The 281,868-nt window shown below is 33.5% G+C and overlaps 31 protein-coding genes, 1 non-coding gene and 3 pseudogenes across 56 annotated transcripts in view; 16 read left to right on the forward strand and 19 right to left on the reverse strand.

The window, feature by feature from the left end:
* Positions 1-3,478: 3,478 nt before the first annotated feature.
* Positions 3,479-12,798, reverse strand: LOC111006534 (putative LRR receptor-like serine/threonine-protein kinase At1g07650). 2 transcript variants are annotated; one of them, XM_088120048.1, is made up of 24 exons: positions 12,678-12,798; positions 11,253-11,430; positions 10,173-10,244; positions 10,013-10,081; positions 9,855-9,926; positions 9,679-9,750; positions 9,436-9,507; positions 9,265-9,336; positions 9,106-9,177; positions 8,935-9,006; positions 8,749-8,823; positions 8,259-8,330; positions 7,862-7,927; positions 7,697-7,753; positions 7,573-7,608; positions 7,453-7,493; positions 6,838-7,223; positions 6,484-6,679; positions 5,985-6,131; positions 5,564-5,682; positions 5,266-5,476; positions 4,927-5,158; positions 4,462-4,612; positions 3,479-3,965 (listed from the first exon to the last, which is right to left on the reverse strand). In XM_088120048.1, exons 1-24 carry the CDS (start codon positions 12,796-12,798, stop codon positions 3,630-3,632), a joined length of 2,997 nt encoding a protein of 998 aa, XP_087976174.1. In that variant the 3' UTR covers positions 3,479-3,629. The 2 variants fall into 2 exon arrangements, with proteins under 2 accessions (XP_087976174.1, XP_087976173.1); XM_088120047.1 differs by having other exon boundaries at positions 4,927-5,164.
* Positions 12,799-15,541: 2,743 nt separating this feature from the next.
* LOC111006431 (putative leucine-rich repeat receptor-like serine/threonine-protein kinase At3g14840) lies at positions 15,542-25,196 on the reverse strand. The gene is made up of 24 exons (XM_022278381.2): positions 24,839-25,196; positions 24,550-24,733; positions 22,353-22,424; positions 22,179-22,247; positions 22,025-22,096; positions 21,862-21,933; positions 21,633-21,704; positions 21,462-21,533; positions 21,303-21,374; positions 21,149-21,220; positions 20,995-21,066; positions 20,561-20,632; positions 19,842-19,907; positions 19,363-19,428; positions 19,240-19,275; positions 19,116-19,159; positions 18,410-18,792; positions 18,052-18,247; positions 17,748-17,894; positions 17,355-17,473; positions 17,055-17,265; positions 16,702-16,939; positions 16,303-16,453; positions 15,542-16,133 (listed from the first exon to the last, which is right to left on the reverse strand). Exons 1-24 carry the CDS (start codon positions 24,927-24,929, stop codon positions 15,747-15,749), a joined length of 3,036 nt encoding a protein of 1,011 aa, XP_022134073.1. The 5' UTR covers positions 24,930-25,196; the 3' UTR covers positions 15,542-15,746.
* Positions 25,197-33,893: 8,697 nt separating this feature from the next.
* LOC111008232 (putative LRR receptor-like serine/threonine-protein kinase At1g53440) lies at positions 33,894-42,956 on the forward strand. Its single transcript, XM_022280866.2, has 24 exons — positions 33,894-34,224; positions 35,363-35,531; positions 36,053-36,124; positions 36,306-36,374; positions 36,476-36,547; positions 36,625-36,696; positions 36,909-36,980; positions 37,063-37,134; positions 37,238-37,309; positions 37,410-37,481; positions 37,582-37,653; positions 38,146-38,220; positions 38,333-38,398; positions 38,518-38,577; positions 38,670-38,708; positions 39,132-39,181; positions 39,298-39,656; positions 40,248-40,446; positions 40,567-40,704; positions 41,211-41,329; positions 41,472-41,682; positions 41,774-42,011; positions 42,094-42,244; positions 42,388-42,956. The coding sequence occupies exons 1-24, from the start codon at positions 34,086-34,088 to the stop codon at positions 42,787-42,789; spliced, it is 3,060 nt and encodes a 1,019-aa protein (XP_022136558.1). The 5' UTR covers positions 33,894-34,085; the 3' UTR covers positions 42,790-42,956.
* A 1,875-nt stretch (positions 42,957-44,831) lies between these two features.
* On the reverse strand, positions 44,832-46,547 carry LOC148208057 (serine/threonine-protein phosphatase 7 long form homolog; annotated as a pseudogene).
* A 2,344-nt stretch (positions 46,548-48,891) lies between these two features.
* On the forward strand, positions 48,892-59,359 carry LOC111008221 (putative LRR receptor-like serine/threonine-protein kinase At1g53440). Its single transcript, XM_022280858.2, has 24 exons — positions 48,892-49,169; positions 51,558-51,720; positions 51,798-51,869; positions 52,189-52,257; positions 52,355-52,426; positions 52,956-53,027; positions 53,340-53,411; positions 53,504-53,575; positions 53,728-53,799; positions 53,885-53,956; positions 54,040-54,111; positions 54,228-54,305; positions 54,540-54,614; positions 55,039-55,101; positions 55,294-55,329; positions 55,842-55,891; positions 56,125-56,495; positions 56,981-57,179; positions 57,288-57,437; positions 57,595-57,713; positions 57,857-58,067; positions 58,165-58,402; positions 58,475-58,625; positions 58,721-59,359. Exons 1-24 carry the CDS (start codon positions 49,028-49,030, stop codon positions 59,129-59,131), a joined length of 3,102 nt encoding a protein of 1,033 aa, XP_022136550.1. The 5' UTR covers positions 48,892-49,027; the 3' UTR covers positions 59,132-59,359.
* Positions 59,360-63,481: 4,122 nt separating this feature from the next.
* LOC111008240 (putative LRR receptor-like serine/threonine-protein kinase At1g53440) lies at positions 63,482-71,127 on the forward strand (annotated as a pseudogene). The gene is made up of 24 exons (XR_015788758.1): positions 63,482-63,609; positions 63,708-63,859; positions 64,914-65,079; positions 65,210-65,281; positions 65,830-65,898; positions 66,002-66,073; positions 66,157-66,228; positions 66,652-66,723; positions 66,810-66,881; positions 67,042-67,113; positions 67,243-67,314; positions 67,410-67,481; positions 67,583-67,657; positions 67,752-67,817; positions 67,990-68,049; positions 68,173-68,211; positions 68,312-68,361; positions 68,478-68,838; positions 68,977-69,175; positions 69,319-69,468; positions 69,641-69,759; positions 69,856-70,055; positions 70,148-70,619; positions 70,727-71,127. The product of XR_015788758.1 is annotated as a putative LRR receptor-like serine/threonine-protein kinase At1g53440 (transcript).
* A 3,432-nt stretch (positions 71,128-74,559) lies between these two features.
* LOC111008251 (putative LRR receptor-like serine/threonine-protein kinase At1g53440) lies at positions 74,560-82,248 on the forward strand. Its single transcript, XM_022280889.2, is given in 25 exon segments — positions 74,560-74,764; positions 75,511-75,679; positions 75,758-75,829; positions 76,355-76,423; positions 76,518-76,589; positions 77,003-77,074; positions 77,160-77,231; positions 77,308-77,379; positions 77,524-77,595; positions 77,851-77,925; positions 78,033-78,104; positions 78,206-78,274; positions 78,365-78,430; positions 78,529-78,594; positions 78,690-78,719; positions 79,167-79,216; positions 79,420-79,769; positions 79,848-80,046; positions 80,345-80,476; positions 80,576-80,694; positions 80,804-81,014; positions 81,112-81,349; positions 81,439-81,589; positions 81,731-81,753; positions 81,755-82,248. Coding segments are annotated over 25 exon segments (3,000 nt in total). The 5' UTR covers positions 74,560-74,661; the 3' UTR covers positions 82,131-82,248.
* Positions 82,249-82,950: 702 nt separating this feature from the next.
* Positions 82,951-88,304, reverse strand: LOC111006382 (uncharacterized). 2 transcript variants are annotated; one of them, XM_022278291.2, is made up of 8 exons: positions 88,084-88,304; positions 87,230-87,916; positions 86,206-86,445; positions 85,339-85,428; positions 85,067-85,216; positions 84,801-84,925; positions 83,354-83,483; positions 82,951-83,212 (listed from the first exon to the last, which is right to left on the reverse strand). In XM_022278291.2, the coding sequence occupies exons 2-8, from the start codon at positions 87,788-87,790 to the stop codon at positions 83,087-83,089; spliced, it is 1,422 nt and encodes a 473-aa protein (XP_022133983.1). In that variant the 5' UTR covers positions 87,791-87,916; positions 88,084-88,304; the 3' UTR covers positions 82,951-83,086. The 2 variants fall into 2 exon arrangements, with proteins under 2 accessions (XP_022133983.1, XP_022133993.1); XM_022278301.2 differs by having other exon boundaries at positions 87,230-88,304.
* A 1,072-nt stretch (positions 88,305-89,376) lies between these two features.
* On the reverse strand, positions 89,377-92,197 carry LOC111009818 (craniofacial development protein). The gene is made up of 4 exons (XM_022283070.2): positions 91,493-92,197; positions 89,921-90,038; positions 89,783-89,817; positions 89,377-89,690 (listed from the first exon to the last, which is right to left on the reverse strand). The coding sequence occupies exons 1-4, from the start codon at positions 92,128-92,130 to the stop codon at positions 89,441-89,443; spliced, it is 1,041 nt and encodes a 346-aa protein (XP_022138762.1). The 5' UTR covers positions 92,131-92,197; the 3' UTR covers positions 89,377-89,440.
* A 2,843-nt stretch (positions 92,198-95,040) lies between these two features.
* LOC111007359 (transcription factor-like protein) lies at positions 95,041-97,093 on the forward strand. Its single transcript, XM_022279742.2, has 2 exons — positions 95,041-95,583; positions 96,554-97,093. Exons 1-2 carry the CDS (start codon positions 95,125-95,127, stop codon positions 96,824-96,826), a joined length of 732 nt encoding a protein of 243 aa, XP_022135434.1. The 5' UTR covers positions 95,041-95,124; the 3' UTR covers positions 96,827-97,093.
* Positions 97,094-97,521: 428 nt separating this feature from the next.
* TRNAG-CCC (transfer RNA glycine (anticodon CCC)) lies at positions 97,522-97,592 on the forward strand. The gene has a single exon. It is a non-coding gene; the product is annotated as a tRNA-Gly (tRNA).
* A 1,470-nt stretch (positions 97,593-99,062) lies between these two features.
* LOC111006563 (uncharacterized) lies at positions 99,063-101,367 on the reverse strand. 4 transcript variants are annotated; one of them, XR_015788678.1, is made up of 4 exons: positions 101,149-101,367; positions 100,920-101,059; positions 100,055-100,224; positions 99,063-99,378 (listed from the first exon to the last, which is right to left on the reverse strand). XR_015788678.1 is itself a non-coding variant. In XM_022278686.2 (3 exons), exons 1-2 carry the CDS (start codon positions 101,219-101,221, stop codon positions 100,926-100,928), a joined length of 207 nt encoding a protein of 68 aa, XP_022134378.1. In that variant the 5' UTR covers positions 101,222-101,357; the 3' UTR covers positions 99,063-99,378; positions 100,920-100,925. The 4 variants fall into 4 exon arrangements, 2 of the variants coding, with proteins under 2 accessions (XP_022134378.1, XP_022134299.1); XR_015788677.1 differs by having other exon boundaries at positions 99,063-99,385; XM_022278686.2 differs by lacking the exon at positions 100,055-100,224 and having other exon boundaries at positions 101,149-101,357.
* Positions 101,368-112,216: 10,849 nt separating this feature from the next.
* Positions 112,217-113,296, forward strand: LOC111009957 (uncharacterized). The gene is made up of 2 exons (XM_022283197.2): positions 112,217-112,378; positions 112,755-113,296. The coding sequence occupies exons 1-2, from the start codon at positions 112,294-112,296 to the stop codon at positions 113,060-113,062; spliced, it is 393 nt and encodes a 130-aa protein (XP_022138889.1). The 5' UTR covers positions 112,217-112,293; the 3' UTR covers positions 113,063-113,296.
* Positions 113,297-116,690: 3,394 nt separating this feature from the next.
* Positions 116,691-121,376, reverse strand: LOC111007922 (protein GRAVITROPIC IN THE LIGHT 1). Of its 9 annotated transcripts, XR_015789088.1 has the most exons (5): positions 121,057-121,375; positions 120,651-120,793; positions 117,661-119,300; positions 117,423-117,520; positions 116,691-117,098 (listed from the first exon to the last, which is right to left on the reverse strand). XR_015789088.1 is itself a non-coding variant. In XM_022280498.2 (3 exons), the coding sequence occupies exon 3, from the start codon at positions 119,249-119,251 to the stop codon at positions 117,896-117,898; it is 1,356 nt and encodes a 451-aa protein (XP_022136190.1). In that variant the 5' UTR covers positions 119,252-119,300; positions 120,541-120,793; positions 121,057-121,376; the 3' UTR covers positions 117,406-117,895. The 9 variants fall into 9 exon arrangements, 4 of the variants coding, with proteins under 4 accessions (XP_022136190.1, XP_022136168.1, XP_087976465.1 ...); XR_015789089.1 differs by lacking the exon at positions 117,423-117,520 and having other exon boundaries at positions 116,691-117,069; XR_002601056.2 differs by lacking the exon at positions 117,423-117,520.
* A 4,785-nt stretch (positions 121,377-126,161) lies between these two features.
* Positions 126,162-129,565, reverse strand: LOC111011251 (uncharacterized). Its single transcript, XM_022284952.2, has 8 exons — positions 129,406-129,565; positions 128,732-129,090; positions 128,314-128,541; positions 127,816-128,170; positions 127,600-127,727; positions 127,352-127,487; positions 126,593-126,853; positions 126,162-126,503 (listed from the first exon to the last, which is right to left on the reverse strand). The coding sequence occupies exons 2-7, from the start codon at positions 129,073-129,075 to the stop codon at positions 126,614-126,616; spliced, it is 1,431 nt and encodes a 476-aa protein (XP_022140644.1). The 5' UTR covers positions 129,076-129,090; positions 129,406-129,565; the 3' UTR covers positions 126,162-126,503; positions 126,593-126,613.
* Positions 129,566-130,707: 1,142 nt separating this feature from the next.
* Positions 130,708-134,062, forward strand: LOC111012863 (NHL domain-containing protein). Its single transcript, XM_022287163.2, has 7 exons — positions 130,708-131,087; positions 131,331-131,399; positions 131,521-131,688; positions 132,044-132,214; positions 132,459-132,668; positions 132,936-133,024; positions 133,141-134,062. Exons 1-7 carry the CDS (start codon positions 131,015-131,017, stop codon positions 133,801-133,803), a joined length of 1,443 nt encoding a protein of 480 aa, XP_022142855.1. The 5' UTR covers positions 130,708-131,014; the 3' UTR covers positions 133,804-134,062.
* Positions 134,063-136,248: 2,186 nt separating this feature from the next.
* Positions 136,249-140,142, forward strand: LOC111014152 (uncharacterized). 2 transcript variants are annotated; one of them, XM_022288819.2, is made up of 4 exons: positions 136,249-136,414; positions 137,265-137,387; positions 138,934-139,053; positions 139,876-140,142. In XM_022288819.2, exons 1-4 carry the CDS (start codon positions 136,378-136,380, stop codon positions 139,929-139,931), a joined length of 336 nt encoding a protein of 111 aa, XP_022144511.1. In that variant the 5' UTR covers positions 136,249-136,377; the 3' UTR covers positions 139,932-140,142. The 2 variants fall into 2 exon arrangements, with proteins under 2 accessions (XP_022144511.1, XP_087975475.1); XM_088119349.1 differs by lacking the exon at positions 136,249-136,414 and adding an exon at positions 136,523-136,647.
* A 1,408-nt stretch (positions 140,143-141,550) lies between these two features.
* POLD3 (DNA-directed DNA polymerase) lies at positions 141,551-146,139 on the reverse strand. The gene is made up of 8 exons (XM_022291495.2): positions 145,892-146,139; positions 145,140-145,195; positions 144,936-145,060; positions 144,371-144,530; positions 143,511-143,938; positions 142,926-143,384; positions 142,394-142,499; positions 141,551-141,940 (listed from the first exon to the last, which is right to left on the reverse strand). The coding sequence occupies exons 1-8, from the start codon at positions 146,123-146,125 to the stop codon at positions 141,805-141,807; spliced, it is 1,704 nt and encodes a 567-aa protein (XP_022147187.2). The 5' UTR covers positions 146,126-146,139; the 3' UTR covers positions 141,551-141,804.
* An 854-nt stretch (positions 146,140-146,993) lies between these two features.
* Positions 146,994-152,735, reverse strand: LOC111008276 (gamma-glutamyl hydrolase 2). The gene is made up of 10 exons (XM_022280924.2): positions 152,301-152,735; positions 152,107-152,193; positions 151,901-151,990; positions 151,290-151,384; positions 150,765-150,825; positions 149,911-150,000; positions 149,708-149,770; positions 148,275-148,363; positions 147,283-147,375; positions 146,994-147,189 (listed from the first exon to the last, which is right to left on the reverse strand). Exons 1-10 carry the CDS (start codon positions 152,733-152,735, stop codon positions 147,156-147,158), a joined length of 1,137 nt encoding a protein of 378 aa, XP_022136616.1. The 3' UTR covers positions 146,994-147,155.
* LOC111008284 (gamma-glutamyl hydrolase 1) lies at positions 152,695-159,829 on the reverse strand. Of its 2 annotated transcripts, none has more exons than XM_022280934.2 (10): positions 159,164-159,772; positions 158,683-158,769; positions 158,515-158,604; positions 157,674-157,768; positions 157,481-157,541; positions 157,271-157,360; positions 156,280-156,342; positions 156,024-156,112; positions 155,789-155,881; positions 152,695-152,842 (listed from the first exon to the last, which is right to left on the reverse strand). In XM_022280934.2, the coding sequence occupies exons 1-10, from the start codon at positions 159,545-159,547 to the stop codon at positions 152,695-152,697; spliced, it is 1,200 nt and encodes a 399-aa protein (XP_022136626.2). In that variant the 5' UTR covers positions 159,548-159,772. The 2 variants fall into 2 exon arrangements, with proteins under 2 accessions (XP_022136626.2, XP_087976011.1); XM_088119885.1 differs by lacking the exon at positions 152,695-152,842 and adding an exon at positions 152,883-152,901 and having other exon boundaries at positions 159,164-159,829.
* A 10,060-nt stretch (positions 159,830-169,889) lies between these two features.
* On the forward strand, positions 169,890-171,000 carry LOC111025902 (putative protein phosphatase 2C 55 pseudogene; annotated as a pseudogene).
* LOC111012232 (uncharacterized) lies at positions 170,977-173,907 on the reverse strand. Of its 2 annotated transcripts, none has more exons than XM_022286306.2 (5): positions 172,960-173,907; positions 172,720-172,866; positions 172,504-172,608; positions 171,463-171,930; positions 170,977-171,394 (listed from the first exon to the last, which is right to left on the reverse strand). In XM_022286306.2, exons 1-5 carry the CDS (start codon positions 173,770-173,772, stop codon positions 171,227-171,229), a joined length of 1,701 nt encoding a protein of 566 aa, XP_022141998.1. In that variant the 5' UTR covers positions 173,773-173,907; the 3' UTR covers positions 170,977-171,226. The 2 variants fall into 2 exon arrangements, with proteins under 2 accessions (XP_022141998.1, XP_022142005.1); XM_022286313.2 differs by having other exon boundaries at positions 170,977-171,376; positions 172,960-173,906.
* Positions 173,908-174,678: 771 nt separating this feature from the next.
* LOC111005189 (phosphoesterase) lies at positions 174,679-179,327 on the forward strand. The gene is made up of 12 exons (XM_022276651.2): positions 174,679-175,199; positions 175,340-175,393; positions 175,604-175,663; positions 175,741-175,803; positions 176,763-176,813; positions 177,232-177,288; positions 177,611-177,687; positions 178,075-178,156; positions 178,256-178,372; positions 178,571-178,713; positions 178,799-178,868; positions 179,101-179,327. Exons 1-12 carry the CDS (start codon positions 174,849-174,851, stop codon positions 179,146-179,148), a joined length of 1,173 nt encoding a protein of 390 aa, XP_022132343.1. The 5' UTR covers positions 174,679-174,848; the 3' UTR covers positions 179,149-179,327.
* A 621-nt stretch (positions 179,328-179,948) lies between these two features.
* LOC111012814 (uncharacterized) lies at positions 179,949-181,868 on the reverse strand. Its single transcript, XM_022287089.2, has one exon. The coding sequence runs from the start codon at positions 181,801-181,803 to the stop codon at positions 180,031-180,033; it is 1,773 nt and encodes a 590-aa protein (XP_022142781.1). The 5' UTR covers positions 181,804-181,868; the 3' UTR covers positions 179,949-180,030.
* Positions 181,869-182,654: 786 nt separating this feature from the next.
* Positions 182,655-186,813, forward strand: LOC111013035 (Rab3 GTPase-activating protein non-catalytic subunit). Its single transcript, XM_088119945.1, has 8 exons — positions 182,655-183,178; positions 183,877-184,011; positions 184,285-184,476; positions 184,603-184,664; positions 184,816-184,973; positions 185,558-185,706; positions 185,795-185,944; positions 186,488-186,813. The coding sequence occupies exons 1-8, from the start codon at positions 182,831-182,833 to the stop codon at positions 186,665-186,667; spliced, it is 1,374 nt and encodes a 457-aa protein (XP_087976071.1). The 5' UTR covers positions 182,655-182,830; the 3' UTR covers positions 186,668-186,813.
* Positions 186,814-188,925: 2,112 nt separating this feature from the next.
* Positions 188,926-191,115, forward strand: LOC111011511 (Peptide-N4-(N-acetyl-beta-glucosaminyl)asparagine amidase A protein). The gene has a single exon (XM_022285304.2). It carries the CDS (start codon positions 189,035-189,037, stop codon positions 190,895-190,897), a length of 1,863 nt encoding a protein of 620 aa, XP_022140996.1. The 5' UTR covers positions 188,926-189,034; the 3' UTR covers positions 190,898-191,115.
* Positions 191,116-191,979: 864 nt separating this feature from the next.
* Positions 191,980-196,815, reverse strand: EBS3 (Alg9-like mannosyltransferase family). Its single transcript, XM_022284738.2, has 10 exons — positions 196,443-196,815; positions 195,417-195,504; positions 195,167-195,326; positions 194,837-195,054; positions 193,667-193,962; positions 193,207-193,321; positions 192,986-193,124; positions 192,616-192,812; positions 192,442-192,531; positions 191,980-192,367 (listed from the first exon to the last, which is right to left on the reverse strand). Exons 1-10 carry the CDS (start codon positions 196,721-196,723, stop codon positions 192,236-192,238), a joined length of 1,716 nt encoding a protein of 571 aa, XP_022140430.1. The 5' UTR covers positions 196,724-196,815; the 3' UTR covers positions 191,980-192,235.
* Positions 196,816-197,569: 754 nt separating this feature from the next.
* PPC3 (phosphoenolpyruvate carboxylase 3) lies at positions 197,570-203,414 on the reverse strand. 3 transcript variants are annotated; one of them, XM_022303837.2, is made up of 11 exons: positions 203,135-203,414; positions 202,705-202,892; positions 201,863-202,254; positions 201,620-201,704; positions 200,985-201,207; positions 200,722-200,825; positions 200,507-200,594; positions 200,237-200,391; positions 198,698-199,696; positions 198,211-198,597; positions 197,570-198,124 (listed from the first exon to the last, which is right to left on the reverse strand). In XM_022303837.2, exons 2-11 carry the CDS (start codon positions 202,870-202,872, stop codon positions 197,828-197,830), a joined length of 2,898 nt encoding a protein of 965 aa, XP_022159529.1. In that variant the 5' UTR covers positions 202,873-202,892; positions 203,135-203,414; the 3' UTR covers positions 197,570-197,827. The 3 variants fall into 3 exon arrangements, with proteins under 3 accessions (XP_022159529.1, XP_022159520.1, XP_087975735.1); XM_022303828.2 differs by having other exon boundaries at positions 203,153-203,413; XM_088119609.1 differs by lacking the exon at positions 203,135-203,414 and adding an exon at positions 202,994-203,015.
* Positions 203,415-212,168: 8,754 nt separating this feature from the next.
* LOC148208058 (EP1-like glycoprotein 2) lies at positions 212,169-213,929 on the forward strand. Its single transcript, XM_088119552.1, has one exon. It carries the CDS (start codon positions 212,253-212,255, stop codon positions 213,585-213,587), a length of 1,335 nt encoding a protein of 444 aa, XP_087975678.1. The 5' UTR covers positions 212,169-212,252; the 3' UTR covers positions 213,588-213,929.
* A 2,663-nt stretch (positions 213,930-216,592) lies between these two features.
* On the reverse strand, positions 216,593-218,807 carry LOC111009589 (protein LIGHT-DEPENDENT SHORT HYPOCOTYLS 10). The gene is made up of 2 exons (XM_022282722.2): positions 218,157-218,807; positions 216,593-216,893 (listed from the first exon to the last, which is right to left on the reverse strand). Exons 1-2 carry the CDS (start codon positions 218,671-218,673, stop codon positions 216,886-216,888), a joined length of 525 nt encoding a protein of 174 aa, XP_022138414.1. The 5' UTR covers positions 218,674-218,807; the 3' UTR covers positions 216,593-216,885.
* Positions 218,808-224,724: 5,917 nt separating this feature from the next.
* On the reverse strand, positions 224,725-228,889 carry TTL2 (tetratricopetide-repeat thioredoxin-like 2). Its single transcript, XM_022277734.2, has 7 exons — positions 227,393-228,889; positions 226,876-227,071; positions 226,588-226,772; positions 226,170-226,503; positions 225,877-226,081; positions 225,667-225,773; positions 224,725-225,553 (listed from the first exon to the last, which is right to left on the reverse strand). Exons 1-7 carry the CDS (start codon positions 228,316-228,318, stop codon positions 225,401-225,403), a joined length of 2,106 nt encoding a protein of 701 aa, XP_022133426.1. The 5' UTR covers positions 228,319-228,889; the 3' UTR covers positions 224,725-225,400.
* A 22,584-nt stretch (positions 228,890-251,473) lies between these two features.
* On the reverse strand, positions 251,474-256,485 carry LOC111008938 (Galactosyltransferase family protein). The gene is made up of 7 exons (XM_022281821.2): positions 255,855-256,485; positions 255,308-255,460; positions 255,143-255,225; positions 254,958-255,057; positions 253,675-253,788; positions 253,014-253,156; positions 251,474-251,833 (listed from the first exon to the last, which is right to left on the reverse strand). The coding sequence occupies exons 1-7, from the start codon at positions 256,226-256,228 to the stop codon at positions 251,748-251,750; spliced, it is 1,053 nt and encodes a 350-aa protein (XP_022137513.1). The 5' UTR covers positions 256,229-256,485; the 3' UTR covers positions 251,474-251,747.
* A 548-nt stretch (positions 256,486-257,033) lies between these two features.
* ROS4 (Acyl-CoA N-acyltransferase with RING/FYVE/PHD-type zinc finger protein) lies at positions 257,034-267,893 on the reverse strand. The gene is given in 10 exon segments (XM_022287525.2): positions 257,034-257,569; positions 257,572-257,820; positions 257,964-258,168; positions 259,129-259,228; positions 260,051-260,137; positions 260,734-260,975; positions 261,328-261,410; positions 263,039-263,162; positions 263,759-266,774; positions 267,185-267,893. Coding segments are annotated over 9 exon segments (4,140 nt in total). The 5' UTR covers positions 266,696-266,774; positions 267,185-267,893; the 3' UTR covers positions 257,034-257,456.
* Positions 267,894-270,594: 2,701 nt separating this feature from the next.
* On the forward strand, positions 270,595-274,653 carry LOC111013083 (UBP1-associated protein 2C). 3 transcript variants are annotated; one of them, XM_088119695.1, is made up of 2 exons: positions 270,595-272,021; positions 274,346-274,653. In XM_088119695.1, exon 1 carries the CDS (start codon positions 270,707-270,709, stop codon positions 272,018-272,020), a length of 1,314 nt encoding a protein of 437 aa, XP_087975821.1. In that variant the 5' UTR covers positions 270,595-270,706; the 3' UTR covers position 272,021; positions 274,346-274,653. The 3 variants fall into 3 exon arrangements, with proteins under 3 accessions (XP_087975821.1, XP_087975820.1, XP_022143148.1); XM_088119694.1 differs by having other exon boundaries at positions 274,351-274,653; XM_022287456.2 differs by having other exon boundaries at positions 270,597-272,021; positions 274,431-274,653.
* A 3,440-nt stretch (positions 274,654-278,093) lies between these two features.
* The window catches only part of LOC111006744 (uncharacterized), a 5,049-nt gene continuing 1,274 nt past the window's right edge, over positions 278,094-281,868 (forward strand). For 3 of the 4 annotated variants that reach the window (XR_015788979.1, XR_015788980.1, XM_022278835.2), the window contains exons 1-5: positions 278,094-278,249; positions 279,200-279,302; positions 279,399-281,412; positions 281,492-281,608; positions 281,860-281,868. The exon at positions 281,860-281,868 is cut by the window's right edge and continues 146 nt beyond it. Coding sequence is in view for 1 of the 4 variants with exons in the window: in XM_022278835.2 (XP_022134527.1) it covers positions 279,210-279,302; positions 279,399-281,412; positions 281,492-281,608; positions 281,860-281,868 (2,233 nt within the window). In the remaining 3 variants the exon portion in view is untranslated. Of the gene's footprint in view, positions 278,250-279,182; positions 279,303-279,398; positions 281,413-281,491; positions 281,609-281,859 lie in introns of all 4 variants that reach the window. The other variant, XR_015788981.1, reaches the window with a different exon arrangement.

Genomic DNA, 281,868 nt, shown 5'->3' on the forward strand with positions numbered 1-281,868 from the left:
CTGTTTTTAGAACTTTTTTTTCTTAATTTGCATAGGATTTCAATATGTTTTCTGAAAAACAAAAAATTAAAAATTAAATTGGTTATCAAACCTCCTTCTTTCTCAAAAACTAAAAATAAAAAACCAACAATTGAAAATAAAATGATTATTGTACGAACCTTAATTATAGGGAAATTATATTGGGTAGCTAAACTTTTATAAATATTTACAAAAATATCAACATCTTTCATATTTTGTAAATATGGTAAAATGTTTGAATTTTTATTTTCGGAATTTTTATTATTCTAATATCTGATATACGCCCGATCGATTAAGTCTGATATACGCACAATAGATGTATATCTGACATACGTTTGATATATCTCTGATATACTTCTGATCTACATCTGATGTACCTTTGATATACATCATATGTATGTATTATACATCTAATATACATCTTATGTACCTCTAATTTATGATATACTTAATGATGTACCTGTGTATATCTTATCTAATATATATCCGATGTATCTCTAATGTACATTTGATGTACATCTGAATGTATATCAATGGCATACTAAATATACTTGTAACTGATATCTGATATATATCACTAGATATCAGTAGATCACATATGCATCAATGTTATATATCGATAGATATCATGGTTATATCAATGGTAAATTAGAGGCATAGTAAGTATATATCACAGATGTATCAAAGTTATATTAGTGGTAAATCATGTAATCATATGAGAAGTTATATTAGTATATATCATAGTTATATAAGTGGTAAATGAAAGACATATCAAGTATATATCACATATATATAAGTGTTATATCAATGGCAAATTAAAGACATATCATAGTTATATCAGCATGATAAATAAATATTAAATTATATAATTATATAAGACTTTATATCAGTAGAAATCATAATTATATCATATGTATATCAATGATAAACCATATTAGAAGTTATATTGGTAGATATCATAGATATATCGAAAGTAAATCAATTGGTGTCAATATTATATCAGTGGTATATCAAAGACATATCAATAATATATTATACATATATTAGCGGTAATCAATAAATAGTAAATAATATAAGCATATAAGAAGTTATATTAGTAGATATCATAGTTATACCAATGATATATTAGTTGTATATCAGTAGTAAATCAGATGTATATCAAGTATATATCAAAACATATATATACCAGTGCTATATCAATGGTATATCAATGTTAAGAGGGTAAATTTGACATTTTATTATTAGACATCCATTTTTTCTAAAAATTTTGTTATATTTACAAAGCTAAAATGGAGATGCTAAATTTTGTTATATCAGACATGTTTCACATTATTTTTTAAGGCAATTTGTCTTTATATGTCAGCGGCCATTACTTTCAAACAATTTTCTTTTTAAATATATATACATACACACACATTGAATTATTGGACCTCTCATGATTTGATGTAGGTGCCAACTATCACCTCGTTTTGAATTTTTATTTCTAATTATCTTTTATGTGATTTATAAATCATCTTAATCTTATGAACTCAAAAAATAATAATAATAATTTTGATTTTATCCCATGTGTTGAAATTTGTCACGTCTTTAGTTAGAATTTCTGTACTAATATCACAAATTTACCTATGTTTCTTTGAATTTTAGAATGCAACAATTTAATTATCATAGTTTAAAACTTATAGCCGCCTAATTATTACAAAGGTTCATAGTGAAATATTAATTTAATCTCCATAATTTTAAAAATATATTTGGTCTCTAAAATATTTATTAAAGTATTGACGTACAAGTTCAATATTTAGAAATTTTATTATATCTTGAGGAATTTTTGTACGAAACATTTAAATCATTACAAAGTTTGAATTGCATGTTTTCTTCTTTATAATTATATCTATGTTAAACTAAGAATTGGTGCACCAAACATGTTTTCTTCCTTCAAATGCAATATCAATTATTCATTTAGGTGTACTCAAAATAAATATATATATATATATATATTTAGACAATTTGTCTTTATCGGACCATTACTTTCAAATACATTTCTTTAGACAACTTGTCTTTATCTGTCATGGGACCATTACTTTCGACACATTTCTTTTTAATATATATATATATTTAATATAACATTTAGGGAGAGATTATTTCTTTAGACAACTTGTCTTTATCTGTCATGGGACCATTACTTTCAAACACATTTCTTTTTAATATATATATATTTAATATAACATTTAGGGAGAGATTTTGAACCCACAGCGTCTTGATTAGCTATGTTCGCTTTGATTTTTTTTAATATTTATTTGTAATTATTTTGATGTGATTTATAATCTTAATATTATGGTGAAGTAAAAAAAAACAAATTATAAAAATCTTGATCTTATCATACGTGTTCAAATTTGTCACATTTTTTATTATAATTTCTATAATAATCTCACGAATTTACCCGTCTTTCTTTAATTCCAAAAGTTTCAAAAACTCTTATTTTAATACCTCAAGTAGTCAAAGTTTAACTAAATTCTGGACTCATTGCAATTATTAAAGATTTTGAACGAAAAAAATCAAAAGTTTTTATAAAGAACGGTAAAAATAAGTGGTAGCTGCCAACCATACTCATTCATGATATTTTTCGAATCCATACCCTAATTATTATACTAAAAAAAAGTGATACATTAAATTTACATTTTCCATGGCAATTCTCTAACATTTCTTTCAAATCCTATATATTATTCTCATGAAGCGTAAACTATACATAACCGTTAATCACCAATAAAACAAATCATGTCAATAATTTGAAATATTATTTTTTAAGATTTAGATATCGAATTAGAAATAGAAAAAACTTAAAAATAGTCAATCAAGTTAAATTTATTTTCCTTGAGTTAACCAAATAATTCATCATAAATTAAATTTAGATCACTTTCAACGAATATTCCGAGACGAACATGGAAATTTAGATGAATGAAATTAAAATTATAAGATTAAATTTGAAATCACCCAATTAACAGGGATGAAAAATGAGCTTTTCCCCTAGAAATACGAACGAAAATGCACAAATTTCTTTTCCCCTTTTTATTTTTTTACATTCTCTACTTGGCGAGTGACAATCTTTGAAATTAAAACAAATGGTCTAAATAACTTATCATCCAAAGTTTTACTAAACATTACAATAGAAGAGTCAATTCACTAGAAATTATTTATTTTCCTCTTTTTTTCCCGGACAGACATAAATGAAGGTAAAAAGTATTAAAATGAAAGACAATCGAGTACCACTTCAACAAGAGATCAAACAAGGCTTCTCCCTGCAGTTGATGATGGCTTTGTGCCCGACACCACCCACCACGTTCTAATCGTACCTAGATATGAAAAAGGTTAACCAGATCAGTTGTCAATAATGGACAACCTCATTCCTTTTGAGTAATTGACAAATACATCCAAATCAAAGTTCAGATATATCACGTACCATTTAAGTCCTTTGGGATGCAGTTTGAGAGTAGTTTATTGAAGAATTGTTAGATGGCATGTCCATACAGATAACCTCTGTCTGCTTCTCATTGTCAGTTTGTTTCTGGCTCTGCTGCAACAAAAGGGTCCACATTGCACTCATCTCTGTTCTTGTGTCATTTTATTGAAGAATTGTTAGATGGCATGTCCATACAGATAACCTCTGTCTGGTTCTCATTGTCATTTTGTTTCTGGCTCTGCTGCAACAAAAGGGTCCACATTGCACTCATCTCTGTTCTTGTGTCATTTGGATGTGAAACCAACTCCTTCACAGCAACTTTTCCCTCCAGCATGCTCACCACCGAGGACATGGCAGGCCTTTCTGAAGGAGACACATTGGTGCAGTGGAGAGCAATATTGATCATGGCCATCGCCACTCTATGGTTAAAGTTGGAGCCTAACCTTGGATCTACCAGCTCTATTAAACTGTCTTTCTCTTTTAACTCAAGCGCCTGAAAACGTAGTATTATAGTAGCTCATCAAAATTTTGCTACTCTTTTTTCCCCATTTCATACGTTAATATGACATGATCGTGATAGCAAAACGATAAACTATATCGCAACATGTAAGCAATATATAACGAGGGCAACTTTGGGTTTTAAAGACACTAGAAGTTAGGTATCAGAAATGAAGCGATAAATACAGTTCCTGAGAGTTTAATTTCTAAGCAACCAGAATCTGATAAATTGAGTAGAAGGTTTGGGATGACTTTTGAAAAGAGTGTTTTAAGTGAAACACAATTATTTGAAAGGCATATGATAAAGTGAAGTGCTTGGGATGACTTTTGAAAAATGTTTTTTGAGTGAAAATCACCTATTTGAAAGGCATGATAAAGTAAAGTGCTTTTTTAAGTGAATATCAAATTGGAAAACTGTAAATTGACGTGCCAGGTGAAATGCAATCAAACACAATAAAACTATACTCCCGTAAGAATGAAATTCGTGTTACCCAATCAAGCAGATAAAAGCAATCATCCTTTGATCGGTGACTAGTGTTGCTCCTTCCGCTCACTATTTCCAATGCCACAATGCCAAAACTATAAACATCTGCTTTATCACTCAAGTGGCCTCGCGTTGCATACTCTGGTGCAATATATCCACTGCAAAAGAAATATCTGGAGTAAATAATCTAGAGATTTCCTTTACAGGACAACTAAAATTCAACTCAAAAAACTTCTTCACAAAATTCATAGTGTTTGGGGGTAAAAATGTCTAAGCTTTAACTATAAACAATCCAAAGAAATTTAACTCTGAATTTCTTGACTGAGACTAACTATTTATTAGATAGTTATTATTAAGGGAGATATGTCATTGGTTTGATAACATTGTGGAATCCGTTTGGAGTTGGATAGGCACAAATTGTAAAGAGTTGATCAATTATTACAGAAAGAATAATCTAAGCATAGCGACTCACAAAGTTCCAGCAACTTGAGTACTTATGTGGGTTTCTCCTTCTTCTTCAAGCTTGGCCAGACCAAAGTCGGATATCTTGGGGTCGAGATTTTTATCTAACAATACATTAGTCGCTTTGATATCTCTGTGGACGATCTTCAATCTTGATTCCTCATGAAGATAAGCCAAGCCTTTGGCTATACCAATACAAATTTTCTGTCTTGTTGGCCAATCTAATCTCAATTGCGTGTCTTCTGGTCCTTCAATTCATAATATTAGTGGATATGGTCAATACATCCCGTGTATGAATTCACGAATTGTATTCAGAGTTTTCATAAAGATTACTTGGTCAATAACTTACCAAACATAGCTCGAGCAAGGCAATTATTTTCCATATATTCATACACGAGCAGAAGTTGATTCCCTTCAATGCAACAACCATAAAGTTTAACTAGATTTGGGTGGTGCAAAGCAGATATCATTCCTATTTCATTCACAAACTCGTGCATTCCTTGCCTTGACTTGGGGGAAAGTTGCTTCACTGCAATCATGGTGCCATCCAAGAGGAAACCCTGCATTCCCGTAGAAACACTCACATTAGAACCGTAGAAATCTCAAAAAGAAAAGACTAATATAACCGTTTTGAATTGGGAAAACACCTTGTAAACAGGACCAAAACCACCTTCTCCAATCTTATTGGAATCGTCAAAGTTATTAGTGGCAGCTTTGATTTGCCTTAATGTGAATGAACCAGTTTGCAAATCTAGACCCTTTAAATCTGTACAAGAAGCACGTACAAATGAAAAAACGGTTAACCAACAAAATGTGCCTATTTTACCCCATACCAAAAAGAATTAAAATTGTTAGTCCTCCATGTTTGCCCATTATCCCAGATAAATAGAATCTCAAACTACACCATGCTCGCACTATGAACTCATAATAATATTGCTTTTCTATCAAAACCGATATTTTGATCTTTGAGTACCACAACAATTTGACTTAAAAAAAAGTATCCCAACAATAAGTTTTAACACATAATACCCACAAGTTTACCAGTGAAAACTATATTTATTAAATTACCGTGATGAAGTGTACTTTTCCATCCAAGACAACATCTCCACCATAGAATTCCAAGAACTGAAACTATACCAAGGACGATTGCAGCTACAATTCCAAGTATTGCACCTACTGGTAAGGCACTTCGACCTTCTGATGGAGGATCAAAGTCTGCTTCAAGTGAAGACAGCTAGTGGTAACATAAATTTTTGGTATAATAAGATGATAGAGATGGACAATATATGAACCACCATTCAGTCATATAAAGTACGTGACAAAATATATTAGAAATCCCACGTATATGACATTATCTTTTTGAAATTGGTCAATATGATTTTTTTTTTCTTTTGAGAAAGAGGCAATAAATTTTTTTTGACTCTCGACATACTTTGTCCTAGTACTCATAAAGTCATAATCCTCTTCATTTTCTGGCTGTTTTAGAATTTTGGTTGCACCCTAACAAGAAGGGATCTGAAAAGACTTAATTGTAAAGAGCAGATAACTACAATGACAATCAACTTACCAGGCTCTAGCGAAATGGCTGATATTAGAGGACCATAGACTCCACCGTAAAGGATAGAAAATGTGCCCTTCCCAGCCCAATAAAACCGGATATCGATGGTATTACTAGTAACAGGAATGGAAATCTTCTTTGTGACAGGTTTACCAGCACCACCTGCAGCATCTACAATATTAAAATCCTTCAGCACCAGCCTCCCCTGCAATGTTGGATTTGAAACAAGGAACTTTTTAGCTAATATTGAGAAATATTCATACTTGAATAACGAATTCAATAAGCAGCAGCTTTTTCATGCTAAGTTTTTGGAGTTAAGAAAATATTAGTCTTTTAAGTGGAGAAAGAAATGTCATTGTTTACCTGCACATAAATATCAAAAATGCGTCTTCCAAGGCTGTTAAACGTTTGATCATTTGTTATTGTAATTTCGGCAAAATGGAGGCTTATAGTGTAGTTCCCGTTCCCCATACAATACACATAATACGTAAGAGTCATTGGAGAAATACGAGCAGTCTCATACAGTTTGGAATCTACCATAGGGAGCTTTGATGAATTTGTTTCAAGATAGTTAACTGAAATTCGAGTATCTTTAATTCGAGAATCGTCCAGAAATATTCCAGTGTTGCTGAATGCCCAATTTGTATTACTTGAGACAAACACCTTGCCTGTATCTTCATCCCAATCAAACTTTGTACCATTAATCACTTCTTCTTTCCCACCACAATTTATATGTAGACTGTACACTTCTGCAAAAGATCAACATGCTTTTGCTTATTGATATAACAAAATAAAATATCAGCATGTTTTTTCTCCAACATGTTAAGTTAAAAAAAAGCTGAGATTTAAATGAGATAATATACCAACATCCACCATATTATTAGCTTTTAACATGGCAAAACACATCCATTTACACAATTTACCCATCCCATCCTCTCCCTAGATGAAATCAATCATGCATGAGAAATTTTTACTTGCTCTTGGGACAAGTGTGGTCCGCCAAACAAGAAACAATATTGCTGATACGACAAGATGTTTGCTAGTTAGTATAGCAATGATATGAGTGAAATAGCAACAAATTAAACAAATTAAACTTACGAATTGTTGTCTGATGCAGAGCTCGCAAACAGGTTCCTGCATGAGAAGAGAAACAAAAATGAAACTCTGCATCATTGAAAAGTACATTAGCACAGATAACAATATATTAAAAAGGCACTCTTACGTATTTCGTGATTGACAGTCTGTGGATGGTGGTTTAAATTTATTGTAAGAGAGATCACTGTTGAAACATAGATATTATAAGTTAAATTCAAAACTGGCATACAAAATAAACTTATTTTTCCCCTAAAAATCTCAAGAAATGGTAAGCATCCCAAAGAAAACTTACATGCTTTTTCCACTAAATAGCATCCAATCAGGCACCGAACCATTTAGCAAGTTTCCAGTTAAAAATCTAAACAAGTAAGTATTAGCACAAGTCAGAACATTAAGATACTACCTGACAATATAAATTCTCCTGTTGAATAATGTACTCTGTAATATCACTTGTTACGCAATATGGCATGTTACCAACTTAGTATTATGTAATTAAATTAAAATTTTATATATTATGCATGTTATTAAATCTCTAACATGGTACTTGTGTTTTTTCTTTTTATCTAACATGGTAAAGAGATATTTGGTGTTCGTGTTGTACAATTTGTGGTTCTTAAAACTTAGTATTATGCAATAAGGTGAATGAAAATATGAACTTATAATGAAAGTTTCTGGGAGAGGTTCCTTACATGTTATCTGCTTTTTGAAGAGAGCGAAACCAGGTAGGAATCTGCCCACTTATTCTGTTAAAGCTGAGGTCTCTGCAAGAGATTTTAATCAAAAAGGCATAAGCAACTGAAGGTAGTTGAGCTATCAAAAGAGCACTCAGCTGTCAGCCTCAAAAGGTTGTCAAAATTTTTAGATTAATTTTCTCAAGGCTTTGCCAATTTAATGAAAGTCTGCCAGAATTAGGAAGGTAACTTGATACATGATAGAAAAAGGCAAGGAAAGTGTGTTTTCTACCTTTGCAATTTGATAAACAGTATGAATTTAAAATGAAAATATGAGATTCCAGGCAACACTGATTCAATATGACCATATAGTAAGTCCTTTCCTCAAAAAAATAAAAAAGAAATATACAGTCAATCCAATAACCTCAAGAAATTTTATAGATGCTCGTGATTTTAGAAATGACATGTTTATGAGTAGAAAAAGACAGAGAACTGAAGTGATACTGACAAGAGTTTCAAAGTTGTTGTCATCCCAGCTAAAAATTCGGGCAGCACTCCGATGATGTTGCAACTTCTTAATACTCTGCAGGCAACCAAAAACAAAATTTAAAACTAACTGGTAGATTGGGGTGCTTTCAACAAGTTATAAAGATTGGTCAAAAAACAAAAGTTATAAAGGGACAATGGAACTGACAGATATGAGATATTGGTCAAATTTTTAAGAGGTGGAAAGGGTGATGAAGCCCCATTCAAGTCGCTGATTCTTCTGCAGGATGAAATTGCATGTGTATGTAAAAAAACAGCTTTTCTTTCTTTCTTTCTTTATGAAATAAGAGAGCCATGAAATCAAAGTGTATATACTAACAGGTCGGTTAACTTGGTCAGAAGTCCGATTTCAGAAGGAATAGGCCCACTCAACCCACTTCCCTGAATCCTTCTGTCGTAATTAAATTACTCGGGTGAGATATAATGGATGATTATCATGGTAAGCTTTAAATAAGCGAAAAAGTAGAGAAGCTCTCACATTCTCTCAATATTTTTCCAATTCTGTATGAAACTGGGTATTTGTTCTTCAAAGTTATTGTCATTGATTCGACTGCATTATAATATTGCAACAGAAAAAGAAACAAAAAATTCAAAGTTAGAAGAGATAATTATATGGGAAACAAAACTCAATAAGGTTCAGAAAGCTCACAATGTGATCAATGAGGTAAGCATTCCCAGAGACGTCGGCAGCCTTCCAGTAAAGTTATTCGAGCCAAGAAGTCTAAAAAAACAATATGTATGAAATGTGAATAGAAAAGGATAATAATAATAAAGTAAAATCAAGATTCACGAGTGCTAATAAGCTCTTTACTGAATTTATTAAATCAAAATAGACAACCGACCAACAATTTAAGAGGGAAATGTACAAAAATATAAAATCAAATGGCCTTACAATTTTTCCAAATTCAACAAATTTCCAAGTGTTGAAGGTAACCTTCCTGATAGATTATTGATTTCCAAGTTCCTACGCACACAAATTAACTTTCCATAGAAACATAATTCCTCAAATTATTCAAAAACTGAAATGGAAATTAAACAAATGTCAATGTCAATCATAACAGAACTCACAAAGTTCTAAGAGTAGTGATGTTTCCAATCCCATCCGGAATCGAACCCGTCAACCGATTTCCAAGCAGGACACTGCGATATTTTAGATTTATAATCATGAAAGAAATGATCATAAATTTTGACTGTCACGCACACTGAAAGAAAGTGAGAGAGATTACAGTTCGAGAAGCTTCGTGGAGCCCCATTCTGGAGGAATTTCGCCGCTAAGATAGTTCCAAGCGAGATCACTGAAATAGAAGAAAAATCAAACGAGTAATTGAAGGAGAAAACAGCCAAATTAAAATCCATTGCAGAGAAAATAGAAAGATCAGTACGTACAGTACTTCCAGGTAAGGCAACTTGAAGAGCTGAGATGGGAGCGTGCCTGGCAAACTCTGTGAATTGAGGATTCTGCAGCTCCCAAAAAAATTTCAAAATCAGAGCTCACTACCGATTGGAAAGCCAAAATTCGAGATGGAAGTTTGTTCGAGAAAGCATCTACAAATCATAACCATAACCATAACGTCCATAACTGTTCAAAGTATTTTAGTCCTTTTTTTTTTTTTTTTTTTTTGAGAAAAGATTACAGTTTAGTCTAGATGTTTAAAATATAGTTTTAATATATTATTTTTATACTATTATAAATTTACCAGACATTTTTTTCTATTAAGCGTTAGGAGGAGCCGAGAAAGGAGGGTTACTTTGATAGAATCAACAACAACATATCGACACACTGAAGAGTATTTTAGTGACATTAATAGAAGTTCAACTCTAGACATCTCTTATAACTATTTTTTAAAGATTCGAAGATCAAATTGTCAGTTTTTAAAACTTAGTGACTAAATAAAAACTTATCCTCAAATCCGAAACTGAATGAATTGATAATTTCAGTTTTATCTTTTTAATTTTTTTTAAGGAAAATTTATGATTTTATCGGCCCAAAATAAATGTTATATTAATGCATAACATTGGGACATTTATATACAAATTTTAATAATAAAAAACCCCAAAAATCTCCAAATTTTATTATTTTCAATTTAAACATCGAGTTGAATAAACCGAATAAAAAATTAAGATAGGAAAGTGGCAAATTAATCACTTTCTCAACTTAATTTATTGAACCAATATTTACCACTGAGACGAGTTATAATATTACATTTATCTAAATGCTCATAAAAAATTTTCAAGGAAAAATCTAATATAAAATAAAAAATTGCACCACATATTAATCTCAAATAAGGATTGCAGCACCCATGTGGATCTAATTTGATAAATGATAAGCTCGATAAAACTTGATAAGTTTAGGAGTAAACGTGAAAAGGAAAAAAAAAAAAAAGAAGAAAGAAAAAAAAGCTGCATTTTTTATTTTTCTATTTAATTCCATTTTGGTGGTCAGTTGAGACTTGAGAGGGAGCATACATATGGGTGACGTGGCAGACGGTAGCATTAAGAAATGTGCAATTGCAGGTGACGTTATTTCTGAACTCTGGAACGCCGCCGTTTTGAGAAACCCAACCAAATTGTCCACTGCATGGATCTGCACTGAAATTCCAGTCCCTCTTCCCCAGTGTCTTCCCCACATATCTCAAACCTTCGACTGCAAGATTCTCCCATTGTAGAATATCAGTTCAAAGGTGTCTCTATTTTTACTAAACTTTAGCGAATAACGATTTAGTCTTTAGTTGATAATAATTTGATTTATTTTTAAATTAGTAACAATTTAGTCTTTAAATTTTAGTATATAACATAGTCTTGATAGTTTAAAATGTGTAATAATTTAGTTCTTATAGTAAAAAATCTTATCGAAATTAAGTATCGTATAACGATTTAGCCTTTGTAATTTAAAAATATATTTGGTCACTCAACGGGTTTTTTGATCTATATATATAAGACATTTAACAAAAAAGAAATCACGATAAAGGACAAGATCGTTACAAATATTAAACAACAAGGACTAAATTGTTACCGTAAGTTTTTTCATGGAACAATTACTTACTTCTTGTAGCGTACAACGAAATCCAAGAAAAATAAGAGATCAGTCACGAACAAAAAAATCTCATTTTCCACAGCCTAAATCATTTCGCTCGACGATGATAGGAATCTCACAATAACTCTCTAATTCTCTCCCAGTTTCACAATATTACACGTACCAAATGGCACACTCCTACTGTGATACCGAAACAGGAGAGAGATTTGTGAGAGAGAACTACTCTCCCAATTCAAAATTCAAAATTCAAATCTAAAATTCTAAAATTTAATTTTTGATTTAAATCAATTTAAATTATTGATAAATACTCCACAGTTACATATTAAAGTTTGAGGACTAAGTTGTTAACAGTTTGAAAGTATATGGACTAAATCGTTACAAACTAAAATTCAAGGACTAAATCGTTACTTTAATGAAACTACAAAAACCAAAGACGTTTAACCTAAAATATTTTATAAAAATAGCACAAATGTAAAAGATCTTCGACAATATATTTCATATTAGGTATACAAATTACGTGTGTAAATGGTATATCCTTACTACTTTATATTAGTCTCTCATTCATTTATTTCATTAATGACACACATATATAATATATTGGTGATATACTCCATATTGATATACTTACAAAAAATGGTAAATCATTCTTACACGAGAAAGAAAATATCATATTTACAAATTATTAATGTGTGATAAATTTACGAATCAGATAATTAATTTGGTTACTCATAATAATTTCCTCTTTTTTTTTGGTTTACTTATTTTATATACTAATTTAGAATATGATACACTTAAAAAGAATTATTATATCTAAAATTAATGTAAGTTAATGATTAATTAAGCATGAAGATACTCACCTTCATCAGGAGGTAACAGAGGAGATCCAAAAGCAAGACTTGGAACTGAACAAAGAATGAGGAAAGAAGCAATTATTGTATTTCTAGCTGCCAACATCTTCAATTTTACCTGTTTCAACATAGAGAATAAATACAAATTTAATGTACCAACTATATAAATACTTAGTGCTCAAAAAAGGAGTTTCAGAGACACGCAAAAAATGTCGCTAAAAACCTCAATTTATCGCTAAAACTTTCAACGACAAGAGCCGGTTCGTTGCTGAGAACGTCGCAGATAACTCGTCGTTTAAAGTTTTAGCGACATCGTCGGTCTGTCGCTAAAAGTAATTTTCAGCGACATAATCCGATATCGCTGAAAATAGGTTTTAGTTATTTTTTTATATAGCGACAAAATAAGATAGCTCTAATTCCATCTTCTATTAGTTTTCTTATCTATATTATCCATAGCTTTGAGAAACTTCTTCATGGGTTTTAGTTATTCTTTTAGAACTTCTACACTCTTCAAAAATAACTATAGCTATGATTTGAGACGCAACGTGTTGCGTCTCTCTCGATGGTGTGAGGAACTTGAAAGAATCAGATGTGGCAAGAGCGAGATATATAAAGATTGGTGTTGGGGTAGTAGGAAACAAACACGAGCATGTTAAACGTGAAACTTGTTTTTCTTTCTGAAACTTGGAGATACTTACGAGGGAAATCTCGGGTCACAACTTGTGAGACTCAGTTGGAGGGATTCTCCAAACGAAGAGAAGCGTTTGAATCACCCTTTCTTCCCTATAACCACCATTAAAGTAATAGAAGCTTACATCAAATACAAGAGTGGTAAGTAGACTTTATACTCGAAAAAATTATTCATTTTTAGGGTATTCAATAACCTCAAGGTCCTTAAACTTGAAAGGTACATCCACACATATAAGATAAAGGCTGCAACAAAGTAGATGAAACTTTTCCTTTTCTTTTAAGAAAATAAAGTGAGGGAAGAAAAAGAGAAAGAAAGAAAGGACTTAATACTCTTAATTATTATAAATTGTGAGAAATTTAATAACTACAAATTTTAAAATTTTGTGTTTTTTTTTGGAGTAAATAGTGCTTTAATTAAGATCAACTGCCACAAGGGCGACAAGAGGGGAAGAACTTTCTTGAAGAACATGCATGAAGCTGCAGACATCTAAATCGAGAGCAAGAGCATCGATGTCGTGAATCCAAACCCGTGCACGATCGAGGGTTTCCGAATCACACCTCGAAGAAGAGAAATGACGGTGAGACAGTCCGATTCAATTGTTAAATACGAATAGCCTAGAGAAATTACAAAGTAGAGACCTTCACGAATGGCCAGAAGCTAGTAAAGGTGTGTAAGGAAAATGTTCTGACTGACATCCTGCGGCCAATAAACAGCCAGATTCATCATGAAGAATGGAGCCTAACCCAATCAAATTAGCTCCACACGCAGCATCTCTATTTAATTTCAGCCCTACAGTGGCCGGCCGGACTTTATGGGAAATTGTTGTTCTCTGATGCAGAGCTGGCGTTGGAGAATGGAAAGCTTGTCGAGATGAAACCCAGTACGAGGTAATTCCTTCACTTTTAACAGAGACTTCCAGAATTTGCTTCTATTAAATTTTGTGTTTGTTTTTGAAATTTGGCTAAAAATTCAAATGTGTTTATATGAAAGATGATGTAACATATAAAAAGAATGGTGAGTAATCAAGCAATATAATTTTAAAAAATATAAAATAAAAAATAGAATTATTATCCAAGGAGTTTTGTTTTGTTTTGTTTTTTTTTAAACAATTATCAAAGGGAGCTTAAAGTATTTGTTCGTAGTTTTAAGAAAGAAATATTAAAAATGCTAGCCGTCAATCTATTAATTATTTTCAAATATTGAATTAAAGCTAATAATCCAATGTAACATTTTATATTATGAAAAAATATACTTCAAAAACCTCAAGAAATTATTTTCTAGAAGTTGCGGGGAGTAACTTTCTAAAATGAATCATTGAATTAAGTAGAGTTAAAATAGATATATTGCCATCTTCTTTTTTTAGGCTAAGTATATGCTTTAGCCTCTAATTTTAATATATTTTTAATTTCTTCATTCCTATTATTTAGACCTTTACATTTTAATATTTTTCAACTTTACATTTTTAGTCAATGATGATAAGTTTAACAATATATATAGTTAGTCGGCCAAAATCTTGACAAGTAATTGAATCGTCTAAGAGCCAAAAAGCAAGACTTGGAACTGAACAAAGAATGAGGAAAGAAGCAATTATTGTATTTCTAGCTGCCAACATCTTCAATTTTTGGTTTGCTCTAGTTTCTAATTTGATTTCTAAATTTTAATTTTTTGTTTTTATTTTGAGTTCATAAACCTTAATCAATTTTGGATTCTATCATTACCATTAAAAAACTTGACAAAAATTTTTGACATTAAAAACTTTAAGACAAAAAAAAAATCTTGTACCCCTGAAGTTGAAAAGAGTAACAATTTTTACGAGCTAGATAAGCTTTACAATTTATACCCAATTGCATCGTTTCTCCCCAAAGTTAACATTTGCTACTATTTTAGACAAACACGTAGGATGAGTTTAGGAATGATAGTAGAACAAGTGATTTTGAAAAAAAAGATTTAAGTATAATTGGTTTTTCAAAAGTACCATCAAAGTGATACTTTAAAAATTGATTTTTAAAGTTATTTTAAATTTTTTCTAAAATCAAATTTTAAATTTTCCAATCAATATCAATAAAAAGAGAAGTCCAAAATCACTCCCAAATACACTTGAATCTATGAGATGAGACCAAAGACAACCCCAACATTTTAATAAGCTCAAAGACCCAAAATAGTAGCTTGAACATTTTAAACATCACTTTCAACAACTAATTAAATAAGAATTTCAAATATACAATAATCGACAAGAAATTGGCCATTTGGCTTGGTACTGCCACTTAAATTTGTAGAACAGAAAACAAAAAGAGAAAAAAAATAACATTAATTAAAGCATTTGAAGGCAAAACATATTACATGTGAGTAAAAACCATTCAGGATAAAGTAATATCATATTATGAATCCTAGTTCCTATTCTCCAAGTATTTAGAATCCATGTTGATGGGATAGAGATCACTGGCATTTGTTGAAGAACCAGTCCATGGTCCATCCATCGACATACTTTGCGTCTGGCTCTCGCCTGTCGTTTGTCCTTTCTGGCGATAAATCTGGCTCCACATCGCATTCATATCTTGTTTTGAGATACTGGGGTCTGAAACCACCTCCTTCACAGCAACCTTCCCTTCCAGCATGCTCACCACTGATGACATGGCGGGTCTGTCTGCAGAAACGACGTTGGTGCATTGGAGAGCAACATTGATCATCGCGATCGCCTCTGTCCTGTTGAAGTCAGAGCCTAACCGTGGATCGACTAGCTCCATTAAACTGTCTTTCTCTTTTAAAGTATTAGCCTGAGAATAGAGGATAAAAATTGACTTCAGTCTGCTAGCACTAATACCAGGTTTCATTTCCTAGTATAAAAGATCATGTTTGAGAAGCAATAAGCAAAATCTAAACAAAGGAAATAGTATACAGCACGACAACTTCGATTTTCACGAGTAAAAGATGAAGTTAACTCACATGGTCAAGAAGGTAAAAGCAATCGTCCTTGGTTCGGTAACTTGTGTTGCTTCGACCACTGACTATTTCTAACGCCACGATACCGAAGCTGTAAACATCTGCTTTGTCAGTTAAGTAGCCTCGCATTGCATATTCTGGTGCCATATACCCGCTGCAAAATAATGAATGGCATGATGGTGTGAATATGTGGATCTTATATTCGTCGGAGAAATTAGATTTAAAGAAAATACACCCTTCCAGATTCAATGTGATAATATCTATGTTGTTCTAACATTCCCCTTGAGTAATCAATTACGCTTGAAACCTCCCCCTCATCATTTCTCTATATTGTTAAGAATTGTGAGACCATAGCAAAATAAAATAAGAAAATGGAAGCAAATTTCCCCCATGGTGACTCACAAGGTTCCAGCGACCCGGGTGCTGATGTGTGTATTTTCTTCTTCATCAAGCTTGGCCAAACCGAAGTCGGAAATCTTGGGGTTTAGATTTTTATCTAGCAAAACATTGGTAGCTTTGATGTCTCTGTGGACGATCTTTAATCTGGACTCCTCGTGAAGATATGCTAAACCTCTGGCTATACCAACACAAATCTTGTGCCTTGTTGGCCAATCCAATTTCAGTTGACATTCTTGAGGTCCTTCAGTATACCAAATATGCAGAGATGATTATTTACATCCATAAATGTAATCACCAATATATTCAAAAATTTTCTGAAGACCAATAGCACTCAAAAGTAGTAAGGAAATATTTACCGAATAAGGCACGAGCAAGGCTATTATTTTCCAGGTACTCATACACCAGCAAAAGTTGATTTCCTTCAATACAACATCCATAGAGCTTCACTAGATGAGGGTGCTGCAATGCAGATATCATGCCTATCTCATTCACGAATTCACGATTTCCTTGCTTCGATTTTGAAGAAAGTTGCTTCACTGCAATTACAGTGCCATCTGCAAGAACACCCTGCATTTCCAAGCACAAAACTTCACACCAAAACTATAAAATCTATGAACGAAAATTCAGAAATAAAGGAATCCAAACGACAGTAACACCTTGTAAACAGGACCAAAACCACCTTCTCCGATCTTATTGACAGCATCAAAATTGTTAGTGGCAGCTCTGATTTGTCTCAATGAAAATGAACCTGTTCCTAGATCTAGACCCGCCAACTCTGCAAAAGAAGCATATTTAAGTGAAAAAGAGTTTTTCTCATAATACAATATCTGAGAAGTTTTGAGAGCATTAGTTCATCATAGTTCCTCCCATTCAACATAAGTTGAATTCATTTTCAATCAGCATAATAATGTGGACGTTTTCAATATCCAAAACTTTGCATATGTAGCTAACGTTAGAACTAAGAGATGGGTTGAAAAAGTCTGAGATAGTGGAATGGCTAAGTTCAATTGATAACAGTAAGAATCTTACGACACATGCTTTGAAGTTACCTTGTTCTAGTGTGCTTTTCTTTCTTAGGCAGCCTCTCCACCACAGGACTCCAAGAACCAAGAAGATAACAAAGGCCACAGCAAACACAATTCCAACCACTGCACCGGGAGATATGGATTTTCCACCTTCTGATGGTGGCACAAAGTCTGCTTGGAGTGAAGAAAAATAATAATTACACTGAACCCATGGTTTAATAAGGTTACAGACTATATAAATAACCAAAAACTTCTCATCAAATACAGGGTAGATGAAAAGAATATAATGAACCTTGAATTGAGAAGAAAAAAAAAAGGGTCTACCTACCAGGATCAACAGAAATGGCTGAAATTAAAGGACCGTAACTTCCTCTCACAGGGATTGCATTTGTTCCCTTCCCAGCCCAAAATAAGCGGATCTCTATAGTACCGTTAGTCACAGAAACAGTGAATTTCTTCACAATAGGTTTGCCAGCACTACCTGCTGCATCTGCAATATTAAAATCCTTCAACTCCAGCTTTCCCTGCATATTGGAGAGGAATCAAGGAACTTTCAAGGTAATGAAGTTATCATTGACTTCAGTACCAGCGGAAGCCAACAATATAGCAAAATTTTATACAAATATATGAAGTGGGACAAAGTATCAGATAATTTTGTTATGAGGAGAGCCACGATATCTATTTACCTGAACGTAGACATCAAATATGCGTCTACCAAGGCTTCTGTACGATTTGTCACTAGTAAACACAACCTCAGCAAAATGAAGGCTTACTGTGTAGTTTCCATTTCCCATGCAATATGCATAATAAGTAAGAGAGATTGGAGAAATGCGCGCTTTCATGTACAGTTCAGGATTTGGCATTGAGAGAGTTGATGAATTTAGTGCAATAAAGTCATCTGTCGTGCGATCATCATCCATAAAATTTCCAGTGTTGCTAAATCCCCAATTTCCAGCCCCAGATGAAGCAAACAACGATGATTTTCCAGTATTTATGTCTGCTTCAAATGTCTTTGTTCCATTAATTGATACTTGGCCCCCACCGCAATTGATATATAGAAAGTACCGAGCTGCAAGAATAACACCATATTGGTTTCAATTAAAATATAATTCAAGTGAATAGATCTGATTAATGTATTCTTGCAAAATTATTTTTAGACCTATTGCCACTTCACTTCTAAATAGCAAAATCAGACTCAATTATAACTAGCTATGGAGTCTTACTAGGCTATGACCTAGTTTTTTTCCATGTCTGAAAGCCCACTAACAGATCTTGAATGCACTCATTACTCTTGCACTTACATAACACATACAATATAATTTCTAATATTTTACCATTTTTCCAATCTCTCCTAAATAAAAACAATGCTATGAAGGCGAGATTTCAACTCACGTTTTCCACAAGTGGAGCCCGATAAACATGAAACAGCTCCATTGCTAAAACAATAAGAAGCTCAGTGGTCATTAGAATATTAGACAATTCAAGCAACAATCCAACTCAAAGAAGAAAAACTTACGAATTATTATCTTGTGAAGAGCTTGCAAACAGGTTTCTGCACAGGGAAAAAAGAGATTGGATAGTGTTTTCTCATTAGTTGTAAACTTATAATTATTTTGTATAAGAATAGAAGCACACTTACGTGTTTCGTGACTGACAACCAGTGCTCTGAACATTTGTCGAAGTAAATTTGTTATAAGAGAGATCACTGAAAAAAAGAACAATGTGATTTATGAGATTTATTATCTTCCGGATAGCAAGAACAAAACCTTGGCCTTCCCGTAAATCCTAATAAAAAATAAAAACAAACATAAGAAAATCTTCGGCTATCAAAAATCAATAAACATTAATCATGTACAAACAAAATTTCCTTGTTATAGCACTAGCAAAAGAAATGGAAAAAAAAAAAAAAAAAGAAATGGCTGGGTAAAGCGAGCAAGATTCTTTTTCCTTTTCAAATACTGATGTCATAAGATATTATTTGTTAACTCTCTCTTCCTCTCTCTTTGAGAATAATTTTCATTTATTTTGGAATCCCAGGTCATTTATTTTCAATTCTAGCACCTCAATACCAAGTTATGTGACCAGAACCAGAACATAGCAACTGGAAAAGAGACTCACATGCTTTCTCCTTGCTGTAGCATCCAAGGAGGCACTGATCCATTCAGCAAGTTCCCACTCAAATATCTAAACAATAAAATATCAGATTAGTAGTACAATTAATGAGCTTTTGACAATAAGGATTTCACTTCGTCATGTATATGCTAGCAGACAAGCCTGGTTATGACCACATTCAAACATTTTACTCAATATCAAAACCTATCACGTACATATTATTGTGAACAGCATTGTTTTTTTTTTTTTTTGGATAAGAAACTGCACTTTTCATTAAGATAAATGAAAAAGCTTGTGTAAGTTATAGAAGTATTTGCCCCATGCTAGGGAACTTGAGTGCCATACAATTTTAATGCACTGTATGTAAATAGCATTTACAACGTGTTGTTTGATCAGGAATGAATTCCTGCATCAGCCTTCAGTGCTCTTGAATTTCACACAAAACTTTTTCCCATCCTTTGTTCTGTAAGTATCAGGACTACTATTACCGGCTCACATTCAGGCAGTTTACATGAGACCAAGTTCAAATCCAGGCCATTATTCATAGTTATACAGTAAATTAGAAGGTTGTGTCGTTCATATACTTGTCAAGTTGATTTTCAAAACAACTCTTTCAAGAAAAATGAATTCAGCCGTTGATTGTGATTGACTTATCTCCCCAAGTGATGTAAAGCAACTACCTGCAGTTTACGTATAGAATTTCCTATTCTAATTATGTTACTTACATGCTATCCACTTTTTTTAAACCTTCAAAGTTGGCAGGTATTTGGCCGGTTATTTTGTTGAAGCTGAAGTCTCTGCAGAAGAAATTGAACAAAAAAATAACAAAATAGTATTGTCAAGGAATAATAAAGAATGACTAAATAAATAAAGTAGTTAAGGAATAGTAAAACATCAAAATTTAAAATTTTCAATAACTGATCCAATGAAGTTACTTTTACTATTTTAACATAAAGGTTCTTTATTTTCTCTTTTGATGAAAGTAAGAGATAGAGATGTACACAGTTGCCTCAACAAGCCTTTTGTACAATGGTGGTAGTGTAAAATGTTATGGTAACGCAAAATTTCAAGAAATTTAAACTATCTTCTGAAAATTCATAAGATTGCGAGTAATCATGATAAAGCATCAAGACAAAGTAGAAAGTAAGCTTGTACTGACAAGGTTTTCAAAGCTGAAATCCCCTCAAGATTGTTCGGCAGCACCCCAGTTATATTGCAATTCCTCAATATCCTATAGACAACCAGGCACTATATTAATAACTGGGATTAAGTACAGTGGGTGTCTTAAAGTTTTCACAGAGGGATTAACTTACAGGACTTTCAAATTTTTCAAAGCATTTAGGGGTGGAAAGGGTGACGAAGCTCCAGTCAAATCACTGATTCTCCTGCATTTTGCAACTCAAATATGAATAACTAGTAACCAGTATTTTGACTGATAAAACCACGAGAAACATGAAGTAAACTAACACATCAGTTAATTTTGTCAAAAGTTCAATTTCGGAAGGAATTGGCCCACTCAACCCGCTTGCCTGAATAGCTCTGTCACAGTTAAATTAGTTGAGTGAGAGTTTATAAACTGGCAACCAAGTAGAATCGAGAGTAGCTAGATTAGAGAAAATTTCTCACACTTTTCCAAGATTCGTCCAATTCTGAATAAATTTAGGTATTGGCCCTGAGAAGTGATTATCACTGATTCGACTGCAATGTAGCAAAGAAAAAGTTTACTTATTTGTTTATTTATTTTCTCAAAGTTTAAACTAATGAAATAAAGGGTTGAAGAATATTTTAAAAGCTTACAAGTCCGTCAATGAGGTTATCCTTGCCAGTGAAGGTGGTAGCTCCCCAGAAAAGTTGTTTGAGGTAAGAAGTCTAGATTGCAACAAACAATAGTAAAGGAATGATCAGTAGAAAGCTCTCCCGAATGCCAAAATCATAATAACTACAGACAATTTAAACCAATGACTGGATATAAAAGGACGAAATTCAAATTTTGAGCTAAAAAAAAAGGGTAAAATAAGGGTCTTACAATCTTGATAAACTGGTCAAATTTCCAAGTTCTGGAGGTATACTCCCAGATAACTGATTCATTTCCAGGACCCTAAGCAATCAAACCGGTAACATTAGCCTTCTGCTCATTCAAAAACCAAAATGGGACGCAAGCAATTGGGTAATCAGAAGTCAGAACTTACAAATCTGTGAGAGTGCTGATGTTTCCAATCTCCTTTGGGATTGGACCTGTCAACCGATTTCCAAGAAGGGAACTGCAAGAACATGACCCACAAGAATAAGCCATGTAAAATCACATACTGAGCACATTATAGAAAAAATATCGTTAGAAAATACATTTTGACAAGCTTGGTGGAACCCCATTCTGGAGGAATTCGGCCACTGAGATAGTTGCGGGTCAGATCACTGAACCAACAGAGCGAAAAAACGAGATTATGCGCAATTTCTTCGTTAATCAGGCAGACGAGAAACGATCTGATCTAAATGAATTCAGCAAAAATAAGTACTTACAGTTCTTCCAGGAAAGGCAACCTGACTATTTGTGGTGGCAGTGTACCTGGAAGGCTCTGCGCCTTGAGAAGACTGCAGCAAATGCCAGAACGTAAATATTTTTGGAATTCAATGTGGGAAAATAAATGAACCTTTTTTGGATTTTCATTTGGGAAAATTTCAAGTTTTTTCCCCCTTATGGACAAAATAAAATATCTAAAAATGCACAAATTTTAATAAACAGTGTAATTGTGTTTTCTCACATAAAAAAATAATGACATTTACACAAATTAAAAAGAAAGGAGATTGCTTTCTGATACCCATTTCAAAATATTTTATAATTTGATTTCTTAATCTTACTCAAGAGTTACTCAAGAGTATATTAGACATTATCACTTTTTTTTAATGCACGTGACGTTACATAGACTTGTATTTAAAGTTATATATCTAGTTGAATTAAAAAAAAAAGTTATGTATTTAGTTAGTTATTAAATTAAAAAGATAGTTGACTTTACATTTTAATGAAATTAAGCGTAAAAAATTTAAAGATGAAAATTGAAACAAGATTATAAATTAAATTCATATTTTATTTTCTCAAATATTTTATACATAAGAAAACCCTTTTTTTTAAGTTTAAAGAATGGGTTTGGGTGCTATTCAAACATCTGTAAAAAAAAATCATTCAAAAACGTGTTTATTGTTTAAATATTTAATAATTACATTTTCTTTTCAAAAAATAATAATTATTATCATATTTGACTAAACTTTGCGGGAAAACAGAGGCCACCACCACGTGGATGCATAGTTAACCGAGGCTAGGGGCATTTCAAAATAAAAAATAAATAAATAAAAATTCTAAACTTATTTTATTATGTAAAGAAAAAACAAAAAAGAGAAAGAAGGAAAAAAGCACCCCTCTGCTAGGGTCAAACAAAAACCACGGTTGAGTTAGACCAAAGACAGAGCCCATCCAGTGTGACCAGGTCTCCCACGTGGCACAGCTGACTAGTCAAACATATTAAATTTTATTTTAATAAATATCTTCTTGTAATAATATTTTATTATACGTTCAGTTGTCCAGATGCCGACGTGGGACCCGAGTGGTTTTGAAAAACCGCCAATTAGTTGGCAAACAAAGGCGCCAACCTTTTTTTTTTTTTTTTCCTTTTTTTCTCATCTAAATATTGATATTTCATTAAATCATCAACGTTTAAAAAAAATAATAAGTTATCTTCTTCCTCCTAACTATCATGATCAATCTGCTAATATATATATTAAAAAAAATGGTGTATGACAGAAACCGAAAGAACTAAAAAAATAATAATGATGAAATCGACTAAACTAACTTCGATAATAATGAATGTTGGGCAATTATATATTATTAAGTACAAAACCAAAAAATTTCTGGTTTATCCGTTTGTATGTATTTTGGTCGACTGGATTAAGTGGGGGGGGGGGGGTTTTGTTTTTATGGTGGTGCATTTGATTTATAAAAAAAAAAAAAAAAGTTTTCCTATTATTTTTCATTTTCTTAAATTGATAAAGCTGTTCAACAATTTTGGCTAACAAAAAAAAAAGGGTTGCAACTCTCGCTTATTGCGCTATTTATAAGCCAATTAATTCCAATAATTTTGATTTCACAACAATAATTAAAAAGTTCCATCATTGAAACATCTAAGAGATAGGGATTGGTTGGATTTTTTTATTTTTTATTTTTTTAAAGAAGAAGAAAGGTAGAGATTACTGATTAGTTGGATTTAAGTTTTTAACTACCATTATACCATTAGAATATATCCACTTGTAGTTGTTTTTATATTTATCATCTCCATAAATTATGGGAATTTTTTTTTCTTTTCATTGAGCTCATAAAATACAGAAATCGCCCATCAAGAACCATAGAAATTCTACAAATATTTAAACATTCTCCATCTAATAATAATTTGCACCTATGATTTGTTTGTTTTTCCTTCAAAAATCATAGAAAAATCGAAATAAATGTGTAAAAATACACACACACATTTAAAACCATGTTTCCTGTTGCGTGAAATTTGTATAAAAATTGAAAACTGTCATATAAAAAAAGTGAAACACAAAAAGAAAAAAAAATTATATTTTTTCTTTAAATGATATCATTGGAAAATCATCGATCCAAAAAGTTTAAAGTTGAATTGATGAGTGAGAGAGCAAAAACTGTAGATGAGAGAGAGAGAGAGCGTACATCCTGGTGACGTGGCAGACGGTGCCATTGATGAACGTGCAGTTGCAGGTGACATTATTAACAAAATTCAAATCGAATTGGTTCGATTGAGATATCCAACCGGAACCCTGGCCGCCGCACGGATCGGCGTCGAAATTCCAGTCCGTCTTCCCCAATGTATCTCCGATCTCTCGCAAGGCATCAACTGAGAGCAAAACAAATCGAAAAATCAAGATCTCAGAAATCAACCAGAAAACTGACTCCCATCGATTACAGTTACGGAGTCCGGATCCGATCTACGGCGGCGTACCTTCGTCGAGCGGCAACCGGCCGGCTCCGGAAGCGAGGCTTACGAAGCAGAGAGCGAAGAGAGAAACCGCGAGGAGTCGAGCCAGAACCATGGCTCGGTACTCGCCAGTCGCCGCGCCTGGTTTATGCAGTCGATTGGATGAGAAACGCCGGCGAGTTTGGATTCCGGTGCAGAAATGAAGTCCGCGTAGGAAGTTGAGTGAAGAGGCGGAGGAGAATTGGGGAAATTGCAGGAACGTCTAAATGGGAAGTACCGAATTTATTTTCTTACCACTGAAATATGAATTTAATACAGACACATAGAAAGGAAACACAGAGAAGACAGAGAGGGGAATTATGCAGGAAATAAACGAAAGTCAACTTAGTCGCTTCAGAAAAGTGAAAAAACAAAATTATATCTATATAATATATTAATACAAATATTTTATTGATGTTATTGAATTAACAAATAAAGTTTATCATTTATCTTTATCTTTTTGCATTTATTAAGTTATAGAATGGATGAAATTTACTTTTTAGCCCTAATGCTTTTATGCTCGCTATAGCCGATTCTAAATGGTTTATTCAGGACTTAAAAGTTTTGCAATTTGCTTGCTACGAGTGAATAATATGAATTTAGTCAAATTGATTAAAATATTCATCTTCCGACTAGATGTTTTTATTCGGTGTATTTTCATGTTGACCATAACTATCAAATAATTGAAAAGAAGTATAAATGCAAAGGAATAAAATGACAACTCAACTAAATTATAAATTATTTTCATCAATATCTAAATTTAAAATTGTATCTATTTTTTTTTAAAGAATCTACTTACAAAATTAAATGCACTGTAAAATTTATATTTTATATTGGGGTAAATTACACAAACCACCCTTAAAGTATAGTAGATGTTGTAATTACACCCCTCAACTTTCCATTGCAAAAATTAAATCCTCAAAATTTCATGAGTGAAAAAATTGGACCCTTGAATATTTAAAAATTGAACCTTCAAACTCGACTAAATAAGAAAATTTTATCCTTTAAGGTTTTCCATTATAAAAAATAAAATCCAATTGAGGTATTTAAACTATTTCTCCCCAAACTTTGATTTTTACCGTTGAAACATGGAAAACGGAGCGGGCTCTCCATTCTCAAGATTTGCACCCCTGTTTGGCTTGGCATTTCGTCGAACACCTCTGCTTCTCTCAAACCACCATCCAAATGACGGCGATGACGACCGATCCTAAAGACCTCCACCGCTGCTGCACCTTCCTCTTTAATCAACTTTCTCGTAAAGGGTTTGATTTGGTTAATGACAGTCTGATGTTTTGATTGGTTTGACAGAGATGAGGAGGAAGAGAATTGGTGGGGTGTGGTCGCCGCTTAAGAAAAGGACCCATGGCCAATGGAGAATTGGGATTTGTCATATGCGAGTCCAGTTCCTATTCCTATGTTTCAAATGTAGAAAGAAGGAAATTTGGGGAGAATACACGTAATTTTTAATGTTTGAGGTGGTGTTTTTTCACTATTGAAAAATTTAGGGGTGGAATTTACTTAATTAGTCAAGTTTGAAGGTTAAATTTTTATTATTAAAAGTTCAGTGGTCCAATTTTTTTATTAATCAAACTTTGAGGGGTTAATTTTTCTAATTGAAAGTTAAGGGGTGTAATTACAACATCTATCATACTTTAGGGGTGGTTTATGCAATTTATCATTTATATTTTAATACAACAACACGTGTAATGATGATTCGAACTTACAATCTCATAAATAGGTGTCTTAACCGCTAAGCTCATATTTGCCATAATCTATACACTTAAACTGAACCTTACGTAACAAACTTGTTTTATTGATATGGTTAACCATAAACTTATATATTATAACTTTTGTTAAATACAAAACTAAAAAAGCAATGAGTTCAGATTTCATGATGACCACCTACTTTAGAAATTAACGTAAACTTAATCTTCTTTCTATAGATATTTTAATAAAATTATTAACCGGTATTTCTCTTTAAGACTTAAGAGGGGCGAGATCTAATTCGCGAGTACGGATGGGAGAATTTTGGAACCTCGAGGGGGCAAAAAATGGTGCACGCAAAACGACGCAGTTCAAGTTGATGAAAACTAAATAAATAAATAATATAAATTTTCCTTATAAGTTAACGAAAACAATTGAAGAATAGGAAATGAATGAGAACAACAATCAAACGTCATTAGAAAATTCGAATTTATGTAAAATTACAGTTTGCCCCACTGAACGGTTGAATTTTATGCTCTACTAGTGTGAACGTCATCAAGTGGCGGTGGAAGTCGACTTTAGATAGAATTAGGGTTTATAATTTTAGAAAATCATTTTCCAAAATAGTATTTTGATTTTTTTTTCACATTAATTTCTGGAAATCGTAATGGTCAACATTAAAGTGATCCTAATGGCTAAGTTATACATTGTGTATATTGAAATTTAAATGCATGCTTAGATGTTAAGTAGCTTAATTTGTCGTATAAAAAATGAATGAGGCAATATAATCGACATTGAAGGCCGGTTTATTAGATTAAAAGATTATAAAATTCAACACATGTGGCGATTTTATAGTATTCGCTAATGTTTTAGATGTTTCTTTTAAATTGTAGTTATGATTATATGTTAAAGGATTTAAATGTTTGTTGTTGGGTGGCCGAGACGCCAACATTCAAAGGCCGAGCTACCTCACCAGGAAAAGACACGTGCCAAGCTAACATGCTGAGAAGGAGGCCTTAGACGCCAAAACAAGCACTGAGGCCGAGCTGCTAAAGGTGGTAAGTCCAGTCATCAGTTCGACTCATAGTACTTGACTAGTCCTAACCCCTAGAGTAGATCGATGGGACATGGAAACTATCCACTTGCCAACTATAAATACACCTCAATTTCACTCAATCAGGTATAAAATCTGTCTGAAACTGATTTGTCTAGTTCGTACCCAGAATTGACTTGTGCATCGGAGTGTTCTACCTATTTTTGTAAGTCTCCAGTACCTAGCTTGTCCGACAATTATTGTTCGCTCTTGTCAGGTTGATCGCTCCATAATATTTGGGCATATATTTTTTTCTTTTATCAACATTTGCTCTTTTTATAGATCAACCTACCAACTTTCTAATATGTGATAGTTGAGGTGAATTATGCTCATAGTCTTAAATTTTAACTTGCTCGACCTATTTTTTTTTTTAATACAATATATGGAGATGGAGGATTAAACTCATAACCTCTTAGTTGGAGATATATGACAACTACTATGAAGCTATACTCGCATTGGCCGCTCGACTTAATTACTCAACCAATCAATCTACATAAAAAATATCAGGTAAATTTAAACATAATCTAAAACCTAAAAATATATCCTAACAACGTAATTGAAATTTTTAAAGCTAAAACATTTTGAATGTGGCTCAACTTCAACCCGAAGAGTGTTACACAGGGAGCACATGAGCATAGGAAAAAAACAATGCAAAATAATAATTTGTTTCATACATTAAAAAATATGTATATAAAAATAACCTCTGAACAGTAGTTTTTAAATGTTTATTTATTATTGTAGCAAATGAGATATTTTAGCTTTAGAAAAATATTGGATCTTTGTCTTTTCCAATCATAAATGAAGGGTTTTTTTCTTTTGGTTTTATTTATTATTAATTTTCTTTTAACTCTCTCAGCATTTAGAGCGGCGATCTGACACAGGGCCAGGAACAGGCGGCAGAAAATTAGGGTTTATTTGGAATTTCAAGAGTATATTATTGTTATCTTAATAATTCTTTTTCTTTTTCTTTTTCTTTTTCTCAATCAACTTGCAAAATGATGAAAATTCAATATCAAGACCTGTAAATTTGGGAAACCGTGTTTGGTTCAGATTTGGATTTTTGTATATTGTAAGAAATGTTTAAAAATAAACGTACTATTTTCATATGGTCCATCTACTTATATATTATATTATTTTTAGAAACATATAGGTTTAATTAATTAATTAATTATATAGAAATAAGATTTAAAATTCAACGCGGAAGTTGATGTCAATATGAGTTTTGAAGTGCTGCCCATTTCTTCTTTCTCCTTTCTTTTTATTTTTTATTTTAATGAGAAGCTTTGATAATAACAGAGAAAACCAACTTTTTTTTTTCCTATGAATTTTAACTTAGCTATCACTTATTGGTTTTTTAGTTCTAAAAGTGACACTTTTATACTAATTAGGGAAAGTGATGAGGAGGTGGTATATTTATTTGAGATTCTAATAATTAATTAAAAAAATTATGTTGATTGTGAGCTAGACTAAGCACAGCTTGTTTTGAGAGTTCTCTTAATTTGCTTTGTGATGGGTAGAATGGTCATACTGCCTATTGCTTGGATCCACGTTTTAATTGTACTGGTTAGTAGTTTAACGTTTGAAAATAATTTGAGAGTATGGTTAAAAGTTATTTAATTGAATATAAAGAACTAAAAAGTAAAGTATACAATTACGGGTAAACTTTCACCCGCAACGTGCAGCACTCGACGAGGCTGCGTAGGCTATGGGTTCCGTCCAATCACATTAAAGTACGAGGATTACAGACTCGTACAGTTGACCCATAAGTATAATAGTCCATGTCAGAACCTTAGGAGGAAGGACTCAGAGCTAAACGTCAAACAACAACATGAAAATAATTTTGCACTGTGCCTGTTGATCACACACACTGGTTGATTATATGGTCTGGATTCAAGAATATATACCATCAAGTATCTCCCGTCTATAAAAAGAGAACTAAAACTCTTCCACAAGCTAGGTTAACTTCTAGCACACTAATGTTTCTTTCTCTCCTACCCAACAAATATTTCTCTCTCTCCTACTCCATTTATTTTGATCCAAGTACTAATTTAGATATCGAAAATATCGATGTTTAGCATGGTTAGGCGAATGAACTCTTCAAGAATTAAAAGTCAATCAGAATATATTATTATGCTATTTTCTTCCTATACTTTTTTCCAAATGAATGATGCTATCTTTAAGATTTTTAAATTAATGGTAGCTTTGTACTAATATAACACAATTCCTATTGGCTAAGAGTTTTCGCACGTATCTTCTCTTTTATAAAAGTTTAAAAATCCGCTCTGAAAAATTAATTACTTTTCCATGCCTAACACAGCCCTAGTTGGTGGTGCCTTGATTGCAGCCCCTTTCCCATACTATCTTGGCCTGGTATATAAATAAATATATGTTTTGCAATAATCTTTTCAAATTTAAAACAATATTAAATAATTGTATATTTTTAATGTCGAAAATAAAATTTTAAAACTATATATATTACAAAGGTATATTATGCAAGAAATTGACTAGCTCAAAACGAAAATGAAGAAGAATGTGTTATATTAAAATGGCCGATTAAATATTCCCTAATAATTAAATTCAGACGCTTATATTTCTTACTAAATACAAGTTTATTCCTTTTAAAATAAATTGGGGTGTACTTTTCAGAACCATACCCAAAATTACTTGTAATATACTTTCAAATTTGACAATTTCAATTCCTCAATTGAAATAACTTGTTTGAATGTCAGGTTTCAAAATAATATTACTGTTTTCATAAGTAAAAAAGCATTTATTTATATGCAGAGTACTTGTTTATTAGGTAGTTTTTTTACAACATTAAAAAGAAAAATTGTTTGACTTTTTTATGTTATTTGACTATTTCTAAATTAATGGTAACTTTTCAGTAATATATACCATACAACCAACGTGAAATTAAACATGATGCAAACACTTACTCAAAATCTCACTTTATCAAATTCCATCCTAGAATACTCAATTTTTTTCTGAAGAATTCGCATGATATATGAAATTGATACAATTTTTTTGCTGCTACTTCATATCGACAATAGGTTTAAAAAAGTATTTAAAAATAGAAAATTTAGATCTGTATACCGTGTCGAAGTAAGGAACCATGACATATATGTTTGAAATAGATTAAATTTTAAGAGAGTTGAAAAAACTAATACCTTATTGAAAGGCTCTATACATATGCCCTTTCTCAAGGCCTTTCTTTAAACAAAGACTCCGTTTTTTCCTCTTTTCGGATGGTAAATATTTCTCATAATATAGAGTGTAAATCAAATCCATGTTTGAATTGAAATTAATATACTGTGGGGCGGAGATTCAAACTATAATTTATTAGTTGGGAATATATATATATTAATCCATTAAATTATCCTCAAATTGGTAACACAATTCTTACTTGTTGAGAACTTTCCTACTTATAATTTTCTCTTTTTCTAAAAGTGGAAAAGCGCTTTCAAAACCAATTACTTTTCCGTGCCTAACATAGCCCAGTTGATGCAATAATTGCAGCCCCTTGGCAATAATGTATACCATCTTGACTTAGCATAAGAGTGTAATATATATGTTTTTTCAATCAACTTTTAAATTCTAAAACAATGTTAAATAATTATATAATATTAATGACCAAAATAAAATTTTAAAAGTGAATATATATTTTTATTTCTTTCATCTTTTATATTTAAATTTTTTTTAATATGATCCTTTATGAACTAATTTTTTAATCAAATATGATGGTTCTAATAAACATTAAAAATTTTAATTTAAAATTGATATTTTTCTTTGAACAAAGTAATCAATTGTTAATACAGTAAAATTTGTATCTACCATGTCTAATAATTCGAATTAAAAAAAGTATAATAAATTTAAGAATTTATTTCACACAAAATAAAAAAACTCAAAAATCTACAAAATATTAAAATAAAGAAAGTGAAAAAATGGATATTGGTTGAGTTTTCAACAGGCTGTACGTAACAGTACTTGTGAGTTGGTGATTGGTGGGTGACGGCTTTCTTCTGGCGGTCATGGATTGAATTGAAAGTTGACGTCAGCTAAAAATAAAAGAACAACCTTTTTTTCGTTGAAAATTATTTGCAGCCACCACCTCTTCTAATCAGGTTTGGTTTCTATAATTAAGATATTAAAGATTCGTTTGAGAATTGGGACTGCTTTATGAATAATTTATTGTTTTCTTATCTCGAGAAAAAAAAAATTATCGTTTTCGTTTAAATTAAAACGTAAGGAAAATCGTTCACATGGACTTAAATTTTGGAGTCAATTAAACATCTTTTTTCAAATCAAAATCATTGATACGTAACAACAACTCTAATGTGTTGGATTTAAGGGAAAAAAAAAAGCAACGGTATTTGATATGCTCACACTGTTGGGATAAAAATAGTCTTGCAGAAAAAGACCAACTGACCAGGGTCTTTATAAAGATCGTGTGAAAGTCTTTCATGAATATATTCAAAGGATGAATGATTTTTCATCCTTAACTAAATTCAACGTGCTCACCAGATAAATCGACCTTCGATATACCCAAACATCAGTCGGATACCCAACCTGTAAATAGAATACTTCACTCCAACATCAAGTCTCCTTATTAAGGTCAAACTTAAACTGACAGAGTGTTTGTTTCCGATCATATACTAGGAATGTTCCTGACTCATCAAAGCCCATATGCAGATTGGGCACACTACATCCCACGCCATGCATCCTCCATGGTTGATTCTATCACCCACGAAAGAGATAGAATTACACATTGCAAAGGTAAGTGAGAAATTCGTCACTGAACAAATACAAGATGTGTCCATATTCTCCTTCTCTCATTGATTATTAACTTGAACGTTAGATGATATTTGATAGGGCATCCCACTAGTATTTGAGTTATATGTTATTGCAAGAAACCTTATCCATGGGCGCTTAGAAGGATACATCACCAAACCAAATTTCAGTGATGAATATTTTAGAAAATGTCACCACTTTATTATTATTATTATTTTCTAGAAATGTCATAACTGGTATGATTTTTAATTTTGGTTATGCAGAGTTTTTCTCTTGCATGGAGTTCAGAATTGTCGGTTTTCTAAACGGGCCTTCTACATTTTTTGGGTTGAGAATTTGAGCTAAATCTTAATGGGCTTTATCCCATAGTTTTTCCGTCAAATTATTGCTAAATTAAAAAATATTAATGTTAAATTAGTTCGGTTTAAATTTGTGCCTTTAAACTTTTAATTGTATATTTAATAGGTATTCAAAATTTTAATTTTGTATCAAATAAACCTCTAATTTATTCGATTTAAAAACTAATTGACCCTATTAGACAAAAACGGAATTTAAAAATTTAGGAATTTACGTACACCGAGATATGTTAAACACTTTTTAAAGTTATGAAACTTATTAGACACAAACCTAAAACTTTAAATATTAAACTTATAATTTAACTCAATATTTATTTAATAATTGAAATTTTTGAAAACAACTGAAAAGGATTTCCAAGTAAATATAAGGTTGAAAACCAAATCTTAATTTTAAAATTAAAAAATTGAAAATTAAAGGTGTGATTCATTCAAATATAAGGACTGACTGCCCCTTGAAAAAACACTAAATTATTTCTTATCTGAGTATTTTAAAAAATGTAACTGAAAGTTAAAAGATTTTTTACTTCCTAAAATGTGGATATAATATAATGGAATATATATAATCACATTAATTAGCAGTTCATGTCTATTATAAATCTATGTTAGGTCATCCCTATTTTCAATGTGGGATTTTTAACATAGCTCATTGTCGATCATCACCGTCATTAAATATTTGATAACCAATAGATATAAATGCAAAAATAGAGATTTAAAGAAAAAAATTTATCAAACATTTAATAGGGGTGAGACGGTACCCACATTTAATAGCGGTTAGAGAGTACTTACATTTAAAAGTGGTGAGATAGTACTCACCAATAAGGCTAAATATTTTCTAATATTTTTCTGTTCTAACAATTGTGTAAAAAAAATAAAAAATAAAAAAAATTTGGCCATGCAATGCAACCAAGGTTGACTCTTCTCTATGATTGAATAACGTCGGCGTACGAATGGTTTGGTTGCAGCCGCCTGGTCGGACTTACTTTACATTAAACAATAAAATAAAATTTTTGTTTAGAAAAATAAACAGTAATTTGTCAAAATCCATTACAATAACAATACTGTGGCTTTCAAAGTTGGAATCATCAGCGGCCAAGTTTCCGGCTTTTCAGCATCACTAACATTTCCTTTTTTCATCTCCTTCAAATGTCGCATCAAAACCGTACTTTGAATTGAAATTCTCATTTGGGATACAGAATTTTCTCACCCTTTTTCCCTTTCTCTATAAATCCATCATATTCACACGTCTCTCCCTCTCTGTTTCTCTACTGCTGCTGGTGCTGTGCTTAGCCACATGGATTTTTCTGTTTGGGATTTTTTGAAGAGTACTGTTCTTGTTCGTGTTCGTGTTCGTGTTCTTGTTTGTGGGTTTCTGGTTTTGAACTGCTTCCTTGGATTTGGATCCCATGCACAGCCTCTGCCTCAACAAGAAGGTTCCATTTCATTTCTCTCCTTGTTTGATCTGTTTCTGTGCTTTCTGTTTGGTTCCCGGGAAACCGCGGATGGGAAAAAAAAATCGGAATTGTTCTGTTTTTGTGCTCTCTGTTTGGTTCCCGAGAAACCGCTGAAGGAAAATAGAAAAAATAGATATTGCTCTGTTTCTCGTGTTTAGGAAAATAGATGGAATTTGAATTGCTCTGTTTTTTTTGCGCTTTCTGTTTGGTTCCCGAGAAACCGCAGAAGTGCTCTGTTTTCGTGAATCTGTTTGGTTTCTCGGAAATCGCAAATGGAAAATATCTCCACTCACATCTCTCTCCTAAAGAAAAAGATTTTCATTTCCATTTTCTCGTCTTTCGGTTCGTTTCCGATGCAAATTAGGAATATTTTCTTTGGCCATTAATATTTTCCTGATTTTTTGGTCTTTAGATATATTCTTGACAAACTTTTCCACGATAATATTTTAGCTAATATTATTATTTTTTAATAATAATAATAAAAAAGATATGTATAGAAGTTTCTTTGGATTAGAAAAAGGAAATTCTTGTTGAAACTAGAAGACAAATTGTTCAACTGTCTGCATTTCTGCTTATTCAACTGTTCCAATTTTGACTTTTTTTTTTCCAATTGTAATAAATCATAGATTTGGCCCCACGTGTGGATAAGATATTTTTTTGCAATGAAATGATATTTAGCTGCTGAAAAATGGATAAAGAGATCTTTTCCAAATTTTTTAAAAAATGAAGAATTATCAAAATTTTAATAGCAAATACAGTTTTAAATTTCAACAACATGAGGCAAAAATAAAAACTAATTCTAACATCCAACTTATCCTATTTTAAGAAAAGATAATTTATATATATTTTTAAAAAATATAAAAATTATGATATTTTAGAATATTTCATAAAAAAAAGTTTTGGTGGCATGTTTGAATTTATAAACTTTTGTTTGGCCGTTATTTTTTAAGGTGGGAGAATAAATTTACTAACGTAAATTATCATTAAGATATCTTCACGGTAGTATTATCCTGAGATGAAAATTTCAACTTATTTGAATAATTTAAAGAAACCCAAAACTTCATATGTCATAGTTGACACTGATATACTAAGGAAATGATGTGAGTGAAAATGACAGTGAGAGCCCTTGAAGCAATATCCGCAGAGCTAAAGAACTTAAACTGGAATGTCCACCAAAATTCTTGCATTAATGGCAATGGGTTTTCCAATAGAGTAATCGACGGTACTGATGTCATCAGAGAGGTGAACTGCAGTTGCTCCACTGTTTCTTGCAGCGTTACCAGCATGTAAGAACCTCCTCTTCCTTCCCTTTAAATTCAAGCACAGTTCAATGCGTTGATTCGCATCGGTAATTGATGTCAAATGTGAAATAGAAATTTGGGGTATGGATAAAACTCCACACAGATACGGTGACGCATCGTTTTCTAAAGATTTGTACACAAACACGAGTTTCTTAGTTATGCTCTAATTAATGCATATAGGTAACAAACTCATCGTTGTAGTATTCTACGATAATAGCCTAAAAAATTACTGTCAAGTTATTAAGGGTCTTTTTCTTGTTTTTAGATTACTGAATCAAATGATTTGAGTGAGTTTCCGTTTGATGGTTTATTTCTTAATATAGGAGTAAAATTTTGGTGACAATATCCACATGTTTTCACTTTTCAGATTCTATCAAAATGAGTGAAAACATGGAGTATAGCTATTGTTTTTAAATTCCCGTTTAGATCACCAACCAAACGCAACCTAATAATTTCTTCAGTTTGTTTTCTTTTGTCTTGCTTACCATGATCTCTTGCTATGACAGCCGGCTAAAGGGTCTCAATCTAACTGGAATTCTGCCGGCAGCATTTGGAAATCTGACTCAGCTGCAGCTGATGTAAGTTATGATCATTCTTTTAACTGAAATTTTGATTGTAAGCCCACCCAAAAATGACATTGTTTTTCTTTGTGGACATTTGAGTTTGATTCTAAAGTTGATTTCATTTTAATTTATGAAAAATGATACGGATTCTCTTTCTATTCATTTCAATACTAAGATACTTCTTCTCACTAAACAGAGATCTTTCTCGCAATTTTATATCCGGACCAATCCCTAGAGAGTTTGCTCGCATTCCTCTTGTTGAGTTGTAAGTTGCTATTTTCTATTTCTCATATAATCGGAATAAATTGATCTCGGTTTAAGAGTATTTGGAGTTTGCCAATCTAAATGTAAATGAGTTGTGCACAGGTCCATGTTGGGAAACCGGCTCAGTGGCCAGATTCCTCCAGAAATTGGCGACATCGCAACACTTGAGCATCTGTAAGTCACTAAATGAAATCTCATATTATGAAGCTTTTTGGAGGTCCATGAATAATGGGATTGCATTGCATGAACAGGGTCTTGGAAGACAATCGGCTTGGAGGAAATCTTCCTGAAAGCCTCGGGAAACTGACCCGCTTGCAAAGATTGTAAGATTGACACCATGATTGAAAATACTTTTAATTAGATAAAATAACTTTTCAATCTGCTCTAAAAAATCTCCATTAGTGGGACGAGTGTTGAATGGTTTAGGGGTGTCCTTTTAGGGTCCTTGGATGTTCATTTTCAAACCTATGCTGGTTTATTTCTCTGTTTTGACTTTCACCATTGATACAACTAAATCAGTTTTCATTATCTACAGACTTCTTACTGCAAATAATTTCACCGGGCCGATTCCAGACACTTATGGAAACTTGAGGAACTTGACTGATTTGTAAGTCATGCTAGCAGTCATCTTAGAACATTTAAAAATTTAAAAATTTTCCCAAATTTCTTATTTTCATATGATCTTGCAGTCGGATAGATGGAAATGATGTATCGGGAAAGCTTCCTGAATTTATTGGCAATTGGACCAAACTTGAAAGGCTGTAAGTAGATATACAGTAGATATTTTGTTCCCTAAAAGTTATAAAATGTTACTCATTATAGTTTTAGCATTATTTTTCACCCAAGTATAATTGTTCATTGCAGGGATATTCAAGGAACTTCTATGGAGAACCCCATTCCTCATGCCATATCCGAGTTGAAAAACTTAACTGAACTGTGAGGATTACTTCCATAGTGACATTGTTGTATGAAGAATCTATATTAATTTAAACTAATTTGAATGATTTCTAATCTAATAATATTTCTTCTTTCTCAGGAGGATAACTGACTTGAAGGGACCAGCAACTAGTTTTCCGAATTTGACTCAATTGACATCTTTACAGGAATTGTATGCAAAAGTTCTAAGTTGTTTATTTCTACAAGTCACCCTATTAGATTGGTTTTGTCTTTTTGTTAATATGTATCTTCTTTTTCTTCTGGCTACTCAGGGTCCTAAGAAATTGCTTAATCGAGGATCGTATTCCTGGATATATCGGTCAGTTTAATGCATTAAAAACTTTGTAAGTTGCTGAAATTCACTTTTGCATTTTTACAACCCCTTTGATTTTTTTTTTTAGGTTAAAGTGTTAAACTATGAGTTTGGTCATAAACTTTTGTGCTTGATAGGTTCCTGAACTGTAGAAAGTATCTTGCAAGTTCCTAAAATCTCAAGTTTCTGTTTAAAAAGTGTGTAATAGGTCACTGAACTTTAATTTATATTTAATAAGTCATTAATCTTAATTTTGTATCTAATAAATCTCTGATTTATAATACACTTTTTAAAGTTCAGAGACCGGTGGGAAATTGAAAGTTCAAAGACTTGTTGGTCACTTTGTAAAGTTTAAGGACCTATTAGGCACGATATTAAAAGTTTAAGAATATATTACACATTTTTTAAGGTACTTATTAGACATAATCCTCAAAGTTTTGGGACTAAACTTATAATTTAACAAAAAAAAAAGGTATATCATAAGTTAATATCATCTACTAACGGAGCTTTTACTTTTCAACAGAGATCTAAGCTTCAACAGATTGAGTGGTCCAATTCCAGACACATTTCAGAATCTAGAAAGAGTTACTCGGTTCTTGTAAGTAATTCATGGGTGATTACAGCATTTTTAAATTTTTATTTTTCTTTTTCATATTTGTTACTTTGCCCATGACATGGTTGGTGAAAAGTGAGATGATTACTTGATGTAGATTTCTGACCAACAACTCATTAAGTGGCCAAGTACCAAGCTGGATTTTGAACAGTGAAAGGAGCATGTTAGTCCAAACTCTATGATTTTCTATGCACTAGTAAATTTATATACTAACATTTGGTTACACAAAATTTTCTTTCTTCATATTATGTAATAATTCTTCTCTATCTTGGATGATTGCAGAGATTTATCTTACAACAATTTTACAGGGTCCCCTGTTTCCAGTTGTCAACAGTCTGATGTGTAAGCCACTTTACACCAACCATTTATGCAATAAAATTTCTAATACATGTAGTCAACTTCCCTGATATATTTCATATCTTTCTTTTTTGCAGGAACTTGGTTTCCAGTTATTCAACTACAATGAATGATACGTAAGTGTCCTTATCTACCACATAAAAACACAACATTGTTTTGGGCGGAATTACAAGTTTGATCCTTGAATTTTCAGGATTGTGTCTAATAAGTCCTTGAATTTTAAAATGTGTTTAATAGATCGCTATACTTTAAATGTTGTGTCTAATAGATCCCTAAGCTTAAAATAATGTCTACTTGGTATTTGAATTTTTAATATGTGTCTCGGCCTATTAGAAATTTTTTAAAGGATCTATTAGATTGAAAGGTCCAAAATCTATAAGAAATGTCTAATAGGTCCCAAAATCGAAAGTTAGGGAGTTATTATACAACTTTAAAAGTTTGGTGACTGAACTTGTAATTTAACCCTTTTTTTCCTCTTTCCTTCTAAACTTCGTGTGTCATAAGTGACAGTAGGTTCTAAAGTATCTAATCTGCTGCAGTGTTGCTTGGTGCCTGAGGAAGGATCTCCCTTGCCCTAGGGAAGCTCGATGTAAGCAAAGATGAATGTGATTTTACTTCTTTTTAGAACTGCAGCTTTTTACCAGTAGCCATCAAATCCCTGATCGAACTATTTTGTGTGATACACGGGTTTTTTTTCTCTTGTAGTTCATTCCTTGTTCATAAATTGTGGAGGACTGAGGATGGAGGTTGATGGTAATGAATATGAAGAGGATGTGACTATGGGTGGCAAGTCCAATTTTCTTTCTTTTTCTGAAAGATGGGCTTATAGCAGTACTGGTGTTTTCCTGGGAAAAGAGGATGCTGATTACAGAGCATCAAGTAGCAATGTATCTGCTTCAAGCATCTACACAACTGCTCGACTCGCACCGCTTTCGCTGAAGTACTATGGACTTTGCTTACGGAGAGGAAGTTACAATGTGAAGCTTCACTTTGCTGAAATAATGTATACTGCAGATGAAACTTTCAGCAGCTTGGGAGAGCGCATATTTGATATCTCAATTCAAGTACGTGGAGAGAAATGATATCTTTCAATTTAGACCCTTACTTTTTATCCATTTTTCGATTATACCATTTTCATGGATGAATGTTAAAGTTGGTAAATAAGCTTACATGAGTTAATAGAAACATTAGGCAATGTAAGATAAACCCTAAAAGGATTTAGAGGGAATGAGTTCAAACTTCACGATAACCACCTATTTAGGAACTAATTTCTTATGTATTTGTTTCGCAACCAAAATGTTGTAGGATTAGAATGGTTATCTCGTAAAATTAGTCGATGTGAGTACCAGCTAGATTGGATACTCACAATAAAAAAAAAAGTAAGAGAGGAGAAGTCAAAACTTTTGAGAAATTATAAAATTCTCTTTCTAGTTGGCCTTGCTTCTTTAAACTTATGCCAAAATTATTTCAGGATCATGTCATCAACCAATTTTAACATTTCTCAACAAAAATGGTACGAATGAAAAACGTTAAAACATAAATGATTAATTTGAAAATACAACCAAATATAATGGATTAAAACGTATATTTAGCCATTTTTCTGCGCGTAGTGTATGAATAGTACTTACAATTTACTAATTCTACTCATTACGCAGGGAAATTTGGTTAGAAAAGATTTTAACATAATGAAGGAAGCTGGAGGTGTTGGTAAGGACTTTATTCTAGAAGAGCCTAATATTCTAGTCAATGGCAGTACTCTTGAGATCCACTTATATTGGGCTGGTAAAGGAACAACAGCCATTCCAAACAGAGGGGTGTATGGACCTCTCATATCTGGGATCAGTGTCACTCCAAGTAAAAATTTTCTTCTTTTGTTGCTAATCATTTAAACTTTCTTGCACGAGAAACAAGAACATTACTAAATGACCCTTTAGTTTATACCGTTACTGAACTGTTGTTATTCCGCTATTATAGACTTTGATGTGGAGACCGGAGCGCTATCAGCTGGGGCTATTGCTGGCATTGTTGTTGGCATTTTTGTGTTCGTTGTGTTAGTGTTGGCTATTCTCCGATGGAAAGGTTACTTGGGCGGAAAGGACACTGAAAACAGCGGTAAGATTACAAGAGTAGTTTATTTCTGTGAACTGTAAAATATATCTGTCAGTTTTATTATTATAAAGCACTTTTCTAGTAAGTGGTGGATGACAAAGTACATCTACTAGAAAGTCAAAGAAACGCTAACTTTTAGAATTGTGTTTAATATGTATTTGAACTTTAAAAAGTGTATAAAAAATCCTTAAATTTTCAATTTTGTGTCTGATAAATCCTTTAGCTATGAGTCACTTTTTAAATTTAGTGATATATTAGACATAACATTGAAATGTTTAAGGACTTGCTAGATATTTTTAAAGTTTATGGACCAAACTTGTATTAACCTAAATTGATAGACTCATGGAGATGGAGGCAAGACTAGGGAGTGACTGAAATTCAAGTTTGAACATGTTTCCTTTTTGTTTAAGTCAAAACCGAATCATTTTTAGTCAACTATATGAAACATATTTACTTCAACCCACGTGTTCCTTTGATAACAAAAAACTGCATTCCTTTCTTTATTGCAGAATTGCGGGCCCTAGATTTACAAACAGGTTATTTCAGTTTAAGACAAATCAGAGCAGCCACCAACAACTTCGACTCGACATATAAGATAGGCGAGGGAGGTTTTGGTCCAGTGTACAAGGTAGCTACGGCTTTGCTTTATGCTGCATCATTGTTTAATATCCAACCATCTTTCCTGCAGTTTTGTTCATTTTGTTATCCAACATAAATGACTTGTAAAGTACATAGCTTGATATCAGAGTAAACAAAACATATTTTTGTAGGGAGTATTGTCGGATGGTACTTCAATTGCTGTAAAGCAGCTATCCTCCAAATCACGGCAAGGAAACCGTGAATTCGTCACTGAGATTGGGATGATATCTGCATTACAACATCCAAATCTTGTTAAGCTTTATGGTTGTTGTATTGAAGGAAACCAGTTGTTGCTTATATATGAGTATCTAGAGAACAATAGTCTTGCCCGTGCACTTTTTGGTAAGTGTTTTAGATATATCTTCCATTGTAACTTGTTTTAGTTCCAAAATAAGGCTATTGGTTATAAATATTTCACGGTTTTTGTTTTAAGGCCCCGAGGAGCACCGACTTCACTTGGATTGGCCGAGAAGAATGAAGATATGCTTGGGAATAGCAAAGGGATTGGCTTACCTTCATGAAGAATCTAGATTGAAAATTGTTCACAGAGATATAAAAGCTACCAATGTGCTACTTGATAAAAGTTTGAATGCCAAGATTTCTGACTTTGGGTTGGCTAGGCTTGATGAAGAGGAGAACACCCATATCAGCACAAGAATTGCTGGCACAATGTCTGTTGATCTCTATATCTCTAATGTTAATGTCAATTATTTGTTTAGTAATACTTTTCTGAGATTTTGATTTCCTTTTCAGAGGTTACATGGCTCCCGAGTATGCGATGAGAGGTTACTTGACTGATAAAGCCGATGTTTACAGCTTCGGAGTTGTGGCCTTAGAGATTGTTAGTGGGAAAAGTAACACAAATTACAGGCCAAAGGAAGAATTTGTTTACCTTCTTGATTGGGTAAGTACTAATGGATTTTTCAGTTCTTCCCCTCTTCATGATTTTCCACATTATGTTCTTTTAGCCACTAGAATTGATTCCTTTCCTCACACAAACAAAACGAGTGTTAATTGTCTTACTGTGTCTTTTCTACTCGTTCGAAGGCTTATGTTCTACAAGAGCAAGGAAACCTTCTCGAACTTGTCGACCCGAGTCTCGACTCACATTACTCGAAAGAAGAGGTGATGAGGATGATTCACATAGCTCTCTTATGCACAAACCCGTCTCCGACTTTAAGACCATCCATGTCTTCTGTGGTCAGCATGCTCGAAGGCAAAATTGCTGTTCAAGCACCAATCATCAAGCGCAATGCAGCCGATCAAGATGCAAGGTTCAAAGCCTTTGAGAGGCTGTCTCAAGACAGCATAACAGGCATTTCGACATCGTCGCAAGGCATTCAGATGCAAAGAAGCATGTTAGTCGACGGGCCGTGGATCGACTCCTCTACTTCTACTCAAAACAAGGATGAGACCCATGATATTTCTTCAACCAGAAATCTCCTTTAGGATGTAGAGATTGAATCAAACCAAAGGATGAAACTGACAATGAGTTATATGCATTTTTCTGTTTCAACTTCCATTCATATTCTTTTGTAGAGTGTTGTTCGTTTTGTATATGCTGCGGCTCAAAAAAAAAAAAAAAATTTAGAAATGGTTTCTCTTTCCAAAGTTCATTTTTCTGTCTCTCCTGCATTATGTACTCAGTAACCTTCTAGTTTATTATTTATTGTTTCCTTTCTAAATAAATAGAAACAACAGTGCATTTTGTAATTTGTTATTGAAAAAATAATATGGTAACAATTTCTCGTTTCTTTTTCTTTAACATTTTTAATTATCATATGAAAATTAATTTTTAAAATTAAATATTAAAATTTTTAATATTTATTGCACATTTTATGAATAAAAAAATAATACTTCTATTCATGTTTTTGTAAAAATTTTGGAACAAACAAAAAGTTAAAAACTTATTGATTGTAGAAATAAAATCGATAATAAAAGTGTAGTAAAAAAACACGTTGATAATAAAAGATAAATAGTAAAAGGTAAAAAGAAAAAGAAAAAGACTTGCGTGAAAAGAAAGCCATAGAAAGAGAAGCGGGGCAAAGGAAGTGAAATGGCGGGAAGCGTTTCCATTTCGATCAATTGCAAAAAAACGAAGACGAAGAACAAAAACCAAAGAAAGGGTTTCCACATGGAATTTTCGGAGAAGAATCTCGAAGAGCAGAAGTCGATCCGCTTACTAGCCCTAATTTTTCCTATCTCCTGGACGTGGAGGTGGAGCAGTACTTTTCCCATGCTTAACGGTATGTGCTTTAAATTTCTTTCGCAATCTGGTTGATTGGTATGATTCTAGGGCATTTTCATTCTTCGGTCTTCACTATTTTACCTGATCTCTGTTTATATTGGATTTTTACCTATACGGTGTGGAGTTTTGAAAAGTCCACGAACTTAGATTATGCTATTTTGCCTTGACAGTACTTCACTAGTTTTCTTCTGCGCATTGTATTAATTATCTGCAGTATTACTGTTTCCGGTGTCCAATTGTTGTTCCATTTTTCTACACAACACAACACAACTCAAGCACATGGATAATATATGATGGATGTTATTTTCTTGAAAGCTTACCTAGAGAAATTGTAGTTTTAAAATAATGACATTTTAAAAGAAAATTACAAAAATAATGTTAATTTAAAAATAATAACTAAATAAATGTAAATTAAATAAATAAATACAAAAGTAATTTAGGTTTTTGAAACTATTGACAAAAATAAGTTAGGTCAAACGAGGGGTCAAAACTCGCATACAATGGACGCTACTTTCGTGCAACGTGTATTGTCTATGTGGCGGGTGAGGTGTTATTGACGTGGAAGTCGCGTACAATGGACGCGACTTCCGTTAGAAGTCGCAGGCGATGGACGCGACTTCCACGGAAATCGCAGCCGATCTTATTGAAGTCGCGTCCACACGTTTTTTTTTTTCGCTGAAGTCGCATGCATTTTTCACCTTTTTTTAGTGAGTTTTCCTATATATTTTTTATTATTACTTTTATTAATATTGTAAAATTAATTTTATTAATATTGAGTTTTCATATATTTTTTTCATTGTTACTTTTATTAATATTGCAGAATTTATTTTATTAATATTGCGAAATTTTTAATTAAGATGCAATTAATTATTTTAATTTTTGTTATTATATTTTAAATTTTGATTAAAATGTGATTAAAGTTTAAAGTTTTAAAATTAAACTAAAAGCTACTTTTGGATAAAAGTTTTAAAACATATTCGATACAAAAAGTTGTCTTAAACTTTTAAACATATTACAAAACATAGATAATCATGTACCACATTGTCGTGGCCTTCTTACGCGACGTCCACGACGAGGTTCTTGTTGAACAGGTGATGGATCAGGTTGAAGAGCTGAAGTAGATGCGGTGTCTAAATGAACTCCTGGCGTAGGAATCATTAGAAAATGTGATTGTATAGGAGTATTCATAATCTGTTCATCTCCTATAGCATCTTCATTTTGTTTCCTGAACTTGTTCAGCTTCTTATGCTTCTTCTTGAACTTCTTCATTTGGCTGTGCTTGATTGCGCCTAGGACGATGACGCCTCATTTCGAAGTTTGAAGCTACTCTTGGATAAACTGAATTTGATTCAGTTATGCTAATGCAAGTATCACACATTGTTTTTAATACAGGTAGATTTTCTTGTATTGCAAAATCTTGTACGTTGCTAATAAAAGAATCCTATAATTGATATAATAATTATTAATATTAAATTTGATTTAAATATTGTAATTAAAAAATATAAAAAATATAATACTAACCATGTAATCGTGATAATCAGATTCACGTGTGATATACTTTCTTGTAATAGAATCATACCACTGTTGATAATCATCTGACACGGCTGGCATATCTGTCGCATCACTAAATGCACACCGTTCACGACGTTGATGTCATAGTGATATATATGTTGCATGTTGACGTTGCCAATTGTGATCATGTTTTCCTCGTAGGTCGATCTGATGTAGACTCGTGTCAGTATTACAATATGACGGTTTATTCTGTAAAAGTCCAAATTGTCGCAACACTCGATTCAGTAGATGCCACTCGATAATATGAAAACATATAAGAGGGCTTGAAGTCAACCAAATATCTCGCCCATTATGACAATATTCAGGTAATAGAGTCATAATGTCGTGATTGTACGGTGTCCAGATAATCTGAAATCATTAATAAATAAGAATTAATATTATTATTAAGTTAATTATAATTATTTATTTGTAAGTAATATACCTTGTTGGGCTTAAGTCGATCAAAACATGTTCGATATTGAACCAACATGTTCGTAGATTGTTCAGAAGCTATCAAAACTCCATTCCATCTGCATTATGTAAAACTTATTCAGTTACATATAATTTAAAAATCACATATAAATAAATGGAAATGAATGTACCGTGCACTGAGAGGACGTCCAGCATATTGTTCAGGAGTAAGTACATAGTGTTGTGGAGCAATTGTAGGAAACCTATCCCACGCCCATACTTGTAAAAGTATCAACGGACCTGCTATATCCAGGGCATCAGCTCGACTAGCCCGACAGAGTTCTCAATATAACCATGCGAGACATGCACTACCCCATGAATATCGTCCAGCTTCCTCGAAATCAGTCAGTAGCGGAAGGAATATGAGATGAACTAATGTGTTAGATTTATCGTGAAATAAAAATCCACCGATGAGCTGCATAATATATGCTCGTGCGTACTCTGTATCGTAACCTCATCATCATCTTGTGGTAATTCAATGAATTGTGCCGCTAGCCAAGGAATACTCAACCTAGATCCTTTAAGTTGAGGAGGTCGTACTCCTAGTAGGTCCTCACATAACTGGGCCCAATCGTATTGCAAGGATCCTGTAATGGGTTCTCCATCAATAGGTAGCCCTAACTGCACAACAACATCTTGTAGTGTAATAGTACACTCTCCACCAGGCATGTGAAACGAGTGAGTTTCCTGCCTCTATCGCTCCACCAGTGCAGTAATAAGATGTCAATCTAACTGAGTAAAGCCTATCTGTGAAACCCCCCAAAATCCAGACTGTTGTAGATATGACACTATACTTATCTAGCCTAATGTTATGATATACTACGGCCTCTCTTCTTCGACATTGCAAAACTATGGTAGATCCATCATCCCACAATAATTGTGAACGATGTGATCGTTGTAAGTATAGCTGATGCGAATGCAAAGGTCCTGGATCCATAATTAATGCTGAAATATAATAAGACAAATAACACAATTATAATCAAAGTTCATTGCAAATAACATGACATAAAGTATAGTACATTACAATTCCAAATATCTAACTATTACAAAGCAAAAAATGATTCAATAAAGCATAGTGTATTACAAAGCACGAATCCGGGTAAGTGATAAAATATAAGGTGTTACAAAGCAACAATCCCACACTAATTGAGAACGATGTCACCGCATATGCTTCAACCTGTACATAGAAAATATAGAATTGATTTCAATATTAATAGGTTTGTAACAGTATGTTAAAAAAATGATTAAAGAAATCCACCTTAATCACCCATTTGTCTCGAAGATGAAGCGCCAGAGTTGCGAGTTGGACATGTACGTTTGTTATGTCCTTCTTTTTTGCATATTCCACAATGAACTTTCGTACCCGTCTCCCGCCAATCCATCTCATTGTGAATGCGAGAAGTTTTTGGGCGTCCATGTTCCCTCAACAAATTTGAGTTCGGATGAATAACATCAAACTTCACTTCCGGCCAATAGTCCCTATGTTGTATAGGGTAGAATCGAGATGCATAGCAAAGTTGGTACCGTGACAATTAGTAATACTTCTCGACATAAGACAAATATGGCAAGTGAACATGATTGCAGACTGCAATTACATGAGAACACGGTATCTTGAAAGATTGCCACTTGTTACAAGTACATGTATTGTCTTTCAAGCAAACTACTTGAGTATGTTGGCATTTGAAAGGAGAGAACATATCTATTTCTGTTTCGATTTGAAAAGTTTGTGTCTCTCGATCAATAGAAGTCACTGAATGTGCTGTCGCTCTTTTCTCCCACCTCCTCAATTTATTTAAAGCATATTTTGTATACTTTTCACCCCGATCTACTGCTTCGCTGATATCATCTCTATGTTTCTGGAAATAAGTAATAGTTTTAAAAAACGTAAACTTCACCAATGCAGTTTTGGCAACATTCTAGCTCCTTTGAAAACACCATTAATACACTCTGCTAGATTTGTTGTCATCCATCCATATCGAAACCCTTGATCATGTGCTTGTGTCCATTTTTTAATGTTTATATGAGTGAAAAAATCAATACAATTTGGATTCAATTGTTGTAACTCCCTCATATATCTTTCAAATTTACGCTTTTGGTGTTGACACCCAGCACGATACACCAACTCTTTTAAGGGCTTCGAATTATATTTTTTTGTTGAAATTGCTAGCCACATGACAGAGACAAAATCGATGATGTGCTCTTGGTTCACTCCAGCCATTTTCCTTATTTTTCACAGCCGCCAAAATACCTCCATGACGATCAGAAATTAGACAAATTCCATCTCGGTCGGTAACCAAATTTCGCAAGGCACACAAAAACCACGACCAACTAGAAGTATTTTCCTCTTCCACAATAGCAAAAGCAATAGGGAATATATGTCCATTTGCATCAATTGTGGTGACAATAAGTAATTTTCCCTTATACTTGCCATACAGATGTGTACCATCAATCTGGATTAATGGTCTACAATGTTTAAATCCTTCAATTGCAGGACCAAATGACCAAAACACTCGCTCAAAAATAAGATGTCCAGAATTATTAGAAGGTATCAAGTCCCAGAGTACTCGAGTGTCGACATTGTAATGCACTAAAGCATTCAACCAGTATGGGAGCTCTTCATATGATTTTTCCCAATCTCCAAAAACTTTAATTAGTGCTTTTCGTTTAGCTTGCCACATACGTCTGTCATGACAAAAAATATATATACAAACAAAGAATGACATACAAACAAAATAAAATTAATAAAAAAAGACATATAAATACAAACAAACAAAAAAATTAATTAAAAAAAAGACATATAAATACAAACAAACAATAACAATTAATAAAAAAACGTATAGAGACAAAACAAAATTAATAAAAAAAATACATATACAAACAAAACAAACTAATAGAAAAACATTTACCAACAAAATCAACTTTAAAAAAAAAAAAATTTACCGGCGGCGGCCGACGTACGATCACGACGGCAGTAGAAATGGAGCAATGGAGGCGGAGGAGAAGGCGGCAGCGGTGGAGGAGGCGGCGGAGGTCACACGGCGGCAATGGAGGATGAGGGAGGGGGGACATGGAAGAAAGAAAGAAAAAGTAAAAATGGGGGGAGGGGGAAAAAGTAAAAACGGCTGCGATTTACCTACTCTATTTTTGGAATATGTTTTGATCCTACCCTACTTTTGTCATTTGTTTTTAAAAAATAATTATTTAAAAAAAAATCCACGGCTACGAGTCTATTGAAAAAAAAAAAGAAAAGAAAAAAGTCTTCAGGACAAAGTCTTCCTTCTTCTAGTCATCCTTTCCCTTTCTCTCTCCATAAAATCACCATCTCTCCCTCTAACTCTGATCTTCTTGTTTGTTTGCTCTGGTTCTGTGCTGCAGCTGCTTATTTTCTTCTACTTTTAATTTACAAGTCTGTAGGACATGGATCTTTCTACTTGGGAATGGGAATTGAAGAGTGTTCGTGTTCGTGCTCGTGTTCATGTTCTCATCTGCTGCTGGTTCCTGCTTTTCAACTGCTTCTTGGATTTTGGATCGGATGCCCAATCTTTGCCTCAACAAGAAGGTACCACATTACTATTAGTATTAGTTTATTGTTCCACATTCCGTATCCAACTCTTTTTGTCCAAACTTTTTTATAAAATTCTTAACTTTCCAACATTTTTTAAACTTCACCAAAATTATTGGGCATTGATTTCTTATCTTGTGTATTAGGTTTGTAAGTTTTAGAAAGTAGCTGCGGACCAATTTGTACTAAAAAAAAGAGTTAGGATGTGTTTTAAGTACCAAATTGAAAGTTAGAAATTTATTAGTTACTTTTAAAAGTCAAAGATTATTAGCACGGGTGCACATATCGATTTTAGTACAAAACTGACTCCGACCACCCATCTTTTGATTTTAGTTGGAAACAATTTTTTTAGCTTTGTACAATTTTTGTTTCATTATATAATTTAAAAAAAATTCAAAATGAGGAAACCATTATCTAGTGGTCAGTGCCAACGCAAGCTGGCCCGACCATGCATTTCCCAAGAAAAAATCAAAACGAGGGACTATCTTGTAATTTAACCTTCACAATTATTAGTTATGCTCTAGGCTAGATGCTCAACTTTGTCGGTGCTTTGGATTTTTCCATCCGGATATAAATGTTGCCGTATGGGGGACCCATTTGGAACATTTGCAACCAAAATGTATGCAATTTTTTTTCGTTGATTAAATTATATTTCGGTCCTGTATCTAATTACCCAAGTTTTTTTTACACGATCGGAGATATATACCAATTACTACATACCAATTACTACGATGCTATGTTTGTTTTGGTCACATATTTTTCAGTACAACATCAATTATCCATGTACCAATTACTACGATACAATGTTTGTTTTGGTCCTATATTTTTCAGTACAACATCAATTATCCATGTCAGAGATAAGAAATTTTTTTTTTCCATGTATTTTAATTTAATTTTATAAAATTAAATTCTAAACCTGAATAAAGTATTGCAATTAACCCCTCTTTAAAATTAAATTAGAAAAAATTGTCTATTAACCAAACAATAACTATACAAAATTTCAACTCACAAAATACTCAAAATAATGTGACAAAATATCCAAAATCGGTATTTATTCAAAGGATTCCTTTGAAGTTAGAAGTTAAATTTCCATACCACTATTGTCCTAGGATGCCCAAACTCAGCCATAAAATTACTCAAACATAATTGCATAATCAAACAAACATTCTAATTTGGCACTTTTTTTCTTTAATTTTTTTTTATTAATAGTACTTTGTGATTTTGAAATTGTTATCTTATCACGTTTTTCCAATTAATTTTCACTTTATGATAGTTAAAACTAATATAACTGGCTACCTTGAAATTGCTATTCATACTATGTAATTTTGAATGCAATATATTTTTTGCAATTAATTTTCACTTTGTTGATAGTTAAAATTAATATAACTCTACTTTTAAATTGCTATTCATATATTTGTAATTTGGGATTAAATATGCTGTTATGATAATTTTTTTAAAATAATGATCTGCAGTTAATTTTCACTTTATTGATAGTTAAAATTAATATAACTCTACCTTTAAATTGCTATTCATATATTTGTAATTTGGAATTAAATATGCTTTTATTATTATTTTTTTAAAATAATGATTTATGAGAACAGAATCAATTCTCTCTCTTTTTTTTTCTCTAAAAAAACAAACTGTTTTGGAATGGTTTCAAACAACTATTTTTATGTTTAACCATAGTTTTCAACTTAAAACTTTCTACTTTACTTTTTAGAATTTTAAATCTTTGATTTTAATCTTCTATTTTAAAACTTTTTATTTCACTTTTCTACTCTTTCTTCAATTCTAAATATAGTTTCTTAAAAATATGATGTATCAACATAAAATTTAAAGACTATAATCGAAATTTTAGATATTAAAAAATTTAAAATAGAAAGTACATAAAAGTAAGGGAAAAAAATTGGACTAAAATGAAGCAGATAAAAATGAGGTAATAAAAACTCTAATTCAGCGACCAAAATTTCAACCCTTAAAATATTTTGATAGTGGCCAGCTTAGCTAATCATGAAGTTCCACACGCTTATTTTGATTCGATACTCAACTTTTGGACGAGGAGGATTTATTTGACCCTGGAAGACTATAGATAGCATCACAATCCTAGGAGGATCAAACTAATGAAAGTTAATAATAATTTAACCAGTGAAATTACATTTTGATTAACTAATATTAATAAAAAATTTCAATCCAATATTAACTTTTTGTTTAACTTAAAACATAAAACATCTGCTTTTCGCAATTGTCACTCATTTCTCATAGAAAGGTGATGAATTTGAATTTCTTGTCCTCATTTGTTGTATAAAAAGAAAATTGTCTTGATGGTGGGGATTCTTCATTCTGTTATGTGCATATATATTAAGCGAATGATTTGAATGCTGACAGTGAGAGCCCTTGAAGCAATATCTGCAGAGCTCAAGAACTTAAATTGGAAGGTCCACAAAAATTCATGCATCAATGGCGACGGCTTTTCCAATATGGTTTGGAATCAAACTCATATGAGAGAGGTGAACTGCAGTTGTACCACTATTTGCAGCGTCACCAGCATGTAAGAACCTTCTTTGTCTTCCATTTATCACCATTAATATTCCTTTCTGCGCTTTCTTAATTCTCTCTTTGCCACAGCCGGCTAAAGAGGCTCAATCTAGTTGGAGTTCTTCCCACAGCATTCGCAAATCTGACTCGATTGCAGGAGCTGTAAGTGTGTTTTTGACATGCCATTTAAAATTTTGGTAGTGTTTTTTTGGTTAAAATTTCTAAGAGCGGTTAATCAATTAAAAGTGGTCTGAGAAATTTTGAAAAGTGACCTAATCACGTTCTACGAAACAACTTCGTCCCCTCTTTTAACTGAAATTTTGTGTACAAGCAAGCCCATACAGAACCAGAAATCACATTGTTTATATAGGATGCTATAGAGCATTTGAGTTTGATCTTGGAGTTGATTTTCTTTTAATTTATGTAAGTTTTATATGGGCTCTCTTCTGAATCTTCATATGGTTCTTTACTAATTAAACAGAGATCTCACTTACAATCTTATATCTGGACAAATCCCTAGGGAGTTTGCTCGCATTCCTTTTGTTCGTTTGTAAGTTTTTATCTTCCGTTTTGCGTATAATTAATGGGAATAAATTGACATATGCAGTTCGATTCCCAGTCTGATTTCAGAAATCTGTTATGTGCAGGTCCATGCTGGGAAACCAACTCAGTGGTCTGATTCCTCCAGAAATTGGTGATATTTCTTCGCTTCAGGAACTGTAAGTCATTAAGGATTATTCAGCAGCATTCTTATTTCTCATTTCTCATTTCTTGTTTCCAAGTTTTTAGATTTTCTTGGTAATTGTTCCCTATTTTTCTCTCTCTTTTAAAGAAATGTTCCAAAAATTGCATATAAGTTTCGGAACCAAATTTGGTTCTTGTTTCCTGTTTTTTAGTTTTTCAACAACCTAAATAAAAGCATTATTCTATTATTTATTTATAAAAGGCATGATAGGTATGAGAAATAATTAAATAGATCATAAATATTTTATTTAAAAGATCAATTCCTTTTAGTTTAAAATTAAGAAAATAAGAAATCGTTACCAAACATGTTTTTGTTTTTCTTGGTGCCACCATTCGATCATTGGCTAAACAGCTTAAACTAAATCATCGATGCAAATGATACTCCAAATACCAAAGTTTCTCAATAGACGAGAGCATGACCAAACATGCCCAAGATGTATACAGATTAAAGTTCATGTAGTGAAGATTTTGGGAAGTTGATGACCAATGGGATTGCATTTACAGGGTCTTGGAAGGCAATCAGCTTGTAGGAAATCTTCCTGAAAATCTCGGAAAACTGAGCAACTTGCGGAGACTGTAAGTATGTGCTTGGCACGTCTTGCAAAGTACTTATGAGTGATTAAAAGCGTTCTTCAAAAAATTGTTGGTTTTTGGTGCGATAAAAGTGCTTTTAACTAATTAAAAACACCTTATAAAATTTTCAATAATAAAAAAGTTGTTTGAGAAATTTTAAAACATAAGTACTTGCTTTGAGAGGAATCATTTAACTAATGTAGTCAATGGGTGTGAGTGTCCTCGAACATTCATTCAAAGCCTATGTTGCTTTACTTATTTGTTCGACTTTTACCATTTATTCAACTAATTAAATTTAGTTTTCATTATTTGCAGACTTCTTTCCTCAAATAATTTCTCAGGGTCGATTCCAGCATCTTATGGAAACTTGAGGAACTTGACTGATTTGTATGGTTTATTTTGATGGGCTTCTTTGAACATTTTTATTTTTATTTTTACTTAAGTTTTCGACACTTCGTAGACTTTACATGTTCTTGTAGTCGGATAGATGGAACTAATATATCAGGAAAGCTACCTGAATATATTGGCAAGTGGACAAACCTTACTACACTGTAAGTAGATAATAACTTTAATGGAGTTGACTTTTTGTTTCCCTTCCCTAGAAAATTCAAGATTATAAATCTTATTTCAATCAGTACTATCATAGTCATCTCATAGCATAATTTTTCTGCCTAATCTATGTATAATCAATCATTCATTGCAGTTATGTTCAAGGAACTTCTATGGAGAGCCCCATTCCTCGCGCTGTTTCCGACTTAAAAAGACTAACTGACCTGTGAGGATTAGTTCTTGAAAATATATATCAATTTTAAACAACTAAGGCAAATGTTTTAAATTTAGAAATATTTCTTGTTTTCCAGGATAATAAGTGATTTGAAGGGACTGCCCACAAAATTTCCCAATTTGACTCAATTGACATCCTTAAAAACACTGTAAGCAGAAGTTCTAAACTGTGGAATTTAAATGAACTCTATTTGTTGATTTTATCTCGCTTTTCATTTCTCCTGCTACTCAGGGTCTTAAGAAATTGCTTAATCGAGGATCGTATACCTGAATATATGGGACAGTTTAGTGAATTAAGAACTCTGTAAGTTTCTGAACTTCATTTTTATTTTACATTTTTACCATCATTTGGCCTTTCTTTTTACATCATATATCGTGAGTTAATATCATTTATGGATGAAATTTTTGCCCTTCCAATAGAGATTTGAGCTTCAACAGATTAAGTGGTCCAATTCCAGATACAGTTCAGAATCTGTTGGTCCAAAAGACTGAGTTCATGTAAGCTAATATGAATAATACTTTCTTCTTTCTTGCCGTATTGGACAATAGAAAATTTTACCACTATTGAAAAAATTTCTCTTTCTCATTCTCTGTATTTCTCCATTCTACTTGTCAAAAGCTTAATGGCAAGAAAGAAATAGGAATTTTATGCTCCCAGTCCGTATTTTCTCATTTTCTAAAGCTTACATATTTGTTATGTCCAAGATATGATTAATTTTGAATTTTGTCTAGGTTTCTGACTAACAACTCATTAAGTGGCCAAGTACCGAATTGGATCTTGGACAGCCGCTATAGCCAAAGGAGCATGTTAGTCTCAACTCTATATGAGTCTATATACACCAGAATTCAGTTACACAAATTTTTTATCCTTCAAATTACACAGGTCATGTTGATAACCACTTCAATTTTAGTTTTCTGTTTTAAATTATCTGTTTTTTCAAAATTTATTTGATACGTTCTTTTACCTTTTTTTTAAACACACTTTTAACTTATTAGCCAAATTTAAAAAACAAAAAAATAAGTTTTAAAAAACTACTTTCCGTCCTCAAAACCTAGCTTATATTTGAAAAGAGTTTTTAGAGATATAGGTGGAAGCAGTGCTTATAAGTTTAATTTTAAAAAATAAAAAACTAAAAACAAAATGGTTATCAAATGGGTGTACAAATATTCTCTTGTTGCTAGTGTGTTATTCTCCTATGTGGCTGATAGAGTATTATAAAATCTGTTGCAGAGATTTATCTTACAACAATTTTACAGAGTTGCCATCTTTCAGTTGTACACAGTCTAATAATGTGTAAGCCACTTTATTTCTACCCATTACTGTGATAAAAACTTCTTATAAGTGTGTAGAAAGATGTATATTTAAGTTCCCTTTATCTTGACCTATTAGATACTTTCTAATATTCAAAGACCTATTAGATATAGCTCTAAAATTTTAGGGATCAAACTTGTAATTTAACATATATTTTATCTTTCTTTTATACAGGAACTTGGTTTCCAGTTCAACTAGGAAGAATGAAAAGTAAGCCTTTACTTACCATGTATCTAGGAAGCACAAACACTTTGCTATTGACAAAGTATCCATTTCGTACACGGACACGCTCGAGACACGTGTCCAACATGCAAAATAGTGTGTTTGTTTTCTTTTTCTAAAATTTTGGATACACGGTGGACATGTGGAGGACACGTGATGGACACACTCACTTAAAAGAAACCTTTTTTTTTTCTTTTTTTTTTCTTTTTGAGTTTTGAAAGAAATCTAAAATCAAATGAAGACAGAAGCCAAGCACTAAAAAACCCACTAACTAGGTTGAAGTTTTTTATTTAGAAGTATTACTATGTCAATTTATACACATATATTATCTAAATGAAATTAAAAAAAGTTAACGTGTCCCCAATGTATCAGTGTCCTACATTTTTAGAAATTGGCGTGTCATCGTTTTTGTGTTGTTTTTGAGTCCGTGCTTCTTAGCCTGATGTAAACTTATTTTATTTTCTCAACTTCATGTGTCTAAAATATTTAATTTGTTGTAGTGTTACTTGGTGCCTGAGGAAGGATTTCCCTTGCCTTAAAGAAGCTCGATGTAAGTGGCAATGAATGTGATTTTTAATTGAGAAAATTATAACGGGTGGCAAGACTACCTGCCATATTTGGAAAATATTTTATCACCCGACATATCTGTTATTATTTAGGCTAGATATGATATTATTGTAAAAGCCCCATTTTAATTCTTCTGAATTATATGTTATATATCTGATACTACTAATTCTCAGATCGAACGTTTTGTTTGATTCATGGTTCTGATTACACTTGTAGTTCATTCATTGTTCATAAATTGTGGAGGAGAGAGTATGGAGGTTAATGGTAATGAATACGAAGTAGATGATACTCATGGTCAGAATGGCAGATCCAATTTCTTTTCTTCCTCAGAAAGATGGGGTTACAGCAGCACAGGTGTTTTCTTGAGAAATGATCGACTTCCTTACATAGTAACAAGTAGCAGCCATGGGTCTGGTGCTTCAGGGCTCTATTCCACAGCTCGGGTCTCTCCTCTTTCACTCAAATACTATGGATTTTGCTTGCGAAATGGAAGTTACAATGTCAAGCTTCACTTTGCTGAAATCATGTTTACTGCAGACCAAACCTATCGTAGCCTTGGGAAGCGCATATTTGATGTCTCTATTCAAGTGAGTGGAAAGATTTCATTCTGATGTTAAAGCTAAAGTTACGTTTTAGTCCCTAATGTTTGTGTGTTTTCTAAATTTAGTGTCCCATTTACGTTTTAAAAATTGTTCAATTATACTCTTTCCGTTGCTGAATGTTGAAATGGGTTGAAAATCATGGCAAGATAATTAGGGGGTTGGTAGGGTAGAATTTAGAAATGGCCACCTAAGAGAGGAAAGTAGAAATATGTACCCACAAATTTTAAAATTTTGTATCAGGAAATAGGAAATTTTCTCGGCCTAATTTATCTTTTCAAGTTTATACTGACTTACTGAGTATCATGTCAGGTTAGTTTCTCATGAACTAGTTTTGACAATCATTGGGTAGAATAGGAAAATGTTAAAGAGACTAAATTGAAACGTTTAGAGACTAAAACACATATTAAGCAATTTTTCTGTGCTCGGTGTACGAGTAGTAATACTATTTACTAATTGGGTTTCGTCCACAGGGAAACTTGGTTAGAAAAGATTTTAACATAATGGAGGAAGCTGGAGGTGTTGGTAAGAACTTTACTCTGGAAGAGCCTACCGTTCTAGTGAATGGCAGCACTCTTGAGATCCACTTATATTGGGCTGGCAAAGGAACAAATTCCATTCCAGATATAGGGGTGTATGGACCTCTAATATCTGCAATCACTGTGACACCAAGTAAATACTTTATTTTCTAATTTATTGTGTAATTTAGATTCTAGAACTTTCAACAATTGATTTTATTATCTATACTGAATAGTTTGATATCTGCTTCTGCTATTGTAGATTTTAATGTGGAAGTTAATGTGGAAGCTGGAGGGCTATCAGGTGGAGCTATTGCTGGCATTGTTGTTGGTAGTTCTATGTTCGTTGTTTTAGTATTGGTTGTTCTTCGAAGAAAGGGTTACTTGGGTGGGAAGGAAACTGAAGACAGTGGTAAGATTAATTACAAAAGTGATCTACTTATGTACACCTGTTTCCATTTGTGTAGTCAACTTTGTGTTCTTTGAGGGATTTTACTTTTTTTTTTTCTTCTAACTCTACATATATCTCTGATTTTAAAAGAAAAAATGCATTTCTTTCTTTGTTACAGAACTTCGGGACCTAAAGTTACAGACAGGTTATTTCAGTTTAAGACAAATAAGAGCAGCCACCAACAACTTCGATGCGTCATACAAGATAGGCGAGGGAGGTTTTGGTCCTGTATACAGGGTAGCTGTGGAAATATTTTTATCCTCTTCACTCTATATATGTTGCATCATTGTTTGATATATGGTCCTTCTTCCCACTTGTTTCTCAAAATAATGTTGAAGTCCAACATAAAATGACCTAAGTAAACAAAAAATATTTGGTAGGGAGCACTGTCGGATGGAACTTCGATTGCCGTAAAGCAGCTATCCTCTAAATCAAGGCAAGGGAACCGTGAATTCATCACTGAAATCGGCATGATATCTGCATTACAACATCCGAATCTGGTCAAGCTTTATGGTTGTTGTATTGAAGGAAACCAGTTATTGCTTATTTATGAGTATTTAGAGAACAATTGTCTTGCTCGTGCTCTTTTTGGTAAGTGCTTTAGATATTTCTTTCATTATTAACTTGTTTTAGTTTCATATAAGGTTAGGAGAACGGTGATTTCATTTCATTATTAACTTCTTTTCAGGCTCGGAGGAGAATTCACTGCATTTGGATTGGCCGGTAAGAATGAAGATATGCTTGGGAATAGCAAAAGGGTTGGCTTACCTTCATGAAGAATCTAGATTGAAAATTGTTCATAGAGATATAAAAGCTACCAATGTATTACTTGATAAAAGTCTGAATGCCAAGATTTCTGACTTTGGATTGGCTAAGCTTGATGAAGAGGAGAACACCCATATCAGCACAAGAATTGCTGGCACAATGTCTGTTCTCTATCTCTCTACTCTCAATTGATTAGTAGTCTTTTTCTGATGTTAGTTTTGATTTCATTTCAGAGGTTACATGGCTCCCGAGTACGCAATGAGGGGTTACTTAACCGATAAAGCTGACGTTTATAGCTTTGGAGTTGTAGCTCTAGAAATTGTTAGTGGAAAAAGTAACACAAGTTACAGACCGAAAGAGGAGTTTGTTTATCTTCTTGACTGGGTAACTGATGGCTTTTTAGTTATTCCGTCCTTTAACTTTTCAAAATCATATTCTGGTTCTTTTCTTTTTTCACATTGTCACGTGTGTATTTTTAGGCTTATGTTCTACAAGAGGAGGGAAACCTACTGGAACTTGTTGATCCAAGTCTTGGCTCAAATTACTCAAAAGAGGAGGTGATGAGGATGCTGCAAATAGCTCTCTTATGCACGAACCTGTCTCCTACTCTCAGGCCAACCATGTCTTCCGTGGTTAGCATGCTCGAAGGTAAACTTGCAATTGAAGTATCGAACATCAAGCGCAACACGGCCGACCGAGATGCAAGGTTCAAAGCCTTCGAGAAGCTATCACAAGACAGCCAAACCAGCATTTCAACATCTTCGCAAGGCATTCAGATGCAGAGAAGCATGTTAACCGACGGGCCATGGACTGACTCATCATCTGCTTCTACCAAAAACAAGGACGAGGCTCTAGAGTATTCTTCAACCAGAAGTCTTCTTGGAGATTGAATCAAAGCAAAATATCAAATTGGTAGCAGCAACTTTATAGGTCTGTAATTTAACTTTTATTTATATTGTTCAACCAAAGGTTCATTTAGTGTGCCAAATAAACTGAGAAAACGAACTCAAGAAAATAGTTTAGAAGTTGTGGTTGGCAAAAAATAATATAGATCAATCAATGGAGATCTCACTCGAGATATTATTATCTCGCTTCGGGGTGGGGGTTTGAACTTATAATCTCTTGGTCAGAGATGTCTTTTATTTTGGTCAGAGATGTCTTTTATTGTATTTTTTATTTCTATAGATATGATTATGCATATTTTTAGGTTTTTCATAATAAAAACCAAGTTTTTTCATTTGCACTCCGCTTGGGTAATAATTTTTTTTTCTTTGACGTTAACAAAATAAAAGGTAATGTGAAAAAAATAAAATAAAATAAAAGGTTGATAATAGTTAAGTAATATACATACTAAAATATATTTATAAGTTAGCCTCATCTTCTTGACAGACACATAAAAATTGGACCGTTCTTTAATTTTTTTAAAATATAAAATAAATATCTCTTTTGTAATTTTTTTTACTTGTCAAAATTTGAATGGTGGCCGTCAAACAAGGAATGCTAATTAACTAGTAAACACCCAATAGTATTTGTTTATATATATAACCTTTTTAGACATAAGAGAAAAGAAAGTATTTGTTTGTATATTTATATAACATGAGTTTTTATTTATTTATTTATTTATTTTTTGAGAAAAACATAATTTTTTTATTTTATTTTATAGGAATTCAAAACATAAATTGGCCAAAGCGAGCATGACTCAACGATAATTGACATATATTTCAAACCAAAAGATTGTGAGTTCGAATCCCCACCCCCTCATGTTGTACTGCAGGCGATCTCGTCTCTCCCAAACTCTCAACTTCAAGCCATTTCATATCTCCCTCATCCTAAATGGTCACTACATAAACCAAGCCCATCTGCAAACCCGTGCAAACTAAAGAGAATCTAAAAAATTCGAAGTGAATAACAACATATAATCATTGGGAATAAATAAACTAATTGCAAAGAGTTCCATAGACTTGGATGAATTGCATGGAAAAGGAAAGATCAACCAAGATATCAAAAAAATGACAAGTTCATGTAAGGGATTCAACCTGAATTATGTTTAGTGTACAAACGGAGAAAAATTTCTTATTGCTAATTCAAAGATCGTCAATATCAAGTACTTAGTCAAATGGAGTGTGATTTGTTGGTTGCACAAACGGTATCGACATTGTATATGAAAAGAAATTTTCCCAATTTGGAATCAAAGCTAGATGATTGCTGATAGGTTCCATGGTCATGCATTGCTACTCATATACTTGGGAAGTCATTCCAAGAGAGAGTTTTATCAAAGCAAGAGTCACCTCATTTTTAAAAAAAAAACTCGTCATATGTCAGGAGAAAGCAAGGAGTTAGAACAAATTCTATTTGACTGGAAGATGAAAAGAAAGATGTTTGTATACTAATGCACTTGAACAACCCATTTATGAGAGAAATCTTAGGAAGCTATACCATCACGTCCAAGAAAATGAGTTCACTCTTATCTGTTTGTAAGCGGTGTCTTTTCGTTCTCACATCTTATCATTTTTTTTCCAATTTGTCATTCACTTTTAACTCTTTCATTCATTATATCTCTCTCCTCCATTCTTTATGCTCCATTTCTTCTATTTCAATGACCCATTTGTAAATTTTGTCTTTTCATTCTCACATCTATCCGAAAATATTTGGAAAAAAATCTTTCTTTGTCATACCTTTAAAGTCACTCATTCAGTTTATATTCTTGATAGGTGTAAAAATAGACCGATCAAATAAAATAATGCTATGAATTATTTTATTTGTTACTCCTATGTCTATTTGTTTGCACTCAACTTTATAAATGGGAGAATCATTAAAAAAAACAAGGTTAAAAAAATCTTCAGACAGTGACAAAGCTATATTTCTCTTGATTTAATGCACCAAAAATTTGTGAAGGAAAAAAACCGCCTTTAAAGAGAAAAAAAAAGGAAAAAATATTTTGTTAATATGTAGATAATTATTTTATAAACCTTGAGCTTTACTTGTCACAAAAAATAAAAGAATTAAAATCATCATCGTTGCATATGAAGGGATCAGATCCCGAAGCGTCCGAACACGTGTGCTTCGATCTTGTTTTAGAATTACAATAAAGAAAAGATATAAGCATGAGTAAGAAGGAAGTTAGTGATACATACTTGAAGACACTCCTTTAATGTAGACACCAACGCCACCACAAAGTTTTCCTCGCTATCTTCGAACTCGATTTGTGGGAACCATTTATAATTGAAAGGGAAACCGAGAGATCGAGAGAGAGAATTTCTCGTTGGAGTTTCGAAAACTCAACAACCTTGGACCGGGATTGAAAAGAATGAGAGAACCTCCCTTTTAGGGAGGAAGAATGGTGGGGAAGTTCTTACCACTTTCCCACTCCCCAGGAAAAACCTAGGTTAATCCTCCCATTTCTTTCTTTCTTTTTCTTTTTCTTTTTTTCCTTCTAACTAAAACAATTTTAATTAAAATAATAATTAATTAAATCTAATTTAATTAATTAAAAATAATTATTAATTTAATTTAACCAAATATACCACATTAATTTGATTAATTTAATTAAATTAAACTTAAATTAATTCACTATATTATTGGAATCAACTAATATCAATCTCTCATAATTTTGAATCAAATTCAAAATTAACTTTAGAAGTTGTAAGCCTCCACTTCCCACTAATATCCCTTTGCTTTTTTTTTTAAATTTTATTTAAAAAATTATAATTTAAGAAAAAGACTATCATCTTAATTTTCTCCATATTTGGAAAATAGCTCATGAATTACCTATAACATGATGGACATATTCTTGTAATGCAATAATTTAAAACAAAATAGTTATAAAACAAACAAAACCCTAATTATACATATCCCAAATTTTGGGTTTTTAAAGCCATATATTTCGCCATGCAAATGACAAAACATATGAATTTCATGTAATTTATATCTTGACTTTTAGGTTTTTATTAATTTAATAATTTTTTATCGATTTAATTTATATTAAATTTAAATGTTATTTTATAGAACATACGAAGATGAAACACGATAAGCTAAATGACATTTTAATCGGTTTTAATATAATTTTAAACTTTTAGACTTTAAATGACATTTTAATCAAAATTTAAAATAAAAAACAAAAAAACAAAAAATTTAATCACATCTTAATTAAATTTTGCAATATTAATAAAATAACAATATATAACTTAAAATATTAATAAAATTAAATTAAAAAAAATAAAAAGGTGGAAGTCGCGTACAATGTATGCGACTTCCAAAAATAAACAAATAAAAAGGTGAAAGTCGCAGACAATGTATGCGATTTCCGCCTAATCACCTGACACGTTACACATAGACGTTTGCCCGGGAAGCACGGGCATTGTACGCGAGTTTTGACTTTTATTTTGACCTAACTTATTTTTATCCATAGTTTTGAAAACCTAACTTACATTCAAATTTATTTATTTAAATTACATTTATTTTGTAGTTATTTTTAAACTAACGTTATTTTTGTAATTTATTTTTAAAATTAGATTATTTTAAAACTTCGTCCGAAAAAATATACTGTCTTATTTATTTTTTCTGAAAAGAAATATTTATTTTTATATTAGAGAAGTCAAGTCAGCGGAAGATAAAGAAAGACCGCAGAACAAACAAGGGTCTTTAAATTTTCAATTTAGTTATTAATTTTTAAAATTTTTTAACTTTATATTTAATGTGTTAAAATTTATCTATTAAGTTATTCTCATAAAAGTTTATTAATGATCATGGATGTTATTTTCTTGAAAGCTGTCCCTAGATAACTTGTAGCTTTCAACTGTTTTCGAATTATTTTTATTTTGTCGATTATTCCGTCTGCTTTTCTTTTTTACATAACACGATGAAACTGTTTCCTTGCTGATATGATTTTTTTTGTCATATCATGTCAACACTTTGCTTTTCTTCTTTTTTATACACCTTTTCAAGTTGATGGGAAGAATTATTTTTTTTTTTTGTTTGAGAAAAATAAAAATTCTCTCTCCTCTCCACGTTTCCCTCTCCTACCTAGGCAGTGGTGGGCGAAGGGCGATCAAGGTTGTTGAATCTTCATGATCCACTATTGGAAGTCAAGTTAGCGCAATACTTTTCAAAAGAAAAGTCAGTGCGAATGCGTTCTTGGTAATTTTACTTAATTCGAGAAGTGGTGGACGAGCCGAACTCCATGCATGAATCATAATCACCGTGACCGACCCTACAAATTAAAACATCAACTTTCCCAGTAGAGGGAAAGTCCTTGGGATGTGGTTGCCTTGCCTTTTTTCAAACATTGCCGACACCTTCTTAAGTACCGCTGTCATATCACAGCCATCCTTTGAATTATCGTCTACATTTTCTCTTCGTCTTTGGACATGTCTCTCTTCTCTCTCCATAAATTTACCATCTTTCTCTTTGTTTGCTCTGCTTCCCTGGTGCTGCCCTCTTAGTCTTATTGTCTGTCTTTTATTTTAGGACTCTGGACATGGATTTTTGGACTTGGGACTCGAAGAGTACTATTCATGTTTATGTTCATGTTCATGTTAATGTTCTTGTCTGTGGATTACTGCTTCTCAGCTGCTTCCTGGAATTTGGATCGAATGCCCAACCTCTGCCTCAACAAGAAGGTACCTTCTCTCTATGTGGTCTCTGTTGTTGAATATGCTTTCTTTTTGGTTGTTAAAAAATTTAGACTTCGACTTGCACTTGCACCTCTCGCTCTCACACGCAGAATTTCTTTTCACTTTTGACGACTTTCTGATGTAGTCGATTGAGATGAGTCTAGTATTTCTGACCCGTTAAAAGTAAATCACATAAGATGGGTCGATTTGGATTGGTCTAGCTTTGGTCATTACTCATTTACTTGACAAACTTTCTAAACTATATGAAAATAATTCTTTTATGCTAACACCCATTTGATGAATAAGAATAAAGATATCAGTAAAAGTTTTCTTTGATTTAATTAAAAAGTAAAGGGAATTATTTTTAAAAACCAGTTAGGGCAATCATTAATTATGCTCCAAATTGTTTAGATCCATATTCAATTAAAACATTTGTACGTCATAATCAACTTTGTCGCTTCTCTTCCTTTAAATGGTTCATTTTTGTCAAATTTGTACATTTAATGGTCAAAGTGTCTCTGCCTCTCTCGATACGCCAGAGATTCGAATTTTCGACCTTCTAATTAAAAAGGGTTCAATCCAACTTTGAATTTTTCCATCCTAATATAGACGTGGCCCGCACCTGGGACCCATTGAATCAAGACATTTGTCACGTTTGCTAGTATTTCAAAAAAAAAGTTCTCATGCAATCATCTTTAAAAAAAGGAAAAAAAATCATGCAACTACTTACTATATAGTTATCTATTTTTTAAAAATTAAATCTTGTCAATTTTATGAAGGAATTTAATTTCAATACGAAATTTTAGATGTTAAAAAGATAATAAAAATTTAAAAATAGGGGACTAAAATGACGAGTAATTAAATAAAAGTTGGGTGATGAAAACCATAATTAACCATATAACTAACCTAAATTAGAACCTTGATTCTGGGTTCTTGATACTTAATGATCTACAAAGAAGAGTTTTCAAATTTTGATTCATTGCAGGAAGTAATTTGGAAGTTTTTAGTTATACACATGGGCGATACTTTGATATTTAAGTGAATGATTTGAATATGACAGTGAGAGCCCTTCAAGCAATATCTGCAGCGCTAAAGAACTTAAATTGGAACGTCCGCCAAAATTCTTGCATAAATGGCGATGGCTTCTCCAATAGTGTTATCAAAGATAAGTATAATATCAGAGAGGTGAAATGCAATTGTTCCACTGCTTGCAGCGTCATCAGCATGTGAGAACCTTCTCTTTCTTCTTTTTTGTTACTACTAGTATTTTAGTATATTATTATTTATTATAATTAATATGTAACATTTGAGCTTGTTTTTGCTCCTCTTGCTTACCATATTCTCTCGTTACAACAGTCGGCTAAAGCGTCTCAATCTAGTTGGAGTTCTACCGGCAGCATTTGCGAATTTGACTCGGTTGCAGCGGCTGTAAGTGTGTGTTTTTGCATGTCTTTTTATCTAAGATTATAACTATTTTTTTTTTTTTTAAATTGATATTGTTTGGTTAAAATTTTCAATCATACAAAATAGTTTGAAAATTTTCTAAAAGTAAATAAAAAGCATTTAAATTATTTTTAGATAAAATATTTGATTAGTTTCTTCCAAAACTAAACTACCTAGTACTTGCAAAAAATAAATGCTTTACTTAAAAATACCATTTCCGGTAGATAATTCGAGCTCACCATGAATCATATTACCATTACCATTACGTTTTGCTTGGGATTTGGACTACCATGATATCAGGTACTAGGAAATAACTTGGTCACTCTTTAAGTGAAATTTTGTGTGCAAGCAAAAGCTCATCCAGAAATGAATGACATTGTCTAGAAATTAGAATTATCTAGAGCATTTGAGTTTGGTTCTAAAGTTAGATTTTCCTTTTAATTTATGTAGCATTCTCTGGGTTCTATTTTATTCATTTCTTTTACTCCTCTAAATCTTTATTTCAACTGAGAATCTTTTTCTTTACTAAACAGAGATCTCACTCGCAATTTTATATCTGGATCAATCCCTAGGGAGTTTGGTCGCATTCCTCTTGTTGAGTTGTAAGTTGCTACTTTCTGTTTTATATATAATGGGAACAAAATTGATCTGCTTTCTGGATATATGGAGTTTACCCATGTGATTTTTTAAATTTGTTATGTGTAGTTCCATGGTGGGAAATCGACTAAGTGGTCAGATTCCTCCAGAAATCGGTGATATCGTTTCACTTGAGAAATTGTAGGTCATTTGATGTATATTGATGAAATCTCATCTAATGAAGATTTTGGGAGGTTGATTACGAATGGGGATTGCATTTACAGGGTTTTGCATAATAATCAGCTTGGAGGAAGTCTCCCTGAAAACCTTGGAAACCTGAGGCGCTTGCGAAGACTGTAAGATTGCTAAGCCTGAATCTTGTCCTCATTCGACACTTCTATGCATATGATTAAATCTCATCATTATTAGTTGGGATGAATGTTCCAATAGTTGATGGGTGTAAGCACCCTAGGGGCAAATCTTGTTGGCAAGGACATGAGATCTCTTAGTCGTATCGACCTAAAGGTCTCAAATTCGAACTTTTGGGTGAGCTTAATACAAAAAGCTCTTGACGTCTCCCAGGTCCCCGGGCTTTGGGGCGGATGCTGGGTGCCCCAAGTCTAGGGAGCAAAGTTTTGACTCCCGGTTATTAAAAAAGATAAAAAATCGATTGGTGTCTTTTAACGTCTATGAACGTTTATTTACGAAGCTATCATGGTTTATTCATCTGTTTGACTTTTATTATCGATACAACTAAATCAGTTTTTTTTTATCTGTAGACTTCTTTCTGCAAATAATTTCACGGGGTCAATTCCAGACACCTATGGAAACTTAAGGAACTTGACTGAATTGTAAGTTACGCTCAACAGTCGTCTTAAAACATTTTCAAATGTTTGAATTTTCCACAAATTTCTAAATTTACATGTTCTTCTTGTAGCCGGATTGATGGAAATGATGTATCAGGAAAGCTACCCGAATTTATTGGCAACTGGACCAAACTTGAGATACTGTAAGTAGTCGATATCTTGTTTTCTTAGAATTTATAAATGGATATCTTGTTTTCTTAGAATTTATAAATGGTTTCTTATTTCAATCTATATAAAGTAAAGTTGTGCAATATCGTTATAGTCATAGCATTACTTTTAACTAAGTATAGTTGTTCATTGCAGAGAAATTCAAGGAACGTCTATGGAGAATCCTATTCCTCGTGCTATTTCCGAGTTGAAAACTTTAACTGAACTGTGAGTGAGGATTAGTTCACTTGACATGACACTGTTGCTACTTGCTAGTTTAGTGTTATGAAGAATGTATACCGAGTTAAGCAACCGAGTTGAATGATGTTTAAACTAGTAACATTCCTTGTTTGTCAGGAGGATAACTGATTTGAAGGGACCACGGATAAGTTTTCCCAATTTGACTCTACTGACATCTTTAAACATATTGTAAGAGAAGGTTGTACTTTATTGATTTATTATGAGTCGCTGTATTAGATTAGTTTTAACTCTTTTTGTTACATTGCTTTTCTACCGCTACTCAGGGTCCTAAGAAATTGCTTAATTGAGGATACAATCCCCAGATATATTGGACAGTTTAATCGACTAAAAACTTTGTAAGTTTCTGAAGTTCATTTCCATTGCTTTTTTTTTTTTAGAAAAAATAACATATGATGAATTAATATCATCTACTGGTGGAACTTTTATCTTTCAATAGAGATTTAAGCTTCAACAGATTGACTGGTCCAATTCCAAATTCATTCGAGAGGCTATTGGAAGTTACTCGGTTCCTGTAAGTTAATATTCACATGTGATTTTGGCAATTCACTTTTTCAAGATACATTTTTGTTACTTTACCCATACCTTGAGGTGATTACTTGATGTAGGTTTCTGACCAACAACTCATTAAGTGGTCAAGTACCAAGCTCGATTGTTAACAGCAAAGCGAACATGTCAGTCTAAACTCTACGAGTCTATATGTACTAGTAAAGTTATTTTAATACTCGGTTGCACAAATTTTCTATTCTTGCAATTATATAATTATTCTCATATTGCTACAACATGAATGGCTGATTTTTTTATCTTGCTCTTCTGCTGCTAACAGTATTATAAAATTTGTTGTAGAGATTTATCTTACAACAATTTTACAGGGCCGCCCGTTTCAGTTTGTCAACAGTCTAATGTGTAAGCCCCTTTTTAGCTAATCAATTACAGTGTAACTATCTGGAAGTCTGGAAGATGTATCTTTACGTTGGCTTCACCATTGAAAATCTACTCCCTAATGTATTTTATCTTTCTGTTGTCCAGGAACTTGGTTTCTAGTCATTCGACTACAAGGAATGAAACGTAAGCCTTTACTTAACATACATGATACATGAAACAAACTTATCTTCTCAACTTCATGTTTCATAGGTAACAAGCAGATAGCTAAGCATCTAATTTTCAGGGTTCTTTGGTGCCTAAGGAAGGATCTCCCTTGCTCTAGAGAAGCTCGATGTAAGTTAAGATGAATATGATTCTAACTTCTTCTAGAATTGTAGCCTTTCAATAGTAGCCATATAATTCCACATTGAACGATATGTCTGATGCATGGTTCTGATTACACTTGGTAGTTCATTCATTGTTCATAAATTGTGGAGGACAAAGCTTGAAGATTGATGGTAGTGACTACGAAGAGGATGTTACTCAGGGTGGCAAATCCAATTTCGTTTCTTTCTCAGAAAGATGGGGTTACAGCAGCACAATGGTATTTTCTTGGATGACAATGACGACATTCCTTACACAGTAAGTAGCAACGTGTCTTCTTTAGGAATCTATGGGACAGCACGACTCGCGCCTCTTTCACTCAAATACTATGGATTTTGCTTGCGGAGAGGAAGTTACAATGTGAAGCTTCACTTTGCTGAAATAATGTTTACTGCAGACCAAAAGTTCAGCAGCTTGGGGAAGCGCATCTTTGATATCTCAATTCAAGTGAGTTGAAAGATATCATGATGTTCAAATGACACGGATTGTAATTACATCTCGAGTCTTGGGATTTTATTGGGTATTTTTCTATGTTTCGTGGATGAATAGCAGTTACACTATTTTCTAACTGGGTACATTCCACAGGGAAACTTGGTTCGTAAAGATTTTAACATAATGGAAAATGCTGGAGGTGTTGGTAAGAGCTATATTCTTGAAGAGCCTAATATTATAGTCAATGGAAGCACTCTTGAGATCCACTTGTATTGGGCTGGTAAAGGAACAAATGCCATTCCGGAGAGAGGGGTATATGGACCTTTGATATCTGCAATCACCGTGACATCGAGTGAGCATTTTCTTCATTTTATGCTAATCATTTAACAATTTCTTCGTTGTCTATTATAATTCATCGCGTAATCTCTAGAACTTCCTGTCTCTTTTTCAATAATTGATCTTCTAGCAGTCCTAAACTATTGTTATCTTCTAAAGATACGGTAGATTCTGATGTGGAGAGTAGAGGGCTGCTATCAGCTGGAGCTATTGCTGGCATTGTTGTTGGTTCATTTGCATTCTTTGTGTTAGTATTGATTGTTCTTCGAAGGAAGGGTTGCTTGGGCAATAAGGATACTGAAGACAAAGGTGAGATTATAATTGTGAAATATATCTTCCATAAGTACAACTACTAGAAAGTCGAGGGAAATCACTGTCGAGAAATGATATAAATTGACAGAAGTCTAGATAGGCGAGGGACTAGGGAGGTTTCTTCTCACACATTGCTGTGACAAAAATTTGCATCCTTTCTTCATTACAGAATTGCGGGCCATAGATTTAAGGACGGGTTATTTCAGTTTAAGACAAATTAAAGCAGCCACCAACAACTTTGACTCGGCATGTAAGATAGGCGAGGGAGGGTTTGGTCCAGTGTACAAGGTAATTATGGAAATATTATCTTCTTCATTATATTCTCCATCTAATAGCTTGAGAGAACATGGGATCTTACTAAAGAAAACAAAACATATTTGGCAGGGTGTACTGTCGGATGGTACTTTAATTGCTGTAAAACAGCTAAAGGCAAGGGAATCGTGAATTTGTCACTGAGATTGGCATGATATCTGGATTACAACACCCAAATCTTGTTAAGCTTTATGGTTGTTGTATTGAAGAAAACCAGTTGTTGCTTATATACGAGTATCTAGAGAACAATTGTCTTGCTCGTGCACTCTTCGGTAAATTCTTTTCATATATATTTCATCATAACTTGTTTCTGTTCCAAAAGTAAAGTTTTTGGTTATAAATGTTTCATGGTTTTCATTTTTAGGCCCCGAGGAGCACCAACTACGGTTGGATTGGCCGGCAAGAATGAAGATATGCTTGGGAATAGCAAAGGGATTGGCTTACCTTCATGAAGAATCTAGATTGAAAATTGTTCATAGAGATATAAAACCTACCAATGTGCTACTTGATGAGAACCTAAATGCCAAAATCTCCGACTTTGGATTGGCTAAGCTTGATGAAGAGGAGAAAACCCATATCAGCACAAGAATTGCGGGAACTATGTCTCTTTGTCTCTCTCTCTAATTTCCTATTTAGTTCAACTGTTGCTTGGCCTTTTCTGATACAACTTTTGATTTCTTACCAGAGGCTACATAGCTCCAGAGTATGCAATGAGGGGTTACTTGACTTACAAAGCCGACGTTTACAGCTTTGGAGTTGTGGCTTTGGAGATTGTTAGTGGGAAAAGTAATACAAGTCATCTGCCAAAAGAGGACTTTGTTCATCTTCTTGATTGGGTAAACACTGGTGGCTTTTCAATTCTTCCCTTTTTGAGCCTTGTTTACAAAACTGAACAATGGTCTTATGCATTTTTTTTTCTTTTGTCGTTGTACATGTTTTGAAGGCTTATGTTCTACGAGAGCAAGGAAATCTTCTCGAACTTATCGATCCGAGTCTGGGTTCACATTACTCGAAAGAAGAGGTGATGAGGATGCTTCATATAGCTCTCTTATGTACGAATTCATCTCCAACTCTCAGACCATCCATGTCTTCTGTGGTTGGCATGCTTGAAGCCAATATTGTCCTCCAAGTACCAATCGTCAAGCGTAATGCAGCCGACCAGGACGTGAGGTTCAAGGCCTTTGAGAATCTGTCACAAATAGGTGCGTAAGAAACCAAACCAATCCAACCCAAATTGAATTGGTTCAATTCAATACTTTATGTTCAGTTGAAATTAAAGTTCAACTTACGATCGTTAGTTCAGTTGGAGTTACGTTGAACTGAATCTAAAGGTCTGTTTGGTGATGTTTCTATTTCTTCTTTTTAACGAAGAAAAATATGGCTTCTAATAACCATATATTCAAGAAGGACAAAATAATGGTTTTATTTATGTTTTAGAACAAGTTGGATATGAGAACAAGTAAGAAAAAACTTTTTTTTTTTTGTTGTTTTCATAATTTCTATATAAATTTGAGAATATTTTTAATAAAATGAAAAATAATAAACACAAATAGTTGTCAAATACTTAGATTTCTTAATAAATTTAAAAATGGGAAACAAAAAATGAAAACGTTACCAAAATATATATCATTACAATTTTTAATTAAATAGTGGAACTTTTGTTTAAAAAAAAAAAAAACTCTACGTTATTGATGGGCAATTCTGTAATTAAAAGGCAACTTTGTTTAGACAGTACATAATTAGTTGATCAAATATCGGTCCATCCCCGTTTGAACCAAATGGGCTTAAGGGAGAACATTTTGAGGTTCGAGAATTATTAATTCTCCTTTGAAAATTATTTCGTTTGCTTTTTGTTTTAAAACATTTAACCCTGGTTTATTTATCATTTATTTGGTATGTTTTCACCTTTTTTTTTTTTTACACATGGATTTCGAAAACAAAAACAAGTTTTTCAAAATTTTGTTTTTTTAAGTTTTCAAAATTGGCTTAGATTTTAAAAAGTAGGGTGAAATTTGTATTTACAACTTAATTAAAAAAAAACAAAACAAAAAGCGAAGCCTTAAAATTTGAAATTCTTGTGTATTTTTCTATGGGTTTAAATTTTAATTATATATTTATAAACTAGTTAAAAAATTTTTAAAAAATATAGATTAAACAGAGGAAAATGCTAAAATCAAAATTGTAATTTAACCTTAAAAAAAAAAAGAAAAACAAATTTTGTGTGAAACGAAAGCTAATGAAATGAAGAGAAGAAGGGGCTATAAAAGAGGGGAAATCGGGTGCAATGGCGGGAACGGTTTCCATTTGGCCCAGATTGTACCAATAACGAAGACGAAGAGATTAAGACTTTCGACATGGAATTTTCGGAGGAGAAGCTCCGAGAGCAGAGATCGCCCTGCTTCCTAACCCTGAATACGTTTCTCGATCGAGCAATTTTCCGATGTTGAATCGGCTGAACTGGTATGGTTTAATTTTTAGCGTATTTCCAGTCTTCGTTATCTAATCTAATCGCTAATTTACTCAATTTCTCAGTTGAAATCGCTGAGTTAGAGCTCTGAATCTTAGGATTTATATCACTCGATCCTTGTCTTTTATACTGATCTTCGTGTGTTTTCTTCTGCGCACTGTATTAATTATGTGGAACTGGAAGTACTATTAATCACAATTTTCGGCGTCCATTCCTTGTTCCGAAAAAGCACATTGATGTCATTTTCTTGAGAGTGAGCTTCAAAGAAATTTGGCTTAGCTTTTGTCTGTTTCCCAATTGTTATTATATTATTTCAAAATTTCCGTCTGCGTTTCTTTCTTTCGTTTTCTTGGTTTGCTGTATTAGTCCAAGTTCTCTTTTTCCTTAATATTTCCTCTCATATTCACAACCATAACCTTTTTTTTTTTAAATAAAAAATGTCTACGAGGGTAGAACTGTTTTTGTAGTCTTCTCGAATAACATTGTCCATCTTTGCATATAATGACTTTTAACTCAAAAAATTTGGTTTATTAATTGAAGTAATTTCTATAGTTACGTTATGTGATTCATTGAAATATTAAGCGCTTTGATATAATTGTTACCTTAATAACTTACATTGTCATAAGGCAATTGAGTTATATATAAGTAGGCAGGGGAGAGTAAGAGGTTTTTTAGGAAGGTGGCAAAATTTATATTCTATTTTTTCTACTTATAATCTTTTAATTTTAAAAACTTAGAAGAGATAAAATTTTGTTAATTATATGTATATATATTTTTTTTAAAAAAAAAAATTTTTTAAGATGAACTAAAAATGTAGAGTGGATTTCAACGAGTTTTCTCATTACAAGGTTGTTTGAATAACTTACAAATAGATTTTTTTTCGATAATGTTTATTTAAAACATATTAAAAGAAAATGCAAACTTTAAATTTATTGTTTATTGAATTTTTAAATTTTAATTCGATAAAGTTTAAAGAAGAGAAAAAAGAAGAAAAGATTAGAAATAGAATGGAGTCAATGGACTTGTTGCAAGTCTTTTGGGCAAAAAATGTAATCTATTACTTTTACATAGCAATCAAGGTTGACTCCGGAAGATATGAGAATTAGGCTTCGTTCAGCCGTCTGGGGCCCACTCCCGACATAGAAAAGACACGAAGCGTTTGTTTCCAAAATAAAATAAAGTCTTTTGGAAGATCACAATGTTGATTTAATTAATGCAGAATTTATTTTCCACACGAAACCATCCATTACTTGTATACTTTGTCAAGTTGACTTTTCGTAAGCCATGTTTAAATACCAATAATTTGTTGTTTTATTTTAGGATTATGTCATATAGTTGATTTTTATTACAAAAAAAAAAAAGTAAAAGGTAAATTAGATTTAATATATGTTGGATTCTGGTAGATCGATTCATTCCAAAATGTGCACCAAATTCGAATATCAAAGGACCGGATACCTATAAAACCGAACAACCATAAATCGATGGACTTCTGTCACACTGTTCCGATGCCTAAGTTAACTAGGGGAGAAATCACTAATGGGTGATTCCCTACCTATTTATAGTCTATCTTCCTCCTAGGGTTTCACGAAATGCCAATCCTAAGTTTGATACACGTGGGCCTATAGACGCCTCCAGCAGCTGTAGAGGAGCAAGGATGGGACTCGGCCTTGTGCCGAGCAGGGGTCGGAATCAAGCCCTGCTCAGTCTCGCCCGTCCTTCGCAGTGTCTTGCCTGGCTTAATCTCTCATTCACTTGTCGTTTTTTATGTCAGAACAAAATATATATATATATACCCTTTTTTTAGATAAACTTAGATTTAATATTAATTCTTAACGTTACAATTATCTTTTTCTTTTATAAATAAAGGGCATGTGACTTTCTTAAAATTATGTTTTATATATTAAATTTCTTTTCTGTAAAATTTTAAACTTTACTATATATTTAGAAATACAAGATGTCTATTTTATGTTATTTATGTAGAGTCTAACTAAATTTTTATGCCCATTTGAATATAATTGAGTGGATAAGATGCTAAACTCCTCATCTCTACTGGTTAACTCAAACAATTAATTCTTTTGCTTTTTCCTTTTCTTTAAAGGACCTTTTATTTTTATTCTATTATTTTTTAACTTATTAAATGTCGTATTTAATTATTTTATTTTTGCATGAAATGAAACATGATATCTCGGGTCCTTTTCAACATGGCCACTGGTAGAGAAAAAAGTCCATCATTTCACTATTCATAATCACAACCATGCTTTAATTTTGTTTGGATATAATAGTCGTGAAGAATTTTCTTCGTCCCATATATTCTCACTTATCTCTCTTTCCCTCTCCAATTATTCATTCTTCTTCTCTCAATTTTGAATTTTGTTGCTCTGTTTCTGTTTCTTTATACAACTTTGCTGGTCATGGATTTGAAGAGTGCTCATATTTTTCTTGTTTGTGGGTTGCTGGTTTTCAACTGTCTCCTGGGATTTGGATCAGATGCCCAACCTTTGCCTGAACAAGAAGGCACCATATTATTATTGTTTTTGTTGTTTCACACACACACACACTCTCTCTCTTGTTGTTTCGTTTGTTTCTTTCTGTTATTTTATTGCGAGAATATTCATTTGCTCGAAATTGCTCTGTTTTCGTGCTACTCTAGAATTGCGCCTCTCTCTAGATTTTCAAAAAATTATTCTAGCCTCGTTTCAATTTGATCCCTATAATTTTAAAATTTTTAATGGTCCGTAGAGTTATGTTCCAATTTGATCCTATGTTGTTTAGTCACATCTAACAAAAATAAATAGAATCTTATTGAAAATGAGAGCCTATGGAGTGAGATTCAGTTCAATATGAAATTATTCTCCTACACTCATGTTGTATTTAATATACGGCAAAAACACCTTTAATTGATGTGTAAATGAGTGGATGTTTTTTTCTTCATTGAGTTAATTGTGTTAATGGATTGTATTAGAGTTCAAGCTACTTAAGAAATAGGTGGAATTTTAAGTAATAAGTAGAAAAGAAAGAAGGCTTTGGGACGATGGTGCGATTCAATTCGACCCACTTTTAAATTATAGAATCAAATTGAAACCGTACCCAAATTATAAGAGGATTAAATCAAATCTTTTAAAATTATAAGACTAAATCAAAAATAAGCTAGAGCTATAAGGACCGAATTTGTAATTTAACATGATGCGATAACTATTTTATTTTAATCGAAAATTTCACCTCATATATTGAGGAAATGATCATGTGAATGAATATGACAGTGAGAGCCCTTCAAGCAATATCTGCAGCGCTAAAGAACTTAAACTGGAATGTCCACAAAAATTCTTGCATTAATGGCAATGGGTTTTCGAATGAAGTTATGGACGGTACCGATGTCATCAGAGAGGTGAACTGCAGTTGCTCCACTGTTTCTTGCAGCGTCACCAGCATGTATGATTAAACCTTATCTTTCTTCCTTTTTGTTAATATTTATAATTAATAATTAACTTTTTTTTGTTTACCATACAGCTTGCTAAAAAGAGTCAAACTAGTTGGAGTTCTACCCAAAGCATTTGCAGATTTGACTGAATTGCAGAAGCTGTAAGCAGTGCTGCGCTTGAGAGTTATTTTTGACAGCTCAAAATCACTTTTATTTTTCTTAATCACGTTTGACAAATTAAAAAAATTGATTTCTTTAAAATCATTTTAAATTGATTGATCTATAAAGTATGATAGTGATTTTGAAAAATTATTTATACTAATCTCTTTTTTCAAAATCTCCAAACACACCCTATAATGTATTCTACTATCATTTATTTCCTATCACATCATCATCGTTAAAAATGGTTTTGAACAATTTGGAGTTTAACAACGTCGAAGAATTATTTAGAGAATGAAATTTGTAATGTGATACGAAGGATTACGAAAATAATTTCTCCATTAATTCCTCCCTAGTCCCTCCATATCTATTACCATGAATGATGAACCCAAAGTTTAATCGTAGAGTATTTGATTTCCTTTTAATTTAATGTAAAATTCTGTGGATTGTCTTTTGTCCATTTATTTTACCCTTCTTTATAATTTTCATATGAACTTACCTTAGACACCTTTTTCTTTACTAAACAGAGATCTTACTGGCAATTTTATATCCGGATCAATCCCTATGGAGTTTGCTAGCCTTCCTCTTGTTAGTCTGTAAGTTGTTATCAGTTGATGTTGATATTAATTAATTAATTAGTTTATCGATGGCCTTCTGATCGTGACATTATTTCTAATTAATTACGTGCAGTTCCTTGCTGGGAAACTCGCTTACTGGTGAGATTCCTCCAGGAATTGGTGATATTGCTTCGCTTGAGGAACTGTAAGTGTCATTAAATTAAACGTAAAATCAAGATATGAAAAAGAAAGGTCTAACCCTTGTATTTATTTTCTATTTTATAATTTAATAAAAAAAAGAATTCTTATTTTTATTTTACATATCCTTAAAAAAAAAAGAAAACTAATTTCATATTCATCCGCTCAAAAATATTAGGAACTTCGATTAATTGCTTTAATTAAAAATTATATGTTTATTTTTATTTGAATATATTTATTTTAGTGACAATTTTCTTTTAATAAATTCACATTACATTATTCAATTATTTATCTAATAAAATAAAATTATGATTTTAATAATAAAAATTATAAACGAATTTCTGCTCCGATATTTTTCAGTCTAGATTTTGGGAGGTTGATGGCTAAAGAAGACTATATTTGCATTTATTTAATTTACAGGGTCTTGGAAAGCAATCAACTTCGAGGAAATCTTCCTGAAAGCCTCGGGAAATTGGGCCGCTTGCGAAGGCTGTAAGATGATTTTTTTTTTTCTTTTTATAATTTAAATATGACTATTACCGGTGATACAACTAAAATCAATATTTATTTTATGTAGACTTCTTTCTGCAAACAATTTCACGGGGCCGATTCCAGAAACATATGGAAACTTGAGGAACTTGACTGAATTGTAAGTTACACATAAAGGTCATTTTAGATGAACAATTTTTTTCCCCATAATTTCTGAATTTTACATGTTCTTGCAGTGGGATAGATGGAAATGATGTGTCAGGAAAGTTTCCTGAATTTATTGGCAACTGGAACAAGCTTGAGAATCTGTAAGAAGTAGATAGTAGTATATATCTTGCTTCCCAAAATGATAATTATTACAGGCTATAAAATTCTCTCTTACAAACTTTTAGCAATATAATTATAGTCATACCATTTTTCACCAAGTATATAACTATAATCATTCGTTGCAGACATATTCAAGGAACTTCTATGGAGAACCCCATTCCTCGTGCTATATCCGAGTTGAAAAACTTAAAACAACTGTGAGGAATAGTTTACTTGACTTCGTTGCTAGTTTAGCAGTGACACGTGAAGAATGTAGTATGTATATCGATTAAGGCCATGAAAAAATTTCTAGTACTACGAGAGTATCTACTTCCTTTATTCACATAATCATTTTTTCTTTATGGATAATTATTTAATGCTGGTAGGCCCCACTCACTCTTAAATTAAATGACTGATGTGGCTAACAATGAACGACTTCCCTTATTCTCAGTAACGTTTCTTGTTTGCAATAGGTGGATAACTGATTTGAAGGGACCGCCAATAAGGTTTTCAAATGTGACGAATCAATCGACAAAATTAGAACAATTGTATGCAAAATTATAATATATTTTCTTTATTCATTATGAGTTCAATCCATTAGATTGGTTCCAACTCTTTTCTATTAATCTTATCTTGCTTTTCTCCTTCTACAAAGGATCCTAAGAAATTGCTTAATCGAGGGTGAAATTCCTGAATATATTGGACAGTTTAATGCATTAAGTATTTTGTAAGTTTCTGAATAAATTCATTTTCATTTTGCATACTTACGATTACGATTATTATGGTGAGTTGATATCTTCACTTGACAGAACTTTTTTTCAAAAATAGAGATCTAAGCTTCAACAGATTGAGTGGTCCAATTCCAGAGACATTTAAGGATCTAAGAACTCAATTCTTGTAAGTTAATACTCGTGGGGGATTACAACACTCGTTTTCTTTTTTCCTTTCATACTTATTACTTTCCCATGACATGATTACTTGATGTAGGTTTCTGACCAACAACTCATTAAGTGGCCAAGTACCAAGCTGGATCTTGAACAGCTCAAGGGACATGTCAGTCTGAACTCTATAATTCTCACTGACATTTGGTCACGCGAATTTTTATTTCTTCACATTATGTAATAGTTCTTTTCCATCATGGTTCATTGCAGAGATTTATCTTACAACAATTTTACAGGGCCGTCCCCTGTCTCCAGTTGTCCACGGTCTAATAACGTGTAAGCCACATTATATCTACCATTTTCTGTAATAAAATTTGTAATACTTGTACTTGACATTTCCCTGATATGTTTTATATCTTTCTTTTTTACAGGAACTTGGTTTCAACTACAATGAATGACACGTAAGAGTCTTGATCTACCGCATACGACACAACATTGTTTTGGATTAAATTACAAGTTTGTTCTCTCAGAATTGTGTCTAATAGATATCTGAATTTTAGAAGGTGTCTAATAGATCTTTAAACTTTCATCCTTCTATTTAATAGATCTCTAACTTTAAAAAAATCTATTGGGTCCTTGAACTTTTTGTGTCTTGACTTATTAGACATTTTTTAAAAGAGATCTATATAAAACTTATTAGATACAACATTCAACTTTGTGTCTAGTAGGTCCATAAATTAAAAGTTTAGGAATCTATTAGACACAACATTCAAAATTAGAGACTTCTTATACAACTTCAAAAGTCTTGTGACTGAACATGTAATTTGAGCTTTTTTTTTTCCTTGTTCCTTCTAAACTTCATGTGTCATAAGTTGCAAGTAGGTTCTAAAGTATCTAATTTGTTGCAGTGCTGCTTGGTGCCTGAGGAAGGATCTCCCTTGCTCGGTAGAAGCTCGATGTAAGCAAATATGGATCTAAGCCGGCATGACTTTTATTTTAATTTCACCTAAAATGCCTAATATGAATGAAGATGTATTCTTCACTTGCATACCTATAATCTTCCATTTATTTAGCTGACGTGGAACTTTAGTCACATTCTCAACATGGTCTAATTCCTAATCGAACTATTTGTTTGATACATGGTAACAATTACTCTTGCAGTTCATTCCTTGTTCATAAATTGTGGGGGATCCAGTATGGATGGTTATGAAGAAGATTTGAATCCGGAAGGCAGCTCTGAATTTTTCTCCTCTCGGGAAAGATGGGCTTACAGCAGTACCGGGGTTTTCTTGGGAAATGAGAGAAATAAGAATTATATAGTAACAGATGACAAAATGTCAAGCAATAGCATCTATGCAACTGCTCGAGTCGCACCTATTTCACTCAAGTACTATGGGCTTTGCTTGCGGAAAGGAAGTTATAATGTGAAGCTTCACTTTGCTGAAATAATGTTTAGTGCAGGCCAAACCTTCGGAAGCTTGGGGGAGCGCATATTTGATATCTCAATCCAAGTGAGTGGAAAATGCATTGTGATCTTCAAATGCAGATTCATTCATTTTACCATTTTTCTAATTGAATTCATTCTACAGGGAAACTTGGTTAAAAAAGATTTTAACATAATGGAGAAAGCTAGAGGTGTTGGTAAGAGCTATATTTTGGAAAGGCCTGATGTTGTAGTAACTGGCAGCACTCTCGAGATCCACTTATACTGGGCTGGTAAAGGAACTACAGTCATTCCAAACAAAGGGGTGTATGGACCTCTAATATCTGCGATTACAATCACACCTAGTAAGCATTTTCTTTGTTAGGCTACATTTGATAATGATCTCATTCGGCTGAAAATGTTTTTTGAAAAGTAGTTAACAAAACAAAGAAGCACATAGGTGAAAGTGGTATTTGTAAGCTTAATTTTCGAAACTATAAAATCAAAAAACAAATGGTTATCAAACAAAGCCTTAGTTGAACGTTCTAATTTTTTTGGTATGAAATCTTTTAAGAACTTTCTTGGACTGCATATTCTGTTTCAACAATTTACCATCTATCCTTCCTCAACTGTTGTTATTGTTATCTTCTTCTGCTGTTGTAGACTATAATGTGGGAGGGCTATCTCCTGGAGCTATTGCTGGCATTGTTGTTGGTGTTTTTGTGTTCGTTGTTTTGGTACTGGTTGTTCTCCGAAGGAAGGGTTACTTGGGTGGGAAGAAAACTGAAGACAGTGGTGAGATTAATTACAAGAGTGATCTATTTATGTACACCTGTTCCCATTTGTGTAGTCAACAACTCTATGTCCTTTGAGAGTTTTTTTTCTTTGTTACAGAACTTCGGGACCTAAAATTACAGACAGGTTACTTCAGTTTAAGACAAATCAGAGCAGCCACAAACAACTTTGATGCTGCAAATAAGATAGGCGAGGGAGGTTTTGGTCCTGTCTACAAGGTTACCTGTGGAAATCTTTCTATCCAATTTACTCTGTGTTGCATCATTGTTTGATATATGGCCCTTCTTCAATATAAGATGACTTGAGTAAACAAAAAATATTTGGCAGGGAGTACTGTTGGATGGAACTTCGGTTGCCGTAAAACAGCTATCCTCTAAATCAAGGCAAGGGAACCGTGAATTCATCACTGAAATCGGCATGATATCTGCATTACAACATCCGAATCTGGTCAAGCTTTATGGTTGTTGTATTGAAGGAAACCAGTTATTGCTTATTTACGAGTATTTAGAGAACAATTGTCTTGCTCGTGCTCTTTTTGGTAAGTGCTTTAGATATTTCTTTCATTATTAACTTGTTTTAGTTTCATATAAGGTTAGGAGAACGGTGATTTCATTTCATTATTAACTTCTTTTCAGGCTCGGAGGAGAATGCACTGCATTTGGATTGGCCGATAAGAATGAAGATATGCTTGGGAATAGCAAAGGGATTGGCTTACCTTCATGAAGAATCTAGATTGAAAATTGTTCATAGAGATATAAAAGCTACCAATGTATTACTTGATAAAAGTCTGAATGCCAAGATTTCTGACTTTGGATTGGCTAAGCTTGATGAAGAGGAGAACACCCATATCAGCACAAGAATTGCTGGCACAATGTCTGTTCTCTATCTCTCCTCTCTCAATTGTTTATTGTTTAGTAGTCTTTTTCTGGTAATTAAATTTTTGAGTTTTGATTTCATTTCAGAGGTTACATGGCTCCTGAGTATGCATTGAGGTGTTATTTGACTGATAAAGCTGAAGTTTATAGCTTTGGAATCGTAGCTCTAGAGATTGTTAGTGGGAAAAGTAACACAAATTACAGGCCAAAAGAAGAGTTTGTTTATCTTCTTGACTGGGTAACTGATGGCTTTTTTAGTTCTTCCTTCTTTTGAATCATATTCTTAGAGTCACCAGTTGGTTCTTTTCTTTTTACACATTGGATGTTGGTGGTGCTCTTTACAAAATGAAGTTTAATTGTGTTACGTGTGCATTTTCAGGCTTACGTTCTCCGAGAGGAGGGAACTTGTTGATCCGAGTCTCGGCTCACATTACTCGAAAGAAGAGGTGACGAGGATGCTTCATATAGCTCTGTTATGCACGAACCTGTCTCCTACTCTCAGGCCATCCATGTCTTCCGTGGTTAGCATGCTCGAAGGTAAAATTGCGATTGAAGTAGCGAACATCAAGTGCAACACAGCCGACCGAGATGCAAGGTTCAAAGCTTTCGAGAAGCTATCACAAGACAGCCAAACCAGCATTTCAACATCTTCGCAAGGCATTCAGATGCAGAGAAGCATGCTAATCGATGGACCATGGATTGACTCATCATCTACTTCTACCCAAAACAAGGACGAGGCTCGAGAGTATTCTTCAACCAGAAGTCTTCTTGGAGATTGAATAAAAGCAAAATATCAAATTGGTAGCACCAACTTTATGGGTTTGTGATTCAACTTTTATTTATATACTTCAGAAACGAACTCAATAAAATAATTTAGAAATGGTTTCTTATTGCAAAGGCTAGAATCTTGTCTCATAGATTCTTCATGCATATATTAGCTCATGAGAATGCTCATTTTTTAGTGATCCACTGGCAAGCATTTGATTTCTTCATTTCTTTGAAAAATTTTAAGGTGGCTTCTCATATTATTGGTATGTCTGATCGTGGACAGAATAGATCCTGTTCAAATAAGGTCGTATAGTTCAATCCCTTCATTAAACTTCACGGACAGAACGGGTCTTATTCAAGTAAGGTCGTATTGTTCATCGGTTTCATTCCTTCCATAATTATTACATAATTACAGTGAGTAGCCTCTTTTATCCTCCTTGCAAATATTAAGAAGAGATTCAGACTACGAACCTTACCTTTATCTTACACTATTTCCATTTTCTAACTGATCTCTTTCAGTACATATGAACACCCAACTTTCATCCACATAATCTTTTAACTGATCTCATAAGATTTCATATCCTTCCTTCAGACACTTCTGTCTAGTTTTATCAAACTTAAAATATTATATGGATGTAAATTTTTACAGCAAATAACGTGTTGTTTATGGGTCGTTATATATTAATTTAATGTACTGATAAGCCTAACAACTTCGTTAACACTAACAATGCTCTAGACCTACCAAACTCTTAAATCTGAAATACTTTTGTGTATTTTTTTTTCATATATCAACGAAAATAGAAGCAGAAATTGCTTTTAGAAGAAGATAAGTAAAGAGAAAAGGACATGTCATAATTTACAGATGATGGCTTAACAATAAATATTCACCCATCGTGTGTAAGTAACAGAGAACAGTTTTGAGACTATATATACACTTACAGCTACCAAAAACGCATGTTCCATTAGATCAAAACTCGATCCCAGTATTTATCTGAACCGAGAATGAGGTTCGACGAATATTAGAGAGCGGAGCATCAGCTCTTACAACTATCCCTGAACTACCAATGTTACCATTCCACTTCGACCTGCCGAGCTGGATGCCGAGCAAGAAATCAAATAGAAGGAAGAATAAGAATTGGCCAACAGTGAAGTATATTCTAAAATAAATAACTAAAAAAATCCTATAAATTGGCATGACCCGCATGGAGACAGAAAATCAAGTGTTAATACTTACCGAAATTGAAGCATATGCAGAAGGATGGGCAATGGAAGAACAGCCGCACACGACATTGAGATGTTTCTTCACTGAATGAACAATTTCTGCACGAAACCCAGGATTGCTTCCACCAAAAGTGGGACTTAAACTGATCATTATAAAACCGAATATGAGATACAAAAACAACATCTATCACAGGAGAAGCGAAAAAGTTAAAATTAAGTGCTCCTTTTACTTTATTCTACAGGAAGGATATCAAAGAAAAATAAGATGTGGAAACAAACTTATAAATAGGAGTCCAATCTCTACAAATGTGAACTTATAGATAGAAGTGCAATCCCTACAAATGTCAAGTTAGTCTCAATTTGCACTGATTATGATTAAAAGTAAAAATTATGTGAGGAAATAACAAGACAGAATCCACGTAACGAAGAAATGTTAGGGTTGGGTATTGAAAATATGATAAGTAAGAATTGATCTTCTGGGAAAATTTCTTATACAGAAATTGAAGCAATGCAGAAAATTTCTAGTTGGCGTAGCCCTATGGATGGATATCTCAATGCTTCCCCCTGGAATACTTCGTGTAGTCGTTCGTTGGAAAGCTAGATTCATCTGGAGAAACCAAACTAGAGGTCTAGAGCTTTACTGCAGCTTCTTTGGATTGAAAAAGAAATTTAAAATATTGGTATATATGGTTCTACCTTATTTTAAGATAGTAAAAATAAGTATTGTAGTTGGAGTGCTCCACACACAATATTTTTTTATTTTTATTTTTGTTGGTAATTTCCATACCTTCTTGACTAATAAGGGTTTGTGTGCATTTATATAAACCTCCGGTTTTTCATCCTGGTTTTTGGGGTTAACGAAGTTATCCGTGCGTCTTACTAAAAGTAATAATAAAAAGAGAGAGGACAGAAAGAAATGAAAGGAACATGGCTCTTCTTGGTTAATTGGCTATGATGATTTCCATAAGAACACAATAGTAGAGAGGACAGAAAGAAATGAAAGGAACATGGCTCTTCTTGGTTAATGGCTATGATGATTTCCATAAGAACACAATAGTACAACCTATAAAACATTTACTGTTCAAGTGATGTCGTTATGATAATTTCCATTAGAGCTTAGCACTTTGCAACATGAAATTACAGTCTAATGTTTGGATTCTCATTTAGTTACCATTCATCCTCATCCAGTCCCAAGGTGTTCAAAGAACTTTATAGTAAAAGAGACTAACCCTCTATGAACCCCCTAAAACAAACTAAACTAAAAATCACAAAGTTACTACTAATTAATTACACTACATCCATCAGGCTAGGAGACAGCATAATAAAACATTCAAGATTTGGGTCATTTTCCTTGCTTGCAACAAATGCTAATAGATAACATCAAAGTCCAAATTAACATGTATTATTCTAGTCGGATCAATATAGGTAACTCAACTTCAATGAATAGCATTTATACTAACCTGCATTGGACAGTTGGTTTTACCAGAACACCTGATCTCTGCCAAGCCAATGATTGAGCAAGGTCCAAAGTAAATGATTTGTCAGGCAATTGCACCATTGGTGTTATTCGGGTTCCCCACTTATTCTAATAAAATCAACCAACACAAACAAGGCACCAACTTAGCAACACTGGAGTCCATATAAGTTCTTTTGGAAATTGAATTTGAGTGCCAATTTTTTATTCTTTTTCTTTTTTCAAGAGAAAGGAAATGAGGACATAACTAACCTTGCACGAAAAGCTGAATCTCATTTCTCCTGGATATTGACCCTGAGCTTGAAGGAGGCCTCCACAAAAGGGCAAAAATGCAGTTGTAGTTAAACCTTCACCCGACACATAAGTCAACTGCCCGTTGGGGAACTGTAAATCAACAAATGACTGCGAGGAGGGGGAAAAGATTATGTTACTCAATTGATCCAAAGGGTATACTCAATAAGAAAACTAAATGATATCATCTTTTTTAGATAAGATAAGAAAACTAAATGATATCATCAACTTACACAAGCTGGGGGGTTGAGACAAAGCATTGACATAAAGAGCCACCTTCTATGCTTTGACCAGACTGCTGGACATAGAGAATGCATTCCATTCTGATGATTAATGAAGTAATAATATTAGAAGTTGGAATAAAGTAGGGTTAATATGAAAATGACAGTTTAATCATGTGTTGTCTCACGAGAACTTGAAAGAGGTGAAAATCTAAGTGTTTCTAGGTCTCATATTATATAATTGGAATTCAAAATCAAATAACAGTATTTCCAAGTCTCATATTATATACATTGCATTGGAGATCCGAATTGCCGAGTTAAGATATATAGTATCTTCTAACTAATGCAGGATATGATTAGACTATACTAAGAAAACACTACATAGAATTTACAGAGAAACTCAAATCCAACATTCATATCAAATAACGTAAATTGCAGAAAGGATTTTAAGACAGGAAAGAGCTCACTAAATAATGACAATTGACAATCATATTTTTTTAAAAGGATAGCTGCTGGTAGCAATGTGGAGAACTCCTTAAATAGGGCCTCCAACAAATAAGGTTGTTCTGCGTCTAACTAAATGCTTCATGAAAGCTTACTAAACCTAATATCTCCTAGCAGCAACAGCCAAACTCTTCTGTTTGTTTAATTGAAAACAAAACCATTCTTCTCCACATTAACTCACACATGACCTTTTTTTTTTTTAATAATGGGGAGTCGAAGTTCTGCTTCCCTATACCCAGGACACTCGCGCCTACCCCATATTTTTAGTATTAAGCTCTGCCCCTCGCAGGCAACTCACACATGACTTCAATGTCAAAAATCTGGCACATGGTCTTATTTGATGCCAGGCCACTAGCAAAATAAAGTAGGTATTACCTTCTTATCATAACCATACCAAAGCAGGTGTTGCTTTGATAAATGAACTGGCAAAAGAAGCGTCGAGTCACGAACAAAAAGTACTGGCCCAAGCTGCAGCAGAAATAATGATGAATTATCATTTCCAGTTGCGGTTCTGCCATGTGATGCCTCTACTCTCCATAAATCTCCTCTAGCAACTAATGAACTTTCCACATCTCGTGATCTACTATCATAGGTTGAAGAAATATTGATTGTGCCCTACACCCAATGAATGATAAATATTAAAGTAAAAACCAAATAAATACTCCAAAAGAAAAAATAACCCTCAACCTACATTCCTCTATGATTTGACACCACCAAACCCCTCACCGCCCATAAAAATACACACAACAAATAAAGACCATGGAATTATAGGGTTTGAAAGAGATAGAACATAGATGCACTAAGTTTGTTTCACTCACACGACACAACATCATTGCAACCATATGTTCTGTTATTGACAGGTAGAAAACTATTTTGAAATGATTCCTCAAACAGCCTGGTCTTGTGTGAATGAGTAATACTCGGTCATAATATTTCCTCTATGAACAACACAGTTGTAATCTTCTCAAAATTGTTTTTATTCGTTGACGGTTGATCACAAGTTCCTGATTTCTTACCCCATAATTGTTGTTATTATTTGTGTCCACATAATTAGAGTTGTTAAACATGATGCACTAAGTTTGTGGCTAAGCAGCAAACTGGGTAATATATAGGCCACTTGAGGGCAGTGTGTTAATAACTATTTAAAGAAGCTATTTGGAAAAGGAACTCCTGATCAATTAATTTAGCAGACTTTTGGTGTAAGAGAACCGTGTGTTTTGTTATAAGCCATTTATCAACTAAAGATAAAGATTTTACACCACAATAAGTACATTAAACAGATCTCTAGCTAACGAAGGGTAAATCATCTCTGTGCTAGTCAAAATTGAACAACTCATCGAACTGCCAAAATCATGTCTGCAATTTTCAAATCAAATAAACATTGATCAAACTGCCATACCTGTGCCCTTCCCAGATGTCCTATAGCCCTCAAATCAAAGCCAGGAGTTTCATCATCTACCATCCCATCTGAAACACCGTCACTGTCAGCAAGTTCAGAATTACGCAAGCACTCTGTTAATGTTCCCAGATTCCCTTGAACAGTGACTCCCATATCATCCCTCTGCCAACTTTTATCCAGATCCATCCTAATGGATGCTATCACATTCTCCTCTTGCCGAAATGGCACTGGCAGCTGTCGGAAAAATTGTTGTACCATACCATTCAAACAAGCACCAAAATCAGCGCCAGCTTGTCCAATCCTATTACCAATATCCAAAATCGATGTGACCCCATTAATTCCTGAATTATGGACAGTCAACCCATAATCCTTAATACCAAAACTCTGTCCCGGAAATTCAATATCAAAGAGCTTAGACTTGGGGGGGTTGGGCCAAGGAAAAGAGGGCGGCGCTATGTGAGAATGAATCAGTCCCGTGAATCCTTGAGCAAGACGGTCGGCCAAATCCTGACCATGCCTCTGCACCTCCTCCCACGCTTCAAACGATCTCTCAACGGACATTAGGTAAGGAATCCAAACCTTATTTCACGCCGACGACCTCCTCATACGAAGGAGAAACAAGCTTTTTTCCTCGACGAACTTGATAGAAGAACTCGAAGCTTCGCGATCGACACCCGAATAGAAAATCTATAGGCAAATCAACTTAAAAATTAAAACAGAAGCAGTAGGGAAAAAAGCACTTTACTTAGGGCACACCAACAAAACTCCTCAGAAATGAGTAAACATCTCGCAACTCCAGCTCCGCACTCCAAAGCAATAAGATTCAAAAGAACCGCAACTGATCCAATTTTTACCTCAACGAAAACCTCGAGCCGAACTAGTAGAATTGCGGTCCCGGAGTTCAGTTTCCGAACAAGCCGAGCTCAAGATTCAACATCAGAGATTGAGAAGAAGGGCTTTTGGATTGCGAATTCGAGAAGCTGAGAAGCATGAAAAGTGAAGGAAGCAGACGAGAGATTTGAAAGGAAGGGTTCTTGGTTCTTGAACGCCGATTTGGCAACGCGCTTCATCTTCAGCCTTCAGGGGATTCTTTGAATATATATTATTATTATAGAATTGTTGTATAGCAGCACGTCAGCCATTGAAGCTGTGGCTAATTCTAAAGAGCATCTGGATTTTTTTCGCACGGAGAAATGCTACACTCACGTGTCGCGGACGCTGATTTTGTCACAGCCAATCATGTGAGATCTAGATTTAGGTCTTTTTTATTTTTTCATTTTGGGTAAGGACAAAGTACAATGACCGCGAGGAATTTGGTCCGATCCTCACGTGACAACTTCGCTAACGCTTACGCGTGCGACAATTAGTGAGAGATCTTTTGGTTTTCTTAAACCTCAGCTAATGTGAGATTAGTGGTCTTTTCGTTTCCAATGGTTTTTTTTTTTCTAATATAATTTCTCTAATTGAAACATTAGACAGAAATTTATTTTAGTTGTTCCAAAAATAGACGAACCACAAAAAGGACTTAAGTTTTAACAATCGACTGCTAAGAATGAGATATGCTTTTAGTTAATTTTATTCCTAAAAACAAAAGATTGTTCTTTAAAGGGCAAATTGCACCAACAAAAAAGACTGAAAAGAGAACATATTTTGACAATCCAATACTAAGATATGCTTTTAGTGAATTTTATTCTTAAAAACAAAATATTGTTTTTAAAACAAACCAATGTTATAATTACACCATAAACTTTTAACTTCTTTTTTTTTTTTTCAATTTCCACAACTCCTCATATATCTAATCCAAAATTATAAATATGATACCATATTCTCACACTTCTATCAATAAGGTAATAAATGTCTCGCCTATAACATTGTCATACTTACAAAATTTTATTTTATTTCATTTATGCTATATTTACAAATATGACAAAAATTATTTATCACCCATTACAATTCTCCTAAAAAAAAGTTGCATCCATGAATTTTGATGGTAAAAGTCAAACTCTCTCAGATCAGCCATCCTTCAAATGGAACTGTTTGAGGGGGTGGGTTCAATGGTCTAAAACCAATTCCTAACTCCAAGATTTAACTGTTTAGGTACATATAAATTAGAGTGACTTTTCAGGTTTTATCCCAATGTGTCAAAATGAAGCAAACGAGGCACTTTAAAATCACATATGTGAATCAAAGAAACAGTGTTTACTTACAAACTCACCATGCTGTATGAACAAGCTGAATGCACCGATAGTTCCACAGCACATGGAAGACCAATCCAGATTTTTCTTGAGATATTACGAGATTGATCAACTCAACGAGGATTTTTGGCATTTGGTTATAGAGAACTTGTATAGTTGCCCCGAGAACTAGTTCCTCGACACGGTTGGGCTTAGTTTCAATATCTCTTTCAGCAACCGGCTTACAGAAGCCTTCATATCTTCGGGTATTCGAAGGTGTTTCGGTCCTGCATCCAAGGCATATTGAGTAATAACATTCATGACGACTGCCAAATTCAAATTCTTGGTGCTGCCATTCCAAACACTTTGATTCACATACTTGCATGAGTGTCTCAAGATGCATTTGTGACAAACCTGCGGGTAATATGAAAAGGAGGAAAACAAAGCCGAAAAATTATACTAGATAGTTAAATGGTAATAGAAGAAGGAAAGTAATATTCACGAAGCTTTTGCTTACTGTGTCTTCTTGGATTCCAAAAAATTTTCGCAGCCTCTTAGCAGAAAACACATCTTTTCTTGCAGTGGATGGGCATCCTAAGAGAGCAACCTTTCTCAAGTCACTGCCGGACAACCATCTGAAAATCCCAAGACTCAGTGTTCAACACATGATACAATAGGGATGTCTGGGTAATGAAACACAACTGCCAGAACCAGAAAGATGGAATGGAGAAATTATTTCCTTTGTAATCAGAATGTTAGATTCAATAATTTATTAGGAATATTGCACTGAATACTCTACAGTGGTTATTTGGCGCATCGACATTTTGTACAATTTCGAATTATCGGTAGCACAAGGCTTCGAGCACTTTATCAAGCAGCATGAACAAGAGCACGCAAAGACATGCACGGATATCATGGAGGGGAAGATTATGTTCAGTCAGCAGTACAATTAGCTAAGGTTTGATTCAAGTTGGTTTTGGATGAAAATTGTCAATGAACCCAAAAGAGACGTGAAAAATAAAATAAATTGAGGAAACTGGACCGACTGAACAAACCAACGTCTATAAATCGATCAACCCAACAAAAAACATCAGTTTTGGACAGTAACAGCACCAGTTATTCCATACACTTGAATATGAAAATTGATCTTTTGATGTTGACAATGATCCTTCTTTTGTAAGTGAACAAGAAATATCTTTTTATAGTATTCATATCCTAGCCTCCAAAGGGCAGTCCAGTTGAGCTTGGGGTCTTTTGGTTATATTGACTTAGAAGTCTCAAATTCGAACTTTCTGGTGAGCTTAATACTAAAAACTCTTGATATCTCTCAGGACCGGACCTTGGGGCGGGCGCGAATGCCCCTAGGTATATGGGAGCAAAGCTCCAACTTCCGGTTATCAAAAAAAATAATAATAATAATTAAAAAAATCATATCCTAACTACCAAATCAATGTAAATAAGGCTAATGATTCACACTATGATCTTAACATGTACGATACAAACAAAATATATTAGGAATAATCTAAGGCCTCAGAATCTAATCACACTTCTTACGTTGAAAACCGACATGAAAGGACCCTCCATCCTCAAACCAACCGAATGACCTCAATTTCTTCAATTCGTCTTAAATGGCAGAAGATGCATATGACCATGTTATAAAAAACCCAAAGCTAGAACTAAGGATGGTTTCCCCATGTCATTGCATAAGCTGAAAAACAGATACTGCTGGATGTTTTGATTCATTGTAATCTATTCAGGTAGTTTCATGTCACCATTTGCTATTAATTGGCATCAATTCACGAATTAAAATAATGATAATTTTCCCCCTCAATGACGTGAGATATAGTTTTATCGTCCCTCACTCGCAACATTTTCGATTTTCTTATTCTAGCACATCATCCTTTATACTTCATACTTCATAGATCAGATTGAAGGTGGCAAAAGGCTAAAAGCTACCCAGTTCATCAAACACATGATCTCCTCTCCCTAATTCTCAAAAAATTACACACAAACGAAACAGATATATCTACGTTAAGGCATTAACGACGAGAAATCATAAGATTAACCACAGTTACAGCTAAATTCTTACTTTGCAATTTCTTGATTGTCTCTGCCAAATCTCTCAGCTGCAGACTTGATAAAATCCCGTCCATGACGATACTCAAAGTAGCTAAGAACCAATTTGTTATCGGGCAAGAAATTCGCATAACTAAAATATCCTTCCCCGTACAAATGCCTCACGAGCATCTCTATGTCCGGAGAAAGCTCTTTACGGACCAAAGCGTCCTCCCTCATCCTCACCTCGCGCCTCTCAGTGCATCCATTTTGTTTGGAAACCAATACATATAAGCTTCCAGGCTTCCCCTTCCTCGTCAATTTCCCACTACCTCCCGAATCCGCTCTCAACCACCCCGCTCCGCGCTCCGATTCCCCCGAGCTCCCTTCCAGCACATTGTCTTGATTTCGGCGTTCGCGCTCGCGACATTCCGCACTTCGGTTCGATCTTACGGCTCCATCAACCACAAAATCCGTACGTATATCCCTATTTACGTCCACGATTTCTGGTCCGATCCCCTCTTCGATTTTCAACGAGAAATTTCGAGTTCTTCGAGAAATGGAGGTAAGAGTGTGAACTTGGAGGGAATGTGAAGACTGTGAACAGAAGAAATGGTATCGGAGTTTCAGATAGGAATCGATGTGTCGGTGAAGAGCTCTGAACTGAGACATAGACAAGAAATAGCCTGTGAACTCGAGGGTTTTGGGGTTTACGCCATTGAAATGAAATTACAAGGGCGCCATTTTATAGACGATATGAGCAGAACGAAAGGAATAGTTAATACGTAAATTAATTTCTTAATTTCTGATTTTAATTATTCATTTTTAAAATACTTAATTTTAGGTTTAGATAGTATTTTTGTCACCATACAACAGGTGAGGTGGCGCATCGAATTCATAACTCTTGATTGTGATATATACTAATTACCGAGCTATACTCTTGCTTTGACACTATTTTTATCATTAGTTTATTTTCGTTCATTTTTTTTTTATGGTTCATTTAGTTTCAAATTATCTTTTCTGGTTTTAATAAAGGCATATCATCTTTTGTTTATTTATCCATTAGTTCAAGTCATTTATCTCATTTAATTCTCTTACTAAGCATGACAGCAGGATTATTGACATTTGAGCTCGAGCTCTAAGAAAAAAAGTACAACAAAATAGAAATACAAGATACAAGGTTGAACCATTAGTACTTTTATGTTTATTTTAGGGGTGAATAAAAAATTATGAAAATCGACTTGAGGACTAAAATCAATCGAACCAAACATCAATCTTCGCGTCTGATGAATGGTTTGATCTATGTCAGTTTAAACTATTCAAAATAGACTAACAGGTCAGTCTAGTTGAAAAATTGTATTGACTTTTAATTTTATTTATCCTAATTCTAATCTTATCAAGAGCAGGTACGAGGTAAAACCAACCGTACTAAGTAGATCATCTAAATAATTAAGAAGACCTATTCGAAGATAACAAGTACTTTCATACTCAAATTAGTAGTAAGAATTTAATTTATAGCAATTTCAACAAACTAGTTCACGTCTGTGGGCTGTTGCTTTTAAAATATTGTAATTTCCCTAGGTGGCTTATTATTATAGCTAAGGAAGATGACATTACCATTCATGTGGTGACATTGTGAATTTTAAAGCTCCATATATTATTAAAAAAATCCATATTTTTATTTCTTATTTTGCATTTTTAATTTATTAAGAATCCATAGCACATAGTTTATGTTTATTTTTTCAATTCTTTTAAAAATATTCTCAAAATTAAATAGAAATCTTGGGAACATATAACAAAATTAATTTTGTTGTTTCTCGTTATCATTTTCGGTTTGTTATAAAACATAAATAAAAATATTGTTTTATAATTTTTTTACTTATACAATAAATAATAAATTAAAAATATATATATTAAAAAAATAATAAAAACATAAAATTTTGAATCCTTATTTTAAAAAATAAATTTTCATATAAAAGTTTCACTTTTTGAATTTAAAATTGTAGAGAACAAAAAACAATAAATGGTTAAGAATGAAAAATATTAAGTAATGCAATGTTATTTTCTTTATTAAAAATGAAAAAATTGAGACAATAAAGAGGGACATTAATAAATGAGTTTTAAAACAAACAAAATTATCTAATATGAACAAACCTTTTTAAAGTCGTGTACGAAAATAGATTAGACGATGAGTTTTTCAGTAATATGATTAATAAAAATTAATTAGATTAGAATTTATGCAAAAATTTAAGAACTAATTCAAATAAAAAGAAATAAACAAAAATAATATAATTAAAAATGTAAAAATGTAGTACTACTCAAAAAAAAATTATAACTTTTTAAATAGCAATAATTAATTTTAAAAAATAAAAATATTAGAGCTTATAACATATATTAACCTGAAATAAAGATTCCAAAATGTACAAAGAAAGAATAATACTTTCCTACTACCTAGACCTGACCACGACGGAGAAATTAACAACTGTTTGATAGTTTTTTAAAATCTCTCTTCCCTATCTTTTCTATTTTCTCTCTTACTTGTCACCTAGAGTTATAAATAAAGTATTTTTATTCAGAGAATATAATAAAATATTTATTGCTAGGGTAGAATAAGGTTGCAACCGACAAAACGAGACACAAACACACAAACAAGGAGAATGTCAGAGCGGGCCTAAATGAGAGAAGAGACTCAGAGAGCCGAAGAGCGAACTGCACCATAGGACCCAACCAACTAGAAGCTGGTACCTATCCGATTAGGTCTTGGTCAACTAGTTTTTGGCCGACTAGGTCCTAGTCGATTAGGTCAGACTAAATGGTCTCGATTGATCAGGTCCTAACCTACACCACTTCATGCTTATTTTCTGCGTATAACCAATAAAAATTGATAATGGGTTTGACTTCTTCACCCTTGTTCAATCCGATTGTCGACGACGTCATCTACTATTAAAAAAGAGAAGATATCCTTACCAACTCTAAAATTCGTATAAACCCTAGGGTTCTCACATCTATCAGGAAGAGAACCCTCGTGAAAGACACGCTACAAAACTTTACTCTTTGTTATGCTTCACATAAAATTTCAATTCTAACTTATTAGAGTGTGTGTGGTTAGCACCACACCGATGTGTAATTATTTTATCTTGCAGATTTCATCGATTCCTTTTATTTTTGTGTAAATTTGGTAAATCTTAAAGGCCAAATTTCCATATCAACATTTATAATACTGGAGTACTAATACCTAATTTGACAACTATTTAATTTTTTAAAAATAGAATATATATATATATATATATTCATGTTTCTATATCGTTTATAAACTATTTAAGTGTGGTAAATAAAAAAAGAGTGCCGATGATATAAGTGCCAAAGTATTTTTGAAAGACTAAACCAAAATTCAGCCGAAAAATAAGAAAGCCATCACCACAGAAAGTTTGACAGGAAAAAAAAATAATAGTGTTGACCAGTAAAGTTGTATAATTGTGCGGCGGTGTGGACACGTTTCACGATCTGCCTTCCACGTAAGCAAGCACGTGCCACGTTCTCATTTGGCCGATCCACCGTCACAGAAGCAAAAAACCAGGCGCGCGCACACAGTTGTAAACTTGAAAGCCGCAGTTTTGCTCAAGGAAGCCGCCGCACAGCAACCGTGTCTCTCTCTCTCTCTCCGAAATGAGCGACGGCTTCAACTTCTCCGGCTTCTACGCTACCTGGTTAGACCACCTCCACCGCCTAATTCACCAGCTCTCCGCCGCCGCCGCCAAATCTGGATCAATTACCCAACAAACAGTTACTGATCACGATCACGATCACGATAATAATCATAATGATTCCCGCCACCTTGTCCACACCGTCATGTCCCACTACTCCGACTACTACCGCGTCAAGTCGGTCGCGGCCGAGCGCGATCCTCTCTCGGTCTTCTCCGCTCCTTGGGCCACCTCTCTCGAACGCTCCCTCCACTGGATCGCCGGCTGGCGTCCCACCACTGCTTTCCACCTCATCTACTCCGAGTCCTCCATCCTCTTCGAGTCCCGCATCGTCGACATCCTCCACGGCCTCCGCACCGGCGACCTCGGCGATCTCTCCCCATCTCAATTCCGCCGTGTCAGCGACCTCCAATGCCAAACGGTATTCTCATTCCATCCTCCTTGATTATTCCTTGGCTTTTATTAATATATGTGCCGGAAAGTACTTAGGTGCTGATTAATGAAACTTCTGCTATTGAATTTTAAAATATAAAAAGTATAATTTTTTTTTAACAAATAATGAGTGGTAAAAAATTGAGACGGGTGCTCACACGGCCGATACATATTTTTCATATATATATAATCGTTCTTCAAATAGATTATGGAAAAGTAAGAATAGTTTTTATTTGTTTAATACGGTTAACCACCATTGAATATTTGACCAATAAAAAGAGATACACAAAAACATCACCTGGATTAAACGAAACGGAGACATACAAAAACATCAAATATTTAATGCTGGTAAGAACTCTAGCGAGGTGCCATTTTCCTTTTGATAAGGAGGATATAAACCGGAACTCTAGCGAGGTGCCATTTTCCTTTTGATAAGGAGGATATAAACCGGGTACATCCGGTTGGTGACAAAATCCAGGAATGCACAAAAAATAGAAATGTGGAAAACAAATGGGATTCAATAAACAAAGTTGTATTCTTTGTATCAAGTGTTTTATTATTTGTATTAAGTGTTTTGACATGTGTTAATCTCAATTTAAAAAAAAATTCAACAGTGCTTAGCATAAAATTTTTCAACTTCTGTAGAATTATATTGATAAGTTAATTAGTAGTAGTTGCTGGTCCATATTGATAAGTTAGAAGTAGTTATTATCCCCAAGGGATAATTTGGGTGGCTTGGGATCTCAGATTTGTAAAACCGAAATTCTATGGAACAGTGAATTTAAAAATAGAATCTCTAGGTGATCAATTTTAGAAATTGGAAGGCATTTAGGCATGTTTTGGGGGTGGCATTGCCAAAATTTTTATTTTCTGACCACAGTCAAAAATACTTTCAAAATTTAAAGTATAGATTAAGGTATATCAAAATTAGTGTGTCACATTGTGATGTGATAATACAGGTGAATGAGGAGAATACGATAACGGAGGAGCTGTCGGAGTGGCAAGACGACGTGAGCGAACTGGTCGGAACGCAAACGGAGCTGGCCGGAAGGGTGGAAGGACTGGTTAGGATAATAAAGAAGGCCGACGATCTACGGCTGAGGACCGTCCAGAAGGTGGTGGAGCTACTCACGCCCAAGCAGGCGGTGGAGTTCTTGGTCGCTGCCGCCGAGCTCCAGTTCGGCGTTCGGGGATGGGGATTGAATCAGGACCGTCAACGTGGCAACGAATGACGACAACTAAACCGAATAAACAGATTGTCGCCAAACAGTTAAGTTGTTGTGGCCAGCTACTAGCTATGCTTACGAGTTCTAAAAGAAATGTCATTATCTTTGATTGCTATACTTTTAAAATGTCATTTTATATTTTTGATCTTTGATCGTTCATTTTAGATCTCTTTTGACGGGAATGCAACATTTCATGAAATGGGTTCCTCTCTTGATATAATGATGCTTTGTATTAGAGTTTAATTAACAAATGAATTAAATTCTTGTTTTATATTCTGTTTTATGTTTATTAGTCACACTGTATACGTGACATCTAATTTTATTTTAGATTGACCTACAAGATAAAATTTGTTCTTTATGCTAGCTTTTCACCAAAATGCTGATTTAAATTCCATTAAAGTTATATCATGGAATTCGTTTTAAATGTTCATAATTAATTTAACACGTTAAATTTTTGTTACTATGTACTAATAGATCAGCTAACAAATTTTCTAACGATGATAATTATATTTTTAAATATAGAGATTAAATTTAAATCAGTTAAATCATAAGTTTTAACTTGAAAAAAAGTATTAATATGTACAATAAAACTAATGGGAAATCTCAAGAAACAAACACCCCATTAGTATGTTCTTCGAAAGTCAAAACTTTTTAACGTTTGATTATGCTAAATAATTTAACTTATGCTCTTTAAAACGTAAGCGCATCTAGTGTAGTGGTATCATAGTACCCTCCCACGGTACTGATCGGGGTTCGGTTCCCCGGATGCGCAATGTTTTGTTGTTTTTTTTCTTTTTATTTTATTAAATTCTTATCCTTTTAAATAACGTAATCCAGCTTTGCCGCATGTTACAAAAGCCAAAACTTAAAATTTAAGAATATTCCCAAAATGTATTTTATTTAATACCACTATAAAATCAAGATTCTCTCTCATTCTAAAAAAGAAAAGAAAAAAAGCAAAATTCTCTTCCTCCGAGTAGATGCTAGAGAGTTATTACTTCAATTGGTTAAAGTACCTATTTTTGATCAAAAATTGATGGATGATATTTACATCATACAATACTAAATGCTAGATAGTAATCATTGTAGAAAGAATTTTATTTACTTTGCATGACTTAAATCAAGGGATGTTTGATTGAATGTGTGGATTTTGATACCATATTTCGAATTCAATCCCTTAACATCTTTAAAAAAGTATCTTAGGACTCGAGCTCTGCCTAAGAATTGACTTAATCTTTAAATATTCTTCATGATACACCGTTTAAAATGTGTTTGAAGAATATATATTTTTTTCTTTTTCTATAATTTCAAAGACCAAACAAAGAGGCTACGCAGACCCAGGACAATTGAAGAAGGGTTAGAATTTATTATATTTCCAACCTACTTAAATTTGAAAGATTACCCAAAGGTAAACTACGGTTCATTAACATTAAAAAGAAAAATCAAATTCATCATTATTAAAAAAATTACTTTTCCAACCAAACAATACAAATATCTCTTTTATAATAATATCTCTCTTCCAAAATTGAACTTAAGTTATAATAACGAATGCAAATCAAACACTTGCCAACCAATCTTTAATATGATTCTCAACCAACCCCGCATCCCTTCACCTCCCCCAGGATTGGTTGTGTGCCATCATCTCCCACCATTTTCTATGTATAAGAGTTAAGCAGAAATAAACATAGGCACAAGAGAGCCTTTATCTCAAGATTGATTAACTAGTTATCCTATCTCAAAGCAGACTAAAAAAATGAAAATAAAAATCAATTATTTTGAATTTGAAATTTGGTTATTCACCATGTACGAGCATTCCCACTAAGCATCCACGACTGAGTGGTTAATGCACCCAACTCCTGACAATTTTACGTAAGGCAGAATTTGGTTTATTGAGGGTGATAGTGGAAAAGTTTATGTAAAATATGAGCAACATCAAATCCCTCTAGAGCTTAGGGTTCTTTCAAATTCCTATGTTCATCCTTCATCTTATTAGAATCCAACAAAAAAATGTTTCGATCCATATAGACTCAGATGATGAGTCAAATTATCGAATCTCCATCATCATTTTCAGCATATTTCAGCATGCCCCATGGTGCTATCCAAAAGCAAATTTTGATCACAGTCATCACTTAGCTCCCTGTAGTTTCAGCTTAAATTTCCGAGCACTAAATGAATGATTAATCAGCTCCTAGGATTAACATAAAAAATATCAGAAATGAACTTCAAAAAATTAGCTAACAGGTAGAAAAGGAGGAATTTATTCCAGTTACTCTAGGGTAGTTCAAGTTGAAAATGATGTTTCCTTCAGACCCTAATGTACTTGTAAACAAAAATTGAGATTAGAAACAGAGGTGGCTAGATCCGGCCGGGATGAAGGAAGAGACAGCAGTATTGACAGAGGCATCATTTCCTTGGCATTGGCTCAAATCTACCCAGCGTCACAGCAAAAAAAAACATGGATCATCGTCGAAATACTTTTATCCAGAATCGGAAATCTAGTTGAAAATAACAGGCTTGACTGTTGAGGGAAAGCATCTTAAAGATCCTTGAGTATCACCCTAAACCCTGACAAGTATGGATTTATGGTTAGCCAAAAAGGGAAAATACGGGACTTGAATTAAGTATTAGATCTCCATATTTAAACATAAAACAAGAAAACAACACATTAACTGTTCTCTTTAAGTTCTGGGATATCTTCTTTTTCTTTTATTTTAAAGAAATAAAGTTATGTTCATGATAAAATTTACAGAGAGTAAAACAATAATTCCTCCACTAAAAATGAAGAATCGAATTTAGAATAGATGAGCCCAGAGGATTTCCGCAGATATAGTTTTGTTATGGAAGTGAGTAGACGACAATAGAATGATCGTCACCAAAAGACCATCATGGCATGGACAGATACAATAAAGCTTGGATTACAAGAACAATTATAAAGACATTTTTCAAGTTGAAAACGACATAACTAACTCATATAGTCATATTTGTCCAAAGGATGTTTTGGTGCCGTAATATTCTAGAGCAGTGATTTGGCTGAGCTAATCTTTCACAGTTACACTGTACAAGTTCCAGTTGCTTTCGCAAATCCACAAAGTCTACGAAAATGCTCAAGGCCACACTTTTAATGTCCATTATAAATCTTAGCTTGTGAAAAACGTTATCTTAAAATTGAAAGAAAGTATATTAGAATCAACAATCAAGGGACAAGATAGCCAACCAAAAAAGTCAACTACGCACCCTTTTGTTTTCGAGATGAATCCAAGGGATATACATCAATTGAATGAACTAGAGGTCCAAAACTGAACTATCTCCTTCACCTAGAAGTCAATCACTTCTGTTGTATTCTTAAGTTAATTAATCCCACTTTTTCATTTCAAAAACTCAAATAATATCCTCCTTGGTTAATCCTGAATATGATGAAGAGAGAAATTAAGAACAAGATAAAGATTAAAGAGAAAAGCATACTAACTAGCAAGATTTCTTTCAGGTTAGTTACAAGTTTACAATACAACGACATACACAAGCGGCAATCCTAATCTCAAAGCAGGTGCCTATATCTATATACATGCTACACTGTTGTACAGACAAAAAAAATTTCAAGTCCTCAAACACAATGCATAAAACAGAAGTAAAGATGTTATTACCCGATCCAAGGCAAATATTTACATCCATGATCCATTCTATTTCGGTTATGTCCCACTTACTCAATCCAAAATTCTATCTCAAAGAAATTCCCTTTATTTTTATCACATAGTCATCAATGACACTTCAATCTAGAAGTTTAATTTAGAAGGATTTACATTTATTGACATTTCATTTTCCTAAAACCACGTGTACTTATAGTAATAATTATACTTTTCTCTTCTCAAATGCGATAAAGCAGCATCGTTAGAAAGTTTTGTCCCTTCCATTATTGTTACAGTACAGAGCAGAGTTGTGACCCGCAGAGAGGGCAAAACCTCACATCATAATTGTATTCACAGAAAAATCAATTTATCTATCCAACATTGCTATCATAAATGATACAACTCCGATATACTGATGGTGATCTACAAGTAAAATTCCGAATAGATCTAGAAATTATAGAATATAACAAACTAACCTGAGATCACTCGACGACCTTCTGTACCGCATCATTAGGAGTTTCTGAGAATTGATGATTCAACATCTGCTTCTGATGCTGTTGCAACAGAGAACGGCGCTCCATCTCCCGCCACTTGTTTACCGCGATGGCGAAGACAACTGATAACACATTGAATGGAACGATAAATAAATAGGAGAAAACAGAATTTGAAGACAGAGAAGAAAAGTGATGAATCGAAGAAACTTACATCCGGCGCCGGCGAAATAGAGAAAACGGAGAACCTTAGGACCTGCCGGACCGGAAACCTCTTCTCCCGCCATCTGCTTCCTCCTTCAGGCCGTCTCCCAGAGATCTCAAGGTCAAAATTCGGATTTTACACCCTCGCAAATTATGGGGAATAAACGTTGTTTGTTTTTATATTTAGGATTAAAAAAAAAAAAATCCTAATCTTCGAAATAGGTTTTGTGGCTGAGCGAGAATGGTAATTAATTGAAATAAAATTGACCTGTGAGATTATTATTATTATTATATACTTCGTTTGCCAAAATTATTTGGTAAAATGCTCCAAAATTATAGTTTTTTTTTTTGGGTTAAATAATGGGTCAGGGTAGAGTTTAATTTTAACTGCTAGTAGCATAAAAAATATATAATAATAATAATATTATTAATTAATTAATTAACTGCTCGGATTTTAAGTTATCTTAAAAAAACTTTTTTTTTTGTTTATATAAGATTTTTGGAAGGGAAGCCTCAATTTTTGTATGTTGATCGTGAAAAGGGAAAGTAAAAGTATAAAATATGTATATATATATATATATAATAGCCTATTCTAATTTCTAAATAAATTAACCGGTAGGTTTTTAAGTTTCTCATTTCTAAATTTATTGAGAAAGCTACAGATATGCCGGTAGAGATCTCAAACACTGGACATAGGAGTAGTAAGTAATATGTTTATGGCATACATTAGCACCATCGAACCACAATATAATTACAAAAAAAATATGCACACAATATATAATTTAACTAACAGTGCCTCACATAGAAATAAAGAAACATAAACAAAAAAACGAAAAATTGATCCATTTTTCTGGAAACTGTTATGGATGAGAAAATCTCAATTCTCTGGATATATCCTATATTCATATCAAAAGGAGAAGATCTCCTAGATTCAGATAATCAGATTTTCTAAATGTATCACACGATTCGAATTTCACAATCCTAAAGATCAGATTTAACTCCTATAAGTAAGGAAGTAAGTCTAACCCTGAAGATTGGTGCGAGTTCGGCGGAACCCAAGAGGCCAAATTTCTACATCAACATAAACGTTTATCAAAATTTAGAAATGAGAAACGGGATTGGTTACAAAATATGTCTATTTGAGAAATAAAAACAAGAAACTGTAAACAGAAATGAATCCTAAACCTGTGAATAAAGAAGTTAAATGAAGAATATTTTCTTAATACAACTTAAACGCTTAAAGTATAACTCAAAATCAATCAATTCTATAAATTTTTTTAGAATAGTAAAAATCCAAAAAAAGAAAAAGAAAAGGCAGAACGAAGTACTCAGTGAGGGGAGCATCTTTGTGAAGAGTGCAAATGGCCTACGAGTGAGTCATCTCAACATGAGTTTACTATCGCTTTGGCATCATCCAACATGAAGTATCACAAGTTCTAATACTACTAAAAATTCTTTATTGGAACTTCTCTTTTATTTACAAAATAGGTTCTTTCTACTTCTTATTTACAAAATAGGTTAATTAAGTTAACCTTTCATCTCTATATTCCATTAGATTTTTTCAAAAAGAACATTACATTATAAATAAAGTGAAGATGATATACACATGAACTATATGGAAGTTTGTATTTATATTGTTAAGCTGAAAAAATTTTGCATCTATATTGTGGTGGGTTGGTATCAATTTTATTCTTATACTTACAAAAGTCTCATTGTCATATTTAAACTTAAATTTATTTAATTTTTATTATATTTCATTTATCCAAGTACCATTTGGAGCATTAAATTAAAACACCTACATGAAATTAAGCTTGTAGAAATAAGGAAAATTTTCATCTTTGCCCTATGACAGGAAAAAAAAAAGTTTACCTCTATCGCAAGAGTTTAATCGTTGAAGTTTAACTTAACGAGTCAATTTTGACCAACTTAAACATAACTCTAGTTAAAAAGACTTATTTCCGATCACAATGTAACTAAATCACACCAAATAGAACCCATAAAATACTCAAAATAAAATTGCTTAAAATGCAAAAACTGGATCATGAAAATATATGAACTAGTCACTCAATCAATAAAAACCGATCAAACTTAATACTAAACTGTTCGTGTAATCAAGCATTGCATCCACATGCGATCAAAACTTATATAGTTTAGAAACTCAATTAATTTAGAGTATTAATTCTACTTCTTGTTTAATTATAGGATTGACCACGACAAAATATAATTGAAGCAATTTAGACATGGATTTGATATATGGAAGTAGAGTTGAAAAAATTATTGAAGTGTCTAAGGCAAGGCGGCTTGGCCTACTCCAAATGCCAAACAGTGGAAAGCAATATCAATGGAGGACATTTGAAAATGGCTTTTAGAAAGGCTCTAAGAAAGTGACAATTAGGGTTCATTGAATTCCTTTCAATTTTGGAGCCCTTCAAACAACACCATAGTGGCCACAGTTTGGTAATTCCTCACACCTCCAAAAGAAGAAAAAGGGGGGAAAATGATGCTATATAGGAAAATTTGAGACCTTTTTTTTTTCCATTTTGTGCAAAAGATTGTGAAAATGACCAACTCCAAGTAATGTGTTTTGAGCCAATCCTAAAACGAAGTCATCTTCTAATCAGAAGTTATTCCTCTCCCTGTATTTTGGTACGTGAGATTATTCTCTTTGTTTATTAAACGCTTATGAATTCATACTTTTTTTAGTACAACAATTTGGAGATATAGGAAATCGAACCTCCGACTTTCAAGAAAGGAGTGTATGCTAATTACAGTTGAACTATGTTCATATTGACACTTATAAATTCATAATTGTTCTTTACTAGTTTTAGATTTTAATTTAATTTTGTCGTATTTGTAAGAGCATACGTATTAAAATGATGACATGGAAATAGTATTTTGCGTCTTTTTGGGCCATCCCTTACTCCAAAGTTAGCTTGAGAGGTGATGTTTTTTCTCCCACTTGACAACCAACATTATAAAAAGGTCTCATTCAGAATCCACGTGGAATAACCAACAATCTCTCCTTACACATTAAGCTTTCGGGTTCATTTCACACCATTGACCTAATATATCGTAGATCATTAGGTCAACTTATATGCTACCAACATGATCTTAGTTCATCGGTCATTAACACATATCTCCGACCAAGAGATCACGAGTTCGAATACCCATATTAATATTCATGGGGTTTCATCTCAAAGCCAATTTACAATGAGATGAGTAGTCCATGTCTATTAGAAACTTTTGTAAGGTTGATTTTCTTTTTAATGTTTTAACATACCCCTCAAGATCATGACTCTTTTGGTCTATTGATCTTGGTTGAATGCCATTTTTTGGATCGGGTACTTGTTTCAACGTGTTGGGCTCCGATACCATATTAATATTCATTAGGTTTCATCCGATGCCATAATTTTTTGGTTTGGAAATGGATTAAAAGCAAAAGGGAAAGGAAAATGAAAAGAAAGCACACCAAAATTCTTGAGACATTATTCTATACATGCATCTCCTCCAGCATATTCATCCATCAAGTAGCAGGGTAGTCTTCCACCCAAATTTTAAAAATAAAACTTTGATCATTGATATTCATATATATTTTGTGAAATCATTTATTCAAAACATGGTTTAGACTTTAGAGAGAAAAAAAATAACATATTGGGTAAGCAAGCTTACATATATATATATATATATATAAATCATATGTGTCTAAAAATTTTTAATTTAGAATGTTCAAAGCAAAGACATAATGTAGTACAACATGTATTGAGATGGAGATTCGAACTCACGATCTTTTTTATCGGAACTATAGGTGTCTTAATTAGTTAAATTATTCTCAGGTTGATATAATGTCATGACTTTCTAATCATATCTTAATTAACTAGTTTTTTAGTACAACATAGAGGGTGGGAGATCGAACTCACAACTCTATATATGTCAATTTTCGTTGAGCTACACTCACTTTAGCATGTCTTAATTAACTAGTTTTTTTTTAATGCAACAGAGAGAAAACAAAGCAAATTAGGAAATACAATCATGACATTCAAGAGTCACGACAGAAAGTAGTTATGTCGGCCAACCCTTCAACCAAACTCTATCTTCCTGTTGAAGAAGAGCTCTTCGTGCAAGCAGATGTGTCGCAACGTTGCCTTCCTTCTTAGTAAACGAGACGTAGCGCTGACCCACCACAGATAAATGTCGTTTCACAAGTTGAACTATGTTTATATTGACAAAAAAAATATCACATTTTTTCGGTTGAAAAATGAAACTCTTACATCATATTGTGTATGAGATAAGTGTTATATATATGCATGGGGCCTTCAATTTTATTTAATGCATTAAAATAGCGTGTGGGGTAGCTAGGCAGCCATTGACAAAAAGCAGCAGCCACAGCCCCCAAAGTGCTTGGAGATGAAAAATAAAGTAAAAAAAGAGCACACGTTTATAATTAAATACAGGTTGATTTATATCTCATTTAAATATACTTTTTTCTCCATTTTCAATGCTTCAACTTTCAAAAATTTTATTTTAGTCTTCGAATTTTACAAAAATAATCCTTTTTAGTCTTATTTCAACTTTTTTAAAAAACCAATCCATTTAATTTTTCATAATATAATTTTGTAACTTATATATCTTCTTTGATGTTCTCTGTCTCAGCTAATTTATATAGCTCTAATCTCTAGTTAATCCAAACTCACGTTAGCACACACATCTATATACAGTTTTCGAAGCTATGTTATCCATTTGTTAGAAGCAAAATTAAAAAACAAGAAACAAAATGGTTTAAATTTAGAAGGTAAAAAAGTACTTTTTAAAAGTTTATGGATCCGCCCGTTTTCATTTCATGGAAGTCTCCCACTAGGTTGGGGGTTCCAAACCTTGCGTTTCTCTAATCTCTCGTCTGAAGAAAGATTTTACAATTCTCTTAAGAATTGACCTAAACTAGCTGTTATAAAAACTCAAGAGACTCGAATTAATTCAAAGACTCGGGACCAAGGAGCGTAGCTGCTATTTCACCGAGAGTGAGTGACGATACTATGACTATTCTCTACTCATAAAAATCTCCCGACTCCTATAATATCTATTAAGGATCTTGAAAATTATTCAAAACTAAAACGAAAATAGAAAGATGTCAGAGATTTAATCCTTAATTTAATATAATCCCAATATTTGAGACAAAACTAAGTGGCCTCCTTTTAAAGTGGCCATAAGCAGCACCTCCCATACTTGACCCTCACGTCTCTCTCTCTATCTATTTCTTTACAAATTTCACTATAAATATCCCACAAAAACACAGCAAAACTAGCCAAAAAAAAAAAAAAGACAAAAACAAAATTTCACAAAACCTTGTCTTTCCATGGACGGCAAAAAGTTGAAAATGGTGGCATTTCTGGTGGCAGCCTTGGTTCTGAGCCAAGCAGACATGGGCTTGGGGCTCAGGAGGTTTCCCAAGAGGAAGATGGAGAAGGCTCGAAATATGGCGTTGGACGTCGACATCCTGCTCGGCGCCCTCCCGAGAGGCTTGACACCACCGTCTGCCCCGAGCGACCGAGAAAATCCCGCTCCCTTCAGCGGCAGCGATCGGGTGTTGGTGTCAGCTGCCCCGAGCCCCGAAATGGGCCATCACTAGTTAAGCTAGTTCATAAAGTTTGATCATATTATTAGTTCATGGTAATGTTCCAAATAAAGTAATTAATTAATTATAGGTAGGTGAAAAAAATATTTCTCTCTTGTTGAATTTGGGTTTGGATTTTATATGTTTTTTGTTGTTTTGTTATACACATAAACATGAATATGCATGTGCATAATTGGTGGTTTATATAAATGTGTTATTGTTGAAATGAACTTTTAATAGAAACTCGTCTATTTTGTTAGAAGTGCGTCGGATTATTTATTAGTTTGTTGTCTATATGAGGCCTATAAAGGGTTGTTTCCATTTACATTTAAAAACAAAAAATTATTCTTTAACAAATTTATCTTTCAAATAAGTTCATTATATAATAAATAATTATTTATATATATACATAAACATGGTTTAATGCTTACCATCGTTAGTATTATCGTTAGTATTTTGAAGGACGATTAAAAAAAAATCAATTAAAAGAATATTAGTATAAAAAGAAATTAAGGATCTACAACCTGATATTTTAAATCGCCAAAACAAACATAGCTGATCAGCTGTAATTAACATATATACTTTCAATCCAAAAGTTGTGAGTTCGATCCCCGTCATGTTGTACTAAAAAAAATGACATTTTAAATCAATAACACATAAAATCTCGTTATTTTGAAATTTTATAAAATATTATATATGTTTACAATTTTATTTTGGTCTCTAAACTTTCGGTAAATATTTTATTCTAGTATTGGAATTTGGTATAAAAATTATTTTTATCTTTATGGTTAACTCCTAGTGCTTTTAATTTTGACACAACACATCATATGAATTTGTATTGTTACAGGATCTAGCTAACCTTTCAAATTTAGTCAATCCAAATGTAGTTAAAGAAGATACACAGACGATTCCTTATAAACAAGTGGGAAGATTTGAACCCTATCTTAAATTAATCGATCCAATGGTCTTAAATATGGTATGGTAGAAAGAGAAATAAGAAAAAATAAATAAATAAGATATTCATGGATGGAGTTCAAATCTACCACTACCACTTGGTGTACTAAAAAAATGTAACTTATCTTAAAAAGGGTTATTTTTCTTCGCCATGAAAATATGGATTTTTTAAAAGAAAAAAAGCTTAATTTTTTTACTCTACTTCAATTTTGTTTTAGCGAGGGGATCTCCTCTTATCTAAAATTTTAAATTTCATTATCCAAACTTTACAACTTTATTCATTGAATAAAGGAGTACTTATTACCATTTCAAAAGTTAATAGCTCAATCTTCCTATCCCGTTGAACTAGAAACAAATTAGTATAAATCAATATTCTTCACAAAACTAACGTAAAAAGTTACCCACATAAATTTCTGAACAAATTTTGTAAAATAAAGCTAACAATACACATCCAAATTGTCTTAGAAAATAACTAATGACTACTGAAGGAGAAAATTGGATTAATTATTACATGTCATGTCACAGATTTAAAATTATATTTAGGATTAATCAAAATTTATACGTATTCTAAATTAATTTTAGATTGGTGAATCAAGGTATGACACGTGTCTCTCACAGTCCAATGAAATCAACTAATTGGATCAAACTCATAGAGATTGGGTTCAAATCCATAGCTCATATAAGATCCGCCAAAACTCTATAAATAAATGGGGTCACCTCTCATTCGCACATGGTAAGAAATCTACAAGAATTGGAGATTCAAAGCCACCGAAACATTAGGAGTTATCTACAATCATTGAGAGTCAAGCGAAGTATCCAAAGCCACTTGAAAATTTTGATACTTGAAAACTACGAGACTTCAAAACTTGAAATCAAAGATTCCATCAAGCTGCAAATTCTTCATCAAGCTTCAAAGCCAACGAACATCAACAAGCGGCAAAGCCAAAGAACTTCAAAAGCTACAAGCCGAAAAAGTTCAAAAATTACAAGCCGAAGAACCTCAACAAGCTACAAAGCTGAAAAACTTCAATAAGCTGCAAAACAGAAGAACTTCACAAGCTCAAAGTCAAAGACTTCAATTATTCTTCAAACAAGTTCCAAGTCTAGGATTCCAAAGATCCTTCAACAAAGCTAAAGACACAAACTCATTGATTCAAGAACCAAGCTGACAAGCCCTTGAATTAAAGTTTACATTTGATAGAATTAATCAGAGGATTATACGTTAGAGATCGTACACTACACATACATAAATACAAACACAGGTTCATTAATACTAGTTTTCTCTTCCTTGAATTTCTCGTCGAACAATGACATATAAGTGATTTTGGTACGCACACCCAAATAAACAACATGCAAGTAACTTTAGAAAATAGCTATGCCTAAATCACCTTCCAAACATAACCTCAAACGTTAAATCTAAATCCAAACACAAAATTGAGCAACAAAAAAACACACTCAAACTAGCGCAAGAAAACGTCTAAATTTAGTTAGAAAAAAATGTCTTACATAACTGGGAAAACTCATATTGATGACAAAAAAACTAATATAATTAAATTTCACCACAATCCAGAAATACTAAAAAAAACCCCCAGAATCTAGAATTTGTAAATAATCGTAATTTAAGTAACAACCTAGCACTGGAAATTGATAATTATTTATTTAATTTGAGACTTTTAAAAAGTTACCCTATTAATTTGACCAAACAGACCCATTCAGTGACCCAGCCTTCTACAAATAGGATAGTTCCAATCTTCAAATATCTCTATAATTGTTAATAGCCATTTTTTTTGTATAACGGGTGGGCTAGAGATCGAACTTACAACCTGTTTAGCTAGTTATGCTCGTTTTGACTCAAATATTTTAATAATTAAGAAGACGTCTTTGTAGAGAAACGTTTGATAAACGATAATAAAACCAAAAAACATATGAGAATGTCAATCTGAATATGACTTAACTCGTTAAAATATATTTTTTTCGATTAAAGTCGAATTTTCGAATCTCCAACTCTAGAATATAACGAACAAAAAATGCCAAATTGACATCACTCTTTTCCATTCAGGTATGACAACCCTTTTTCCGATATCACATTACTTTTTTTCTTTTTCTTTTTCTTTTTTTTTTTTTGAAATTTGTCACTGTTCTTATATTCAATTTGAACAACGCTATTAAGTGGGGACCTGTGTTGAAAAAATTATGATACATTTTAAAGTAATTAAAATCGAAACTAAATTTAGAATCAAAACAGAAATACTAAAAAATATAAAAAGAACAAACAAATCCAATTGAGATAAGTTAAAAAAATTTAACCTATTTTTCAATATAAAACTCTCTGACAAGTGACACGTGTCACACTTTTGGCTAGAAAGAGCCATTACATTCATTTTGTCAAACTTAATTAAGTTCTTCAACATTTGGGACATGCTAACTAATGGCATTAATTAAATTAATTTCTCTTTCCAAAGTTTTGATCTTTTAAGATTGAGTCAAAAAGAAACAACCAACAACTTTCAGACTAATGAATTTGTCCAAAATTTCAAAAGAGATATGAAAATGAAATTAAATTATCCAATAATATCACAATTCTAGAATATTTTGCCAAAATTAAAGAACCTTCTTGTGACAGCTATATAACTTCTTTTAAGAAATTGTAGGACAACAAATTTGGCAAAGGAAACATTCAAAAAGATATTTAAGAATTTTCATACATTCAGAAACTTGTGAGAGTTAATTATATGAAATTAAAGGTTTTTTGTTTTTTCCCCTTTTTTTTTTAGCATATTGTGATTGGGGAAGGACTTGGCTTTTTTTTTCCACTAAATATAAAGGTTAATTAGTTTATAGTATTTATGATATTTTTCAATCTCGTCTCTATTCCTTAAAGATTTTAAATTTTACCGTTTTAATGTAACAATTATTTTAATTAGATCATAATTTTATGGAAAAAAGAAATTAATTAAAGTGTGGTAATAAGTATGATGTAACATTTAAAATCAATGTTATCTAACTATCTATTAAATGGTTGGAGAATACTTTATGAATAATTTAAACAACGTAAAAAGAAAAATAAAATTTACCGCCAAAGCAAGCATAGCTCATGGATAATTGGCATATACTTCCAATCCTGGGGGGTTGTGAGTTCAAAATCATCTCGTTTTTTATCAATTCATTTTTTATTTTATAACTCATTTTTTTCCACAATTCATTACGGTATATAATTATTTAATGACATATAAATTTAAAGTGAGTTGTGAATTTGAACATAATTCAACTTATTAATGCTTTATATATTTATTTGAATCTTCACTCTCTCGCAAACTTAAGTGGGTCAATTGATAAAAAAGAAATATAAAATGTATTAGATACATCATTGAACAGAAAATGAAAACGAACCAAAAAAAACTAATTATATGAATATAGTGGTTGAAATTAAACCCTAATTTGAAACCTAATAACGTCTGAAAAAAATCAAACTTTTGATGAAAACTTTAAACCAACTCAATTTGACTTTATCCATTCCATTCATCACTATTATCATAATAATCAGTGGATAATTTTAAGAAAATTAATGGAATTAAACCATCACACAATTACTAATTATTGTCAAAGCGAGCAATAACTCAGCAGTAATTGACATATGTCTCCAATCAAGAGGTTGTGAGTTTGATCCCACATCCTCACACATTGTAAAAAAAGAATATTACTAGTTATTGATTATTGACTGCAAATAAAGTACTTAATTAATCAAATTTTATTCTGTTAAAAAAAATCAAATTTTATTAGTACCACCTTTTTCTTTTTATTTAACTACAATTTAAATACATGGGAATTAAAACTATGAGTTTTTAGAGAAAACTAATAACCAATATCTAAATGCATTGAGTTATATTTAAGTCTATAATATATATTTTTTGTCAAAGCGAACGGTAATTGACATATACCTCCAACTAAAAAGTCGTGAATTCGATTCCCCTCCTCAACATGTTGTAAAAAAAAATCTATAATATATTTTTACTCATTCACATAATGTATTGATATCACAAAGCATGAGTAACGGAGTAAATTTTTTATATTCATAGACATTATAATTAGATACATAACTCATTTCAATTTAATTCTTTAAACCTTCAATAAAAATACTCTCAAATTCACCATCTCATGATTTAATTCAACATTAATATCTCACAATAACTCATTTGATAAGATCACATTATTATAACAACAATGATATATATATATAGTACCCTAAGAGGGTGAAGATATGGGGATGGTTAATTTTGTATTACCCCAAGTAATTAAAGGTCAAGATAGGGTTTGGTTTTGGATTATCTCCAAGTAATTAATTAATTAATATTGGATTATCTTAAGAAATGGTCAATTATTTATTGTGTTGAAACAAAGATTACTTGTGGTTTTTTCTCAACCAAAACACTTGCTCTTTGACTAAACCCAAAAACTCATTCATCACCCAACACCTAACACATCCCCAAATCCCTCTATAAATTGGTAGTGATAATGTAATGTTTAAGCACCAATAACCCTAATTAACAAAGCAAAATACTTGCATTTCCAACTGAGCTTTGTTAATTACCAAAAATGGCCTACTCTAAGACGACCCTCCTTCTCGGCCTCCTCCTCGCTCTTCTTTTCGTCTCCTCTCATGTCTCTGCACGTCTACTCGGTATATGTCTATCTAATTATTTGTTAAGAATCATAACACTAAAAATGTGCTTTCGTGTATTAGTTTCTTAGTATGCTGGTGATTTAGCGTGAGGCATGGGAGACTATGAATTAATTTAAACTTCTCCATCGTTATTATAATTTACATGTTATATCTTGTGTTAATATTGAAGCTGACTTAGTTTGAATGGTAGAATTTAAACTAATTTTATAATTATATAATAATTTTTTGTGAATATTATTTTAAAACTAGGATGACCATTTACGAAATTCTTAAATTAATTTAAATTTATTCAATTAATCTTTTAGGTCTAGCTAACCCTGATTTTAACATAATTTTATTTGAACTCTTTTGCTTCATTCATTTTATATTGCAGCGGAAAAGAAAGGTTCTGTAGAGGGTGATGATCATCACCATGACCATGATCACGACCATGGACACCATGACCACGACCACGATCATGGGCACCATGACCACGACCACGACCACCATGGTGGCCATCACCATGATGCAGACATTGATAGCTTGGATGATCACCATGGACACCACGGCGGAGGACACGGTGGACACCACGGCGGTGGACACGGCCATGATGCTGACATTGATAGCTTGGATGATCATCATGGACACCACGACCATGGACACCACGACCACGATTCTAAAACCGATGGCGTTAAGAATTAGACCTAAAACCAGCACCCCTGTCTACTGCGCATGGTTGGTAATAATAAGAGTAGTGTAACGAAATGAAATAAAAAGTATGTTTTGTGTGTGTTTATTAATTTAAATAAAGCAAAGATATGTTGTTGTATGAAATGCTAAACTTTCATGCTTTGTTTGGTTTGTAGTAATTTCTGATCCTTGTGGATTATATATATATGGAATATTTAAGACTATAAAAAGTAATACTTGCTTTAATATGCCGTTGGTCTCAAAATTTTAGTGCTTTCCTTTTTAATTTGCATTTCAAATCAAAATTAAAATCAAAATTGTTGACAAATTAACGATTCTGTATAATTTCCTCTTCCACATAAAAATATTCACACACAACCACAATATGCAAATAAAGAATAAAGAAACTTGTAAAGAACAAGAAAACGACACAGCAAAATTATAATGGTTCATCACTAAGGAGTTATGTCCAGTCTTTCACTCAAAATGTAGGTAATTCACTAATACTTGTTTAAGGGTTGGAATACAAAACTCTCCTAAAAAATATCATTATTTGGCAATTTTACGTCCCAACAAAAGTCTCCTAGTTTCTAAGCAATCTAATACGATTACTTAAGAACGGGAATGAAAAACTCATTGCTGTCAACAATCCCTAGCCGCTGCCACGAAAAAGTGCGGCCATAGAACCCCAATTCAGCTGCCCCTACAATTCTGACAGCTACCTCCATAAAAATATAATTATTTGGCGATTTTTAAAAAAGGGAAATGTATAAAATTGAGAAACATTTGGTCGGCTTCCCATTTTGGGCCTAAACTCAGGCAAGAAGCCCAAGCAACTAACCATGAACCTAAAAATAAAGGTTTGGGCTTTTGGCCCATTATTTGTTTTCACGCCTTCTTTTTTATTTATTTATTTTATTTGGTATCCAAAAATCCGAACAAAAATTCCCTCTCATTTCAATTCTTTTTTTTTATATATATATAGTATTACAATTCATATAAAGGTGAAAAATTAAACTTACGATGTTTGTCTTGACTCGTTGAACTATACTCAAAATTTTCCCTAACTTAATAACAATAATGATTTAGAAGTTAAACTTTCTTGTATTTGAACAAAAGAATGGATTCTTTTTTATCTCAATCTATTTGAGTAATATATAACTTATATTAAACTTTAAACTAGAATAAATTGTGAATTTATTAATAAATTAGTATGAATTTGAAGTGCTATTTTCAGTCTCATGGTTTATAATACATTATTGAATATTAGTTCTTATTAAAAAAAATTGCTTTTTGCAAAAAATCAAACCCCTAAAACAATTCTAAGCATCCAATCATCACATTATCAATTTTAGTTTGATTTGGATGTTTCCAAATCTCCAAACCCACTCAATTCAAATCAATCCATGGACATGTCTTAGTTGAAAAAAAAATAAAAATATAATTATTTGACAATTTAAAAAAAGGGAAATGTATAAAATTGAGAAATATTTTGTGGGCTACCCATTTTGGGCCTAAACTCAGGCAAGAAGCCCAAGAAACTACCCATAATGAATTTAATTCAGAAAGAATATTTTAAAAACAAAAAAAAAACAAAAAACAATTAACAATTAACAATTTTATGTCTATGGATTTAGGGTAAATTTATCTCAAAAATTCATCGTATAATCTACTCTTCTAAAGTATTCACAATTATTTTTTTTATTAAAAATTATTAACATTTGATTAACTTGCCATCGTTTTGATCCTTTTGCGTTAATCATTAGTTTAAATAATTCATGATTGCATAGATTTTTTTTTAAGAATACGGAAAAAGAAAATATAAGAATATAGTTGGTTAAAAAACACTTTTGGCCCCTCAATAAGAATAATTCATGTACTTTCCATAAAGTAACAATTTAGTCCCTAGTCCCTATCGTAAATAACTTTTATTAAAATTAAGTGTCAAATTTTATCATATAACAATTTAATCTTTCTAATTCCTAAACATATTTGGTCCCTCTCTAGTTTACCAATCCATACATACAAGAAATTTAACAAAAACATTTCACAACAAGGATTAAATCATTACCAACTTTAAATTACAAGAACTACATTGTTATATATTAAAGTTCAAGAATTAAATTATTATTAATTTGAAAATACAGGGAATTGTTAATTTAGCGATTGGAGACCTTGAACCTAGTTAAAATGATAATTGGTAAAGCCAGTAGTATCTTTCTTGACGAGTGGTAGATTTAAATCTTTTTTCTTTATTTTTAAAAATTATAATATTTTTAAAAGAAATTTATATCTTTTTTTGGCACTAGATTTATTGCCACTCCGGATGATGTGGACGGTGTTACAAATAGGTGAAATTGACATCTTTTTCTATAGCAATGGATTTTGTCGTTGACAAATACTTCACAAAACTTTATTTTCAAAAATTAAAACAAAATCAATTTATCTACATATACACACCTTCATTATAGACTAAAAGTTGAATTAATTTTGTTTGAACCCAAAAGTAAAGATCTAAATATTAATTTTTTACATGCAAAAATTTTGTTGGAAGTGTCACAAGGTGTAGATTTGGAAACATATAGAAGAAAATGACAATTTTGTAAATATTTACTTCTTTTTCTTTTTACAATTTCTATTAATTGGATTACCAATGAGTTTTAATAGGCTCGTAAACTTCTTTCCAATAATTTGAACCCACGAACAATTCATGAACTTTTATAGTCAATGTGAGCCCGATTCAAAACCTTCATCATACATTTGTTCGAAATTGATTTTATATCATAAAGTATATGGAACATTATTACTTCGAAGTTATTTTAAGGGAAAAAGAAAGGTTACTCGAAGGTTCTATTTTTCATTTTAAAAATTATTTTTGTTCATATCGAGAAAATATGTATTTTTCTTATGTGTGACAATTTTCTAAATATATCAATGATGAATGCACAACAACCAATCAAATGAATGAACTGGAATGAGCTCCACAATCACAATCTTGTCTATTCTAAAAGAAAAAGTACAATCATGACTTATTAGAGAACCCCATTTTGGATCTCCCAGTCTCAATTATTATTCTTATTATTTCTTCGTCAATAAGGTGAAAGATCGAAACCTTCAACTTATAAACAAAGGTACTAATGCTTTAACCGACCTGGTTCATGCCAGCCCAACTTTTTTTCGTCCTTATAAGCTAATATTTAGATTGACCTCAACTCTAAATTATTCAAAATTAAAAAGTTAATCAACTCGTCTATGACCTTAAACAAAATCAGAGCAGTTAAATATTTTTAGAAAAAACTTACTAGTGAACCCTCATTTTTATGATACCATTAAATTTTTGATAAATACGAAGGAGATACTTGACAAGTACGAAGGAGAAATACAAAATATATGGATAACCAACATAGGAAGCTAGCTTGCTTCCACTGGTGGCAAGTGAAGGGTCCAACGGACACGTAGTCAGGAGCGAGTCAAAAATCGGTAAGCTCCATTTTCCTAGCGCTTGTTTAAGACGGTACTAGGACTTACCTTGAGACAGTCAACACGAAGATAGGTGGTGACCAATAAACATCTAAACAGTGTTCTTACATACATACGTATGTACCTACATAACATTCAACATGTATTATTTTTGCTAATATAAAAACAGCTCAACAGTAATTGGCATGTATTCCTTTCGAGATCGGAGATTTGATCTCCCATCTTTCCAGATTGTTTTACTCAAAAGAAAAAAACATTGTTTTCAGATTAAATTTTATAATTTATGGCTCTACATATAAGAATTCCACAGTGAAAAAAGTGTCCCAACATGAGATTTTCCCTCTTTTCAAAGCTCGAGAAGCTTACACCAATTGGACTGGACACTAAATCAAACATTTCCACATTAAATATAAAGAGAAGAAAGAGCCAAACGGTGCGTACCCCTTCTTCACAAACAATGCCTTCTTCTTTCCTTTTTGCATAGAAAACAAAGAATGTGCAAAGGCTTAGCCAGTCACATGGCCCAACATCACCGACCCCTATTAAAAACCAGCAGCAGCAGTATCATCTGTGGGCCACAGGAATCTTATAATGTTAAATCCTGGAAACAGCTAAAATAGATTTGTGCACTCCAATAAAGCTACACACCCACAAGCACAAACACAGTTTCCTACATGCACTGGAGAAAATATTTGAAAACAAACTACTACTATTGAAGATTCTTGGAACTTGGAAAGCATCCCACTACTAGTACCAAAACAAGCAGATCCAAACACCGGATTTTGGCAATATGTTGCAGTTTTTGCAGAGAATCCAAGGTTTTCAAATAAGGGATGAAATGTAAACAACGGTTAAATGGAAGATGGAGTGTTAAATATGAGAAACTGTCTACCTTTCATATATGATTTTATAATAATTATTGCTATTTACATGTTCATGCCATGTCTGGTTCTGTTGCTCAACAGCTAGACCATCCCTCTGTCACTGACCCTATAATAATATTAACAAAATTGATGGGATGGTTTTCAGTCAAGATAAATAAGAACACAATTATAATAATCTAAAATTGTTCCTTGCACTTTCAGTCCACGCGGTTTCTCTTCCAAAATTGCCAGAAAATTTGCACTTACTCGTCTGATTGCCTGTCTAGGTAGGATGTTTGCTTGCCACTCCGTCACAATATGCGCAGCATCAACTTGGCCATTTTTGTTAAATCGAGGTATAATAAATTGTTATATCATGGCTGAGCTTGATCTTTGAGCTGATGAAGGGGCCAACGCCAATACTATGAATTATTGGTTGGTGCCTGTGCAACCTGTGGTCTTTGGTAAAAGTTAATATACTGTTGTTCCCATAAAGAAATGATCATTGTGAGAGATAGACCCGGCACTGGATTGCAGTTTTACCAATCATGAAGCCAGGGATGACAGTGAATGCTACAACTGGGTCCGAATCTGGTGAAAGGTACACCTCATCAATGACGCTTTCCATGTAGACCTCTGAGAATCGACAACCTTTACGCACTTGAAAAATGGAGGCCTCCGGCTCAATGGAATAAGCTAATGAATGTAGGAGCCACACCCACCTTGCCATCTCTGCAAACGTGCCAAAGAAAGTGGTATCTGGGAATTGACCGGAGCTTATAAGGCTTCTCTGGTCCAAATTACCAAATAGTGATGATTCCATTTTGGGGTGAATGAGCCGCAAGAACTTAACCCGACAAAACTTGGCAAATGTCGATCTAGGATTTTGTGAGAGAAAATCCTTGGCTTTTCTGAGCTTCAGCTCCATAAATCTTGCAAAGAAAAACTGTTTCTGTTTCCTTTTTTCGGGCAAGGATTCATTTGGAAGAGAAAAATTGAGTTTGTGGAAGGAATCAAACATTTCCCTGAAAACAAATGTTTCGAATGCAAAGCATCTATGATCATCGTTCCAATAAACAGCATCTGGTTCAATTTCCATTGCAGCTGCATTAACATCCCAACCAGCAGATTTCATTTCATCCACCATCATCCGGACAAAACTCCGAACGGACTTCACTGTATGCCCAAGAACTTTAATGAAATGGCTCGCATTTACTCCTGATAAGTGAATATCACCAGGGACAGAAATTGATCCACTTTGATTTAAACTTTTCTCAAGTAACCTATTCTGTTTTTTAATTTCCTCGATCTTCTCTCTAAGAAACGTAATTTCAGAGCCCTTCAATCTTGCTTGCGATTCCAATCTTTTCCCCATTATGTCATATGTTCCCACAAGACTCTTTTGCTCCTGAATTTCAGCCAAGAGCATTGTGGTCTCTGGTGAAGGATCGAACTGTCTTTTAAGGTAACACTGCTTCAATTCAGACAAAGCTTTCAATTCTGAGACAACATAGTGATCAGCATCTTGAATACCTTCCGCATCATAAGGAGATTGAGAATACTGTAACTGGGCATATGCAGCTTTGACTGATGAGATGCTTGCAAACAATTTTGCCAGCAATGCTTGCAATTGGACTCTATTCTGGAACTCTTCTTCACCACTATCAAAAGACTCAGATTGACTACCTGTACTCTTACTTGCTGTGCAGTCATCACTGATCTTATCTTGTGGCTTAACTTTATGAATTCCGTGAACAGGTGCTATCCCAGTTAAAGCTCGAATATGAAGAACTTTGGTAATAGTGCGTGCCAATTTACTCTTACTTGGAGTGAGAGTAGAGGATTTAACAGAATCCATCTTGGAGCAGGAAAATGGCAGGAATGATTGAAGATGTCCAATTCACCGTCTGAAAAGTAAGAATGATAAACACATTAGTAAGAAATTCATGTGTTCGCCTAACCATTAACATTTAAATTACTGGTATAACATAATATGCACCATTAAGACCCCCAATCCTCAGGTTTTGAAATACCAAGATAGTAGATTTAATTCTAAGATACATGCTCGAAAAATGTGCTTAAAGGCTTTTCTGACAAGTTTAAATGAACAACGTTGCAAACAAACCATGTCTCTTGAATGATATCATGTCATGTGATACCCAATGAGAGATTAGAGCAACAAAAATAAAAGCCGGCAGCCAACAGAGAAGTACAAAAGTGTACTTTTATATTTCCCATTCCCACCCTACCAAAACCAAGCACCATTAATCTAACCAACAATCAGATAAAGTCACAAACTTAATAAAATACATAAAACTACATGTGCAAAAAGCTGTATGGAGTTATTAGTTTAATACACAAATTCCTATTGTGCGATCCTAATATTCTGTTTCTGCTACATCAGGCAGAGTCTATAGTTAGAGATCTCAGCAGTTTGGGGGAAAATGTAACTCATAAACAGGACAATGAACTAAACCAAACACTCGCTAGTGAAAGCAAGCTCTAGCTGATTATATGGAAAAGAAGAGAATGCTGGTGAGGTTTCAAAATTTTCACACAGATTTATAAGAAAGCCCTAATTGTCCAGAAGATCTAACAAAAAGCCAGCGTACAACAGCTATCAATATCGAATTCAAGTTCTTTTATATAATTATTCACCTGCACATTAGAATATTTAATGAGAAATTAAACAAATCGCCAATTAATATCCAGTCACCACTAGGCACGTATATACCCACAACAGAACAAACCACAGAAGACAGAATACCTCGCAGTTGCAGGAGACGACCATAGGCGCTATCTAATCGTGGACATAAAAAAATGGGTAAATAAAGCACTTCAATTCCTCCATTATTTTGTGTTACTATTAATAGAAGAGCCTAGAAATAGCAGAGCCTTTAATCAATAACTCAACCTACTTTAATAACTTCAACCCTACTCAGAAGAATCTCGAAGTTCCTTTTAGAAAGCCTACATTTCGATGCACGTATAGCTCCCCCAAAAAGAAAAAAAATCAAACGTGAAAACTGAAACGGGGTTCAATACTAAAGATAGGGGAAACAAAGAGACAGGGAAATGTGTGGTGAGATCCACGATATTCTTTTCTTTTACTAAATCGCATTTCCTAAGGCAGCAAATGGGAATCACCTCGTGAAGTCCTTCCGGTAACACCATGCTCGTGCAAGCATCGGGAAAAACCAACCAAACAGGGTAATAAAAGAAACAAATTAGTTTGTTTGTCTGTTTGTTTACGGTACCTCGATGAATCGCCCAAGAAACCGCGGCGAGTCCAGTCAGTCAACCAGTCATCGCCCAACGTAAATCTCAAGGAAAAAACGGGACTATACAAGACGCCGTGAGAAATACCCCTAAGGAGCTAGACCTCGGCGACCCGCTAAGTCTGCAGTAAGAAAGACGAAAGGTGAGTTCAAACTGTTTTCAATCAGCGTAATGACCATACAAACAGCAAACGCCTTGTTGAAAATGCGATGAGGCATTCACATTATAACCTAAAGATTTCGACATTGCGCCTCGTATCCGCCAACTCCATTTGCTAACATAATGAATGCTGCCACATCCGAGCATGGCCTTTCCTCCATTAAAATGAGCAAGTAGACAGCGAAAGAACACCAAACATTACAAATTTAAGCAAAGAAAATGCACCTTCAGCTCATGAAGAAACCGAATGAGTTACTCCAATGGCGCAGACCCTTCACTTTCCTCGAAGCGCCTCGCTCTTCGTAGCTCAGAAACACGCCTAGTGAAAACTCGAGATCGATGAACGGCTCTCCTCTGTGTCTCTGTCCCGCCGCTTCGAAGAAAACAAAATTCTAGAGAGAGAGAGGGAAGAAATTCAGAGCTCGAGGAGAGAGGAAGCGGAGGGAAGGGACAGAGAAATACAGGGAGAGGGAGGGGAAGGGAAGGGAAGAGGGGTTATGGTGAAAAGACGAAAAAGGGCATGAGTTTTGAGGTGAAAAGACGGAAAAGAACAGTGTTGGGACGAGTCCGACACAAGGGCACTGGGGAATTTAAAAGCGCTAGAAGAGGCAACTTTCGGGATTTCCATCGGACGGGAATACCCTTAACCATTTGAGGAAATTGCTCGTCCGTTGTGAATGTGGAGCCCGGGAGTGGAGGGGCAATTCGGGAAGGCGGGGGGAAAGTTTTTGATGCGTGATCTGGGCGATCTGACGTTGGAAGAGAAACTTTAGAGGAAAAGCTGATGGTCCATTGCGATGAAGGGGTGCGATCGAGTGTGGACATTAGGACGTAAAAAGGGTGTGAGTGGATACGTCAAACACGTGGTTATCTCTGACAAAGTGGGCCCCGCTTCAGCCGAAATCTTTCCAAATAATTTCTACTGACATTGGATTTTACCCATTCGACCGTTTTCTGCATGTCAGATTTGTAATTTCTTGAGGTGTAAATCATAGGTTTAATTTACATGATGTCCAAACTTTAGGTTAAATAAATAACACATTGTTAGCTTTTCTTTTTTTTTTCTTGGCTACATTGCCAATTTATTGTTTAGATGTTTTAATTTTGTTAAACTTTACCAATCATTTATAAATTATTTATTTTTCCTAAACTTTAAAGGATCAAATTTAAGCTCAAATAATAACTAATAAGAAACACATTCAAATTCTTAAGAGGGATTTAATAGAAATTTATACGGACTAAATTGAAAATTTAACAATCTATTTAACTTCTTAAACTTTTATTTATTATATTTTTTGTCGTTGGTAGAATATAGTATGATAACTCTAGAGTGAGAATATGAACTTTCAATCTATAACGAAGTTTACTACATACGACTTAGTGTGTAATGGAGTAGTAAGTGAATCACGTTTAATTTTGATCTATAGGAGGTTCATCGATTTTATTTAACATATTCAAATAAATTCATCGATTTTATTTAACCTATTCAAATTTTTCATATATATATATAAATATATATATTATTTAACCATATTTTTTTAATGAAGTTATTTAGTAGCAAACTTAATCTTCACATTATTTGGAGTTTAAGAAGTGCATCATTACAATTAATCAGCGACTAAGACATAATAAGAATCCAAATACTTATAAATATTTTTTATATTTAAAAAATAATTATTTAGTTTGAGATGGATTAGTAAAGTTTGAGAATATGTTTAGTGTATATATATTTTTTTTTCGTGTTATAGTTTACTTTTTCTTTATATGAAATAAAATTTTTGAAATCCTTCTCTCAACCTATTAAATTAGCAAATTAGAGGCATAAAATCAGAATGGCTAAAATTATAATAACAAAATCAACACTAACATGAAAAAAAATAGGGATTGTAAATATAATTTAATATAAAACCTATAGTATTGTATGTACCATAAAAGTTAATGGAAAGTTATATATTATTATCTATAATTTAAATATCATCATTTCTGCTTATATTATTATCATCATCATCACTATGATTGTGGGGAGGGTTCTCTAGCTAACTCTAAAAGTACATAAGAATCTATAGAGCCTTTATATTATATTTATGTTACAAACTTTTTCATTCACTCTTTTTATCACTTCTTTTGTAATTGAAAAAGTTTGGTTCACTACTCATGATATCATTGAAGGGTCAAATGTTACATGCCACGTGGAGAGCTCAGAAAGATCGGTTAGTCATAAACTGTCTCTATTATCTAGAGATACATAGTGGCAGATCTATGAAACTCGACCAACAATAACCATATAGCTCCGCCAAATCACTGTTAGTTGATGGAAAATTATATGCTGAGGTTAGATGTTCAACGGTCTATAATTGCATAACAAATTCTAGAACGATTTATCATATTTATTGTACTAAAAAAAATTGATGATAATAATTAGTCAATTTTATTCTTTTGAAGTACTTGTTGGTTTTTTTTAATCCACGATTGTATATATGTTTGATTGACCTTTACAAAACTCGAGAAGCAACCTTACAAAACCATAAAACCATAAGGTACGGAGGATATTGAGTAAAATCTCTCTTAGACCTCTAATTTCAATAGAAATTAAACTTTTCTCAATCAAAGCACAAAATCAACCATGGAATTAATCTTGCAAACTCACAAATTTCAACCAAAGCCCAACTCCATATTATTCTTCTTATCTAAAGTTGCATCAACTAAATATATATATATTTTAATTCATTAAAGGTGAGAATACTCTTTAATGATTTTTCGAATCAAAGTCAAAGGTAAAAATTATAACATTCGTCTAAGTTTAAGATCTAACTCGATAAAACTAAAAGTTTTACAAGGTAGAAATTTATACACTTTCACCATAAAGAATGTTAACCTTTTTCCAAACAACGCGAATTAGAAAATGAGTAAAAAACACTCGAAAGAAAGACACATCTCTTAATTGTAGGTCCGCATCGTTTATATTTGTATCTTAGAAAATATCTATATTTTTCATGGAAGAATCATTTTCATGGAATTGACCTTTCACCAATTCCTCTTTGAACATCCTTTTTTTAGGCCATGAAACACGATGGACTAATTGTTTCGTTTTCTTATGTTGATGTGACTGCAAATAAGGAGCAAATGTGACTACTATAATTAAATCCTCCTTTTAACATATGACAAAACCTCTTCCTAAATACTTGGATCCTTTCACAACTGTGTGATGGAACTCGTTTTTAAGGAGACCTTTCATTGTTTCCGCTCGGGGACCCACATTTAATCCTCGATTGGCCTCAGTATTCGGTCAAATTGGAGACTTCCCAACCCGATCGTTTGCTTGTATTTTCATTTGCTATTACGAAGAGAGTTATGTCCAAAAAACATATAAATTGTATTGTGGTTATTATATTGGACATTATTCACTCTCTTTAACCTGACGTTATCTCTATTGTGTTTTACCAAATTTTTTAACTATTTAATATTATTTTGGTCAATGTAATTTTCGAAACAACTATTTTGATTCATCCCTTAGTTTTTTTTTTCTGTCCATTTTAGTTTTTGCCTGGTATGTTTGGTGCATGTACTTGATAATCATTTTGGTCTATATACATGTTTTAGAAATTCTAACAAAAATTTTATATACGGGAACCCTTATTGTAATATTTCAAGAAATTTATTGAAAGACGTTTTATGTTAACATCACAATTGAATAAATTAAAGAAAAAAAGATATGTAAACGTTGACTCTTTAGAATAACATGAATCAAAATAAATATTTTAGAAATAAAAGGCGGAAAATACATGTACTAAAATATAACGAGAATTTTTTTTTCTTTTATAACTAAGTAACCACAAAAAAAGAGGAATCATTATTATTTATTTTATCTACTAGATTATATTCGTTCCGGTAAAACAAGATAAAAAGATCAAATGGCAAATTGCAATAATAATAATAATAATAATTTTTTTACGGAGGATAATAATTATAATATTATTTTAATGCAAGCAGACTCTGTGGTGGGGTCGCAGTAGAGTGGTGGCTTGCCATTTTGGGTGGCTCTAGAATGATGATAATTATTTAACCGTTTATTAAAACAAAATAATTAATCTAACCTAATTTAATTAAATGCTTATTTGATATTTAAGCCTGAAAATTCACCCTGTTTTTTAAATATTAAATATTCAAAATACAAAATTAATTATGATATATCCAAATGATAAAAAGGAACATGTGGATGTACTATATTATAATTGAGATCTTTTTTACTTTTTTTTTTTCAAAAAGAAATATGAACAAATAATCGTAAAAACGAAAACAAATCATTTTATTATGAGTGAAAATAGGATAGGTTAAAGATGAATAAACCAACCGGCTTAACTTTTACCGAAACCAGTGAATTTTGGTAGATTTTCATTTTTTTTTTAGTATAATAGAGGTGAGATTGAAACACGCGACCTTTAGGTCAGCTACCTTAACCAGTTGAGTTAGGCTCAAGTTTTGAAAAAATCATGGATTTTATATTTAATCTTCGTAAAAAACCTTATTACAATTAACTTAATCATTTATTTTAAGTTCATAAATTAAATAGACAATTTTTTTTACATGGAGATAGTGGATTGAATAACCTCCGACCTTTAGAGAATGAACAAGATGTCTTAACCATTGAGATAAACACGTGAGTATTTTTAGATAGATCTTGAAAATTTACGAGAATATAGTTCATCTACTTTTCATTTTGATTTGTTTTGGTCCTTATATTAAAAGTGACTAATTTAGTCTTTATTTGCAAAATTTTATACAAAATAAAAATCGTTTAATACAAAATTATGGCTAATTATGCCAAAATAGAAATTCAGCAACATGGGATGGGGTGGGGATAAGAAAAATAGGGCCAGGAAGAATTCTCATCTTACTACATTGTTTAAACTTCATATATTTCACAAAAGCAACTCTCTTATCTTACTGCATTGTTTTCTTTCTATTGTTTTTTAGTTCCCAGCACAAGCAAAAGCATCATAAGCAAAGAAAAAAACTCAAACAGCACACATAAAGCTCCAAACTGAAACCTCTATCTTTAATCTGTGTTTAAAGTTTTCCCCTCCTAAATTTTCATCACTACCCCCATGCCGATATCGAAAAAGTAAAAATAAATGACACATACACACCGTCTATCATTCATCATGATCTATATTGCATCGACTGTACACCATTTTTAAATGCATCTCATAGGTATTATTCAGCATCTATCTCATGCCAACGTTTGACTAACAATAGAGAGAAATATCGAAAGAGAGAGATTTGGCATGTTCTTCGAAATATAAAGAGCTGTGTTGGTGTAAAGGCAAGGATTGTTCAACCATAAGTATCATTTCAAAGGTGCAAAATTTTAAATTTTCCAGTACAGCTCATTTACAGGGTGGTGCCTATCTTCTAAGATTAGAATTTAGAGTGAAGCTGAACAGAATATACTAAGTTCATCTACAAGCAAAGCTAACTCAGCATCCTACTTTAACCTTCTACATCATCCAGAGCAGGTTCCCAGTAAGCTTTGACCCACCATGGAGCTGAATTGATATCAAGAAAATACACAGTAGTTCAAGTGGATGTGAGATCAAACACGGCGCTCCAGCCCGGTGCAACGGCGCTTTGACATTTAACCAGAGATCTCCATCCATCCATCCATCCTCAATCTGTTGTAACAAAATTGTCCACCTTCATTAGTCATGGCACCAGAGAGTGGAAAATGAAAGGGTGTTAATTTCTATTACCAATTACCAACCTTTTAAGTGCAAGAAGATGGCTAGAAGCCAAAAAGGCCAAGCTCGCTGGCTTTTTCCTTTTCAAAAGTTTCGAAATACTGGTAAATGATTGTGACTGCAAGAAGAATTCCTGTTCCTGAACCAATTGCGCCCATAAAATCAGCCAACACGGTGAGTGCACCAATGCAGATGCCTCCAAATGCTGCTGCAGTCGGTATGTAGCGGTTCAACTCTTTTTGAAGGTTCGATTCGCGGTGACCAGGCATCACCATTTGTTGTTCCTGAAATCATCATATACAATGAACAACATTTTTCAGAAAATGGAGCTAATCTCCATAAGTTGTTACTTGAACTAAGCTGTTAAAGGATTTATCTTTTCACGCAAGATCACACAACAAGCTCTATTTTCAACTCATGATGTAAACCACCAATCAACAATAGGGCATTTGAACACTTCTGACTTCTCTCTCTCTCCCACCTTTAGCTCAGAAAACCTTCAGAGGAAGTGAAAGCGCCATCGGCAAGAGTATTTTGCGTCTTAATAAACTTTCTATGATATCTTGAACTAACATGATTCAAATGCACTCGACTTAAATTCCTAAGGTTCAAATGTTTCTCTGATGCTTAATTATCTCGGTGAGAAGAAAAATAATTTTCAGTTCAACTAGAATATAGAGATCTTGATGATAAAGATCTTGGAACTATAAATGACAAGCATTTTGAAAAAAAGTGGACATCTAAAGTTCCGAATAACATCTGACATTTTAGAAACCGAGTACCTTAAGCTGCTTAGCAACATCTCGAGCAGAAGATCCTGATACTTCAATCCAAGTTTTTGAGAAAAGAGCACATGCAGACAGCATAAAAATAAGATAGAACAGGGCATGGAAAGGATTGGCTGCCATATCAGCCAAGCTGCAAAAAGATGCAACAATTATCAAATGTTAGAATGAAATCATTAACTTGATTGCTGAGAAAAAGAGAAAGAAAGAACTGATTTGACGAGGAATAAGAAAATTAGAATGACCTCGATGGTGCAGTTATATAATAGGCAAGACCACCCACGGGAACAGATTGACCAGATGAGTACTCAGATTCTTTCCATATACCCAAAAGATTCACGAGAAAGTTTCCACCATACTTCCTGTACAGCAACTGTGCAGATTCACAAAATGATTAGTTAGATGGCAAAGCATCACTAATTCACCAGGAGTCCTGCATTTAATGCAAAAAGTTGACCTACCTGAGAGATGAAATAAACATTTGATACAAGTGCAGATTGTAGAATGATTGGCATGTTGGAAGTGTAGAACAGCTTGATTGGGTATGAACCTTGTTGTCCGCGGGCATTCTTTGACCTCACAGGCAAAACCACCCGGAATCCTTGGACGTAGATCACAATTAAAAAGATAAAAACTGTTGCAAGCAGATTTGTGACATTGGGAAGATTTTGTCGGTAAAATGGCTCACGAAGTGCTCTAACTTTGTCTGACCGAGCTATCAGCAGATGAAATAGAGCAATAACAGCTCCTTCAAATTCAGCTCCTCGTCCACTATTGATTGTAGTGGGACTAAATGCTTTCCAAATAATGTTCTCACTGCAAATTAAAGAGCAATTCAAGGTTTTTAATGCTTAGAATTTAGAAACAAGGTGATGTGCAGGGTAGAAGCAAGGAGCATAGAAATTGCAAGAACAAACAGTATAGAAATGAAACGTCAAAAGCAAAGTTAAGAATGTCACCAGATATTGGTAGCTATAAAGAGGGAAATTCCAGAGCCTAGGCCATATCCTTTCTGAAGAAGCTCATCTAAACAAATGACGATGATACCAGCAAAACAGAGCTGAACAATAATAAGAATGGCATTGCCCACTCCAAGTTGATCAACACTGCCGTACATGCCAGAGAGAACATAAGCAACCGCCTCCCCAATTGCTATGAGTATACCGAGCAATTTTTGTGCCCCATTTCTATAGAGCAAAAGAAGAATCATCAAATGAAGAATAAACTATAAAATTTACATTATTATCTTGGAGAGCAACAAAAACAAATCTCACAGTCACTAAGCATTTTAGAGACAAACTAAAAGTAAAATGGGAATGAGGGGCGTTGAAAAGAATCTATGAACTGAAAATTATAGATTAAGGCCCAGAGAATTACAAGAGTGCGCGGTCCTCTCTCACATTGTTGTCAACTTCAATGATCTTAGACCCAACTAAGAGCTGCATCACCATCCCAGATGTGACAATGGGGGTTATTCCAAGTTCCATGACAGTGCCACGATTTGAAGCAAGAATCACACGCATCCAATAAAACGGATCTGCTCCCGTTGTGGAGTGTATGCCATACAGAGGTAGTTGGCTACAAACCAAGAAAATGAAAAGCGAAATCACTGTATAAATAACCTTCTCTCTGAATGGAACTTTCCTGTCAGCGCTCTGAACTTCTGGGAGGAACGAAAGAAACGGTCTGACCAAGTGAAGAACTCGAAATCCACCCCCCATCTTCTTTTATTCGATCTGCCCAAACAAAGAAGCAATTTACAATGCTATTTCTTCCTCCAAACTCATCAAGGATAAAATCTACAAATAACAGACACTAACATCCTGGCATTCTAAATTGAAGTAACAAGCGAACCAAAGAGTAAAACACGCATTCGCATAGAAATACATGAAATCCAATACACTTCATATTCGGAAATCAAACAAAAACAATGATCACTCGGCTAAAGGCAAACATTATTCATTGGCATTGTGTAACAGCATTGATTCTTGAACTCTTGTAGAACCAGTCAAAAGAAAAGCCATTAAAGAAGAACCGCTATAGAAACATACCGGAATAAAATCTTCAGAGACGGCAAGATACGGAGGAGTGGACTGAATCTGAACAAAAACGCCGACTAAACAGAAATCGAAACCGGAGATAATTTGCAAAGTGAATATGAAATTGTTCAACTTAGTGATACGAATCCGCTGCCATTTTATAGCCATTACCGAAACCTTTCTCCTTATCCGTATTCCGTTAGAACTGCAAATTAGGAGTTCGCGTGGCATTCGGAACACGACATCGTAGCCAATAACTACGCGCCACGTAAGATGAATCGCTGACGTATGGAAGACCTTTTTGACTCCAACGTCACGGGTGGGGACCGATCTCGTGGAAACATTGATTTATATTCATATTCAAAATTTTTTTTTTAATTTATATTTTTAGTTTATCTTTAAATATTTAGATTTAAAATGCTGTAGATGATATTCATAATGCAGTGTTTTTTATTTTTCGAAAATTTTAAATGGTTTTAAGATTGTGATAATTCGACAGTCTGCTATAGAAGAATACTGATTTCTTCACTGATTAAAAAAAAAAAAAACTTCGCCTTGGTGGTTAAAAAATTATTAAAATTAAAATTTTTTTACTACAGATTTGACTGTGTTGGATTGGATTTGATAAAAATATTCTCAACCTAACTCAATAATTTAAATCTTGAGAATGTAATATTGTAAATGTGAGTAGACATTGATTTTTATTTATTGTCTTAATTTAATTATTTTGATAGATTGTTAACCCAACCAATATAAGTACAGTTCAATAATAATTGAAATATAGTCATTTCCTTAATATTAAACATGACGGTGAATTTTTCTACCAGTTAAAAGTTCTAATTCATCCCTTTGTTTTATTTAAACCAAGACGAATAAATAAATTAATAAATAATTTTGATTTATGTTTTTTGAAAATTAAAATGATGTTTACCCTTTACTTTTTGAAACACATTTGTGCTTTTAGCCAAATTTAAAAAACAAAAAACCAGATTTTTTAAAACATACATGAAGAAATAATCATAAATTTTGAAAAATTAAAAACAAAATAATCATAAATGTACATACTCCAAGAACAACCCTAAGATTCTTGGAATAAAAGTATTACAACATTTTTCTCACTCATTTATAAATATTTTACATATTACTGTCAACCAGGGGAAAAACACCATCATTCAGAAGAAAAAGATTGTTTCCAAACAGAGTTTGGACAAAAAGAAGAAAGGTTTCAAAAGACTAATTTAAAGAACAGTTCTTAAAAAACAACTTTCAGAAAAATACGCACACAAATATTCCCTTAATCCTTTACACACAATATTTGTTTCGAGTTTTCACAATAACCCATACAAGAAAACGAAAGCGAGGGAAAAACTAAAGGAATGTAAAGATTTCGAAAGTGGGCAAAAAGATGCCTCTCTGAAGAACTGAACGGCGAGATTCCCTCAAGTTCCCAGATAGAAGAACCAAACTAAAACCCCATCTCCTCAACTAACCAAAATCTCAAGCCCCTTTCAAATTTCAGCCGACTCCAAAACTTCCCATGTAGGAAAAATTACAAGAACAGAAGCAGAAGCTGGAACTCTAAATCTCTCTTATTTTTCAACACTGGGTTGTTCAGCAAACCATGAGAAATCCCCTTGTCTTCCTCGCTTATGTAGTAGCAATCGTTAGTTTCCAAGCTGATTCTGCTCCTTCTGGTAAGTGGGTTCCTCCTATATTAGGCTATTTACCTCTGGATATGCTTGAATCTCTTTAATCTCTTCAGTGAAATATGTCTTCCTTCCCCAAATGACTAAATAAAACGGTCAGAATTCTCCATTGGTTGTTTCTTATGGGTATTTTCTTGAATTTCTACTGCATACTTGATGTCTATATTCTCAGCTTTAACATTGTTTGGATCATTCAACCTCTTTGTGATTGTTATTATTCTGATTACTCAGGACCATTGGCAAGGCACTTGTCTTCTCTTCTTAAATGGACTGGGTCTTCTTCCAAAACTCCTCAACCAGGTTATTTTGCAGTACCCATTTGAATTTGTTCGGCAGTATTTGTGCAAAATGTTTGTATTTGTATACTTTAGCTGTAATCTGACCAAGTTTTAACGAGGGGTGGGTTGCTTGCTTCTTACAGATGGGAATGCTATTCAGTTTGAGAGTGGTTACTTAGTTGAGACTATTGTAGAGGGAAATGAAATTGGAATGGTTCCTCATAAGATACGTGTCTCGGAGGACGGTGAACTCTTCGCTGTTGATTTGCTTAGTAGCAATGTTGTCAAGGTTTCTCCGCCATTATCTCGATGTATGCTCATTTCTATCTTCTCCATTTGTGAAATATAAACTTCCATTTTGCTTAAGAGACAGGCAGTTTCGTCCCAACTTGCTAAATATTTTCATCAATTTTGTTGCATCTATGTTTAATTCGCTATGTTGTCTATATGATTGTCGAAGAAAAGTTGCTGCTGTAAAATGGTTTCGAAACTACATTAGTGAAGTTTGGTGTTCTATTGCCGCCTCTGGAATTAATAGGAGTGGTCAATGTCAATGTTTCCTACTAAAGCTCATCTGTGATGGAAGCATTTATAGGTGGTGTATTGGTGATGGTGTTGTTTACTCATCTGGGTTTTGTAACTGTATAGAAACTATTGCCTTTTCAGATAGTAGAGCAAGATTGGTTGCCGGGTCTTTCCAGGGCTACAAAGGGCATGATGATGGGAAACCAAGTGATGCTCGTTTCAATCATCCGAAAGGCGTAGCTTTGGATGATAACGGAAACGTGTATGTTGCTGATACCTCAAACCTTGCCATCAGAAAGATTGTTGATTCTGGTACCTACAATTAGTCTTCCTTACCCTGCCCCACCCTGAACTCCCTAAATAGTTTAAGTATCATACCCTGCGCTTTCTCGAGATGCAGAAAGTGTCGTGATTTCAAAATCAAGTGCATCCTCTTGCCCTTATTATTGAAAATTTTGGACCACAAATGAACTTTAATGTGGAAGTAGAACTGTAGAAGTACTAGGTACTACATTTGTACAAATAGAACATTCTCAAGTAAAGAATTATTTTGCAGGTGTGACAACAATTGCAGGAGGCAAGACTAATGTTCCAGGCTATAGTGATGGGCCTGGGGAGGAAGCAAAGTTTTCGAACGATTTTGATATCATATATGTCCGGCGTAGCTGTTCGTTGTTGGTCGTTGATAGAGGAAACGCTGCACTCCGTCAAATATCTCTTAACAAGGAGGATTGTGATAATCAATATGGCTCAGTTTCTACCTCAGGTTTGGACTTATGTTTGATAAGTCAATAAACATAAGTCAATAGTTCGATCATGTTATGTAACTTATGTTTGATATACAACATGAATGAACTACTAGCTCGATCCAAATACATTCATCCTGATGAATGAACTATAATAAAATTGGCAGTAGTCTGTAAAAAATTTAATCAATTATACGCTATCACTGCATAAAATTTCCTCAACCTTTTATCGACGTTAAATGCTACTGCACTGTTCCTTTCCTTCCTCACCGACGAACCTTTTGCAGATGTCGCAATGTTCATCGGTGCTCTTTTCGTCGGATACGTTACGTATATGCTTCAACATGGATTTGGGCTGTCATTCTTCACTCTTATGGTAAGTTCATATCAAGATCTTTAATTCCCTCCGCTTATCCTTGAAAGAATTTTCATCAATGCTCGATGCCTCCCAGCCACCATCACCTTCTGAAATCTCGTGTTTCTTGTCCGTAGATGCAGAGTGAACACTCGGATACCGAAACTAAAGAACCGAGCAAGGGAAAACACACTCAGCTTGTAGACCACATGAAAGAGGAAACATGGTGGGTGTCATTTGGACGGGCCATTATGGAACTTTCCAAGCAACTAATCGAAACATTGCCCGACAACCTCAAATCCTTTGTTCCCTCCTACTTTAGATCAGATGAGAACCACAAGAAAGGTCTTACCCCTCTGAAAGATGCTCTCAAGATGCCAAAAGATGAAATAAAAAACAATGTGTCCTTGAAAAAGAGAATTATCACTCCTACCTCCGAAACCAAGCATGCCTCTTTTTCAAATGCTCATGCCAAATCTGATGAAATGAAGCCACCAAAAATGAAGTCAAGCAGTTCCAAGACCCCTCCCTCTCTCTTAAACAAGCACAGCCATTCAGGACAACAAGAGTACGCCGAGTTTTACGGGTCCAGCTTGGTCTCTTCCTCGCATAGTAGGTCCAAAGGCCAGAAGGATAGATCAAGACATCGACAGAAAGAAAAAGGGTCGGAACTTTTAGCGGCCGTACTCAGTGCTGAACCGAAACCTGCAGAGATGAAGACGGATTATAGCGATGCGAAGTTTGGCCAGTTCAACTTCAGGAATAAGTACAGATTTGATTCTTCCAGCTTCCATTTCTGATTATCTTGACTATAAAGCCGGGAGTACACAGATGACCTCAGTTTTCTGCAAGTTTTTTACAACTTTTTAACTTCCTCAAAGAAGATGGATGAACATTCTTGAAGAATAGATTATGAAGAAACTTGAAGATTGAGCTTCAATGTCTTCTTTTAGCATGTGTTATCCTTTTGTATCCATTTAATGTAGGCCAAATTTTACATTGGCTTGTTGCTACTCTTGAGAATTAATGGTCATTTTGATGAACCCACAAATTTTTTGATGCTGCTGCTTTGTTAATATTCTTCATAGATTCCTATCAGGTGTTAGAAGTTGTAAACTCAAAAAGACAAGATGATCCTTGAGTTGACAATTATTCTATGACAGAAATATATATTTTCTGGGCACAGGCCAACTTGTGCGCATTGGAGTACTTGGCCCTACAAAATTTAGTATCGGGAAACTTATAGAAATTAATTCCTAAGGTGGGTGGTCATCGGTTGAGTTGTGCTCGTTTTGGCAAAAATTCTCATTTCTTCCCAAAAACTTCATCAATTTCATTGTTCTTCATTATTTCGTCAATTTTGTTTCATTTTCATTGACTATTTTATAATTTTTCTTATTTCTTCATCATCTTATTCGTGGGATTCAACTTTTTTATCAACCCTGCTTTATTTAAAACTATCAAATTAATCATAATTACTGCATATTGTTGATACTAATTCATTACAATTTGTTTTTTACATCTTTTATATAGTATATATATTTTAGTTGAACGAATATAAAATCATCGACCTTGTTAAAGTGTCGTATCCACCCAACCATGTGATACTAAATTATAAATTTATAACCTAATTACATAATTATTAATCTAGAAATATCTTTTCCAACACCATTTTCACAATCTTGTTACCTTTTTTAAATTGACAAGTTTGCCACTTGGCCTTTGGAATTTGACAATTTTGCTTTTACAGTTCAAAAGTAGGATCAACCTAACTATGTTATTGCCCTTTTTTTTAGATGATGGGCAAGAATGGCATGGTATGAAAAAAGATGAGGATGTGACACTTTTGATTCAGGTTAAATTGAAAAGTTATTAAATTTCACCCTTCTTCTTCTTCTTTTTCCTTTTTAATCACCTTATCATTTATTTACACTATGAATATTTTCAATGTAAGTTTGGTCATGTTATATACTTCAATTTTATTATATTGGGTGAGTATCGGTATCATATCAGGAGTTGTACATTTGTCAATAAATATTATACAAATTCATAAATAGATATTTAAATATCACTTAAAGAATTCTATTTGCAAATATACGAGCATGCTCCGATCCTCGTATTTACTTCTACACTTTCCAGTATCACTACTCTAACTCGTATTTTGAAATGTAAGTAAGGTTAAGAAAACTTACATTTATTTTTAGATCTCAATAAAAGGTTTTATATATATATATATATATATATATATATATATATATATATATATATATTACTAAAAAAAATTGAAAATTGAATTGAGACATGGTTTGGAATGCTTTTTAACTTTTGGACTTTGTTGTCCTAGAGAGTAAAAAACACCATTAATAATTGTTCTTTTAGTTCTACCATCAATAATTGTTCAATGCTCATTAAAACATAGATTAAAAAGATGGAAAACTCAATGAAATTAAAAAAATAAAAGGGGAGCATCACATTTAAAAAGAAAAAAAGAAAACAAAAAATATGGCAAAATAAATGTCAACCTTGTAATTTTTTATAATAATTATTAGAGAATCTCATTCCTAATATTATAATATAATGCCTATTTTTGGGTTCATTGTAAAAATCTATCTCACAACAAGTGTGGAATCTTATTGTTTTTATTATTATTTGAATTCGATACCTTTATAATATAGTATTATTAGTCAATTTATAACAACATTTGTAAAATTAATTTTAATAATTATAAATATCAAAATAAATCCAAATAACACTTAGAATCAAAATAAATTATTGCCAAATCGAGCATAGGTCAGCGGTAATTGTCACCTATTTCCAACTAAGAGATGGTGAGTTCGAACTCCCAACATGTTGTATTAAAAAAAGAATCATAATAAATTATCAAGTCTTCATCCATGGAAAATGTATTCAAATATAGTCCAAGTGGCATTTCTTCCTCCATAAAAATATCTTATTTTATTAAAAAAAAATTTATCAAATCACTCAGGTATATAAATTTTATTTTAGAAAAGATAATGAAATATTTTATGAATATACCACTAAAATGAATAAAAATAGAAATTAAACTACAATTTTTTTAATTACGGTTTCATATTTGTTTGAAAAATAAAGAGAGAAAATTTCCTCTTCTTAAACACAAAATTGAGTAATTACTACGTTTTTTTTCTTTTAAATTATTTAAAAAAATAAAAAGTTGATTAAAAAAATAAAAAAAATAATTGAAATAAAAACCGCAGGGACTCGTCTTGCCGGCGGAGCTTCGGGTTTTGACTTTTTTGGACTCTCAACGAAGCTTCTGCTTCTGTTCATTTTTCCTTCCAAATCTGCCTTCTTCTTATTTCAGGTTTCTTTTGTCCTTAATTTTGCTCACTATAATGGGTTGTGCCGGATCGTCGCAGGCCAAAGGCGACGGTGAGATTATCCTCTTAACATACTTTTTGTATTCCGTTTGTTTCCCGGGATTCTTCTGGGAAATGACGGATTTCATCTTCCATCTCATGCTTAATTCTGAGTTCTTTTACGTTTTCGATTCTGAGATGAATACGACGGCGGCGCCACTTTGAATGGGTAGCTAATCGTGTTGGGTTAAGCGTGTGTGGAATGCGAGATGAGAATTTGTGGATTTGAACCGTCTTTATTGTCAAGTAAATAGATTCTTGGCATTTTAGTGTTCTTGGTTCACTGATTGCTTTTTAGGATTATATTGGATGATTGGTTTTTCTCCGAGTTTAATTTGCCTCTTCGTTTTAGGATATTTAGTTTGCAGCTTCTTGAGCATGTAACTATTGGTCTTGAAGAGCTGAAATTCGCTTCTCATTTAGTTATTGTACTTGATTCGATTGCTTGAGTTTTAATTGGAAATTGTTTGGTGTATCTCCACTATTTTGTTGCGGCTTCCGAATTAGGGGGCTAATTGTTTGTACTCATCCGCCTCTGAAGTGAGGTGTTAATTATCTCGATCCCGGGGTGGAATTGAGATTCAAAAACAGTTGTAACTTTTGACTTGAAGATTTAAGTGTTCATTATAATTCTCATGGTAGTGGAGAATTTAATGTTAACATGGTTGCAACCTTGGTCCCTTCTTCTTATGTTGTAATGTCGAATGTGATAAGTTCTGTCATCCATCGTGCCTTTATTTTTCTGATTAAATCCAAGCACTTGAACTTTATTTCTGCAGTCATTGTTCATCAGATGCTAAGGCCAATAGTTATAAGGAACTCATACCATCCTTTTATTCACTGGAAGGTTCTTTTTAATTCAGGGCCTGTGAAAAAAATTCGGAAGCCTAAAGCTTGGAAGCATCCCCAGCCAATAACGAAGACAGAGCTTGTGCAGATGCGTGATGAATTTTGGGATACTGCACCTCACTATGGTGGCAGAAAAGGTAATATTTTAAAGTTAATTATTTGGGTCTTAAACATAATTACTGGGTGTCTGTTATGATTATGAGCAGATTAGTCGATCTATATATCATATTTTATAAACAAGTGAAACTAGCGTTGCTAAATGAAATTCTTCATGGTCATGTAAATTTATGATCCAGAAAGATGACTGCACTGATTTTATGCGACTTCTTATTGTCATGTCTGTAAAGAATTCCTTGCCTAATTAGTTCTTGAGAAGTATCCAACATATTTGGCACGCCGCAATATTGTATGAGGATTTGGAACTTTTATTAGAAAAGAAATTCCTTTTGCATTCTGGACCTTTTAGAGGTGGTCTCTATTTAAACTATGCTAACGAGTATTTTCCATCACTTCATCATTAGAAGATTTGGTAGCCGGGGTGACCAAATTCCAGTAGAAATACTTCTATTTAGGAGTGTGTGTTGGTGAGTTCTTCAGTATGAAGGTCCACCATTTTTCTCCTAGTTCTGAACCATAAACAGATAACGCATAGAACAAATTTTAGACCTCTAGTTAAATTATCCTATGTTCGGCAGAGTGTCAACTTCAATGGAGTATAACTAAAAAGAAATGCACTGCCTATGTGCGTGCCTGATCTTTATGAAAAATGATCAATATATCATCTGTAGTGTATGAAGGTAACCAATACTAGAATGAAAGTGGGAAGAGCAGGAATATGAAGTAATGACAAAAGAATGAGGATGCTGATTTTTTGGTCCTACAAGTATGCCAAAAAAACCTTACCTAATTTTGGCCATTGTAATGATGAAAGAGGATTTAATTATTATGTCGTAATGAAGCAAGTGGGAGAAATTGTCATCAACATCTAAGGCGGCTTTAAGTTCAGTTTCAGTTTCACATTTTGTTTCATGCATTTGCATCTCTTCAGATGTTCAGTTGCCGAGGTTAGAATATTTAGAAGAAGTTTTCACTAGACAATGGGCATTTACATTACACATGGAGTGTTAATAAATCACAACTACTAGTTGGTTCTTAGCAGCGAGAGTTCATAACTACACTCGAAAAGATTTAGCTGTTATTATGTGTCACACTTCCACATTGAGAAAAATTATATGAATGCTATGCTGCTACCCAGTTGACAGATGTTCTCATGTCAAGTTTTGTATTCTGTGATTTGATGTGCAAAGCTACAGAAATTACTCTCATGCTAGATATTAAGCTTAATTTGAGTTTGTTGGCATCATATCCATTATTGGTCCTAAGAGTTTATCAGTTCTAAATTGAATGTTAGTTTTCTCTTAGTATAAGCAGATGCTCTATGAAAATTGCAATTTGGTTATTTTTAAACACGATTGAACGATCAATGAACCAAAAAACTTGAGCTTATGGGTTTGAGTAAATTTAATCATTTATGTTGACATCTAACAGTTATGAAGCCGAGTGCATGCTGTAGGATTCAAATGGTTCAATGAGCAAATTACTATCCTCATATCTTGTTCTGTTCTGTATTGTTAATCTGCATTCTGAAACGATTAAAAAAAATTCTTATTTTGTGAACACTAGAGATCTGGGATGCCCTTAGAGCTGCTGCTGAAGCTGATCTAACGCTGGCACAAGCAATTGTGGATAGTGCAGGGGTCATTGTACAGAGTGCCGATTTAACAATTTGTTATGATGAGAGAGGTAGTAAACCTGGCCCCCACTCTAGTTCTTTTAAAATCCAAAAATACCCCCACAACTTTTAATAATATGTCTACATTCTACCCTATAAATAATAATTCTTGGATCTAGGGTCTATTGCTTTGGTAAAAGTAAGTTAATAATATATTGTATTTGTCTTGGGAAGCTAGAAATAGTATTTTATCTTATTATATTTAATGAATATCACGAGTATGAAATTATCCCGAGGTGATAGAAACTAATTTATTTATGGCAATATCTAAGAGAGTTTCAAGAGCTACTTGCCTCTCTCACAGGGCATGTACATATTAAGTACTTGTTTGGTAACGTTCATGTCTTTTTGTTTATGTTTCCTCTTTTTTAATAAAGGAAAATAGAATCCACCCACAGATGCAAAAATGATAAAACAAGGTTTTTATTTATGTTGGAACAAATTGGAAACAGGAACCAGAAACGAAAAACTTGTTTATGTTTTTCTAAAATTTCTGTAAGAATGTCTAGAAACATAAGTAGTTGTCAAAAATGCTTATTATTCTTAATAAAATTGGAAACGAGATACAAGAAACAACGTTACCAAATGGGTCCTGAATTCCTCAAAAAGAATGCTCTCAGATTCAAACTTACCCTAAACTAATATTCTTTGGATCTCACAGATGGTCCCCTCCCCTCCACTCTAAATTCACTTCAGCAAAATACTACCGTACCCTTTTTCCTTCATAGGACTAGACATTTTCATTATAGGGGTGTATCATCTTCCTAATGCTCCCTTTTTTTTTTTTTCCATATTGTATAAATTGCTTAAATTTTGGTGGTATTTAATTGCAGGTGCAAAATACGAATTGCCCAAGTATGTTTTGAGCGAGCCAACCAACTTGATTTGAGAAGTAAGTAGTACCGGAGAGGTGAGGAGTTGTGTGTTTTGTGTTGGAAAATTGATTGTAAATCATGTATATTACAATATTACTCCCTTTCAAATGTTTATTACAGTCTGTGATTATGAAGATTTTCCACATTGATCAATTGGACTTGCACCAACTTGCTGTAAGTTTGATTTGATCAAATGAAATCAATGAAATATCTATTTGGAATTGAGTCAAATTAGAACCCCCTCCCCCTATTCCTCCATATATATGTATCATTCAAAAGCAGGAGATAATATGAGAATTGGCTTTAGAAAAATCTGGTTTCTTACTGATGATTCACTTGAAGACGCAACCAAAGGATGGAGTTGCTTAGACAGGAGTTTTAATGTTGTGTTGGCCTTTTGCCGGGCTAGTTACACTTCGTTTGATAATGTTATTGATTATTGTTTATCGTTTCATATTTTCTGTCTATAGTTTTTGTTCTTTCATTTTTATTGAAAAAAGAAAAAGAAACATATTTGATAATAATTTTTTATTTCTTATTTTTTACAATCTTAAATTTTAAAAAAGTTTTATATGAAAATAAAAAATCAAAACATTCTACATTTTTTAAAATATTTATTTTGTATTTTAGAAGTAAAAAGTAATATTAAATAATATTTTTATTTATGATTTGAAAAATATTATAAACAAGAAATAATAAACTTGATTTCATTGGTTAATCTTCCATCGCGTCTTTTAGACAATATTTTGACAGATGATTGACACTAAAATTGCCATGAACTTTTGTAACTTACAAATTAAATTATGTATTTCATGTTATACTATCATCTGTGTCAATTTGGTTTCAATATTTTTAAAAATTCATTTTCCCCTTTGGCTTTATTGATTAGTTTTAATCGCCTATTGTCATTAATGAATATTATTCTTTGACAGAAAAAGACCTAGATTTGCCAACAAAAATGTTCGCAAGACTAAATGCTGACTCAAAACTTTTTCCTGTCATTAATTTTCAATCAAAATTGACATATAGTAACCAAACTTAACAAAATATAATAATCTAAACATAATTCAATTAATATAATAATCGAAACATAATTCAATTGGTTAATGTATATATCTTCCAAAAAAATCAAAGTTTAAATCTACGCACAAACGTAAGTATAGCTCAACCAGTTAAGACACTATATCAAACTAAAAGTCTGTGAGTTTGAATCTCCGCCTCACATGTTACACGGAAAAAAAGAAGTCCAAAACTATATAAATACACACCTAATTGAAAATAAGTCAAGTTAACCCGAATATAATTTAGTAACCCGATTATAATTTAGTAATTAAAACATATCTACCTTAACCAACTTGAGCATAACTCGATAACATGAATATAGCTTAACGATAATTGACATGTATTCTTTTCTCAGGTTGAATTGAAAAAAAAAATAATAAAAAAAAAAAAGACTCCACCCCATACTTTTGTAATATTCTTAGGAAAAAGGGGTAGAGAAGTGAGAAGTCTGGTTTAACCGAGTACAGTCAAACACATGACACAACAAATACCCTCATGCAAATTACCATTTAAATTGAACCGTTCAGTTCATGATCGATAAGGAAATATCAACTATTCTCTTCTCTAAAGATGAACTATAAATAAGGTTAGCACCACCTCTACTTACCATTTTCTTCATAAAAATAAGATGCAATGATGTCTGACTGCAACTTCCAAGTTTCAGGAGAACCAACGTCAATTCCTAGCTTTGCATATGTATCAACAATCTGCTCTTTCAATTCAATTCCACATCAATAGAACAAGGAACAAAAAGAGAGTAAAGAAAGCTAGAGATCATAAATATTACATTACTATTCCTTTACAGAGTCGCTCCATCGATGTTCCTCAAACCCTCTTGAAAAAGGAAAGAATATTTCCCTGTTTAGGACCAGTCGCATTTCCACCCTTTTTCGCTCCTGCTTTAACTCCTGGATTTGTAGCACTACTGCCCAAAGCTGGTGACTTTTTAGCCGCAGAAGGCCTGGATTAAAATACCCAAAAACTCAAATCTTATTGAATGACGGATTAAAGTTTCAGCAAGAAAAGACAAAGGAATATACTTAAACGGAGTAAAGCAAGGTACAATCAGTCATTGTCCGTACTCTGTTCTATACATTCAACTGATGGTTTTAATCATATTGTTGTTGGTGGAAGAGTAACAATCATAGAGCTTTGAAGCTAGAAGGCCTTTTCGGCTTCTGTTTATATTTTGAAGATAAGTTCTCTATTTCAAGTAATGGCAATTATGTACGTCTATCACTCGATATTTATACTTCCAAAAACTGGAAACCCTCAAAGATGATGAATGAAACGGAACATAAGTAGATGATAGAATATTAGGCTATCACAAAATATAATTTGATGGATAATATATTGAATGGAAGAAAAGGAGTTGACAACTCCTTATACCGAAAGACATGATATCAGAATTAACCTGTTTGTAGTAGTAGCCTCAGCTGCTTTATGATCAGATTTCTTCATTGAACCGACATCATCCTTCTTCTGTTCCTGCTCTTCACCCTCCCAAACCACCTCATTTACTGGTAAAATTGGAAAGAAATTGAATAAAGCACAAGACAAATATATAAAAGTTAAATTAATTTTACTACATCATCATGTATTAGCCAAAAGAAAACCTCTTCCCAAATTATCATGTACTGTTAGCCAAAATCTCTTTCTGCACATGAAAATAGTAGGCAATAAAACAAAATTTACATGCACCAAAAGACATTTATTGCTCCGCCTATTAACCATTTGGTGCTCCTTTGAAAGCAATCTTTCAACATGGGAAAATGGGAGCTACATTCCCTTCCAGAAACACAAATGTAAAACAAACATGTAGTGGGCAGTTAAAAACTAAAAATTATATCCATCATTTGGAGGGAGGCGAGTTCTAACATACTCCAAAAGAAATAAATTGCATTAAACCAAGCCGCATAAAGAAGGCAGGCTAGATATAAGCATACCTTCTCTCCCACGCTCATCAATTTTTGTCCTCAATACTTTTTTCCTCTTAGGTGGTGAAGCTGGAGCAGCACCGGTTGGTTTCTCTCTCTCATTAGTGTCATTTTCATGAGCACAAACTTCATTTTTCTCTGCAGAGGAATGGTGGTGTTTTTCTCCTACTGATGATTGTTTGGATTCACTTATTTCTTCCACCTTCAGTTGTTCATCATTGTTCACTTTTTCTTTATGCAATTCTGTGTTTTGCTTCTGATCTAGACATGATTGACCCTTCGGATATTCAGGTGATGCCAAATTTACTGCATCATCGAAATCTTCATCATCCGAGAAATCAAGAACAACCCTCCTTTTCCTTCCGCTATCATTGGGAGTCCTTTTGATATTTACATCTTGGTCATCATCATCACTGTTGACATTCTGTACCGCTTCGTGTGCACAAATTTGTGCCTCTGCACTAGATACTGCAACAAAAACCAAGGGTTAGAAAGAAATAAATATAGCTGTTTAAAATTTCATTCCGAACAAACATGTGTTTCATAGTCAGTCCAATTATAAGTATACGAAAATTTGAAAGAGGGGAAACCAACCAGTAGGGTTTGCGACGACACGATTGACATCTCCATAGTTGTCACTAAGCTTAGACTTAGCAGGGACACGACCCCATAAATTTGTTAATGAACCTCCAGTGTTGAAAGAGGTTTTATCACTTTGAGCTTTCTTCTTATTAGCAGGTAAGGAAGAAACCTTTACTTTGTCTGATGTAGGCTTGGAGGCCTGCTGAAAAGACTTTGTACCATTATCTTCACCTTTGACTTCTTTAACCACAGTGGGAACCTGTAGACCAACATTAGGACTAGGCTTTTGCATTTCACCTTTTTGAAGTTGTGGATTTTGACATATTGTATTCTTTTTTGTTGATTCTGCATCCACTATACTTTTTGGCTGAGGAGCTGCAGCGGTTGCAGGCATCCCATCAATACAGCGCTTGACATATGAATTGGAAATCCCACAGAACCTAAAGAAGCAGAACATCAGGAAAAGAGGAAAATGCGGTATAAGGAGCCAAGCAAGAATCTTACAAGTGACCTAGTATGATTGAATAGTGCCACGACTACAAAGAGAAAAGAAACCCATTATTATTAGGTCGGGGAAGTGCATTGCTATATATTATTCCAAATCAATATTATGGATATTATCAAGAGGTTTGTGTGGATGCAGTGTAGTCCCTTTTGCACTCTACAAGGATCAAGATCGAATTAATATTCATTCTCCTTCAGCCAAAAGGATATATTTCTAGCCTTTTAGTAATTATGACAAAGTGAGACAAAAATTCTAAGTTCAAACCCATGCCCACCACCAAGAAATTGCTGAAAAGAAAAATACAAGACAAATCGATAATAACCCATTGACTGCAGTGCAAAATTTAACTGAGCCAAATGTAGAAAACCTGTTGTCTCGCAAACAATTGTCAACACTGTAGGGCTGCTTGAAGAGCTCTTCTGCCTGAACAAATTCAGCATTCCAAAGTGCGGCTGGATCCTTTGGAATGGAAGCTTGAACGCTATAAACTTGAATGGAGCAGGTGCCATCAAAATCTTGCTTCGCTTCTGTTCAGAAGTTAAGGAAAAACAGAAGCCATTGAGTCCCCTTAGGCTCTTACCAAATGAAGAATATGGAACTAACAGTTACGATTCCTTGAAAAAAAGTATGATGCGCCATAAGTTCTCGAGATTGGTTCATCATCAGAAACACTTGCAAGAGACTCCTATATACTGTATACGAACAAATTCAGAAGGTTTTTCCACCCCTTAGCATCAAGTGCCAATTAAGTACAAGCATAATGCTTGCTACCTAGATAGCAAAAATTTAAAATGGTATAGTGCTTTATTGCAAAACAAAAACAATTTCTAATGCAAGCGAAAGTAATAGCTAAGATTATTCAAACCCTTTTCCTACAAAACACGCTAGATATATTGAGGCAAGGAAAAGCATGCACCATCTTAGAAGCTAACCAGTAAGTTCTGAACCAGAAACAAGCCTAATATGGTAACTTTGAGGATCATTCTTCAACCATCCAGACAAGGCATAAACCACCTCAAATCCACTTTCATGTTTTTCAACAAATTCCCGAAGCAACCTACATAATAACTCTACATTAGAAACATTGAATGAGGACAAACTAGTTACACGCAATTTTTTTATGCCAAGATCCTAACCTCTTTGCTGTATCCGAAGATATCAAATAATTGCGACTTAGCCACTTGTAGGAAACCTGAGTTAAAATGCAGAATAAAATTAGAAGGTATTCGATAGCAAAAAACAAAAGCTACTCCCAAATACAAAATTACACTTCTGAATAATAAGTGCATCAAAACTAGAGGAAAAACACAATGATCTTATGAAGCTGATGCAGAGCTCCTCAGACAACATTGGCCAAGTCAGTCCTTGGAAGAAAAACCCAAATCACTCATTTAACCCCCAACAACTTTACATCTTTAAGCATTCACTTTATTGATGGTGGTGCGATTTGAGAACGAAGAACGATACAGACAATAATCTAGTCTAATTGAAAGAATCAACATCCCATAAACTTCTTCCTTTCTCCCAAGTATAATTGAAAGCACAAAAAGAACATATAGAACAGAAAATTCGCCGAAGAAATTAAAAAACTCTTTGCTGATAAGCCTCTGCCTATAAACAGCATAGGTCGACACCTGACACAGATTACAAATGATTGCAAGGCCAATAGCCGAGAAAATAGTAACTCGCCGTTAATCCAGCCCACATCAACATAATTGGCATAAACGTTCGTATCGGAAACAGCGACGAGGCAAAAAATTCAATCAAAATTAACTAGAACACTTGTACGGCAGGAAATTCAAAATATCAGAGTAGTAGTCTGGCTCCATGAGACCAAAGGGAAAGAAACTAGAATTTGAAGGAAGAGCGAGGGAAGGAGGGTAGTTACCACTTGAAGCTTGTCGGTTACGAGGGATTCGATGTCCATGAGTATGCCTAGGGTTTCGATTTCGGCCATTTGCGTTGAAGTGAGAGATCGGAAGACGACGATGGGAATAAGAGGCGCGAGATGAAGAGAAATATCAACGAGTTTCCCTCCCCGAGAGCGAGAGCTCACTCTTTCCCGCCATTTTCCAACCCAACCTTTTCGATTCCTCTCCTCTTTTACCCGCTCTGTAACCATTACTCGTCCCTACATTTTGTTCCCTATTTTACTTATTATTTTTCCTCACATTGTACAAAAATGCCCTTGTTTATAATTATTTTTCTTATATTCGAATTTTTTTTTTTTGGAAGATATATACTTTGAACTATGTCCATATTGACCCTAGCTCATTGTATTAAAAAGGGAAAAAAATTATACCCTTTCTAATTGAGAGTTTTTTAGAAGGTTAATATATATTAACAAGATGAATTTTTCAAGATAAATTTAAAGATTAAAGATAAAATTTAAAAATTTTAAACAATGATATAAGTTGGAAGATTCGTGATTGATACAACTTCATCATTTATCAGTTAGCTGGATTTAGAGAATATAATCGATATTTAATCAAAAAATGTATATAGAAAATTAATTAATTTGGAGTAGGCTGATGGTATACATATTCAAAATTTTATTAGTAATATCTTTGTTTTTTGGACAAATTTAGAAATATCAATTGCGGAAGAAGTGAATGGATGATTTTAAATAGTTAAAAACAAAATTATTAATTTTAATTGATTAGTCAAAGTTTCAAGGCATGACATCTAGAATTATTATTTTTTTAATGACATCTAAAATTATTACTTTTCCACGCAAACTCAACTTTCAATATATTCTTTTAGATAAGAAACTACGATTTCACGGAGAAGATATATATATTATTTAACCATGATTTTATTGAGAAGACATATATATATATAGATATGCCAAAGTAATTGGAATAATTGTGTCCACCAAATCATTATATCACAAATTCTTTACATTAACAAAATCAAATTAATTTGTTCATTTGGTTTTAGAGATGTACCACTAACATTCTCTCAGAGAAAAATATATATATCCCAAGACAAATGGAAATTCCATATATATATATATATATATATATATACATACATATATATTTTAATCGTACTTCAATTAATCTCACGAGACAGCCGTCTGACACTACAACATTGGGACCGGGAAACAAAGTGAGAAATTCCATATTAGATCAGGTGGCTGGGGAGGTTTTCTATGTGAATATGTAAACTTCATCAAAACCCTTCCTACATTTACACACCAAAGTTAAAAATAAGAAGTTCGTTACTAAAATATCAAATCAAACCAACAAAAATAAGAGCAAAGTAATATGGGGTTACCCAGCCTTGCCACCAAAAGTTGGAATATAATTGTAGATGAGACTGTCAAGAACCTTCTGTGCAGATGGTCTGTTCAAAGATTTTCTGGCCTCACTACAGAACACAAACATAAAAGTTGAAGTTTCCTTATAAACTTGGCCATATAAATTATAAATCATAAGAACCCAGCAAAATGTTTTACTACCTAAGGAAATGGCTCATGTTTGGATTCTTACTGCAACTTTACAATATGCTCTCTCTTCACAGATTTAGTGATAGGCCTTCTATTAGAAATGTGATCAATGAAGGGTGTGTGAAGAGTGGGAGTTTTGGGAAGAATGTAGTTAGTTAGTAGGGGCATCCTACTGTACTCAAATCGTATCATTATGATTCAAGTATGGCGATAGAGAGTTGGGAGGGACGGGAAGCTCTACAACTCTGCCATTGACGGTTGCCATTGTTGATAAATAATATTGATTTATTACCTGGTTAGCAAGGGAAAAAGATGGGGAGCTTTCATACAAAGGCAGTTATGTGGAGGGACAAGTAATTCAGTTGGCAGCTTAGCCACAAAAGTCTTAAACACGCCCCTGATGGGATCCAAAATCGCCCCCCTAGTTGTGTGCCTTCGCCATGGTGGTGCTCTCTTTTGCAAGGACAAGTCAAAAACTCGAGATCACTTCTTCCTAAATGGCTCTTACTTTCAACCTTTAATTGGCAAATTTGGCCCTCCCCAAGTACGCCAACGCCCTTCTTCCTATTATTTTAGCAGGGTATCCTTTTAAAAAAGATAAGAATGTTATTTGCCTATTGGAAGAGCTTTTTGTGCAATGTCGAAGCTTGGTTTTCATCCCCTCTTTTAGTAATTTCATAGATATATTCCTCTTTTTATCTTAAAAAAAGGAAAAAGGGAAAATAGCTCCTACTGCTTGTGTAAACATGAAACCTTCTAGGGCAATGATATATTCTGGGAAAGTGGAACAAAACAACTTAATTTACAGCCAAGATCTAACCTGATAAAGTGGTTGGCAACATGTTGCGTCACTTCAATCGCATTCTCCGTATGCGGAATCACGGAAGAACCCCACTCAAAGGCATTTTTCTGCAATGCAAGTTTAGAATTGTAGGCGCTTGATTGATTTATATAACAACAGAAAATATTATATGACAAGGTTATCACGGTCTATTATGTAAATGTTTATATCTGTACTAAAGGGACAAGGTATCCAACAAGTTTGGAATTATCAGTCAAACAGGAAAGTGTAAATCATTTTTATTTTATTTTATTTATTAAAGAAAAAGCTGGATTACTTTGTTTTGGGGAGGATGTCACACATGTGACAACCGGACGCTTAGCAATAGGCTTAGCCTGAATAGCATGGTGCACATCTCGACTAATCTCATGGAAACAAGCGTCCGTCTCTACTACACTTCGTGATCTATTTTTATCACCAAAAATCACTCATATTCTCCTTTTTCGACAGACGATGTCTCATTTCAAGTACAAACAAGAAAACAAAAAAGTCATGGAGTTTCAAAAACCATCTCTATTGGCGATAATAGAAGAGTCGTTGTAATTACCAAAAAAAAAAGGTGTAGAAGTTATTATAAGAAAAGGAAAACAAATAGAAACAATAATCTCCCGTTGAGTATCTACACTCCTATGTACCATCTTCCCTTTGAATATCCGGTTGTTTCTTTCTAACGAAAATTTTCAACACGGCTTTTGTTACATTTAACCAAAGCTTGTCAACTTTGTTGTTGTAAGAGTGTCTACATAAGATAAGAATCAGAAAAACCTCAATTGGTTTTGAAAATCCAACTGCAAATCCCCAGCCGGGAAAGATGCACGTTACGGATAGATGAAAATCCCCCTTTAGTTCTATCTTTCTCAGGCGGGGGCGAGACCAGAGAATTGCTGGAGTGTAGAGGGAGGTTGGAACTTAAATGATTGGAGAATGAGGATTGACTTCTACAGTTCTCGTAGTGCACATTATGGACAATGGACAATTTCACTCACACAGATGACCAAGACTTGAGATGCTGAGTTTGGGAGAATACATGGAATTTAAAATCAATATCATCTGGAAAGGAAAGTGCCAGAAGAAGGCAAATCTTCTTATGTAGGAGGGCTAACTACCAGTGGAAAAATCCAACCAGAATGGTCTCCTCTCCAGCTGGTGCCTGACGTGCAAAAGAACCGAAGGTATCTCTCTTTACAGGCTAAAATTGGACCGTTTCTTCAAGTAAGATTTTATTTTTTTTTCACTGCCTGACATCTTTAAGCAGTTTTCCTCCATGGCCTTAGAAGTTATGTTCCATGACCTCGTAGTCAAATTTGATTCAAGTAAATCAAGTGTGCATAACATATATAATATGCAGATGCACGTACAGATAATAATTCCAATACTAGATGAGGAGAACAAAATGAAAGTCGAATAATTACCTCGGGATGCCATTGAAATGCAGTCACGGGATAATTCCGAGCATGTACAGTGGAGACGTAAACCTGTAATAAACACAACAATTACTATTAGTGCAACCAAAAACTAGAGGTAGAGGAGCAATTGAATAAGTGCAGTTATATGAAGTCTGAGACATGACAATATTTTCTATTTTGTAAAGAGTTTGAGATAAAATTCAAAGTACCTTATTGTCTTCATCATTACTAGTTGTCAATATCCCAAAAAATCTGGATAATTCTGCATTTTGCTCAAACCTTCCTGGTGAGATACCATACTGTATGGAAAACAAGATAATCCATATTGGTAGACTGATCTATGATCTGATTAACAAAGGCAAATTCTGAAGTCTTTAAGTTGTATATAAAGCAATATGGTTCGCGAACACATATAAAACCAGAAATGATTGAGCATGTATGTTTATAGAAACAAAAAGCTTGAGAACTTTTAGCCTTGCACACCAGAGTAATAGCTTCGAAAAATGACATGAACAAGATAATGCAGAAGGCTTTCTTTGGACGAATAATATAAGGTGGATTCAGATCCTCAATACCGCTAAGGGAGCACATCATTAAAATGTGAATCCAACCATTCACGACATGTAAAGTCAATGAATAACAGAAACCATAGCATCAGGATTAATCTATAACTTGAATTATGTGACTTCAGTCTCGGAAAGTTGCATGATGTGAACTGATCACTCGACCACCCGTGCAAGATCCACCAATTCAACAGTCTGGAACCTCAACTGGTATCAAAAGAAGCCAAATTCCATGCAGAGGCAAACTGGTCTAGATATTGCCATAATTCGTGTTGATTCAAAAGTCAAAATTAACTAAGAAAAAACCTAAAATATGAATAAAAATAATCCCAATACATCAATAAACTGAAAGAACATAAATAGCTTTTCCATTCAAATTTAAAATCGTGAAATTCCTGAAGTAATCGGATGATAAGTAATGTGAAAGATGTCGTGGCAAGACGTGAAGTTATTGGGAGAAACTATTGATCAACCATCAGTCAAACTCAAAAAGAACTTACAAGATGGTTTTGCATTACAATACAATCTGTACTCAACTTCTCGAGTAAATAACGTGGAAATCTACAGATAAAAAGAACATCAATTGTAAGTTTAAGGATGAGCAACTAAAACAACCTCATAAAAAATAGTGATATTTATTGTCTAACAAAAACTCAATTTAATATGACAGGCCTCAGAAAAATTGACTACAATGTAATCACAAGACCAACATTTAATAAACCTACATATTTACAACACATTAGGTTCTTTTGGCACAGTCATAATAAAAGGATATTTTAGATCTATATATCAGTAATAACTAGTACTAGCAACAGTCACGAAGAACATTTTAGAGAAGGCATAAAGGATCTGTTCTGATTCCTGAACTCCTAAGTGTGTTTTACAAGAACCCATCACAATGAACCTCCTCCCCCGGGAGGAAACAATATATAACAATAATACACCCTGAAAAAGAAGACTGGATACTGGTAAAGCCACAACACAACACAAACCACTGAAATTTCAGGAAAACAAAAGATACGTACCTTTGGAAAACTGTTCCTTTAATATTTACATTGTCCACAAAATCCAGAGTGGACGCCATATTTGACGAGTTAAATGATTCAAGAATGTTCCTATCCTGTAAATATAGACAAAATATGATTTTCAGGTGGAAAATATTTTATTTAAAACAATTGTAATAATATACAAAAGCACATTCAGTTGGAAATGATTTCCTTCTCCAGCAAATAACTAAGGAAATTCAAGCAGAGGGATTGCAGAATCCTTAAGTCAATGACAGGGAATGAAAATTAGGAGACAAACTATTCGGTCAGTATCTTCCATCCATCTTTTAGTCCTCAGATGATTTTTATTTTTTTTTTAATAATTATTTGAGCTACATCCTGCGTGGTAAAGATCAATGAAGCTGCTCCCTCATAGGAAGTCAAGGAAATTGAAACTGTGCATGACATTGGAACTACTATTTCCTAAATATGATAGCATAAAAATTTATATATTATTTGACCAATAAAGCAGTGAATCTTATATAAAGACCGGTTAATTAAACTGTGTAATTGGCCAAATACGTGTGGATAGTGTTTGCCTCATCAGTGATCACTGGAGACCACAAACTTCGCAGAGATGAATGGATTACCTTGCTGATGATCATGCTTAAGATTTCAAAACCCAAGCAAACGGCATGTAAAGGGAAATGATCCCCAGCATCATTCCTCTCCAAAATTTTCTGCAGAAAACAGCACAATAAATTATCAAAACGACAGAAAAAAAATCTTATCCCAACAGAAGTTCATGGAAACACACTCATATAAACAGTTTAATTATTGCAGAGGAAGAAATAACCTTAAAAATCTTCTCAGCAACGGAATAGTATAAACCCTCTTTAGCCCACCCTCCAGTGAAGAGCACCCCGTTGACCAAATTGAGCTTCTGCAACATTTTAGTAACTACTTTAGCTCGATTATTCCCCGATATTCATTAGACAAAAATGGATAAACACAGTCTTTCATCAACTTTAAGGTCACTAATTCCATTACCTCGAAAAGAATTTCAAGCGGCTCGTTATAGATAAGAGGAATAACTCTTGCTCCGGCGGATTCGACGAACTTCACATACGAGGCAGCGATATAGGACGCATTCGTCGCATTGCTCAACCTTCCGGAGGCACCATCGCCGGGATGGCTAAGGATTCCGATCACCGGCTGGTAATTAAGCTTGGGATCCATTGCCGTACACGAGGGCGCAACAGCCGACGAGTCGAGACCAAACTGAGACGGCATGAGGATGTTCGGGAAGGGATGAACTGCATTGACGAGGCGAAATTCGTGGGTGAATAGGATCAGGAAGGAGACCCAGAAGTATTTGTAGACGGAAATCGAAGACGAAGAGAAAATCGAAGGGGAAGACGAGTGGAAGCTGCGGTCGGAATGTTCAGAAATGGTAGGCGCGAAGCCAACAACTTCTGGGAGCATTATGAAGAAGAAATGGCAAAGAACAGAAAAAAGTAGACGAAGGAGACGACGACAGCCATTGATGAGCTCCGAAGAGATTATTATATGTGCGAGGACTGTGAGCGACGCTGGTCAGTGGATGAAGAAAAAATCCCGTAAGGTATTGGTGGGCCCATGGCCGTTTTATCTACAAATATTTAGAAGAAATATAATATATATATATATATATATATATATATATATATCTTTTTTTAGTTTATGATAAATTTATATTTGATTCTCGAATTTAAAAAACGGATAGTTTGGTCATTTATCATTAGAGAACTTATTCTAAAGGATTAACTTTAAAAATCTTTTAGAACATTCTAAGGATCAAAGTGTCAATTTTTTAAACTTCAATACCAAATCTTTCAACAGCTGCTAAAGTTTATTTAATTATATATAGGTAGAAAAGATGGTAATTTTTAATCTGGATATATAGGTAGAGAAGATGGTAATTTTTAATTTTGAAAATAAATATAATATATATCCTCATCGTTTTTTCTTTTTCTTTGCATTCAAGTTTTATCCATCATGAAGTGAATAACTTCAGCTATTGGTACGGTGATTACTAAGATTCGTTTGATAATATTTATGTTGTTAATTTTATTGAAAACTTTAAGCATTTGGTAACCATTTATATGTATTGGTTAAAAGCATTGATAAAATTGTATAGAAAATTTTAGAACTAACGTAATGAAATTTTTTGTTTCTGGTTATAGTTTTTAACTTTTTCTAAAATATAAATAAAAATATTGTTTAACAATAATTAGCCAATATTATTGTGCTTTTTCTTTACTTCAAAATGAGAAATAAGAAACAATCAGGTGAGATTAAATGATGAGATTACCATGATTACAATTTTGTTTTTTACTTTAAGTTGCACAAGTATAATATAACAAAACTGAGTAACAAAAATGATAAAAAAAAATATATAGTAAGGATTTATGGGTCATCTGGTTCCTGGGGAAAAAAAATGAGAATGGAAGACAAAGAAATAAGGAAAGAAAAAAAAAAGGAAAATCTTTGGCTCTACATCCTTAAATATTTGAAAGAAATACAAAAAATTAATAAGTTGTCAAATATTTAATAGAAATAAGAATGAAGTTCCTTCTTTAACTTCAAGGAGCCAAGTTTCTTCTGAAAAAAAGTCGGATATTTGGAGAGTCAAGGTTGTTGTAAGGATATAATAATCTTTTAATTTTAAATAAATAAAAAGAAAAAAGAAAAAGAAAATATTGGTTTTGAACGGAGCACATGGTGTGGCCATATGACTTGGGTTTTGTTCAGTAGTTTACGATCCTCAGTTAGAATTTTTGTTTTTCGATTTACTAAATCAAATAGATTCAATAAATAGGCGTTTGGCATAATTTTTGAAATTCGTTGTTTAAAACTATTTTTGGATTCTGTGATCTAGCAAACAACTTTGATATGTTTTCAGTGTTTTCAGATTCAGAATTTGAAATTTTTAAGATACATAATTACATTAAAAAGATAAAAAGTCTAATATATTACTTCATACTATAAACTCATTTTATACTTGTTAAAGTTGAACATGTAAAATATAATGTATTCTAAATTATATAACCTTGTAAAATAATAATTATACAAAATTTTAATAAATTAATTAATATAAGTGTAGATTAAACTAAGATTTAGTTTCTAACTATATATCGTTAAAAAATAATTTTTTAAATTGAGATTCAATTATCAAGTCTGGTACCAAGCACATATCTGAAAAGACTGAAAATTATTTTCTGTTTTCTGATTATCAACCAAATGCACCCTTGATTTTGGGTGGTCTCAAAGTCATGATAAATGAAATCCAATTTTTACGTAAATAAAAATTTGTACCAAAATAGTCGAATTTTGCACCACTTCATACAATATGTATTTAACTTTATTATATTTTAATTTTTAATTAATAAATTTAGACTAAAAGTAAGGATGTTTATAGAGTGGGATAGGGTCGGGAGAAGAAGATTTAACCAACATTATCTTTAATGATCTAATCAAAACGAGAATAAGTCGCTAAAGCGAGCATAACTTATTGGTAATTAACATATATCTCCAATAAAGAGGTCGTGAGTTCATCATCATGTCAAATGTTGTACTAAAAAAAGAGAAGAAGTGACTCTAAAGTGGTTGAATAAGATATATAATAATGTATCTAAAGATTTCGATTTCGACTTTTTATTTTTTTTAGAGAGAGTAGTTCTTTTACTGATATTCCATTTTGAGAGTTTGTATCCTTATACATATATCCTCCCTATAGTTTTCTTTTGATTTTAAAGTACATTGACACAAAACATATCTCGAAATTGAACATGGACACGAAAAACGTGGTCGTTTCGACAAATAAAAAGTAGTTGGAATTTCTCATTTTTTATTTAGGATCATAAGAATACAACATTGTTTCTCAAACACATGAAAATTCCAAATAAGATCAAAGGGGCTGCAACCCATCTACTCAAAGTCAAAGATGTAAACTTGATCATATCCCTTCATGCATTCACATGAAAGGGAAAAATAAAATATCAAAAAACACTTTTGGTCTCTAAGACAATTTAGTTTCTAAACTTTAGTTTGTAATGAATTAGTCTCTGTACTTTCATTGATAACTAGTCGTTGAACTTTAATATGTAACAATTTAGTTATTGTAGTTTAAAGTTGGTAACTTATCGTAAAATTTTATAAAATGGGTCTAAATATGTTTATAATTACAAAGATTATATATATATTTTTTTGAGAAAAAGATTAAATTATTATACAATAAAATTTAACGCTTGATTTTAATAAAATTTTTTACAATAGGGACTAAATTGTTACAAATTTTAAATAACAGGACTAAATCATTACAAGTTAAAATTTAAAAACTAAATTGTTACTTGAGTGAAAGTATATGGACTAAGTCGTTACAAATTAAAATTTAAAGATTAGATTGTTACTTTAGTAAAAGTAGTGTTTTTTAATCTAAATAAAAAGAAACTAAGGAAAAGAAAGGTGCAAGGTTAAAAGAGTGAATTTGGAATTACCCAGCCTTGCCACCGTAAAGTGGGCTGTAATTGTAGATGAGTTTCTCAAGAAGCTTTTGGGCAGGTGGTTCGTTTGTTGACTTCCTCGCCTCACTGCAACATAAAGTATTGATTTTTTTTTTTTTATTTTGATAGAAAATGTCGAGAACTCAATTTTATAAAAACATCGATGAATGATATCGATGAAGGTTATAAAAATAAAAAATTCGTAAAAAAAATATTTAATTTTTCTAACCTGACCAAGTGGTTGGCAATGCTTTGTGTCAATTCAATGGCATACGAAGTGTGTGGGATCGTGGAGATACCCCATTCAAATGCATTTTTCTGCAATGTCACTCGAGATTTTTGTTAAATTTGCATATGTATATTTTTAGGGCAAAAACGAAATAGGAAAAAAATTGGACAGATTTAGATTTTATGTAATAGTAGGGCTTTTGTTTTTATTTTTGTTTTTTGGATACGACAGTATATTCAACGGATGAATTAATTACCTCGGGATTCCATTGAAATATAGTCACGGGGTAATTTCGAGCATTTGCAGTAGAAACATAGACCTGTTGACAAAGGCACCACCACAAGAGTAACTAAAAGATTATAAAGGTGAAAAAATTTACGGATTTGTTCGACGTTTTTTTCTTCTCTGATACAATATGTGAGGATGGAAATTCGAAGTCACGACTTTTTAGTGGGAGATAGATTCCTTAATCCGGTGAGTTACGTTCGGAATTGATCAAGACCATGTTTCTTAAAATAAAGTGTTTTGCCAATTTGAACGTAATTTAAATCTCTTGGTTGAACTTTATTAAAAAGAGAGCACTTGTTGCAACGATGATTACATTGTTTAATGTTGATAAGACAATTAATATGTCTATTTTTTTATTCACTTTTTAAGAAATATTTTTTGTTCTTCAAGTTGTGGCTAAACTAAAAAAAACCCTATTTTTCTATTAAAAAAAAGTTAGATTTAAAAATGTTTTTAAATATGGAAATTATCATGGACGGTAAATTAGGTCGTCATATTTTACAAAATTACTGGACAGTAAAATGATTGGTAAATACAACAATTTTGTCTACTATATATTAGTAAGATACGATTTTTATATTGATTGATAAAGTATATCAATGATATATCTAATATAAAATACGATACAATACACTTTTGATCTCTGGAGTTTGAGACGATCTTTAAAATGTAAAACTTGACACTTTAATGGATTCTAAATAGCCATTTTTAGTTCAATAATTTGTAAGAGTGGAGACACGAATTTCCAACCCTTCGATCGATGATATATGATATGTTGAAGTTGGTTGTTCTAAATCGCCATTCAACTCAAATTTCCAAATATCAGTTGTTAGCATACTCAAACGACAATTTTATGTCATCCAGAAACTTTGTAAACTAGTTTTCATTTTATATAATTTTTAAGATTGTTGAAGTTTAATTTTCAAAACTTAATGGAGAAAAATGTTAGAATTATTTACCCTCTGATTCTTGTCAGTGGTAGTTGTCAATACTTGGAAGAAGCTGGATAAACCTTCATTTTCTCCAAATGTTTGAGGCGAGATTCCATACTGTATATATACAACAGAAACAAAGATAATAAATTCGATTTGGAAAATAATTATTCCAAAAATATTTGAAGGAATATATATATATATATAATTTTTTTTTTCAAATTTCAAAGAACTTACACGATGGTCTTGCCAGGCAATGCAATCTTGGGTCAACCTCTTACGCAAATAAAGTGGAATTCTACATGTCAACAACAATACAAATTCAAAACTTTAATTGTATTTTTTATAAGTGTTTTGGGTCTTAATATTTATGAATTACTCCACTTAAAAGAATATATTTTCGAACTTTGAATGTTAAATAATTGCATACCTTTGTATGACCGTTCCTTGAATGTTTGCATTGTCGTTAAATTGTAGAGTAGATGGAGAGCGTGTTGCATTAAATTGTTCAATAATGCTATCGTTCTATAAATAGAAGCAAAATATAATAATTTGAGAATGAAAAAAGCATAAATAAAAGCCTGAATCAGTCCAATCATGCGTTATGTGGTGAGGAGAGGGCAAACTAGAAAAAGAATAAAAGTAGATTTTTGTTATATTTTTAATTTACTTCATTAAGGTTATATAGTTTCAAAAGTGTTTAAAGAAAGTTCCAAAAGTATTTTGGGTAAAATAAAGGTAAATCAGGTTTTTAGATGGATGATTTTGGATCTAGGATGTTTGATACTATTTTTGTTTTCAAAATGCTTTTAAAACTAAATTAACAAAATAAGTAATTTTCGAAAACTTGTTTTTATTTAATATGCAAAATCAGGTCTTTAGAAAAATAATCATTGTTTTTACATCAATATCTATCTTCATGCTAATCACCCATAAAAGTTTGACGGTTTTTTAATTTTTTTTAATATATATGTCTATATATATTTTCCTCTAGTAAAAAATTTAAGAGAAATTATACTAAATAGCATAAAATAAATATATATTTAAAAAAATATCATTACCGGTTTTTTTTTTAAATGACAAAAAGATAGTTTTTGGTTTGTCGCATATAAATTATACAAGTTTACAATTTACTTTTATATCTTCTTTATAATTGTCTCAAAATTCAACTACAGTAAGTAAAAGATAAATGTAGACGAGTAAGCACTTAAGTATTTTTATCCCGAGAAACCCGAAATTTGGGAAGGAAAAATGAAAGACTGATCACTTACCTTGCTGACCATTGTGCTTATGATCTGAAATCCCAAGGAAATGCCATATAAAGGAACGTGATCCCCAGCATCATTCCTCCTCAAAACTTTCTGCACCAAAAACAACCCTAAGAGAGAGAGGAAAAAAAAAGCAAAAAAAAAAGAAAGAAAGAGATTATGAAATATTACCTGAAAAATTTTCTCAGCCACTGAATAGTATTCCCCTGTTCTAGCCCTTCCTCCTGTGAAGATCACTCCATTCACCGAATTTACCTTCTGCATTGGTTACAAAAATGTCTTATACCAGTAGAGATATGATTCCAATTCTATTTTTTATTTTTACAGTATAACATATGAGAGAGGAATTCGATCTCCGTCGACTATTATTCTGATTATATTAAACCTGTGTTATATTAATAGAGATATTATCTTTATTTACGGTATTTCATGTTGGTGTCTGTCGGAGATTTGTCATTGTGAATATGAATCAAGTTCAACGGTTGGAGATTCAAATCCCTCAGAAAAGGTATAATTGTCCATATAAATTGAGGTCGGAGGTTCAAATCCTGTGAATTTCTTTATTTTATAAAATAAAATAAAACAAAAAGAGAACCATTTAAGGATTATAATTTTAAGATTTTGGGTGAGCGGGGCGGGTTATTTTATTTACCTCTTCAAGAACTTCAGGCGGGTCGTTATAGATGAGAGGAATAACTCTGGCTCCGGCGGATTCCACAAATTTCACGTACGACGCCGGAATATACGACGCGGTGGTGGAATTGCTGAGTCTACCGGAGGCGCCGTCGCCGGGATGGCTGAGGATTCCGATCACCGGCCGGTAGAACAGCAACGGGCTTACTTTGGTGCAGGTACGCAATTTGAGGCCATTCTCGATTCCGGAATCGGAGGGCAAGAGGATGTTGGAGTCAGAGAGAGGGCGTTTGGTTGCCCTAACGAGGGAGGAGGAAATCAGGAGGGAGACGCAGAGGAATTTGAAGACGGCAATGGCGGCCGAGCCGCCATTGGAGGGCTGAGAAAGGGCTGAATTCCGCATTGTGAGATGAAAACAGAGGAGGAGGATGAAGATGAAGATGGAGGAAGCGATTGTTGAAATTTATAGGCGATCGATTGAATACGTAGCTCGATAATTGAATCGGTGATAATGGCGAAGAAATTGCTTTCGACTGTAGTGATCTGCAGCGTCTTCTTCTTCCTCCTCTCGACCATCATCCGCCGAAGGCCCCACTGTACTGATTTTCTCATGCCCAATCCTGACACAGAATACGATGTCGTTTAATGGTCAGCGGGCCGTACTCGTGGTCCGTGGGCCTCTATGTGTTGTCCGGCCCATATTGTGGGCCCACAATAATATCAAAACGTGCTTCGATTTTTTTCCCCTTCTTTGAAATTTGCTGTGGCTTGTCAGCAGTCAGCACTATCAAACAAAATAGTGAAAATTTATTCAGGGTGAGGGTAGGTCCGTCATTTTCACCTTACAATTGGATTTAAATTATATTTCATTTTTGTAAAATGTCTAACGATTTCAGACTCCCAAGATCAAATTGTTATGCTTAATATATCAGTCTCATTCGTTCAGGACCTTTTATTAGTTAGTCCGATAAAGCTCCTAGACCTATTAATTGTTTGGGTATCGACTCGGAAAGAATTGATTCCGAGCTTATTGATAATCCGTGATCAACTTTCTTTCATCGTATCCTACTTAAGTGGAATTATTTGAATCCATATTGCCTCATTGAAAGAGATGTCTTGGACCACTAGACAATGAGAGAGTTAAAATATGCATAGACTTCGAGATTCCCAAATAGGTTAACCTTTCAAATTGCCGTCGAATCCATGGTTTGACGAGAAACAATTTTGCGAACTAAAATATATTAGTAATCAACTGATTTTTTGAAAAAAAGAAAAGAAAATTTTGGGCTTTTTTAATATTTTATTTTATGCTATTATTGTCTCACTTAATATTGGATAGTGAGTTTTATAATTTTATTCTCAATTCGACAAGTTTATACAGGGAACATGGATTCGATCTTCTAATATTTTTGTCAGGTTATAATACCAACTTGTTGTTATGTCTAGGTTGACAATCAATTTCATATCTTGAATATGTGATATTTGTTTTTATAGTCTTATATTCTTTCTCTATCTTTATCGTCCTCAGTTTTATTATCTCTTTTATTATGGCTATTCCTTTATTTTTTTTGGTACAATTATTTTTTAATGACACAGTAGTAATTACTCTTGAAGATAAGATTGGAAACCACAAGCTTATAAAAACAATTCAAGCTTATTGGTAATCTGTAATCAACTTCCTTTCATAATATCCGATCTTATGGGAATTAGTTGAATCCCCGCTACCTCCTTGAGAGAGATGTCTCACACCACTAGATGGTGGGGGTTGAAAGTAAAAGCGTAAATCTACGGAGATTTTCAAATAGGTCAACCTTTCAAGCTGATGTTAAAAATTTTGAATCTATGGGAACGGGCAAGATACAACTTGGTGAACTGAAACATTTTAGCAACTCGAGTATGATTTTTGTGAAGAAAACAAATTGAGCTATTTAATCATTGAACTTCTTTAAATAATAATAATATTTTAGTTATTATTCTTATTTTCTCACTTAATTTTGGATAGTTGGTTTCATTGTTTTTTTTGGTTCAACAAATTTTTGTATGGAAATGGGATTCGATGCTATAATCTTTTTTAATCGAAGTTATAACACCTTAATTGATTATGCTATATTCATATGTTCACAAACAACTTCATATATGGAATGCCTTTTAATCTTTTATAGGCCTTCTTTTTGCTACTTCTCTCTTCATTAATTTGTACTCAATTTTCTTCTCTCTCTCTTCTATTATGGCTATTAATTTACTTTTTTGTACGATTATATTGTATTGTCCCAAGAAGTATAACCCTACTCTGATCTTTCTTCCCAACTTAAATATTCAGGGTAGGTTTGTCCTTCCAGCCTTAATATTGAGTTTGAATTTTATTTAATATTTTTTTTGGTTATATAACGATTTCAAAACGGACTCCCACCTATTAGATAGAGAAGATTGCCAAGATTTCGTGATCCGCTGCTGAATTTTTCAAGAACAAAGAAAGAAAAATTGTTATGTTTAATATATTAATTTCATCTATGGGACATTTTACTAGTTAGTGTGATAAAGCACTTAGGCCTATTAACCATTTGGGCATCGACTCAGAAAGAATTAGTTTCGAGCTTATTGATAATCAATGATCAACTAATTACTTTTCTTAGTATCCTATCCAAGGGAATTAATTGAATCCTCCTTGCCTCCTTGAAAAAGAGATATTCTGAACCACTAGATGACGTGGAGGGTTAGTTTCTTTTTTTTTTTTTCAAATTCAACAAAGTTTATATATGGAAATAGGAATTCGATATTCTAACGTTTTGATCGAGGTTATAATATATTAACCAATTGTGCCTTAAAAAAAAAAAAGAAAACCAACTGTTATGTTCATGGTTGACAATCATTTTTATATCTTGAATCTTTGATCTTGCTTTTATAGCCTTTATCTTCTTCTGCTACTCTCTCTCTCTTCATTTATGTGTACTCAAATTTCTTCTCTCTTCTATTATGGCTATTAATTTACTTTTTTGTACAATTTTTTTTTTGACTCATAGCAGTAATTTCTAAGGGTGGCAGAAGAATCCATGGGATCCTAATCGCGGTCCCCAGTGGGAGACGAAATAACTGTTTCACTATGCTGTAAACCCAATCTCACGTGCGGATTTAATGAGAAAACAACCCAATACATTTGAAACAATTGCATCATCGAGTGGTCCAAGTACAATGCTAGAATTCTTGCTTCTATATGGTATCTTATTAAATGGTTTAAAGATCTTTCTTTTTTGCCGTTCACTCGAGCCACGCAAAAAAAAAAAAAAAAAAAAAAAAAGCCCCAATCTCAATGGACACCGAATTAAGTTTCATGGGATATTTCTATGAAAGTTTTATATAATGTTGAAGTGTACATTGGAGGGTGGAAAATCGATATGGCCAACCAAAACAAAATCGGTCAGTCGGTGGTCGATTTGGGAAAATCCCAAATCGTTGGTCGATCAATGGGGGTATTAAACTCTCAAACCGACTAATCAGACGTGAAAATCAACACGATCAACTAATATACACCTCATGTAATATGCATCTTTGTAGACATGTTTATGTCTAATAAACTTAACCTTTAGAGAAAACAATTTTTAGCTTTTTTTCTTTTTACAAATTTAAGGTTGATGTACTCGATAGAGCTTATTAGCATATATATCTCTAATCAAAAGATCGAGAGTTCCACCACTTACGTGTTGTATTGTATATATATATCATTTATTATTATTCTTTAATCTCTATAGCTCTTCCGTTATTATTATTTTGTTTTGTTTATAGATACAGGAATGGGAACAAAGATTTGTGTGTACTCAAAAAAAAAAAAAAAAGAACAAAAGATTTGTGAATGGCCAATTATTTTGCTCGACGTTTATAGAATATTTTTTAAAAAAAGATATTGAAAATTTTGAAATAGTAAACTTGTCACATACAAATAATTTCAATTTTGAATTATTGATATTTGTAGCACATGTATTGCAGGTAATATTTTTCATGTTATTTTACATTAAAATATGAATATGAGTCAAATATCACACCAAAATGATTTACAAAAGCTGCTAACTTTTTCACATTTCATTAATCTGCCCTTAGCAAATAATGTAATGAGTTTAAGTAATTTTTTTTTAATATAACATGTATAAATTAATTCAAATTCACGACTTTTTAGACGAATATGTGATTAGATCAATAAAAGTTATGTTTATATTGACAATAATATTTTTTTAGTTCAACGAAGATAAATTTAATAGGTTAAAAGAATATTGACATATTTAACGGTAGATATATAATCAAGGAAAAATATCAATTTTAATCATGAAGTTGAGAAGATGTATCAATTTTTACCTAAACTACTTTCAGTTTCATTAAATTGAACCTTAAACTTAGATAAGTTTTACAACCTTCACCCTAAGCCGATAAATTTATGTGTAAAAGTTTTGAAAAATGTATTTTTATACGTGTCAAATGAATTATGAACACGTATATTTAGTATTAAATTGATTAGATTGAGACAACAACTATATTAGAGCACTTTTGTGTTCTTTGTTGAAATTTGTAAATAATTGTAGTGGAGCTATTTAATATTAAATGGTCCTTAGTTAAAATTAATGGGTAGATTATTAAAAATTGAATTGAAAATAAACCTTCCAATATTTATCTAAATTTAAAGTTCAAAATTTGATACAACTTGAAATTTTTTTTTTCTATAATAATTAATTTATCAGTCATTATTTTTGTTGAATTAAATTATTAATAATATTACTTTTTTTCATATTTCAAATAAAAGGGCTTGGGCCAGGGGCACCAGCCTTGTGGTGACTTGGGCTTTGAAGGACAACTTCGTGATCCGACCCATAATTTTTCGGATCGATTAGCCCACCTCTCGATATTTTTACAATAATATGATATTGTTAGATATTGTCTATGTAAAAGACTATATCTATATCTCCAATATAGCATCTAATTATTTAATTTTAATAACACTATTGAATAATGATTTAACTTAAAATTTTTAACACATTAAAGATAAATTTTAAAACATATTAGACTTTGGATTAGAGCTAAATAATGGTGGAGTACTTTTAGACCCAATGATATGCTTAATCTAGAAAGTAAGTAAATAAACTTGGTTTAAATAATTAATATAAGTACTCAAAAAAATAATTAATATAAATTATAACAAAACATATAATAAATGATAAATTATTATCCTTTGATAATATACCAACTTTATGTTTTAAGACAACGTGGGTTTATTTAATTAGTTAAATAAATCATTAATATCGTCCTCAATTATAAGGCGTTAGATATTTGATTCCCAACCCTCTCTATATGTTGAACTAAACGTCATTAATATTGTTTATGTTTAACAATGTTTGAACTCCAAATATTTTATCCTTAAAATGTTATTTTTCTATTAGAAATAGTAATTTTATTTTATTATTTTTTTATCTAAAAAAAAGAAATAGTAATTTTATTGTGTTGTGTATTAGCCTATTAGCCCATTAATTAATTAGTTGTTGTATTATTAGCGGAAATATACCTATATTCTTAAAAGATTAGATTACAAGTTTGATTTCAAATCTTATTAAATCAAACACCGTACGACTGTACGACTTTGCATTATAGTTAATTGTGCATAAATCTACGTTGAAATATTTATTATATTTATCTTTTGTTTTAATTAAGTCCATAAACTCTTAAAGTCATATATATATAGTCCCAAGGGATGGTTTGCAATGGGTTCATAAACTTTGAATTTTGTATTTAATAGATACCTATGTTATTAACTTCGTCAATTTAATGTCTATTTAAAATACTAATTGTATTGTCAACCTAAGCTTAACTCACATATTGTAATTGGCATCAGTCTAAAAAACTAAACTTTTTTAGTATAACAAATGTGAGGATGAGAGATTGCATAATCGAGCTCTAAAGACGAAAGAGTAGTTATCGAATTAATCACATTGAATAGCTTAAATAGTTCACTGAAAATTTTGAGATTATCTCTAGTTAAACATTATCCCTACTTCTGCAATTATCGAATTGTACTTTATCTCATGTGATAGGAGTTTATGCGTGAGTCCAAGCTCGGTAAGAAAGAAAATAGTACAGGGTACCCTCTAATGTTAAAAGGTATAAAAAGAAAAAAAGAAATTTATCTCCACAATGGACATTGTCCACTTTGGGAATAGCCTTCACAGTTTTGCTTTTGGTTACACCCAAAAGACCTCAGACCAATGGAGATAATTGTCCTCTCTTATATACGCATGATCAATGTTCACAATGTCGAGCGACACGTCGACATGTCGACGTGTCGTTTTTTTTTCTTCCTCTTCTCCTTTTTCATCATCTTCCTACTATGCCACTACAGTCTATAATTTCTCACAACCTTGACGATGGTGATCTTAGTATATTCAATGAAACATTCGCATTTTAATATTAATAAGATTTGGAATTTGTTTTATTGATCATTTCTAATTCAATCTAGTCCTTAGTTACACAGTTGAACAATATATGTGAAATATTGACATATATAAAGATTGAAATAATCTTAGAATTTTTATAAAATAAAATATTATTATATACAAATAGTGGTGATACATGAAGTAGAATAGATAACTTAATTAATACCAAAAAGATGACCTCGGAGGATCTAGTGCATTATTTTCATAACTTTGATATAAATTACAATAGTTCTCCCAGGTCATCGTAGACTGAAAGTTTTGAAGGTAGTTATTCAAATGAGTAGAATATGACTCATATGAAGCATATATGGATCCCATTGGTAGATAATTTGGATGAATGATACAATCATGAGGTTGAGGTTGAGGGTGATAGTCATAACCATAAGGTGAGTATTCAGTTTGACCATACCCAGAGTAATAAGAACTTCCTTGACCATAACTTTGTTCTTCTATGCTGTTGGTGCTTATACTCATTGTTCTAATACTCGAGATTAATGAATTATCATCATATTGTCCCAAGTAAGATTCTGCATCTTGATATCTATAAAGGTTTACCAATAGCAGCAATCCCCTCAACACCCATCCGAGATCCATGGTTCTCATCTTGGGTGACATGATCAAATCCAACCTCACATGAAAAAGGACTTATTCCTAGATTACTTGATTGTCCCGCCTTTGTTGCGAAATTATGTAAATTTGATTGGAAAGTTGGATCGATGATTGATTTGAAAATGTGTTTGAAAAATGTGTAAATTCAAATTTGAAAAGAGAAATAGGTAAAAAATAAACATGTACGAGTTAATTAGAATTTAGGAATGTGTTTGGAAATCAAGTCGGTAATTATCTCATTTCTAAATGAATCATATTATGAAAAACATTAAAGAAGCAGTCAAAAGTTTACAATTAAAGTTTACTTTACATATTCAAATAATTTCCATCAATCTTAAGGAAAAAATCTTTTTTCGATATTTCCATCGACATCGACATTTTCATAAGTAAAATGGTTATATTCTTACAATGGTTAAAGGTAATCAATTATAGACTAATTAAGCTACAATTCAAGTTTTATTTGCTAATTCAAAAAATTTCCACAATTTCCATTATTTTTCTCGAAATATCGATCGACATCGACATTGTCATCGACATTTTGAACATTGCCCATGACATTCCCTTCCCTAATCAACGTGGAACAGTCAGATAACCAATTAGAAATCAATTGAATATTTCCATAATTTTTTCTACAGTATACAAGAATCAATGAATGATATTTATAAATACCAATCACAAATTAAGAAAAATTTAATCAAAAGAAAAATCTTCATCTTCATCTTCAAAATTCAAAATTCAAAATTTACGCCGTGGTAATTCGTCCAACAATGACAGTAATATCATCAACCTTCCCTCCACAGTGGCTCCGCCCCGCTTCCCGAGCCTCCGCCGCGAACGGCCCGTCGTTGAACTTATCAAACGACTTGTAATAAGCCGCCTCCGCCAGAGTCACGGCCAACTCCGCCGCCGCCGCCGCCTGCCCCGCCTTCAAAACCTCCTCAATCTCCCTCACAAACAAGTTGTCCCAAAGCCCGTCCGTCCCCACCACCACCAAATCTCCGGCCGCCACCCGAATCTTCCCCCTCTACGCCGCCGCCGGCTTGTCGAAATTCTCGCCTGTCCCCATCTGGTACGGGCAATTAAACCGCCGCCGCTGCACCGGCGACCGGTAAACAACCCGCTTGTTCCTCAAAATCACGAACCCGCTGTCGCCGACCCGGCGGCGGCGGTCCGGGAGTGGGCCTCGGCGAGGACGCAGTGTGGCAGGACGGCGGCGCGGCGGCCGTCGACGGCGACGGCCGCGGAGCAGTTTCTCATTAGTTGCCGGGCGTAGACGCCGGCGTCGATTCCCTGGGAGGCCCAGCCGCCGACGCCGTCGGCAACACCGGCGGCGTTTTTGCCGGCAAATACGAAGTGGGCGTCTTCTCCGAGGGGTTTTGAAGGATTGGGTTTAGGGATGTAATAAGCGGCGATTTCTTGGAATTTGAGGATCGTCGGAGCCGGAGGAGATTTGGAGGTGCAATTGGTTAGAAAATTTCGTTTCAAAATCATTATTTATTATTATTATGATGATCGGAAATAATAATAATAATTTTGAGAGTGATGAAATTAAGAGAAGATTTGTGTGTATATATTATGAGAATTAGAGATTTCATTTCATATTAGGAAAAGTAGAGAGTTGAAATAGAATTAGGAAACTATGAAATTATGAAATCAGCGATGCTTATTCATTTTAGATTTAGTTTCCTACTTAAATTTTGAAATTCAAAAAAGTATTGAATGAGACTGCTGCTTGCTTCCTGAGTTTTATTCAAAAAAATTTATATTTTTAAATAATCAATCGTATAAAGTTGAGGGACAACCTCTCACATAAATTTAGCTTTGTATATTTGAATTTAATGAATAGGTTACATTATAAATTTGGTTATTCATTATTTTATTATTATTATTATTATTATTTTCAAGAGTACAAACAAAAAGGCCAAATAGAAACTTTGAATATTACATCAACTACATGGATATATCCTAGAGATTAAAGTTGTAATTGAACCATTTCAGGGACACATATAGCTATAAAATTGAAGGTCAAATACATACTTTAGTTCTCGATGTTTGAATCTTTTTTACAATTTGATCCCTAATATTTTAAAAGTTTCGATTTCTTTTTTTTATTTTATAATATTTTGTTTATTCTAATTAAGCCTTTATTATTTTTTTAGTATAATATGTGGAGGTAAAATCTCAACCTTTAGTCGAAAATAGACGCCATGCCAGTGAACTATGCTCTTGACATTTGTCATATATTATCATTAGTGGTTGAATTAACTTAATTAATTGAAATGCTACAGCATTAACAAAAATTAAAACTAATCTTTACTAATATATGGTAATATCTGTGAATTAAATTATGAATTCGGAATTTAATTTCAACTATAATTTTAGAGTTCTCAATTAATTAGTATTGTTTGGATTTAATTTTGGATGCCCTTTTTAAAAGTGGGTATCCAAGATTCCCAGCGAGAGCATCCGCTTCTTACATTTTTGCCTTTCATTTTTTTCCATATATTTTCTTTCATCAATTTTCTTTATTTTTCTCCAAAATTTTTTATTTTTATTTTTAAATTTATAATTTAAATAAATGAATGGATTCATTATCTAAGCAAATTTATGCAATTAAGTATATTTGTATATTACATTTACATATAAAATAAACTACAATTAAATTATATAATATCTCGATTTATTTTTAATATTTTGAAGTAACAATTTTCTTGACGACCAATATATCTGTGATATTTTTCCTCTTAAAAAAAATATAATATGATGGTAAGATAAATGGAAAAATATTAAAGTTGAAAATGAAATATATATTGAATATAATTAATAGGAATTAATTTGTTCTACGAAACAACGAATAAAAAACCAAAATATTAAATTAATTCAAATAAATCTATTATATTAAATGAATTTATAAATTATACGAGTATTCATAAGGCATTTTTTGAATATTCTATAAATTTAACAACAAACGGCTATACAAATATTCTCGGACATCCTTAATAAATTTTCCTATGAAACAAACATGACTATCTGAAGGACATCTAAAATTCCTGACATCTGAAATTTCAGGTATCAGACATCTACATTCCCGAAATACAAACGACCCTGAGAGTTTTAATTTTGTTCTAATAATAATTTAGTGAAATCTGACACATTGTCCCTCAACTCCCTTTTTACTTATAAAAAGCTTGCTCCTAAACTCTAATTAACAAAAACGTACCTCATTCAATAAAACAACAACAAAGACAATATATATAAATTGTTTAAACTATACACATCAAATTAAAAAAATTTCAAATTATAGCCTGATGGAATATATTTGTAATTTTATATTTTAAAAAAAATATACTTATTATGACTACTCCGGTACATTTACACATTTTTTAAAACACATTTGAATTTTTAACCAAATTAAAAAATAAAACTAAGTCTTTGAAATTTTTGCCATTTGGTTTTTAAAATTTAGCTTAGATTTAGCTAGATTTTAAAAACATTTTAAAAGAATAAATAGCATATAAAAAAAAAAAGTGTCCCATGAAACTAGGGTTTACAAACTTAATTTTAAGAAATAAAAGTTTAATATAGTTATTAAACGGGTCAAATGGACCCAAAATTCCCAAATATTTTGCAAAAATAAATCTTTAGTTGTTTCCTAATTATTTTCGAAAATATCCCACCAGCAGAATTTTTCTCTACTTTCCCTACTTTGACTCTTCGTCTTCTTCATCCACAATCTCTATATAAACTTCGCCGATCACTTTTCCCTTTTTCACAATTTCCACAATGACTGATATGAAGCGGAAGCTCGACGATCAAATCTCCGACGAATTTCAATTTCAGTTTTCCTCTGCCAAAAAAATGGCAACTCCGAATCCGATCCTAAAAATGAAGTTCGGTTCTTTCTACATTCCCAAAGACAACCCTTCGAAACCGCTCGGAGAAGACGCCCACTTCATCTCCGCCGCCAAACAGACCGCCGGCGTGGCTGACGGCGTCGGCGGCTGGGCGGCGAAAGGAATCGACGCCGGCGTGTACGCCAGAGAGCTGATGGCCAACTGCGCCGCCGTCGTCGCCAACGAACGCGGCGGCCGCGTCGACCTCGGAAAGGTTCTCGCCATGGCTTGCAGCCGGACCGCCGCTCGCGGATCGTCGACGGCGTGCATGGTGTCGCTCGACGGCGCGGTTCTCCGGTCGGCGCTGGTCGGAGACAGCGGGTACGCGGTGTTCAGGGATAAAAAGTGTATTCACAGATCGCCGGTTCAGCAGCGCGGGTTCAACCATCCGTATCAATTGAAGAGAGAACCGGGTCCGAGTGACCTGGGTTATGCGTCGCGGGAGGAGGTTCCGGTGGCGGCCGGAGATGTTGTGGTGGTCGGAACTGATGGGTTGTTCGACAACGCATACACGGATGAGATCGGAGAGCTTTCGGAGACGCCTGAGCCGGGGGATTTGGCCTGGGAACTGGCGGCGCTGGCCTTGTACAATTCGAACGATGACAAGTATGATAGCCCATTTGCGGTGGCGGCTCGGGCCGCCGGTCGACAGCACACCGGAGGAAAAATTGATGATATTACTATAATTGTTGCACGAATCGTGGGTTCGCATTGAGTTCACAAAGATTATTAGAAAGAACATTTTGGATTTTGGATTTCTAGTTTAGATTTTGGACTTTTCAATTGCAAATATAAAGAAGATTAGTTTACTTTCTAAAACTTTTATCAGCAATGTTATAGATAACATGGAAAATATGGAAAGATTAAAGAAATTTGTATCTTATTTACTTTTTGCTGGTCTCGAGCGTGGGACATATATCATCGTCTAAAAAATTGAAAGTTCGAATGTAAGTAAATTTGCCATCTCTCTGACCAGAGAGAAACAGCATAAATATTTGACAAGAAATTTGAAGTAGAATTCTACTAATAGCATATCACTGAATCATGACAAAACTGCTCTACCACAGCTATTAATCTTCATACATTCATTTTCTATAACATCGTCCAACAGATTCACCCAGCAATTTGTTGATCTCTGTCTGAGTAATTTCCGACGAGATCATTCATCTTACAAACTGCATCGTCCCGCAATTTGCTAGCCTCTATAGAGCCATTTTCCATAGGATCACCCGAAATCGAATAATTCACATTACCAATTTCATCCTGCCATTTAGGCGAAACCTGGTTGCTTTCGAAATAAAGAACATGAGACTAATGCAGAAAGATATTAATCAAATGAACTACCGTACCTTTGACACGCCTGGCTTTGTTAAGGAACGACCCAGAGGTTCGCCTTTCAACACGACTGATGGAAGCTCTTCGACGTCCCAACCAAGAACCTTGCACACAGCCGAACTATATGCTCTATGAGCCAGTGTCTTCATCTTCAACATTTTAGCACGGTCAGCATCGTGAGGCAGATTTTCCCCTATTCTATTCTTCGCTAGAGAAGTTGAATGTTGGAGAAGACGACCACACGTCTTAAATCCCTTTGGTGTTTTCTTCCCTGCTCCTTCACAAGCTAAGCAGACAAATTCCCCGTCTTCATAGTTGCTCTCGTAATATCCCCTCAAGTCATCATTCTCAGTAAACAACTTCAAGAAGAACTTGAATTCTTCGCGTTCCTCGAGTCCATCTCCATCGTTCAATTCATCGCTCGTAGATGGAGAGAAGCCTGCAAAAAATTCTTTACAGGCTTTCGAGATCGGCTGCAGTACCTACAACACATTTAAACACAACTTCTCATAAGCAGAAACTAAACATTTTGCAGAAGGCATTCAGTTAAAACAATTGCAAGGTCATAAAGAACATCTGAACTGAATTATACACTGTATTCTGCACTGATTTAGTTAGTAATAGACTACCAAGGAAAGGATCATATAAAATAAAAAGAAGTTCAGTTCTATTTCCACTTTCAAAACAATTATAGAAACTGTGCAGTCTTGAAGGGAAAGATATCAGAAGAGAACATTTCTGATTTATTTTAACCAATTAAAACAAGCTACTGAAAGACTTGTAAACAATTAATGGAAGAAATTACTTGTCCTAGTAATTTAGTAATGGAGGAGAAAAAGAATCAATGTCCCTCCAGGGCAACAACGACGGATATCGCACCGTCGAAAACAGGCAATAAAAACAGATATCACACCATCGAAAACAGGCAACAACCACAGATATCGAACCATCGAAAACTGCATTTGGTTCTTCTCTCCATATCCTAAACTTAAAAAAACTAGCGAAGTTAGGAAAAGAAAAAACCACATGAAGTAAATACAGTAAGATGATCTCACAGGCAAGTTTTTCATTTCCTCTTTGTCTGATCCCATGCCTGGAATTGAATTATCAGTATTTTCTTCTTGCATATTGACATCATTCTCCTTGCAGCCATTTACATTCTATAATACAAAGCAATCAAAATGGATATCTCACATAAGCAACCAAGCAAATCAAACGTTCTAATGAAGCTGCCCATAAGAAATTAATCCAATTATTACACAAAAACTAACCTCACCAGAACTCGAATTTTTAGCATTAGAATCAGGATCTTCTGCTGCCTTGTCTTCCTCCAATTTCTCTTCATTCTTCTGATCATCGTTCTCACTCTTAACCCCACAACCACCCTCTTTAGCCACATGATTATCCTCAGGCTGAACCTGAAACATGTTGTAGTCCAAAGCAATTCAAAATAGAATCAATACCAGCCATTATAAAGAAGAAGATAGAAAGAAACATGGGCATGGAAGTACCTCTGGTTCTCCAGAATCAGCTAATGAGCGACTAAGAGGCTCGCCTTTCAACACAATAATCGGAAGTCGATCAACATCCCAACCAAGAACCCTGCATATGACCAGTCCAAAAGCCCTGTGAGCCCGCTTCTTCTTCGTCCTCGATATCGAAATGGAATGCTGAACGAGCCCAACGCAGCTCTTGAACCTTTTCCCAGATTTCTTTTTCCCCATTCCGCCGCAGACCAAGCAACAAAACGACCCACATTCATAATTCTTCTCGTAATAAGCCCCAAGTTCACTATTCTCCACAAACATCTTCAGAAAAAACTTGTACTCCTCAATTTTCGTAATCCCCCCATCATTTTCCTCCTCCTCCTCCTCCTCTTCCTCCTCTACCTCACTCCCAGAATCGGCATTCCTCGCGAAGAATCCCCGGCAGGCCTTGAATTCCTTGTACTGCAATTGCAACGCCGAGAGCTTCGCTCGCTCTTCCGACGACACGGGCTGAGCCGCCGGAGTGGCACAGGGCTGAATCGCCGGCCACCCAGATGACGTCGAGGGCTGATTTTGAACCGGCTCCGGACACGGCCATTCGGGTCCGGATTCTTGCGGGTGGTCGGGGGCAGGGCGTGGCTTCTTCTTCTTCTTCTTGGCCTTTGGGGGTTGTGGGCCTCCGGGTCTCTTGTTCGAAGGGATGCGATTCGCGACATTGGCGACGGCGATTGCTGAATGATTGGGAATGGATTTACAGTTCTTCGGCGGACCTCGCCGCCAGAGAGAGTGGAGATGAAGAACCTCTTCGGTGAGTCTTCTCTCGTCGTAGGGATCCATTGGTGCTAATAACTTACGAAAACGTCGAAATCAACAAGAAACTGAAGCTTGGGTTCTCTTTATACCGATCACTCTTCTTCCATCGTTTTGCTCCCGCGAAGTAACATTTTTCAGAAATAAATAAATAAAGAAGGAAAGAAAGAGAAGTCATGTATCCATTATAGTAAGAAATTTATTTTGATTATGGCTAATAACTTTAATCAATATTTGAGGATCTTTTTGACGTTTCATGAATTATATGTATCTAAACTAATTGAGACTTGATAATCGGAAAATTAAGTTGACGTTGTTGATCTCTTCGACTATACAAAATCGACCAATCGATTGAATATCTTACAAGAAATTAATTATATATAACTATTGTTTAGTCTAGGGTTTCATTTTCTTTGTTCAACTTTAAACTCTCAAGTCTCTTGCATATTTTAGCTCTCTTTAGCTCAACCCACTTGCTATCCTTCTATAGAAAAGATTAAAAAAATGTCGGTTTGTAGTTCGGTTTGGTCGTCGAATATACATTGATTGATCGCTGATCATTCTAGAATTGAGCTTTTCAAGTTGGAATATTTGATAGTTGTCAAAACTAACACTATTTTTCTTTAGGGTTAGAGATTTAAATCCTCATATTTATGTTATGATATTAAAAGGTTTGTATAAGTTTATTTGCCAATGTGAATGTAATTCGATACCTATTTTCGACCAAAAAATCATAAGTTAAAATCTCCACTTCTATTCGTTGTAAAAAAAAAAATTCATAGATTTTAAAAATGACACATATGATGAAATAAATAACTTGACTGTATAATAATCACTCATTGTCGGTACAATTTATTTAAAAAATGAAAAGAAATATTATCAATACAAAATATCAAAATCGGAAGAAATGGGATAGGCCAATCAACATGTAAATTTAGCTCTTTGCTAATAGAGATCAAGTAGACATCGAGATTCGAAAAATTTGTTGTTTGTCATTTGAGATTTGAGAATAATACGAAATTTTGAAGCAAAGATTCCCCATTTACTCTCTTCTAGTTCTACTCCTCCATTTGCTGATCGATTCCACATTCCGTACGACTCATATGCCCTGCCGTAATCGCATACTCTCTTCCATCGCTCAAAATCCCAACTCCCCATTGAAGCGTTTCTCTTACTTCTTCTCCCACAATCCCAAATATTTCAGCCGATTTTTCTTCCAAGACCCACCAATGCCTCCGTCTTCTGTAAAAATCGTCGCGGAGTATGCCAAGTCGAATCGGTCTACGTGCAAGACCTGTTCCAAAAAGATTGCTGCCAAGGCTCTGAGGCTGGGTTTCGTGAGCCGAGACGAGCGGGGGTTCGATATGACCCGATGGGTTCACTCCGATTGCGCTTCGTTTGGTTCAGAGCCTGTTAGTTCCGCCGAGGCGATTAATGGGTTCGCTCTCTTGGAGGCATGTTAGAAATGGAAATGGGAGATTTTAGATATCTGTTTGGCTCCAACTTGATATTCTGTCTGCAGGGTTTAGCATGTGTTTGATAAAATGTTTCTAGAATTAAAAGTTTATTCATCTGTTTGTTTTTGTTTTTGTAGGGTTGTGATCAGGAAGCTCTGAAAAAACTGATTAGCAGAAGCCATGAATCTAAGGTGACTGTTTTGCTCACATTTCTGTATCATGTTGCTTTATGGATTGGTTTAGTGTTAGATTTTCTTTAGCTGGGTATCATTTGAGTGATTATCATGAATTTTTTGGTTAAGCTTTCTCTTTTGATTCAGTGGTTTAAATTGTAATATATCTACTTGTCTCATTTTATTTCTTATGCTAGCATTTTGTGACTAGTTTGTGAAAGGTTGCAGGGAAAGGATGATGTTAAGAATGAGACAGAAGGAAGCGAGTTAATTGCCAAGGGTTCCAGGGTAAAAAACTATTCCTTAATAGAAAAATGAAGAGGGGAGGAAGAAATTTGGTTACTAAATGCATTTCCAATAAATAGGTTCGCCGAAGGGATGAGGACGAAGAAGATGGAGTAGACGAAAAAGATCAAAAGAAAGTCAAGGTATGCATATCTAGAGACCGATATGCTTTGCAGAGTGTTTTCAGAATTTTTAAGCCGTGTTGTTAATGTTGTATGTTGAACTGCTTGTCAATGGATCCTCATTGATTTTGCGTACAATGTCTTTAAGCCTTGCTGTACTGAACAATTTAAACTGCTGCTATAGTACTCCATTTTGAGTTGTAACGACTGTTGAAATTATTGTTCTGAAAATCTATGTCCATTTAGAGTCATAATTTCTTGATATCCATCTAAGTAATAATTTGGTATAGCTACTGAACTGGAATAGAATCATTGAATGCAGCTTCCTACGGTGCCATCATTTCTCGCCTTGTAATCTGAATTCCAAACTGGTTTTCTTAACTTTGCTCGAATCTCCATCCTATATAATTTCCTTGCTTATGCTGGCTGTGGTTCTTGGTTTCTTGTTCAATTTCTCTAGTTATTTATTCTATGCTGTATGTTGTATCTTATCTTCTCTGTTTTAATGTACTTTCTTCTTCTTTAGTGAATCAATACATCTAACAAGCATAGACATTTCAGTTTGGGTAACGTGGTTGTGTCTGACACGTATTGGACACTTGTTAGCTCATACCCTAGTTATACTAAATAAATATGGATCCGATACTTAAGTATGATGAATAGACATCATGACTAACATAGAAGTAGAACGAAATAATATTTTTTAAGAGCAAAATACATCGAACTTATAACTTTTTAGGCATAAAGATGCATAAACTTATTGACTTTAAATTTCTTTCTTGTATAGAAATGATATATATTTCAAAAATATATATTTGAATAAACGTGTTATTGCTATGTTTGTGTCCTATATTTTTATAAAATGACGTGTCACCATGTCTCGTGTCCGTATCTGTGCTTCTTAGTTCTACATGTTTTCTATCAAAAAGGTAAAGTTACAAGTACTACACCCTCTTACTATCCAATTTCATTTTTTTCAGCCAAAGTTAGATATCGTCCTTACGACTTCCGACATAAAGACCAAATATAAGGTAGGATCCAATCCTTGTTACTTATTCTCATCTCATTACGAGGTGGTTTTGTACATTTTTCCCCATTTTTAGCTGGAATGGATTTTGAATAGTTGGCAACATGAACTCACTTTTAAGTATGCTAGTTTAAGGGCAATAAAATTTCATTGAAATATATAATCCACACCCATATCTTAATGAAGTAATAACTGTTAATATTAAAAATTGTTCTCGATCAGCTTTTGTAGCATCTTTGAATGAAATTCCATCATATGATGCTTCAGTAATAGAATCATATGTTCAAAAATTATGTTTGATAAGTAGCAATATTATATTAGAAAAAAAGATTACGTATATTTTTAAGACAAAAATCTCATGTGGCATCAGAGACTATTTCGAAACCACGATTCATACATAACCAAGGTGTTGAATGATTCAGGATGCTACACTCTTACCTAAATGGAAGGCATTCCAGACACTCATCTTTCTTGAACAGGTAAAAGAATTAATTATTTATAATTTGTGTTTCCTAGCCATCGTGTTCATGCTGATTGAGCAATGTGGACAAATATGAATGAAGATTTAGGATAATGTTTATTTCTTTCTTCTACTTAAACTTGTTTTGGACTAGTTTTTGATGCTCTAACAACATGTATTTATCTTAGCAAGGATTTGTCTAACTAAAGCTCTTAAAACACATAATCAAACTATCAGGTGTACACAGACTTCACCTCTTAGATTAGATTATAACCCAGACAAATTGATATCATTGTACTGTTTACTATATTTATGTGTTTTACTTTTTAATTAAATGGCAGGATGAAGGGCTACATCATTCAAGTAAAATAGCTGCATTTGATTTTGATGGCTGTCTGGCAAACACATCTGTTAAAAGGTATGGCTGCATCCTATCCGATGTGGAAGTATGGATTTTTTTCCGTGTGTGTTGACTTTTTTTTTTAATAGAGGTTGGGGGATTCGAACTCATCACCTCTTAGTCAGAAACATGTACCAATTACCGTTTAGTTAAGCTCATGTTGGCATCCTTAAATAGTCAATTGGACTTGTTTATTAACTATAGTTTTGAAGCACTTTGAAAAAATAATAACCATATTTCATGATCATGAGTCACCACAAACTTTCTTTTCATAATTACTTTTTACTCACGTTTTCTCTACACATATTTTCTCTCTCTAATTTCTCTTTACATACACTTCCATTTCGTTATTTAGAGGGTGGGAAATAGTGAAGCTAAGTTGGGTGTGGGGTGTTTTTATTTCAGAGTAGGTGCTGAGGCGTGGTCTCTGATGCACCCTTCAATACCACAAAAACTACATAGCTTGTACAGCGATGGCTACAAGCTGGTCTGTCACTCTTCTTCACGAATTAACAGACTTAGTTATTCTCTTATTTTGTTGTTATGATAATAGTAATCAATGAATATGAGCATGAACACGAGGCAGGTAATATTTACGAACGAATCGAACATCGAGAGATGGAAGAATAAGAGGCAGGTTGCTGTGGACTCCAAACTTGGGCGTCTCAATAATTTTATCCGTCAGGTCGAGGTCCCAATTCAGGTAAAATATAATATGTACGCCCACGTTTTCCATCTCATAAACAAAACATAAATCATTGTACAACAATTTCCTTTCCTTTAAAATTTTCAGTGTTGTGTCTAATAGCTCTCGAAATTCTATAACGTCACGAACTTTCAATTTTATTTCGAACGTCACTAAACTTAAATGATTAGTGTTAGAGTGTGGATGATGGTGCAGGTGTTTATTGCATGCGGAATTGGAAATGGATCGAAGTCGAAGTTGGAGGGTGGAGTAGAAGACCCGTTTAGAAAACCGAAACCTGGGATGTGGCACATCATGGCGCAGCACTTCAACTCCGGCATCCCCATTGATATGGAGCAGTTAATTTCTGTGTCTGAATTTTTTGGGTTATTCATTCTATCTTTCAGTTTTTATACTAATGGTGGTTGTGGTTGTGGTTGATAGATGTTTTTACGTGGGGGATGCAGCTGGTAGACCCAACGATCACAGTGATGCTGATCTCAACTTTGCTCAGGTACCCATACTAATTTTATCCCCATATTTGACAATATTTCGAGTGTTCTACGATTGTGATGGAAAAAAATAAGATAGAAAACAAAAGTACATAGCATCAAAATGGACAAAAGCGGAAAGGTGTATCCGAATATGCATGGCTTTGATTCAACTAGTCTTTTAGTAGCAATTTAATTTTAGTTTAGCTTTTTGGCCATATTTATCCTTGAATTTGTTTTATTGCCATTTTGCAGGCCGTTGGGTTGAAATTTTATGTTCCTGAAGAATATTTTGGTGAGTGATTATTTAATTTCCCAATCACCAGCCAAAAGAAAGGCTGTGTGGCATTGTAATTATTTTCTTGATAGCTGCTGCTGTACCTCATTTTCAACTTTACTTCACTGCTATTAGTAATTAGTAATTAGTATTATCCTTTTGTGCCATTCTAAAAGCTAATGGTAAAAGCTTGTAGTTCATATTTTTTCTGTTTTGTCTTTCTAATTTTAGTCAAATTTCAGATCCGAAAAAATATAAATATTAATCCTTTTTAAAAATCAGAATTTGGTTAGGACTTAAAACACATTTTTATCAAGTGAACACGCCTAATTTCTCATAACATCATATTAATATTTTCATGGCTATCATAATGGCTTCAAGCTAACGAAATTAAATTATCACTATATATATTAGTTCATAATAATAATAAAAAATATGTATATTAGTTCGGAATTAAATGGTCAATTACATCATGTTATAGATTTTTTTTACATAAGAATTATATTAATAAAATGAACAAATTGATTTACCAATCATCAATTATGGTAAAAATTATCAATCTTGATTTAGTTTAACTGGCTCATTAAGATATAATGAATAATAGGTAAATGGAACAAGTATAACTAAACCAATGTGTATTTGAAAAATCTCCAATCAAAAGTAGTGAGTTTAAATTTTCACCTTGACAATTTACCATCCGATTACCATATCTTTATCTATTTTTGCCCTCCAAAAAGTAGATACATTATTTTTTTCTAAGAGATCCATCCCCTAAACTTTCCCACTCAACCAAAAAAAAAAAAAAACTTGATAGAGTAATATGGTGTTGAGTTTAACTTTTCTTTCTATTTCAAAAATGATGTTTGTTTACTAAACAGAAACAAACTGATGATGAGATGAGATGAAGATCATACCCCAATTTCACCATCCAAAATAGCATGCCTGGTAAGTACAATCTCCTTCACAAGGTTCCTGTAAGTGAATGGCCTCACTGTAGATCTCAAAAACAACTCTGGAGGGATTTGGCTTTTCTTTATCCTCTTCCTCCATGGCCCATACCCAATTTGTTCCCACTCTTCTGCTCTCACTTTTGCTCTCTTGCCTCTCATTTCAGTCTCATCCCCATCTTCCATGCCCTTTTTCCCTTCCATTTTCTCCATCTGTTTCTCATACAATTCATCACTCACTTCTGCACTGCGTTTAAACAGCTTCTCCATTTCCTCTGGACTACTTATCGCCTTCCTGAACCTCTCGTCCCAATAATCCTCGTCTTCCTCTCGACTTCGATCATCTTCTTTCGTATCCGCCCCGTCCTCATCTCCACCTTCTTCCATCACCATGTCATCTATCTGATCCTCATCGTCACCCTCGTCATTGTCATCATCAGTCTCAATCCACTCCATTATCACATTTTCCCCATCGCCCCCACGTCGTTTCTCATTGTCGTCCGGAGCATCACAACCCAACTCCTCCTCCTCCAACTTGGCCTTCCACTCTTTTGTATATGGATGCAGCAATGGAACAGGGTGGTTAGTGAGAAGAAACTCCAAACACTTGGATTTCTTCTCGTCACTCAGCTTCTCATAAGCATTCACCACATCGTCCACAAATGCCTTTGGATTCACCCTCACAATCTTACACAGCCCACCGAAATAAGTCACCCACTCCACATCTCCTTCATCATTCTGCAACTCGAACAGAAAATCTTGCTCTGTTTTTGGATCGAGAAACGGCATTATCGCCTGGAAAAACTCGTCCTGAGGCTCAAATCTGCACTGGTAAACTGGTTTCTTCACATATATGATATCAGGTCTCATCCACGCTGCACATTGAGTTATATTCTTTCTCGACTTGTTCCCAAGCCGACCCATCAAATTCCATTTATCCAACCTTTCTTTACCGGCTTCCAGCACGACCTCTGCAATCAGAGTCCACTGCTGCCATGGCAGGTCCGAAATCCTCCAGCGCGGGTGCCTCACGAACACCCAAAAGTACCGAAACCCCTTGCTCTTGTCCATCCGCTGCAATCCCTCGCTGAAATCAGAAGCCATTTCTGATTGCTCGATCTTCTCCCACTCCTCGTGGTCCTTGACCTCGCTGATTATGGTAACTCGCTCGTCCGTGAACCGGCCGCGAATCGGCTCGCCGACGACGACTCCGCGCCACGAGTACGGGCCGTACTCGCCGTACTTGTACCAGTCGTAGGGATGGCGCAGATTCGGGTCGTCTTTCTCCATGAATCGGACCATCCGATCGTAGCCAAGGCCGATCTGTTGAAGCTCGTCCTCGGTGAAGTTATCCGCGTAGTTGCTGTTGGAGTTCTTGCGGCGGTAGAAATGGGATTCGGCGAACTTCTGGCTCTTCCGGCGGGCATTTTGCCTCAGTTGACGCCGGAACTCGGCGTTGCCTTCGATGCGGCCGGGAGAGTGGCCTCCGCCCTTCTTCTTGCTCCTGCCGGCGAAGGTCCGGATATCCCGAGGGATAATTGCGAATGGGAATTGCGAAATTTGGCGGGAGATGGGAAGAAAACAAGGATTTGGGGAAGCGGATACAATGGAGAGTGGTTTATGAGAGCGATGGGGTTTTAGGGTTAGGGTTTGAAGAAGAGGATTGGAGAATGGTGTGAGGAGCGGAGACGAAGGGTTTAGGGTTTTACAGACGGAGAAGTCCAGAGTCGCCATTTGGAACCTTGAATGGACGGACAGAGGTAAGAAGATAAAAGGTTTTTTTTTTTTTTTTCATTGTTTTTTTACTAAAAGATGAAGATAAGAATTCAACCTTCAACCTCTAAAAATATGCAAGATGAGACTAGTAGATTGGGAGTCACTAGAATTTTGTATTTTCGTAGGACTTAACTATATAATTATTAAATATGAAGACTCTGAATTATTAATCTGAAATTCTTCTATCGGCATAATCGAAAACATTGTCAAGTTGCATATTCGAACACTTTTTATCAAATTGCATGATCGAAGAATTTTATCAAACTACAAGTCGAAAAAATTCATCAAAATTGCGAGCGGTAGAACTTCATCAAAAAGTACTTCATTAAACCACATAATCAAAGTATTCAATGAAGTACTCGACAAGTTTAAAGCTAAAGATTTCAAATATTCTACGACAAGGCAAACCTACTTGTTTTGAGAACAAACTCATCAGTCCTCAAATCGAAATTTATATAAAATATAAAACATCAAAACATTATACATTAAAGATTTGAACATTATACATTAAATTCAAATACAAGTTTATATATTTTTAGTTCGCCTCTTAATTCCTCGTGAAGAAACACCCTCATACGAATTAAACTTAAACGGAACAAGTTTTTAAATTTATGTTACTATGATAGGAAGTGAAATTTCTCCAAAAATTAATAAGAATCCTTATAAATTTTTTTTGTTGGAATAGATTATACAATTTTTAATGGAACACATGAAAGACGTATAGATTGAAAATGAAAAAATAAAAAGAAGTAAAATTTGACAGATGTGAATAAGACTTGAGGATATATTAGGTTTAGAAATTAGAAACATTCTCTAATGTTTCGGAGTCTTGATTTGGGAATCACACGTGTGTTTAGCGCGCACGCATCTTCGTGCTGAAGTTCTCAATTGGATCTCTCTCTTTCAAGTTTCAACTCAAATCTCCATGGCTCTGTTTCGATTTCACCTCCATTGAAGCATACGATTGAAGGTCCTTTGTCCGGAAATGGCGAGGCGGACCTACACCACGGAGTTGGGCTGCATTGCTTGCGAGGAGCTTGGCGATTTTGGCGCTGGAAAGGAGGGCTGGCTCGTCGACAACCCCAATCTTTTGTGCGCCCTCGATTCGCACTCTCTGGCGCTGGCCAACCGATCCGTCATCCTTGTGCTTGGTTGGGCCGGTTCCGATGGGCATCAGGTGAAGGTCAGGCCTTCTGATATGTCTCCGATCGAAGCGGAGTACATCTCCGCTTTAGAATGGTTGGTGTTCGATGGGATAAAGGTGATTTTGGCCGGGACCTCTTGTGGGTTTTTGCTGATTTACTCCTTAACTGGGGATTTGATTCTCAAGCAGGTATTTGATTGTCTTTTTTTTTTTTTTTTTTTTTTTGGTTTATCGGTTATGATTTCAATATGCTGATTTCGTGATCGGAAAATCTGAAATAGGAAGTTGTAATTTTTAAGAAAATTTCGCGGAATCACAGTGCTGGTGTATTCCACTGAGTTCTTTCTGTGAACCTATGACAAAAATCAAAATCTGATTCCTGGGTAGATACAGGTTAGAATGGAAGATGCAATTATTTGTTTAACACTAATTGTTGGGGCTTTATTTTTGGATTTGTTGGTAGTCTACCAGGGTTTTGAGTTTTCAAGACTTCAAAAATTTCTTCCATTGCCTGCGATTGGGGAGTGTGTTTGAATTCATGTATGTAAGGTGTTCATGTTATGAAAAGAAAAATAAAGGGATAAGAAAAAAAGACAACAGTACTGTTGGAGACCATTAATGAAGTAGCTTTGTCTTACACTAAGCTAAGTATTCTTCAAAGTGAAACCTTAGCTCAACCAAATGTGATATACAGTGATTTTATATTGTGACAAAACTTGCAGCAGTGTTATTTTAGATTCCAAACTTGCAAATTTTAGTTTTGTCATTGCTAGAAAACTTATTAAAAAAATCATTGCTGGAAACTGGATTTTTTATGATAACAAATACGGCTCCAGTTTTTAACGGTGATGAAACTTATGCCCTATTTGTGTGTTTATACTTTATAGCTTATCCATCCTGGAAGAATTCTAAAAATCAGAGTTCGCGGTATGAAGAGAGATTTATCCCATGAATCTTCTTTTGAGGAAGTTTCCATTGTTATGCCAGGTGTAATTGCGCGCATTGAAGGGTCCGATATTCAGGTTCTTACTACCATTCTTTAGTTACTAAGTGCTGAAAACACAAAATTGATCTTGAAAAGAAATATAGCTTTTAATTATTGTGCTGCTTTTTCTTGGCTTTTGTTTTATTGATCATGTGTAGTTGAGATAATTGTCTGTAATTAATGTGATCCCTACCTCTGGATAGGTTATTTTCTTTATAACCTCTGTGCTTCAACTTATTGAAATATTGCCTCTATATGGATCTTGATTTGGTTTGGACTAGTGTGACACGCCTTACATGCTTGACCACAGAATACACTGAAAAGATGGTCTCAATCATCAAATGCACGGTATTGGGATCAGAAACTAAACAGGCGAGATACGGAGGATCCTGAAAATTCTTATGAAAAAGTAGCTTATCAAGTATGGAATGTCAACAAATATGGTGCTTGTGCAGATGCAGCAATCACCGGCGTCATGCCTCCTCCATTGATGGAACTCCAGGTAAAAAAGTTGCTCCTTTATTTCATTGGAAAACTTAGAGATTGTTTCTAGGAACAGTGCTTATGTGATGGAAGCCCTCTGAAATTATTCTGGTATTTGAATTCAGCTGCTTTTATTGTTGGGCAGTCAAGTCAACGTTATTTTTGTGCAGTCACCATCGGAGAGGATACTGTTATTTCAGCATTCAGGTTAGGACGTCTGGTCTTTTTCTATTTACGATTCTCAAGTTATTTTGTATACTAAAATTAATTTTCTCCCTGCAATAAAATAATCATACTTGAAGCCTATCATTCATTGTGACATTTTGTATACTTTGTGTGCTTTCATGATGTTTAAAAGACTTTCTGAAGACAAGAGCAGGTCTTTAGTTGGAGCCATTTTATCAAAAGTTGTCCCTGCAACATTTTCAACGATAGCTTCATTTTCAAAACTGATTTGGCGAAGTGAACCATCAACATCTAAAAAGCCAGATGCGAAGGCTCAAGCTTTTGCTCGAGGTGCGAATTCTTTATTGTAGTCTTAATTCAATTTTGGTACTTCCATAGGCATATGCCTGCATATTAACTATTGTCTCCTAGGATTCTATGTTTTTGTCCTTTTCTGCTTGGATCTCCCATTTAATTTTCTTGTTAAGCAAGCTTGCCATGAAAGATATTAAGCTTTGGATTGGTAATTGTGGACATATATAGCTTTAAGCATCTAATAAGTTATTTATTAAGCTCATCACACATAATTGTTCTAAAGTTTAATTTTCTGCTTTCTTCTCATCTCATCTTTACTCCAAGTGCAGTATATGTTAATTACCTCAGCTCAATAGGGTTTTCTTGTCCTATCTTTTTTTTAGAAGTCCTGTGATTTGTGGGGATAAAAGATAGAGAATTTTGATGTACACTTTGCAATTCTTATTTAGTTATGTGATAAAATAAAGATGCATTATGCAAGTTTCATAATTACATCAGGATACATCTAGATCTTGAGCCACTTTATGATAGGATGCTCGAGTGTTCTAACAACTATGTATCAGCTATTCTACAATTTTTACAAAATTTTTAGGAACTTCTTCGCATCATGATTGCTGCAGCCTCTCCTTTGACATGCTTGAAGGACCATCCAAGAAAGGGTGAGAAACTGACGTTGTCCCCAAGCGGTACATTGGCAGCGATTACAGATTCACTGGGTCGAATATTGCTCCTAGACACTCAAGCACTTGTTGTGGTGCGATTATGGAAGGTCATCTCTAAAACTTGAATGATTTAAGTAAACTCTCTTCCAACGTTTGGTCCCTCTCTCTACTAAAACTTTTTAAAATCAAATACAGGGATATCGAGACGCCAACTGTCTGTTCATGGAGATGCTGGTCAATAGAGATACTGCTTCATCAAGTTCTAATTACATAGATTATGAACCAGCGAAAAGTGATTATTGCTTGTGTTTGGCTATCCATGCACCAAGAAAAGGGATAGTTGAGGTACGCCCTTCTCCACTCAGAAAGGTTTACTCAGTACATTTTCTTTTCAACTGTTCTTTGATCTCTTTTTCACGTTCCTCGCTGTCAGAAACCAGAATCTAACCTGAAAATTAGTATGATTTTTGCTCTGTTTGAAAATAAATCATAACATTCATAGAAAACATCGCTAACTTGATGAATATTAGATAATAGTAAGATATAATCAATGCTAGCAAGGAGTCTACTGAAAGTGAAACCATGAAACCAAGAAATATATGCCTGAAACCAAAATAAAAAGGAAGGATCTTTGGTATAATCTTGCATAGCCTCGAATATTATTAGTTCATGTTCCGGTATACAATGGCTTGTTCAAGGGAACCGGAGCCATAACAAAAGCAAGTCTAGTACAATGCATAGAAGTTGCATAATTTGTAGATTCCACTTATCCCCTTGCTTCATATACATAACTCTGGCCTATAGTTGGAAATTTTCTGGCACATTTTGATTGTATTTAAGCATGCCTTCTCCAAATTGACTGAAAATTATTTCTGCGATCTCCGACAGATATGGCAGATGAGAACTGGGCGTCGCCTCCGAACGATTCAATGCGCTAAAGGTAGCAAACTTCTGCAACCTTCCTCCAGGTTTGAGTCTTCCATGGCTTCGCCTTATGTTCCATTGGAAGCTTTCTTATTAAATGGAGACTCTGGTAAAATTTCAATTCTAAACCGAACCCTTTCTTGAATATTGAAACAGAATGATTCTATCATGATAATGAAAAATAGTATCTTTTTTGCTTTGCTGAAGAACTGCTTCCTAATTATTGTAATGAATAAAATTTATGAATTAACAGATTTATAAATTTAGGTTTACTAATTTGAAGGATAAAATGTGATTAACTTTAGGAAATTATTGTATATAAATGTAATTTTTAATACATGAAAGTATTGATATTCTGAAATTAGCTAAATAGAAATGAAATATGATATCCATTATTTTACAAGCTTATGAATTCCAATAGTAATAAAAAGATAATGATTTGCATCAATTTTCAAATAATTACAATAACTCAACAAACTGTAAGAAATTTATATTCATATAATTATCATTAATATATAATATAATTTTTTTTTAATAAGACACGTGAATGTGAAGATTTGAATCCATGATTTTTAGTCGTGTACAAGTGTATAGTTATAGGTGTGAAGATTTGAATCCATGATTTTTAGTCGTGTACAAGTGTATAGTTATAGGTTGGCATGATAGATTCAATTAAGAAACATTGTTTTGACTTTTTAATAAAATAATATTTTCTTAGTGTCTATCATTAATTAGTTGCTAAAAAAAACTTCATTGCACGATGAAAAGTGAATATTTGGATTAGAAAATGTCTTTTAATTTCACCAATTTCAAATAATAGTTTCTATTATCAATTAAAGTGTTGTTTTGGGTAGCCATGTTTTGTAATTTTTTTGAAAGTTATGTCTTTACAATTTCAAAATAAACAAGTAATTTGTTTTTAACCAAGATTTTAAATGTTAATGTCGATAAAAATGTTGTGGTTTCAATTTCATGGAAATATCAATAAAAATATTGATAAAATGTTGATATCGATGGATTTTATATTCCTATAAAAGTTAAAAAAAATTTAAAAATTGTAAAAAAAATTTAAATTAACAAATAAACATTTATCTATTTTTAAATAAGTGAAGAATGATTAATATTAATATTATGTATATATTAACGACATATTGCTAATATTTTTCATATTTTGTCGATTTTTTTGTAATAAGATGAAAATGTCGATTTACCCGTCATTTCGATATCAAACCTATAGATACATGAAAATGTCGAGGTGTTGTCGAACCTTTAATACCATGTTTCTAACTATTTCTAAGACAGAGAATTAAGCCAAGTGTAAGGCAAATATTTTTTTTCTTTCTTTTGGGTAGGGTTGGTGGAGTTGGTAAATGTGAGTGGTGTAAAATTGGAGAATTAAGCCAACTTGGAATTTGCCAATTTTGAAAGGCAAGGTACATTTTAAGTTATATGGTAATCACAATTAGACGTCTAATAAAATGCTAATTTACCCTTTTCATAGCCTGGCTTGTTTTGAATTTACCATTTTTAAAAGTCAGTTTCAAACTCAATGAAATTTTTTTTTATTAAGATATTTATAAAAATTGTTTGTTAGTATTTAAATGAAAATGACCCATTTTCATGTTTAAGTGAATGTAATTGAGTTAAAAATACCTCCAAAATTTGCTGTTTCCATACTTTAAATTTTTATTTACTGTCTCTGTACTTTCAAAATATTGGTTTTAGCATGATCATTTTGACTATTAGTTATAAAATTTTTACACAAATTATATATATTTGATATAAAATTATGACTATATTTTAAAAAAAAATCATCAAACGTAGAGTCGTATTGAAATTGTGATAAAAAAAAAAAAAGAGATCAAAATGTTCATCTTTCATAAGTACATATATCAAAACGAACACTTCAAAAGTACTAGAACTAGGATGAAATTGACAAAATAAAAAATACATGAATAAGAATGAAAGTTTTGAAAGTGTACCAAGTGGATCAAAATCCAGACCAAGAATAAAGTAGATGGATCAAAATATGGTATTAAATATCTGTTGACACGTCTACATTTCCATTAACATGGTCCATGTATCTATGAGTTCAACATTGACATAAGGGATAAATTGACATTCCTATCGTAATATAAAAAATAGACAAAATATGAAAAATATCAACAAGATGTCTCTAATATATACATACGAAAAATATTTGTCTCATCGACAATGAGGAGGAACCTTATCCTCCTAACCATTTATACATAATATTGTCAAAGCGAGCATAGCTCAGCGGCAATTGACATATTAAATAGTTCTGATTCCCTACTCCCAATGTTGTACTAAAAAAAGACATTTCATAGATATTTCTGTAAAATTGAGATCTCCACGCTTAAAATTTTATTTTAAACCTCGTTAAAAAAAAATAATTATCTGTCACTGAAAATGAGCCTTCAATTTCTTCCAAAGTTAAAGCAGAAATTTATCTTATGAATTCAGCATTGTTTCTACAGTCTGCCGCCGTTCATGGCTTCTTCTCTTTCATCTCCACTCTTCATTTCCCTCCTCCTCCTCCTCCTCCCCTTCTACTCCGATGCCAATCTTCACAAAACCAGGTTCCGCCGGCCAGATCTCCTCTCTGAGCTCACAGCAACCGCCGATCTCGGTCACACTCCTCCGCCCACACTGTTCTTCGAGGTGACGAAGCCCATTGAAACGCCCAAGGCCAAACCATGCTCCGTTCTCGCTCTCCAACATGATTTCGGCTACACTTACGGAAAATCTCCCGTTCTGGCGGATTACACCCCTCCCTCTCACTGCTCCTTCACTAAATTCTCCAAGATTGTGCTCGAATGGATGGCGACTTGTAGAGGGCGGCAATTTGATCGAATCTTTGGCGTATGGCTCGGCGGCGTGGAGATTCTTCGCAGCTGCACGGCGGAACCGAGGGCCACCGGGATCGTTTGGACTGTTCGGAAGGACATTACGAGGTATTCTTCGTTGCTTTCCAAGAATCAAACTCTGGCTGTTTATTTAGGCAATCTCGTAGATAAGACTTATACTGGGATATACCATGTGAGAATTCATATTCACTTTTATCCTGAAGAGAAAAGTTTTGGTGATAATGGGGGACGATTTTTGGAAAAATCAGCGTCTGGTTATGATTCTGGAGCTGATTTGATCGTTCCCATTTCAAGGAGTTTGCCACTGAATGATGGCTTGTGGTTTGAGGTTCAGAGTTCTACTGATGTTCAGGTGAAGGAATTTGAGATTCCCCAAAATGTTTACAGGGCTGTGTTGGAGGTTTATGTATCGTTTCATGAGAATGATGAGTTCTGGTATTCAAATCTTCCAAATGATTATATTATTGCAAACAATCTTACTGATACGCCTGGAAATGGGCCTTTTAGGGAGGTTTTGGTGAGTCTTGATGGTCAGATTGTTGGAGCAGTGTGGCCCTTTACTGTGGTTTATACTGGAGGTGTGAATCCGCTTCTATGGAGGCCAATTACTGGAATTGGGTCCTTCAACCTACCATCTTATGACATAGAAATCACACCATTTTTAGGCAATTTGTTAGATGGAAAGGCTCATAACTTTGGGTTCAGGGTTACCCATGCCTTGAATGTGTGGTACATTAATGCAAATCTCCATCTTTGGTTGGATGATAACTCTGCAAAGACTGAAGGAAAGCTTTTGAATCACATCGTCTCGCCCCTTGTCAACTCTGAGGAGTCAAACTTCACAGGTCCAGACGGAACATTCTCGACAAAGGTAACCAGATCGGTGTCGTCAATTGGATGGGTGAAATCCTCTCGCGGGATCATCACAACTCAATCAAATCAAGATTTTAGTTATAGTAATTCAATGGAGATAGGAAGCAATGGTAGCAGCCAAGTGGTGAACCAGAAGATTCAATTCAACAGTAGTGTTTATGCCAAGCAGCAATCTTCTCATGTTTATTCATTCAAATCTCTCAAAACTTTTCCTCTATACTTGTACTCAGACACCAAAGATGAAGGAAATGGAACTTACCAATCTTTAGCCAACCTGACATTAGGATTCAATGAGAAGAAGACCGATGGATTTGGATCATTTATCAGCTCTCTGAAGAATCTTCAAAATGGGCAGGGCTTGATGGTTGTTAAGGACCACTTGGTGACAAGAGGGTTAGGAAGCACACAGCAAGATTACAGATATCATGATGATAAACTCTGTTATTTCAGGAACATAAGCAGCTCTAACTACACCATTCTTTTTGACAATGTAAAGAATACCTGTGGCAAAAAACCAGAATCCCCTGCAAGTTTAAGGTTTGGCAGGTGGCCAATTCCAGCAAGAAGGGCTTTCCTAGATTCGAGTTTGCAGGTCAATAGTGTACACGTTTAGAATGATCGTCTTCTTCCTGGTATATACTGAATGTTTAAGCTGTCAGTTCTTCACAGACTCCTCAATGCAGGTAATTCAAATAAAAGTGCTCTCTCTCTCTCTCTCTCTCTCTCTCTCTCTCAAAGTTTTCTATTGCCAATGTCATCATGAACAGAAATTGCTTGTATTGTACCTCTGTGGATATTTGTCTGCTAAATAACATGGGTTATTATAATGAACCGTCTTCTTCACATTATTTAAGTTAAATTCCCAGTTTTGAAAATCTGGGAAAATCAGTGATTTGATCTGACATGGACCATGTATTTATTGACCATGCTTTAGATTTCAGACTACATTGATCATGAATCAATGCATGTTCTTCGTAATCACTTGGACTGTATGATACAAGAATTGAATCTCAATTTGATAGTCCATATTTAAGAATAATTCTAAGAGTTTACTATTCCAAATGAAATATTGAAGACTACTTTTGGTTGGAACTCTCACTATGTTATTTTTCTTTTAACTGATTAGTATTTTAAATTATATTTAGACACCAACATGAAACATAAGTTATTTGATCAAGATATTATTTACCTCTAGAAGTTCAAATCTCTCATCCCTTATCAAACTAAAATAATTCAATTAACTTTTGTTATATTCATCAATAATACATATACATATTATATATACCTTAGAATCTGCAACAATAGAAAGTCCTAAAAACCAACAATTAAATAAATTTCCTAAAACTCTCCAACTTTAACCCATAAAAAAAAAAAAAATCTAGTCCAAATTCTAATATTATCATTTTCTTAACTCTCATCAAAACCTTTGTTTAAAATCTTTTTCCAACACTTCTTCAAAGGATAGGTTTACAAGATGTAAAATTTAGAGCATTTAACCAAACAGTTTTTATGAAATTTATACTGTTTAGAGTACAAAATTGCCTTTGTAAAAGTTGAACTTTTACTGAATTAAAAGTAAAACTACTTTCTATGCCTACATTAAATACTAAAAATAAAAGGCTTAAAATGAAGTGTTGTTGGAGGCAGCGTTTAAGTGGGAGAACAAGGTCAAAATTATAGCATGGTAACACTCGGTTTTGTAAACGATTCCCAACTTGAAAACTAGTTAAGATACTTGAACTCAAAGTTCGTGAATTTGAATTCCCACCCCACATGTTGTACTAACAAAAATTCAAAATTTACCACCTTCAATCTCCAGAAAAATTCTTGCCAGGTTTTTCTACTGTGGGGTGGATGGAGATCGTGATGGAAAATTCTCAGCAAACTCTCTTATAAGCTAATCTTCTGTCTAAGATTACAGACTGACCAAATGTCAAACCTCCTAAGTCTATTATTTTGGTATTCTCCTAAGCAGCTTGTACATTCCAAAAGAATTCTTATACTGCCAGAAGTACGGAATGAAAAACGATCGATAAAATGGTGGCGAGAACTCCCTGTCTAGGTAAGGCCAAGCTGCAACAGCCTGCAAGTAAAAAAGTCTTCAGTAAAATCCAACATTAGAAGTAGCACGATGAGAGAAAGCAGAGTTTTTTTTACCTCCCACTTCGACGTATCACTTCCACGAGAAGCATACGGCCTATCAAGTTGAAGCTCAACGAGGAAAGTGCACGCATCAAGATCTTGGAGCTGTAAAATCCATTACATTTGCATAAAAAAACAACATGCATGAAGTTAAGTGTGAAAAACTTTCAGTAAGTGAGAGGATAGTACATATTGCTCATCTGATGCCTTGTTCTTGTTGTTGAAGTATGGTGGAGCAGCAGCAGTCCCTCCCAAGGTAGAGTTAAACGGAAAAGGAAGAAGACCTCGGAACCCATCGTCGATCCATCTTACTTCTTGCACATAATCGGGGATGAAGAACGACGATGGAAAACGGTGCCACTCACTTCCAACACAAATTGTGGAACCTGGAAGAAGAGATGTGCTTATAGATACAGTAATAATATAAAATCCCTTGTCAACAACAAACTTCCAATCCAATATCCAAATTTATTGCAAATTTCTGCAACTTGTAGAAGAAACTGCAACAACAAAGATTACCATCTTTTCAAGCTCAAGTAACCAAGATAATGTATCTAACCTCTTCCTACATCATCATGGTGAGCCAAGACCTTGTAAATCTCCAGAGGAGCGGAGTAACCGTTAATCAACGAAAATGTACGAGCATGGGATGCGCAAAGGATAAGGCCGAGGGCGATGGGTCTAAGAACTTTTGCTATCTGCGAGGCAATTAACTAGCTCAACAGAGGAAAGAAGTTATCATAATGAATTTAAAAAATTATGGGTATGATATATACTCACCATAACAAATACAGAATTATCATATGGATTGTATCGTTCACGGAAAAATTCTGGAAAGCACTCGATGACAGCCGAAGCAGCGACACAAATAAGAGGATATATTGGATAAAGGAACCTGAAGCAGCAGTGTAATATCAGTCGAAGATGCCGAATATATGTCTCACCAGCAATTTCAAGTATCAGAGAGCGCTTCAACAAAGAATGTTGATTAGGAATGCTAGTCGAAAGCCTTCAAATTTCACACTAATTTAAATGGAGAATGTTTCATTTTAAAAGAGCTTCACAGAGCAGCCATTCAAAAATTGAACTTTTGCGTTGTGAAGTCTCTTTTCTTTAGACCAAACAATTATATTAACACAAAAGAGAGAGTACAGAAAGTTTATTCAATAGAATCATCATTTTTCTGACAAATAAAACAATTTCTAAGAATATATACAACATAATTGTGAAATTAACGAACCTTTCCTCTTTATGTGGCTGCAATGACATGAATCCGAGCCAGATATAAACAGGTGAAATGACCACGAGCAGGTCTGGCACATACTTTTTCCTTGAAATTGGTAAAATTACCAGAAAAAGTAATGCAAGAATGAAACTAACATTGAAGTTGTTAAATCCATTTCTCAGATAGAACAATGGTCCTTCTGTCCCATACAAATGGCTTTCACCGCCTCCCAAGACGTTATATATCAGCAAATTTAGCACAGATGATGTCAACCTTTTATAATAGTAGTAGTCAACAAGCAGCGAGAAGACCTACAAGCCAAACCATAGGAGCTTTTAGCACCCAGTTTAACATATAATCCATTAAAATAAAAATTTAACTCATTCAAAAGAAATCATCCAGAAACCAATGCGAATCACAAAACAATCCCAGTCGATATAAATTATCAGAACACCATAGTTACAAAATTCTTGGGACAATATACACCAGGTTGAGGTACACTAAGTCTCTATTGCCTCTTGATTCTTCTTGCAAGGAGGTTTTTTCTTCTAGCCTTTCTTTGGACAGCCATTGACCTCAAATTCATACTCTCGGGAAAGGAAAAAAGACGGTCCATTTGGAGTCCAAGGGCAGCCAAGGTTAACTTTAAGAAGGGTGACCTGGATTGACTTGGCCAAAATCATTTGAGAAAGCAAGATCCAGGTAAGCAGGGTGTTATAAAAGGTTTTTCAGCTGAACACAGTCAAAATTTCGTCTACCGAGTCAGCCTGCAGCACACTTTCCTTCACATTGCTTAAAGAGACAGAGAAGTGGGAGTTAGGAGAATGCAGTCCTAGTGTCCATCCTTGAAAAATGAATGGGATTCCTGACCCAGCCTCATCTCAATCTTTAATGGGGATCCCCCACACCTTTCAAGGAATCTTTAGCTGGTATCTTATCAAGAAAAATAATGAAAACAAATCTACTAAGAGGAAGCTAGTATGAAGTGCGAGATTTCGGTCTATACTGTATTTACTGGTTGGACTGCAATATAATGGTGCTGAAACATTGAGAATCCTAGGGAGAAGGTGAAGTTGTATGTTTGTCTTTGAATCGAGAAATTTGACTTATTTAATATCCTCTTGCTCCAAATAAAAGTTTCCATTCAACGAAAGATCATAAATGAAATTACTTGAGAATACATACAAGTAGAGCTATAGATGTTAGTGCCCCTGCAAGAAAGGCTGCTCCAAATTTTCTGCGTAAAGAGTAAAGTGTGACTGGAAGGAAAACCAGGATTGAAAATGGCCAGCCGAGAATTACACCAGCAGCAGCAACAGCAACTGCTGAAGCAGGTTTCTCAAGTAGAAATAACCCAGATGACAAAGATACTGCATACATGGAGAACGAACTAGGCAAGAAACCTGGAAAATAAATAACACAATAAATAAAAAAGAACAAAAAATGGTATTTTAGGTATAAGTTACAAAATTAATAATATAGGTAGGGGGACACATGAAAAAGATGGCCACTCACTAGTGCTAGCAAAGAAACAACCACTGGTTAAGCATAGCATTGCGAGCGTATAAGTGGCAATTCGTTTCCCGAACTTCCTAGAGAGTGCCACTACAAGAACAGTTTCTGTAACAACAGATAGAAGACCAAGAAAAAGTCTTACAGCAAAGAATACTCTCACCTGCAATTTAAAGAGAGATTAAAATCATATACAGATCTGGATCTACAGGCAGGCTATTGAGAAAATAACTGAAAAGGAACGGCCCTTTACTTTTTCTTCAGCAAACAGCCACGCTGCTGGTTTGCCCACTAATTCATGGAGAACAATGTACAAATATGACCGAAGTGCGAACTGGGAACTGCGAGAGAGCACAGTTTCAGTGAACATATATCTTAGATATGATCTCTTTGAAGGTAATCAACCTAAACTTAATGCTGGTTTTAACATTTTTCTTAGTACATTAAAGTCTGATGACTAACTCCAAACCTAATTCCTGCCGTTATACAAACTTTGATTCTTGTAGCAGCTCTATCAAAGTAAGACCCATTTTCTGAAGAACAATAAGAAAGGTAACAAAAATATATAAATTGGAATTAATATGGATTAAAAAATATATTCTAATCATGAAAGTTCCTTTATTTTTTACTTTTATATGAGTCACCTCTCTCAGGACAACTGACCACTCTAACTACATTTGGTTGTCAAAGAAACTTGTAGTCTCTAATTCTAGATGGGACTTGTAGTATCTAGAATTCAAAGAAACTTGTAGTCTCTAATTCTAGATAGGAGGCTATTATGAGTTGAACCAATTCCCTCCAAGTCCATTTATAATCACTGGGCCAATCCAGGGTGGTTGAGAGTAACCTAATTCACAGAGTCATTCAGGATACTACATTCCAAAGCCACCAGGATCACATTTACTCCATCAAATCATCTAATTGTTGCTTTATTCCTTGACTAGCATATCATTTCTTATCGTAATTCATTACTTTGATTTCTATCAAAAGGGAAAGGTACTGCCATGACGTGTAATCCAGCTCAAACCACGGGGAACCAAGAACGCACAATGGAACATTTTAATCCTTCGGTAAGCCAGTAAGGAAGAAATCAATATTGTTAAGACGAGAATACAAGGATGCAGGACAATACTATACTAGAATAACCCATATCTAGAGCTAAAGGGTTCACTCCCTAACCCTTTGATGATTTCTTCGCTACTGCTTTAACTTTTTTTTCCTCATTAATGGAACAAGCATAACTGTGTCGCACGATTCAGAGAGAGTTTAAAGTCAAAACCTGTATTCCCAAGTTTGAAAGCCAGATTTGTAGAGAAGGTAATGGAGGGGCTCCCAGTAATTGAAAACCTCGTCGCAGTCGTGTATGATGTTGGATGTGGCGCTCATGTAGCGGAGGAGACCCAGAGCGAAAAATGGGAAGAACCACCCAATTCCTTTGTCTTCCTCTTCATTGGCGCTCGATCGGGCCGGCTTACCGGATTTAGAGTAGGAAGAAGCCGCCGCCGTGGACGGCGAACGGTCGGAGGCCTGCTGGCGCCTCTGCCGAATCTCCAGAGCCATTTTTTCTCCGTTGGGTCTGTGGACTGTGAAGTGGAGCTGCGTTTGAAGACGAAAGGTAAAATCGGAGACTGATTAATGGTTATGGTGTTAAAAAGTTTAGTGCTTTGCTTCCCAGCGAAGTCTAGTCTTCAAAATTTTAATATTCTTTTGTTTGCATTAAAATTATAACTTTACTCTTTTCTGTGAGTAGGAAATTCATAGAATAGGAAATTCGATCCTACTCTCCTCATTTGTTGTGCTAAAAAAACGTTATATATGACCTAACATTTTTTTAAACTTTGGCCATGAATGGAGCTTGAATTTAAAAGAAATTTAATCCAACTAACTCGGGGTTAAATTATACCATGAATGAACTATTTGTATATTTAGTTGTTGAGTTTATAATTATAAAAGCTAACCATCATTAAAAATACGATCACAAATATTTGCTAAATATTTTTTTTGTTACTTTTTTTTATTGCAAACTCCCTAGAACAAAATTAAATTTTTTTATTATGGATTATATTTCCTCAAGAGATTTTTATGAGTGAAACGCTAGAGATGGCACTTAACCCTTTGTACTTGCGATGTTTTAACCCCTTGTGTACTTTAAGCTCATAAGACTATCAAATACATAATTTGAGATAAGCAAACTCGTATATCAAACAGGTAATTTAAGCTTAGCTTCGACCAAAAGGTCGTGTTTTCGAGCCCCTCCACACATTGTTGTACTAAAAAAACACTCACATATTCTGCAAATTAATTAAGTTGATCTAAAGCAAAGTAAAAGAGATTAGATATTGCAACTAAACCCATATTTCTATAGCACATCTCAAAGCCCAAAGGAGAAGAAGATGCAAAAATAGATAGGAGGAGCTGTTTTTCCAGCATCAATGGAATTATTTAAAGTTGAAATGACATAATCCACTGGCCACTCTTAGTATTTGGGGCACAGATCATACAACAATAAAGCAGTAACAATTCACTCAGGTCTCTTCTCACCAAAAGCTGGATTAACTTAAACAACATCCACTTCTGATGCAGATCCTTTTGTCTTGGATGGCAAATTTATATATTGGGAGAAACCAGCAAAAAAATAAACATCAAAAGGGGCAGTGTTCTGCATTAACCAGTGTTCTGCATTCCAGCAGCAATACCCTTCATGGTCAAGATCAGGGTGTCCTCTAACCCGGGTGCGTACTCGCTCTTCGGGTTTAGTTGAACAAGTTCGTCTGCTGGTTTGCTTGCTTCCATTATCTCCTTTGAAATGTGTGGACGCACTGTCACATGGTAGTTCGGGTCACGGATTCGTTTCAATGTGTATGCTTGGCACACATTCAGAGTCGTGATGTACGAGTTACGGAGACGGAGTCTTTGCTTCAAGTAAGGATCGCCTTCAAGAAGGTCGCTGTGTCCAGCAATCTACAAAACACATTTTAGAAGTTAGATTGAATGAAGATCGTATGTGGTATAGACATGAAAACTTTATTCATTCGGCCAAATTTTACCTTGAGAAGAAGGCTCTTTGTTTCTTCAAAGTTGGTTCTCAAGCGCTCTCCGAAAGACCAGAGGTCCTTTGAAACTAGGAGCTTGTCGTACAAAGCAGCAATTCCGGGGTCTCCTTTGGCGAACACCATTTCAACCAAATCAATGGTGACCCTAAAGAAGGGCCATGCATTGTACATCTCCTGCAACACATGGAGGTTCCTAACGTCTTTCTGAATGATATGCTTGAATGCAGCTCCGAAGCCCAACCAAACCGGTAGATGAAACCTCGTCTGCGTCCATGCAAAGATCCACGGTATGGCACGAAGTGACTCGATTCCGCCACTTGGCTTACGTTTTGATGGGCGGCTTCCAATGTTCATCCTACCATACTCCAGCTCTGGTGTTGCCTATTATAATCATAAAGTACAAGATATTTAGATAAAATTAGCTCACAGTCGGTTCAGATTTCGATAACAAAATTATGAGAGTCAGCAGAAGAAATCCTACAAGGCGGAAATATTCGACAAATCGTGGTTCTTTGAAGACAATGGAACGATATTCTTGTGTAGCAACGACAGCCATTTCATCCATAAGTGCACGCCATTCAGGTTTTGGTGAAACTGGAGGGTGCATTCCATGCTCAAGTGTTGCTGCAGTGAAACGCTGGAGTGTTCTAAAGCACAAGTGCTCCTCTCCAAAGGACTGCTCAATAACTTCACCCTGTACCGTCACACGGAGCGAACCGTGAACTGTATCGGGTGGCTGGGACAAAATAGCAAGATGGGTTGGGCCACCTCCTCTTCCAACAGTGCCACCACGACCATGAAACATAGTTAGCTTCACACCATATTGCTTGGCAACCTTTATAAGCTCCTCTTGAGCCTTGTACAATTGCCAGGCTGCAGAGAACCGCCCTGCATCTTTACCAGAATCCGAGTAGCCAATCATGACTTCTTGCTTTCCGCTAATCCGATCTCTGTACCAATCAACTGAGAAGAGGCGAGCAAGAGCTGCCGGTGCAGCCTCCAAATCTGCAAGCTTCTCAAACAGTGGAACAACTCTTAGTGGTTGCTTAACATGGCACTCACGTTGCAAGAGCTCAACTGCCAGAACATCAGATGGAGCAGTGGCCATGGAGATGATATATGCACCGAAGTTATCGGCAGGAAGTTCAGCTATGACATGGAATGTGTTCAAAACGTCAGATATTTCTTCAGTTGTAGGAAGATCAGGACCAAAAAGAGGGCGTTTGCCACTCAGTTCGGATAAAAGCCATTCTTGCCGCTGTTCTTCAGACCATTCTTTGTAGGAACCAAGATCCAAATGCTTCGTAATGGCATCCAAGACATCAGTGTGACGATCTGACTCTTGCCTGATGTCAAGTCTTACAAGGGACAGGCCAAAAGTGGACACTTGCCTCAAGAAATCAAGCAGGGTGCCGTCAGCAATTGCACGGTCGCCACAAGTGCAGAGGGATCTATAGCATAGTTCAAGAGGTTCCAAGAACTGCAAAAAGTTGGAAAAATAATCAATTCAAAGACTGTTTCTGTCTAACTGAAAGCTAAAACAAGAAGTATAATTTAGCGTAATAACTAAATAGCAACAAGAACTATCTAGTTTTCCATTAACAAAGCAAGTCAGACTTTTCCAACAAAATATATCTTTTCTTCATTGTCCCCCACATTCATTTCCTTGTTCAAAGACTTCCATAAAAATAAGCTAATGCTAAAGTGATAAAAATACGTCCTCCAAAGAATAAATATTGCTGTGGAAATGAGTTTGTAGGATAGATGTTCATGTCTTTGTGATCTGGCTAGTCTCAAGGTTAAATTTCTCACAAAAAAAAGGTTTCGTTTTGTAATTATCATCCTTTTTTTATTCAAGCCAATTGTAGAAGTTACTTCTCTGTAATATGCCTTAACTGTTAAGTGGGAAATAATATCAAATAACTCTATTCCCTTTTTATATAACTGTGTTTGATGAAATGATGGTTGTGCTAAAAACAAAAAGAAAGAAAGACGTTTTGAAGTTCCAAGAAGAGCAAACCTGCTCAACATTTGTAAAAGTTGCATCCTCTGGGATGTCGGAATATCCATTTGCTAACAAATGGCGAGAACGTTCACGTGTTTGATAAAGCTTGTCCCTTACATCACCAAGAATCACTCGATATGGTTCACTGGCAGGAACTTGCTTCCAAAATTCTATACAAACAAAATTAAAAAACAATATTCACTATGCGATAAATTTGGCAGCTAAACTAAACGCATTCGTAAACTTAGTTTTTTCTACTGTAAAACATTAATAATAATTGATCACCTATATAGTGTTTTGCATCTCTCCTTGATGAATTATGGAGCAGGTCTGCACGCTCACGAAGCTCACTACTGCAACGCCACATAGACAACTGCAGAAAAATATTATGAGTATAGTCCCTTAAATAATCGGCAGTAATCAACCAAATGGAAAACATTGTATATTAACCAAGTGGGAAAGATTTGCCAAATTTTCCATATAACAGAAGGTGTAAATACCTCAAACATGAGATCCTCAATCTGCGAGTAGTACAGATTAGCAGCCATCATTCTAGCAAGAAGACAGACATCCCTTGTGACCTCGGGTGTCACTCTAGGATTACCTGTAGACCAATCAGAGCAAAAGCTAAAGATTAAGAAGGCAGCAACAAATTCCTGAGGTATCATCAGTTCGGAGAGGATATATTTTTGCCATTCCCATAACCTAATGGAATTTAATGTTTTGCAATTACATTAAGTATGGAGAAAGAAAAAGATTTTACCATCACGGTCACCACCCATCCAAGAAGAAAACTGAATTAGTGGTGCATTATAAGGAACGCGTTCATTGATCCCTATGTTTTTCAAAGCTGTATCAACACGGCGCAGAAATTTAGGAACACCCTTCCAAATTGTCTCATGGAAGTAGCTCATTCCTGCCCTCATTTCATCTTGTGGTGTAGGAGGAGTTCTACGAATTTCATCCGTACGAAATGCAGCTTGAATCTACAAAAAGAAAGTAAAACAGCCAATGACGGCTCTATAATGTTCACAATCTAAGCCAACCTATCTTGTTCAATTGATTACCAAGTCACAAGGGTAAACACATATCTATCAAGTATTATTTCCAGATATGAATATTTCAACGTGATTTATCCTTCGTATTCACAAGTGACAAGTGTTTGAAAAAGTCCGAAAAAAAAAACATAATATTAACAGATTTATCGAGCATGCCAATCCATCTCAATGCAGTTTCACTTTCAACACCACCAGATACTATAATATAGTTTTGCACCAAAACTACAAGAAAACAAAAATAGCAGTTTGCGGATTCACAGACATTTGAAAAGTTTGGATTTGGGTTAGAGAAAGAAAAGGAAAAAAAGCAGAGGACGGTAATAGGAATGGTAAATTTCACCTCTCTCTGAAGTGCCTCATCAAGCTCTTGCTTGTCGTCAGGAGTAATGTCTTTGGCGTACAATTGGACTAAACAATCCCTTATCCTGCATCCAAGTATTAAATGGAGCAAAAGAACAAATTAGTTGGCTTCTCCCAATTAGCTGAAACTGACTGCCGGGTTATATAAGTTGAAAAATAAGATATTTAAAGATAAAATATAAAAATAAATAAATAAACAATCCAGAGTAACTCATAAGTCAACCTTGCATGCTTCTGAAGCAATGATCTACGAACTGATTGAGTAGGATGAGCAGTTAAGACCAAATCAACAGTCTGGTTCTTCAAGGCATCAAAAACTTCTTGAGGAGACTTCTTCAGTTCGCCAACAAGCTTCTTCAGAGTTTCCTCAATATCCGATTCAGTGGTCGCAGAGTTCTCATCAGCAAAATCTCCCTTCTTCAGTTTGATTCTCCGACGATAGGCAATCTGAACCTCCTCGGCCAAGTTAGCCAAGTTAAGCATATGGGAGAAAGATTTTGCAATGACAATAGAGTCCCCTGGATCTAAACTAGTCAGCACACTTCCCAGCTCCTCAAGTTTCTTTGGATCGCGCTTCCCCTCATATTCAGCGGAAACTTCATAACATTCTTGCACCTATCATCCAAAACAAATAAAGCCAAACAGTCACCAGCAGCTATTGGCTCTATGGAAGCAGTTAGAACCATAAGCTTCCTTTTCATTTTTTTTATTTCTTTTCATGATGTGCTTGATTCACACACTTGGTCAATGTCAAGCAGAAAGAAAGAATCGCTAATTGGTTAACACATTAATTTTATATGCTATCCACACACCAATAATGAAAACAAAAGGGAATAATGGCATTGGGAGTCATTAAACTTCAAGGATGTTCGACCAATCTTACATCTACCAAATGACATCAAGTGTTCGGTTATGATCATCACTTATTATGATAATAAAGAAATCAATTCCTCTTCTTTAGCTTTATTATTGACACCAAAAGGTTACTACTTCCCACTAGATTCAGAGAGAGAGAGTGAAACGAAGCAAAATATTCAAAGTAAAATTCCAGTTCTTATAACTTACAGTTTCCTTAAGATCCTCCCCATGTAAATCCTGGAGAATGTCAAGGAATCGATCCAGTAACAACGCGTCGTACTCCACCAATTTATCATCCTCACTCACTCTGCCTGGGACTAAAAGCCGAAGCTGCGCATCGATAGATGCCATCTTCTCCAGATTCCGATTAGCCATATTCCACACCAAGTTTTCCTCTGAAATCACCACCCAAAGCAAAAACCGTTAGGAACCCACCAAAATCAGAAAATCAGAAACCCCAAATTAAATCTAGAAACAGGGGAAAGGGGGCAAAAACCCAAAAATTCATCAATTTGAACGACGATCCAGAAACCCAGAACGCAGTTCGAGATATGAACAAATACAAAGAAACCCAGCCCAAATTTCGCCAAAAATAGATTTGTAAACAACACCCAAATGGATAATGGTAAAGTCATACATGTGGAGATAATCGTACCCGAAGAATACAGGCAATTGAGAAGGGAGAGAGGCAATGGGTGGGATTCTGAGATCCAAATTCCAGAGCTTCGAGAGCTTTATATAGAGCTATGAGCCTCACACTCGATTTCCGATTCCTAATAAACACTCGATTCCTATTCCTAATATGATAATCAAATAAGAGAAGGGAAAAAAAAAACCGAAAAAAACGAAAGGGAAGAACGATCGCCCAACTCCCTATCAACGACTTTGGCTCTCTCTCTTGTTTTTGTCTCTTTCTCGAGTGTCGTCTGCAAAATCACTTCTGAATTTTTTTTTTCCACTTTTAAAATTGTTTTTGAAAGTTTTTGTTTGGTTTTCTATTTAAAAGTTAAAATTATTAAAGGCTACGTATGCCTTCCTTTTTTTTACTTAAAAAATTACCTTTTTTTTTACTACAATAATTTAGCAAGACCTAGAACCTCCGATTTAGACGAAAGGAGTACATATTAATCACCGTTGACCTATATTCGACCAAAAATTACTAAGATTCTTTTTATCTTTATCTCTTAATTTTAACTCATGGATCCCCGCTAAACTAATAAGATTCAAAATAGAACGTAATTTCATAATAACTCCTAATTATAAAATTTTGTGGATGTCAGTAATAAGATTCAAACTGTTAAATTATTTTTTTTTTTTTATTTTTATCATGATTTGAGTTTGATTTTAAATTGGTTTTTTGTCTTTTAGAAGTTATGTTGTAGTTTTCTTCCGTGACACGTTCTTTCTACCGATAATAAAGAGATGTGATGAGTTGATGTTCTATATTGACGGCATATGATGTTTTAATTGTGTAAAATGTACAGAATCATAATTTTCTTCCATTTGGAGATGAAACTATTTGTGTAAAAAATGTGACTATGGATTGTTATTACTAACCTAATGAATAAATACAGTAATTACCTTTCAGGTGTAAGGTTATAGTACTCGCCCCATAATGGTTAAATTAAAAAAAAGTATCTTAATTTACATGATTTTTTTATACATATATATTTATATATAGGCTAAATATATAAGATAGTTCTTAATTCTTGAGGTAATTTTTAATTTGGTCTTTAATCTTTTCAAATTCTTAATTTTACCTTTACCATATAAGTTGAAATACTCAATTAAGTTTCTCCATGAAAAATTTCTTAACAAGAGATTAATATATCATTAAATTATTATTGTATTAACATGTTTGAATACGTGAACATGTTATTTGAATGCTACGTGACACATAAAATTCAACTTAGTTATTAGCAAAATCTTACCTACTAATCAATAAAATCATTTCTTCCAACCGAGCGGCATATTTATGTTGTAACTATATAATTATAATAATAATTTAATACATTTAACAAATTTTAAGACCTAATTGAGAAATTTTAATACATTAAAGGTAAAATTGAGAATTTTAAAAGATTAAGGATCAAATTGAGAATTAACTCCAACAATTTGACCTTGACTATTACTTGCCTCATGTTGAACACCAACTCATCACAATTTTCTATTAAGTAAAATGTTTCACATTAAAAAAAAAAAAGAACACTAGTAACATCTAGTAATGGTTGTACTGAAAAAAAGTCATGGAGATGAAATTGGAAACTCAAAATTTTTTAAATATTTGAATCTCATTTTTTATTTGGACTCTTATTTTATTTTGGCCATTAAAATAAAAAAATTTATAATTATGGCCTTTATTTTGCCACCAATTGTCTTGTATAATAGATAACATGGTTTTTATTATCTTTTTTGAACGAAGATGACATGGTTTCAAATATCTGTATTAAATGTTGTATTGAAGTGAGGATTAGGCAAGACAAAAATTAACAGTAAAATAACGAGAATAATAACTAAAATGGTTCAAATTTTAGGATTATGATAAAAAATTTAAATGTTGTAACTAAAATTTAAAGATAAAAATTAGATTTAAGTTAAAAAAAAAAACATTTTTGGTCCTATATTAGTGATTTAGTTTCCAAATTCAGTGTATAATGATTTGATTATGGTACTTTCTCCTATAATTTAAAATTTGTAACTATTTGATTAGTTTTTATAAAGTTCAGCTTTATCCTAAAGAAAATTATAAATATTTAATTGTTAATTATTAAAATTCAGATATAAATTTGAAAATATAGAAACAAAAATGTTATAAACTAAAGACCACACACTGAATTGTTACTTCAATTAAAATATGGGGACCAAAAGTCTTTTTCTTTATTTGTCTTGGACTATAGAACGAAGGGTGTCACCATTTGGTTGTTCAATGGCATATTGTGCCAAAACATCTGCTTATTTGTTGCAGAGACGGGGTACGATGAAATTTAATTGTAGAGAACAGAACGACAAGTTGTTCAATATCAAATATCTAATTTAGCTTATCCAGATGGCCACCGAAAAAATTGGATTGACGTGAGGGAGTCAGATTCGACTAGAAGATCTCTACACGAGAATTTAATGGATTAAACATTTCGACATATATGTTTTAATACAAAATTTATTGTTCATAAGTTTCTTAATAATTTTTATTTTCACATTTCAAAACGTCTCTCTCTAAGAATGGATATGCTTATAAAGATGCTGTAACAGCAGCTTCCAGTCCAAGGATGTTGGAATTCCCACATTTCAGCATATGCATTTATTCCAATTAGCATGAAAATGAAAAGCTATGAGAATTCCCAAATTCTAAATTTAATAGAGAAAACGAAACAAAATTGGAAACCTTTTTTTCTTCTTCTAAGACTTTGAATAGAGTTTAGAATTTCAATTTCTAATTGGAGTGTGACATTAACAATTTAAAATGATGTGTTCTGATAAGACGAAATTTCTTGATTTTATACTATAAAATGTTAGAGCATGGGCTGTGAGTTTAGAACTATATATATATATATTTTTTAATGATTGTTTTTTTTTCTTTAATATGTACAATTAACAAAATGATTGACTTACTAAATTGTATTTTAAATGAAGTGGGGTATTTAGATAATGGATATAAAGGATCGAAATAATAATGTTATTTTTAATAATATATGATACGCATGCAACCCCACAATCATTATTTTAAGTCAACTTGGATAAACAAAATAATATGAATGGTCAATCGTGCATGATTGATGCACTAATTACGCCCACTTTCCATTTTCGTAAATTTTTGCTAAAATTGGGAACGTTTCAAATTTTTTTTTATCACATTAAAAAGAAACGGACCACTAAAGTTACATAAGAGAACTGGATAATAACTATCTCAAAGGACAACGATACTTAGCCAATAAAACAGATTCTCTTTTCAAAGAATTTGGATTGTGAACAAATTTTAGTCCACTAAACATTTTCTCTAAAGTGACAATATTTTCAACCCCATCTAATGATTTCAGAGAGATTTATCAATTAATAGGGATTTTGTCTGGCACCCCCTATTTAGTATTTGATGGGAAATAATTACCTCCAAAATTGTCTTATTTTCCTCTAGGACAAATAAAGCAAGATTAGACAAACGCACCGTTTGAATTTGGTCCTAAAATAAAAAGGCAAATTATAAATTTGGTGAATTGACTTTAATGTGAAGGCGGTATCTTTAATCTTTAAATTTAAAAACGTGTATAATAAGTCCATAAGTGTTTGATGTTATGTCTAATAAATCCTCTAACTTAAAAAAATGTCATAAAAAGCAGTAATTTATTAGACACAAAATTAATGGTTTAAATACCTATTAGATAAGCAAACTTAGCTCAATGGTAGTTGGCATATAATGAAAATTTTGCAACTAACGAAAATCCTTTAGTATAAAATAATTGTTACATTTTAAGAAATATATTGAGTGTAGTGTTGTATTGAAATTGTTGAAAGGACAGACACCAACACATAACGTAGCTATTTTTTTTTATATATTTTTATAATTCAAATATTGATTTAAAAATTAGAATTTCTTTTTTTAACTAGTTAAGTTATGTTCAGATTAATGATTTCATCACTCGTTCTTAAGAGGCGGGTGGAAACACAAACTATTAGTGGACCTACCTTCTTGGTTACATTTGGTATCTAAGTTTGGTCAATCTTTTTGTTTGGCCCCTTTCTAAAGTGGCATATCTTTTTGTTCCTTTTTTTCTTCATCATACTACCTTTTCTTTTTCATTCTAAAAAGTTCTTTTTTTGGAAGAGGGCAAAATTGGAATTGTGGCCATCCCAAGACAAATGGAGGAAGGGCTAGTTGAATTTGATTTTGTAGACCATATACATTGAATCCATCACCCTCCCTTTCTTATATTCCCACATGCTTTTATTTTAGTTCATCAAATCATTTTAAAATGCTTAAATCAAACTTTGTGACCTATAATAACCACAAAAAGCTGGATACTTAGATTAATTTATTATGCCATATGAGTGATCCAGATTTTTGTATGATTAAACTAATCAAAAAGTTATTGGTATGACATTTACGATGATAAAAATACTCCCCGTGGCTAATAGGTGACTGCGTATAAGTCTAAAAGATTTTTCCTTACCCTGGCCAAGATCATGAAAGGTGTTTCGATACCCTTTCTCATCATATGTATCAAATACTTTGCTAATTTCAAAAGATTAAAAATGACGCACTTGATTGACGTCATGTGAAACAATGTGAGTCGACTGCTTGAGCTATATCACTCGATCAGGCCAAGAGAGATTGAAGTGCTACTTTCAACTAAATTAACTTTTTGACTGACTTAAGCATCAATTAGGTTGGACTTGGCACCACATCAGTGCAGATTTTATATGTGTAAAGGTATTCATCGAAACATGTGATGTTAGAACTCGAATTTCAAATCTAGCATCTTATGTATAAATCATGGGTCGGAAAATATTAAATTTTATTACCAAACACAAAAAATTGTATAGTTTTATTTAGTTTGATAGCAAAATAAAAAGAAGACCCTTTAACTTAATATACAACTTAAATTTTGTGAAATTTACTAATAGGTCATATACGACAATTTATAGAAAGCCAAACATTTGATAAGTTATATGTATATGAAGAGAGAGAGAAATATTGTTTTTTGGAAGTAAATAAGAGAGGGTACTTATAAAAAGCACTATAAAAAGTCTTGCTTTTCGTACTATGCAATTCAAGAGTGGGGGCAAAATAGTCAAAACACAAAAAGTCGACTTGTCGGCGACAAGAATGGTGCGAGAGAACACGAGACACGTGGCTTGTACGACATGTTGACTTGGAAACCCACTATTTCTTTAAATTATTCCAATAATAATAAAGAATAAGAAAAAGAAGAAAAAAGTTGTGTGCCAAATTTTCCAATACCTTGAAATTTCTGTCACTCAAAAAAGAATATTCGAATTTGAACTAAAAGATGCCAATTTATGCCAACCCACACACACAAACTTCACTTTCACTCTTTATTGACTAATTTAATTTTCCATTAGACCTAAGAAAATACTTTCATGATATTTAAATATAGGTATTATAAATACTATTGTATATCCCGATTAAGTTTATTTTGATATAAGTACGTTTTGAAACGTCTATTTTTATATTTTCAATGTTTTTTTTTTCATTTTAGTCCATGTGCTTTCAAAACGTTCATTTTTTGTCTTTTCATTTTCATTTTTATCTCATTTCTTTTTATTATGATTTCGACCTAACATTCCACTCACTATTTTTTTTTAAACGTAGACTAAAAGGTTTCTATTATTATAAAATTTGAGTTAAAATTTTACAAATACATATCAAATTGGTCACTTTTTAAAAGTACCGGACCAAAACGAACACTATAAAAGTATAAGGACTAAAATGAACAAACTCAAAAGTATACTTATGGTCTATATTATGATTGCAAGGAAGAAATATAAACATTATTAATTTTATAATAAATAGTCTAAGAAGAGTAAGTTATGATCGTTAAACTAAACACACTGTTCAAGAGATATATGTAGAATATTAATTATATTAATTTAATGATTTTGTTGACTTTTAAGTGAAACAAAATATACACCTAGCACATTATTTAATAAGTTGGAGATTAAAAAGTTCAATTATTTTGTGGATGTGACTTTTAATAATATTATTTTAGTTGACTTTATAGAAAATGAATGACATATTTAATGGTTTGATAAGGTATCATATGATTTATATTATAAGCTATGACTAAATAGGCGTGATAAAGAACAACAATTATTTGGACGGTTGCTTTGTTAATTCAATTATCACTAATTGAACCATATCGATCTAGCTTATCATAAAAATATAAAAAACCTATATATATGTGATATGATTTTTCTAATATTTTAACACGTAGCTTTCATTATAAAATTTGATGTTACTTGTTGTCAAATGAGTTTTTTCTAATGATATTTAATTATCATTTAAGTATAGCTTACATAAAGTTTTATAGTTTTTAAAGGAAAAAAATTAATTTAAGTAAGTAATAAACCAAATTAGTTTAGTCTTAAAATTTTAATTTTAATTATCCGATTGGATTATGATCTTGAATAGTGGTTAAAAATAATAGTCAAGTATGAGTGTCTTTTGTGGTGGCTCAAGATTTTTTTTTCTTTTTTGTTTGAGTTGGTTTTGTTGTTACTCTGAACTCAAGTAACTTGTCCGTTATAATCGTCATTATTTTTTAGTACAACAAATATAGAGATGAAGATTGAACATTCAACTTAAAAGAAGTATTCAACGTCTCATCTATTGAGCTATACTTAGATTATGACTCATTATAGTCGTCATTAATAGTAAACACGTTTGGGTTAATTTTAGTCAAATCACGAAGATAATGATGAAACTTTTAGAAAAGAAATCTTTATATAGCATAATTCAACATATATCCCATTAAAGTTTGAAAAGCCCAAATATAAAAAGAATGTACACATATGATAATGAAAGAAAATATATATGTAAATATCTGAAAATTAATGACACATTTGTAAATATTTTTTGAAACTAGTATAGTTTTTGACAAATTCTGTAATTGGGCATATATGGGAATTTACGTCTGTTATCGTGGGCCTTACTTCTACAAAGGCCCGATAAATTCCTTCTCTCTCCCAAAACAATAAACGACATGTCTAATTCAAAAAAAAAAAAAAAAAAAAAAACGACATGTCGGAATTCACTTGAATTTTTTTTTTCTTTGAGTACTTCAGCTTGAAAATTATGTCCATAGGTAAAGTTTTAAATGTTGATGTTGATGGAAATATCACAGTCTCAATTTTATGGAAATGTCAATGAAAATATCAATAAAATGTTGATGTTGATGGATATTTTTAAAAATGTTATAAAAAATACATAAAAAATATTTAAATGATCAATAAACATTTCACCCCTGTTAAAAATGATTAATATTAATACTATGAAAATGTCAATATGCCCTCATGTTGATGTCAAAGTCATAACTCATGGACATATTGAAATGTAGATAGAAATATCGACATGTCGACAAATATTTAATACATTGACCATGAGTTCGAATCTCCCGTTAATTAAGTGGATTCACAAACTGACTTTTATTAATTATTTCTTGACTTGATTAAAGGGCCACTTATTTATCGAAAATGAGATCGATGTCTATATTTGGAGAATTGATTTTTAAGGATTTGTTTGATAATGTTCTCGTTTCTTGTTTTTGTTTATGTTAATTCATTTTTAATAAAGAAAAATAGCATTGCATGACCCAAATGCCTATGGATTAAAAAATGATAGAACTATATTTTTATTTATATTTTGGCACAAATTGGAAACATGAACAAGAAACAAGAAACTTGGTTTTGTTATTTTAAAATTTAAGTATATACATATATTTTTTGAATTATAATTAATAGCAAACATTCATTGTTAATCAACTCTTGTTCATCATTAAATAAAGCGGACTAGTGACAATAGAATAGTTGCTTATCTAATATTCAATAAGATTTCATGTCTTTGTCGAAGAAAAAGAGAATTTATGCTACTTTTCGAGGCTACGCATTTTTATTACTTAAAGAGTTGAAGTAAAATCTACTTATCTATTAATACTTAGAAAGTGTATTCAGCTCGAGTTAGAAAATATTATTAATAAAATACAAATTTTCTTATTTATTAAAATTATAATTGAAATAAATAAGATAAAAATGAAAGCGAGTAGGCCAAAATGATAATTTTTTTAAAGGACACGAACAAAAATAGGCATTTCGAAAGTACATATACTAAAATGAACAAAAATTGAAAATACAAGAATCATATGAATGTTTTGAAATTGTAGGAACCAAAACTAAAAGTATAAGAACTAAAATAATATTTAAAACTATATATAAACAAATTTAATATTTAAGGACAACTAAAACTAAGTTTTAGGTAGAATTAAATAAACACAATTTAAAGTTTAAATATCCGTTAGAACATTATAAAGTACGAGAACTAAATAAATATAGTTCGGTCCAAAATCATGAAAGATTTCTTTGAAACTAAAACATTATAGACTTGTTTGATAACGTTCTTGTTCCCATTTATCATTTTTTTATAAACATACATGTTTGGTAACCATTCTTTTTTATTTAAAAAAATTTGAGAAATATTTACAAAAAAGAGCTAAACTTTGGAAACTACAGAAAAAAAAGAGTAGTTTCATTCTTCTCGTTTCCGTTTCTTTTTATTTTCATGTCCAAGAGAGTAGTCTGATTAAATAATAGATATTGTGTGTTATTCATTGGAATGACTCCTCAAGAGTAGCTTGTAAGTCCTATCTCTCTAGGCCTTTGGTTCGATTCTCATGTGTAGTAAAAGTCCTATCCCCTCCTTGTCCTAAGTCCGATCTGCAAGTGTTAGCACTAATTTTTTTATATCGAGCGTTGAGACAATACAATTCCATAAACAAGAAACAGAAACTTTATCGAGAATCATTCACAGTGGCCTCTCTTCTCAATTCAATCCAAAGCCTCCTTTCTTGACATTCTATCCCACCCAAAACATCACTTTTTCTTACTTCCATAGATAACACCACCAACCATTCATAAATACAAAACCCCAAATCACCAAAAAAAAAAAAAAAAAAAATTCATATCCCCTCTATAAAACCATACCCAAAACACACGAAAAAAAAAAGAAAGAAAACAAGAAAAAGAAAAAAATGGCGCTTCTTCTCAGCACTCTGTTTCTCCTCTGTTTCGCCGCCATAGCCACGGAAGCTCAAGTCCCTGCAAACCAGACCTTCCATTTCGTCAACAATGGCGAATTCGGCGACCGAATCATCGAATACGACGCCGGTTACCGCGTCATCCGCAACGAAGTCTACAACTTCTACACTTTCCCCTTCCGCCTCTGTTTCTACAACACCACCCCTGATTCCTTCGTCCTCGCCATTAGAGCCGGCCTCCCCCGCGACGAGAGCTTGATGCGCTGGGTCTGGGACGCCAATCGAAACGACCCCGTTCGCGAAAACGCCACCCTCACCTTCGGCCGCGACGGCAACTTCGTCCTCGCCGACGCCGACGGCCGCCTCGTATGGCACACCGACACCAGAAATAGAGGCGTCACCGGAATCAAAATGCTCGGCAACGGCAACTTAATCCTCCACGACAAGAACGGCAAGTTCATCTGGCAGAGCTTCGATTACCCCACCGACACTCTGTTGGTCGGCCAGTCAATTCGAATCAATGGCCGGAATAAGCTGATCAGCCGGAAATCCGAAATCGACGGCTCCGACGGACCCTACAGTCTGATCCTCGACCGGACCGGCCTCACCATGTTTCTAAACCACTCCGGCCGGCTTTTAACGTACGGCGGCTGGCCGGGGACGGACCACGGAAACAGAGTCACATTCGCCGCCGAACCGGAGAACGAAAACGCCACCGCGTACGAGCTCCTTCTGCTCGTAAATCAGGCCACCCCGGGCCGGCGGTTGCTGCAGGTCCGGCCGATCAGGAGTGGCGGAGCGCTGAATCTAAACAAACTCAACTACAACGCGACGTATTCGTTTCTACGGCTGAGCCACGACGGGAATCTCCGGGCATTCACTTACTACGACAAAGTCAGCTACCTGAAATGGGAAGAAAGTTTCGCGTTTTTCTCGCCGTATTTCATAAGGGAATGTGCTCTGCCGGCGAAATGCGGCGCTTACGGGTTCTGCAGCAGGGGGATGTGCGTGGCGTGCCCGAGCCCGAAGGGGCTTCTGGGGTGGAGCGAGAGCTGCGCGCCGCCGCCGGTGCCGGCGTGCGGCGGCGCAAAAGGGAAATTTGAGTATTACAAGATCGTGGGGGTGGAGCATTTTCTGAACCCGTATGAGGAGGACGGTGAAGGGCCGATCAAGGTGGAGAATTGCAGAGCAAAATGTGACAGAGATTGCAAGTGTTTGGGGTTTATTTACAAGGAATATAGCTCCAAGTGCTTGAGGATTCCATTGTTGGGGACTTTGATTAAGGATTCTAATTCATCTTCTGTGGGTTATATTAAGTACTCCATTTAGGGAGAAGATCAGAAAAAATGTTTTTCTTGGTTTTGGGTATGATTTGGATTGGGGATCGTTTGTGATCATATTCAAATGTTGCTTTTGGATCATTGTTAGAGTTTGACGTCGTGGATATGTTTATTAAAGTAGCATAAGTTGACGTTTAATTTGAGGTTGGATATTGAATGAGGACCGATATTGGATTCACTCTCTAAATATTACTTGGGGGGTATTATTGTATTTCAAACTTTTTTTTTTCTTATTATAACAATTACATGAAATAGATCCTATGTTTCTAACCATTGGGTGTGTATCATTCAAGAATTTAAACGTCAATGTCGTAAAATAATGTTGAAAGTCTCTCACTCGATCCATATATGTAAAAAAATTTACAGAAACGTCTCTACACTCGAAACGATGACAATCACCTGACCATCATCATTTCCTTTCACTGATGGACAATAACCATCATTAAAAGTGGAACGTGCGGTTTGAACAACTACTTTATCAGAGCGATTACAAATTTTATCATTATGTCAACTTGAATATAGTTAAATTAGTTAAAAGTATATATCTCCGGCTAAAAAATCATGTATGTATTGCTATATTTAGGTTATAATTATCACAACTTTTACAGCTGAAGAGTATTAAAGATGTGATTTTGACAACTCCTATAGCTAATATTTTTATAGGTCCAAAACCAGGGAAGGTTTGCTGTGTATGATCCATATTTGGTCTCCAAAGTCAAACATGAGCACTGAATTATTCAACACGGAATCTGACCCAAAAAATCTCTTTTTTCTTCCATGGATAATATAAATTATAAATAAATGCAAAACCTCAAATCAACTGCAACAAGTCAAGTGGGGAAGATTATTTAGTACTATCTATCAATAGTAGCTACACATGTATTATTTTTTTTCATGAACCTACAAAATTCTTCATACGAGGAAATGAAAATAATAACTAAAAAGTTTATATGCTAACTAAATTTGTTCAACAGACACATTTTTCCTCTTCTTCTCACTGCTCTATTTATTCTCGACTTTATCTAACTTGGTAGTTTGATGTCGTTTGGTATCATTCTTGTTTGGTCCAATGCTAAAAAGAGGAGTTTAGGACCTGTTTGGTAATGTTCTCGTTTCCAGTTTTATTAAGAAATCTACATCTTTGATATAAACTATTTATATTTCTTGTTTTCATTCTTTGGAAAAAACAAAAACAAAAAGAATTTTTTTTTTCATTTCTAATTTATTCAAACATTGATAAAGATTTTGTTTTATCATTGTTGAATGAGTGACAGAGATACAATTCTATTTTTCTTTATTAAAAAAAAGGAATAAACCACTATGAGAAAGTGGGCTCTAAATGATTGAAGATTACACTATTGGAAATTCTGATCAAAGACGAGTTTATATTCCGTGCAAGTTATATCAAGTACTCCATGCAGAACAATGAAAAATATTGCTCAAGAAATAAAGGATTTATAGGATTCGGAATCATTTGTCATATTCAAATGCAATACTCAATTTCTCTTTAGGTTCTTTTGATTTAAAAACTTGTAAATTGTCGAGTCTAGTTGATGAAGTTTGAAGTTATGCATCTATTTAGTCTTTCTATTTTAAAATATTGCTAATAAACGTTAATAGGTGAACGTTGTTAACCGTTAATTTAATATTTATACCATTGAACAATACGTAAATTACTTGTCCGAAATCAGTCATCATATAAATTTTTTAAATTATACTATCAACTTATCATAAATGTTAAAAAGGTTAATTAATCGATAAAAATATAATAGGCACAAAATTAAAAGTTGAATGATTTATCAAAATTTTTTAGACATGATTTAGATAGTTAAATACAACAAGTTTAAAAATTTAAGTACCCATATTACAAATTTGTTGAAGTACAAGTATTAAGTAGATAGAATATAGCTTAAAGTTGTTCAAAAACTAATTTGACTAACGTTTCTAATTTACCACCTTAAATCAATTTAATTTACTAATCAAAACTATTACTATACTATAGATTAATTGAAGTGTGTGTCATGAAATTATTTATCATATCAATTATATTGAATAATTCTAATTTAAACGTGGAATATGTATATAAAAGCTAAGTCAAATATTTTTAATTTTACATTTTTATAATTAGCAAATCGAGGTGTGATAATTTGTTTTGGGTAAAGATAGGATAAGCTTTGATATTAGAAACATTAAAAGTCCTAAAAAAGGAATCCTAAGATAAATGTTATGATGGAAAGTCATATCAAAATTCCATCCTCTTTGTATGATAAATATAATTAATGCTGGACATCACAGTTTAGTCCATTAATTGCATTTCTAGTGGCAAACACCAAAGTTTTATTTTTCCTCTTTTCTAAACAAAAAATTAGAGAGAAGTAAAAAAGTATTTAAAATAAATTAAATTAAAATATAATTATCAAACTTGTTCACGATGCAACAATTTATCTTACATCTTTGAAAATAAATAAATAAACAATATTCAAAATATATAAGTCATTTCAAGAATCTAAAGATCAAATGGAAATTTTTTTTTTAATAACATGTGAAGGTGTAGATTCGAACTTAAATATGTGTCTTAACCAATTGAGATGTGCTCATATCGTAAATGAAAGCTGACCTCAAAACTCTCAAAAACCAAGGAGTATTTTTTTTCCTAACATATATTAATACTTTTATAAATCATAAATAACCTATAATCAACCATAGGATTTTATAACTCTTGGTTTATACAATAATCCAACACATTACACAAACTTGGACTTTCCAAACCCTAAGCTTCATAAGCCAATACTTATTGGAAAGAAAAAAGACATGAACCAAACATTTTTTTTTCTCTAGTAGAGTTTAAATAAAATGATTCCTTTCTTCGATCTAAGAAAAATAACAATATCTTACTAGTGTGAAAGATCACATTCATTTGCAAAAAAATAATAATAATAAATATCTAATCTATTCAACTAGGCTCGAATTGATCTAGAGAAAGAAAAGATACTATTTGAAAGCAAACGACATTAACTTCCGATAATCCATGCTGAATAATATAATAAATTTGACAGCAAAAAAACAATAAGAAAAGAGAACATTTTTGCAACATACCCACATGATCTCATCAAGAAATCAAAACTAGCAGTGCTCAAACTCCAATTTGAAGGACCAAATAAAAACAAGTAATTAATTAAACATTAATTCAAAAAGAACTTGCAATAATATGATCCATTGATGCAACTGAGATCTCCAAAACACATGCCACTGCAGCTGGCTAATCCAAAGCCTTGGGAATTTATAATTTAGGGACCTGAAAATTCAATACTTTGTAATAAGCAACCAAATTTCATGTTCATGTATAATTTCCAAAAAGAAATTAAATAAAATGGTTGGATTTTAACCTCAATGAATCCCTTATAGTTAGTTAATGACATTCTTATCAAATATATTCATCACAGGACCATTGGAGTAATATATTAAAAGTACAAGGATAAAATTGAAAATCTTTGAAGTATAAGAATGAAATTAATGTAAACGTTAAAGTATAGAAACCAAATGTAATTTGACCCCAAAGAACGAACATAACTAGAATGAGAGATAATCACAAAATCATTTGGTTTTTAATTTTCTATTTTTAAAAATGATATGCTTTTTTTTTAATCATTTCATGCGTTGGTTAAGTCTTTCATCTCTCTAGAAACATACTTTAATTCTTAGCTAAATTTCAAAAACAAAAATAAGTTTTTGAGAAATATTTCACATAGATTTTGAATGAAAATATTTACAAAAACTATATAACAAAACAAAATTAGAAAGTACATATATATGTACCGAAAGTAATTGTTTCTAAGCTTAATTTTTATAAATGGAAAACTAAAAACAAATTAAATAGAGCTTGTTTGGTGACATTTCCGTTTATTATTTCTCGTTTCCAAGTTTATTAAGATATCTAAGCATTTGACAACTATTTTGCTTGTTTCTCATTTTTTTAGAAACATTTTCAAAATTGTATAGAAATTTTGGAAACAACAAAAACAAGTTTTTTGTTTTCAACGACCAATTTGTTTCACCATAAAAATAAAAATCTTGTTTGATCATATTTTGCATCCATGGGTTTTAGGGGCAATGCAACTATACTTTTCTTTATTAAAAAAGAAGAAACAAAAACAATAAACGAGAACGTTATCAAACGAGTCTATAATTATCAAACAAAGTATGCCTCAATTTAAGATAAATTATAATGAGCACTTTTACATATTATAGTTATATATACATATACACTCAAGCAGAGACACATACATTGATTTGTATGGAATATTACAAATAGTTTGATATCTCTTGAAAAAGAAAAAGGTGTGTCTAAGAAAACATAAAGTTTAAGGAGTAATCATGGCTACAAAGCTCTAATTAAAACTATATCCTAAACTAATTAATATAACCATAACCCTAGCTAGCTACAATATGTATTATGAAACTTAGGACTAGGGTTTTATATATGCACACACACAGCAAAACATCATATTATATTTTTTTCAGCTAAATTGAAAGATTAAATGAAAGTAAATTGAATTACCTTGCTCCATCTTTGATGTGTTCTTCTTTTTGTTCCTCTTCTTATAAGGAATTCCTCTCGCCTTGGATTGGGAGTCTCTCACTTCTCGCAAATAGATTCTGATAGCACCACTCGCAAATGGGTTTGTCTCTAAAGACCCTCCATTGTTCTCTTCGTAAGCTGCCCGAAGGCGGCCGATGAGGGCGTCGAGGCTACCCCAAGCCTGGCGGAGGGGGCAAGTACAGGGCCCTGCTGGCTCGGGCTGCCCGAAGAATCCACACCCATTTAAGTGCACTTTCGTCTTCCCAAATTGGTCAAGGTAGCGGAGGAAATCCAACACATGGCTGGAATTGCACTGTGACATTGCCAGCGGAGGTCTCTGGTTTCTCAAGTACTGCCCGAAAGTGTACCAATCTCGTCGCTTCTGTGATTCGTATCGACTCACCGTCATCACTGGCACCGCCGTCGCCTGATGATGATCACCCGACGATCCTTCTCCTTCTCCTTCTCCTACATCCTTCCCTTTACTACTTGACATGCTAAATAAGCTCCTAAGATTTCTTCACAAATTAGGGAGGAGGAAGAAAAAGAAGACTGGAGAATTTGAAGTAGTGGGGGGAAGCACAAGAAAATGAAGAAGATCGTATCGTGGGGATGGTGAGGAGACATGATATGGTCCAACCCTAAATGCTTTATTTCCTCTTTTTCTTCCTCTCTCCCACACACAACTTTCTATCTTTAATTCTACTATATTACCATTAACCATGTTATTATGATTGAGTTTTTCTATTGTCAACCCAATCATTATCGTGTATTTTAGTGTAATTATATTGTAATCAGGTAAATATTGAGTTTCGGTCTAATATATCAACGGTGCTAAATTTTACCCCTGTTCTTATCATTAATGTAAACTCGACACGTTGCAAAAGCTTTAGAACAAACGGAAAACGAATAAAGTTATTTTATGTAGTTTTAAGGAGGATTGTTTTACACTCATTTTAGATAATGACTTTTAAATATGAAAAAGAATGATCTTCGAGTACCTAGGAAATCATCTTTGTCTTGTAAAACTTCAATCACAAGAATTTATAGGTCACATGATAATGTTAGTTTCTTTAAACTATATGTGAAATTTTGATGTCATTAACTTTAATTTAAAAGTTTATATAATTCTTTAGGTTTATAGCAATTTAACCATGATACTATTGAGCCGAATTTCAATTCTTTTTTTTTTTATCAAAATATGAACCCGCACGTGAGAAGATCATGACTACAAAATAATGTGAATAATTAGTTATTAATTCTTATACAATTTAATAATAAAAACTTTTTTTGTTTTATAGAATAATTTAATACACATCTTTAAATATTAATACAATTTTTTAATCAATGGGGTGGTTGAACACTAAGCCCCCTTTTAATTTTGTTTAGACTGCAATGATAGAACAATAGACCAAATGACAGCCCTAAGTTTTCAACTTAATTAGTTGATAAATTATAATTAATGGCCGACTAAGCATCTTGATGCTGCCACGTGGCAAATTGTTATTGGTAATTGTCTAAATGGCACTATCGGCAATATCTTCCATAATCTTAATTAGCACTGCTAATAATGCTTTTGGAATAGTTAATTAATGATATCTAAATACTGTTCATTTTTAGTGATTCCTTCTGTTGTTATCCTTAAACACAAGTTTTCATGATGATTTTGGATCCTCTTTTTATCTCCATTTCGTTTTCTAAAATTTCTATAGTAAATTTAAATTTCGAAATAGCGCAGTCCGTATGATTTTCATTTTGAACCCAACAAATAGTCAGAGAGCTTAAATATTTTATAAGTTTTTTATATCAACTCATTTTTATTGGTCGAGCCGAACGGAATAGGGATCAAAATATTAATTATATTTGATATATAATATATATATATATAAATCTTCTGGTTTTCTAGGGTTCTAAAAGGCTTCCTTTTTCTGCATGGCTAATTTTAAAGGAAAATCTTATGAAGTATTGGCCCATATGTTTTCATTCAAATTTGAGTGGATTGGTTGAATTTGTTCCATGTGACATCTCTTCTCTTAATTAACTGTAGAAGAAGCCCTAGAAATTTTGTTTCCATATCTTTTTCGACTTTTACACAAATTCAATTTTAAGTTCTTACATTTTTTAATATTATATTAACCATTCTTAAATTCTGCGTATTTAGGTTTAAAGTTCATATTAGGGTCTTTAAGGACTCGTTTAATAACGTTTTTAGTTTCTTATTTCTTATTTCTCATTTCTAATCTATAAGAAACGATATAAGCATTAGGTAATTAACTATTTCAGCTTACATTTTTCATTTTGAAAAAATGTCAAAATTGTATAGAAATTTTTAGAATCAACAAATTTCTTGGTTCTTGTTATTGTTTTCAGTTCTTTTTTTCCAAAATATAGATAAATGCATTATTTTATCTTTTTTTTTTTCGTTGAGCTGTTATTATTGTTATCAAATAGTCCTAAAGCTGATGTTTTTTTTTTTTTTCAAAATGTTTGCTTTGTCCACTAAACTCTTTAAAATTTAATTATTTTAATCCTTAAACTTTCTAAATGTCATTTTTGGTTGTGGAATTTTTAAGGAAAAAAATCATGGTTAATAGAATCTAAATAATTATTAAAAGTTCAAGGATCTTACCCTTAAATAATTAATATAGTGTATTAAAGCAAAATAGCATGTCCTCGTGTTTTCTATCAAGTGACACATATCAAATTCGAAAACCAGTTAACCAAATTTTGCTACATTAGACGAGAATAATGCAAAAAATTGAATGATAATACTTAGAACTAATTTTCATATAACATTATAAAGTATAAAAATAAAGCAAAATAAGTACTAAAATGAGATTTAAACCGTTAAAAAAAATAATAACTTAGCATTGAACTATATATTATAGAGTGGTTTGAATGGATGGAATTAGAATCTTGAGGAGTCAAAGTTTGTCCAAGTTTTTCAAGACAACAATTCCATTCTACACATCAATTTCATACATTTACACATCACATTTTGTCAATCCTCCCAAAAGAATTCCACACTTTTATATCAATCCCATGTGTATTATTCTTTATTCTTGAGTGACAAAGAAAAATATAGCATTATCATTGTGGGTTTGAAAATAAGAGTGTTGATAGGACGAGCTTATACCTCAAAAGTTTTGAAAATCTTTTAAAAGTGGAGAGTAAATTAAATTAATGCATAAATTTTCTTATTATGTGTACTTGTTGCTAACCTGAACATAGCTATCTCTAACTAAAAGGCCGTGAGTGTGAGTGTGAAGTTTAGGAATATTAAGATAGAGTAATGATTGAATAAAGTTTCCTCCTTTTTATCTTGTCTTGAGACATGGATTATTTATTCTCGACTCTTTCCAATTAGAAGATCAAACATTTACGAATTTATTACGATGAAAATATGCAAATCCAAGCCCCATTTAGCAGCACATTTATTTTAATTAATGATGTTTTCTTTTCACTTTGTTATGAAACTAAATCCAACCATAAAAGAATGCCATACTAAATTTGTAATTATTTTGAATTTTGAATTTTCTTTTTTTATAAATATTTTTTAAATTGAGGCTAGATATGTAATTAATTTGGAGGCAAAGTGGGCTGAAATGGAGGGATGATTATGGGGTCTAATCCACTGCTCATGCATCCCTATTGACAAGCCCCAAACATTTTCAGGCCCATTTTTTAGGAAATTTTAGCCCAATAGAAAATTAACTTTTTTCTTAAAAGTTCATGAATATTCCACTTAAGTAAACATTTTTTGGTTTGGAAAATTTGTGACAAAGAAAACTAAAATAGAATTTTTCAACAGGTGACAAAAATATATATATAATTTTTTAATATAACATTCAATAACTAAAATAGAATATCTGAATCTAATTTCGTCAATATAACAAATGTGGAGTAAAAATTTGAACCTCCAACCTTAAGATCAGAGGTGTATATACATTAACCGTTGAGCTAATTTATTCATGACTTTAAATGGATCTAACAGATATTAATCTTTCTTTTACATGGTTGGTTTTTTTTATTTTTTTTCCTTAGATTTCTCATCAGAGAAGTTACACTAATGCATAGACCGACGGGTTGAATTATGTCGAAGTTAGTTTAAAAGATTTAAGTGAGTAATCATATTAAAACTTTTAAAACTAAAGTACTAAATTGAATGAAACAAAATATAAATTATGGAGATTAAAATGGTAATTTGACTAATATAATATAAAGATTATTTTTTTAGCAAAAAGAAATTAGGAAGGGGGATTAGAGAAAGAAGAAAGGGCGTGGGGTACGTGCGACGCGACCCCATGGAGCGTGGATATCACGTCACTGTTTCTTGACCGTTTTTTGTCGCCACTGACTGACCGACCGAGAGTTGAAGAGTGAAGACTTTAACCCTCATTTCAACTCCTCCACGCGCTTACTCTCGCGCGTATGGGCTGCCGCCTCTGCTTCCGTCGTCACTGTCACCGTCACCTTTCAAAATGCCCCTGCCTTCTTGCCCCAATAAAATTTTTAGTAGTACAGGAATATACCATTTAGTTCGTATCAATTATAAAGATAAAATTATAGTGTGAACAAATTGAGTGCGGTACCTCTGCACTACTGTAACTTTTCCCGCCTTGCCTCCAACGCCGACCGCATCCATTATATTTCATAGGTTAAATATATCTTTTAGTTTATAATATTTTATTGGATTTTTTTAATTTAATCTCTATGGTTTAAAATATTTTAATTTAGTTTTTATGTTTTTTTTCCTTTTTTAATACATCACAAATTGGTTATCGGGGTTGGAACCTCTAACCTCATGGAAGTATCTACTAATTACACTGAGTTATGTTCATGTTGTCATGTTTTAATATTTTTTAATTTAGTACCTAATTATTGATAAATATTAAAATTGACTTGTAATAAACTTATATGACGTAATATTTGGGAGATTAACAAAATTTTAGAAGTGGAAAAAAGTCATATAAGAGATGAAGGTTTTTAATTCCTCTACATTTTTAGGAAATTAGTAGAAGTTTCAAGTTTTCTTTCCTGGATGACATTTTTCTCCTCTATATTTCTGCCAAATTACTGCATTTTATGCCTGGTAAGTTTATCACCAATCAAATTTTAACATTCATCAATTGTGAGGGACTAAATTGTCACAATTGAAAAACATTAAAACCTGAGGGATTTAATTGAAACTTTTTAAATAATATAGACTAAATTGAAAAAACTCCCGAACATTAAAAACTAAGTATAACTTAGCAGTAATTGACATATATCTCAAACAAATAGGTTGTGAGCTCGATCCCCTGTAAAAAAAACCATATATTTCTACTTTTTTCACATAATAATTTTTGCTTATTCCATTTTTATACCCAAACTTCAAATGTATTCTTCTTGGGACTTTGAGTAAAAAAAAAAAAAATTAGTTATTGTCATTGATTTTATTTATTTTTTCCATGAATTGATTATTTAACAAAATATTGATATTTTATGTATCAATCAAATCAAGCAATTCACAGCCGGCAAGGTAATGAGCCATTGAGAGGCAACCGACCAACTCAACTTTTTCCCACATTTTAATAAGATAGGTGATTCCCTTGCCCACATGTGACACCCTCTCCCCATTTTCCTAATCTTAATCTTATAATCTTATAACCCAAAACAAATAATAAATCACCTTAATGTCTTATTATCATCCATATGTTAATTTTAGTTTCTAGGCACCTACACTTGCTCCAAGGTCCAGACTCGGGAGACATCAAACTTGAGATCAAGAAACTCCAAACCCTTGCCAACAGTCTTGTGAATCGAGATGTTACTAATCGACATGCATACCCCAAGGCCATCTCCACGAGGCATCGAGGGGTACGAGTATAAATTCCTCAATCTCGCACTCACAGTTCTAACTTCCACACCGACCCCTCGTGGGAGCAATTTGTTGTCCTACTAAATTTAGCCAATATTGTTAACAAAATTTACATGCACATCCTAATTCTATTCACTCTACATGTTTTGCAAACTACTTGTTTTAATTATGAACAATATTCATGGAAGTTATCAAGATATTATATATAGTAGTCTAATCAGCAATATTTTCTTCCTTAATTGGGAACACCAAGTCAACTTTACCCTTCAAATAATGGCATGGTGCTATAGTTGGGAAGTTGACATAAAGTGATGAGAATAAGACAAAAATAATAATAAATAGATTAAATTTTTTCTTTTTTTTTTTTTGGTTGGGAGTGGCCCAACTTTTCTAACTTCTTTGCTTTGAAGGACAATCTACTTTAAAAGAGCAATGAATAAAACCAACTACCCATCCCACTCCTTATTAAGAAAACCAACCCCTCCTTCAAACAATCAGAAACTTTGCCACACCCATTTTCTAACAAAAAAAAACCAATTATATTATTTCTGTTCCACCCATTAAATGACCTCAAAAAAAACCCCATTTTCCATCAACATGCTTCTGATTCAGTACTACCAGAAATATATCAGCTTTCAAGGGGAAAAAACAACAGTATTGGGTTTCAAGAGATTTTTGGATTGGATCAGAGGAAAATGAAGACTTTTTTTTTATTAAATGGGAAAATGTTTGAAGAACAGAAGAAGAAGAACTAACAATGATGGTAAAACAATGTATTCACCCTTCTTTTTCACTAACCCCATCAGAAACCCACCATATAATCCCACCCATCCATTCATGCATTCATTCATTCATCCACCCCTCTCCTCTTCCTTTCTTTTTTTGGTTTTTTCTTTTTGTGTATATATCATATATACATGTACAGATCCTCATTTACCAACACCCATTTCTCTCTCCCTCTTGGATTCTACTGCGTTCGATTCGACGGGGAATGGGGGAGTGGAGTAGGCCAATAACAAATCGAGACGGATTGAAGGGGTAAGGGGTAACCTTATGGAAAAATGATATGCGACAAAAGGAGATGGGAGGGGAAAAGAATGGAACCAGAGAGCAATGGGGAATGAATGAATAGAATAACAACTCCAAAAATGAACTAAACTATCTCCCTGAATTCCACTGGCATTTGGGTTGGCTGATGGGGATTATTTTGACCTTCTAATCGTCACGGTTATCGGGTAATTCCTTATAAGGTAGGAAGGACTTTTGGCGGTTGTTTCTTTCAAACAGGGGGCGTTCAGGCAGGAAGAGGAGATTTGCTAAAAAGAGAGATGAGCACTTGCAGCAGCAGTAGTAGACCTCAGTTCTATAAGCTATAATACCTCACTGAATGCTCCAGCATGTCGCGAGTTGGAGATATGATCTCTTTCACTCGATTTCCGCTTTTGTAAATCTTGAATGTTGGTACAATCCTTACGTTTTCAGTGTCTGCAATTGCTGGACTTTCTTCTAGATTCACCTTCAACAACAAATAGAGGAGAAAATGATAAGAAACTGTATGTTTCATCATTCATTATTGTACCGTTTGGATTAATAAAACCGACATTGTTGAGATGAAGAGGAGTCATCTACCTTGAGGAAATTGATGGAAGGGTAGCGACGACAAAGGGTGTCCACGAATGGCGATATTTGCTTGCATTGCACATCAGATGCTGTTTTGAAATGAACCACGGTGACGCCTGTATTTCAAAGTTCCATAGGAAAAGAATGATATCAGAAGGCAATCTTCTTGTTTCCAAATAGTCAATGAGATAAAGCTCAACATCTAATGTTTTACCAGACCTGGGAACGATATGGCAGCTCTAAACTGGTCTAGGTTCGACACTTCCTCGACTTCACCACCGAACTTCAAATTATGAACTTCTTCTCCACGGGATTTCTTTAATGCAACTTGAGCATGGAAAAGAGATTCAGCAACTTCATTGTCATCTGGAAGCTCCATCCTTAAAACTTCATAGTCTCTTACAGCCTCTTCCCATCTTTCGAGCTGCAGTCGATCCAAAACAGAGTTAGAACAAAACCTAATTATCGTGAATACAACAAAAGTTGCAGCATCATAAGTTAAGGCAATTCACCTTACTATTTGAGGCAGCCCTTCGAAGAAGGGCTTTCGTGTAAGTTGGTTGGATAAGTAATGCTTGATTACAATCTTCGATGGATCGCTCCCACATTCCAAGTTTAAACCAACAGGCTGCCCGGTTGCAATAGAGAACCGAGTTTGAAGGGTCAAGCTTTAGACCTTCCCCGTATGCTGAGCAGGCTTCTGTGTACCTTTCTGATTTAAAGAGATCATTGCCACGGGTACGAGTTCTAGCGACCAAGCGCACGTTATTAAGCAGCATTGCCACTTCTACATTTCGGGGATCAATCTGCCCAGCTTTCTCAGCAGATGTAACTGCATTCTCAAACCTGCAACATATCCATTATCCAATTCCCACTCTCTCAAAACCATTTCCCAATCGTACTTTGAAAGCTAAAATTTGAAGAACTCACCTTCCTAACGCCATCTCAATTTGAGCGTGGATGAAGTAAGAGTAAGCTTCCGAAAGCATTCCGAAAAACTTCGTTTGTGAGGACGCATTGGTTGATGGATGTAACTTTGGAATGCTAAATAGACTGGATTCAGCATCTTCAATCTGATGAAGCTTCAAAAGTGCTTCCACTCTACTCATAAACAGCTGTACATTGATCATAATAAAAAAAAAAAATTCAATTCTTTTAATTCTTACATCACACGGAAATTAAAATTTGCAATATTGAAATAGTAGAACAGCTTCTTGCCTGAGGTGAAGAATCGGCTCCACCAGAAATTGCAGCATCTGCCTCCTTTAATGCACTTATCCAATCTCCGACTCGACGGGCATCCCCACATCGACTTATATGCCTCTCTATTACCTGCAACCTCTGCAGCTCGGATGGATCTGGCTGAACACCCGGAAAACAAAGGTGTTTCCTGGCATTCTCCACCTGCCCTAACCTGCAACAATAGGGCATCAAGATAAAACGAATAAGCCAAAGTTACAGCGATCAATCAATCAGTAGATATTCAAAAGCATCAAGACAGCTGCAAAGACATCAGCAATAACAAGACAGAAAAAATCAAAACAACAACTAAAGCATATGATCATGTCAACCATTCAAGATTCAAAGCGCTTCTTCACTTTAAACCACACAAAAAAAACACGTTGGTACAAAAGCTATCACAGATAGACAAAGAAACCAAAAGCCAGCTCAATGCAGATCACAGATTGATAAGTTTCAAGCAGAGGCTCAAAGAACAAGCAAATACCAAACCCACCTACGAAACAGAGATGCCAAACGTTGATGGGCCCTCACATAATTGGGATCCAATCTCACCGCCTCATCACACTCGTTTACGGCCTCCCTGAGCCGCCCCAGGCCGGTGAGGGCGGCTGCTCGGTTGCTCCGGTAAGCGGCATTGGCCGGAGAGAGGGCAATGGCTCGATCATAGAGACTCAAAGCCTCAGCGAAATGCCCCTTTTTGTACTGTTCGTTTCCTGCTCTCTTCAACTCCTCTGGATTCCCACTCTGTTTCGCCCTGTTCAATGATTCTCCACCACCACTGCCGAAACCACCGGCCCGTGCACTAACATTACTGACTGATTCAACGGCGATGGAAGTTTTGGCGGTGGCGAGGCCCCGCATTATGCTTCCGTGGCCGTAATTCCCCGACCCGGAACCCAAAACGTCGGTTCTGGAGCTCCGATTCGAGGGCATGCTCGTCTTCAAGATCCTTCCGGAGGGGCAGATATTGCCGGTGGGGAGAACGTTGGATGGGGAAGTAACGGAGCTTTGACCCGAGTAGATTAGCGGATGATTGGAGGCGGAATCGGATCTATTATGACCCGACTTGAAATTTCTAGGGGTTCCGGAGGATCGGAGGCTCTCGGCGGCAGTTGGGCTGCTCTCGCTAGACCCAGAGAGTTCGCCGGAGTGATTATTAGGACCCGAATCGGATCTCTTCGCCGCTGGGTTGGGCCCATTCCGACCGGAAACCGATCCGGATGAACTGGAACTACTGCTCACGGCGGGACCGCCGGCGCCGCCACCACTGTGACGAACCCGCAATGGCGAAACCGGAGAACCCAGATCTAGCTCTCGGAAGTCGGGTTTGTTGGCTTCACAACTCACCGAGTCGCGGAATCGATCGGAGAGATCGTGGAAACGAAGGTCCGAAATGGGGTTTCCACCAGAATGCGACATTTTATCCCCACCCCGTTTCACGAATTTCAGTTCCCCGTTGACCCAACAGAAAAAACTCGCAAAAATCTCCAATGGCGGAGGGGGGTTGTGGGTTTAGGCAATTTCTGAGGAGGATGGAAACAAACGAAGACCCGTAAGAAAAGTGTTTGAAGAATTCATCAAGAGAGAGAGAAATGGAAGAAGAAGAAGAAGATGGGGATCTCGTGAAATTAAAGAAGGAAGCAAAGAATGAATGTGAGTGCTAAAAAAACCCAAATCTTCAACCCAACCGCGACTCAATTTTGTTTCCCCCACAGAGGGAGAAAAAAAAAGAAAAGAAGAAGAGATTTTACAGAGCTTTTCGAGAGAGAAAACAAAGAAAGAAAGAAGAAAATTCTACACTTATTTTGCTGTTTTATATACAAAATCTCTCCCTCTTCCTCTTCAAACTACACCTGCTGCTTCACGAGACAAGTTTTCAGTTTTCTTTTCACTCTCCTTTTTAAATAAATATAATAATAATAATCTCTAATCTCTAATTTCTTGTGTTTTTAATTTTTTATCTTTTCCTTCTCTTCTTCTCTTATCTTCCTCCAACTCTCTCCTCCTTCATTCTGCACAAAATTCGCTTTATAATTTGTTTCTTTCCAGAAACGAGCTCTGTCCACTCTCTTCCATCAGCGCGTGCTCCTCACTCTCCCCTAATTTCAACTCATTTATTTTTTTATGCATGAAAATTAATTTCTCAAATTTTTTTTTTTTTTGGTTTGACTGATTTTACAAACGACGATGAATGATGATATTGCATTGATGTGAAATGGACCTTTGCTTTGCTTTCTCTCACTCCAAATTTCGTGACATAAATAATGGAACAGAAATGTACAAATTCGAATAATAGAAGCTCCAAAAATAGTTTTGGGATTTTTAAACACATAATTAAGTGACAACATTGCACTAATTGAAGAATCTCCACCAATTGGAAATTATTTTTCTTTTTTAAGTGTTTGGTTTTTTATATGAATAACAAGTTTAATTAAGTCGTGGTTCAAATAAAGTGAGTAAAGATAGGTGAATAAAATTATTGGGAAATATTTCTCTAAATAATTTTTTTAGTTAAAACAATTTTAGGAGAAGTTCATAATCGGGTTGAATAGCAAAAGTAAGGTCGTTGAACCTAACTCACACCATAGGTTTCTTCTCATATTAGTTTCAGCAGACCAGTTCAACCGAATCCGACTCGTTCGATCTGATCGAATATGATGGTCCTTTCCTACTTAGGTCGATCTGATCGGGTCGGTATTGTCATTAGTCTTAAAGCAGACATTTATTTATATGTAATTTTTATTGAACTTTTATTTTAAAAATATATTTTTTAATTTTTTTTTTCAAATTAACTGCCAAACAAACATCCACGTTATTATTATTTTTTCTTTTTAACCCATTTGACCATTTTTTTAAATTTACCTTTATTCCATATTCTCTTAAAATTAAAAAATGAAAATTCTACTAAAACTAATTGGAAAGAAATGAGAAATTATAAACCATTACATAATATAACTTATTCACAGCTTGAAGAAATTAAATTACACTCTGTTGCATTAATTTTTCTAACAACAAAATACGAGATAAAGGACAAAAATTACGTATTTTATTTTATCCCATCAAGATAAGCATCGAAAATTTGTTTAATAATTATTATGATTTAATCTCTATAATGTCATCAAGTAATAATGAAGATACAGAGCATCAAAAATAATAAATAAATTCACATGAATGAGGAAGAACGTGGAGAAGATGACATTGAATCCCAAAGAAAGTAACAAAATTTTCCCGGAAAATAGACGAGAAAATGTCGAAAGCCTAATAATAATAATAATTTGTTATTAACTTATTAGTATTTAATATTAAATTCCACGTGGTTTATTCCTGAAGAATCCGGCCCCACTTTTCTGGTCCCTTCTGGCGTCTGTAAAAGTAATATAATCAGTATAAAATGGAATTTTTATAATGTGCACCAAAGAATTGGATTCTCTTCCCCTCCCAATTTTTTTTTCTAAATAAAAATATATAATCAAATTTATATTAATTATATAAGTTAAATGTAGTTTAAAAAATGCAAACCATTAAATAAAAATTGAATGGTTCAGATTAAACTGAAGTTTCTTTAATAAATATTACAAATATATATATATATATATATATATATTTAAATATTACGTTACAAAACACCCGAGTAAGGATTTTAAGTAGTTTGACATATATTAAATTAATTTGTTTAATATTTAAGATTAGTCCCGTGACAGATTTGAATTTAACTTAACTAGTCACGACATTAGTCAAAAAAATTTCGTTTTACTAAATATTTATTATTTAGTTTAATTATGATATTTTGATGACATTTTTTTATCTTATTTTATGACTCTAAACTTTTAAATGTTTTAATTTAGTTATTCAACTTTAAAATAATCCATTTGAATACATTTTTTTAAGTGAATCCATTTGAATTGTTATTTTTTTTAAATCAATATCATAAATCTTTCATTACTTATTTAACATAAATTTGAATATATTTCAAAATTCAACATTTAAGTTGCCACATATAGTTTATACTAGGTTTTTATTCATAAATTTTAAAAAACAGTGGAGAGCAAAATAGTTTTTTATGAAAAAAAAATTAAATACTCAAATAGAATATTTAAAACCTTGAGAATTAAAATAAAAGAAGCACAACAATTAAAGTACTAAAATAGGATGAATCGTATAAAAATTATAAAATGGACACACAAGTCTATGAAAATAAAATGATCATTAATATTAATTAAAAATAAAATTTATTTTTATTATGTATTATAATACTTGCTAAGACGATCGTATGACTACAATTTTCTTTTTTGGATGTCTATTTTTAAAAAATAAAATTAATAAATTATGATTTTATGCCATTTATTGAATTAATTGATTGAAAAACTTCAAATTAAATTGACCACTGCTCATAAAGAATTTAGTACATATATATATATGATTCTTTTTAACTAAGTAAGTTATTTAAAAAAAATTATGTAAGGTATTTAATAATACAAGTAATATATCACTTCTCTTTAAGGATTTAAATATTTATATTTTAATGGTGACAATAAATTATGACACAAGAGAGAAATTAAGAAATAATTTATACATAGACATAAAGTCGATGAATGAATATTAATTCAAGCCTTACTTAAAAGAAAATAATAAATTTGATCTTCTCTTTCCCATTGAGACAGATTATTTTCTTATTTTGAATTTATTGACATTTTTTTTATTGAACTATATAACTTCTTATAAATTTGATCGTAAAGGCGTGGTTTAATTTTGAATATCTTTTAAAAAAAATAAGTTGTTATTTATTATAACAAAATATTTAATAAAGACACCCTCCATCCACGTATTTCTTTTTAAGTTATTTCACCTAATTTATTTTCACACGTATTTTTTTAAAATAATTAAAGTTGTTTTTATTTCTCAAACTATGAACTTGTGAACGAGACTGTCTTTAACTTGAATATAATCAACAAATCACAATTCCTAAAAATAGTTTAAACTTTTGCCACACAAAACGACCACTTATTTATATATTAAATATTACAAATTTTTACACACACATAAATTATTTAAATGTTTTTAAATTATGTCATGCATTAGTAAGTATGGTACAACTATGAATATATAAAATTAAATTTAGTTGGATTTAAATTTAATATACTATAATTCATTCTAGTAAGTAAGGTACAACTATGAATATATAAAATTAAATTTAGTTAGATTTAAATTTAATATACTATAATTCATTCTTAGATCATTAGACATTGCAATTTTGACACGAAGACGATCATAATATTTGACTTTAACGATTTGAATATGTAAATATAAACATAATTAAACGGTTGATAATATCTACTAATTTATTTGAAGTTGGAGGTTCAGATCTTCGTATCCATATATTTATGATACTTAAAAAAAACTATGATTTGAATACTACCTTTAAAAAATTCAACAATTTAAAATATTGTGATTATCTCATATAATTGGGACTATGGTTTATCCAGATTTTTTTTTTAATTAAATTAAAATTTCCCCCTCGTTGCTGCCTATTTATCCTAGATTCCTGTACTTTCCAGATTTTCGCTTTCTTACGCAAGCCAGAACCAGAAGCTGACACAAAGGATTTAATGATTTCCACAAATTTACCAAAATGCCATTCGTCGGATCCACCCCAAAATGCCCCTCCAACATCCATTTAATTACACCGTGACCCTCCGACACGTGGCGGTTTCCGGAGGAGGCTGATTTCCACGATGGCACTCCCGTAGATTGGAGTACAGAGGAGGGGCATTTTGGGGAGAGAAGCGTTTAGAGGCAGAGACAGCAGAAGTAGCTGGCCATGTGCTGGAGAAAGTGGCGTGCCAGCTGGCCCATTCGGGGGAGGCGGAAGGATGAGAGTGGCGTCCAGCTAAGCAGATAACGGCGTTTGGGACGGTCGTAACGGACGTTAAAGAGAGATGGTGACAGGAGATGGAGAATGATGAGATGAGCAAGCCATCCATGTCATTGCCAGGAAGACAAAAAAGCCCCTCTTAACTCTAATTTCCAGCCACAAATATAAATCATGTGCCTTTGCCATTTCTCCCCAGAAAAATTTTCGGTACCACGATAGTTATGGAGAAAATTGATTCTGAGAAACCTCAAAATCACTTTAAATTGATTTCAAAGTAGGATGTATGGTGATTTTGAAAAATCGATTATACTTAAATCTTTTTATCTAAAATTACTGATTTTAATATCACTATTAAAAACACTTTTGATTCTTGAAATTTAGTTTCTAATGATTTTCAAATTCGTAACAGTTTAGTCTCTGACTTTCCTATATAACAATTGAGTCATTATAATTTAAAATTTATAACTATTTAATCTTTATTGAAAAGATGATTATTAGATTTAATGATTTGTTTTTAAATATATATGCGTAAATCAAATTGTCATGTAGTCATATAGGAAAATTTAGAGACAAAATTGTTATAAATTTAAAAAATATAATAACCACGTCATCACATACTCAAATTTATTGACTAAATCGTTATTTCAACAAAAAAATAGATAGACTCTGATTCTTCTCTAAAAACTTTTTTTTTTCTAATATAAAAACTAAGATAACGATATATTTTTTCAAGGAATTTAATTTACATTTCCAAGTTTTGAAGTCCAAATGGATTCAAATTTGGATGGCGTGTGACATAAACAAAGACCAAATCAAATTCTAGTAACAACTTGGCTGGCCAATGGCCAACCAAATTAATTAGACTTCCAAATATTAAAATAAAAGAAATTCCAAATGGGAAAAGAAAAAGAAACAGGAATTAAATACCTGTGGGGAAATTTTGACATCCAATTCTGACACACAATAAATAGGCGAAGCAAATAGTAAACAACAAGGGAATAGAAATAACAAGATTTTGAATTTATTTTTTTCCACTCCCAATTTTAGTTTTTTTTTTTTTTTTTTATAAATCACAACGGTAACGTGAATGAAATAATGTGGAAAAGAAAAAGGAAAAAAAGGGTGGTGGCATTCAACAGTCCACCCGCAAGCCTGAAGGAGAGGGACATTCAACATTTATTGCCGCTGTTCGCCTGTCTCCAAACTCCAATTATTTTATTTCTCTTTTTCTAATTACATTACATTAACGAAATTCTATTTTTTCCATCAATTTTACCCCTAAACTCGACTCTTAGCATGTTCATGGGATAGGGAAGCCTTCCTCGTCCATGCCTCCTATTTAATTCTCTATCTCTACGAAATTCATCACAAAATTTCATAGGGTTCGGAGCGGGAGATTACTTGCTGGAAATTAGCGAGATGGGGTTCTCCACAGGAAATTTTTCCTGTTTATTTTTTTAATTTTTAAAACTACACCCACAACTCCCTCTCTAGGAAAATTTTGTATATTTATGTTTAGTAAATTTGTAAATGTATATTTTTTTAAAAATGTGGTGGAATGGAGAACAAGAAACGGGGATGGAGAATGCATTTTTCATCCCCGCCCCATTTAGGTAACGAGGAAAAAATGTGCCACATCCCCGTCCGGCACGGAATCTAAACAGAGATTCCCCACCCCATTTAGGACGGGGTCCCTCGAAAAAAATGAACACCTCTAGTCGACTCCTTAATTTGAATAAGCGGTGAAATCAATATATATAATCAAATTATAAAAAACTCTTAAATCCAACTATAAAGTTAAATTGAGTAAAAAAGAAGTGTGACATTATAACTCTAGTGTACGTCCTCCCTAATAAAAAAATTACATATTCGATATCATCAATCATAAATTACATATTTGATATCATCAAATAATTATAATAGTAGGAAAATTTTGAACCATTGTGACTCTTATTCTCTAACATATTTTAAATAATAATAAAAAAAAAATTGGACGAACATAGTAACACTTAGCATGAAAACTCGAAGGTTAACATATTAATTTTTCTATTTACATGGGTGGTTAATCTAATGAAATTAAAATTTTAAAGTTATTTTAAGATATATGTTTGTTTGGTATTAATTATTAAAGTTCTCAATTTGTGGTCAACGTAAGATAAAAGAAGGAAAAAAAAACTAATATAACTAGTTCGTCATATATATATATATATATTATTAAAAAGCCAAATGTTGTGAATTTAAACAATGGCTATTTTTGTAATATATAAGATATAATTAACATTAATGGATTTTTATTTTAAAAAATACAATAGCTAGCATCTTTAATTTAGGTGGAGATAGATATTCGAACCTTCAATTTTTTAGCCGATAATATATATACATATACCGATCAAACTATGTTTAGGTTGATGAATAGTAAAAATGAGTTAGAAATTAGAATAAGTTTTGCAATATTAATGATAGTAAATAAATGATTTTTAATATTATGGAGAAATAAATATATGAGCATTCTTTTTTGGTAGAATTAAATTAGAACTCATCAAGTGATCATTTCTTGCAACATTTTTTTTTCTTTTTTAATATAATGCATCTACTTCTCATGATAATGTATTGAATTATTTATAAGGTATGTTCCCAAGCTATACACATTTGAAGCCACATGTTTGATATCCATTATTATATATATACTATACTCTTAAAACAAGAGAGAGAAATTTTGGCTATGAATTATTTACAAATAATTAGAGCTTTTGTATCAAAATTTCATTCTCTCTACCATATATGTATATCATTTTGCCTGCCTTGTGCCCTTTTATCACAAAAGACACCCTCTTTAATGGACAAAGTCCTCAACTTTAGGGCTATTGAGAAGAAAAAGTTTAAATCATATTTCTCTTTTTCCAATTTCATACCTATTTTGTTTTGTGTCTTTTATATTTTAAAATTATTTCTTTTAGTTATTGAAGTTTATGTAAAAGTTTGTTTTAGGTATAATTTAATTTTTGTATTGCATTAATTAATAGAAAATTTGTGTGAGATAGTGTGACTCGTGAGACTATTGTTTCGTATATACATTGTTTACTATTGCTTTCGTTTTTCCTAAAAATTTATTATTTATATATATAGTTAGTTTTTTTTAGTAAAAACATGTGGAGGTGGGATTCGAATCCACAATTTGGATATATGCATTAACCCGCTAAGCTATGTTTATGTTAAAATATAATCAAGTTGGACGCATCAAATTTAACTTAATTCCATTTATTTTAATTTTAAGTTTGGAATAATTGGTTTCATTTGCTTCTAAAGTTCATTTCATTCGTCCTTTTTAATACAACAAATTGGGAATATAAGGTTCAAACCTTCAACCTCAAATATAGAGGTAAAATGCCAATTACAATGAACTATGCTTATGTTGGCATTCATTTCATTGGTTGAGGTACGTTCTAGAGACTTGGGATATAGTTTTGAGGTTTTTTAGTTGGACAACAACCTTCTTTTTTACTTTTCTTTTATATATGGGAATTGAATCCAAAAGCAAGACCAGGTCAATAAAGTGTATGATTTGTTCGACGGACATCTTGAAATTTAGGCGAAATAAAGCTTGTCAAGATATAAGACCATATATTAGGCAGATTATGGATGAGTTAAGACATCGAGTACAGTCTTAGTTATCTCCAAAAGTCAAAACTTCCACGGAATAGAAGCAAAATAAAAGAAAATTCTCATTGAATCGAAAGAATTAATTTTTCACGAATTAGTAATCCCTTGTTCTAAACTACTTTTTTTTTCTTTTTTTGTCAATTGAATTGAACATATTAATTTTTTTTCATATTGAAATGAATCCTAATTGAAAAAAAAATCTCGTATGATATTAAATTTTAAGTGAGTGGACATTCTAATTTAAACCTTTTTTTTTATAAATTGTTGGCTACTTTAATTCAATGGACCAACCTATGGTAGTTTTTATGTTAGATAAAATTCAATTTTAAAATCAATATTTTATGTTGGACACTAATTAACTTTTATAAATCATAAATTAAACACAAGTTAAATAGAAATTTAAATTTTTGTACGATGATATATTTATATATTTCATAAATCTAGACTTCTTATCTTAGATTTTGTTAGACTTATTCATACTATGCTCCAAATATCTCTTATGTGATTATTATTAGGTTAATTAGTTTTGGATAATTTTCTTTTGTTATTGTAAAAAGATGATTTTGTAATTTACAATTTTAATTATTTTAATCTTGATTGCGGGAGGATCAAAACTTGACAATGTCCTACCAACTAATGTTGTCTAAAAAAACAAAAAATTTTCTCAGAGGATTTTCTATTTGATTTTCCGAGAAAAGAAAAAAGTTAGAATTTCCATGCAACTACATATAGAACCAAACAAAAGGGACAGTTTTTGGGTTTCAATTTTTGTCCTCAATGGCTCTCATTTTAATCAACTTCACACAGAATCATGGCTGTAACTTCACTCCTAATCTTAATTAATACTTAATTACTAAATTAATTAATTCTGTGTTTCGCTGATTTGCATGAACAAATGGTATCGATTTACTCGAATCTCAATTTTTTAAAATGTGACTAACCCACCAATCATGTTGTTGTGGAGTATAAAAAAAATGAATAATTTTCATAAAAATATCAAACTATAATAATATAAATGTCGAGACGGTACATAGCGTGAGGTTTAATTTTTTTTAGTACAACAAATAAGAGTAAAGATTCGAATTCATGACATTTTAATTTGAGATTGATGTTTTAACTAATTGAATTATATTTAGATTCACGGACTTTATATTTAGAGAATATTGCCATGTAAAAATAATTACAAAAATCATTCTCACCCGTCTAAACAAATAGTCTTGACTCGAGTGTAAATCTAAAGATGAACTACTCAATTGAGTAAAACTAATTATTAAAGTTTATAAAAGTTTGATTTGATGGAAGAAAAAACTTATAACTAAATTTGCCTAGGGTTCTATATATAGCACTAAAAATGTAGGTCGAAGATTAAAATTACCTTTTGACCAGTAAAAAAAATTACTAAATTTTTTTACTAATTGAGTTGTATTTAGATTTAAGAAAGTTTACTTGATCATTTATTTTTTTAAAAAATGAGATAATTTAGTCCAAATTATGAGAAGTTATGATTCAATTAGTTTTATTAAGATTTTCCTTCAAAATAGGATAGATTTAGTCCAAATCATGAGAGGTTATGACTCAATTAGTTTTATTAAGATTTTCATTCAAAATAAAAAAAAAAGGTTTAAATTTAGGGACGAAATTGAAAATTTTTAAAACTTAACAACTAAAAAAATGCGACATTCAAGGTATATGAACTAAATTTTTCTATTTACATTTATGTGAATAAATAAAAGAAGAAAGAATTTATTATACATTAAGTCGCCATTAAATAATAGAATTAAATTCCCCTAATAAGTACTCATAAATTAATACGAAATCAATTATAAAGTTTGAAGTTTGATTTTGGAAAATTCCCAGTTAAAATCTATAAGTCAAACCCCATAAAATTAAAATGTACCGAAAATAATTTTCTAAAAAAAAAAAGAGAGAGAATAGGTTAATTAAAGAGAGACATTAAATTAAGGGAAGGTTCGTGGAATGGCACCACAATGCAATAATGTAATCTCATCGGTTAGTGTATAATTAAATTAATTAATCCATGTGCTTTCCACACAACCAAATACAAAGTCTCAACATTTATTTATTTATTTTAATAAAAAAATACATTTATTTATTTTTGTAACCTCCCTATTCCCAATCCTTTATTCCTCTGGCCCTTTACTCCTTGTTATTTTATTCTTTGTAACCTAAAGTTTTTTTTTAATTTAATTACCTAAAAAAATAGGGTTTTTTTAATTAAAATTTGATATTTACTTTAACATTTTTCTTTCTTTTTTTTTATTCAATAATAACGAGTGGGAAATCCAAACATCCATACTTTTTTCGTAAATTAAATCATTGGATATTTGGATGGTTATAAGTGTCTTATTTATTAAACTATGTTTGGATTGACTATATATGTACATTGCGTGTGTATGATATCTCTGTACAAGTTTCTTTTTTAAATTTGAAAATATTTGAAATATTACCAAAAGATCGCCCAACTATTTCTCAAAAAAGAAAAAAAAAAGGCTCAATTGCACCTTTTGCATGGTGTTTGTCGTTAGAATTGAAAGTAATTTTATGGTTGGGCTAATTTTAAAAATAGAATTTTTTTATATAGCATATTTTTATAAATAAAAGTAATTTGTAAATATAATTTTTTTTAATAAAAAGGTTCATTATTACTTAATTGGAAATTTGGGACTGATAATATAAATTCAATATATTTGAACATTTATTGAAATAATCCTTATACATAACTGAGGGTTGAATTAAATATTGGTTAAGATCATAATATAGTACATGTTATATTTTACTTTTCAATAAAACCATTATTTTTTAAGTTTCTATATTTTGTTTCAATACTTAACCTTTAATTATTGCAGTAAGATTTCACGAGTATTTTTAAAATGTGAAAAATAAAATGTAAAATGGTTAGAAAATAAATTTATTCTTAATAAAATATTAAACAAAATCATTATATATATATATATGTGAGATCGGCACAAAGGAGTCAAATACTTTTTCTATTCCTTTATTCTTTTCCAGAGACCTTGTTTGTAAAGTAAATCGTGGCAAGGCCAATCAATCAATAGATTCCTTTTCAGAAGCGATTCATTCTTTCCAAACACAGCATACAACTCTCCATCGTATTGTAGTGTGCTTGTTCCTCTTCTCTTCCTTACCATTGCAAGTTTTTGTAAAATGCATATCTTGTTGAATCAGTCTTTATCGACACACCACGTATAAAATGAGAATCTAAAGTATCTGGTTGGCAGATGCCCCTTTCTTAATTATTAGGTTATTAGTTTTGGAACCCTATACAAGAAGTTGCTCGCTGCTCATCCCTATTCTAAAGAGACATATGCACTCTACTCGTTACCGCTAAACGATTTTAGAGAAAGAATTAGACAAAAAATTAGGATATATTCCAGAAAACAAAACTTCCATCAAAGAGAAGCAAATGAAATACTATCATACAAATTTTCGTAGAATTAAATCCAGGTATATTTAAGAGAAACAACTTATTCCAGCTCGATACCGTTAAGAATTCTTTTGACTATGGAATAGTAACAATTTCATCTTCAACCTATTTTCGCCATATGTACATGTATGTATACATCCATGCAATTTGATGTGAGGTTGACATTAATATGTTATTTTTAATAATAATTGAAGATGAAGAGATGTAGTCAACATGTAACATGCTAAGATTGTGGATTTTTTTGTTTCAACTCCCATCATCCCATATGAGAAATAGGGTTTAATAATTATTAAAAATATCTTATATTATTGTAATGATAGCACCATGTTAAATTACTTAATATAAATTTATATAATAAAGATTTGACACATATGTATTGATGTTTAAATTGATTATTGAAAATAGTTGAATTTTTATCTCTATATACACACACCATGAGATGGTGTAATAATAATCAATTTTTTGGAGCATTGAAAGTTTTGAAGGTAAATGTAGCTTATTTACACTTATTTTTATATCCTTTCAATTTTTTTTTATGTAAAAATATATTTTGACCTTTGTATGAAATTTGTACAGTTAGGTTGTATTATATCTAATTTGGTTACCTAATATAAAAATGAATTCTCTCAATTTATGTTAAATACAACATAAAAATTTATTACCAAGATCCAAACAATTTTTTATAGAAAATTAAAAATAGAAAAGTATTTTTAAATGTGAGGAAATTAGTAACAAAATAAAACATATACAAATTTTGAGGGTAAATTAGTATTGAAATTACCATTTGGCATAACCCAAATGACTTCAAATCAATCATGTTTTTTTTTAAGAGATTAAGTCAAAGTTTGATTGAATAATACACCAAATCTTTGGATAATCTGTCTGCCTTTTTCCAAAATTCAATCATTTCTTTAAGCTTTGACCACAATTTCATTAAAGTTAATTAAATAGTTCCTTTCTTACCATTTTAGGTTTCATTTCCCAATTTATTTTCTTTATTCATTTTTTTAAAATAGTATTTGCATTTGAATTAATTGGCCATAGAACAAAAAATTAACAATTTTGTAATTTTATAGGGGTAATTATATTTTAATCAAATCTTATATGTTTATCCTTAATTTAATCACACATTTTGTGCATGTGTGTTCATTTCAGTTCTTGCTATTTAAATTTTATATGACATATCATGAACTTACAATATGAACGTAACTCAACGGATATTTCATGCATATATATTTTATATTTATTGATTTTTTTAGTACAACATGTGAATGTGAGAATTCGAACTCACGACTTTTTGATTAAACATAGATATCTTAACTAGTTGAACTAGGCTTAAGTTGGTGTTTTTTCTTACTTTCCTAAACATATCCAAATAGAGAATATACGAAAATTAAAACTTGAGCGAGACAAATTATTTATTCTGAAAATTGAATGGACCTTCAAATATGGCTAGATGTATATGTCAATTGTGTTGTACATATTATTGTGATGAATGGTTGCAAATAATGTCACTATTGAACTGTTTAAAACCATTATATTATGATAATCTATTGCTACACTACATTATAAAACCTAACTTCCCAATAAATATTTCCAAACCCACTAATGAAAATTATTATTGTTGGTACAGTAAAGTGTGATCCTAAAGTCCATTTTATCTTCTTCTTTAGGTTTTTAAGAATAGTTCATATACAAATCACGTCAATGATGATCGTGATGATTGAAGCAAAAATAACATGACCGAAAATGAACTCACAAATAGTCATAGACCTAATCGAACCAACTCGAAATGAACAAAGGAGTATTACTATTAGATTTATGATAAAAGGAAATGGCTGTTTGTGGGAATCCAAAGGGAAAATGAAAAGGGAATTGATGAGGAGAAAAATGGGATTTAGGTTTTGGATTCCAATAATGGAAGATCACATGTAATTGCACAAGTTTTGTTATGGGAAGTGATAGTCACAAGGAGAGAGGTGGGAAACAAATTGCATGTGGTTTTACATGGATTTAGAAACCAAGGACCCTCTTTTGAAAAAAGCACTTTTGGAATATATTATCAATTAATAAGCACCACCATAGTTGTTCAAACCTTCAACTTTCCATTATGATAGAGATAGAGAGATTTTTTTTTTCTTTTTTTTGAGAGGTTATTTTGGGAATTGAGTTTAATGAACATGTGTTGTGCTTTTTGAAGCAAAAACTAGCGAGAGAGTAATGTTTGGATGATCGGGTTTATTAATTTTTGGCTCTAATACAATATAATTAATATTCATTGGGTTCCATCTCAAAATCAATTGATAATGATAGGAGTAACTTGTATCTATTATAAACCATTGTTAAGTCCCTTTTATATGGAAAACTAGTGAAAGTATATTTGAGATGACTCTCGTTTAGATGTTCATTTTTCTTATATTTTTGTTGAAATATGGATAGGTTATTTTGCTAATTCAATTATTTTTGTTCATCTTGATAATTAGTTTAGTAGGTGGCTATGTAAAGTTTTTATAAAAAGTTGATTGTCAAAATTTCTTAAACCAATACATTAGTTTCGACCGAAAACTAATTAGTTGAATCAATCCAATTACACTCATGACTTTTAATGTAGCTCTATCAAAACAATTATCATAAATAAAATTAAAGTACCTTTTCCAGACAATACTCCTATTAAGGATCTATATTAACCTTACAAAGGTTTATAATATATCTAGACTACTCCGTCAATAATATCTTAACCTACTAATTAGATTTGTTCTCTTCTCTAAAAAACAAACCATCAATATACTTGTACAAATGAAAAAAGGAAAAAAGACTAATGAACAATGTCTATCCATTTTTAATTTTGATCATACAGTCAAAAAAAAAAAACAAAAAAAGAAGAAGAAGAAACTTTTTACAATTATAATGGTCCCCTTTTCTCTTTTTAATTTCTTTTGGGTGACATTAGCTCTGACCTGCCATGTGGGTGTGACATGAACAAGAGGGTACCAACCCTTTAATTTTTAAGGATGACATTGCTGACCCTTCAATCATGAGGGTCAGAAAACACAGCTTCTCTTTTCCAAGATAGATAGAAAGAGAGAGGGGTTTACTTAATTTATTAGTCTCACTCTCACTGGTGATATTACCTTACTAGATTTCTTTAGAATGATGTAACTAATATAAAACAACATGGATTGAGCTGGACGACTTGATCCATGTGGACTTGATAGAGCCAATTCGCATGAACTAACCCAATGAAACTCTCTATAAATAAAAGGGAGGTCGGGAGTGCGAACTATTCGCTATCTCAACTGAACTCTTTGTCTGATTAGACTTTGAAATGTGTGTAGATTTTTTTGTGTAGTCAGATGTTCGTTGGGGTATTCTACATTGGAACTATCGAAATCCCACATCAATACACCTTTTTAACCTAGTGTAAGAGTGCAAGGTTTTACTATCCAAAAACCCAAAATTTTGGGGGTAAGAAAATAAAAGAACAGAATAGGTCGAACTCGATAGAGCCGATTCACGTGAACTAAACCAATAAAACTCTCTCTATAAATAAAAGAGAGGTTGGGAGCGCGAGGTATTCGTTATCTCAACTAAATTCTTTGTCCATTAGAGCATTCGACATCAGAGCTATCCATATCTCACATCAACACTTTTTTTAGTACAACATGTAGGGATGAGAGATCGAACTCGCAACCTCTTGATTGGAGATATATATCAATTACTGCTGAACTATGTTCGCTTTGACCCACATCAACACTTTTTAACCTAGTGTAAGAGTGTAAGGCTTTAGGATCCAAAATCCAAAATTTTGGGGGTAAGAAAATGAAGGAACATTACTCTTTGGTGAGTGATGATCAGAAGAAGATGATGATGATTGATGATACTGTCAAAGTTGTTTGGAGGGTGAGAAAATTTTGTCATGGAGCTTAAATGGAAGGGGAGGAGCTAGGCACGTGATGGACCATGTGACCCCCAATAAAATAATTTGATGGGCAAGTGTTGAATCCTTTTCTGCAGCTTTGTTTATGGCTAAAATAGCCAACCTAAAAACTTGAAATTTTTCATCATATCTTCATCATCCTTATCTCAAGAACAGGGTTTGTTTTTGTTTTTTGTTTTGTTTTTGCTTATCCATTGCTGTGTCCTGAGGCCAAAGGCTGTGTTTTTGCTGCAAGTCAGCCAACCCCAAGCTGTTGACTGGCAGATAGATAAAGACATCTTTCAAATCATGTTATGTTTTTTCTCTTCCTTTTGGATTTTTTTTTTCCTTTCTTTCTTGCCAAACAACTCTCTAGCTAGTAGCTAGTAGGATGTTGGAATTCTACACCTTTGTTTGAAGATTGATTAAAATTTGAATGAAGATCAGAAGATTGTGTGTGTTAGTTTGGATGATTGTTTTTCAAGAGATGTGTGTTCTCTATTTGTGTTGTTTTGTTCTCATTAATAACATAACTTTAAGTTGTTTTTCTTTCTAAAACTTCACATAAGAATGTGAATAAGGGATTGAAGATTGTTTTCCCAATAGTTAGAAATATATACAAGTGAAATTTTATATATTTGAGTGAGTTTTTGAAACAAATCTAACGTAAAGTAAAAAGATTTGCAAATATGATACGATTTTCGAAGAGTGTCTATCATCATATCTCAATCCCGCACATCTACCAGTGTAAGTATTTGATAGATATTTGGTACGCATCTATTAATTATAGTTTAACTCCTTACTACACTCTTCTTTTTTTGAATGTATTTTCTCTCGTTTAATTTAATTAATTCTTATAAGACAACAAGAATTGTTTCTTTCTCTTGAAATTTATTCACCTATGCAAATAGTAATTTTAAGGTTAAATTATAAGTTTTGTCCTTAAACTCGTTAAAGTTGTGTTTATTTAGTCATGGTACTTCAAAAAGTTACTAATAGATTAATATCTTTTTAATGTGGGATCTTTAAAATGCTCTATCAAATGATGTCTCTTTTTTGGTTCGCCAATCTTGACTAGATTCCAATAGACAGATGCTTCTTTGAGCTTTTGAGCTTTAATACCGTATCAATATTTATGCGATTCCATCTTAAAACCAATTGACAATATAAGAAAGAGTAGTCCACTTATATTATAAATAACCCACGTCATATCTCTTATCTTTTCAATGTAGGATCCTTAACATCGGAGACCTACTTAATATTACCTAATGATTAACTAGTGAGATAATTTTTTATATTTTTAGAGTATAAATACACTGGTAAACTTTGACCAACCTTTATAATCCAATCTATCACACAATAATTTCATTTTGTTAATTAGTTCTATGATATAAATCTTGTGCTCTACAACTTAACCCTAGCTAGCATAGATTTGAATTATACATATGATCTTATCTTTATCTTATCTCTAAATCTCACCAAAACAAATTAAACTAGAATCCAAACCAATGAAGTGATGATATTAATTATTTTGGTAGAAATGAATTAAAAAATCCATGTGAGCGACATGAAAGATGGTGCAAGTTAGAATGTTTTCCATGTGAGGATTCCCAAATTGTAAGAGTACGGATTACTATAAAACTAAAGCTATAATATTTCAGACAATAATCATGGACTGTCTGACCCATCTCAATAAAAAGAAGATGGAGAGAATAATAATAATAATAATAATAATAATAATAATAATAATAATAATAATAATAATGAGTAGAAGAGAGAGAAGATCAAGTTCGATGGATTCCTGTGTTTCACCAAAAAGGCAACATTACAAAGCCCGACCGCCAATGTTACAGGTTTGAATGTTCCATTGCACTTCCACATGTAATCAAGATTAAAAGATCATTTGGTTAAATTGTGATTAAGTTCCTCAACTTTTAGTTAGTTATGTAATCAAGATTAAAGATTTGGTTAAATTGTGATTAAGTTCCTCCACTTTTAGTTAGTTAGTTGTATCTAATAGCTACGTCATTGAAGTTTAAGAGTGTCTAATAGATATTTGAATTTTTAATTTTGTGTTAGTTATGGGTTCCTAACATATCCGATGTTTTTGAAAATTATATTCATGGACCAACTCGACAATAAAAGTAAATTTTGTATCTAGTAATAAGACTATGATTGACCTTTTAGTTTTGTGTTTAATAGATTTATAAACTTTAGAAAATGTCTAATAAATCAAGGATTTATAATGGACTCAAAATTGAAAGTTAGAGATCTATTACACGTTATTTTAAGCTATATGTTCTATAACACGTAAAATTGAAAAGAAATTGTTAGACATATATATGTCAAAGACTAAACTTCAAAGTGGGTAAAAAGTTTAATTTTTCGAAAAAGGGAGACTTTTCCGGACGTTTTATGAAAAACGTTGAGAAAGGGTTCACTTTTTCCGTAAATTTTAAATGCATTAGGAGAAGTGATTCCTTAACTTCTTATTATCAATATTCATGTGGTTTCATCTCAAAACCAATTGGGGATGAGAGGAGTAGTCCATCTCTAGCTATTATAAATCTTTTTCAGGTCTCTTATCTTTTTAACGTGAGATCCTTAACATACTCTCTCAAGATCATGACTCTTTTCACTCATAGATCTTGGCCGGATCTCATTTTGGATCAAATGCATGTTTGAGCGTTTTGAGTCTTAATACCATATCAAGGAGGATCAATAAATTACCACTCAACTCAAAAGTTTAAGCTAATAGGTTAGATATGTTTTCCAATCTAGCTTTTTTTTAGTACAACATGTTGGGAGAGGATTCGAACTCACAACCTCTAGATTTGAGGTATAACATATTTTGCAATCTAACTTACCTAAACACAACCCTATTAATTTGGACATAAATTTTGTAACGTTATCTATATTTATTATTGTTAGATAAGTAGTATGATACCACTTACTTTTAAACTTAAGTCCACGTAATTTTGCTATAGGTTTCATCCAAAACCTGACGTTGCAGATACACAATAAAATGTGCATCCTCTCTCTCCTTTTCGTAGCCCCACATCCATACAAGGAATTTAGGGTTTTATTGATATCCTACCATCCCTAAAGATCAATGTATGGTTTTTAATCTTTGGAAATTCTAAAAATTCTAAAATGGGTGAATATGGGACAAAGTTTTGATGTGTTTTGTGTTAAAAAAAAAAAAAAAAAAAAACAGTTTGAGCAGAAGTGAAGCATAAACTAGATTGGATTATGGACACTAATCTATGTGACATTTTCTTGTCTGCCCAAAGTGGGTACCTAGGATTCCATTTTGTTGAGAGAGATGGGATTTTTGATATTTCAGTTTGTGTTGTCATGGCATGCCATGGCTGCCTGTTGCTTTGTCCATAACCTCCCATTCTTAACTGAATTCTATTCACCAAACACAATCTCATTTCTTTGCATTAATACTCCCTAACCTTTCCTTTCCTTTTGTTTTCTCAACTCAAATCTCAATCCAACAACAACAAAATGTGGCCTTTTTGACAGAGAGTATAGAGAATAGAGAGACCTGATCCGTTAAACAATAACCCACCAAAAAATACTTTGTTCGATCCTTATCAATGAAGACTAAATCTTATCCTCGTTATCATTGAAAAATTGATATATTTCAATTGTCATTTAATAGCCATCAAGAATTAGTCATGGAAGTTAGAAAAAAATACAGACCCCACCTCTCTCTCTAATTATTGAGAAAACTAAGCTGCAATGGCACGTGATGCCCACTTGGTGAGAGAAGAAAATGTATTGGTGACCTTTTTTTTTTTTTGGAGTTTCACTTTGAGAATCCAGTCCAAAAATAATAATAATTAATATTGGTGGGCTTTGTAAGTTTTGAAGAGGGAATGAATGAATTGAGTGAGAGTTTTCTTTCTTTTATTTGAAACACTTTTGTAAATATTGGAAACCCCAACCACCGACCATGTATTGAAATGCTGAAAGGACAACGTTATTCGAAATTTTACATCTCTTTGATTAATTTAAGATTGATGTAAAAGAAACTGTCGGTTGTTTTTATTAAAAAAAATAATAATAATAAAAAGAAGAAAATTTTATTTTGTTTCACACCACCACACTTCTTAGCTTTGACCCTTTTCAAAATGAGGTTTGTCCTTCCTAATTTTGTTTGGCCTCGTCACATGATAAATAAATACTTATAGTATAACGATGTAGGTATAGTTAAAGGTATAGTTAAGAAATTATTAAATCTACTCCTTACGTTGAAGTTTGGTGTGGTATGTTGTCGTTGGTTTCATTAATATAGTAGGTTTTTTGAAGGATGAATCATTGATTTTTGTCGTTAATTATGTTTCTAACTCTATAATATTTGTCAAATCTGAGCATAACGCTCCGCTAATTAAGGTATATATTATCGACCAAAAAGTCGGAAGTTCGAATTTCCACACCCACATGTTGCTGAGTACTTTGGTAGATGTTCACTTATGGTTTTGATAAATATGATTAGTTTATGTATAATATGAGATTAATTGAGAAGTCACGTCTACTATGTTTGATTTGTAGGTTTATGAATTGAAAAAATTGGTATGTAGCCTAAGAAAAGGATTTTAGAAATTAAAGTTTAATATAGCCTTTGAAATTAGCAATTTCGTCACCTAGTAGCTAATTTGAGTATAACTTAGTCAACAAAGTCCTCATTATCATCTTTAAGGGTCATTAGTTTGATCTCTCGTCCCGAAAATTACTAAACTCTCTTACCTGTAAATAAACACATCACACATGACACATATGCTAGACGAAAAATCTTGGCTTTTACGACTCTAAATAGCTATCCAATTCAACTTGATTGTGATTCTAATACCCCTTAAGAATCCACATGCATAAATTAAATCCTATCATGAACTTCGGCTATTAAGAAAAAGTTATAAATAACCTCAACTAAATACCCAACTAAATAACAAACTTAATTAGTTAAACATCAATTAAAGGGCTTTTCCCACTCACTTCACATAGTCAATAAATCAACTTGAAATTAAAGTGGGTGATTAGAATAATATATTATGAGAGCAAATGAAAATTGTTTTGAAGGAATCATTTTGAAAATGATGGGAGAAGATTGAATTTGACTCAATTTGTCAACACAATAAATTAAACAAAAACTCTCCCTTTTCTTGCAAAAGACACCTTGCAAAGCACTAAGTTAAATATCAAATCCAAAGTTGAAGAAAAAAACATAACTTAGCTTGTTAGCCAAGGAACCTTTTTCACCCAAAAAAAAAAAAAAAAACAATCATATGTCACAACATCCAAATAAATCCACCCTCAAATATCTTAATTCTTATCCAATTATTTACCCAATTATCCATAAAATCATTGCTAGTGATATTGAAACAACAATAATGGGATCATTTCATCTCATTAATGTGCAACAATTGCTATATATTTATCAAGATAATGGTGGGATTAGATGATAATTTGTTTGATTTGAAGCTAGATTTTGCCTTCATATTATAAGATATTGATTACCAAAAATCAAAGTTTTAATACCATTTCCAAAGTGGGCATTTGCTTGCAAGGGTTGTCATGATGCTTATTTGTAGCTAACAATTGATATGATTGAACTTCAAAGTGTTGTTTTCAATCATGGAAATCCCAACAGAAACATCATTATCACAGCTAGAAAACTCTTTGGCTAAATTTGATCACTGTTTTTTGAAATGGTACTATTACTTTATTAGGAACATATGTTACAAGGCTTTGCACCAAATTTTTGCATTATTATTCTACTTCAATAAGCATATTCATGTGATTCTTTTTGCCCTCACATTACAAAATAGAAATGCAATTTGGCAGAAAGTATGGAAAACCTTGTTTTCAAGCTCATAAGGATGCAAGTTTATGGGATTTTCTTGGGGGTATTTTGAAGATTTTGGGTAAAGATTTAGAAAGAAATTTAATCATTGAATGACTAGTTTATAGGCTAATTCATCTAATATGAAAAAGTTGATAAACTATAGAAGACGAGAAATTAAAGTCTGTGACGAAACAGTTTTTATGATATGTTTTAGAAAAAACTATTTTGAATAGGTGACTCGTAATTTACATACTTATAATTTCCTAGAAGAATATTAATTGTTCTCATAAATGAGTCGTTTAAAGGAGGAGAAATTTGGTTAATCAAGCTTATTTTCAATCATATTTTATTCTAAAAGCTAACTTTTTAAACAGTTCCTTAGTGCTACAGATAGTCTAACGAGAGGAATGGAAGTGATTGACACGAGAGGTCCGACAAGTGTTCTAGTTGGCGGGACGACTCTTGGCCGAATTTTCAACGTTCTGGGAGATAGTCTTTTCTTGAAGGAAAAGAATTGAAAAAATTGAATGAACTCTTTATATTGTAGGTTAGATATCCCCCTAGCTAGGTTGTTCCTAACTCTTTTGACCAATTCCAAATTGGCCCAATTCACTTTTTTTTTTTCTTTTTTGAATAATTATTAACAAAAATTCTGAAGTGCATGAAACACACATAAGATTTCTTTTTTTAGTACAACAATATGTTGAGTTGAGTATGTTCAAATTCGTCAAATTGTCACCAGCATATTATGCTTCTCTAGAAACATGAAATTTCCTATAGAAGTATATATTTTTCTCCTTCTGATTGCCTGACTTGGAAGTTTTCTTTTTAAAGTTTATCGACATGCAATCTTTTTCGTTATTACTTCATTGAATAAAATGCAACTAAATAGAAGAGTTCATAATTTTTAAGATATATATTTGAAAATATATGTGATGGATGTAGAAATGGCCAGTCTACATGTTTTGAAGAAGAAAATATACTAGAGTTCATGTTAGAGAGTAGAGCTCTACCCAGAAGTGAAGGTATATTTAGTGATAAAGACAAAACTTTGATGTTCGTATATAAATAACTTCATAAATAGTAAAGTTAGACATTACCAATAATGCTGATTTTAATTACTTTGAATTCTAATTTTGATTATTTAAAAAAAAAAAACAAGGATTTCAAAGACCAATTTAGACCACCTTACAATTCCTACTCAAATTTGAAGGACCAAAATATAAATTATAATTTTTAGCTAGAATGGGCAAATCATTGGGCTCATCATTATGCAAACCCTTTTATTTCCACTTGGTTACCTTGAGTTGCACTCTCCATTAAATTATGACACAAATGATTTTCAAATCCATTAAGATATTGATTGCTTTCAAGCAAAATGTTCTTCCTCTCTTGACAATGGAGGGAGGAAGAACTCAGCTAAATTCCAAACCTCCTCACAAGAACTTTACTTGTCACTAAAGACTCTCCTATTTCTCTCGAGCCAAGTGTTCCATAAGATCACAAAAAGCTACCCGTCACATAAACGCCCCTTTATCATGAAAGGAGATGGAATAAAACCTTCTCCTCCATCATAACCGTACATATTCTGTATCTAATTCTATGTAGAAGTGTTTCCAGTTGAATTGGAAACTTCAATTTACTTCTTTGAAAGTGAATAAAATAATTAGTTTCAGAAAGTTGAGCAAAGTGAATGAAAGAATGAAGGATGCCTGAAGGATATTTAGATTCCACAGCATGTCAGCCACGATCAGAAAGGAAAAGAAAAGGTAGAGAGTGGGAGGTGCTCAAATTTACAACTCTGCAGAAGTAAATAAGCCTTAGATATCAAAGAATGAGAACTGGGGGAAAGACACTAATATCTGATCACAAAAACAATTTCCTATTGCTCTATTTCTAAAGCCACCCCCCTGGAATCAAGAAGAGTATGAAACCAATCGTGTAGAAATCCTTTCGAAAAATACATATTCAGAAGGTAAAAAGGGGTGAAATCGACGCTATATGCTTGGGACTAAACAGAAAACTCCCTGAACCTGAAGGACGTAGCTCGACTCCCTTGAGAAAAATGGGGATATCATGTCTAGTCATCCGATGGTAAAGTAGGGGTCTTTGTACAGCTTTCTTTATTGTGAAGTTCCAACATTCTCTTTTCTGGATTGCAAAGCCCTGAAGAACAAAATTTATCTTACAGGATCATATTTTACTTCTACTTTATCAAGGCATCTAGAAAATTTTCACTATCTAACGGTTCTCATTGAAAGGTGTAATGATTTATATTGCATTGCAAATAAGCCTAAGGTAAATGTCACTGGATAAATTGTGCTTCAAGTTTCGAGGTATAAAACCACCTCCAAGATTTGATTGTTGAATTAAGGATAACAAACAAGTATTTCCTATGTGAAAGAATTTCAAGAAATTTGAAATTTTGGAAATATAACATCTCTAACGTAAGTCAATACTCAAGACACTGAACTGCAATTAATGGAAAATCCTAGTTCTCTATCCTCGTGAAATTGAATCAATTACCAAAAAATTAAAGCATTTACGGTCAATTGAAAGAAAGTAAATTGACAACATGTATATTAATTCTACATTTGGGCAGAAGTTGAATCGTGACGGACTGATAGTAAGGTGCTGAGTGTTAAGTTAATAAGTCGTGTTCAAAGATTTGGAAAGGAACTTGTCCAAGAAAGATCAATGGGCTCGTTTAGAAAGTCTCAATACAACGGAAGGGCTGCAAAGATGCCCTTGTTGAAAAGCTCACGTCCTTCTCACTGTTCATTGAGTTTGATGGATAGTGAGAATTTGTTCCCTATGTTGTTTTTTTTTTCTTTCAGTAGGAATCTGAAGAATTATTTTCTTAATTTGGTAGGACTTTCATGAGTTTTTCATCATTCAGAAAGAGAGCGTGAAGCAGTTGTTACGTGGAAATCCTTCCAAGGAAAAGCAAGGGAGCTGTGGGTCAATACTGTAAAATATTTTTCTGTGGAATATATGTTGAAAAGGGATATAGATTGTTTGACAAGGTGACAAAGGAATGGTAGGAGGTGTTAGTATGTACTAAAACTAATTTTTCATCATGGGTGTCTTTAGATGAGGAGTTCCATGGAATTCCAGTTGCTAGTTGGAATCATAATTGGGAGGTTTTTTTTTTTCTTTATCAAATACCTTGTATGGATGCCTGGATGGAGTGTATTGTATTAACGGGAGTTCTATATTTTTATTGTATTATGATGTGAGCATGAAAAGCGTGTGGCGTCTTTGAAACCTATGTAACTTTACACTATATCAGATTCGTGTTCTGTTTCACAAAAATAAAACTACATTTGAGCACAAGAATACCAACCTGAACACTTGGGAATATCCCATACTGCAATAGATGTAGGCGTACAGTCTGTTGCACAGAGTGCTTTATTGTTCTCATGATTAACATTCATAGCGAGCATCCAAGCACCAATTGTTACATCCTCATTGCTGAACATGCGGAAACTGCAATTTTCATAGAACATATTATAAACCTCATAAAGATTCCAACAACAATTCAACAGAAGAGACTTTTGTTTCATGTATCAATCAATCAAACATATCTTTCAATCTACTCTCTTTTGAATATCATAAGTTGCTTTTTCAACAACAACTATACGCATGAATATTTCCATGTGCCTGATTTTTAGAAATCTAAAATTATCAAAATGCACGTTTAATTTGGCAAAAATTTTATTGTTACAGAACAAGGGAAAGAGAAAAGAGAGATCAAGGCATGAAGATCAATTTTTGACACTAGTATGGTTGATAAAACTTGGGAAACAATTGATTCAAATATCTGCATGTCAAGTAAGAGCACCAGAAATTCTACTAACAGGTGAACTTTACATTCAGAGAGTTATGCATACTGGAGATGGATCAGAGACTCAGAAGGACCAAACAAAGAATCTTTAATTGAAAATTGGTAGTCACATTATTTAAAGGTACACGCAAGATTAAAAGTTTTAAAGAAGTAAACTTGCCTATTATTTTTAAGAGCAACCAAGCTTGCAACAACGTCAGCAGAGAGGATATACATTGGACCGTAGGCATGAAGGAAATACTCATTTCCGAGCAAAGGAGACAGTGGCTCGTACCTACAACAACAAAACACTACATACATATTACTAATCAAACAAAAGGGAAGTAATCAATAGGAATCATCAAAACTCAACTGGAATCTATCCGTAAGATGGATAGCATACTTCATGAAGTGTCATAACCCATATTAATTCTTGTATATATGCCCCATTTCTCTCTTGGCTATGTTTTATGGTAGTGCCACAGCTAACTTTAGCATACGTATCAAAAAATTTAAATCTATTAATTTACTTATAAAGCTTTTAAGTTATAGCAGTTCTGATCTACTGCTCTCAAATGTTAGTTAATGATCAAATTGGAGTATTGTTTCCCTCCTCTTTCAGCATGGTGGTCTTGGTCTTGACAATCTAGGTATGCACAACAAGTTCCTCTTAATCAAATGGCTTTGGCACTACCTTCCTATATGAAACAGAAAGATTGTGAACATTGTTTCTAGTATAGATGAGGGTCAGACATGATGTTGGACTACAGCAAATAAATTTAAAAATATTGGAGGGGCCAGGCTAAAACCTATTCTAGAGTTGAACTCGACATTATACAAACCTTCCCCTGCCATTATCAAGTTTCTAGCACAAAAAAATGGCCGATTCCAAAATGACTGGGACAGTGTTCTTACTAAAAGGAGGATGCTCCCTTTAGAGATTGGATACAATCTAGGTTCTTTTTAATTCCACACTTTTTCTCAGTGCTCCTACTCCAACTTAGTCGGTAACTGTAGTCCTTCTATAATCAATTATAATAGACGTGACATGGGTATGTATGTATGTGTACATAAATATACACACACATGCCTCACTCTCTCTCTCTCTCTCTCTCTCTCTCTCTCTCTCTAAATATCTGTGGTATGGATCCCACCCAACCACTCCAAGGGGGAGATTTCGTGCACCCAAACACCAGTGAATTCTGCCCAGAGGCTAAGGCTTGAACTAGGACCTAAGCTATAATTCCACCAAAAGCCTCAAACCCGCAACCAACAAGGCCACACTCGGGGCATGCTACCCTCTTTTCTGAAACCTTAAGATTTAAAGTTACCCTAAAGTTAAACCAAAGACAGAAATGTATTAACAAATACCAACAGGAAAGAGAGTTGATCCTCAGATATAGAAATATAGAACATAACAACATTGGTAAGGTTAAACAGAAAAGTCCAAAAGAATAAACAGACCATTTCAACTTTGAATCTGTGAAAACTGGGCCTTTTTTCATGCAGCCAATGTAAGTTTGAGGGTGTGAGCGTTCTTTTGCCAGTAGAAGCGAAAGGCGATCTAGCAAGATGGAACCAACATTATCAAATACTAAAAACATCATGGAAATCTACAAATAATGAATCCATTTAAAAAATATGGTCACCTGGCCTTAAATATATATCATCATCAGCTTTGACATAAAACTCAGAATCATATAGTGCATATGCAGCTTTAAAGAATGCTAACCTGTAATTTAGGCATAAAAGATTAGTAGTTCCAAAATAAATGGAATCAAACTTTTGTTCAATACTACTTTGTCCATACTAACGTTTTATAAGGTAGCCTACTATACTCTTCTTCAATATCCAATAGCAAAAAGTCATCGTACTCTGCTACCTCCTTTTTGAGCTCCGACATTTTCAACTTGTCATTTGTCTTTCCAATTATAAATCTGAAAGCCAAGCCAGTGGCTTCTTCCAATCTGGGAGCCACCACTGATGTCAGTTTACAAATTACTACAAGCACAACTATGAACCCACTGAAATACCATATCATTCCAGGAAGTTGCATCATATCAAGTGCATGAATATTCAGAGTTAAACAAAAATCTTGGGGCACGAAAGCAAATAGGATAGATGTTCAGGGGTACGTCACTCCAATGCCATTGCCCAAAATCAAGCGAAAACAAATACTAGCATAAATAATCATAGACCAGCATTCACCAAGATCAATAGGTAAAGATAAAATCCGAAGCCTAAGTCACGACAAGATTCAGATCAGCCGCAAGCCCACCAATTCTAGTTCAAAATGCCAACCAACACTCACAAAACACCCTTGCTTAAGAACACGAATCACGAAAAAGAAAGAAACGATACCGTTGAAGCCCTTCCCGATCAGAAGGCAACCAAGTCTGCCTCAAAGATCGACGCCGGCCATCAGATGCAAACCCGGTCTGGATCCCCACAAACCCCATCACTTTATGACGCTTCTCATCGCCGCCAGTTGCTCCAGTACCTCCACTAAAAACACCACCAGAAGAACCCGCTCTCTCCCAGACGACTTTGACACTCCTCGGCTCACGGATAGAACAATTAAATCCGGGGCGAGTAAATAAAAACGAGGTGAGTCCGAAGATGAACCCAGAAATGCCGAAGAGGATACAGGAGAAGAGGAGGACTGAAGATCTGCGGGAGTAGAATGGAGAAGTAGGCGAGTGGCGGGCGTGGAAGACCTTAGGCGACGAAGGCATGGCGTAAAGCAAAGCGTCGTAGAGGTCCCCAATTGAGCTCAGTTCAGATTACATGGAATCGGAAGAAAAACGGAGATGGTGGATCATTTCTGAGCACAAATTCGATCGGCTGATCGGAGAAAATGGCGGTTTCAGAGAGAGACACCGAGTCTCTCTGGTTTTTGGTTGCCGGTAGGGACACTCAGCTCAGATTTCATTCTCTCTCTCTCTCTCTCTCTCTCTCTCTCTCTCTCTCTCTCTCTCTCTCTTTTTTCTTTGAGTAAAAAATAAGCTATTAAGGCAAAATAACCAAAAGAAGTGTTGATTTAATTAATTTCTTCTTTAAGCTAATTAATTGTACCAAACTTTAAAGTTTTTCAACTCAACTTTTCTTTTATTTTTCATATTTATAGTTGCTTCTAGGAGTTATTTTAGTAATTATCCTCGAAAGAAATATGCAAAATTAAACAATATTATGGACTTCGACTCATTAATAATCTGGTCATTTCATAAATGTTAGGAAGAAAAAAAAACAAGAGATTTTTTATCAAGAAACCCAAAAAAAAAAAACATTATTTCTCCAAGAATCGAAGATTCAAATCCTTCCCTTTTATATTAAAGAGGAGTAAAATAACAAATTTTACCATTCTTGTCCTCCCTTTATTTATGACCAACCCATCCTAATAAGTTAGTCACAGTTTTAAAATTTTTTGAAAAACAAAAAAAAAGACTTTTTTTTTAAGTTTGACGATTTACTAACTCCAATTATTTTAATAGATGAATCATTCTATAAAAATAAACAATGATCAATTTGAAGCACATAACATATAAAAGTCATTTTATATCTCTCCTTAGTATCAATAGTGTTGTTTCTTGGAGGGGAGGGGAAAAAAGACCTATTATTCTCTGCATGAAAAACAGGTTTGTTTATATAGGATCAGATTTCAACTTTTCATTCAACAATGAAGCTGTTTTCAGGCTACAAAAGGATATGCTTCATCATACATACACATAATACCTGCGGATCCTACATTTCAAAAAGTACCATCTTTTAACCTGAAACTTGGTCATTCCCTACTAGCGTTGGAAATTCATGTTCACGGGACAGCTTTGAAAAATGGTCCTGTAAACTCATTTCCCCCGGACGACTCCTCTTTAATCCTACTCACCCTCTCTAAACTTCCATTTCTGCCTCTGCATTTACCTAAGTTAGAACAACAGGTTCTGTTGAACTGCTGCTGTACAGGTTCTACAAGTCTCCTTCTGAAAGCTGGATGTCACATTCCGCACCAACGTCTACTTCTAACAACTCTTTCCCTTCTTGGGTGCTGGTTTCAGTTGTGGCACCAACTTTGTCAGTGAACAGTTTCCATCAGATTGTATTACTGACTTAACAGACTTCTGTTCTGGAGTATCATCCACACCATTTGATTCATCCAACTGTGACGATGAATTGATTGGAGCTGGATTTCCTGTCTTTTGATCATTGTGTTCTGGCAATTCTTCATATTTCGAACATTGCATTTCCATTCTAGGACATGCTTTGTCGGGACAAGAGTGCCCGTCGCAATGTTGTTTTGACTCGGCATCGAATTCTTCTACCGATTGAGTTCCTGCTTTAGTTGGTCGGTTCAAATGAGACAATGTTATATCCTTTTGTTCTAAAATTTCTTAATCAATGAAATTACTTTATCAGATGAATACAGTTTAATTAACACAGCAGATGAGTCTAGTGCTAGGAGCAAATGATACTTGCCTTCTGTCTTCTCTGTATTTTGACCACTTGAATACAAGGCTTTTTTTAGTAGTATCGTTCCAGGAAACACCATCAAGTTGAACCTGTGAAGACTTTTTTTCTCATCATCTTCCACAGGTATGAAGCCAAAACCTTCAGTCCATGTCTCCACCAGAGTAGGAATTGCAGCAATCACAAGCTTTTTCACCTTAAAAGACAGTAGCATCTGGAACATCCACAAAAGTAATGATGAAACGAGACTTTGACAGAAAAATATACATTGGCTAACATGTACTAAAATGTGCATGTAGCAAAATCCAAAATTGTAGTGTTACCAATAACATGAACATGAACTTTCAAACAACTAAGTGACCAGAGAAGACTGAGCTCTATTAAAGCAACACAATTGCCATTGTGCCAAAACCAGTTGAGGTTCTTGTTAATGGGAAGATACTTCAAATTCAATCCCGGGCTCAGAAGTTAAAATAGGGATAGTGAAGTTTGAGACAACAGAAGGTACACGTTGCAACTGGGAATATGTCGTAGAAGAATGTTACAACTACTCTTCAGAAGTATTTTGGCATTTGCTTGGCTCGGAATATAGGTTGTTGCTTTATGTTGGAGGAGATACTATCTCATCTGCCATTTCTTGATAAGGGGCATATTCTTTCGCTGCTGCTCACTGCAAATCTCTTAAGGCATCTACTTCTAAAGAGTTTTCGTAATTATCCATTAAGACTTGCTCTTCTGGATAGGAGTCCTTTTTTAAAATTTAGTCTAGTCTTGGTTGACTCCTCTTATTGGGCTCTACTGTTTTGCTGGCCCCTTCTGTTTTCTTTCATTTGATTTTCCATTTTAAGAAACTACCATTCGGATGTATAGTGATGGTGCAAAAGGAATAACAAATACACCTTTTTATGACAGAGATGTGGAAATTTCCTTAATTTCCAAACCAAGAACTTCAGTAACATCAAACCTCTTTCTCTCTCTCTCTCGGTAGTTAAAATTGGGGTTTATGCATCTAAACTATAAGGTTTATGATCTTTGGTTTTCCAGACTCATAACCTTCTACACAGGTTGACTAGTGAGGTACGTTTACGTAGCTCTTTTCCTTCCACTTTGTTGCATATCCTTTCTACAATGAAGGTTGCAAATGTTGAGTTTCATGTAAGGCGTGGAAAAATACCTCTTCAATAGCATTCAGCAGACGCCTACACATTCCCTGGCGACGATATTTACTGCAAGTTGCAATAAGAGGCATCTCAGCTAATTCTGATCCATGTACCCTGCAACAACAAAAGTTTGAGTAAACAAAGAAAATATCAACATATATATTTGCAATACGTTACAAACAGTTAGAACCCTCCAAAGAATAAATATTTCCACTTGCCAAATATCCTTCAAAATCAGATATATAAAACTAATGGATGGCAAGCAAGCAACAAAAAGTGCTAGCTCCAAAATTACTATGTCAACAAGAATCACATACCAAACACGACAGAATTATGTTAAAAGTAGGACTTGTGTCTTTAAAGGAACTCATAGTGCAAATCAAAACGTGGTATCAGTTACCACTTTTAGTTTCTTTCAACAACTGTAAGAACATTATTATAAAAAGAATGTTTCAGAAGAAAGATCATACGAAGCAGTGAAGGATGATTTATTTCAGCTCAACACTATTATGTACGATGAAAGATCCAATTTTGATACTCTCAGATCCAGTATGCTCTCTGGAAGGAGATGTCTTTCTTTGTCTATATATATAAGAAACAAAACTAGTATTAATCAAAGAGGATATACAAAAGAAGGATATGAGATTCTGGAAGGAGATGTCTTATCTCCGTGTTATGTACATGTACAATAATGTGAGACAATCTGGGAGAATCCTTCATTCCATTCTATACGTGACTGGAGTTAGATATATAAAATAAAAATTACAATAAATGATTCATATTAACATGTACAAAAATGTTGACAATAACATGGTACGTTCAACATTTCTATTTGGAGGAGGTAAAAAACTGCATCAAACTTTATAGGAATACTTTAACAAGCCAAGACGAATATATTTTAAAGCTAAAACACTACCAAAGAAGAATTTAGGATACCTGATAGATGCTACACATAGCAGCACATCATCTTTCTCTAGTATCACTGTGTAAAAACCATGAAAGTCCAGACGAGGAAAATTTGACCTACACATGCATCAGAGAATAGGAAGAGTTGATAATCATAAATGTTTGTTGAACGATTTAATAGATGACAGTTTTGAAGGAGCAGGATGGACATGTTCAATAAATATAGCATTGCCCTGGTAGGTTGACATGATCCTTCACCTTCTTGGAGTGTTTTAAACCACAAGAGCAACAAAGACTCTTTCTAAATTTTTATTTTCCTATAGAGATTAAACAGTGCTGGAAGCTTTAGTTTTAAGCTGGTGTATTCTGAGACCTCATCTGATTTATTTCAAATGATTCCAGTAGCTCCATTCAAAATGAAATGCAAAAGATGTGGTGAAACCTGCACTTTGGAAACTGTGGCTGGAAAGAAATGCAAGATTTTTTAAGAGAATTTGGGAGTTCCTGAAATTTAATGTAGCTCTTTGAGGTAAAAATTCTTGTGTCTTACCCCTCCTTTTTTACTAATACTATTGGGAGGGTATTGTTGTGACCTCCTTTTTTGTAGGTTGAGAGGATGTCCCATTTTCTTTCCTTGTATTTTTCTTCTTGATAATGAAAAGTAAATTTCTTATCAAAGAGAGAAAAAGAAACAAAAAAAAAAGGGTACTAACTTCCAGCTGTACACCAGATGTGGTATCATATCAATTCCTGTTCTCGGATCTACCATGGACAAAAAGCATTCCTCCATGATAGTTAGAGCCACTACTAATCTGGAATTGCATTCTGCCATCATAGCTAAGCGTTGGGTAGATAGAACTTTCTGGTCATTATGAATGCATCTAAGAAGCATCCATGAATATCCATCTGGAAACTGATTAATCAATCCAAGTAGTGATTGAAGACCTGCGTAAACCTGCAGACATCAGTGAATGACATTATGTAAATAATCAGAATCAGCAAGATCAACAATAGGTAGGTAGTTATAACCATGACGCACTTTAATAAAGGCTCAGTATGCCTGCATTACGTAGGTCACCCAGCATAAATCAATTTACAAGGCACTAATTCCAAATATGAAGAAATGTCATCTACGAGGAAATTGGGCATTGAGAAAATTCATTATTAGGGATTTTTACCCTTTCATGGTTTGAGAATTTATTTATTTTTAATTTACATCTAAATGCATATGAACTCCATTTTTTCCAAAGCCAATAAATTTGTCACTATAATAAAAATAATAGGACATAAGATTCATGCAAGAATACCTTCTGACAGCTGCCACTACAAAACCAAATATGAGATTCTACTCCAGGATCAATGTCTTTTTGCTTCAAGCATCGCCCATGATCTGTTTAAACCACTATTTGTTAGAAGGATACCCCATTTTAAGGAGCTCCCTCATAATAACTTGAGCTCAAACAGAAGAATAATTCCTTCTCAAGATGCCAACGATTAGTATAACAATTACCAATAAGAAACTAAGTTTGGCATTTATGAGTTTACAGTGGTGCTACTGAAAGTAAATTAAATGAATTACTTAGCATTCTATAAAAATAAAATAAAATAATTGTTTGGCATAATGATAGGCTAAAATTCGTTGAAATATCTTTTTCTCAATTCCGCCTATTATTGCCATTTCTGCCCTTTTTTTTATGGCTTGGGTTAAGGGCCTAAGGCTGCTTTTGGCCCTCCCTATTAGTACATTTCACCCTACTGATAAAAAATTTTCCTTAAAAAACGGTAGATTAATAATTGAGGATCAAAGAGTCCCTATGCAAAGTTATTCATAAATTCCCATTTCATCATGTCTTCAATAAGCCTTAAAACAATGGCCTTGTCCATATAAAATTCAATTTCCTTTTTCTAACCAAATAACCTTGAACGTCAATTTGTATGGTAAAAGGTACATCAGATCCCCATGAAAGATATATCAAATATAGGGTGAATTCATACAGCAACTTTTTGCAGCTTCTTGCAGTTCATTTGAGATATGTGATTAACTATAGATATGAGGACTTTTTAGAGGAAATGATAACTTAAGACAGGGTTCTGACAATGGAGAATCTGAAGGTGGGAAAGCTGAGGCACTTTCATCTCAAAACTTTTGGTTTCAAATCTTTATAGTGGCATAGAAGCTTAGGATACTTCTATGTTCAAGTAGATTTGGAATCGCAAGTATCAAAAGGCAATCAAATTCTTTGTTTGTTCCTCAGCTTTTGGAGAGGTTAATAATCATGAGAAAGTCCAACAAGGATACCCATGAAAGATAGATCAAATATAGGTTGAATGATTCTTCTGCCAAGTTCTGGTTTTATGCGCAGAAGCGATGAGAAATTCTCAAAGCATCTGTTCTTCTCCTGTCCTGTTGCCTAGGAGTTATAGAGGAAGCTTTTTAAATTTATTTGGTTGGCCTATAGTGACCCAAACCATGTCAGAGATTCTCTTCTGTTCATTTGTGTGGTCACCGTTCAAAGAAAAGGCAAAAACCCTTTGGCTCAATCCAATTAGAGTTTTTCAAGGGAGTCTCATAAGCGAGAAATAGGAGGAAAGATCCCTTAACAGGTCATGGGATGATATTCTTTCTCAGGCAAGTTTGCGTTCCAAAAACAGTGTTTTATGTAGTTAGTATTTAACTCTGATTTGTGCCAATTGGGTAAGGTAAGGTTCTTGCAATACCTCCGGCCTCCTTTTACCAGAAGACAATATGTATTCTACCCTACAATAAAGAAATTTCAACTCTCAAAAAATGAACCATCCACAGTCATAAAAAATTATTTGTGACTTCTCAAAGAAATCTAGAAATATTTTCCTTGTAGAAATCAACATGTAAGTTTCAAACCTTAAGAAATCTAAAGAAAATAATTTTATTGCCATAGCAAATGCAGTAAACCAGTTAAGCAATAACAGAGTTTTTTTTTTAATTCTTGAACAATATAAATATAAAATAAACAATTCAAGAGTAGGCATAGGAATTACACTTTTGCTCGCACTGAGAACATTTTAGTGCATCAGAAGAACTTGAAGCCTCTTCATAATCCACCAGACCACCACAAATCCGGCAAGTACAGTTTAAGCAATACCAGTTGCCTTCAGGGAGCTCCTAAAGTTCAATAATTAGAGACGTTTATTTAATTATATAGAAAACTGGAAACTGAGCAATAACAATATTAAATTTAATTAAATTAAATTTTAAAAAAAAAACCATCGAACTCAATCACTTGACGAAGAAAAAGGCTACAATGAGATTTTTAGACGTTGGAGAAAATAAGAAGCATGATATATCATTTGTTTGCCAACCCGTACGTACAAAGTTTAACACCCAAAGAAGTTACTAAGGAAAACAAGGATAAACTGGACTGCCAATCAGTATATTTTTTTCTACACGTTGTCAACAGTAGCATGCTTCCTGTCCCAGAGCAATTAAAAGCATCAACTATTAGATACAATGCTATTTACCACAAAACTGTCACCCCGTCTACTAACAAATTTCAAGAAGTGTGCAGAATAATTTTTAAGTTATGACATAATCAAGGAGAGATAAAAGTGAATATAATCATATTGAACATAAGAAAACCTAAAGGAGTTAAAAAGAAATGAGATTGATTAATAGTACAGTACAAGTATTACACAACACTAGGGTGCAGTATGAAGACATGAATATTCACCATCAAATTACCAAACGTTGAAGAGACAAACCTGAATGGACAAACAAGAATGATGGAATGTAGAGGGGCAATTATCACAGCATATTAGCTCTCCCCCGTCACCACAAACACCACATGAATCATCATTTCGATCATCTTCATCAACTTGAACTGTTCCAGTCCTACTTCTCCTTGTCTTATACTCCGTAGACCATGCTTGAAGCTGGCATAACATGAAAGGCTTCCCAGAGTCCAAGAAAAGATTCAAACAAGGGCGACTAAATTTGAACCCCGAGTGACTTTTAAATTCAGAAATCGTGAGTAGCTCGCTGCAGCAATTGCAGATGATGCCATCTCCAGTGATCCTACCATATTTAACTACACTATCATCCTTGGGATTTTGATATTGGATTATATCATTAGAGGATATAACCCCAGCATCTAGCAACCATGACAATACTGTTCTAGCCCCAATGTTATACCACTTCCCATCTTTATAACTCTTTTCCCCATTACCCAAGCTTCTTAAGAGTAGCTTACAACTACTCTTTTGACTTTTGCGGTCCCTTTTTGCTCTAGATTTTAAAAATTTTCTTACAGGGGAAAAACCAGCAGTACTTGAACCGAAATCTTTGTTTCTAATTATGGCTGAAACTAATAGGTCATCATCCTCAATTTGACATTCACCCAATTTCTTCTTTCTGGTTTTTGAACCCCTAAGACTGTCATAAATCTTTTTGAACTTTGAACCTTTTCTCTCGGAATAGCATGACATAGGACTGAGCGACAAGCTCTTCTCGTGAATGTCCTTGTTTTTAGTATCAGCTATTTGGGACTTCTGATCTTCTATCATATCCAACTGAGAACAATTCCCATCAATATCCCACAACTTAGTTTTCTTTCCTGGAGTCACATTTACAATGTCAATCTGAGGTGGCACGGTAGGATTAATTTCAGATATCCTTTTACACTTCCGACGCCATTTCTTCTTCAAAATAGAATGTGCAGCAGAAACTTTATTCTCTGTTTCTAACTTTGAAGCTGCAAAGAGCAGCCCACCTTCTTCTTCATTTTGTGTAGACTTCTGTACAACTCCAGAGGCACAAGAATGAGATAAATCATCGCTTGTAGTATAGTTTTGACAATCATTCAGAGATTCATCCAGATTGTTTTCCACCTTATCATTAAGGGGGACTTCCACTTGTAACTCTTCTCCTAGGGAACTCATAAGTACATTTTTATCCATTTCATTAGGTTTTTCAACTTGATTTTCAGAGCTCTGTTCATCCGAACAATACAAAGTGCTATCCTGATCAGGAGATACAGGGCAAGAAACTCTGACAACATTATCTGAATTTCCAGACGGAACACCATCAGGCAAACATCTATGTTTGCAAGTGGAACCTGATAAATAAGCAGGTAATGATGCTAAGTCCTTGCTGTCTATCTTCTTCCCAAGTTCATTACAATGACTGCCCATGCAATCGGGACCAGTCCCTACATTGGGGACATAATCACACACCCTTGTAGAAAAGTTCACTGTTCCTTCTTCTGTATGGCCATAATAATTGGAGAAACTTGTATCACAGGTTTGCTCATCAAAAGCAGAATAGCCCCCATCAAGATCTTTCAACACAGTCTCTGTCAACGCACTCTTGGCAGATGGTGAATGATCATGGAGTGGTGATGTATTTTTGTTGGCAAATGTGTTGCACATACTATCTGCATTTGTTAAGGTCACGAAAGTATCAGTCTTATTGCTCCCATTAATCCCAATACTACGGGTAGCTCTAACTACATCTCCCTTCCTAAGTGTACCAATCTTTCTGTCAATGAACACAACCACCACATAAGGATCTAGAATGACCCAGCAGTGTGCCAACATAGTTGTAGCTCCTAAATTATTCATTTCCTTCCCAACCTGTAACAGTGTGTCAGAAAGATCAAATAAGAATTGATGAATGCCAGTCCATTCCTTGCTGTCAACTTCCTTTACAAAACTACATCTGTTAGCAAATAGGAGTTCGCCACAAATCCTCCAAGCCTTGGAAAATTCACGAATGACCCTCCCCTGGGGTGATCTATAAACTGTTTCCAAATAGCGTCTACAAGGTCTTTTGCGTCTTTCAATAGACCATCCGGCTGCAATAAATAAGTGAACAACATGATAGTGGAGAAGAGGACGGGGATCCCTTACCAAATCTGTCTTCAAGGAAGTGTCCAGTTCTGGACATTGAAATCTCGTTTGTCCTACATCCAGATGTAATGGAGATCCAAACTTCTCATCAAGTGTGACAGAAGGACTTGCTACCAACAGCCTGGTCATGGAGCTCTCTTGGGAAACAGATGAAGCACCAACTTTATTAACAACCATATTGGATTCATCATTACCTTCTAAATTTAACGTTGTGCATTTTGATACATGAGGATCACCCACATTACTGTCCATTTCTACAAGGTTCTTTAACAAATAGCAACTTGATATGATACCCTGGCTAGATGATTCTACAATGTGGAAAGTGAATGATTCACAATCACAGTCCTCGGCTGGACAGCAACCCGCAGAAGCAGGTTCTCTTATTATTTCTGATGAGTTCATAACTTTACCTAGATCAGGTATAGAATCCGAAGGTTCATCTTCATCAGTTGAAAGTTTTATTCGCTTTACACTTGCATTCTCATTTTTGTCTTCCACTGAAGTGCATTTGCATTGCAAACTGTTTCGTACAGAACCACTTCTATTATTTTCAATAGCACTGTAACATTCATCGGGCTTTATATTTCTTGAGTATGAATGGCTACACACTGTTGAGAATTTACTACTTGAGCATAAAGATGCATCATTAATCTTACAGGATTCATGTTCGTAACTAAATGCCTTACAAGGACACTTCTTATTAAAATGGCTAGAGCTATTCCCAAAGAAAACCTCCTTAAAAATAATGTGTTCATTTGCAGATCCCTCAAAGTCGTCGTCCTGGAAATCCATAAGTATGGATCAGAATCCTTCTTAAGCTACCAACCCTCACTTATCCACCCCGCGCATACACTATTTCAGAAGGAAGGACCTGTAGCACAAGAAATCAAACCTGAATTTCGAACATTTAGAAAAATAAAAATTTTTACTTAAATCAACTCCAATAGAAAGAACATAAAGGCCATATCTTCCCTGGGGTCAAAAGCAGAAGACGTGGGGGAAAAAAAACAAAAATAAGAAGAATAGGCGGTTGCTCGAACCCTTGAAGTAGTTTCTGTCGATAGCCTACATTCTTCGACACTCGGCATTGCAGATGCCAAATAGAATAGAATGTAAGACGAAATAAACATGCATTAGCTTCCCATTTCCAATAGGTCCTTGTGGCAATCTCTATATCTAAATCCGAACAAGTTACCCAGAAATCGCGCAACTACATTACCAGTTTCCAGAAATCCGACAAAAGAGAAGAAGAAAACAAAAATTAGAAAACCTTTTTCATACCTATTTGCAGAAATCCCATAAGGCCAATTGTCAGAAACCGCAAGAACATCGCCTCTCTCCCTCCTTCCATCTCGAAACGCATCCAACTCCGTCACACAGCACGCGGAAACCACATTCATTCATTTCCAGCTAAATTAAAACAACAACAACAACAACAACAAACCCACAAACAAAAACCCATCAACGCAGTGCGCATTTGCCACCAACATGCAAATGGAATAAAAAACCAGGAAACGGATTAGGGTTAAGAGATTGCGGAATGGTAATAGGTATGGAAGAAATCTGAGGGAGAATGAGAATCGGAACAGCTTTTCCGCAGCGAATCATCACCAGCAACAGTAGCTTCTTCACGGTTGGTCACCAAGCCAAGAACGCAAGATATCTTTGAGAAACGGAACAGTACCCCCAAGTACAACAAATGGCATACCCATCTACAAGTACTCGCCTTTTCTCTCACCAAAACCGTTTCTTCTCGCCCTTTTTCTCTCTCTCTCGCCACTCGGGCTTTCCCCCATTTTTGAGTTTTTTTTCTCATCCCCCAATATCATCAATAGACCCACTTTGCCCTGTCCATTTTTTTGGGTTATTTTTACAAACCCCCCTCTAGATTTCTTTCACAACTGGAATTCATTGCAGGGGAGGCAGCATCCACAACTCTATATTGTTAAATTTTGTAATGATTTCATCAAATCCATAAGCTTTGGACAGCCCATTTTTGCAGATGTTTCTTTTGTTCGTTTTATTATTTCCCTTTTTGGGTTTGTGATTATCCGATTGGGGTGTTTGTATTCGGATGTGGCTTTTGATCGTCCTCTAATTCAGTTTTTGAACAATTTTCAAAGGTTTTATTTCATTTATTATTATGCTTGTCATCCTCACTTTATTTTGAACTCCAAAATATCTATATGTATATGATCTCTACTTTTTTCAAAAGAAAAGAAAAAAGGTTGTGTTTAAAGGTTGATTCGTTTGGATATATATATATTTTTTAAGATGACATTAGAGTTTATGGCATATTGGTTGAAAATTAAGGCTAGGATTGTTATTAATCAAAAGTTGTATTTTTTGTTATTTATTGTTACTTTTTTAAACGAAAATAACTTCGTCAATAATACTCATTTTCGGCTAGATTAAAAAGTTACGTTTCTACAAAAGTAATGTCCCAAACTATACCATCAATTATTTTGATCCGAGAAATGTGCGATTGTATGTGCTAGTTGATTTGTTTGTAACCTTGATAAAACAAAGAGAAACCACCGATTTCTACTTGGTTCAAATTTCTTGTGCAATTCATAAAATCTCAGTGATGTATATAAATAATCATCCAGCAACTGATTCCCACCGGTTGGCGTGATTTTTCAAAAAAACTTATATATAAACAACTAAATTATAACGTGCTATTATAAATAAATAACTTACAAAGCTATAGTTCACTATATGAATCTGAATAAGTTTGAATATTATTTACACGTATTTTCATAAATTTGAGTGTATATTATCAATAGAAGTGATTAAAAAAAAATATTTTTTTAGTGCAACAAATACGAAAAGATTCAAACTTCCAACAAATATTTAGATGGATAAAAAATGTCTTGATCGTAAACTATGTTCATGTCCACGTTGTTTGTTAATACATTGTCATTGTTTCTCTTTTGAGGGTGTTGGTATTAACAATAATATAGCCTTATTTATTTTGTATTATAAAAGAATATAACATAGTATTTTTTCCGTGTTAGAAAATAAATAACATAGTGGAATACACATGAGATGTTATAATATATATTTTTTAATTATAAGATACGGTACTTACAATTTTATTTTCCAAAGATTTTGGACTCCAACAAAAATAGCCATAAAGTGGAAAACTCGTAATTATATAATAAATACTAAATGAATCCCGTTATTTTCTCTCTTTCCTTTTTGAATGCGCGCATTAATATTCGTACATTTATTTATTATTAACTTAATATTAAAAATGCTCTTCCCGTAGCCAATTATTTTGGTCAAACTGACGGGCGACCAGATGTGGTTGGACTGTCAGATTCTTTCGTCACCGCCTCCGTAGTGGAACAAAACCCTTTTGAATACAGTTCGTTGAGAATAATATGGGAATATTACAAATTCTGTTACATTTACCGAAATTGTAGAGTGTGGTATTATGGTGTCCTATATTTGGGGTAATTTGTTAGTCATTTACACTTTTGTGTATTTCGGTCAATAAATTTATAAATTTCTCATTTTAATAAAAAAAAAAATATAATGGATAACTGAATTAGTTAAGACATGAATATTCGATCAGTCGTGAATCCAAATCACGAATTTAATACATGTGAATTTGAGAATAAAGTTTTTTATTTTTTAATTTTGTACCGTTGGAAGTTTAAATATCCACACCAAATATTTATTATGTTAAAAAAATACTAACTTAGTACCATGTTTGTTAGTATTTACTAAGTCAAATGAATAATTAAAATACACCTCAATACTAAAAACTTGAATACCACAGTGAAACATCGAAACATTTAACATTTATATAAATAATGTTTCAACGTGGTTGGGAGTTTAACATGTCATCATTGTAGTATTACCATTAAAGACGAACATGGCATTGGAATGGAAGTTCTAAAGGTTCAATACTACGATGTCAAAGTGCCAACGTGGGAGCAAACGTGAGCTTAAAAGACATCTTATCTTTTAGAGACTGTAAGTTCAAGCCCCATTTCTATATTTGTTGCACTAAAATAATTATCAATATGTAAAATTGATAGATTATAGACTAGTTGATGCATCTCAACTATACAATAATAATAATAAAAAAATACATGTATATTTTACTTTGTTTTTAAACCATGCTCGCTTTGGCATATATATATTTCTCTTGTATTTTCACTTTTGTTATAACTAGATTTCACATGATGTGCCCTATTTTTAAAACTTTTCCCTTAATTTTTTTTTTATTTTTTTAACAGATAATTGAAATGGCTATTAAATATATTTCCCTCGCATTTTCACTTTTGTTAAATCATATTTACCTATGATTTCGAATTAGATTCCACATGTACGATCCCTATTTCTAAAATTTGTAACCCTTAATTTTTTTTTTTTTTTTTTTAACAAATAATTGAAATGGTTATTAATTTTTTTTTTGTTGATAATTGAATAATTGCATGCTTCCACTCTTGCAATTTCTTACACGTGTTTAGAATTTAGATGTGATATACGGATTGATGGATTGAAAGCAGTAGCAGGCAGGGGCAGAAACGTAATCGACAAATTTAGGGACAAGTTTGACATAAATAGTTTTCCTTAAGGGTATAAATGGAAATTTTATAATTTTAGTGGGCCTATGTATACCTTACCCAATTATTTACATCGGCCCAAAAAGCCCGAGAAACGTCGATCGGACCGTAAAAACAGTCGAACGTTTTACCAGTTGGCGACTCCGTCGTCTGGGGTTAGGATTAGGGTTTACGCTCTCTTCTTGTTCATTGTTTTCCCTCCACTTGGTTCCACTACTCGGCCATGGACGTCGTCAAGAAGCGAAAGATTGACGAAAACGGCGTCCTTCTCGCCGACTCCGATCACTCATTCTTGAAACTTTCACCGGAAGATGCTCGCAAGATCATCGAACGGTTCACTCCGGATCAGCTCATCGACATTCTCCAAGACGCGGTTTCCCGCCATTCCGACGTGCTCGACGCTGTACGTTCTGTTGCTGATCCTGATGTTTCTCAGCGTAAGCTCTTTATTCGCGGGCTTGGTTGGGATACTTCAACCGAAGGCCTTCGAACGCTCTTCTCCGCTTATGGTGAACTTGAAGAAGCCGTCGTTATCTTAGATAAAGCCACGGGGAAGTCCAAAGGATATGGATTTGTTACGTTTAAGCATGTTGATGGTGCTCTATTGGCTTTGAAAGAGCCGAGCAAAACGATTGACGGGCGTGTCACTGTGACTCAACTGGCGGCCGCGGGTAATACTGGGTCTAACTCGAATGCTGCGGATGTGTCGATGAGGAAAATTTACGTGGCAAATGTTCCGATTGATATGGCTGCTGATAAATTGCTTGCACACTTTGGTCTGTACGGGGAGATTGAGGAAGGGCCTTTGGGGTTCGATAAACAGACGGGGAAGTGTAGGGGTTATGCATTGTTTGTGTACAAGAAGCCGGAGGGTGCACAAGCAGCGTTGGTGGATCCGATCAAGACAATAGAAGGGCGGCAGGTAAGCTGTAAATTCGCCAACGATGGAAAGAAGGGAAAACCTGGGGGTGCTGGGCCTGATGGTGCTCAGGCCTCAGTAGGTAGTCAGGGTAGTGCGCATGGAGATGGGGTGGGTATGCCTTCGCAGGCTCCGATGCCTGGTTCGATGGGTGGACACTATGGGGGACCTGGCGGTATTGGGTCGTACGGTGGGTTTACGGGAGGTCTCCATGGTCCACCACAGCTTGGTCATAATCCGCTCAATTCGTCGTTGGCTGGTCCAGGCTTGCCCTCTATGAGTAACCAGGCACAAAATTCTCTGAATGGTACTGGCGGGTATGGTGGTGGACTTGGCGGGCCTTACAGTGGTGGATATGGCGGTCCTGGACCATCTAGCTTTTCTGGTTTGGGCGCTGGCACAGCTGGCGGATTGGGTGGTGCTGCAGCTGGAACAGGATCTGGTTTGTACCGGTTGCCCCCTAATTCTGCTGGAATGCCTTCAAATGGTTATTCAGATAGTTTGCCATATAGTTTATCGTCATCTGGTTATCCGAATCAGCACCAACAGACAGGTACATCACCAGCGCCTCGAGTACCGCCTGGGGGCATGTACCCTAATGTGCCACCTTTTTATTGAGGTAATTTTTAATCATGTCTTTTATGCTCACTGCTGTTGCATTAACCATTTTGTTCCCGTTTGTCATGCTGATTCGTTTCTTTGATCACTATTTGATGGTAGTAACTTTATGTTCTCTGCTTTTCTGTTGCATCCCTTGGATTTTATTTCACCTATCCATTGTAGTACTGTGTATTTGTTTTGTTTTTTTTTTAAGTATTTGGCATTTGTGCTATTGCTCTTGCTGGTGTACATAGTAGCGAATTTTATTGTTTGTGGATATGATTTATGGCCGGCTTTTCGTGTTGTTTGTTCCATTGGCACCATTCGATTTTTATTCATCGCTGTTGCATTATCTTTGTTTCTTAATGCCTGATGTTCTAAAGATATTGGATTTTAGTGTAAATGTGTTGGGTCATATTTTTCAGGAGATAATTGTTTCTTTTTTGTAGTCCAGTTGTTTTTGGAGGCATGGTATGGTCATGATGATATGACATTTTTCTCAGTAGTACAATTGTGCTTTTAGTGCCCTGTCTTATTGATCTGCAGTATTTTTTTTGTTACCGCGTGCTTCAATTTGATGATCTATTTATTTGTCAACTTGGATATATATTTTTATTTTCAGAACTATATTGCATTCCACCACGAGCCTATTAACTTAGGCAAATGGGTAGAGGGACAGCTCACTTGTCTCTTTTCCCTGACTTTGGTGCTGTTGTTTATTCCTTGGCTTCTCTATGTTCCTTTGTCATCTGTTGTTTTGAGAACATTCCTTTACCCAGTGGTAATCTTCTTTGTTGCAGACTTCCTCATTTCAATGTTTTTAATGCGTCTTTTCATTCCGTCTTTTCATTCCAGTGTGGTTTGTTTTTCTTTGTCTTCTTATGCTCGGTATTTCATTCTTCTGTGTTTGTAATTTTGGCGTAGTTATGTTATAAGGTACTAAGATATCAAAATATTGTCAGTAGGTAAGTATTCCTTGTAATAGAGTTGATAACTTAAGAGATGCCGCTGGGAACTTATTGATGGTATCTGCCTAGTAGTTTACTTAACTAATTTTAGTTACTTTTGAATGTGACAATAAAAGGAGATTGGATGTAACATCTTTTATGTTAACTTATTTATTCTAAGTTTCGCCCTCCCACCTTTTTCACACATGCTCCATGGCCATGGATTTTTGGAATTTGATTCTCCATGCTTTTGATTGGACTGTTGCCCTCCCTTTTGACGTACAAGATTTGCTTTCATTAGTACTTGTGGGTCACCCTTTCAAGAAAGCTAAAGAGATTATGTGGAAGCACTTCATTCGAGCTTTTCTTTGGATTTTTTGGAATGAAAGGAACCATCGACTATTCCTAAACAAAGATCTGCCTTTCATCACTCTTTTTGATAATAGTACTTTTCATGCTATGTCTTGGTGCAGATCATCCCACTATTTTCATTCTTATAGTTTGAACTCTTTATTAACCAATTGGAGAAGTTTTCTACAACTCTTTTGGTTTTTGGTGGGTTCGCCCCTCTCTTTGTAATTTCATCCATCAATGAAATTGTTTCTTATAAAAAAAACTTATTTATTCTAAGTTCTTAATTAATTTTTAGTCTATATATTGTGATTCTTTGGAGTTGGAAAAGATTTCAATCTCTAAAGTTCAAGCTTCAGGTCATCAAAGAATATAGGTGGTTTAATTGGTTATAATAACCGTGGTGAGTGGCATTTTTAGAAAATACTGATTTTTCACCCACCTTGTTGATGGATGAAATATTAATTTCTTCTCCTTTAGAAAATCATCTCTTTAGTTGCAACATTGAATATCACTAGTGTTCTCAGTTTCATCTGCCAAATTCCATTCAGTCCTCATACTCTTTGCCCCCTTTGGTCCATTGCTGTCTACGGCATCCTTTCTTTCTTCTCTCTTCTTCCCATTAGTTTTCCTTTTCCTGTCTCCTTCCTGCCCTTTTTTGGTCGATGGCTTTCACTGTCTTTGAGATTGAATATGGGGGAGGACTTGCATTTGGGCTATCCTATTTGCATTTGTGTAATACTATAGTATTCTTCTTGGCAGGGTTTACTCCTCATGGCATAAAGCGAAACTCAAAAAAAGTCTTGTTTTTCTTTCGAAGTTTTTACTTCATGCGGTATATTCTTTCTTAAATTGATAATAAATAGTCTATGGTCAATGGACGTGATTGAAATTGATTGGTGTCTTGAATTTTATGTTTGATTTGCAACTTTTGATAGCTATGAAAAAGTTTATATTTGTACTTTTAACGTGTTATGTTTTCAGATGGTATGTCATTTTGTTTTGTTTTCTTGCTGTTGATGTTATTAATTTGATCCTGCATTAGGATAGGTTCCCCTTTGCATGATGAGGTGATTTGGTGAATTGAGTTCAACCTGGGTATTTGATTTGGTTTATCTTGTTGGATGCAGATGCTTTATGCGCTTCACCTGATTGCGTAGAATGCCGACTATCACTCTGGTTTGGTGAATGTATTGGATGTGCTTTTATGACCTCTTTTATAGATGTATTTATAAGTACTTATAGAAAGAAATCATGCAGTGGTGTTTTTGTACTTAACAACAATTAATATGCTTTTGGTCTTTCCCCTCCAAAATAGTCTAATAAATGATCACTGATTTCTGTTTTTCCCCATTTTTCTTGTTGAGGACTAGGTCCCCAAGTTTTATATGGATAGCCATTTGCTGTGGTCTATCTACTTAAAATCTCTCTACAAAATTTAAGAGTTGGGGAGTGCTTTATGATCTTATGATTTTGTATGTCTGCTGGATGTTGGATGGAGGTTTGCCTTGTGCACTTCCAGTGGTTGAATTAGTATTTCATGTTTCTTTGACATCATACTTGAACTTGTGATTGGAAGGATATTTTGGCAGTAACCATTCTTGCTATTTCTCGAGTTTTTGTGCTGCACGCAACTTATTATTTGGTCTTGGATGCACCTGTTGGTGATCGAACACTTGTGAATCAAACAGTTGATTTTGTATGTGTAGTGTTCCGTGAGTTAAATATGTATCTTTGGGCCGTTTGATGAGATTGAATGCAGCATAGAGGACCATTTTACTTGTGATCTTGTTTGCAACAGTTGCTTTATGAAGTTGCACGGTTTCCCTTGGATTCTGGGGATTATTAAAGTGATCAAGCTAGTTGTTCATTGTGAATTTGTTTTTGCTTTACTGGAGTTATCTAGCTGGACAAAATGTCGAGAGTTTTTATTGCACATGGATTGCAGAGAAAAGGAAGGTTTTTGTTTTGTAATTGAGTCGAGAAAGCTGGTGTGGGATACTTATGGTTTGTCAGATGTGTAAAATGCAATATGCACGAAACTGTTTTTGCTTTGGTGCTTTGTGTAGATCCTTGTTACGGTTCTTTTACGAGAATTTGTGACCTGAGATGTGGTAGGAGCTTTGCTATTTGTTTTCCTTTGAATTTTGACCCTCGGTTACTTCTTGATATTAAAAGAGTTCACTTAAATATATTGAGTTAAGCCCTTTTGACAAAATGGCTAGAGCTTCTGTGGCTCATGGACTTCCATTTGTGAGCGCGAAGCTCATAAGGGCGAAGTTATGGTTTTCTACTGTTAGTACGTTCCACCCTTTATGCATCTGGTCAAGTAAGATCTTCTAACAATGCTACTAGAAGAATTGTACATTGCACCAGTTGGGTAATGACTACATCTGGTGGCTACATGTTTGAAGGAACTTCGCTTTGGGTTTTGATATGGAGTGTTGCCCACTCAATTCTACTAGGAGAATTGTACATTGCACCAATTTAGTTGTACAATTCTATTTAATTGGTGAAGAAATAGGATGTGTTTGGCTTATTGGCCTTTGTCAAACATTTGGGTTGACAATTGACATTTCTTCTCTATGATGATGCTTTGTATGGTAATTCCACATATTGATTATTTACTTTTAGATTTGTAATGCCTGTTGTTAAGTGTTGGTATCTTCTCATTTCTGCGTACAGTACGTTTTTGAAATCTTTTAAACGATTGTCTGGGCCAAGATAGGCCAAGATAGTTAATACCCTCCTGGTGTAAAGTTCAATTTTATCCCAAATTCTTTCCCAGTGAAAGTAACATCTATCTGTAACAAAGTTCAGTTAGCAGTGGCTAATTTGCCTTTCTACTTTGGTTCGTTTCTATGTGATTTTGAATTGCTTCGGCTCCCTGTGACTGTGTGGCTGTTCTATGAGATGATGATGGAGCTCGAGCAGTTGCTAGCCTTCATGGTGAACCTCCTTGGGAAAGCAAATGATATCAATATTTGATTTTCACAAAAGGGTGAACAATCTGCAATCCAATTGGTGAGCTGACCAAGCCTCGGTTCTTTCTGCGACACATTTTGTACATTCTCACTAATGTCAGCCAATTTTTAGCTCAAATCTATTGATATTCTGATGTATTTTGCAAGATTTTGTTATGTTATCAAGATGGGACTCTCCTCCCTTTGAAAAAAAAATGATTCTTGGTGGAGCAATATAACACTGAAGATCTGGACATTTTATTTAAATAAATGGTAATTAAGATGAAATGTATCTACCAAGTATCATGTGAAGAAGCAAAATAATAGCAAATGAAAATTTTATCGTATGGTTTAATTAAACTGGTGAAATGTTGCCTTGTGTATTAGGTTAACTTGAAAATGAGAGGTGTATAGTAATGTAGCTCTCATTTTCATATCTAAATAGCATGTTATGTTCTTCTCAGCCTCTCATATTCTGTATTTGTTATCGTCATTTATGGTCGTAACGTCTCTTTTTATTGGCGATTTTGTAATATATCCATCTATATAATCCAATTTATACTGATTTGGGATTGTTTCAAAAATAGGCAGCGTTATCTTATATCGTTGTCTTTGTTGTCCAGACTTATGGATGCTTAACTATGTAAAATAAAAAAATTATTGTCATTAGTCTTTGTATGAAATAGTGATTTGATCTTTTTAATTATTAATTATTCCTTTTAGGCCCAGAAAATGGTTCAACCGGGTTCGAAGTTGAACTCACAAAAAAAAAAAAAAAACAATAATAATAATTTCTTTCAGTCTCATACTAGAAATTGAAAACTTATCTTTTATGCGGTTTAGGAATTCATAATAGTTTTGATAGTTATTTTTGGTTCGAATTAGGTGCTATTTAAAATACATTAATTATTGTACAAAATTCTAAATGAAAATATTAAAGTAAATAACATAATATTATGTTTTTTCAAAAATAAATTTAAAGGTTATTCTAATAGATAATTTGTAGTTGGAATTACATATTTGATATTCATCTGTGTTTATTTACTCTTTAAATTTTAAAAGTTTTAACTGTGTTTTTTAAATAAATAGATATTGAAAAATAGAGAGAGAAAAAGAAATAATTTGGACCAAAATAAGATTAGAAAGTGGAAGATCTAAAAAAATCGAAAAAATGAATATTAAAATTTGTATAAAAACAAATCTTTTACTAATACAATATTGATATTCGTTATTGTGTTTATTATGTTTCCTTCTTTAATTTTCGACAAACATTTAACAACGATTAGAACTATTTAAAAAAAAAAAGAAGAAAAAACCAAAATCATTTATTTTTCTTCCATTCTTCCATCATCAACCTGTTATGGTGAGGAAGAACAATAAAAATAAAGAGGGTATAAACTTCATTGATCATAGCATTTAACCTCACTCAACTTGTAGATCATTTTTTTTGGAGGGTGCAATTGAAATATGTCTAAGTGGACTAATTTTTTAGCCCATGGGTCGATTTAGCATAGAAAATTCAGGTCAAATTTATCTGACATACTTTTCACATTCAACCTTCAATTTTAAACGAATTAATATCAAATTTAGCAGTAATTAATATATATATATATATGTTGTGAGTTCGAATCCTTTCTCAATATGTTGTACTAAAAAAAATATCAAATTTATTAATATAGAATAAAAGGTGTAGAAGCATAACTAAATTTTTTTTAGGTATTGATACAATTTTTATATATATAGAATTAGATACATAGTAATTTAAAACCCAACAAATCTAAATAGGGAAGATTAGAATTAAAAAAACAAAGTTTGAATTTAGTTTGAGGAAATTATAATTTAGGAATTTAAAAGTTTAGATTAAACCTCTCTTCAGATATTCTCTCTGGCTTTAAAAGAAGGCTAAAACCCCTGTTCCTGTGCCGCTGCTGATGAAGAAGAGCAGCTATCCAACCCACTGATCCACGCCTCATCTGCTCTTCTCAGGTTGCTTCCCGTATTATTTACTTGTTCTTCTTCTGCTTGCCCTTTCGATGTTGAATGCTGTATGGATATTGAATATTTTTATCCTTTTAGTTTTTATGGTTTCTGAGAATTCGATCAAATGGTTCTGGTTATTGAATTTTGGAAAATAATGTGATTGTGCTGATCAAAATGGAAATTTTGATTTCCACGTGGCACCAGTGTTTATCTTTTTGGTGTTCGGAAGTATGATCGTTTAAAGGACACTGGGTTTGATGGGGTTTTCTTTTTAAAATCTTGTTTACTACGTTTGAGTGAGTCTAAGAACGTTATAGAAATTAAGAAGGCTTGGAAGTTAACGTTTTGTGGGTGTAACCATGAAGGTTAACAAAATATTCCCAGAATTGGGGAGAAATTTGGTGCTGTTCTTTTATCATTAAACTTTTTAGTTGAATGCTTCTTGTTCTTGGTGTGGTCCGGTGAGTAAAGAAGAAGAAGCAGCCAATGGGTCTGAGTGAATATCGATTGAAGATAGCTAAGGCTGATCCTCCTCCCAAGACATAAAATTCTTTTGAAGTAACAATTTTACTGGTATAGCACGGAAAATGGCCTGCTATTGTTGATGGTGATTGTTACAATTTTATTGTTAGTTTGAATTTTGTACACTGACCCTACTGGTCGTTCTCTCGATTAGTGGTCTAGTTGGCCAAGAACAGAGGAACTTGATGTGGCTGAAGCATTGTGATCTTTACAGGGTTGCAGTTCATTTTGTTGCGTAAAGCGTTAAGATATATTTTCAGCTTCTGTTATATGTTTACTAGTAGTTTTCTTGTTCAATCCAGCCTGGTTTTGCAGTCAAGGAAATTTGGACTGCATGATAGTAGAATTTTCTGTGGCCCTTTCTACCAGTTATCCTTTAGCTGGAAGTTCTGTAAAACTGTTTTCTTCGGTTTTTAGGATTTTGAATCTTGCAGGTGAATAAAAATGGATTTGAAACATAAAGGTATAACGTGGGTTGGAAACATGTACCAGAAGTTTGAAGCAGTGTGCCAGGAAGTGGATAGTATTATGCACCAGGTTTCCCCAATTTCTTTTCTTCTTTGCATTCAGTGATCCAACATTTTGACAAAAGATTAATGTGGTGGCTAACTATTAAACTAATACTATGCACAGGATACGGTTAAATATGTTGAAAACCACGTTAGTTCAGCAAGTGAAAATGTGAAGAAATTCTACTCTGATGTTGTTCAAGGTTTACTTCCCCCTATAGCGGATCCTGTGAATCATGAAGCTCAAACAATGGCTCAGAGGGGACATGTTCCGATTAATGCATATTTCAAGTCACTGTCACACAATGAAGGAAAAACTGCAAATAGTGCTGCTAGTAAATCATCTGTGGGACATGGTACTACTGATAAGATAGATAAGTGGAGTCCAGGATCTTGTAAAGTTACCTTTGTAAATGAAGAAGTTGCCCAAGTTCCTAGTCATTCTCTTCTAGAGCTGAAAGCTGATTTACCATTGGGAAAGAATGATGATGTCTTGTTAGATATAGACTTGGATGAAAATATGAAAGAAAATACCATCAATGAACTACTACTTTCAGAGAGAAGTGATGGCACATTAACAGATAAGCATGCCTTCTCGGACCCAGGAGCCGATGATCCTTTGAGCAACCCACTGAGAAGTGTAAGTAGTGAAATTAATCAAACCAACAAAAGAGATTCTTCGATTTCTGAGGACTCTGGTCTGCAATTGGAGGACGACTCAATTTTAGGGAATAATTATGTGACTGTGATAGATAAAGATGCAAACAAGAGTTCTGAAGATGCTAGTGATCCTTTGATTCATGTGCCTAATCTTGCATCTTGTCAAGTTAAAGTTACAAATGAAAACACAATTTCAATTTTGGATGATTCTCATCTATCATTGGAATCTTCCATACTCTCAAGGAAGAATGGTGAAAAGTTGTCAGATGAAGACTCGTTGGATGAAGACTCCTCAAATGAAGAATCATCAGTTGAAGATTTGTCAGATGACTCAGACAAGTGTTCAAAGAATGTTGTTATCATGGAGCCTGATGCTAGCGATCGTTTGGACAACAACCATCTTAGCCATGTATGGAATGGGACAAACTTCACAAGTAAAAAAGCTACTGTGGTCTCCGATGATTCTAAATCTGAGGTACTTTCTGGAAAAATCAATTGTGCCTTGACGGATAAAGACTTTGTTAAGAGTCCTATAAAGGATGCCATCTTCAAGGACGATTTTAACAGTGATTTGTTAAATCTGCATGCTTGTAGTGGAGTTAACTTCACCAATGAAGAAGCCATTCTGGTTTCTGATAGTAATCATCTGCAGTTGGAATCTGAGCTACTTCCTGGGAAGAATGATGATGCCTTGACAGATAAACACTCGAATGAAATTTTAAAAAAGGATACCATCCTCGAGTTGGAGCATGATGCAAGTTATCCTTTAAAGAACCAGCCAGGATGTACACTAAGCAGCATAAACTACAAAAATGAAGAGGTTACTTCAGTTTCGAATGATTCTTTTCCGAATTTGGCGAGCTCTTTGTCTTGGTGGAAGAATACTGAAGGTTTATTAGAAAAAGAATCGGATGCAAGTTGTAAAGCACAAGCCAATTTGAAATTATCAACTGACTTAATTTCCCAGTGTAACGAAGATTCAATTAGGGGAACTTTGTGCAATTGTGATAATGAGCGTCAAGAGGATATTGTGACCTCAACTGCGGATCCACTGAAAACTTCAATTAATGGTGCAGATGTTGAATCCACCCGTAAAGTAGGGCAAGATTCTAGCATCTCAGTGAGCAATTCAGTTAACTTCCCACCAAAGATGGTGACAACTTCTAATTACTTTGAAACTGGAACTGGTTATTCTTCTAATGCTCCAGATGCTACTTCTTCCGAACTGGGTTCACTAGGTTTAACTTGTGGGAAAATTGTAGAAGAGACAAGGTCAGTCTCCGCTTTGAAATCCCAACCAGAAGATTCTCTTTCTGCTTCCAGAAGTTCAGTTAAAAACTTCTCTAGTATCGGAAAACCAGCCGATCGTGAAACTCATCCAACTTTTGAAGTGGTCACTCGTGCATATTATGAAAACAAGACTTTGGAGACGAAACTTGCCTCCTCCAGAAGCTCCTCATTATCAATGCAATCACATGGTTTGTACTCTTATCTTCTATCCTAGGATAAGTTTTTGTGCTTTCTTCTGATTTTCTTAAACAACTCATGTTTCAACAGAGGATCATGCTTCAAGAGTCAATGGAAGTGCATTTCTTCCCAAATTCTGCACCAATGGCGATGTTGAGTTTTCCAAATCTACTAGTTCTGAGGCTCTAAATTTCTCTACTGAAATAGGTGTGTCCCAAAAATTTGTTATGATACTATTCTTTCAATTCCCTGCTGTTATCCATCTGTTGGCTATTTTCATTGTTGATGGAAATGTTACTCATCTGTTTAAGCTAAAATAGATTAGCTGTTTACTATTGGAAATGATTCATTTTTTCTTCCATAAAACCTCACAAGTGACAAAAGAGATGACGGAGAAAAGCTTTGATTTTTTACCCTTCCCATTAAGAATTCAACAATAATTTTAAAACATTTCTCAGGTTGTCCAT

This window comes from Momordica charantia (assembly GCF_013281855.1).
Source record: "Momordica charantia cultivar OHB3-1 chromosome 11 unlocalized genomic scaffold, Mcharantia_2.0 BLBB01000011.1, whole genome shotgun sequence".
NCBI classification, from domain to species: domain Eukaryota; kingdom Viridiplantae; phylum Streptophyta; class Magnoliopsida; order Cucurbitales; family Cucurbitaceae; genus Momordica; species Momordica charantia.

What these genes read in the sequence shown, in the direction of transcription:
- LOC111007922 (XM_088120340.1), bottom strand. Translation starts at nt 119,251, where the DNA reads ATGGATTCTGTTAAATCCTCTACTCTCACTCCAAGTAAGAGTAAATTG.
- LOC111012232 (XM_022286306.2), bottom strand. Translation starts at nt 173,772, where the DNA reads ATGGATCCCTACGACGAGAGAAGACTCACCGAAGAGGTTCTTCATCTC. An exon ending in CTGATTCTGGAGAACCAGAG is followed by an intron (nt 172,867 to 172,959) that starts GTACTTCCATGC and finishes AACATGTTTCAG; the next exon opens with GTTCAGCCTGAGGATAATCA. An exon ending in AGGAAATGAAAAACTTGCCT is followed by an intron (nt 171,931 to 172,503) that starts GTGAGATCATCT and finishes AATGTGTTGTAG; the next exon opens with GTACTGCAGCCGATCTCGAA.
- LOC111009589 (XM_022282722.2), bottom strand. Translation starts at nt 218,673, where the DNA reads ATGTCAAGTAGTAAAGGGAAGGATGTAGGAGAAGGAGAAGGAGAAGGA.
- TTL2 (XM_022277734.2), bottom strand. Translation starts at nt 228,318, where the DNA reads ATGTCGCATTCTGGTGGAAACCCCATTTCGGACCTTCGTTTCCACGAT. An exon ending in ATTGAGATGGCGTTAGGAAG is followed by an intron (nt 226,504 to 226,587) that starts GTGAGTTCTTCA and finishes GATATGTTGCAG; the next exon opens with GTTTGAGAATGCAGTTACAT. An exon ending in CTTCCATCAATTTCCTCAAG is followed by an intron (nt 225,554 to 225,666) that starts GTAGATGACTCC and finishes TTGTTGTTGAAG; the next exon opens with GTGAATCTAGAAGAAAGTCC.
- EBS3 (XM_022284738.2), bottom strand. Translation starts at nt 196,723, where the DNA reads ATGGCTCTGGAGATTCGGCAGAGGCGCCAGCAGGCCTCCGACCGTTCG. An exon ending in TTGTTTCTTTGCTAGCACTA is followed by an intron (nt 195,055 to 195,166) that starts GTGAGTGGCCAT and finishes TTTATTTTCCAG; the next exon opens with GTTTCTTGCCTAGTTCGTTC. An exon ending in TAACATCTATAGCTCTACTT is followed by an intron (nt 193,963 to 194,836) that starts GTATGTATTCTC and finishes TTTGGCTTGTAG; the next exon opens with GTCTTCTCGCTGCTTGTTGA.
- LOC111008221 (XM_022280858.2), top strand. Translation starts at nt 49,028, where the DNA reads ATGGATCTTTCTACTTGGGAATGGGAATTGAAGAGTGTTCGTGTTCGT. An exon ending in TTGAGGAACTTGACTGATTT is followed by an intron (nt 53,412 to 53,503) that starts GTATGGTTTATT and finishes ATGTTCTTGTAG; the next exon opens with TCGGATAGATGGAACTAATA. An exon ending in TTTAGTGAATTAAGAACTCT is followed by an intron (nt 54,112 to 54,227) that starts GTAAGTTTCTGA and finishes CCCTTCCAATAG; the next exon opens with AGATTTGAGCTTCAACAGAT.
- LOC111008938 (XM_022281821.2), bottom strand. Translation starts at nt 256,228, where the DNA reads ATGCCTTCGTCGCCTAAGGTCTTCCACGCCCGCCACTCGCCTACTTCT. An exon ending in GATCGGGAAGGGCTTCAACG is followed by an intron (nt 255,461 to 255,854) that starts GTATCGTTTCTT and finishes GGTGGCTCCCAG; the next exon opens with ATTGGAAGAAGCCACTGGCT. An exon ending in TGATATATATTTAAGGCCAG is followed by an intron (nt 255,058 to 255,142) that starts GTGACCATATTT and finishes CCATCTTGCTAG; the next exon opens with ATCGCCTTTCGCTTCTACTG.
- LOC111006563 (XM_022278686.2), bottom strand. Translation starts at nt 101,221, where the DNA reads ATGGCGGGAGAAGAGGTTTCCGGTCCGGCAGGTCCTAAGGTTCTCCGT. An exon ending in CTATTTCGCCGGCGCCGGAT is followed by an intron (nt 101,060 to 101,148) that starts GTAAGTTTCTTC and finishes ATGTGTTATCAG; the next exon opens with TTGTCTTCGCCATCGCGGTA.
- LOC111011511 (XM_022285304.2), top strand. Translation starts at nt 189,035, where the DNA reads ATGGCTTCTTCTCTTTCATCTCCACTCTTCATTTCCCTCCTCCTCCTC.
- PPC3 (XM_022303837.2), bottom strand. Translation starts at nt 202,872, where the DNA reads ATGGCTAATCGGAATCTGGAGAAGATGGCATCTATCGATGCGCAGCTT. An exon ending in GATGGGTGGTGACCGTGATG is followed by an intron (nt 200,826 to 200,984) that starts GTAAAATCTTTT and finishes ATTGGTCTACAG; the next exon opens with GTAATCCTAGAGTGACACCC. An exon ending in TTGAGGATCTCATGTTTGAG is followed by an intron (nt 200,595 to 200,721) that starts GTATTTACACCT and finishes ATTTTTCTGCAG; the next exon opens with TTGTCTATGTGGCGTTGCAG.
- LOC111006534 (XM_088120047.1), bottom strand. Translation starts at nt 12,798, where the DNA reads ATGTTGAAACAGGTAAAATTGAAGATGTTGGCAGCTAGAAATACAATA. An exon ending in GTCTGCCACGTCACCCATAT is followed by an intron (nt 10,245 to 11,252) that starts GTATGCTCCCTC and finishes TGGGAGCTGCAG; the next exon opens with AATCCTCAATTCACAGAGTT. An exon ending in CTTACCTCATTGATCACATT is followed by an intron (nt 9,337 to 9,435) that starts GTGAGCTTTCTG and finishes ATTATAATGCAG; the next exon opens with TCGAATCAATGACAATAACT.
- LOC111008284 (XM_022280934.2), bottom strand. Translation starts at nt 159,547, where the DNA reads ATGCGGAATTCAGCCCTTTCTCAGCCCTCCAATGGCGGCTCGGCCGCC. An exon ending in CCACTGACAAGAATCAGAGG is followed by an intron (nt 156,343 to 157,270) that starts GTAAATAATTCT and finishes CTTTGTCAACAG; the next exon opens with GTCTATGTTTCTACTGCAAA. An exon ending in TATTTCAATGGAATCCCGAG is followed by an intron (nt 156,113 to 156,279) that starts GTAATTAATTCA and finishes GTGACATTGCAG; the next exon opens with AAAAATGCATTTGAATGGGG.
- LOC111012863 (XM_022287163.2), top strand. Translation starts at nt 131,015, where the DNA reads ATGAGAAATCCCCTTGTCTTCCTCGCTTATGTAGTAGCAATCGTTAGT. An exon ending in TTCCAAAACTCCTCAACCAG is followed by an intron (nt 131,400 to 131,520) that starts GTTATTTTGCAG and finishes TGCTTCTTACAG; the next exon opens with ATGGGAATGCTATTCAGTTT. An exon ending in CAGAAAGATTGTTGATTCTG is followed by an intron (nt 132,215 to 132,458) that starts GTACCTACAATT and finishes ATTATTTTGCAG; the next exon opens with GTGTGACAACAATTGCAGGA.
- LOC111009818 (XM_022283070.2), bottom strand. Translation starts at nt 92,130, where the DNA reads ATGTCTCAGTTCAGAGCTCTTCACCGACACATCGATTCCTATCTGAAA. An exon ending in GACAATCAAGAAATTGCAAA is followed by an intron (nt 90,039 to 91,492) that starts GTAAGAATTTAG and finishes TGGGATTTTCAG; the next exon opens with ATGGTTGTCCGGCAGTGACT. An exon ending in ATCTTGAGACACTCATGCAA is followed by an intron (nt 89,691 to 89,782) that starts GTATGTGAATCA and finishes CCTTGGATGCAG; the next exon opens with GACCGAAACACCTTCGAATA.
- LOC111009957 (XM_022283197.2), top strand. Translation starts at nt 112,294, where the DNA reads ATGGCCTACTCTAAGACGACCCTCCTTCTCGGCCTCCTCCTCGCTCTT. An exon ending in TGTCTCTGCACGTCTACTCG is followed by an intron (nt 112,379 to 112,754) that starts GTATATGTCTAT and finishes TTTATATTGCAG; the next exon opens with CGGAAAAGAAAGGTTCTGTA.
- POLD3 (XM_022291495.2), bottom strand. Translation starts at nt 146,125, where the DNA reads ATGGTTACAGAGCGGGTAAAAGAGGAGAGGAATCGAAAAGGTTGGGTT. An exon ending in TCTTCGGATACAGCAAAGAG is followed by an intron (nt 145,061 to 145,139) that starts GTTAGGATCTTG and finishes GTTATTATGTAG; the next exon opens with GTTGCTTCGGGAATTTGTTG. An exon ending in GAGGCTACTACTACAAACAG is followed by an intron (nt 141,941 to 142,393) that starts GTTAATTCTGAT and finishes ATTTTAATCCAG; the next exon opens with GCCTTCTGCGGCTAAAAAGT.
- LOC111012814 (XM_022287089.2), bottom strand. Translation starts at nt 181,803, where the DNA reads ATGGCGACTCTGGACTTCTCCGTCTGTAAAACCCTAAACCCTTCGTCT.
- LOC111007359 (XM_022279742.2), top strand. Translation starts at nt 95,125, where the DNA reads ATGAGCGACGGCTTCAACTTCTCCGGCTTCTACGCTACCTGGTTAGAC. An exon ending in GCGACCTCCAATGCCAAACG is followed by an intron (nt 95,584 to 96,553) that starts GTATTCTCATTC and finishes GTGATAATACAG; the next exon opens with GTGAATGAGGAGAATACGAT.
- LOC111008276 (XM_022280924.2), bottom strand. Translation starts at nt 152,735, where the DNA reads ATGCTCCCAGAAGTTGTTGGCTTCGCGCCTACCATTTCTGAACATTCC. An exon ending in CGCTTGAAATTCTTTTCGAG is followed by an intron (nt 152,194 to 152,300) that starts GTAATGGAATTA and finishes AAAATGTTGCAG; the next exon opens with AAGCTCAATTTGGTCAACGG. An exon ending in TTGCTGAGAAGATTTTTAAG is followed by an intron (nt 151,991 to 152,106) that starts GTTATTTCTTCC and finishes TGTTTTCTGCAG; the next exon opens with AAAATTTTGGAGAGGAATGA.
- LOC111006431 (XM_022278381.2), bottom strand. Translation starts at nt 24,929, where the DNA reads ATGGTTCTGGCTCGACTCCTCGCGGTTTCTCTCTTCGCTCTCTGCTTC. An exon ending in CCGGTTGCCGCTCGACGAAG is followed by an intron (nt 24,734 to 24,838) that starts GTACGCCGCCGT and finishes TTTTGCTCTCAG; the next exon opens with TTGATGCCTTGCGAGAGATC. An exon ending in ATCAGCACTCTCACAGATTT is followed by an intron (nt 21,934 to 22,024) that starts GTAAGTTCTGAC and finishes TTGATTGCTTAG; the next exon opens with GGTCCTGGAAATGAATCAGT.
- LOC148208058 (XM_088119552.1), top strand. Translation starts at nt 212,253, where the DNA reads ATGGCGCTTCTTCTCAGCACTCTGTTTCTCCTCTGTTTCGCCGCCATA.
- LOC111011251 (XM_022284952.2), bottom strand. Translation starts at nt 129,075, where the DNA reads ATGGGGGGTGGATTTCGAGTTCTTCACTTGGTCAGACCGTTTCTTTCG. An exon ending in AGAGAGGACCGCGCACTCTT is followed by an intron (nt 128,542 to 128,731) that starts GTAATTCTCTGG and finishes TTTGCTCTATAG; the next exon opens with AAATGGGGCACAAAAATTGC. An exon ending in ATGTTTATTTCATCTCTCAG is followed by an intron (nt 127,728 to 127,815) that starts GTAGGTCAACTT and finishes GAATCTGCACAG; the next exon opens with TTGCTGTACAGGAAGTATGG.
- LOC111014152 (XM_022288819.2), top strand. Translation starts at nt 136,378, where the DNA reads ATGGGTTGTGCCGGATCGTCGCAGGCCAAAGGCGACG. An exon ending in GTCGCAGGCCAAAGGCGACG is followed by an intron (nt 136,415 to 137,264) that starts GTGAGATTATCC and finishes TTTTTAATTCAG; the next exon opens with GGCCTGTGAAAAAAATTCGG. An exon ending in AATTTGTTATGATGAGAGAG is followed by an intron (nt 139,054 to 139,875) that starts GTAGTAAACCTG and finishes ATTTAATTGCAG; the next exon opens with GTGCAAAATACGAATTGCCC.
- LOC111013035 (XM_088119945.1), top strand. Translation starts at nt 182,831, where the DNA reads ATGGCGAGGCGGACCTACACCACGGAGTTGGGCTGCATTGCTTGCGAG. An exon ending in TTGAAGGGTCCGATATTCAG is followed by an intron (nt 184,012 to 184,284) that starts GTTCTTACTACC and finishes GCTTGACCACAG; the next exon opens with AATACACTGAAAAGATGGTC. An exon ending in CAAGAAAAGGGATAGTTGAG is followed by an intron (nt 185,945 to 186,487) that starts GTACGCCCTTCT and finishes GATCTCCGACAG; the next exon opens with ATATGGCAGATGAGAACTGG.
- LOC111005189 (XM_022276651.2), top strand. Translation starts at nt 174,849, where the DNA reads ATGCCCTGCCGTAATCGCATACTCTCTTCCATCGCTCAAAATCCCAAC. An exon ending in GCAGAAGCCATGAATCTAAG is followed by an intron (nt 175,394 to 175,603) that starts GTGACTGTTTTG and finishes GAAAGGTTGCAG; the next exon opens with GGAAAGGATGATGTTAAGAA. An exon ending in AAGATCAAAAGAAAGTCAAG is followed by an intron (nt 175,804 to 176,762) that starts GTATGCATATCT and finishes CATTTTTTTCAG; the next exon opens with CCAAAGTTAGATATCGTCCT.
- LOC111008232 (XM_022280866.2), top strand. Translation starts at nt 34,086, where the DNA reads ATGGATTTTTCTGTTTGGGATTTTTTGAAGAGTACTGTTCTTGTTCGT. An exon ending in TTGAACAGTGAAAGGAGCAT is followed by an intron (nt 38,399 to 38,517) that starts GTTAGTCCAAAC and finishes GGATGATTGCAG; the next exon opens with AGATTTATCTTACAACAATT. An exon ending in GTTTTGGTCCAGTGTACAAG is followed by an intron (nt 41,330 to 41,471) that starts GTAGCTACGGCT and finishes ATATTTTTGTAG; the next exon opens with GGAGTATTGTCGGATGGTAC.
- LOC111013083 (XM_088119695.1), top strand. Translation starts at nt 270,707, where the DNA reads ATGGACGTCGTCAAGAAGCGAAAGATTGACGAAAACGGCGTCCTTCTC.
- LOC111006382 (XM_022278291.2), bottom strand. Translation starts at nt 87,790, where the DNA reads ATGTCCGTTGAGAGATCGTTTGAAGCGTGGGAGGAGGTGCAGAGGCAT. An exon ending in GGTATGGTTATGATAAGAAG is followed by an intron (nt 85,429 to 86,205) that starts GTAATACCTACT and finishes ATTAATCATCAG; the next exon opens with AATGGAATGCATTCTCTATG. An exon ending in GATTCAGCTTTTCGTGCAAG is followed by an intron (nt 84,926 to 85,066) that starts GTTAGTTATGTC and finishes TGATTTTATTAG; the next exon opens with AATAAGTGGGGAACCCGAAT.